The 288,358-nt window shown below is 38.1% G+C and overlaps 8 protein-coding genes and 1 long non-coding RNA gene across 14 annotated transcripts; 2 read left to right on the top strand and 7 right to left on the bottom strand.

Moving 5' to 3' along the window:
* Positions 1-15,175: 15,175 nt before the first annotated feature.
* LOC103033560 (uncharacterized oxidoreductase YjmC) lies at positions 15,176-31,144 on the bottom strand. The gene is made up of 11 exons (XM_007235046.4): positions 30,985-31,144; positions 23,588-23,736; positions 23,083-23,271; positions 22,717-22,778; positions 22,197-22,250; positions 21,888-21,986; positions 21,075-21,210; positions 18,523-18,641; positions 18,201-18,296; positions 17,689-17,799; positions 15,176-15,508 (listed from the first exon to the last, which is right to left on the bottom strand). The coding sequence occupies exons 1-11, from the start codon at positions 30,996-30,998 to the stop codon at positions 15,446-15,448; spliced, it is 1,092 nt and encodes a 363-aa protein (XP_007235108.2). The 5' UTR covers positions 30,999-31,144; the 3' UTR covers positions 15,176-15,445.
* Positions 31,145-32,378: 1,234 nt separating this feature from the next.
* ifitm5 (interferon induced transmembrane protein 5) lies at positions 32,379-38,400 on the bottom strand. The gene is made up of 2 exons (XM_007235045.4): positions 35,070-38,400; positions 32,379-33,389 (listed from the first exon to the last, which is right to left on the bottom strand). The coding sequence occupies exons 1-2, from the start codon at positions 35,274-35,276 to the stop codon at positions 33,168-33,170; spliced, it is 429 nt and encodes a 142-aa protein (XP_007235107.1). The 5' UTR covers positions 35,277-38,400; the 3' UTR covers positions 32,379-33,167.
* A 2,800-nt stretch (positions 38,401-41,200) lies between these two features.
* Positions 41,201-54,592, bottom strand: cat (catalase). The gene is made up of 13 exons (XM_007235044.4): positions 54,434-54,592; positions 51,569-51,740; positions 50,565-50,675; positions 49,978-50,108; positions 49,314-49,418; positions 48,787-48,912; positions 48,326-48,517; positions 47,625-47,777; positions 46,180-46,318; positions 45,937-46,067; positions 45,743-45,850; positions 44,132-44,215; positions 41,201-44,025 (listed from the first exon to the last, which is right to left on the bottom strand). The coding sequence occupies exons 1-13, from the start codon at positions 54,497-54,499 to the stop codon at positions 43,966-43,968; spliced, it is 1,578 nt and encodes a 525-aa protein (XP_007235106.2). The 5' UTR covers positions 54,500-54,592; the 3' UTR covers positions 41,201-43,965.
* A 4,272-nt stretch (positions 54,593-58,864) lies between these two features.
* syt12 (synaptotagmin XII) lies at positions 58,865-82,821 on the bottom strand. Its single transcript, XM_007235043.4, has 8 exons — positions 82,296-82,821; positions 69,478-69,531; positions 69,181-69,374; positions 67,826-68,206; positions 62,519-62,734; positions 61,322-61,442; positions 61,053-61,186; positions 58,865-60,173 (listed from the first exon to the last, which is right to left on the bottom strand). The coding sequence occupies exons 2-8, from the start codon at positions 69,518-69,520 to the stop codon at positions 60,018-60,020; spliced, it is 1,245 nt and encodes a 414-aa protein (XP_007235105.3). The 5' UTR covers positions 69,521-69,531; positions 82,296-82,821; the 3' UTR covers positions 58,865-60,017.
* A 1,378-nt stretch (positions 82,822-84,199) lies between these two features.
* On the bottom strand, positions 84,200-99,546 carry prc1a (protein regulator of cytokinesis 1a). 2 transcript variants are annotated; one of them, XM_007235041.4, is made up of 15 exons: positions 99,348-99,546; positions 97,460-97,592; positions 96,963-97,085; positions 96,575-96,808; positions 96,280-96,450; positions 94,832-94,981; positions 93,523-93,670; positions 91,683-91,819; positions 91,412-91,507; positions 91,162-91,308; positions 90,389-90,499; positions 90,176-90,274; positions 89,293-89,460; positions 88,330-88,367; positions 84,200-86,496 (listed from the first exon to the last, which is right to left on the bottom strand). In XM_007235041.4, the coding sequence occupies exons 1-15, from the start codon at positions 99,356-99,358 to the stop codon at positions 86,448-86,450; spliced, it is 1,815 nt and encodes a 604-aa protein (XP_007235103.2). In that variant the 5' UTR covers positions 99,359-99,546; the 3' UTR covers positions 84,200-86,447. The 2 variants fall into 2 exon arrangements, with proteins under 2 accessions (XP_007235103.2, XP_007235104.2); XM_007235042.4 differs by lacking the exon at positions 88,330-88,367 and having other exon boundaries at positions 99,348-99,545.
* Positions 99,547-102,311: 2,765 nt separating this feature from the next.
* Positions 102,312-109,743, bottom strand: ubap1la (ubiquitin associated protein 1-like a). Its single transcript, XM_049474344.1, has 6 exons — positions 109,547-109,743; positions 109,040-109,172; positions 107,594-108,241; positions 105,459-105,638; positions 104,308-104,409; positions 102,312-102,650 (listed from the first exon to the last, which is right to left on the bottom strand). Exons 1-6 carry the CDS (start codon positions 109,567-109,569, stop codon positions 102,516-102,518), a joined length of 1,221 nt encoding a protein of 406 aa, XP_049330301.1. The 5' UTR covers positions 109,570-109,743; the 3' UTR covers positions 102,312-102,515.
* A 4,998-nt stretch (positions 109,744-114,741) lies between these two features.
* On the top strand, positions 114,742-116,675 carry LOC125799205 (uncharacterized). The gene is made up of 3 exons (XR_007438034.1): positions 114,742-114,963; positions 115,975-116,104; positions 116,317-116,675. It is a non-coding gene; the product is annotated as an uncharacterized LOC125799205 (long non-coding RNA).
* A 7,063-nt stretch (positions 116,676-123,738) lies between these two features.
* On the bottom strand, positions 123,739-278,641 carry peak1 (pseudopodium-enriched atypical kinase 1). Of its 5 annotated transcripts, none has more exons than XM_049474338.1 (10): positions 278,272-278,641; positions 274,129-274,192; positions 241,857-241,938; positions 216,254-216,301; positions 185,381-185,414; positions 151,766-155,322; positions 146,779-147,014; positions 135,117-135,585; positions 134,415-134,703; positions 123,739-127,692 (listed from the first exon to the last, which is right to left on the bottom strand). In XM_049474338.1, the coding sequence occupies exons 6-10, from the start codon at positions 155,173-155,175 to the stop codon at positions 126,481-126,483; spliced, it is 5,616 nt and encodes a 1,871-aa protein (XP_049330295.1). In that variant the 5' UTR covers positions 155,176-155,322; positions 185,381-185,414; positions 216,254-216,301; positions 241,857-241,938; positions 274,129-274,192; positions 278,272-278,641; the 3' UTR covers positions 123,739-126,480. The 5 variants fall into 5 exon arrangements, with proteins under 5 accessions (XP_049330295.1, XP_049330296.1, XP_022527359.2 ...); XM_049474339.1 differs by having other exon boundaries at positions 278,278-278,641; XM_022671638.2 differs by lacking the exon at positions 274,129-274,192.
* Positions 173,848-175,031, top strand: LOC125798981 (uncharacterized). Its single transcript, XM_049474342.1, has one exon. The coding sequence runs from the start codon at positions 174,101-174,103 to the stop codon at positions 175,025-175,027; it is 927 nt and encodes a 308-aa protein (XP_049330299.1). The 5' UTR covers positions 173,848-174,100; the 3' UTR covers positions 175,028-175,031.
* Positions 278,642-288,358: the final 9,717 nt, after the last annotated feature.

Below are 288,358 nucleotides of genomic sequence, written 5' to 3'. Positions count from 1 at the left end.
AGTCGGAGTTTGTGTTTTTGGGTGTAACAGTATATATGCACAGCATGTGTCACATTGTTTTCTGGTAGTTTTTGTCAAACAATCAGGACTTTCAGAATGACTTGTGGTTTTAACTGACTTACAAAAAGGGTTGACACCCATTGTCAACCACAAACACACAAAACAACCAAGATGCACCAAGCAACCAAGCTTTGTTACTCAGTAAGGGGAGAGAGAGATCATCACAAAGACTCATCCTGTAAACTCCTGAAAACACCCAGAATATACTATATACTGTATGTCCAAAGGTTGGTAGAAACCAGCTTATCCAAGAATAACTTTACTTTTATGTGAGGCTTTGAGTGTATGCAGCCACAAGATCATTAGTGATGGCAGTAGTGATGTTGGATGATCAGTTTTGGATTTCATTTGGCCCTCTGTAGTTTAGTAAATAGCTTTACAACCCAAAGCTGAAAGAGCTTTATGTACTTCTGTTACTGATGCTTGGCACTAGGCATAGTCCCCTTAGGTTCACATACATTTGCTCCAGTGTGTGATTGAATGCAGGTGACAGCAGTGTGTCTTAGTTAAATTGACTAATATTCACAGTGATATGTTTGTTGTATTGCAAATAACATGGTTGATATCTGTTGAGGCTGCCTCTAGACCAGGGGTGTCCAAACTTTTTTTGTTGGGGGCCAGACGGAGAAATATATTCGAAGTCATGTGTCACACTCTGTAATAAAACAAATAATGAAATATACCACTTTAAATAATACTTTTTTCCTGATTACTTTCATTTACACACCATTTTACTTGACTAACTGTCTTTATCTTTGACAGTGTTGTGTAAACTAAGATTTTTCAAATTGATGTTTAATTTCATGATTTATATAATTTTCTTAATTTCACTTTTAGACTCTTTTGCCCCGTTTTCCTGCGCTAGAAATGCGCACCCTCTCCGCTTTTAGACTCTTTTGCCCCGTTTTCCTGCGCTAGAAATGCGCACCCTCTCCACTTTTAGACTCTTTTGCCCCGTTTTCCTGCGCTAGAAATGCACACCCTCTCCGCTTTTAGACTCTTTTGCTCCGTTTTTCTGCGCTAGAAATGCGCACCCTCTCCGCTTTTAGACTCTTTTGCTCCGTTTTTCTGCGCTAGAAATGCGCACCCTCTCCGCTTTTAGACTCTTTTGCTCCGTTTTTCTGCGCTAGAAATGCGCACCCTCTCCGCTTTTAGACTCTTTTGCTCCGTTTTTCTGAGCTAGAAATGCGCACCCTCTCCGCTGTTAAACTCTTTTGCTCCGTTTTTCTGCGCTAGAAATGCGCAGATTATAAAAACCTGCTTAACAGCGGGCCAACTTTCATTCTATTTCTAAAATACCTTGCCGTAGTTTGGACACCCCTGCTCTAGACACAAGATGAGATACAAGGTTCCACAAGACATCTGCACAACATTTGTTCACAAATGTTTAAAAGAGACCTAGGGGGTCAAAGGGTTTTGGGTCACAGCCATCTTCGCTGCCAACATCCCCCTGCAGGCTGTATACCACCAGTAATATTAAAAACCACACACAAAATAAGATATTTGTAATTTAAAAAAGAAAGGAAGGGTCCATCCCCAGAGTCAGCCAGAGACCACAATGCTGTTTCAGGTGTCTGAAATTTTATAATATTGGTAATAGAGATAAAAGCAGAAAAATACTACAACATTATGGAGTTAACTAATATTTAGCACACTCTTTGTCTTAATATAGGGCTAAGGATCATCGGACAGCTGAAATTTAAAGTATGAAATTTAACTGGAATTACTGGCTAATATCTGGACCTGTGTGATGTTCTATAAGCAGAAGTGAAGGTTTTATAACTTTTAGATTTGTTGAAGAATTATAGAATACATACTACAGAAATTAAATGTTCACCATTTTTAATTTTATTAAAGTAGTCCAGAACTCCATTAATTACACTTCTCTAAAATTCAGAATTATATATTCTCTGAAGAATGGATATTTTTTATAAGGGGAAAATTGAGCAAACATTTTTCATACACAAAAATGTGAGCACCTCTGTTTTATAATTATTATACACTGTACACTATGTCCAAATGTTTATATACACTCCATCAAATTAACATCTTCAGCTTTACAATGCTCATATGCAGCTTGTCTTTTTTAGTACCATTCATTTTAGAGGCAGGTGTTCCATGACTTTTTACAATCTATTTACATGTATTTAATACAGTGAACTATTCTTATAGTGCGCCAACCATGTAGTCTGATTTGGACTTTTGTTTTAGTAAGCAAAAGTAAAAGTAAACTATCATGTAGATACTAGGAAATTGGAATAAATGGCATTGATAGAAATATGCATTGTTGCCATACTGTTTTGCAAGCTAATTAAAGGATAGAATTAACGGGCCGTGTTCACAGAAAAAGATTTAAGATTCAAGATTTGTATTGTCACGTCAAAGAGAACAGGTGTACATGTGAGTGAAAAACCTTTCCCACAATTATGCAGAGAACAGTATTGACAACACATAGAATAATGTAATTAAAAGAATATACAGATAACTTTACAATATACACAATATACACAAAACACCCAAGCTTGTGATGAATGTTTTATAATGTTTCATCACTTTCTGTTAAAATTCTCTTTTAAAAGCAGTGTTTGCCCTTTTGTTTCCTAGTTGTTTTGCATTGTTTTCATCAAGACAGCATCAATCAAGAATGTTGAATTTCTGGATATTATATGGAATGCTTTAACAAATCTATTTAAAAAATCCTATAATTAACTAGGCCAGATCTTTACATACCGAGGCAAAACCCCTGGCTCACTTTTCAGATCATCACACCAGCAGTGGTGTCACTCCACAGGTTGAAGTGCTCACTGCGAGGTCTCTCACCAATGAAGACACTTGCCAAAAGTGGCCCTTTAATAGCCTGGGAAAGAAAATGGCCTTACCCTGACTTCAGGTTTGGATATACAAGAGTAAAATCTGCTACAGTGACATATTTTTGTTGGCTTTATGGTTTGTTGTAAGAGAGCTGAGTCCTGGTTCAGTACTAACTGTTCTTTGTTTAAAGGTATATATAAGCCTGTAGTGTGAATAAAAATACAGAAAGAGACACTAAAAATGAGGAGGTGTGTAAGTACAACATACTCCCTCACATTTTAACTCCAAATTCATCACCGCCATGTACTCTATTATACTGTGAGTTCACTTGTTTATTATGTTCCTTTACTAAAGCAAATGGTAAAATGTTCCTTTTCTGTTCTGGTTGAATGATGATCACAGTCTGCCTTGTGAGTCTACAGACTGGCTGGTATCACCCTCAGCTAGCAGCTGCTGACATCATTTTTCCATATGCACTCTGCTACATGACTCTCTCCACATTAATTGCTTGAGCAAAATTAATCCAGCACACACATAATGGCGAACTGTTAATTAAGTTTGGTTAACAATGCTGAATTTAACGCTTCACTGCTAAATCAATAAGAGATACAAATAGACATGTGACCTCTGACCTTCCCAACATGACAGATGGACTAATGCCACTTAATAGAATGATACAGTGACCCCACCGATCACACACAGCAACACTGCAGATGGAGAAGCATCACTTGCACATTGATATTAAAGCTCTGATTGAAATATATTTTAAGATTTTTTTTATAAATCTAAACATTTGGTGAGTTTTCATGGCCAGTGCACAACAATAATAAATGTGTCAGTGTGTGTGTGTGTGTGTGTGTGTGTGTGTTAGTGGGAGTGAGGCTCAGAGGGGGCCTGCAGGGTGACGTCAGCGTCCCGCTGGAGCAGAGCCAGCTGTCCCTCTGATCTCTCAGCTGACAGAGTGGTGAGTGTGTGTGTGTGCCTGTGAGAGGGGGGCGTTCTAGAGGCAGATGTAAGGGCTTCCTGGGCCTTGGTGTTCATAAACTTTCTCAGCCACCTCACAGCCGTGTCGCCATGAGCACCAGCTGGCCAACCATAGCAAGCAGGAAGGACAGGGGGAGGGGTCAGCAAAGAAGGGGAGAAGGGTACTGGCCTGGGTGCCAGCTGACACACTGATGCCCCGTCACTATTAATTTCATTTCGGTTTTCATTTCATTTTCACTTCTGAAGAAAGTGGTTGGATTAAAGCTTAGAGTCATGTCTCAATGAAAACCAGACAAATCATTAAAGTGCAAATAAATTTCAAATCAAAATGCAATTTAATTTAATAAGTATGATTAACATAATAAAATAGGACACAGTGGCCAGAAACTAGCATTCACTCTAACATTAATGTTTTCTGCAGATTGCAAGAATGTATTTGTGACTGTTGGTTGTGATGTTGTGGCCTTATAATCACATTAAGAAGACTGCATTGTAATTGTAACAACTCGAATTTACACATTTATAACCATTTGTCTTAACAAATGTATAACAGTATAAAATACCATATTTAGAACAGAGTGCATAGACGCATACTAGTTCTCATTAGTGCATTTATAATAGTGTACATGAACACTTATAAAAGCTACATTAACACATTCATAACAGCTGCATTAACACATGTATAAAAACTCATATTAATACATTTTTATAACCATGTACCATATTTATAACAGTGCACATTAGTACATTTATTACAGCCCACATTAAAACATGTAAACCCATTCACATTAACACATTTATAACAACCACATTAACACCTGCATAACAGTGCACATTAACACATATAACAGCTGCATTAACACATTTATAACAGCTTAAATTTATCCAAAACTCTTGTGTTCATTAACATTTTATAACAGTTTATATACAGATAACAGTTTTATTACATTAAAGCATTAATGCACTTGATTAATCTTTAAAAAAAGGCTCTATAGTCTTTGTCTACCTAGTGTTACCTTATGACTGGTGATGTTATGTGTCCATTGTCTACCTCTCATCTGTTAATGATGCATCCCGCCTACGTTGTGTGAAACTGGCCAATGAACGCTCAGGAAATCACTAAGGACACACCCACCATTTCAGAAACCTGTCAGTCTTCATCATGTAGAGATGTATGTAAATAGATTACAGTTGCTGGATATTCTGCAGTGTCTTTGGGAAGCAGCAGTAGAGCCTGAGGTGCTTTGATTGTATGATAAAGAAAATATAGGATCCACTACACAGTTACTTTTCTCTCTCTCCCAAAATACAGGGAAGTATTTCATCTTAATATTATTGTGATTAATGCAGTCGTTTTTTTATGTAATTAATACCATTCATATTAGTGTAACTTAATTTTGCCAACCTGATATAGATTATTTTATTTATTTTCAAATATCTACTAATAACATCTAAAGTCTTAAGAAGAAAAAACTAACATAATCTGATTAATCCCATTATTATTTTTAATCTGTTATACTAACATATTTTAAACAATGTGTTAAACAATTGTGACCATTATTAACATATGGATAACAGCGTGCATTAACATATTTATAACTTTGAGCAAAAATCCATATATGTATTGCATTCACAAACTTACAACAGTGTGCTGCTTTTTTATGAGTTACAGCCTGTCACATGTTTAAGGAGTTCCATGTTAGTAGACCGTAAATACTAAAGATATAGCAGTGATTAATGGTAGGGGTGTCCAGTGTGGACTTGTGTGATAATGTGTAATAAAGAGTGAACAATGTGTAATATAGATGGAACAGTACCTAAAGGAGCTGTAGACTAGGACTAGCTAATTAGTATCTGTCTGTGTGGATTTATGGGGGGTCATCCGGAGCAGGATGGACCTGTCCCAACAGTTCAAAATGATTAACAGTGACAACAGCTGAATGGTTTAAAAGGTGACCACCTGTCCACATCACACACATCCTCTACGCTAAATACTCCCGCCAAAACAACACCAACACCCACACCCACACGCACACTCAAACACACATTTTCTCTTCCAGTCCACTGAAGAAAGGTGTTACCATTTAACTGATTAATGAGAGCATTATGAACTGCTAAAAGAAGAACAGGTGAGATCATTAATATTCATGAAAAATGAAGGGTTTGTGTTTGAGTGAGAGTTCTTACTGAGGTGAGAGAGGACAGGATGAGCCATGATCACAGTGGTTAAAAAACAGTCAGTGGTGATTTGTCGTCCACACAGTCAATTATACTATAATAGATCGCATCAAAAAATATATAAAAAAATCTTCAGTGGAAAAATATGAATTCCTTATTCTTTTTTACACATTTTAAATCAGCTCTCACACAACCAATTGATATTTTTCTCAGAATAACAGTTTCATCACTTTCACAAAGAAAGACTCATAATTTATATACTTCATGAATAGCATAACTAGTTTTTTTCCAGACTAAATTCAAATTTCTTTTAGAATTAAAGTAGCCCTATCCTTAACCAGGTTTAAAAAAAAAACATTAAAAACATTATTTGTCTTGTTAGAGAGCTTTACGTTGCTTTTTAAGATTAAAAGTAAAGTAAAAAATTCATCAGCATAGAAATGAATCACCAGACCACCAAAAAAAAAACAGAATTAGAATTTCATTACATTACATTTGGCCATTGGACGCTTTTGTCCAAAGCGACTTACAATAGTCAAGTACAAAAGTAATAGAAGTTTAAAGGTAAAACATCTTTAGATAGGGCTGACACAGTTCCATTTAAAATATATTTACATATCAAAACATCTGTTCTGTGATATAAAACACACCTGGTTCCATGCTAAATTCCAGATTACACCATCAAGGAGGTGTAGATAACAAGTAGAGGGCAGTTTATTAGGTGTGTGTGGGGAATAGAATATGGTGAAGTGTGTGTGAAAATTTGAACCCCTGTGAAGATAAAGATCTGAAGCTATTATCAGTTTAAAGTCTGCTAAATATCAGATTCCACAGAGGTGTCACTATATTGCTCTCTCTCTCTCTCTCTCTCTCTCTCTCTCTCTCTCTCTCTCTCACACACACACACACACACACACAATTAGAGAGAGAGAGAGCTTCAGTGTAATATTGGTCTCTGTTGGAACAATTGAATGGCTTTTTTCATTAAATCCTTACTCAGCAGGGGACCACCACCCCCCCCCTCCCCTTCAAACACACCCGAACACACACGACACATCCCCCCCCCCCATCCCTCACCTCTCCTCTCCTCCACCTTCTTTCTCTGGTTTGCTCTGATTGCTAGTTATGCTCTGCAGATAAGAGGGAACAGTATATTAGCAGTTACACTTCTTCACATGTAATTTACAACAGTTTGATAGAAATGTAATTGTCTGTTAGTAACATTTTATTTAACTTTCATTATATTTGCGAGGAAAGAAACTATGCTTTGCTCAATAGTGAATTTTGTTTGGTACAACATATTGTCATATCATAAAGAACTGATCAATTTAATGATGATTACTCTGTAAGAAGACAGAATATGATTTTTAAAAAAAAGTGTATCCAGGTTTATTTAACTCTAATGAATCAGTTTGTCACTTGTGTGGGCATGTCACAAAAAATACGTTATCAATCACATTATTGTATAATATACAGAAATAGTCTCTATATTTTTTGCTGAACGCAAAATTCCCCAATTTGTTTATTTAGTGAAAATAGACCATTAAGATGAATGTGTCAGAATATCAACATAGTCAAGTTATAAGTTACTCATTCTTTACATGTATATGTCACGATGACCAAACACAAGGCAGACAAGTGTGGAAACGAAATTAACAGTTTATTAAATAGAGTGATAAGGCTTGTAAGAATAGTCAGGGACAGTCAGGAGCAATTACCTAAGGGCATTATTAACAAACAACATACCAGAGTGAGCAGGCAAAGAGGTTATGCACAGGAAATACAAAAAACAAGCAATAGGCCAAGGCAAAAAGGTAGTCTAACATACAAAACTTGGCAACGAGTAAACAAACAAACAATACAGGGCTAGGCAAAAAGGGTAGTTGGAGAAGCAAAAAGGGTTGGTAACAAACGTTCAGATCAAAATAAACGTGAGATAAATGAGCTATAGGAATAAGTTCAATACCAGGCAACTAGGGAATGAAAACAGGGGCTATTTATACTAGGGGAGCCACGTGAACTAATTAGAAGGCCGGCGAGCTAAAACGTTGAGGCGTCACATGTTCAGGAACATCCAGGAGGTTAGATGCAGGTGTATCCTGGGAATTGTCTACATATATTAGCCTATTTAGCCCACAGACAATAATCCTAATTTATTTACATTAAAGTTTTCCTTTATTCGGCTTGTCCAAACTAATCCAAAGCATTTCATCATTTCCATATACATCAGTCTTAAAGGCACAAACTGTTAACAAAATATCATCTTTAATTCGAGGGGATAAAGAAAAGTTATCCGGTAAGATAAATGGTCTGATTTGGTATGTTAACTCAAACATGTGTAAGGAGACATTAGGGACATTAATACTACATACAAATGGAGGAAAGGCATTTTAACATAAGACACATTTTCAGCTAATTTGTTCTTGAGAAAGTCTAAAGAAAAAGTCTAAGGTCTAAAGAATAATAAAATATTTTTAAATGTCAAATCAAAAGAATTGCTGGTGAAATAGGCCCACATATATTGTCATGTTGGAAAGATCATATTCACAAGATGCCACTGCAAACATGTATTCATGAGAGATTTTGTTAGTTGTGTGCTTGTTAAGAAAAAAATATAATAGTTGTATTTTAAATGAGATATGTGTAAGTTTACTAGCAACACAAAAATACTGAAATGTCCTATACACATTTAAAAAACAGATATGTCGGTCTACATTTCCCCAAACCTCTGGAATATAATCTAAAGGAAGATGGGTGATCACAAGACATCAAACCAAGTTGATCTGCTTAATTTGTTTGCACCAGGAGTGGCATAAAGTAATCCAAAAGCAGTTTGTAAGACTGGTGGAGAAGAAAATGCCAAGATGCATGTAAACTGTGATTGAAAACCAGAGTTATTCCACCAATTTTTTTGTTATTTTAGCCATTTCTCATTTTCTGTAAATAAATGTTCTAAATGTGATTTTTCATTTAGAATTTAGGAGAAATGTTGTCTGTAGTTTATTGAGTAAAACAATAAAGTTTATTTTACTCAAACATCAACCTATATATAGCAAAATCAGAGAAACTGATTCAGAAACTGAAGTGGTATAAATTGCTCACCTTAGGCATAACTATGCTCTTTATGTTTATTATTTGCAGTATTGCAGGATGTTCATGTGGCTTTTGACCAGTATCATTTGAACAGAATCACATCATGCTGGTGACCACTAAAGTCACATTTACAAAGTTCTGAGTTGGACTTGAAAGCTCAAAGTGATGATTGGAGGTTTTTTACTGTTGAAAATCATCTTATGGTCCTTTAACGAAAAAACATTATTTAACAGTATTGCTTTTTAATCAGATGGGAAACTTTGCATTTGGTCACATCACTCATTTAATTGTAGAAAAAAAGGATCCAAGACAAGAAAAATAGAGCTTAGCCTGGTTTCTGAACTATACGTTGTTGGATACACAAATGTGTTCCAGTGCACTTCCACTAAAACTCAAAAGTCAAGTTGTGTGTTGTGCTGCTGTCTTTATTTCTCTGCAGTGATGATGACAATTACTGGATCATTCTGTTGGTGTTAATGTATATCCCCCTCACATCTGTCTTTACAAGTGCCGCTAAGGTCCCAGCACTGCAGACCGTACGAGAGAACATTAATCTTCTTAATCACCACTTAATCTTCCTAATGAGTAACAACTGCGTGCTGGAAACAGTGACCTGGTTAACACACACACACACACCACACCTGTGTGGGAGTCAGAGTGCTGAGTAAGAAAGCAGTCACAGAATATGTGGTCAAGCTGGCTGGCTAATATTCAAACAAACACATTTAGAAATTTAGTCTTTGAGAGAAACTGATTGTGCAGCAAGAATAAAAATGACTCAGAAGCTTCTGTATTGTGTTGCTTTGTTAGATTGGTTAGATTTACTTACATGATTTTTTATAGAAGCTTATTAAAAACATTAGAGCAATACAATTCTCAAATTTAACAATCTGTAAACAAATCTACAGTTTATTTCTAAACAAATGATGGATTGTGCAGGGTGTATATACTGTCACTGTGCAATAAAATACATGTATCTACAAAATAGAGACAGATAAAACATTTTTTACAAAACTAGAAAAGGAAAAAAAATCTTATAATTATTTGGAAGTCCATTTTAACACAATTTATTTCAAGACATTATAAGGTGTTTCTTTTAAACCATTTATCATAAACTTTGAATACAATATAAAGAACAAATTGCAAAATTACATAACGTCAAAAATAATAATTAAAGTGTAATACAACACATACTTTGTTTTATTTACTGAGAGAGGTAAGCCGTAACACAGAATGCAGCATTTTTTCTCATTACAGCACAAGCACACCTGCCTCATTTAAACCTTCTCACAGGAAACAGGTGTGTTGTGTTTAGATCACATGCCTGAACCTGTTTTATTGTCAGTGACCCTGATTAACCACACTTTTCTGTTTTAATAAGATTATTACAGATAAATCAATGCCAGCAATTTCATTACCAAACGTTTAAAAAAGCTTAGTCCTCTTAATCTTAGTCACAATTTCTAAATGCTAATTTCCTTTGACTTGAACTGAAAAAAAAACATTATATGCCATTTATATTATTTGAATGTTATTTGATGAACCAATAGAAATTTTCCAAAATAAGTTCCAACAAACTTAGTATTTTTTTTTATTAAATACTGTATCTAAGTAAGACAATTAACTTACAGCAAACTTACCAGTAAACAATGAGTGTCTACACATTACAACTTATAATATCTATTCAGTGGAAATTAAACACGGGGCTAGTCAATAAAAAGTGCTGCTATTGATACAAGTACTTCTTATTTAATACTGTTTAAAGTGAATGGAAAACAATATCTGCTTTTAATTAGATATTAGTGAAAAGAAGGAGTGTTAAATTTATTTTACACCACAAAAAATAAAAGAAAATCAATGCTGTAAAACGGAGGCATGTTTAATTTAATTGAGAGTAAATATCTGATTAACCTGCGAAAAGATAAATATAAAATAATAGTTTTCATAGATTTTTTTTTGACATGGATATGACATTCTTGTATTATTTATCTGGGGAGGTTTAGTTGTAAAGGTGTATTAAAACTAATCAACCATATGAATGATACTTGGCCTGGCTAACCATCTGTTATTTCCAAATTATATTTTACATTACACCCAAAATGGAGATATTGAAACTAATGAGGTGAGATTTGTGTTATGTATATATGCTCAGTAATCAATAGATGCTTATGATTAAAACAGCTATGTTATATTGTGACTTTTGTTACTCCCTAAGGATTACTATTTGCTAAAAACAAATTACTGCTTGGGAGATAAATAAAGAACTTTTTTACTTGTTTACAGTTTACTTTTTTTCACTTCACAGTTACAAGGTTTTGACAGTGACAAACCCATAATGACTGAAGAATTCTTAATCTATCTAGGTGTGATATAGATGATTGGTGCAGTTAGGTGTGTGGGGAGGGGTTGGGGGTCTTGGATGAGTGACAGATTAAATCGTTAGTGTCATATGGCAGTGTGAGGGAGGCTGTAGAGATGTGCTGCTGGTGTGAGATACAGTAGTGTGTGACTTCTGGTGTGAAATGGTGCTATGTGATGATCTTATCACCTGAGAGGTGCTACAGATTGGCTGGTGCCTAACCTCACAGCTCTGGCACTCTCACAATCTTCTTACTTCCTGTGTGTTAGCCAGCAGACCACACACACATGCATGCATATCAAAAAATAAGAATATCATTTTAGGAAACTATACATTCCAGATATATCTAACTCCCAGTTTAAATAGGCTGTTGTTCATGGTCAGGAATTACAGGTTTAGCACTTAGCATAAACAGCCAGATGCCTACAGGCCTCCTGAGCCAATGACCCCACAAAAATACAAATTAGATGCATTGTTATTAAAAAAAAAACCTACAGTAATAAATATTGTCAATGATGTTGATGCAGTCACATACCTGATCACAGTAACTCAAGTCAAAAGTTTAGACACACCTTAAATTCAGTTGTTTTTCATAATTTAAAAAAGCTGCATTGTGGATTAATACTAAAGTCATCCAAACTAAGAAGAAAAACATGAAATTATCAATTAAATAAAAAAGTGTTGAACAAACCAGAATACGTTTCATATTTTAGAATCTAGACAGTTGGCACCTCTTGCTAAGATAACAGCTTTTCACATCTTGTAATTTTCTTAATCTGGAATGGCTTTTAGTTAACAGCTGTGCTAAACATGAGAGTTGGTATACAGTGAATAGCTCTATTTGAGTAATGTTTTAATCCATACAATGGCAAGAAATACTCAACTAAATAAAATGAAAAAATACTTTAATAAATGAAGGTTAGTCAATATGAAAAATTCCAAGAACAATCGCAAAGCTCATCAAAAACATTGTGATAAAACTGGCCCTAATCAGGACCACAGCAGGAAAGGAAGATCAAGAGTTATCTCTGTTGAACAGGATACGTTCATCAGAGTTACCAGCCTCAGAAACCACAAGTTAACAGCACCCCAGATAAGAGCACTTTAATACTTCACAGAGTATTTTGGTTTACTACCTGATTCCTTATTGTGTTCCTTTATAGTCTGAATGACTTCAGTATTTATTTACAATGTAGGAAACAAAAAATATTGAATGAGAAGGTGTGCTCCCTTACTAATGCAACCCACTGCATTAAATCAGTATTCACCGAATGTCTGTGTTTTTTTAATAGGAGTCTGTGAAGCCAAAGCATGTAGGGACATGTTCTAGTTAATGTTAATATTCACACAAAGCATGTAGCTTCATATATTTCAGGATTTTTCCATTCTTGGCATAATTGTTCCTTATATAGTGTGTCAATACATTTATTTTTGAATATAATATTTTCCATCTTACACCATGTTGGTTGAATGATTTCCCTGTGTGTTTAAACAGCAGAAATGCTTTCTATCTTCAAACATTACCTGAAGACCCACCTCTTTCTAGAGCACTTTGTAAGTTAGTCTAGAGAAAAGCGACTGTTAAATGCTATGAAAGTCTTATCAATAGAACACAAGGGGTTATCTCTGAAGCAGATAGAAATGTAAACACTGGCACTATGCCTATGCCAGGCATCTGTTAGAGGGGTACAAAGCCCCCCAATGTTGAGATGTGAAGTGAATGTGCTCAATTGATCCAGGATGAGGTAGGATGGATATCACCCAATATGCTGACTTAACTAATGCTATTTTCACTAATTTCAAATCAAATCCTCATGGCAATACTACAAAATATATTTACAAATATTGTCTACAGTAACTCCAAAAAAACAGGATTAAAAAAATGCATTTGATTTGGGAAGAAACAATGGAAATGCGTGTATCTCAGTAGTTTTTTCTTTATAGTGTAATTGTAATCTGGTTGTTGTTTTTCATATTGTGTCTAAATAGAATTTCTTAAAAATTATTTATTAATTAGTTCCATAATTACATAAATATGAAATGTTTTTTTACACTGTCTATGTTTAGCTTGACAGCACTTTTTGATTTATTTCACACCACAAACTATGCAAAGGCCTAAACACATTATTTTAAAATGGATATTCAGGGGTTGCCATATCAATCTTTTACCTACTTCACCAAAATTATTAAATCCACCACAATCATACAGAATCTAGCGGCTAATCTCTAAGCATGGTAACCATGCTGGTTAAAGAGTGATCAGTAGTACTGTAAGTGTTTCCTGTGTGAGGAGGAGCAGCAGCTCCTAAGCAATTCTAAATTGGCTAATATTGCGTGCTAGTGCGTGCTAACATGGAGGTGTGAGGATGTGCTACTGATGTCCACTCTGAAATGTGAGCTGAAGCAGTGTGTGAGGTGCAGAGCAGTGTAATGGGCTGCTTGATGACGTGTGAGCTAATACTGGTGTGAGGTGATGGAGCAGTGTGAGGAGCTCCTCTCTGGGAGGCCCTGGAAGCCACACCTTCCATACTCCTACTCTCATACTCTTTAGAGAGCAAACACGCAACACACGGCCTTCAGCTCTCTGATCACTCTCTATTGTTTCTCTTTTCTCTTTGTACATCAATAGGATTGATTGATTTTTCTCATATCTGACTGTGTCCCTCTGCTATTGGACCTACAGGCCATCTGTTCCACAGCTGAAGTGATGCAAGTCCACCAAACATGCCCACACGTCAGCACCACACATGCAGAAACAGCAACAGCAACAAGAGAGAGATACACAGAAGAAGTGGGTGTAAGTCTCTTACCTCCCAACAGATCTAATTATTTACAGTTTATTACATTGTTATTCAGTGTGTCAATAAATCTTACATGTTTACCACATTTCAACGTTTTTTTTTTTTTTACATCTCAACGCTTGTGAAAGTCTAACTGAACAGAGAACGCAATTTTCTGGTACCCAAATTGCAGTTAATACATCATCTTGTAATAAAGTTGCCAAAATGTACAGTCCTAACTAATATTCTTGATGAGTATCAGTAATTAGTCTCGACTTATCATCATAAATAATATACAGCTCTGGAAAAAAATAAGAGACCACTTCAGTTTCTGAATCAGTTTCATATTCATAAAGTTTTAAGAGATCAGATTTTTTTTTCCATGCATCTTGGCATGTTCTCCTCCACCAGTCTTACACACTGCTTTTGGATAACTTTATGCCACTCCTGGTGGAAAAATATCAAGCAGTTAATCTTGGTTTGATGGTTGTGATCATCCATCTTCCTCTTGATTATATCCCAGAGGTTTTTAAATTGGTAAAATAAAAGAAACTCATCTTTTTTAAGTGGTCTCTTATTTTTCCAGAGCTCTATGTCATAAGTGAGAATAAGAGCTTCTATTGGTTTGGTTGTGCGAAACTTAAACAACACACTGGCTGTGGAGGTGCAGTGCTGACTATGGTATAGACTTGCTTAAGAAAGCTTAAAGTAGTAGAACAGAAATGAATTTAGTAGAAATGTAAAAATATTATAGATATTTTCATCAAAAGCTGTAATTGCATTTCTACTGCATTTGTACTAAGAATTGGTTGCCTCTAAAACAGGAGGAATGTTCAGCCTATACCTTATTTGGTATAACCTGTCAGAAAGTCATTAAAATCACCACCTGTAGTAAAGCACACACACACACTTGCTTTAACTTCACTTTATTGAGACAAAATAAAAAATTACATTCGATCATGGTGGGTTTTGTGGAGGGATAGCTTACAGAGCATGAAGCCCTTTATCTGTGTGTGTGAGGATACATCTGACACAAGCAGCCCAAGGGTGAGCTGTACACCTCGGCACTGAGTAATTTAATACATTTGATTTAATTACAGCTGTATGATATGAAAAGCTCTACAGAGAGCTACTGAGGCATGAGCTGTACTGGATGAAGGCAGGCTTCAGCACACAGGCCTTACTTAAGGAGTCTGTTGGTGGGCAGAAGGGGGCTCACATCTAATGTCCTGGCATATTCATTCTAGACAGAGAGAGAGAGAGAGAGAGAGAGAGAGAGAGAGAGAGAGAGAGAGAGAGAGAGAGAGAGAGAGAGAGAGAGAGAGAGAGAGAGAGAGAGAGATTATAATTATATAATATAATTATTTTACACTATTAAAAGTTTAATAGTGCACCTGATTATTAAATATGACCTGTACATTTACCACAGAGTACAATTTACAAAGTGTGTAGGTGGGATTAAAGGCACCAATACTGTGCACTGGATCTACAGTACCAGGTATTTTCCCAATAGCACCCCATAGCAAATGCTGTAATTCCCGGCCTAGTGGGAATTGTATATAGCTGCATGTATGGCACAGTAACAGCCTAGTAACAGAATGCACAGACTTGGAGACAGCAGCTTTACTTAGGCTGTGACCATCGAATGCAGGAATTCATTGCAGCATTAATGTCAAGAGCTCTAACATCGATCTGGATTTTAAAGATATAATTGTGGGTTTTATTGGATTAGAATTTAAATAGTCCCATTACATATATAATATAATATAATATAATATAATATAATATAATATAATATAATATAATATAATATAATATAATATAATATAATATAATATAATATAATATAATATAATATAATATAATATAATATAATATAATATAATATAATATAATATAATATAATATAATATAATATAATATAATATCAACCACGGAAATAATGACGATTTTTCTCCCTTAAAATTGGCAAGTAATTTGCGAGAAATTTCACATAGTACATTAGTTACATAAGAGTTTGGGAAACACTCTTTAATTAATGATCAATCTTAAGTACGAGTTAATAAAGTTCTTAGTGTTACGAAGCTTTTGGGAGACGCACCCCTGCACAGTAGCCTGCAGCACGCAACACTACCACTGTCTGAGTTTTAGCACCATCTAGTGGATTGTTCATGTAAATACGGACACAACACGAAGACTATGAGCTCTAAGTAACATAAATCTCTCATTTCCTACTAATATATGTTCTTATTATTATATATAGTATAGTGTTAACAAGTAGAACTGCTGAAGGATAATTTTGTGCTGCCTGTGGCTGAAGCTGGGGCAAAGCTGAAGAATGAGTTTTCTGTTTGTCCTTTGGCGCCACCTGCTGGCAGGACATAGCGAACACCCCCTATGTGATGTGTGGAGTTTTGTAAACAGCACATTAACATTGTAACTGTAAATTGAGCTTAAATACAGTTTCCTCTGGCTTTGCTTTTTTTCACCTTTACTGCGCATTCATTTTTAACATATTTCTACAGGTTAGACTGTGTATGTGTGTATTCCAAGTCCAGAAAGTAATAATTCATCCAACTTGGATGACTCTGCTGCAGCCCAGCTATACACTGTTCAGAAAACAAAATCCTGGATGATTTTTTACCTTCTGGACCTCTTAGCACAGCTGTAGCAACTGTGATCGACTGCGCAAATATTGCATTTGGCCTGAAATACAATTTTCCTGTATATGTGTAAAATGAGTGAAATCTGAATGTCTTCAATGCCCAATAAAATACATTTTTGTACATTATTACTTTACAATATAATTTGATCACACAAACTCTCACTCAAACAACAGAATGTTGATGAATGGACCGAAGGAAATTCTGCAAAATTACCTAAGATAAACTCCTATTTTTTTTAACAATGTTAAAAATTTTTTAACAATTATTATTTAACAATGTGTGAATGCAAAGACCTTTAGTATTTTTTATTTCCCTTTGTTATGTTACTAAACTAAACTAAACATAAACAAATTATGTCTCATGTACAGGATTCATTATATTCTTTTTTCTTTTAATAAACCAAATTTTACCAGAAGTGCAAAAATGTTTGCAGTTTTTTGTTAATCTTGTGTTAACTTTTATGCTTTTTATAGTGCAGCATGTATTTGACCATTATGAGGGTGAAAAAACACCAAAGAAAATATGACAGTGTCATTTGTTTTTGTTAACTAAGCACACATTATCTGTAATATTATATATATATATATATATATATATATATATATATATATATATATATATATATATATATATATATATATATATATATATATATATTCCATTAAACACTGCTTAAACTAAATTGTATAGACTGTATGGTTTTGTGAATATGGGCACGTGTGTGTGTGTGTGTGTGTGTGTGTGTGTGTGTGTCTACCACGTGGGTGACTAGTTTTAGGTCATATGGAATGCCCCCCAGCTCTTTGCAGGTCTGGATATGTTCTCTTTCTGGGTCTCCTGCTGCCAATACAGGCATCCCAGGCTCCATCTACAGTAAGGAGAAGGAGAAGCATTATTATCAGGTGGCTTCATATTGTGTAATGTAATAATGTAATACAGGAATATTACTTTAGAACTAAAAACTATAATTATATAAAAATAACTAAAACCTCATGTTCAGTCTTCTTTAGGTGTTTAAAAATTGGAGTTGTCTCCTCTATCCATGGAATGCTTTCGGATAGCTTATAGAGGCTTGCTGTGAGGATTTGATTGCATTTATGGACAAAAGCCTTTAAGGAGGTCAGAATGTTGGATGAAAACCACACTACCTCATCCGCAACTCCCAAACCCATCCCAAAAGTACTGGATGGAGCACCCTCATTCCATAGAAAATCAGTGTTAAGCTAATTATCTGCTCCCTAACTGTAGTTTAGAATTAGAGACACTCACAGGGGTCAGGTTTCTGTGTCTGGCCAGCAGATCTGACATTCTGTCATTGAATCCAGGAGCAAAGTTCTCAGGGTTTATTGCCACAAAGCACTGACCCTGGAGGTGGAGGGGAGAAAGGAAGAAGAGAGAGAGAGAGAGAATATTTGGGTTTATTGACCCATATATTCTAGCCACAAGAGGTCAGTATCAGCACAGTTTACACAGACACATATTCAGGAATGCTTGATCTAAAAAGACAATTATTGTCACTGATCCATGCCAGCTTCACATTCAGTGATATTGTATAGTGTGTGTGTGTGTGTGTGTGTGTGTGTTTAAATACCAAGTCAGCCCTGCGATCAGTCTTTTTCCAGTTGCGAATCTTGTTACTGTACTTAGAGCCAGCGAGGATCCCACAGAAGACCTCCACCATCAGGCCCAGGCCATAGCCCTTATGACCCCCTAACACAAATACAAATGCACACACACAACACAGATCCACAGATAATGATAATGACTATATGGTTTTACTGGTATTGTTTTTTTTAACAGAACACATAAAGGGTAAGAATAGCTAGTTGGCCTACATAACTTACATAACTACATAGTTTACAACCTATAAATTAGCTTTATAGTTGAAACTAAACGAGAAATTTAGCTAATACAGTATCAGTCTAAAGTTTGGACACACATTCTTATTAATATCTGGTCTTTATTTTTATTATTTACTACATTGTTTATTAATATTAATGACTGGCAAAAAACATGCAATTAGGTAGTAGAAAAAAGTGTACAATCTTCACAAACACCTGACATAAAAACCTAACCCAGGTGGTTTGGGATGAGTTAGAGAGCAGAGTGAAGGAAAAGCAGTTAACAAGAGCTCAGCACCTCTAGAACTCCTTCAAGACAACTGGAGAACCAATCCAAGTTCTACCTCATAAAGCTGACTGAGAGAATAATGTCAAGAGTAGGAGAAGTTGGCATCAATGCAAAAAGTGCTTCTTTGAATAATCTAGTATAAAACATATTTTATATTAGATTATTAACTCTTTTTTTGTTTACTTCATTATTGATATGCATTCCTTCATAATTTAATGTCTTTAGTATCTACACTATAAAAATATATATAAAATAAAGAAACATTAACACATTAAACGAGAAAGGGTGTGTCCAGACTTTTGATTGATATCGTAAGCCTTAGAATTAGTAACTGAACAATAATAGAATTACTTTTAACCTACCATGCTATATCTAAAGAAATACATATTTAAAATTATGACATACATTATATTTGATTTTAACTGGCTACATACTGAAACCTAATGTCAGCTTATTTAAAATTGGCCATTTTAAAATATGGGACATATAGTTCAGTTTTAGACAAACAATATGTACCCACAGACTGCTATGGCTCAAATGCACAACGCTAAACACAGGTATGGATATGGAGAGAGCCTTCTGTCTGTACTCTGTGTTGCCCTCTAGTGACAGGATTGCTTACACCCATGACAACATAAATTATGCATAGAAGAATGGGTTTATACACGTATATTTAAATATTTAAAAAACAAAAAACAAAATTAAAGTCATGCAAAGCCCTTGTATTTCCATAAAGCAACTTTGTGGAAGGTAAAAAACCCTCTAACTTTTAGTTGATGTTGATCTAAAAATATAATGTAATTTTAGAGCATTTCTATTGAACTGTTCATTAGAAAAATTGTAAAAAAATAAAATAAAAAAAAAATAAGAAGGAAAAGCAAAAAAAGGTGATTTTGGTTTCTAAAGACATGGGTTTTAGAGGGCAGCAACTATATGTATCATATATATATATATAGAATGTATCATATATATAAATGTATTTACGTCCAGTCATACATATATAGAAATATATATTATGGGTATAATATTGTTTTAAATTTATTCCCAATCTTTTATTATATATTTATAGATTTCTGTACTTTCTGTAAGTTCTGTTTTCTGTAAATTTATGCAAAGAAATTGGGCTACAACAAAGTTGAGATTAATTATTAGGACAAATGTAATATGAATATTTCCCAAAAAATTGTCAGTGTGCCTTTTAATCCGGTGCGCCTTAGGTATGACTCATGTGTTTTACCAGTCAGGTTGTAAGAAGCAGTTCTCAGCTGAAGCTCAGTTCTCAGCTGAAGTGCAGCGTTATACAGGAGTTTGTCCAGCAGTATTAGCATTAGCTGCTGACTGCGCTAGCTCTTTTGCCTTTCTGAGGTGAGTATTAACAGACTGTCCTCTGCTGCTAACCCTGCTAGCACCGCTGGAGCAGCTTCAGCATTACCTACTAACTGCAGTGCTAGGTCTTTCACCGTTCAGAGGTGAGTATTATCGGACTGCAGTCTGTGTGTTTACCGTGTTAAAACAAGCTACATGGGATGAACCACTAGATAATATTGCCCTGGTTTACCGGAACACTCTAAGCTTACTGTAAATAAATGGACGCACCTTAATTACCCAAACAAACTGTTTTTTTAGGAAAGAAATTCGTGTAGAATAAAATTCAGAGCTTGTTTGACTTGTCCGACTCATCTTAAATGTTGTTTTGTTGTTGTTTACTTAACTTAGCTTAGCTGTACGGTGTACAGTATTTAGTACGCATGATATGAGGACTGTGAAAAAACATTACAGTGCTTCACCTTTGATTTCATACAGCACTGTCACACCCCAGTCCAACACTTCATCAGTTTCAGTTGCACCGATCATTAAGACTCTTTACACTAAATGGTGCTAAAGGCTGAGCGGAGAGAATTTGAGGCTGTAATGACAGGGATCATGGGCAGCTAATAGGCTGCTGTGGGATGCTGAAGTTTAATTGGGGTTCATAAGACCACACAGAGTAGGAAGTGTTTGAGACAGACAGACCTGTAGTCTCCTTGTCTCCCAGAGGCACCAGCCCTCCTCCACACAGCACAGCCTTGGGGTCAGTGGTAGCACGGCCCTCTGCATCACACCCCCAGCCCTCCGGGATGGAGAGGCCATTACGATCGTGAATCTCCACCTGCAAACACACAGTCCGTGAGAGAGTGAGAGAGATACAGTGTGTTAAGAGAGATCACAGTACAGAACTGGTGAAGTGGGATAATAAACACTTAAACTTAATTGTATTAAAAACATACTGAGATTTGTCAGAGAATGTACAATATAAATAAACTATAGATTTTGTAAACATAAAAGTTAACGTTGTTTATCTTTATGAATTAATTAATATATGAAGTATATTTAAGTTAAAATGAGATTTTTAGAACTTGTAAAGCAATATGTTAAATCTAAGTATGAAATATATGTAACTTTATATATATATATATAAAAAAGTGTATATTAATCACAAAGTAACTAAAAAGTATTGTATACTGTGCTGTTATAGTAAGGCAGGAATTAAAAGTATATTGTATTGTAATTAAATAATTAACAGTTAAAGTAATGTTTTTATCAAAATAATATTTTTACATTTTGGTAAAATCAAAGTGTAATAAGTACAAAAATAGTTGCAAAACAAAACTTCTGTAGTTCTCCTCTGGCATCACTTAAAGAACCATTTGTAGCTACGTTTTACATTTTTAAAAAGTATACATATATAACGTTTTAGATTTGAGCTACTTCTAATCTCCAATGTAAAAGTACTCTTTGTTAAAAGCACATGGTTTGATGTGTACGTGTGGGTGTCTGTGTGCATACCTTTCCGAGGGCGACGGCAGAGGTTGCCATGTCCAGAACAAAGCTGTCTCCATTCTTAGCAGGAGCTGCCACACTAATGGGATTTGTCCCCACTGTGCACTAAATAGAGAGCGCACCAACACAATTGGACAAAAAGAGCAAATATTAGCAATGGCATGCAGTTGAAGCAGTTGAGAGTAGTGGTCTAAATACATTCACAGTCAAAACTGCTGGCTATTCAAATTTAAATTTACATTTATTTATACAAAACTTAGATGTAGATGATTATACAGTATATCGATAATGATCAGTATACAGTAATGAACTCACCTCTCTGGCTCGTGTAGGAACTACTAGAGGAGAGGTGTTTGTGTAGGACATTCCCTGCACACAGAAAACAGGCTTTTACTAAACTTCCAACACATGTTTAGATATTTCTATAAAACTAAACAGAGTTTTCTCAGATTTACTCTGATTTTACAAAAAAAAATCAACAAAAACTGAAACAATAACATGGAGAGCCATGTCGATTCATCTGTGGTTGTGGACTGTCAATAAACATGCTATTTCTAAGTTTTCCATGGTGGACCATAAAATGTTGTGGAAGGACCAGAAGTGAGCAGTTAATCTGAAACCCACCAACATCCCAGAGTTGAAGTTGTTCTGTACAGAGGAACAAGCTAAAATTCGTACTCTTGCCAATCACAAATGTAATATTTGATCATTTTCCTCAATAAATAAATGACCAAGTATAATATTTTTGTTTTGTATTTTCAACTGGGTTCTCTTTATCTACTTTTAGGACTTTTAAGTACCACTGTCATTTGAAGTCTACCACTGTGCTACTTACAATCATGTTTTCTTTCAATGCTTGCATGGAATAATAAGCAGCAATCCCATAGTGATTGGAGCCTGAACAGAAAGAGAAAAAGAAACTAGTGAAAAGAAACAATAATAGGACAATAAAAGATTTTAGTCTTCTATCTTGTTAGGTTTTGTATTTGAGTCCAACCTTTTTTACATTTGTAAATACACCACTGTCATATTTAGCATCAGTTTCATAGACACTAAAATAGAACCCTGTGGGACATCACAAGTCATTTTAAATCAAATGTTTGCTAAATAATGCATTAGAATTAATACTAACTAATAATTGAATAAAACACAAGTTTTAATGCATGAAAGCATGAGAAATAAGGAGGTGTGTTAGACTTGCCGTGGGCCACCACCCAACCGATGCCCGTGTCTCGCGCTTTCTTTAGAGCCAAATTCATGCAGTAATTTCCCACCACTGGACCCAGGAGGTTCCTTCCATCCACAAGGGCAGTGGCCACTGATTCCTTCTCCAAAAGTGGTTCCCCCTCCCGTACACAGATTCCTGCACGAATCTCTCTTAGGTACACATCTGTGATGAACACACATGCACACACATGCAGTACATTGTCACTATAAAGCTCCAATGGAATTATAGTTCATTAAATAGTTTTAATAGTTAACAAAAAGGTTATTTAGCTTTCTTTAATGAGATTTCCAGTCCAAACTAAGTTACATCTCTAGTGTCAGTTACTGTTCAATGGTATAAGACTTTTTTCCATTGACCAAGATTTCATAAACTACACCACTACACAATTATTACACATTTGCCTAAAACCACAAAACACTTTAATTAAATAATTTAAATAAAGTTGTACTTTCTGTTACAGAGTTTTTGGCATACTTACCCAAGCGGTTGAGTCCATGACTGTAGTGGCCACGCAGGTCTCCCTCTATCAGCACATCGGCCAGGCTGCGGGCATGACTAGCTCTGGTGCCCACTGCCACCATGCAGCGCTCGATAAATGCCTGAACTTCCGCCTGAATCAGCAGACATCTTCAACAGTAATACAGCAGAGATCACTTAAACACAGCACAGACTGCTATAAACTAGCACAATTTGCTTTTACACAGCATGTACTGCTCTAACATTGTCTGCCTTAACGCAGCATAGTGTGCCTTAACTCAGCACAGTCTGCCTTAACACAGCACAGACTGCATTACCACAGCACAGCTTGTTTTAATCCAGCACAGAATGCTTTAATGCAGCATTGTTTGCCTTAACCCAGCACAGACTGCCTTAACACAGCACTCTCTGCCTTTATACAGCACTGTCTGCTTTAACAAAGCACAGACAAACTTATTCTGTGCAATTTTTTTGGATTGACAGACCTGATTTTTTAAGTCATTCTTTCTTTACTTAGTTGAGTAGTACTTGTCATAATATACTCACAATCGTGCTCAAAATATTCAGGCTCGACTTGTGCTAAAAAGACTTGAGATTCGACTCGTACTTGTGCTCAAAAGATTTCAGACTGGACTCTCTGGTGACGTCAAAAACATGCAGTACTATTGTTCGAGAGTTCTACAACGGTGCAGGTATCTTATTAGGAACACGGTACATTGGAGTTTAAAAGATTTAAAAATGATGTCTGCGGTAAACATTTGATATTGTTCTGTTTAATTTTGGCGTGTTATCATGACGAAACATGTGTCTAGATAGCAGACAGGTGAGTCATCGATTTCCCACGCTGAATCTTTGACCCTATGTCGCTGTGATAGTCCAACTAAAGGACTCGCAATTACAGCACAGCCACAATGAACACCACACTGACTGAAGACTCAAAAAGTCTTGTGTGCCTGGCATTAATCAATCACAGTACTCTCTCTGAGACTTTGTAATAACGTTTTTTTTATAACAGCAAAAAACACCATTATGTTTACAGACTTTGCAGTAAGTTTGTGATTATTATATTTTAACCACTATTTTAAACAAAACTAACTTGCATATCAAATTTAAACACTGCAAAATGCAATATGTGAAAATGAAAGCAAAACTGTGTTTACTGTCTCATTTTTTAACACTTCCAGGAGATGGATTCAAGACATTTTAAGACAGAGTAGAGCTGAATTATTTTAGATCAAGTATTTAAAGACTTTTTTTTATAGATCTCCAGATACAGGGGTTGGACAGTAAAACTGAAACACCTGGCTTTAGAACACAATTTATTGTCCCGACGGACAGTTCTGGTGGAAACAGGAGAGTTGAGGGCCACATTGAATTCTGCTGTGATTTGATCAGACGTGGTTTTATGTTTTTTTGGATACAATCCGGGTTAACACCTGCACATCCCTTTCAGAAAGCTTCCTCTTGCGTCCACAGTTAATCCTGTTGAATGTGGTCCTTCTTGGTGGTATGCTGACATTACCCTGGATACCGTGGCTCTTGATACATCACAAAGACTTGCTGTCTTGGTCACAGGTGCACCAGCAAGACGTGCACTAACAATTTGTCTGCTTTTGAACTCTGGTATGTCACCCATAATGTTGTGTGCATTGCAATATTTTGAGCAAAACTGTGCTCTTACCCTGCTAATTTAACCTTCACACTCTGCTCTTACTGGTGCAATGTGCAGTTAACGAAGATTGGCCACCAGGCTGCTCCAATTTAGCCATGAAACCTCCCACACTAAAATGACAGATGTTTCAGTTTCACTATCCAACCCCTGTACCCTGTCAAATATTCATTCACTAAATCAATACATTGATAAATAATCTTGAACCTTAATATTCTGGTTATTAGGTTATAATGCAGCATGTGCTACATTGGCTGGTGTAATGGATTTGTCATTTATGTACTGTAGGCATTACAGTAAAAAAGCAATACACTGTAAGGATTGCAAGATTTCAGTTTATTAAGGCACCTGCACTGTATCGGTTTCCCTTTACACCTTAAAAATTGTTTTTACAGCTGCTACTGTACCCTTTGTAATTACATTTTGTTATAAGAACTTCGAACAAGATGGCACCAACCAAAGAAGCACAGACGGAAAAGTTACACTGAGTTAGTCTATTTTTTTTGCAACTTCTTCTATATTCATAAATAAAAAATTATTAGATTAGCTTTACTGCATATAAAATTGTTTGTAATATCATTTAGATCTTATTTCTATATTTAACAGCCTAATTTATTTTGTTTGTTGTTTACAAAACAGAAAATGCTTTGGATTTCTTAGATATAGCTGTGCAGTATTATTAGCAGACTGAATAGCAGTAGATGTTAGAATGCTCATTAAAACCAGAAGAAATATGAGACTGAGATTTGAGACTTGACTTGGACTCCTGTCTAAAGACTTAAGACTTGACTTGGAGTTGCAAAAAAAAAAAAAACAGTGAACATCTCTGAAATCTATGATGTAACGACAGCCTAGGCCTTGCAACATATACAGATTGCTAGGATCCTACAACATAGGACTACTCTAAGCATTGCCTTTAACACAAAGCATTTTAAACAACATAGCTTTTAAACTACATTGCCTGCATTCATGCAGAACAACCTGTCTGTTACTCACTTTTCTTTCTCCATTTCTGCTTGATCTTTTTTGAACTATAAACAATGATTGCTTCACTTTAACCTCTGACACAGTGGGAACAGATTGTGGCACCAGATAGATCACACAAGAGTAAAGGAAAATTTCACTCACTGTTCTTTTTTCTGATGGGGGCTGGGGATGTGTCAAACCCATTTCAGAAAGCATTTATTTATTAAGTTGTTAAAGTGATAAATACTATAAGCTGCAGCAGAATGTACAATGGCATTAGACTGGGTCAATTAGAAGCTATTAACATTGACTCTATTTTGAAATTAATTTAGCTATCACATCAAATGTGCTAGAAAGTAGTAAAATTTTGCAAAACATACAGTATACAGTGTTTCAGGAAAGAATATAATTTTAAAAACCCATATTAAAGAGATTCTCTTTTAATAACACCTAATTGACTACTGTTTTATAATTATTCAATCCCCTGAATATGATTTCTCATAAGAGCACACGTTTACAAATTGTACACTATATTGCCAAACGTATTTGTTTACCCATCCAAATCATTGAACTCAGGTTCCAATCACTTCCATGACCACAGTGTATATAACCAAGACTGCTTCTACAAATATAAGTGAAAGAATGTGCTACACATTTTTTTATTGTCAGACTGATATGTTAACATTTACTGTATGACTGACATGTGCAGTGTTTTTTTTAGTCTGCAAAAAAAAAAATAACCCAGATTTGATATAATAGCCATTAGACAGTAGACAGTACTTTTACACAGCTTTCATCCCTGCCCCCTGTATTGACACATTATGATGTGACCCAGAGTTAGGTGAATCAGTATTCCAGGCCTGTTTTGAATATAATGGACACCTTGTGCTCCAGACAAAAAATCTAATGGATTATGCAGACTGTTTTTAGCAAAAAATCCAAAAGCCATGTCATGGTACTGGGTTGTATTGGGTATTGTCCGTTCACCTCTAAATACAGTAAGATCATAGAGAAACATAGGCTGCCTTTAAGAAGACATCTTGCGATACACTGCATTTTTATTAGCATTTTCCCATACTGACTAACTTTTCCTGATTTTGGGTTGTAAATAAAGTGAGATTTTATGTATGTTGGAGTTTATTGATATATGCACATTACTACAACAACTCAACAAATCATTTCATCTATTGTGATCATATTGAGCCACATTCATCTACATCTCATTTTCATTTGAAGTCTGTGTCAAAGTGCCTGAACTGAAAAACTGAGAAAACCTGTCAATATCCTTAATTTCAGTGAGTTTAATTGAGTTTAACTCTGCGGCAGTAGGTTTAGTAACAATCAACTATTTATATCAGCGATACATGCAGTCAGTGAGTGCATATGTGATACAATTCTGAATGTAGTAGAATTACCAAGACACACTGTAGATGTTCACTTCTAACAGTCTAAAGCTCAATATAGCTTCATTGCTGCTTTTGCTTAAATGTGGACATATGTACCATAGCACCCTTGATTTTATGAGCTATTATTGGAGTTGGGTGGGATCTGAAAAACACCCAAAAGCTTCATTTGATGAACTGCACCGTTTATCATTACCGGTAAAATGTCCCAGCAGAGAAGATTATACCTTAAGCTCCAACAGCACAGAAATCCACTCTATATAGACATGTGCAGCAGCTGCTAATTTCAGCTTGTGAGCCTGAACATGGAGTGTGTGATCCACCCAAGTGCCCTAAAACACCACCATTGCGGTCACTAAAAATACCTACCCATCCCCAACTATAAAACTTCTGTTAAAACGGCCGACGCTAGTGTAAAAACACAACTTTCAGCTTCTTAATGAATAAATGTGGATCATTAAGTACCAGGACTCTGTAGTTTATGTAGTGCTGGAATTAAAGCTCTTGCAACTCCTAAAAAGAAAACTATATGTGCAGGTTGTGGCTTTCTGCAAATCTCTCTTTCTGTAGTGCCAAGTGCCAAGTTCACTTTCACATTTATTGTTTAGTCGGCATATTTCATTTTGCTTTAAATTTAAATAATAATAAAAGTGACTAAATTAAAATTTACTTTTTTATTGTTTTTGTAATGTCTATGTATGAATCTGGCAGTTTTTTTTTTTTTTTTACATTGTGCCATGATGAAATGTTTGATAAATGGACCAATAGAAATTTCTGACTTTACAAATTGTTGTAAAAAGAAAATGAAAGATGGGTTTCCCCCCACCCCTCATCCGGGGTACAACTCCCCTACGTGTTCGTTTTGATGGAGAGAGTCGCAGACAGGTGGAGTGAAGTTGAAAGCAAATCAAGTATTTATTACAAAATACTGAATTCAGGAGAACCAATACATACAAGACAGTTAACAGCCGTCCCAGTAAAAGTTCTGACCCCCCTCTGATCTGACTCCATGTTTATACCCCAAATGACGTGAAACCTGCTGATGAGGCGTTGCTAATGATTAGCTCATGTTAATATGCATAATTTCACGTGTTAGTGTTCAAGTTTCACATGTCTGGCCGGACCACTAGTGTTTGGCCTTGACTGTGTCCAGCCAGACAGTGTGGTATTGTTTCAGGAATTGGACAGTGCCGCCCTCCCTATGTGCGCGTGTCCTCCTCCCGCTTTGATACGTGAAGGACTTTACACGCACAGAGAGAAAGGCCGCCCTGTTCATCCCGAAGTCTCCTTTGTATCAATTTAGTTCGTACAGAGTGTACCAGTCGATGATTGATGGCCGTTAGTTAGGATCATGCAGTGACCAAAATGCCTTAAGCGTGAGCTAAACAAGTCACACTAGATTTCAAGTCACAATAGATTTCATATGTTATATGCTAATATGTCAGTAATACGTGGTTAGTACGCCATACAATAGATCCTATGTGTTAGTAAACGCCTTATGTATCATGTGGGTTAGTTTGTCATATAATAGAGTCTGTGTTAGTTACATGCCTGATCAAGCAATGTTTAACTATATGTGTAAAGAATATATATTGTGAGTATTGGTTAATCTTCTATATAAATGTGTATAAAATACAATGTGAGTATTGGTTAATCTTCTATATAAATGCATATAAAATACAAGCTTTCACACAATGATTATGTGATTGTAGATGCTAAAGTTAAGTAATCATTATTGAAGTAATTCAATAATTGTCAACACACCCAAAGTATAATAAACGGTTAACTCTTCAATTTCCATGTACAAAAATTACATCCATTCAAAGTTAAGGTTTTTACCCATCTCTAGTAAAGCTCTTATTTAGATTTAAATCTTCTTTTTGTTACTTTTGCTGAACAGTAACAGTATAACATTTTGAATAAATTCACTTTTTAATTTAATGACTGTTTGGTACTGTATTGTACTTTGACTTGCCTCCTGCATATAAGTGCACTTTAAATAATATTATATTCTTGAACCGAAAAATGTCTGCGTAAAGCAATAATTTCCTCAGATGAGGACAGTGGGATTATAATCATATTCGTTTTTTTTTTTAAATGATTAGAATTTTAAAATTAAGTAACTAGTAAGGAAAATGATAAACAACTAAATTTAGTGTTTTTCCGCAGATTGTCATTGGGGAACAGGCATAACAAGGAAAAATCATGGAACAGAAACTAGTTTCTACCCGATTCTCTTGTGATAATTAATACCACACTCTGCACTGTCCACTGCTGGTGGTAATGCCTTCTATGACATATTCCTAGTACACAAAAGTTTGGTAATAGAATGTCCCATCTGTCAGGCCTAACCCCAACATAATAATTGACATTGCCTTGCCATGAACATGCTGGCCAGTTTTCAGCCTTAGTCACAAGATAAAACCTCACAATGTACACATCCCCTGAGGTAACACTTAATGATCAATTTACATACTGCTATCTCATGACTTTTGACATTTTAGCATGTTTAGATGTGAGTAGTATTAGTTGTTTTGTTGTGCTGTACTCTAGTTATAGGTGTAGGCCTTGTTTTATTAAATATGAAATAATTAATCCAGTATTTTGTATGTTTTCATAGTGTTTTTACAATGTTTTGAAAAATAAAATGAATAAATACAATACTTATTAATTATTAATAGCTTAGCTAATAGCTTAGTAGTGAATTCGATTCAAAATATGTAGCATACTAGGTGACTATTATAATAATAATAATAATAATAATAATAATCATTATTATTATTATTATTATTATTATTATTATTATTATTATTATTATTCACAAATGTTATGGAAACATTGGCCCACAGTCACTTGTCACATGTCATGTTTATATATTTAAATACATCAAATTAGTTAATCAGAACAATCTTTAATAAGTTTGATAGCTTTGAACTAATGTCAAAATAAATTTCTTTATATACACATATAAAGTATTAATTTATAAGTATAAGATGAATTTTAAGAGATGGTTTCTTATATAAACACTAGAAGCTAACTCAATTAGTTAATCAGTTTAAAGTTCATATACTAGTGCCAAATAACAGCAATAAACTGTGTGTATAATTTAATTTAATGAAGGAATGAGGAATTAAAAAGAAAACAGTAAAAGTAACACATAAACAGCTATTACTATGTAATATTAAACTACTATAATAATGTACTGTGCCCAATCACAGTACCTTTTTGGGGGATAGAGTAAAGGTGAAGGACCCCACAATGTGGTTCTGGATATCTACTGAACTGCTGATGTTATTGGACTATTTTTTAACAGAATATGGAAAAAAGGTGACACATCATTTAGTTGCTCTTAGTTCCTACCTGCTCACGCTCATGATGGCTTGTGGAGCTTGGGGCCTTGTCGTATTGGTCTGGTTGCTGGTCGCTGGTTGCTGTTTAGAGACCTGGCTGCTTTGGTGGTGTTGGTTCAGTTCAGGTGGAAGCCTCCACTCTGTCACATTGAGCGTTCAGGCGCTTGTGAAAGCGACTCCAGGCCCTCAGAGCCAATGGCATGTTCGGGAACAGAGGGGTCACGCGGGTCCTGCAGCGTGGAGCTCTGTTTTGTTAGCTTTTCAGTAAGATTTGAAATGGGTCACTGCTACCTTTGGTCACCTGCAGGGAAAGTGTGTTTTAGAACAAGACCAGCACGTATTGTGACCAGTACATTTACTCAGTCCTGGACAAAGAGTTAAGCCTGAAGGATGATTAAGGATAAATTTGTGTCTATATTATATGAACAGTATATTATAAGATACATTTTAGAATACACTGAAAACACATTGTTCCATTGTACCTTAGCTACTGAATAAACTGAATGGATCAGCGTGGGTCAAAATTTGTGTTATTTAATATCAATTTCATTTATAGTTGTCGTATTTTTGTAATGTCCCATCTATTCCTGTCACATTACTTGCGTTTCCTATCGATTTATCAAATTATATTTTGACATGACCTCAGTTTGTTTTACAATACCATTTTTTTTTACAGCAGTGAATCTTCTTTTAAGTTTAATAAGAAAATATTTACCTTAAAATCAGTGTTTTTCTTGTAGAAATATTTTTTTGTTTATAATATTTTTTTAAATATGTGCTTCATTTTGACTTTCTGGATATTTGTAATAGTCAAAAGTTCATTACTATTTAAAAGTATGTAATTATATTTATAGGCTCTCATGTAAGCATCACATCAGTGGCATAAAAATCTTAAAAGGACTAAATAGTATTGTCTTAATTAGTTCTGGAAAGATATATTGTCTGAACAAAAGTATTGTAATTGCGACAGACTTAGTACAGATAATTAAAGTTACCTTAAAGTACAACATAAATGCGGTACATACATTATAATACCAGTCAGGGCTAAAGGACTTTGTGTGTGTTGCTTCGTGTGAGTCTGTGTGTGATCCTAGAGGTCTTGTAATGGATTCTGAGTGAATATATTTGGTCTTTAATTGAAGTGTGCTTTTGTGTGTGTGCCTGTGTGTTTTCCTGCTCTTTAATCGAGCCCTTCCACATCTGTCTCCAGTCTTTCAGTCGGCAGAAATAGAGCAGGATTGGGGCGCTGGCAGGCGGGTCTGTCATTTAGAACGTATAAATACCAGCAGGGCCAGGAGCGGTCAGCAGTGGAACCCAACAGGGCAGGGCAGCCCACAGCATATATATACAGCACACTATTACAGAGCAGAAGACCACAGTGCCATGTTCATCTCAGACTAGAGATTCAACCAGGAAAAAAGTAGAGCTTTATGTGATCTTTACGGCTTTATAACATGACAAGAACACTGTAAACTATCCACTGTACGATGTTCCTCACATTTCCTGATAGAGTTCCAACAGCTGCTTAATGAAAGGTACAGTTAAACCAAAAAAAAAAAACTGAAAAAACAATAAAAGACAGGTTGTTGCTCTTCTCTGGTGGTCTCCTAGTATAGTGTTGGAGGCTACACACACATACATAGAAACATACGTGAATGGGTGCTTCAGCCATTGTACACAAGGCAGTCACAAACACATTCTACACACTACAGACGAGAACCCAAGGACAGATTTCCAATATGGCAGAGACTTTTCACATTTTAAAACGCGCCGACATAAGAGCAAAGCTGTTTCTGAAGTTAAATATTTTATTCCACTAAAAGTCACATTTATTTCAAATAAAGAATATGGGGTTGGTGGGAGGGAAGGGTGGGGATTGGGGGTCTTTTTGGAAACTGTTGGAAGGTTCTCATATAGAATACAAGACTCTGAAAATACAAAATCAATAATACAATAGTACACTCATAATTAGATTGAAAAAAGAAGAGTAAAAAGACACATTTGTTGAGGCACAGAGGGTGATGAGCTGGAAACAGAGACTTGGACCTGTTTTCTCTGTAAAGCTGCTTTGTTGTAAAAAGCGCTATATAAATACATTTCAATTGAACTGAATTGAATGAGTCCATGGCTGTTATTGTTTAGTTGTCTCGCCGTTGTTCTGATCCATATCTGTCTGTCTGTCTGTAGGCCAGTCTACCTGCCGAACAGCTTCATGAAGCTCTGAAATCCGTCCTCTCCAAAGAAGTCGAAGGTCCCCTCAGAGCTGCCCAGGTGCACAAGCAGGAGTACCAACAGACCCAGAAACAGCAGGGGCACCAGCATGTTCCAGCCTGAAGCCAGGATGTTGTACCACTTGGCCTTGTCTGAGCACTCCTGAGCAGCACGCATGTCTCCCAGCGTTTTCTGGTCCCTTGCCTGGAAAGAGAAACCACACACACACACACACATAAGAGGCGTGTTATGATGTGAGAAAGTCACAGCTCATCAGATACCATGAGGTTCACACACAGAAATGGAGATTAGATGGGAAGAGACAGGTATATATATATATATATATATAAAGAGAGAGAGAGAGAGAGAGAGAGAGAGTGCAGTGTCTGCAGTGCTGTCTGTAATTCTGAGGATTGCCTTTACCATTAGCAACCTACTAATTACTGTACTCCATTTATAAACACCACATCTCTCATTTCAGCATCACAGAGGGAGTGTGCAATACTTTTTTGCATGACTCTCTCTCTATTTTTTTTTTAGTCTTCCTTGTTTTTCTTTTTTTCTATCCTTCTCTTCATCCATCCATCAATCTCATTTTTTCTCTTATCTCACCCTCATTCTTATTTTAATTTTTTTGCTTTCTTTCTCATTTTCTTGTCTCTTTTTAAACATTTGACTTTCTCTCTTTCTCATTCTTGTTTGCTGATCTCTTCCTTGTTCACACCATCTGTCTAATCTATTCTAATCTTTTACTCTTCTAATCACCCTCTTTCTTTCTTTGTGTATTTTCCTTCTTTATTTTTTAGAAAAAGATGAAAGATGTAAAAATGAGAGATGAGAAATAGAGGTTGAGAAGGAGAACAAATAAGAAATCTCTAATGTTCTCTTTTTTTTATTCTTTTTTATTTTTTATACCTTCCTTTTTTCTCACTCTGTCTTTTACTCTCTTTCAATGGCTCCTTTTCTCTTGAATAGCTTCTTTCTCTATTTTCCTTCTTTCTCTTCTTTCTTTTCCTTCTTTTGCCTCACTCACTCTCCCATTTCTCACTTTCTTTCGCTATCTTTCTTGTTCTTGTCACTCTTGCTTTTATTTTGTACACACCTTCTTCCTACTGCTCTAATCTAAAACTCATTCTGAAAAGATCAGACTTTACATAAATGTGTGTGAACATCACTTCCATATGAATAAACTACACCATATCACAATAGTTTCAACATTTTGCAGGAATTGCATTTTACTATAATATTCAAGTGGACGTAAGGTTCATGTCTAAACCATATTTAAATCATATTTAATATTCAGTTTCCAAATAACTTTCTGTTCTTGTGTATATCTAAATCAGGCCTGGCAGCAGCAAGACACTTGCAGGACACTTGGCCAAAACAGGATGCCACAAAGCACAGCTTGTGCTTGGCATTTAGCTGACAATGCCTGCTAGCAGGTTTTCTCTCACGATTTAGTTATTATTTATCCTCTTTTATTAATCTGTAATTATGTAAACACCAATAAAAAACAAATAAAACAAATAGATAGATTATTAGAAAACACTACAATAAGGGTCAAAAATTACAGTACTTACAACAGTAATAAACATTGTTAAATTGTTGAGTAATGTCTCAAGTTATTATTTGACACTAGTTAAAACATTATTAAACATTACTACATTTTAATGCTAATACATATTGTAAATAATTTTAGACTTTAATTTAAAAATGGTGTAATTATTAATAATGTCCTAACTAGTGTCAATTAATAATTTGTTGAGACATTCTGTGTTAAATACTGTTAATTAACATTCTCTTATTGTAAAGTGTTACTTGAAATGTAATTATGGCCCACAATTTATAGAGAGAGAGAGATGGAAGCTTGCTGTTGGTTCTCACCTTTATGGAGTAGATGAGGGCCATGAATCCCAGGCAGCAGAAGTTGACGTACAGGGTGTTGCAGAGAGACCAGACCAGGTAGTCGCTGGGGGGCTTCTTTCCTGCTGCACCCATGTTGACCACTGTGGATCCTGCCGGTTTGCGTGCTGACTTGCAGTTTGTGAGAGGAGTGCAGTCGGTCGAGTAGCTGTACGTGGCGTTGTCCATCCTGCTGCTGGCCTGAGGGGACTCTGCTTCTACTGCAGCCCCGGAAACCTTGATTCCAGCTTATATTCTCAGCATGCAGGGGTGGTGACAAACACACACACACATACACACACACACCAGCAGAAAGAGAGAGAGAGAGGTCTGTCATTATGTGAGGTGGATACTGCAGACCAGGGCAGGGTGCTGCTGCCCCTCCACAAAGAACCTCCACAGCCTGCTTACCCACTGCGGCCTATGCACATAACCACATGCCCTTACACACACAGCTAATTCTGCTCCAGTTTTATTAAGCAGAGGCCTGTGTGTCCTGCAGCTGCATCTCATCTCATTTATGATCTTTAAATAAAATCTTTCAAATACTATCAAATATCAGATAGTATCAAATATATTATTTGAAAAACTGGAAATTAGACACTAAATTAAAGTAGATCATAAAAACATAAAAATCCCAATTATGATCATCATAATAGCATAGTAGCGTTATTAATTCATGATTAAATTAGAAATCCGTAAAGTTATGTCCTTTGTTACGTATGATTGAATATGATTAAACACTGCCCCGTGAAGGACACAGTGTAATATATGCACACTCTTTTATATTATAATATTCTTAGTGTAATGTTCCTAGTGTGTGTTTCGTTGCTGAGAGTCGCAAGAAAGCTAGCTACCGCAAGTCTGTCTTCGTGCCGTTAGCTAGCTGCTAATGCTAACAGCCTATGCTTGGCTACCAATGCTTGCTAGCTGGCCTCGCTGCTGATTACAAAACAGACTGTTTCTCGATTTTTTTTTTGTTTCTACTGAATTAATAAAACTGTTATTTAAAGAAAATAAAATGGATTTATATTAATTTTGTTGCAGCAATGTATTCTAAAAAACCTAACATTAATGTTTTATTAACTTTAATGTCATATCACGGTGAGCATCATCTTTTAAAAAAATAGAAAAAACGATGAGGTGACGAGAAAACTGCAAAAAAAAGTTGCAAAAATAATCTGATATTGTAAAGAAGAGAACATAAGTTACCTTTTTTCATTGCAATATCTTTTGCAACACCACTTTTTCTTTGCGTTTTGTGTTCTTTTTTCCTTTTGCAGTACTTTTCCTCTTTTGCCTTCCTCCGTTTTGTTTGCGAGTCTATTTTGACCCCATAAATCACTGTATCATGGTAAAGTTATGGCAATAAGAGGTCTTTACAACACATTACATTGCTTTTATTTTAAAAAATGTATATATATTGTATTTATTATTATTCATTTCAATTTTCACTGTTGTTTAATGCACAATGAAAATGATTTATTATTTAAAAAAAAAAACATAAGAAATAATCAAATGCGCAGTGCCTTTCGGAGGCACATTTTGATGGCTAGCACAACTCGACTGAACACCAGCCAGTTCAAACCGGCCGTCCTGACAGACGCTAACGAGAACAACGAGAATAACGAGAATAACATTGGTTTTCTCTCCGGATTAGATGATCACGGCGGGCCCACTGTGTTTTCACACCGGCATTAAACTGAAAATTAGATACCTACAGCAATTTTTCAGTAAATTTAAGACAATTTAAAGGAAAGTAGCTACTCACTGTCCTAAAAGTCGCTAGAAGTCGCTAAATGATGTCAACACCTATTTGCATAACACATGTTTTTGAAGCTGTAAAGGTTGTGGCAGATAAAAAAGTGAGTAAAAAACATCCTGTGTTTACAAATAAACAACTTTAGTTGCTTTTTAAATAGGCAGTCACTTCTCAAAATAACTTCATTTTTACATAAAGTACATGAATCAGTTTTTTGTTGTGTTGTTAAATGTTATTATAAGAGCAGCAGATAGTCGGAACTGTTATTTCCTTAAGTTTTCTTTATTTCTATATCTATTGCAGACAAACTGTTGTTCGATGAGCTTGCTAGCTAGATGTTTATAGCTAGCTTTTTATAAAGAGGCAGACACTGTGGACAAGGTGGATCACACTGAAGACGTATTTATATTTACATCTCGCTCTGTAAATACGGGACAGAGTCAGTCAGCAGCTGTTTTGGGCATGCACAGTTTATTTGCAGTGTGTTTATTTGAAATGTATTTTTTTTTTTTTTTTTTTTTTTTTACAAAAAAAGTCACTAGAGGGTCTGAAAAGTCGCTAAGTTGGCAACACTGCCCAGGCGTCTGTTAACTGGGCAGTATTATATTACAGCACTGCCATCTACAGGCTGTAACTAAGAGCTGCAAATACATCTGGAATTTACTTATTAATCACAAGAACTTTCTGCTCTGTTCTTCCTCCACACATCAGCTCAAGATTGTGTTTTTATAATCAATTTCAGTCATCAACATCAGCAGTTTTATTTACTTTAGATGGGAAGCTATGCAAAACAATAACAATAATAATCATTATAGCTTAATTTATAAATTACTTTTAATCTATACATCAAACAGTTTAAAGTTTTCCTACACAGAGAAAAATGTACAGTAACTTTAAACCAGAGACTGTAAAAAAGATGGATGCCGTGTCGCCGTTTTCATTCATTCAAAGAAATGAAGCCAAAATCTTCCACCATGTTGGCGATCCTGAAACCCGAGTCTGCACAGTAGAGACCAGAGGAGGGATAAAGACCTACTCATTTAAATGCCTCGAGGTCACAGGCTGCAGAGCGGGGCGGAGCGGAGCTGACTGTCTGTTATTGGGCCCCCCCATAACCAGCCCTTATACAATAACCACACCTTTTTGAATATCTGTGGGGATATAAAAATCTGACAATATAAGCAGTGGTTAAAATAGCTTCTGAATTTAAATAATGGAGGTAGAATTGCAGTATATTGGAAGAAAACGTGATTGAAAGTTGTCTGTTTTGCCATTAAAACCTATGGGGATGGGTGGGGTTACACAGCTTTCTGCAACTGAACAGCAGGGGGCGCCCGAACTGTGGTGGCTTCACTTTTAAGAGACGATGCTCTGTCCAGCTATACACAGTGTGTGTCCTAATTCAGGGGCTGCATCCTTCGAAGGACGCGGTCTACGAAGGTGTGTCCTTGGAAGGATGGGTAGGCTGCGATGGTAGTACTGAAATGGGACAGTCTTCCCTACGGAGTACTTCCTGTTTCCTGTTTGAGATTTTAGTTTTGCTTCAGACCACAAAATACCCAATTAATTAAGTCCAGGTTCATTAACTGTGCAGTAACTTAAATATTTTAAAATGTGAGCGAATGGAACTGAACAAATAAAAGGGCATTTGAAATTAATTAATTAATAAGAAATAAATTAGAATAAAGTATTATTTTGTTTATATATATAGTATTATGTAGTTTATAGATATATAAATACTATATATATATATATATATATATATATATATATATATATATATATAAAATAAGCCAGCACACAATGAATCTTGGGATACTGTAGGCTCTGAAGGATACACCCGGTGCATCCTTTGTTTCCGAGGAAACGGTTCAGGCCCAGAAGACCCATCAGGCCTTTGAAGACCCATCATCTTATTATGAGAACTCCACTTTTAATGAGTTCTATTCGCAGCCCATCTACTCCACACCTGTTCCTCCACCAGCTGCCACCACCATCACCAGGTTTCCCGACATAAATGAGCAAAAGGTTTTAGCCCAGAATGAGAACTGAAGAACCATCTTCTTATTACGAGAACCCATCCTCTTTTGATGAGTGTTATTCGCGGCCCCTGCCTTACAAACCCATTCCTTCACCTGCTGCCACCAAGCCAAAGGAACATAAGAACTACCTTAAGAAGGCCTACTACAATGGAACAGGCAGGCTCAGACCAGTGATGACTGGCGAGCAGCCAGTGGATACCACCGCTGGCCTGACTGAGACTAGATATTTCAGGAGAGACAAGAGAGCAGACAGCCAGATGTCTTTAGAGACTTCTACAACTGCTCCTACAGCATTTTTCGTAAGTCTAAACAGCGAAGAAATATTCAGCCAAAAGCCTTCTCCAAAAAACGCTTTTAGAAAAAAGGCTCCTGAAGAATATAAGAAGAGAAGAGAGAAAGAGATGTTGGTTCCAGACCTGAGCAGCAGAGAGCCCCAAGACAGATCTAAACAGGGACTCAACCAGGTATTCGAACTGCTGCACTCCAAGGAATGGGAGAGGCTGAGGGACTGAAACTACTGCAAGCTCGGGCGGAACACCAACCTGAGGTTCTACTGTCTGAGCTGCTGGAGGTTTGCAGAGATGTCATAAAGGTGGTAAAGAACTTGTGCTATGTGGTCTCTCGCACCGCCATGACCACCATGGCATACCTCTATACCCACCTGAAGAGCAACATGGACAAGGAGCTTGAGGAAACTGCCGGCGCCCTCTTGCACAAGGCTGGGGAGGTCAGCATCTTCCTACGGGATGAGGTGAAGGTGGCCCTCGGCACCATGGTGGAGAACTGCTCCAAGGACCAGGTTCTGGACGCTCTGACGGCAGGTGGATTCAGCCACAAAAACGCAGCTGTAAAAGCATGCATGGCCCTGCATCTCGAGAAGCTTGCCCAGTCATTAGGGGCTTCCTGTGTGCTGACGGAAAACAAGGAGTTCACCATCAAGTTCCTGAACGCCGTCAGCAAACTGGCCATTGATGCCGCACAGGATGTGAGACGCCATGCCTGGAACACCCTGCGAACTCTGGGGACTGTCTGGACTGTGCCAGGACGGTGGACAAGTTTCTTCCGGTTCGGGACAGAGCAACAATCAAGAAGATTCTCCGGAAATGATCAGTGAAGCCGTCCACCATTTTTTAAAAAATTGCTGCCTCTCCCCCTCTATCCATCTCCCTCTATCTGCTGCCTCTTCCCCTCTTTTTGCTGCCTTACTGACACTGGCCAGGTGACCCCTCTGCCTAATCAAGGCTTTTAGAGGCGTTCCCCCACGTTAGAGCCAGTTCTGACTCGGTACATTTCTCTGGAACAGAGTGTTTCACACCCAACTCACTCTGAACACCAGGGATTACATCTCACCCTGTATATAAAAAAAGATACAAAAAAAAACAAACAAACAAAAAAAAAAGATTGTTCATGTTTTCATTAAGAATAGCCATAAAACCTTCATAGTGCTAGTAGAAAAGTTTGTTAAAGCTTTGAGTTAATGACTTCAAAAAGTTAATTAGTGTCAAATGTTAGCATAACTGGAGCTAGTTTGAGGGTCTGGACAAGAGCTACTTTGGAGGTGTAGACTTTCCGAGGATTGATCAAAAAAAATTTTTTTTTTTTCAAAAAGATTTACACAAAGCAGAAAAGGGTTACAAAGTGATTTCAAAGACTTTAGAAATTCAACAGTCTGGCCACCCAGTAAAATTACTCTTCAAGAGAATGCTCGACTGCCGCCTTTTTCAGTTTGTTAAATTATTAGGAGTTTTAAAAAAGATTTTTATGGAAAGCATACTATTCAGGGCCATTTCTCAATCTGCATTCGTGTGGACTCAGGAAGTGCAATAAGAGCACAACAGAGACTCATCCATAAAGTAAAGAAACAACCCTGAGTGACAGGCAAAGATTTGAATGTGTCATTGGTACATCCATCTGTGTTCATGAGTCTACATATCTAAACCTAAAACTAGCAGGGGTGTATAGCAAGACATCACCGAGAAAGCCTGTGTTTACTAAAAGAACTGAGAGCTGCATGCGTGAACGAGCACACTGACCCTTCACAATGGTACTGGTAAAATGTTTTTGGAATGATGACCATGAGAAAGATTATACCATAAATTCACCATGAAAACTGTAAAGCATGGTGGGCCTGTTTTGCTGCATTAAGGGAAAGATGAATTTGTTTGCTGTAAGTGTGTGTGGGGCTACTGGGAAGATAGCTAGCTAATGTTAGCTAGCTCTCCGCTAACCTAAGTTTTCTCCTCTGTAATGCAGCTAGATCTCTGCTAATGTTAGTTAAATAAGATAAATATGAAAACTCGACACAAGCATTAAAGCAAATCATTATGATTTATTAAGTTTGGTTACAGAACAGACCAGGATTCATAACATCAGGATTAAAACATTCTCCTCTCAGGACAGAACACAGAAATCAACAAGGAAAATTAATAATCCTTTATGACACAAGAAACTGGACGGAAATGTGCGAGCTGTTCAGTAAAAGCACAGAAAAACATTTTTTTAGGAGCTATGCTGTTTCCAGTGTTGAGCACAAGATTCATCAACATAATGCTAATACAGCTAGGGATGCAGATTATGCATGATATCAGGATTCAATCAAAAAAAATATTACTGTTTAAAAAATGAAATGATTGAAGAAGATGCATTAATTTAACACCAGCAAAGTAGAATGTTTACAACATTTCACTACTATTTGCACTACATTTGTAAACCTCTAATTATTATTATTATTATTATTATTATTATTATTATTATTATTAATAATAATAATAATAATAATAATAATAATAATAATAGAACCACCTAACAAATGCTATACAGTATCTCACTGTCATGATAATGCAGGCAGATGCAGTTCCAAGTTATAAAAAATGTACACTTACAGCTATGATTTTAGATATGGATTTCGGTAAGGCACAATCATGCTGTAGTTCTCATAATAGCCTCTTTTCCACTCTACTTTTTTAATCTACATCTCAAAATTATTTAGTTAAAGAGGATGATTCTGCTTACATAATAAAAGTTACATTGTTAAGGCGCCAATTGGGGAATGTATATATAATGCTGAGACCTCCAACTATCATTATATGACAGTTGTTCACATAGTGTTGTTGTTTCAGTATTTAAATCAAGGAACCAGTAACCTGACAGAGCAGCCAAGGCTGTACTGATACAAAAGAAGCATGAAGAAAACAAACTATTTATTTTAAATGTATCCTGTAAGAACTGGACTTATTAGACCTTTTCAAACTGAGTGTTGCGCAATACTGGAAATGAAATAAAACCAGAGCACTTAACAAAAGGCGTGAGTGTGTTCATAAGGCTGATATGGAAGAGCAGCAATGAATGAAAGTCATCAAGTTAAGTGATAACATTCTGCTATATTAAATAAGCTTAAAGGGGACATGAAACATTTCAGTTTGTACAAGTTTTCTAAGGTATTAAATATAATGGCATTTATTTGGGGGGGATTTTTTTATATAAAATGTTTACACACTAAATTATAATATATTTATGTTTGTTACGTTTGAGCTAGGGCGCCGCCATGTTGCCCGTGCAGCACTGGTGACGTCACGAGGTTGGTTGGTTTAAGATCCCAGGCATATAGCTAGAGGAAAAGAGCGTATTGTTTGTCGAGATTATGGATGAAGACGAAGCTGAACTAGGCTAACATGGAGCATTTACTCAGAGATCTTTCCTATATAAACCTGAGCAGAACTTTTTAGATGCTTTTCTGAGAGCGAGGGGTTTGGGGAGTGTTTATTCTCTCTCTCTACGTGGAGCCGTGCAGAACCCTGCAGCGCGTCCACAGCAGGTACTGCCATCCAGTTAACCAGCTATTTTATATACATTTAGCTATTTAACATGCAAAGTCCAGAGTTCATTAAGACTGAATGAAACGAACATGATTTAAGTGGATATTGAAACATCCAGGCGCTGTTTGGTTGATAAACCGTTCAGTTTAGAAGTTAGAATGCTTACTGGGTACTTAGCTTCATCTAGTTAGTGTTAGCTAGTTAGCTAGCGTTGGCTAGCTAGAATAAGATAGCTAGCTAAGTAGCTAACGCTAGCTATGTTATCTTTAAATTATCTAATTTATCTAGATTTTCGGTAACGGTACCTCTCGCTGCTCTGCTGGGTGGGCGTGTTGTTTGGCTGGTGCGGCTCACAGCTGCTGCTCTCATAGTAACATTACCATCAGTCAGACGGTCTGTACATTCCAGCTGATCAGAGGAAAAATAAAAAACGGAGGAAAAAAAGCCTCGGACTGCAGCTTATTTATCCGGCGCTAATGCTCCTGACTCAAACCCCTCTCCTTCACATAGTCCTGGTCTAGAAAGTGCTCGCCACTAACCCCTAGCGTTGCAGCTAACCGGAGGATTCTCACGCTTCAGTGCTGCGAGCCCCCGCTGAAGGTATGAAAGTGAAAGTAAATATTTCTCATTCCTCACCTTATTAAATTTCACTACTCCCAGTATTACTACACACAGGGACAATACAAAAGTGCCCCCCCGCTCTGCATTGAGTTTTGGTTTGGATTTTATTATTTATTGAGGCGCTAAATTACGGTATTCTCATAGATTCTAGTAGTGAGGCGTGCGTGAACCAACCTCGTGACGTCACTTTCAGCGCTGGGACAAGATGGCGCTGCCCTTACTTAAAAAAATGACATTTAGATTGCTTATTATTTTAATTCCGCTTCACTGACAACTGTTAAACTTATAAAATTTGTTAGAGTGAAAATACATCTTGTGAATTAAACTAAATACTTGAAGTGTTTCATGTCCCCTTTAAGGATCATATGATCTGACCTCAGCTGGAACACACAGATATAGAATTGCTATGGACTGAACTGTTTAAAGTTTAATAGATGGCTGCCAAAAACAAACTTCCAAAGGTTTTATCTTGAAAATTATTTATATCGATATGGGAGAGCTGTTTTTTAAACAACCCACTTATATTAAAACCTGAGGTGTGAAAGAGCTGAGAGTAGTGGAGGTCAATACTGTGTGTGTTTGAGTGGTGTAAGTATTGGTGTTACATTCCTTGTGTGTAGAAACAATCCACGCACAGGTTACATCTTGGAGGAGGCGGTCACGGAAGATGCTCCTCCCTGAGTATACACATGCAAGTTCTGGAAAAAATTAAACACAACAAAAAAAACCATTAAAAGAAAAACACTTGCAATTTATAGCCATTATCGACATTTATTTTAATGATCTGTGACTCTGAACATGTACCTTTTTGCTCTCTGCATTGTGTTTGTCAAGCAGTGCCTGAACTCTTGTGCCGTAATTTTCGTGCACTGCCATCAGACGCTGGACCTGCAAAGGGAGAGGGGAAAAAAAAAGTAAGCCCTGTATGGTGAGAACAGTGGTGCTTGGCAGTTTGTGAACCTTTCACATTTTAAGTTGACTTTTGCAGAAATCTACACAATTCTAATCAGATTTGGTTCAACTTCTACAATACTAAACATTTTGGTAACTGTTGATAAGTCCTGCACATCAGTCTTTTAGCTTTTTCTACTGTACAGAACAGTTTAAGCTGTTATTTACATGGGTCTATTCCCATGAAATGCATCCTTCCAATTGTTTTAAAACATTTCTATTGGATTTAGGTCAGGACACCGAATTCGCCATTCCAAAACATAAATTTTTTCTTCTTTAACCATTGCTTGGAATAAGACTTGCTTGGGGTCATTGTCTTGCTGCATGATCAAGGTTCAGCTTACAAACAGATATTCTGACATTTTCTTTAATTTCATGGTCTAATTTAGAACCAGATGCAGGAAAACTGGCAGTCTGAGATTTTCACACTACAATTGATCGCACTTTGTCACCTGTTTAGCAGCCAATGAGCCGCTGGCAGGCGTGTTCATCAGATAGTAGGCAGGCTGTATGCTGGACTGAACTGTGTCATTGAACAAACCAGGATAAACATTTAGGGCTAAAAATAAGGCTAGAGGTTCACAATCTGCCAAAATCTTTTGCATAATTTTAACAAAACATAGCTACATGTTAATTTACTCTACTCTAAACTTTACTCTATGTTCTAGCAAATAAGCAGCATTGCCCTTTTATGTCTGAGCAGACAGTGTCATGTCAAAATAAGATTAACATATAACTAAATAATAATAGCATTATTGTATTTTAGATATGCAAGCTTTTTGTGTGCATTACCAGAGAAGAACTTATTTTGTGTGCTTTGCTATTGGTGAATTCCATCGTGAAGTAAAGGGAACACATTTTAAGTAGGCATCTAAGGTGCAGTTTCAAGGAAATGTGAAAATCTGCTTTTCAATTGAAGTCGCCGCTGTGCTTCACTGTTCATTTACCATTTTTTAACCAATACATTTTTATGATTTTTTTCATGACTTTTCAATGTCTTCATGGTGATTTTTCATGACCATACATCTTTAAAGCATCAGTGCAGACATGGACAATAAAACCAAAAATTAACTAAAAAATTTGTTATTTTAGTAATAATAATAATAAAAAAATGTGTGTCAGATCTTGAGTGCCCCACTGTGTAGAGCTAAATTACTGAACTAAATCTTTTTTGTCGGGTGATAAACAGAAACACAAATTTGTAAATTGCAAATTAACATTAATTTTCCAAAACTTCTATTTTTCCAAAATTTCAATTTTTTCAAAACTTATCCAGGCCTGGAAATTGCTATTTTCAAATATCATTACCTTTTCAGGTTTTCATGACTGTACCGACCCTGATTTACATCAGAGATTAACTTGCTTGCGTCACTAGATTGCTCATGGTCATAACGCTGAATGCCGCTGGGGTGTGCACGGTTACTACAGCTATACAAATATTGAGAGGTTCAGGGAAAATTTTACCATGCGCTTTTGAATGAACAGCTGAGCTCCTTTCAGATGGCCGGCCATGTTCTGGCACAGACGCTCACGCTCCGCATCATTTAGGACCTCAGTGAAGAAGGTGCGCACCTGCAGGAGCCCAGAGGAGTTAAGATATCTTTATGAGTCAGAATACCACACAGAAACTGTCTCTCGCTCAATTGTCTCATGCCTACCTGAGTCACATTGTCATCATCTGCGCTGTTGTAGCGCCCAACATCAGCAGACACCCTGAACTTGGACTCCATGCACTGAGGCTGATTCTTTGGGGCACTGAAGCTGTTGGGGTAATAGTTGGGTGCTCCCCCTGTGGGCAAGCAGATGAATAACGGTCTTACAGAATGGAAGGCCTGAACCACCTTCAATTCTACAGTAACAGTGGATGCACCTGTCTGTGTGATAAAAATAGGTTCTCTTACCTTGGTTGTCAGTCATGCACATGGGTCCGTCTCTTTGATAGTTGGCTACACGGGCACGGTAGGGGCAGTTGACAGGCAGCTGGAGGTAATTTGCTCCAAGTCGGTGGCGATGGGTGTCAGGATATGAGAAGAGACGACCCTGCGCAAAAAAAAAACATCACAGTACACACAGACTTCAACAACAACATAGACAAACACACATCAATATATTACACAGTGCCACCAGTTACCAGTGGCTATTATACCTGCAAAATGTCTACAAGTGTATTATAGTGTATCATCATTGCTATTTTTGGAGCTAGTCAGAGGTCATGGGGAAGTAGCTGGGTGCTCCACCTACTACTTTTGAGCTTGGAATTTAACTGGTCTATTTGAGGTCATGGTCTTGCTGCATGATCCACATTCCTTCAAGATTCAGCTCACAAACAGATTATCTGACATTTTACTTTGATGGTCTAATTAAGAAACAGATGCAGCAAAACCGGCAGCCTGGGATTTTTCTAGGTCAGGGGCCAATCAGGGCTCAGGCTGAATGATGAAGGGCAGTGTGTAATGAAATGCACAGGTGCAGCAAGGTTGAAAACAGAGACTGTTTTTAGTGTATTGAGGCTTTGGAAAAAATCCACACAAAACTGGTGGCACTGAGGATGCAATTTTAGTGCCAGAAGGGCACGGCTTTAGTCAGCAGGGAAGCCAATGTGGTTCTACAATTATAAAGTTTGTTAAGGTAGATGAAGACCTCATTGTTGAGTGTTTTGGAGGTGTCAGTGTCTTCAGTGTCCATGTGTTTTACATGTAATATTACATGTAATAAAATTATATAGAATGCATGGTATATTAATCATTATATAACACTGAATGAATTAATGGTAGCATTTATGCCATGTAGTAAGTGCCACCACAAATTGTGTTATTTGGCTCCCCCTTTAGGTTTTAGTAAGTAACAGCACTCTCATACTCACATACAATTATTTTAGTATGTCTGGGAGGTGTAGCAAAGGTAATAAAATGTTCCAGATGTTGCAACTAAATATCCATTCATTCCTATGAATAGTTAACAATTAATGATAAGTATCAAATGGTACACAAACTTACTTAAAATATAAAAAATATAAAAAAAACATTTTTCCACAATACAGACATATACAAGAAATGTCAATAACTGGTCGTAGATGATACATGAGTATCATTAATTTAGATTTTCTCTGGCCCTTCATAACAGTTCAGTTTATAATTACATGATTACAGCCTATTTAAGGTTTAGGACTTTAAGGACCACAAATGTAATTTTAAACTAGGAATATCAGTGTTTGACTCCGTGTGTTGCTAAGGTGCTGCTCGGTTGTCATCAGTGATTCTGAGATACTCACTCTCATCATATGAAATTCAACAGATAATACAGAAACACGGTCAGTGAGCAGTCAGGGCTCTGTGTGTGTTTGTACCTGCAGCATCTTGTCAGGGCTGGGCTCAATTCCAGGGGGCATGTTGCTGGGATCAAATGCCATCTGCTCCACCTCAGCAAAGTAGTTTACAGGGTTTCTGTTTAGCACCAAGCGACCAACTGGGATCAAGGGGAAGTCTTTGTGGGACCACACCTAAAACAACACAGATTACCAATCCCTGATTAAAACAATCAATATATTTGCATAGCAATACTACTACTACTACCAGCAACAATAATAATAATAATAATACCTACATTACTAATGACCGAGAGAATAGCTTTGTTAATGTAATACACAACCAAATTAACCTTCATTTATAAAGAGCATTATTAATACCAGCCAAATTCAATATGCAACACACTGTTCTGCCTTTTCTTCTAAATTCTTCACTTATTAAATATGATCCAAATGTCAAAAGGAGTTATGCCCTATAAAAGGAAGCTATTATTTGCCTACAAAGAACCCTTTTAAAGGAACTGCGAATGTAAAAATAATTTAAATTGGTAGACAAATATGATTTTAATTAACTTTGTTTTTTTATGGTTTTTAAATAGGGATCACAACCCTATGGCATCACTCAAAACAATTTGCAGCACCTTTGTGTTGTTAAGAGCACAAGTGTATAAGGTTTTTGGAACACTTCTATAAATGCCTTTTGGAAGTTATTAGCAGAAAACAGCTAGTAGAGATTTAAGTACCTTGGTCAGATCAAATGGGTTCCAGGGGAAGTTTTCTGCCTGTTCAAAGGTCATAACCTGAATGTAGAAGGTCCAAGAGGGGAAGTTGCCGTTGGCAATGGCGCTGAACAGGTCACGAATGGCGTAGTCAGGGTCAGTAGAGGCTAGTCGATCTGCCTCCTCCACAGGAAGGTTCTTAATGCCCTGATCAGTCTGTAAGAAACAGAGAAAAGTTTACACACAGAGGCCGACACAGAGGCCGACACAGAGGCCGACACAGAGGCCGACACAGAGGCCGACACAGAGGCCGACACAGAGGCCGACACAGAGGCCGACACAGAGGCCGACACAGAGGCCGACACAGAGGCCGACACAGAGGCCGACACAGAGGCCGACACAGAGGCCGACACAGAGGCCGACACAGAGGCCGACACAGAGGCCGACACAGAGGCCGACACAGAGGCCGACAATTCTACACACACCTTGTAGTGGAACTTGCAGTAGACAGGGTTGCCTTGAGCGTTTATTAGCTTGAAGGTATGGGATCCATATCCATTCATGTGGCGAAATCCATCAGGCAGTCCACGATCACTAAAGAGGAAAGACACCTATAAAAAAATAAAAATAATAAAAACTTAAATAAATGAATTAAATATAAATGTTATTGGGGTTGGACCATATTAGCAGCTCTGCGGCTTGCTAAAAAAACAGAAGCTAAAGAAAAGGTCATGATATTCTAAACAATCCGGTCCATGTTGTCTTTGACTGACAATTCCTGCAGATTTTATCAGGAGTGGCTTCCTGTTGCAAATCTCAACATGAGAAATCTGCAGGAATTGTATAATGCACTCGGCGTGAACATTAATATTAAAAATATCAAAAGAATATCTAAAGATCTAAAATCTAGTGAGTTTGAGAGCAAAAGAAGGTCCTACCTCTTGTATCAGTTTTGTCTACATAATAAAGTGCTCAGTAAGTGTAGATGACCCGGTTGATTTCGTGGCTTTACCTGATGCAGACATTCTGGACGCAGGCTCCAGAAGTCCCACACCATGTCAGCGTCCTTCAGGTGAGTCTGAGGATTCCGCTTCTGAGAGTGGATGAAGGACGGGAACTGGACACATGCACACACAGACAGAGAGACACAAACATTCAGAAAAGGTTCAGAGTGTCTGTGCTATAAGACGACTGGTTTTTGTTCCAGCAATTACAGAAACATACACTATGTCCAAATGCACTCACGCACCTTGTTACACTATACAATAGTTTCTATTGTATAGTGTACTTCTGCCAATAAAACCAGTGCCATCAGAACAGGTGCCAACTGAAGCAGTTAAACACGAACCTATTGGCAATACTTCTAATGCCAGACGTGGGCTAAAGGGGTATAAACCCTTTATGCATTTAAAAGCTGATACTCCATTCCATACTTTTTAGATGAGTTAAGTGATCCTAACATCACTAATGTTCTCACCGCTGACTGTTATTAAATCCTCACAGCAATTTGACAAATCTAGCAGAAAGCCTATTCTGGACAGTGGACACAGCTTCTCCAATCTTCCAATCTTAATTTTTGAAGAAACAACAATGAATGAATGAATGAGGTGTCCTAATACATTTTTATATGTATTGTACACCACAAACATTGTAAGTCGCAAACATCTCTTTCTTACCAGCATGGCATCTCTGATGAAGAAGATGGGTGTGTTGTTGCCAGTCAGGTCCCAGTTGCCATCTTCAGTGTAGAACTTCACTGCAAAACCTCGAGGATCTCTCACTGTATCAGCTGAACCAGCCTCTCCAGCTAAAAACACAGGTTTTATTTTTAGACACATGTAGGTATGAGGTTCTCAATACATCATAGCAAATGTTTTACAAAAGACAGGGGTATTCTTTTATTAGGCTACCCAATTTCTCTGGTCTTTAGTCACAACTTTTTTTTTAGATAATTTGTGGGTTAAGAGTTGTGGGTTCAGGCAGTCCTCTGTCACCTGAACACAATATGCACCCCACCAGATCTTATACAAGCTCATTTTGGCTTCATTTCAGTGGTGCAACTGTCAAGGCACCTGTTGCGCCAGCATTAGTTGGCATATTCTGCTTTTGCACCAATGAACAGTCAATATATACACAGAGTCCAAACTCCTGCAGTGCTGGCATTCAAACACAACGCTCTGCCCAGTAAACAGTTACGCAACACTTTCTTGGTTTATTCCCATCAGGGGATCTCTCTGGAGAGGAGAAAGGAAGCAGGTCTCACCCACAGTAGAGAAGCGCACAGCGATGGGAGTCGTCTTGCCAACATGTTCAAACACCTTGGCCTTGCAGTAACGTGTGACGTCATGGGTCACCTCAAAGTAGCCAAATGCACCTGTGTAAAGGAGAGAGGACTAAATTCAACTGCTACATTTAGCTAGCATTATAAGATAAGTTCATGGGACTAAGACTGTCACTATAATTACTTTAATTGATTTATTGTACTTATAATATAATGCACATGATCTCAATATTGCCCATTATGATTTTCCTAGTAAGTATTTATTTTATTTATAGGATTTTATTAAAATAAGATTTCCTTCATCCTATATTTTCTATTATAGATAATCATTAAATGAGTAACATTAAATGGTCTTAAAAATTGACAATAATATTTCAATAACTCTCAAGACAAGAAAAAAAAAAAAAAAGATTGTGACAGGTCTACGTGGGATGAGCTCCATACATGTATCTTATCTTATCTTAATAACTTCAAATAAGGCATATTATTCAATTTAATTACCCCCAATTCAAAGTACTGCATATAACACAGAAACGCTAACTGTTGAATTTAGAAGGTAGATTACCTTTCATTTATGCTAAACTTTATTTTCTTTCTCTCTCTCTCTCTCTCTCTCTCTCTCTCACACACACACACATACCAGCATTTAATTTTATCCTTTAATTAGTCACATAATATTATTGTAATTAATACATTTTAAGGGATTGAAACCAATAAAACAAATCTAAGTGCTTCAAACACTGATTCTTTCATTTAAATGAAAATACCTATCATCAAAAGCTTAGTCTTAAGGAATCACAATTCTATTATGAGTCATTAGGGTTTTTGTTTTGACATCACTAGTTATATCACATCTGGGCTTTGATTGCACTAGTCTGGAGTATGAGACTAATGCCAAAAATGCCATTTAAATCTTAGCATGTAGCCACAACAGACTGGTTGATCAGCATACGTGTGGGTGTGTGTGTGTTTTAATCATAACAAACCTGCTCCTTTAGCATGCACCACTCTCTCAGGAATGCGCTCCCGGTCAAAGTGAGCCATCTCGTCAGTGAAGACGACATCCTGCACAAGCAGAGGCCCCTGTGGTCCTGCTGTCTGAACATTCAGCTTATCACCGACTGGGACACCTGCTCCTGTAGTCAGAGCATCTGGTCGCTGAGACACGAAACAGTCAAGAGTCAGGGGTATGGAACAGAGAGACCGGCACGAAACAAAGGTGTTGAAACGTATTCAGAAACAAGTAAATTGTAATCAATCAATCAATTGTAAACAACAACAACTCAGCCACGAAATGGTAACTTCATTGTGGCCTTTAGATTAGCTCAAGAACCATGTGATGGAGACATATTCTCTGGATAGATGAATCACACTTCTCTGCCCAGAGTCTTGCAGTTGCAAGAAGAATGGTACTAGTCTGAGGTAGAGGGAATTATGGTGTGGGGTTCTTTTTCTTTATGAGTTGGGCTTGACCACATTGTTCCTGTGAAAGGAACTAAATGCTTCTGCATAGTGCATACCAAGAGGGATTCTGGACAATTTAATGCCCCCAGCTTTGTGGAAACAGTTTGGGGAAGGCCCCTTCCTCTTCTAACATGACTGCACACCAGTGCACAAAGCTAGGTCTATAAAGGTCTATAAAGACAAAGAGTTTGAGATGGAAGAACTCGACTGGACGGCACAGAGGCTTGACCTCCACCCGATAGAACACCTTTGGGTTGAATTAGAGTGGAGACTGTGAGCCAGGCCTTGTCCAATATCACTGAGCTCACACAATCAAGGTCATGTGTGGAAAAGCAAGCGACCGAATACTTTTAGCAATATAGTGTATATAACCTGCCTGATCCCAAAGATTTAGTTTAACAATTGTATTTCCTAAATACAGTTGTGTATACACATTTTCATTTACACACATTTTCACTGATCACTTTGGATAATGTAGGGCAATTCTGCTGTAGATCCATGGTTTCACCTTACTCCCACTAAATTGGTGAAAAAAAAAAAATCAATAGTAGTCTACAAAAAAAAACAGTTTTTTTTATATGAGAAGAACTTCCTTCAGGTTAGCATTGCTCTATTAAGGTCCTGGTCCCCTCAAACATTATTCTAATAATCAGTTCATTAACAGTACTTATAGGATCGGTAGGTAGGGAAACCAGTAAGATGTGTAGAACAGTGTCCAAGGGTGTAAAATAATTCACATTCATTATACTCAGGTACTATTATAGCTATTAGGGTTTAAAATACTTCTGTAGAAGTAAAAAGTAAAAGTACTGCTGTTAAAACTACTTAAAGTATAAAAGTAAAAGTCATAAAAGAAAAAATAATTCCAAGAGGTCTGTAGTGCAGTACACCCCTGCCCAAAACACAAGATTGAGAAATGCTGCTTTTATATAAACTCTAAAGTCTTGATAAACAGTGTGAACTGAAGCAAGCTTTTACAATATAGTTTCAATAAACAGGCTGAGTGATAGCTGGCTCTCATTACAGGTCTTTGCCCCGTTTATTCTCTGATCGTCCTCGACCAGTGCTGATTACATAACCAGGGCATCCAAGGGTCGCGTTAACAATCTACTGCCCTGACAAACAGCAGTGAACACGCACTTCGCTCTGTAGGTGAACTGTAGGTGAACACTGCTGCAGCTGCTGGGCTCTGATGGTCTGACAGTTTGCACCAATCATTCTGCTACTAAAAGCAAACAACAGAAAGTTCTTATAAGAGAGAGAGTTCAAGTTCAGCTGCAGTGCAGGAGACTGAGGGCCAGACTCTAGAGAGAGGGTTTCCCTCGAGGAAAGACAGACAGATCCAGATCACAGAACCAGTTGTTTAACATGTGCAGGGATCTGCGTGTGTGTTTTTATTTTACAAGTTCCACATCTAAAATTAAAATAGCTACATGTAATTATTCATATTGACCCAGCTATCAGCTAAATATACATATTATAGAGACTTTTCTAAGCTATAAATACAAGTAACGAAAAGAATCACTGTGCTAGTTAGACGTGTGAAGCTCGCCCATCTAACAATAATGATCTTATGCTACCTTCAAGTCGTGTCGAAAAATTTCGTATTTACCAGTGGGAAATTCGGATTTTTAGATAAGCCTCGAGTTTCCCAGTTGGTGGCGTGTCAGTACCAATTAAATTAAATTTATTTAATTAGTAAATAAATTCGTATTGTAAACTGCTTAACACTTAAACACCTGCAGGTTGTTATTAACTAATAAAATCACTAGCAATTCATGAAAAAGTCTAGTTTAATTCAGTATTCTAATGCAATAAAATCATCCCTCACCTAATGCGTGTCTTATTCACTTCATTTTCGTGGAGAAGGGCAAAACAAACCACGTTTTATAATAATAGAACAAAAGTGTAAACAAAAGGATTTAGTTTGTCGTCCATTTTCACCCCACAACAAAAAAAAAACACTCGAACGCATGTCAAAATCGAAATGATGACCACCAACCTGTAAATAGTAATCTCCGAGGAGGACCTGAATCCAGCATAAGTAACGTTAACTTTTTTGGGGGAAACCTAGCTACCCCAGCTGGGTTAGCATGTTAGCTAACGTTTTTCACCTTTCAAAGCGACAACTGACAGCTTAGCTTGGCTGGATAGTTGGTGTTAATAGCTAGTTTGTTAGGTTGGCAGTTATCCCTCCGAGAACTAGTTAGTTCTGGTTAAATCATACAGCTAACAGCAGCTAGGGTAACTGTGTGCAGTCTGCTCGACCTTTGCCTCAGATAGCTACCTTTAGCTAAGCTAGTTTAGCTACTCTGCTGTTCCAGTCTGTGCGAAGTTAGCGTTGTAGCTAACAGGCTAACTCTCCTAAACCCGGGAGAAAAACAAACCTGGGAGCCCCTGTTCTCCTTCCACAGCTTCATCTGGTCAGTAGCTTTTCCCCGGTTCTCCGCCATCCTCTCTGCAGTGCTGGTTGTAGGTAACTCAGGTGTGGGAGTGACTGTTACTCCTGTGAGTTATAGATCCGCCGCCGCTGCCTTTCTTACTATACTTCAGCCGGCCACGCCTCCTGTCCCACCCCCGCGCTCCTATTGGTCGGTCAACTGTCTGACCTACTTTCACTAGTGGCAGAAAATTGGAGAAATGCCGTCTCATGCACAAAGTATGGAAGCCCATTCCCGCCACCTAAAAAAAATAAATAATCCAGCAAAATGTTTTTTTATTATTATTAAGTAAACTGCTATCTCAATATTTTGAGATACTAAGTCAATATTTTGAGATACTAAGTCAATATTTTGAGATACTATCTCAATATTTTGAGATACTATCTCAATATTTTGAGATACTAAGTCAATATTTTGAGATACTAAGTCAATATTTTGAGATACTATCTCAATATTTTGAGATACTATCTCAATATTTTGAGATACTAGTAGGCTGTACAGAGACAGAAGCAGGTGAGACAAAGATGCAAAATGGATACCATCATTGAGGACTACTTCAGACGTGGATTCACAAATCATGAAATATTGGAACTTTCACACAATATCAAAATAAGCCTCCGGATCTTGGACGAGGCTGAAGTTAGCTTCTTATTCGCCAGTGTCTTATTCAGATTTCCGTTCCACCTTAAATGCTGGCTGAACATTCATGCGGCCGCCTGTAGATGTCGCATTTTAACAGTAAAAAACAGCATGTAAGCAAAGTGCTGTGAAAACGCTCTGAATAAAGGGGAGAACACAATGCGAGGGACAGAGTTTAACTCTGAGTGAAATATAATGTAAATAAAATTAAATATGAATTAAAACGTTATTGCTCTCACTTTTGGCCTAATTCCCAGGTCATTATCTACAGGTGGCCGCATGTATATTCAGCCAGCATTTAACGTATCTCAAAATAATGACTTAGTATCTCAAAATATTGAGATAGTATCTCAAAATATTGAGATAGTATCTCAAAATATTGACTTAGTATCTCAAAATATTGACTTAGTATCTCAAAATATTGACTTAGTATCTCAAAATATTGAGATAGTATCTCAAAATATTGACTTAGTATCTCAAAATATTGACTTAGTATCTCAAAATATTGACTTAGTATCTCAAAATATTGAGATAGCAATTTACTTAATAATAATAAAAAAAAATGCTGGAGTATTTTTATTTTTTAGGTGGCGGGAATGGGCTTCCATAACAAAGACCTCAAAACTGATGAAAAAAAGATGAATTCCTTCAGTCTCCTTCCTTTTCTTTACCAGTTCATATATCTTTATAGTTCCAAATTACAGATGTAGGTATGTTGTGAATCATGCTGAGTGCATCTACAGTGGCCTGCAAAAGTATAAAAGTATTCATACCCTTTGATTGACAGACATCCTAAGATGCAAAAATGTTTTTCAGGGAGGTACCCCCGGATCTGGACTTGGTTCCCCCCATCTTTTTTACAGTCTCTGATACCAAAGGATAATAGAACTCACTCTTTGCAAAGAACAGGCAAATCAGAAGCCTCTCTGCTCTTCATGAATATGCACACGAGGGGAGTGCCATTCTCTCCCTCTCCCTCTCTTTCACACATGCGATTGGAGAAAAAAGCCTGTGTCACCTGCATGCGCATTTGTGGCTCGTTCTAGATTTAGAGAGATTTTAACTGATTTGCAGGCATCAGAGAGCCAGTATTGATATGCGGTAGACTCCCGCAACTTCCAGGAGACTTATGGATTAAATTTGTGTCACTTTACATACACAAATATTCAAAATATTAATCAAATTAAAAACCGAAAACTCAAAAGTATTTAGCAATTACAGGTCCTTCTCAAAAAATTAACATATTGTGATAAAGTTCATTATTTTCTGTAATGTTCTGATTAACATTAGAAATTCATATATTTTAGATTCATTACACACAACTGAAGTAGTTCAAGCCTTTTATTGTTTTAATATTGATGATTTTGGCAAAAAATAAAGAAAAAACAAAGATCCCTATTTAAAAAAAAAATAGCATATTTCATCCGACCAATAAAAGAAAAGTGTTTTTAATACAACATTCACTCAATACTTGGTCGGGAATCCTTTTGCAGAAATGACTGCTTCAATGCGGCGTGGCATGGAGGCAATCCGCCTGTGGCACTGCTGAGGTGTTATGGAGCCCCAGGATGCTTCGATAGCGGCCTTAAGCTCATCCAGAGTTTTGGGTCTTGCGTCTCTCAACTTTCTCTTCACAAAATCCCACAGATTCTCTATGGGGTTCAGGTCAGGAGAGCTGGCAGGCCAATTGAGCACAGTAATACCATGGTCAGTAAACCATTTACCAGTGGTTTTGGCACTGTTAGCAGGTGCCAGGTTGTGCTGAAAAATGAAATCTTCATCTACATAAAGCTTTTCAGCAGATGGAAGCATGAAGTGCTCCAAAATCTCCTGACTGTCACTGACTGTGGGTACTTGACACTGGACTTCAGGCATTTTGGCATTTCCTTCTTCCCAGTCTTCCTCCAGACTCTGGCACCTTGATTTCCGAATGACATGCAAAATTGAGCAACAGTCCAGTGCTGCTTCTCTGTAGCCCAGGTCAGGCGCTTCTGCCGCTGTTTCTGGTTCAAAAGTGGCTTGACCTGGGGAATGCGGCACCTGTAGCCCATTTCCTGCACACACCTGTGCACGGTGGCTCTGGATGTTTCTACTCCAGACTCAGTCCACTGCTTCCGCAGGTCCCCCAAGGTCTGGAATCGGCCCTTCTCCACAATCTTCCTCAGGGTCCGGTCACCTCTTCTCGTTGTGCAGCGTTTTCTGCCACACTTTTTCCTTCCCACAGAGGTGCCTTGATACAGCACTCTGGGAACAGCCTATTCATTCAGAAATTTCTTTGTGTCTTACCCTCTTGCTTGAGGGTGTAAATGATGGCCTTCTGGACATCAGTCAGGTCAGCAGTCTTACCCATGATTGCGGTTTTGAGTAATGAACCAGGCTGGGAGTGTTTAAAAGTCTCAGAAATCTTTTGCAGGTGTTTAGAGTTAATTCGTTGATTCAGATGATTAGGTTAATAGCTCGTTTAGAGAACCTTTTCAGGATATGCTAATTTTGTGAGATTTGTGAGAATTTTGGGTTTTCATAAGCTGTATGCCAAAATCATCAGTATTAAAACAATAAAAGACCTATATAATAATATATATGAAAGTTAAATTTTTATCATTTCATTATGCAAAAGAATGAACTTTATCACAATATGCAATTTTTTTGAGAAGGACCTGTACAGCTGCAATCCTTACAGGAAAGTTGTTTTTATACTGATTGTAGACTAATTTATAGAGTAAACTACACACAGCTAAATAATTAAGTGACTCCTAAATGCAATTGATCGCACTGGATTTTTTCTGGAAACTTCCAAAAACAAATGCATTATTTGGGCAACACTCTGTATATTGTGCTAGATTGTGGAATTCACAGGGAAATTTCAAATTCTAATCAGTGCAATGGAATATGTGATAACACCTCCATACTGCTTACAGTATGTCACAAATGTGAGTACACTTCTCACATTTTGCAAACATTGTATTATATATATTTTTTCTGGAACCGCTACTGTTAAACCATCTCACATTTTCTATTAAAGTAAGAGTTTAAAGGGTTTAAAGTAGTTTTCAGGTTCTGCTCAGCCTAATACATTTTAAATTATCCAAACTAAAAATAGCGTCTTACTGGTTTTTATACATTAATGCAGACGGAGCCGTACTTAATTTGTTTTAAATCTACTCCTAAAGAATTTCAGAAAAAAGGTACCAATGTGTCACTGAATGGGAAAAATACAATTTTATATTCTACAGTTGTTTTTTTTATTGCTATTTCCAATAGTTTTTTTTAAGAATGCTTTTTTGTGTTATGATAAAAAAATGATTAGGAAAATATTTAATGACAAATATTCATACTGAATATCCAGAAATGTTAGTATTTTTTTTTGGAAGCCTACGTACATGGCATAAGTTGAACTTAATGAATCCCATAAATAAAAGGACTGTTTTTATGTTCCTCAGGTGTTGCATCATAAGACTGACACTGACACTCCTACAGCTTAGTGTCTGTATAATCCTTATGTCCAAGTACGTGAAAATAAATAATTCATACCAAACAAAGTTATTTTCTTTAAAAAGAAATACAAAAATACATTCAAGTCAATAAGTTTATGCAATTGAGAGTAAGTAAGGGAGGAAAATTAATGGAAACAATAATTTGTCTGGTGTATCTAATCCATATCTAATTAGGGAATTCAGTTATGACTAGATGCCTTAGGGTCTGAGACACCTTGATGTTATGAAATCAATAACAAAACAATCTGAATCATTTATTTATTTAAAGAGTTTGAACATCAGAATGCTATATGCATAACACATCATGCATTGTAAAAGTATTATTCTTTTTTGTTTTACTTTTTAACCTCATCAAAGATCACAAACATTAAATGTAGACTCAAGCCTTAAATGAAAATATTGCTTCTCTAGTGGTGAGTTTGGCACAGGATGAAGCTGTGTGTTAGTTATGAAACGACTCTGCACTGAGATACTTTAATACAGGCCAGTAAAGTACAGCCACTTTAAGAAAACATGTACCTGCTTACTTGAGTATTTGTTCTTAGAAAAACCTCAACAGTGGCTCAACAGCCATGTGACAGAATGCTTCTTTTGCTTTTGGGTGTAAATGTGTTAAGTGACGTTCTGTTGAAGGAGGGAATCTTTATTGCCAAACTACCCATTGTAGTCAATAATGAATGGAGGAAAAGACTACCGGTACTTTTCCACCTTGATGTGAGTTGAATGCTACCAAAATTCTGTGTGAATTGAAGTAATCTTAATTAAGTCAAAAACCATGACAAAAAGACATGGTTTATGATTAAATGCAGGAAAACACAAAGATGCATGTAATAAGTAAAAAAGAAAACATTAATTATATCATAATGCTGAGCATTCCACCATTGTTCACACTTTTTGAACTACTGCACTCTCAGGGAGTAAGGAAAAGGAATTGACCATCACACACATACACACACACTAATCTATTGCTATTTACTGAGTATAAAAGCAAACACTGATTAATAATAACAATTATAATAATTAAAACATTAATAATAAATAACCTTCACATGAATAGAAAGTGGCTACAGCAAATTGTAACACAACTGCACAACTGAACAAATGACTACAATGCAGTGTTGACTGGCACTTTCCAGCCTTCTTTTTCTGGTCAGCCACCCTGTTAGAACTGCTACAAATGAATACCAATTAAACCTGAATAAAAGGACCTGGGATTTAAAGCAGAGGCAGGCCGAGTCTCAGTCCTTCTGTTACAGAAACAGATCCGCTCTGTGGCTCTGACTGTACCACTGCTTTAAAAAGACAATGATTTTTTTCCTGAAAAAGACGCTCTCTTGACCTTTTTTGCAAGTCTTTCAGGTTGGGTCACTGAGACATTAGGCACCATTCGGATCAGGTTAGGTCCTCCTCAGCGGGTGCCACATGGAGACGGGTTTTCGCAGCGTCGCCAGCATCTGGTTCCAGTGTGTGATGCCCATGCCACTGGCCTCTGGTCCGATGATCACATGACCATCCTCTGTGTTCTCGGCCACTGTTACTCTCAGAGACAGGTCCTGCACATACAGAGCGCATGCATTACATATGCAGACAATACCAAAAAAATGCACAGTGTGTACACATTTATTATTACTTAATTATACATTTTAAGATGAATAATTCTATTCAGTAAATCTAAAGGTGAGAACGTTAAAATGGTGATGTTTCCAGTTAAATCAGTCCCTTACATGACTGATCACATGACACCTTACAGACCACAGTCACCTGAGTTTTGATTACACCTGTTTCCTTTCGCTATATATATATATATATATATATATATATGATTTCTGCCTTGCGCCTGTATACTCTCTACTTTGTTATCGACCTGGACTTTCTCACCATTCTCGATATGTTTTCTCGCTTTTGTGCCTGTTGTCTGGATTTTACTTCTGATTTTGAATTACTTTTATTTAATAGAGCCCTTTTATTGTTTCTGTGCATGTCTCATCCCTGCCTGGCCCTGATCTGAAACTGTTCTGAGGCAGCTTTATGAATGAATGTAGCAGAAACATTAGCCTTCTGCCTTCCTTTTGAATTTGACAATCAAGTCCTCCCCAAAAAACACCCTAAAACATTCTAGTTGTTTGTTCTTTTCGGCTTCACGATATGCCATTTAAAAGGGTTTTTCCTAGTCTGGCTGGAGTGTCCCTTGAGGGTCAAGTGTATTAATGCAGGGCTAATTGGACGGGGACATTAGAACTATTCTGCTCAGCTGGGATCAAACTATTAGCTGCAACAATCAATCATAACGCATGCTGCTTTTTACTGCCATAGATAAGCAATTTCAAGACAAACAGCAATTTTAAGCACCCACTTCTTCATTTGAAGGGTTTTTTGGGAGGATTAGGATTAATTACTAATGTGGAAATTAGCACATTGTGGTGCAGAATTACCTGGAGCACAATGGCAGGCACAGAGAAAATCATAGCCTCATTGAAGATAGGGTTAGTGTCATCTCTCTTTATGGAGGTTTTCTTCTTGCTGATCTTCCTGCCGTCTTGGAGAAGGTAAACCTTCACAAAGGGATCTGTTAAAACACAGAGTGCGTTAGGCAGAAAAAAGCAGGTCAGGAGAAGGGGGGGGAGAGGGTTTTGTGAGGAAATTGATAGCTCTTTCCTAACTAAGCTGGAAAACAGAAGGAGCTTTGTGTGTCTGTGCTGACCTGCTGTGGTTTTGCCGTTAGTCCAGACCAGGTTCTTTGCTTTAGCCACGACCACAGTGAGGCGCTCCGCAGTGGGCAGGTAACTGAGAGACAACAGAACCTCCCCCACAGCATCCACCGCCTGAACAGAGTAGCCACAGACACAATCAAGTCACGACCATGAAAAGACCATGATACAGAATACCACTGAGAGGCTACTGTGTTGTGGTTAGCAAAACAATTTGCCAAAGCATCTTTCTTAAATAAATGATAGAAGCATAAAAATGATCTTCAGCATAAAATAATTTGTGTGAGGGCACAACAAGTAATTATTATAGATTTATATCATACCCAGGGCTGTCATAAATATAAAACCTTGAGGTCAATTGCCCAGGCCAAGATTACGCCATTACCTCCCAGCCAAGTACAAATTTCACAGTCCTTCTCTGCCTGGCTATGGCCTGGTATCTTTTATTCTAAAGCTTGCCTTTAGTGTCCTATTATGCAATATCAATAAAAGGCTCGTCATTTCTTATCATAATTGCTGAGCATGTTTCACTCATATAATCCTGCTGTAATATCTGGCTGTTTAAATGACTATGGCCTTAGTTTATACACATCTAGTGTTATCTAATCACATCTAGGGTTACCATATTTTGGCAACAACTACTCAACTAAGTAAAGAAAAAAGTGCCGTTATAATAAAACTGGCTTCTATAGGGACTGCCCCATGAAAGGAAGCGCAAGAGTTACCTCTGTTGTTCATCCACCTAAATTATTTGCAGAGTATGTTGGTTTGTTTAACACTTTTAAATGTACTACATGATTTCTTATGTGTCTGGATGTATTAATGTAGGGAAAAAAACACACTGAATAAAAGTGTGTTCAAACTTTTGCCTGGTACTGTATATCCACTTATTTAGCATACAGTATTTTAGCTCTGCCCTTTTAGACTGAAGTCATAAGGACTGTTTGCTTTTTGAATAAGGCACAATATAATGTAGTCAATTAGAACAGAGCTAATTTATATAGACTATAATCTGATTTAAAAAAACTTGGATTCTAAGATTGTATTTCTATGAGATCAAGGCTTGTTTTTGATGAATAAAACCTCAGGAAAAATAATTAAATACAACAAAATGTCAGATATCTTTTAAAGTGTCTAAGCAATTCTTAGTAATAAGTACCTGTATACAGAAAGAATAACATTTTCAGAACCTTATTAATGTCCTGCAGGTAGAGCCAGGCGTTGAATGGTCGGATGGACAGGTCCAAATCGGACAGTTTAAGTTCAGCCACTCCTGCACTGATGTTCCGTTCGTCAAAATCCACCCCGAATGCAGCGAAACGCAGGCTGATATCATCCAAGATCGCTGGATCCAGCGGGACGGAGAAGCGCTCATCAAACAGCACAGTGAAAGCGTTGCTCTGAACCTGTGGAACAGATTGGGACTTTAGAACACACTGAGTAGCTACAGTCATCACACTCACACTCACAAATCTTCACTCACACACATATCTTTTATCTGATGCTCCCACCTTGTGCCTCCTGCACACTAGATCTGAAACACTGCTGCTTAATATTGTGTTACATATGTACTGTATTCTTTTAACTCTAGCTACTGTGTTAATGTATATTATAAGCTAACTGTGCAAATTTCTTGCATTTTTCTAATCTTAAATTTAAACATTTATTTTTCCATGTTGTCACTTGTGCTATGCAGTCTTTGTAATGAATTGTTTTGTGCCATGTTGCACCACGGTCATGGTGGAATGCATTTTTGTTTATTGTGTATGCACTGATGGACTGTTTTGTGATAACATTTTTATTTTACTTTATTTTCCATTAATCAGACAGCTATCCATCACAATATTGCAAGACTGAAATCCTTTCCCTCTTAATCCCAACCAATCCAACTGGACCATCTAGCCCCTTCCCTTTTATACACAAACCGTTCAGGGGTCGGTTTCCCGAAAGCTTCGTAACGCTAAGAACTTTGTTATCTCGTACTTAAGATGTATCGTTAATTAAAGAGTGTTTCTCAAACCCGTGCGTAACTAAAGTACTACGTAAACTCGCTTGCAGATTAACGAGTAACCTGACCCAGTCGTTATTCAGAAATAGCTACTTTCAGGGAACTCTGCTTGCAGTTCAGCACCATAAACACCAGGGACCACCAATTTTGAGGGAGAAAAATTATTACTTCCGTGGTTGAAATATTATATTATATTATATTATATTATAATGCCAACTTTGTCTGTATCTTGTAGTCTATCTGGGCATATTGGAATTGACCAATCAAACCCAAGAATAAATCACTAAAATCCAGATTAGCGATGGTAGGAGTTCTCTATATTAACGCTGCAATGAATACAATCAGTGAATTCCTGCAGATGACGCTCAGGGTTTAAGCAAAGCTGCAAAGTCTCCAAGTCTCTGCATTCTGTAACCAGGTTGTTACTCTGCCATACACCCACCTATACACAAATTCCCACCAGCCAGGGAATTACAGCACAACACAATATATTTCCATGCTATTGGGAAAATGTGCAGGTAATATTTAATAACAGTTAAACTCCTTCAAGATGCTGAGAAAACTATTCCAGGTGACTCTCCCTCATGAAGACACTGAGATCAAAATATCAAGAGTGTGCAGATCTGTCCTCGAAGATAAATGTATAAAGTATACAACATATTCTGGTTGGTTTAAAATTCTTGTTTATAAAATCATGTTTTCCTGTAAATAAATAAATACATAAATGAATAAATAAATGAATAAATATAGACATCAATGTTTGTGGATCGATTGAGCACGCTGTTTCGGGGGGAGTCAACAAAGACATTCTTCAACCTTGTTAGTTAATTTTCACTTTGCAAAGCTCTTTGGGAAACACTCGCAGAACTGGCTCATTCTTTACTCACATCATTCGTTAGTACGTTTGTTCGTTATTCGCTAAGATTGATTATTTTCGGGAAACCAACCCCTGGTCAGTTAATCCAAAAAAAATAAAAATCTTTAAAAGTATCCTCAAGTGCAGTCGCAAAGACCATCAAAAACAATATGATGAAACTGGCTCTCATCAGAACTGCCCTAGAAAGGAGTTACTCCTGCTGCACAGGATAAGTTTATAAAAGTTACCAGCCTAAACATTTCCCAGTGTATTATGTTTTTTTTTAACAATTTCGAGTTTACTACGCGATTCCTTGTGTGTTCCTACATAGTCTGGATGACTTCAGTTATCATATACATCCTATAAACAGTCATCCTATAGATATTATAAAGCAAATACATACACATACATTAATCTGACTCATGTCATGTTTTTCAATCTATCCCCTACATCCTAGCATATTTGCCTCTGTGTCTTAGGACACTTGTATGAAAAAGAATGTATAAAATTGCAAAAAAGGCACATTTGACTGATAATTCACAAAGCATGCCTTAATAGTTGTGCACACCAGCCTAAGCTGCAACATTTCTGTCACAGTTCATTTAACTTCTATTAAAACGCACAAAAACAAATCCCTCAGTGTTTCAGTTCATATTTATCGCATTTTTAATTCCTCCCAGGGGTTCACTATTTTCACTCTGGAATACAACTGCACAAAACACAGACCATTTTCAATATCGACTGTTATATAAGAAACCCTAGGCGTTAAAACATCCAAAAAAACATCACATTTCTCTTTTCAATAAGGGCATGGTTAATGGACTCACTGAAGGTAGCACACTGTTATCCAACAAATTGCAAAATTTATGAGCTAATCAGAAAAGACTGAAAGCAACCCAGCGTGATTGTGCTTTGTGTCAGCAGAGGTAGAATCAGCAGTGCTGCCCTCAGCTCTTTAGAACAGCACTAAGACTAAATGAAGCAGAAGCCAGAGAACCTTCCCCACGACATCACTAACCAGAGTCACGTCTGTAAACACTGACCACCTGCTCAGCCTGAGAGCTGCCAGGAGACATCAGTGGCCAAATCAACTGATGTAACTAAAATAGGGAGGGCAGGATTAATATCCTCTGATACCCTGCCTCCACAAAACCTGCAAACACGATACTTTCACTTATCCATTAAGAATAACCTAAAACCTTACAACTGGTTCCCTAGAGAGTACTTCTATTCTGTATGAAGCTACAGAAACAATTCAAGACCAGCCGTGGCCGTGCAGAATGATTAGGCATTCCAGAGCGGAAGCACTTGGAACAAGGCCAACATCTCCACAGTTCCTCACAAAGCTAGGACATCCCCCACCCAGCAACAATGACCTACATAAGAGAACAGGGTAACTGTATTATTTTTTTAAACACAAAGAAAACTTATACAGAGCAAACAGGGCAAATAAATACTGCAGAATCTTTCTGAGGAAATCATTTTTACTTTTTTTTTCTTTCAAATAATGTGTTTCATAAAGTGAGTTTTCCACTATGCCGATCAAATTTTTGGTTCTTTGAACAGTGGCTTGCTTTTCATTTAGGGCAAAACAGTAATAATACTACTGTTAGTAAACTACAGGGCTACATACTATATAATGTAGGAATACAGTGCACAGTGACCAAACTGAGGACCAGTTCTAACTGCAAGATGATCAGAGTCTGCCCTAAGAGTATAGTGCACATGGTATACGATATGCAAGTGTAATGTGAAGGAAAGTGACGATGCAGATCACAAGAGTGAGTCTTAAAAACTCAACAAACAAGGAACATCTGGGGCAATGAGTAAATAACAGTGAAGAGGATGAAAAGATTGAAAGGGACTAAGCAAGAAACCCTCATGATAATGATGATGTTTTTATTTGAACAATATGCTGTCCCGGATATAACAGTGATAAACAAAATACAGAAAACCAAATTTACTTAGCCAGGTAACTAACTCAAATCTGTCCAACAGGAGCTGACAATCAGTCCTCACCTTTGAGCTTATCTCATCTGGTCAACTGGCTAAGTTCAGAATGCCAGCCCTCGGTTCTGCTCAAACTTCCACTGTTATTTGCAAATAAGAGTGTGAACAGTCATCTTAACAGATTAGAAAAACAAATTCAATTTGCCCGCAGTCTGAATGTAGACTAAAAATTTGTGAAATATCTTTCTAGACTTTCTAGAGTCATGATAACACATGGAAAAACACATGATGGGCAGGGTGATACCGTGAGCTGTAAAAAAATTTATTGACACTGAATTTTGAGGATCAAATCTGTATCTGCACTTCTGCAGCTTCTAACCAGGAACCCTATGTCAGTTTGGAGTTTTTTCAAATGCTGGAACAGGTTCTCATCCATATTTATGCACTAAGAGCAGAGAGGAGGAGAGTGACGGCTCTCTTGCTCCAGGACCGTGCTGGGAAGAAATGCTTATGTCAGCATTCTCTCTCTCTCTCTCTCTCTTTCTCTCTCTCTGCCATACCGCTGCTGCCTGAATGGGAGCCATTTGGACTGCATTATGATCCTCAGCGTGCGGCTCTAATACAGAACCACTGCTGCTGATCATCACTGAGAGAGACATGCGTGACTGATGTTCAGAGACTAAGTCTTGCAGCACTGTGTGGTGCATTACAAGACTATTTCTATAACTGATTAATCTGTCGACAAAATTTAAATTGATCATTTGATCAAATAAGTTTATCTTATTCTGGTATCTCTTACTTTACTATTGCTTTCTGCAAACACGTCACAAACAGAGTCACCTGAGGTATGCAAAAGCAAAAGCACACCTCAGGCGACTCTGCTTGGAAACTGACAGGTTAAATCTCTGAGACAACTTTTTGTATCCTTCCCCTGAACAACTATGTTGCACAATCTTTGTTTTTAGATCATTTGAGAGCTGTTTTGATGAGCCCATGATGCCACTCTTCAGAGGAGATTCAAATAGGAGAACAATTTGCAATTGGCCACCTTAAATACCTTTTCTCATGATTGGATACACCTGGCTATGAAGTTCAAAGCTCAATGAGGTTACCAAACCAATTTTGTGCTTCAGTAAGTCAGTAAAAAGTAGTTAGGAGTATTCAAATCAATAAAATTATAAGGGTGCCCATACTTTTTTGCATCGGTAAAATTTTGGTTTAATGCATATTGCACATTTTCTGTTAGTACAATAAACCTCATTTCAATCCTGAAATATTACTGTGTCCATCAGTTATTAGATATATCAAACTGAAATGGCTGTTAAAAACACCCAAATTTTTAGAACTAAAAATGATTAAGATTAATAGGGGTGCCCAAACTTTTTCATATGACTGTACATGCAGCATTAATAGGCAGCCAACATTCTCAGAGTAAAGTGTCGGATCCCCAGATCTGATACATCAACCAACAGACGCCTGAGCCAGTCAGCATCACAGACCATGGCAGAGAACATTGTGCAATCTCTGGATCTGGCTGCTGAGGTTGAAACAGCATAACACAGGATTTAAACTTGTGTCAGCTCAAGTACTATTTTTAAAGTGAATTTTCACAGTGACTGTTCATTATCACCATGTGTAACTGGGTTTCTGAGTGTGTTATTAGTTAGTGTTTTGGCTCCTCACCCTTGTGACGCCCACGTTGATCTCGTCGGGTAGCAAAGTGATGGTGATGTAGCAACCGGGGAAGTTCTCCTCCTCTTTCTCCAGCAGGTCTTTGCCCTGGTGCAAGGTGATATGCAGCAGGGAGGCATGTGCCTCAAACTCCAGCGTCACCTCCAGCTGGCCCACAGTGAAGTCGTGGCCGAAGGTGTGGGCGATGGATGAGATGGAGCAGAGTGAATCAGTGGAGATCGAGCGGTTCAGGGTGCCTCCACTCTGGTCCAGCTCCCGGCTCATCAACTCCAGCGTCCCCAGCTCCCGGAAACCATCAGGCGTGTCGGCTAGCTGCAGGCTGGGTTTACGACTCGCTGTTGACGCCCTCCGGTGGTTAGAGGCTGCAATGCACTGTGGGAGAAGAGCATGCATCAGTCACCCTCACTCTTATTGAAGATCTAATGTAATCTGCTTTCTACTCTGTTTAGTGCCCTCTCGTTTCTAAAGCTATCAAACTGGATTAGTTTTACCAGAGGAGGTTCTGTAATGCAATTTGTAAGGGATTTTCCAGGCTGATATATTCAGAATAATGGATCTGGGTAATTTCTTTACTCTGTATTTCACCACTGATATCCCCATGATTAAAACATCATACACGGTGCATGCCTGTTATTCTGTTCAAAGTAGAAGCACTATTTCTTAGACTAGGACATCAGGAGCACTATATAAACTGAAACCACAAAAACAACTAGATTATTAAAACCTCATAGGTGTGATCTGGTATGGACTTAGGATGTAGTGAAACATGATACTGAGTAGGAACTTTTGCCAAATGGCCCACCTCCATTCCCCCCAGCATTCTGAAATACAGAGCTTTTAGCTGATGCTCCCAAAAGGCATACGATGTTAGAGATAGGGGCATGGCATTGCTCATGCAAATTAAACTGTATTTTACACCGTTAACATTTTGAAACATAAAATACCAATTATGTGATATATTTTTGAAAAATGAAATATGTGTATTGTTTCATCCATTACTAGCAATGAACACTAAAATGTATGCTCTTTTCTATCTTTATATTTGACGCTCTTATCTAAGGCGCCTTTCATTTAATTAATGTTACAGTTAGGAGAGAGTAGTGCTAGATGCCTTGCCCTACTGGTGTGCTTGCTTAGCAGGTGGACTGAACACTAGTCTGCCACAGGAAAGGTGTTGTTGCTATCTACTATGCTACTTGAGCTACTATGTTTTTTTCAGTGCACTGTGGTCAATATTAAAAAGAAAAGGTTAGAGAGAATGATAGACAGACAGACAGATGGATAAATGCAGGGTTGATAACCACTTGTGTACACTGAGAGCATGTTTATGCACAAAATCACACTACCTTCTGTCTGACTTCCGAGTAGGAGGTTCCATATTTTTCCTGCAGGTAGCGGTAGTCAAAATTGGGGTACGGAGAGGGAGCAGGGAAAGAGCCAGACTTCCATAGCTTCCACAGGTTTAGTCCCACTACAACCAGCAGAATAAGAAACCCCAGCACATACACACCAACCTCCCAGGCAGGCGGATCACGGACCACTGCAACACGCAGACATACACACACACACAAAAAAAAACAACAAGAGTTAGCATGTTTCAAACAGTAGACATTAGTATTTAACTCTCTCTCTCTCTTTCTCACCGCTGATATGGTAGTCAGAGATGTCCCCGTGTACTGAGGACATGGTCCCGCTGCCTGGAGAGGAAAAAAAAGCAGAGAAAAATAAAGATTTAGAGTCAGACAGAGAAGATCATTCTGTTCTGGTGCACAGTAACAGAGACAGAGACGAATACCATCTGAATAAAGAGTTCAGTATCTAAGAAGAAAGCTTTGCCGATTTATTCACATATGAATACCATCCCCACATAAATGTGTGCTAGAAAGATTCAGTCACAGTGTGTTTGTTTTCTAGGGGTCTCTCTCACAGTCTCACAGACTTCCCTGCAGATGAGGGAGAAACACTTAGAATGTATAATGAGATATTAACAAAGAAGGATGGGGAACGAGGGTTGTGTATCTCTGTGTGTGCATACAAAAAGATAGCAAAAGAGAGATATTGTAAGCGAGAGAGAAAACTGTGAAAGAAAAAGGGGAATGAGAGAGAGAGAGAGAGAGAGAGAGAGATGGTATGAGTCACCCCCTCTCTCCTGGCAGGAGAGACAGGAACATTACACTAATGAGAAGAAGAGAGGGAAAGAGGCAAAAGAAGCAGAGGGAGATAAAAAGCCCCTCAGTTCTGAGGAAAGAAGTGTAAAGGCGAGCCTTTAGTCTGATACTGCAGAACAGTGACAACAGCTCAGCCCACACAGCCACTCAGAGCTCACACATGAACACACACACACGCACACAGTCCATCATATAAAATATGAAAACCTCTTGAGCCCAGTCAGTTTGTGTATTTAACTGTCAGTTCTTCACACTGCCACAGCATTTTAATGATGAATGAGAAAAAAATGCTGTCTTGGATCACATATCAAATTCAAGAATATTCTGGGCCCTATTTCAGTGATCTATAGGCATGCATGAACTGTACACTGTGCAGCTTGATTTAGGGTGTGTCAGTGTGTCTCTTTGCTATCATAACGACAGAAAAGGTACACCTTGTGCAGATCAAAATGTGCAAAAGGCATTTACTAATAATGGGTGTGTTTTAGATTTAAGGGCCAAGTGCACTCTGGAGCATGGCTATTACAGGGGTGCAGCTACCTGGATGTGTCCAATGCTTCTCAGCAGAGAAAACTGACCTGCTGGTTCACACTTGTTCATTGTGTTTATTTTTGATTGTTGTTTATTTTTGCACTGACAAGATAGCAATGAACATCTGATCGTTGACTGTTGTCTTGGTTTAATTTACTCACTGTAGCACCTGTGTTTTCTATTGCCAAGATAGCAATACAGCGGAAACCTGAATACACCTCATTTTCACACCACCAGCAGAAGAAGCGGTGGTGTATGTGCATTGGGGATGCTCCTGTAACAACTCACTGACAAGATAGCAATGAACGACTGATGTTTGATGCCAGAAATTCACCTAAACACACCACTCTTCCAGAACACCAAGTAAGATTGAATAAAAATGTAGAAAAACATTTATATTAAGGTAAGTAATGCACATGTCAAAGTGGGGGGGGGGGCATTGTTTTATAGTACCGCATTTCTTGTACATGAATGATCTTAGGAAGAAAATCTCATAACAAAACTTGTCATTTATAAAATATGCTCCAGAAAATCTACAAAAGCCAAGTGATTTTTGAAGTGTTGTGGACAGAAGTAATCAGAAGAGAACTCTCTGGACTAAACATCAGAAAAAACTGTGGATATATCTTAAAGGACCTATGTGGAGAATATAAGGTTTTATGTTTGATTTGCTATAGAGACTGTGATTACTGATGCTAAAAATTACACCGAAAAAATTACTAACCAAAAGTCATAGTAAGAGTACTTTCCCAACATTCAAATGTAGCAAAAGTAGTAAAACATTATAGAGATTTTTTTCCCACTTCAGTACCTCGACAACTTGCAATTACTGAAGGAAACCTTGAATTCTGTTCTGTATCAGAGAACATTTACCAGGGGTTCAATACAAAAAAAGCAAAACTATATACGACTGGCAGAAAATAAATAATATACATATAAAAAATGTGTAATGTTCTGTACTGAGTCAAAGTCCTGAGTGAAAACTTGTGCTGTGGCAATGCCCCGATAACTCTGAATTACAGCAGATCTGCAATTTCTCTACAGTAATGTGAAAAGCTGATATGAAGTGTCTGATGGAGAGAGCACAGAAAATTGCTTAAAACTTCTGACATCATTCTGCACTGACAGACACAATCGCTGACATTCATCATTATAAAAGAGACTCAAGCTCAAGCTGTCATTTCTGGAGGAGACTGTGGAAGCTTTTTATAAATGACTAAATACAAAGCGCTCCTTTTTGAAGTCATGTTCAAAAAATGAATCATCTTCAGTCTGCCGTCAGCTGCTACCTGCTGCAACACTGTGGATTAAATTCTTCTTCTTAATAAGAATAATTTACTCCTTTTTTCCAGACCTGTATTAGTGCATTTGCAAATAGTTAATCTATTTTAAAATGGGAAGAAGCTGCTTGTACCAATTTCCTTCTGATGAATATTGATGCTCTCTATAAAAGTTCTTCCACAGCCTTCATTTAAACACAACAGAAAATCCCTTAATGCTTCTCAAATGTCACATCAAAGAATTTGCTGGCCAAGTCTGAGCCACACAGAGTGGTTTCTTTTTTAAAAAGCAGATTTCTACAGCTGGTTATTTCTAATTAATGCAATGCAACAACAGTAAGCTAATTTAGTATATTCATAATACAAGAGAAGACAAATTAACATATCTGCTTTAGCTATATCATTACGCGCATCTGTCATACATATCACAGAGTAAACAGATATACTGTGGCTCAGTTTCCTAGACATTAAGCTTAGCCCTAGAATATATTTTCCTTTTACTGGAAAATCAGCATTTAAAATGCTTGTCTGGAAAACTGCCCATATATGAACTTCCCCTCTAAACAGTGAATTTAGCTACTATAATGTGCATCCATTGCTGCCAAAGATGACTGATGGAGTACATGTCTTATATAATCTACATGGAAAAGTACTGCCAACAGAATAGGACCACAGTAACAGACTGCAACACTGCGACAATTATACAGCCATATATGAGCAAGGCCAGTAAGCCCAGTGTAGTTGGTGTGATGGAGCTGAAATCCCATTATCTTTGGGTTAAGCTCGAGTGACCCTTGCCGCTGATTTTACCATAAACCCAACAACTCCTCTCATGTATGATCTCATATGAGTCCCATCAGACCTTCAGAACTATTGTCAGAATACCGCCAATGAAGGTTCTGTATTCAACTTGCAAACCCCTTAAAAGTTCTATACATCAGATATGGCAACCTATGACCGAATCCCAACACGTTTGACAAACCACACAATTAACAGAAAACCTAACATGTTAAAGTTAGCAGATACATGCATGCACAACGGCTAATTTGAGCAGACCAGCGCTGATATTTGTTGTCCAAAATGATCAAGCATTTGTTTTGGTTACCTGTGCTTGGTTAAGTGTACTTAACAGTTGATAAGAAATATTGTGCCGTTTTAATCTCGTGGCACATGGACATTGCAGTGGGTAATATTGATCATGACTGGTTAGAATTGCCTGTGTGAACAGACAAATTATTCTGGCAGAAATCACGTCCATACTGGTGCAGGATTCCCCACACACATATCCCACAGCTCAGTGCAGTGTTCTGTATCGTATATGGGACAGGGCAAAAGTCATGAGAAACTATACTGATGCCATTTTCCATTACATTAGCATATCAGTGTACACACACACACACACAGATAGTATTTTCAATCAAGTTTGAGCCATGAGGAATATAGAGGATATATTAACCTTTGATTTGGCTCAGAAGTTGAATAAGCCTATCATAAAACTGTACTTTCACTCATTACTGACCTCCACCCTTACCTGTTGGCATTCTGTGTAAACAACAGCTACAAACATTACAGCATTATCATACCAGCCTGTTTTTATCAACTACAGTTTACGGCTTGTGCCCAAAGTACAGCACTCTGTCTAAGGCAGGACTGAACTTCAGAGGAACAAGGACTGCCATAATTTGCATTAAAATCAGAATAAAGTACTTACTGTTATTGTACTCTAAACTGAATATTAGTTAAAACAGTTCCTTCTGCGTATTTATGCTCATTCTAGTGTTGTTGAGTCATTAGCTCAATATTCCAGGTGATACAATGCAATTATCATCCATGGTCCCCACAGATTTACATTTATGAGTTTTTCTACTCGAACTAATCACAAGCACATACTGTGTAAGCAGGAAATGAGATGGGGGTTTTAACAGAGAATCACAGGGGTCTAATAAATATCTCCCACATACATAATCAGTTGGTTGTTACTCACTCAGAGTTTCCGGGCAATGTCTGCTAAATGAAGCTTTTATCACTAGCAGTGGGTAAACATGTCAATTAACATTATTTTGAAAATCAGCATCGACTTTAAAATGCTTTTAGCCAGTTCTAAATAAATCTTGATGTTCCATTTATTATGTTCTTTTTTATAGTGATTGTTTGCTTGATTGTTTGCTAGAATGAACATAAAACAATATTTTAAGCAGATGCATTGTTTTGTTCTTTGTCTGCTCTCTTTTGGAGGTGGGACTTAAGTCTGCAAGCACTGTGACATTTAAGTATGTAGAAAAAGAGAGCATCAAACACAACAGAGAATGTATTTTAAAAAATATATTTTCTTGCATTAGGTAGGATTACCTAATTATTCAGATATAACATCCTATAACACACGATGCAGTGCAATATATTTTAAAAAGCTGTGCAATTATTACTACCTGATAAATAATCATTCAAAACAGGTAGATAAGAATGTTATGCCTAAACCTTTCAGTAGGATAATTTGGTTAAATTACTTATTCATAATTCACACAATGTCCTGGGGTTGTTTATGTTGCTGAACTGTTTGCATGCTTATGAATGCAGTTCTACATTCTCTAGGAACTCAGGGGAGGTCAATTTTGTGGTGCATCTAAGTTTAGAAGCAGGAATAAATAATTAAAATGTTGCTATGAAATGAGGCACAATAAATGTCATTTACCACATAATACCACAAGCTTGGGGCTTATTTAAGGGAATGTACTGGTAGTCATATGCAGTCAGGCAGGTTAGGCAGAACACTGGGTCTCCAACATTCAGAAATATCTAAGAATGATCTAATATTTGTTCCTAAAGAAAAGTTACCAATAATGATCTACATCAGACTCATGACTGTCAAACTGCAGAATCTTACACCCTGTTCTCAAAAACTAAACAACAGAGTATGCATCTATGGAAAATAGAAGAAATATGCAGCACTCAATAGAATGAAATTGGCAGGTAAAAGTGAACAGACTGCAAAAAAAGGAAATTATAAAATAAGTTAACTATACTGCAAGATAAGTTATTTACACCAAGCAGACTTTTTTTTTTTTTTTACAACATAAGTGACCACGCCATACAAACAGTAACTCTCATAAAATGACAGCTCTGTGGTGGAGACCCTTATCCACCCTCCAACCCAACACAAATGTGATGAATAATGCTTCACTAGATAACCCCCACAACTAAACCCCATTTACCTAAAAAACTAATATAATACATAAAGACACACAAACACAGAATCCCCACAAACATCATAATCCCTTCATTATAACTGTAATCACTATTAAGACAAAGGGTTGTTGCTATGAAGTATATTGTGCTGCTATTCCTTACTAATGATAGATCCCACTGTCATTATAAACTGAATAAATTCCACATAATAAACATTAGTGAATGTCATCTTAGTGAAAACTGTGTATTTAGATTAAAATAAGTACAAACACACAGTTAACCACATATTATTACATTCAGTTCAAAAGTAGAAATTTCTAGTTTTGAGACCATTTTGTAGCTTATCACAGCGGAATGAACACGGCTCACTAGTGTACAGTAGAATCAGACTGAGATCTAAAATGTATCAACGCATGGGCACGGACACTGATGAGTCATGGTTATGTTCTAACCCACGCTGTACAAATATTTCACATGCATGTTTGACCCAGAGTCAAAAAGCCATTACAAACCTTAGATGTGGTTTCTACAGATGCACTGTAAAAACATATGCTTCTGCCTGATTGAAAAAAACAACAACAAAAAAAACAAGGACATACTGGCCCTTTGCAAATAGGAATGAAGTCCCCTAGTATAGGGCAAAACTTTTTTCATGTACTCTATAACTCTATGGCAACACCAAAGACCAAAAATATACTGTATAATACACAAAGAGAAATGTGTATCTTTAGCAGTAATACTATTAAAGAAAATCCACCATTCAGGATTTAGATTTTTTTTTAGCTCCTGTGCTCCCCCTACAGGTGGGGAATATAATTCGTTGCAGTGATAACAAATCGCACATTAAGCCTCTACTCTTTCCTCTTATGGTGGCACAGCATGAATTTTATTAGCTGAATGATACAGAACTGAAAAGAAACAAGTTCATATTATACATTTTAAAGAATTCAGAAATCAATATTTGGTGGAATAGCCCTGGTTTTAATCACAGTTTTCATGCATCTTCGCATGTTCTCCTCCACCAGTCTTACACACTGCTTTTGGATAAATTTACTTTAAACTTCTGGTACAAAACTTCAAGCAGTTCAGCTTGGTTTGATGACTTGTGATCATCCATCTTCCGCTTGATTCTATTCCAGAAGTTTTAAAATTAGGTAAAATCAAAGAATTATTATTTTTAAGTGATCTCTCATTTGTTTACAAAACCGTTTATATATCAGTCTTTGCAGAAATACATAGATAACAGCATTGTGTACTTCTGTATTAGAAACAACAAAACAAAGATCCATGTTTGTCCAATTGGGTCTTTTTTTTTTTTTACAAAAAGATATGTCAGGAAGTTAGACGTTTTTATCTCCTGTTTCTGTGAAAATCTGTGGCTAGATTGATAAATGCATATAAATGCACTTAATGATTCTAAAGCTGTTATTTTAAGGTACATACATTTACATAATGATGCTTTAATTGCACGATTTACAATTTGATCTGTACGATTTACAATTCTACAATATTGCATTAATTTGTCATAGTACTTTATTGTACATATAAACAGTAAGTACCTTTCAATGTAAAATATGCAGATAGGAAGCAACTTCTCATAATGATCATTGCTACTATATTTGTTTACAGTAAAGCCCTTTTTTGACTATAATTTTACATCTGTTTTTTTCACAGGTGCCATATTTGGAACACCTGCAACCTGATGAATAACCCACTAAAATTAAGATTCTTTTGGAGAATTTAAACGGAACTTTATGTAAATCCCTATCACACTTCTGTTAAATCAAACCCTCCTGCTGACAAACGCTGGGTATAAATAGCAGAGGTAGCACTTATAATGAGAACTGTATATGAGTGTTACAAAGCTGGCTGTATGTGTGTGTGTGTGTGTGTGTGTGTGCACCTGAGAGAGTGAGAGAGAGAGAGAGACAGAGCTGTGGCAAAGAGCATGAGAGAGACTGTGGATGGAAGGTGTGAGAGATTGAGAGAATGTATATAAGAGTGTGTGGTAATGAACACTGAAGTTCTGATCAAATCAGAATGATCATATGTCAAAATGATCTGATTACAGTGTCAGCTCTGCAGTGCAACACATTACAGTGTGTGTGTGTATGTGTGTGTGTGTCTGTGTGTGTGTGCGTGTGTGTGTGGGAAGTGTCAATGCTCTTGTGGAGATCACAGGAACACAGATGGAGCCATACACATCTTCAGTTTTGCAGAGAGTGCTGGTAGAATGGCTTTTTAGACAAACTAAACATGCTAGTGCATTTGTGTATTTCTGCATATTAAAACAGAATTATGTACTACTGTGACCTTAAATCAAAAGCCTCAAAGTCATGCTGATGCTCAACCGATTTTTAAATTCTTAATCAGGCTTATATCCAGTCTGGGCACAATGCTAACCACACTAACTCTTGTGAAGCATGCAGAAAAAAACACATATAAGAACTGAAAAACGTCACATAACTTAAATATATATTGAAAATCACTTTTAATGATGGTTCTGTGTCTCTCAGCTTGTCTACAAATGCATGTGCAAAGTGTGTCCTTTAGGGATGTGAATTACACTTCCTGCCTGTATATGAAACCCAGTTCTTGCATAAAGCTGCTTTAAATTAAAACATGAATGTAATGCTTTTTGCACTGCCTAACACAGCTAAGAAAACAGGGAATGCCGTGATTCCCTCATGTCAATAGCAGCTTCAAATGCTGATGAATCTGAAGTTAATGGAGAGCGTAAGATACAGGCTGCCTCTGCTCAGGAAAAATGAAAATGTGTACTTCCCTTTATTGGTCATCCATTCTAAAACAGCAGTGATCAATAATAATGGGCCTGCGCTGAAGCTGTGAGAAAAGCCAGGGAAGCCAATGGGCTTGGGGGGTGTGTGTGGAGGGCTTAGGGCTGTGGGGTGGGGTGTGCACTGTCAGCTCATTCCAGCGAAGGAGCAAAGCTAGTGAACACACACTAATAAATCAACTTTGCTTTTAATCTCCAGAATGAGTCATGATAACATTAACTGCATCGTGGCCAAGTACAAACACTCCATCACCGCACACACACACACGCTGCAGGCTGGCACCATGGTGGCACACCACAAACACCCACACAAGCTATCTCTTTCTGTATCTCTGTTACACACAAAAAAAACACAGTTGTGTTCTGTCTAAATGGAGGGTGGGGGGTGGGACTACTAAAATGCATTAAATATCTGAAGCCATTGTAAAATGCCTACTTACAAACAAACAAAAAACAAACAATTTATGTTTCATGCAATATCAGAAAAAAGGTTGCACACATGATCCATGTGTATATTAGAAACAGGAACCATAAGGAACCATTATTAGATCCTCTTTTACATGTTCTTAAAATATGTAAGTATTTCTCTATTATTTTACTCATGTGAAAATAAATAATGAAATTAAATAAAACTATAAATTCCTGTTAAAAGCTTCTTTATGCATGGGTGTATGAAAAAATATACTTTTAGGGTATGTTTTGGGTCACTATAGTGTTGTAGTTTTTTCACAGGTAGTTTGACATTTGCTAGTATTTTGTGAAATCCATTTCCTCCCCATCTGTGCAATTTTGGCAATGCTATATAGATAATACCATATAGTTGTCATGCTGTTGTTTTAATGATTAGCTTTTATGATTTAATCCACACATAACTCTGCTGATTGTAAGCAAAAAGTTTCCACTTTGACTTTGTGCGTCCACAACACTTGTTTTCAAAACTAATCTGGCGAGAATAACTGAAACGCTGAGATTCGTGACATGGTTACAGGCAAGGTTTCCTTCCTATCACTTATTCATGAAGATTATATTTTTGCAAGCAAGATGGTCATGTGAAGAAGGGTTTTGAGTTGCCAGTCTTAGCAGCATAACAGTAGATGTCTGAGAGTTTCCTAGCCTCCGAGACCTCATTGTGACTTCCACAATTCCCCTGAACAGCCATTACCTATTTTTTTTTACTGTGGAAACCTCAAGAAAAAAACACCTGGCTATCTTCTTATAGCTGACAATTTGCCCTGAAGGACTGATTATAACAATGTTTTGAAAGTCATTTTTTTTACGGATGGAAATTAAATAAAGTTTCTAATTACAGCTGGTGGCATGTCTCAGGCCTGATTAGCTAAACAAAAATTGAGCTTGTTGAACAAAGTTCATTTTTTGTGTTTGGTATCTGGTACCTGAAATCTGGTACTTTTTAAGTATCTGCTCACTTATAGTTCCAAGCATGCAGAGGAGAGATTTAATTGTGTAACTTCGTGTTGACTGGCCAGACTCAAATCTCATTTGAGCTTAAGTTTGCTGTAGAAATTTCTCAATCTTTCAAATTCCCACCTTCACAGTTGAACTGCACAGGTATAAACATGCACGCCAGCGCAGGCCACTCAGGCAGGCTATGCTGTAGGCTCTGCATTGACTAATGCAGAAGTATAAACCAGGCTTAAGGCACTGACAATGATGTTTCTTTGCCATCGGCAGCCAGACTCTGAGAGAAAACAAATGGCCTACTTAGGTGTGTAGATGGTGCCTCCCACTGTGATGTAAGATGGCACAGGCATCTGTTGACTGGGGATCCAGCACTTTCCTCTAAATTGTTGGCTACCTAGTGATCTTGCCTTGGTGGCAGTTTGATTTCACATGTATTGGAGGAGGCATGTGCTTGTCCTCAGCTGCATAGTAATAGAAGTATTGCAAGTAATAGATTGGGCCCAAGAGTCCTAGTGAGTAATTGGATTAGGTAGCTGAGGTAGATGGTGGAGAAAAATTGGTGAAAAAAAAAAACCACAAACAAAGGCAATGTTTGTGATTTTCTCATCCTGAAACTGTGGATTAGCTTGTGATTTTCCTACCAATAAAAGACACACACACACACACTTTCTCTGCCAAGCTCAGAGATGATGCTTAAAGAAGAAAACTTCAGCGGAAGCTCCCACTCGCAGTGAATCACCACCCAGATCAATCACAGATATAAAAATAGCAGCCCAGCCTGTGTGCTTGTTCTACCGTGAGCGGTACAAACAGGGTGGAGTTCACGCTTCTCACAGGTACCGCCTGGGTATGACTGTGTACTGCTACCCATGTTCACGACACAGCCTTCAATTGGAATCTACGGGGCTAAAAGTAGTATGTGGTTGTGTGTAGGTGTCAAATAATAAGCACTTTGGCTAAAGACCCCCTCCACCCCGCCACCAGCAGCACCACCACAAACAATAATCACGCACTGGACAGGGAGCAGAGGGGCTGCAGGATGGTGGTGACCATGACAACCTTGCGAGCAGTGGTGTGACTCTATCATCAAGGGAGAAATGGGTTATTAAAAACTGTGCAGCAGTGCAAATATCCCCTTCAACACATCCTAACACAGAGACCAAGGCCAGATATCAACACAGCAGGTATAACTCAGCCTGGTGGAACTGAGCGGCCATATGGACGCATCCCAAAGCGAGATATCACTGTGTGACTGTTCTCGTAGCTTCTCTGTGTCTACGGGTGAAATCAAAGCACCATATGTTGTGAAACTATATAAATTAGATATGGATTCTGCAGGTTCTATTTAGAGGGTACCATAAAGACCCTGATAACAGGTAATAACAGGTTAAAAGGCTTTATATTTGGACAAAAGTATTGTGAAAAGTGCTCAGTCTATGTTTAATCTGAACTAAAAAAAGAATTTAAAAAGAATTTATACTGCTTCTGTTAAAGTGACTAATTTGATGACTCGACTACTCAATTTTGAAGCACTGCTGTGAGAATTTGATTGAATTCAGTGACTAGAGTCTTAGTGAGGTCAAGATGCAAGATGATCACCACCCCACCTCATTCTCAACTCACCAGCTCATCCCAAAAGTACTGGATGGAGCCCCACCATTCCAGAGAACACAGTTCCACTGCTCCACAGCTCTATGCTGGGGGGCTTTATACATTTCTAGTTAGAACCGGGCATTAGGCATGGTGTTACTACATTCAACTGAAGAAGAGGTATAAACCAGCCTTAAGGCACTGACAATACAGCCCAAGGATCACACTGTTCTTCACCATCAGCAGCCAGAGCCTGAGAGAGCACAATAGACCACTGAAGTGGGTAGATACCACTTTCTCCCCACATCCTATTGTCATGCTAGATGGCACAGTCTTCTGTTGATGGGGTCAACAGAACTGTTAATGGGATCCAGCACTTTTCTCTAAGCATGTTTCTCTAAGCATAGTGACTACAGGCAACTTAAAGTAACAGAATGTCATCATTAAAAGGGGGACCCACAAACATATGGACACATAGGGTCTGTTTTGCAGACATGGATTCTAGTCTAGTCTAATGTTGGACTACATAATGTACATTTTGAATTAAGATTTTCTATTGAAAGGAAAATATTTTCTGCTAGGCTTAATCCCGTCCTGGAAACTGACACACCGTTTAGTACAGAGTATGGAGTAGTATAGTACAGGGTGTCAGAGCCTCTGCAGGACAGGGCAGTCCTGCACTGACCAGTCAAGTGTGGAATCATAGCCTATATTACAACAGGTAAAAGGCTTGATCATATAAGTGCATTCATATAGATAAGGAAGCTGGATTCATGCTAAATGCATGCAAATGACCAGGTAATGATTTATTTATTTTTTAAGAATGTCCCAGAACATCAGCAGGAACAGACAGGCCTCCCCTTACCAGTGAAGTGAGGATAATTCTATTTGCAAATATTGTGCTTATTTGTCTATAAGTTGGGGAAATGCAGGCTGTACTGAATCTAGGGAGCTGAAATCATATTCAGGTGCCAGTAGGGCATTCAGATGCAGCAGGATGGCCGGAGCTGAGCTTCTGAGTAGCCTGTATCTGCGGGTAGGACCGTGAAGCTGTGCTCACACAAGCTCTGCTTCAGCCCCTCACACTTTACAGAGTGAGCTACAGGAGCTACATGAGGAGGAGGAGGAGAAGGAGGAGAGGAGAGCAGGGAAAGAGAGGGAAGAGGAGAGGAAAGGAAAGGACAGTAGGGAATAAGAGGAGGAGATAAGAGCAGAAAAGGAGAGCAGGGAAGGAGAGAAGGAGGAAAGAAGATCAGGGAATGAGAGGAGGAGGAGAGGAGTGCAGGTAAGGAGAGAAGGAGAGCAGTGATGGAGAGGAGCAGATCAGGAATGGAGAGGAAAAGAGAGCAGGAAATCAGAGGAGGAGAGGAGAGCAGAGGGAGGAAAGGAGGACAGGAGGAAAGGAGAGGAGGAGAAAAGAAAGAGGAAAGGAGATCAGGGGAGGAGAGCAGGAAAGGAAAGGAGAGGAGGAGATGGCGGGCTGCTCTTACCTTGGAGGAGTTTCTGTTTGGTGCAACGAAGGGGGAAAGTCCGCTCTCCCTCCTGCAGCCCTCACGCGCCTCTCTCCATCAACACGCGGACCTCAGCCTCACGAGGACATGGTGGACGCTGCTGCCGCTCTGCTGGTTTGTCCGGTCTGTTTCTGTACGAGCCGAACTGAAGACCCCGCTCTTCTACCGCATCTACGAGCTGAGAGAGAGAGAGAGAGAGAGAGAGAGAGAGAGAGAGAGAGAGAGAGAGAGAGAGAGAGAGAATGCAGGAGTCCCACCCCTGCAATGCAACTTCTAGCGCTCCACCACACACAGCTCCTCTCTCTCTCTCTCTCTCTCTCTCTTTCTCTCTCAGTCCTCAGTGTTCTTCAGGGACGGTGTGCTCTACATTTTGATGTTATCAATATTTATCTGAAGTCTGAATTTACAGTAAAATTATCGTTTCTTATCGCACAGAATGAGGCTGTTCACCGTCTACAGGTCAGCTAGTAAACAGAGCGGACTTTGTGTGTTTATTGGTACATTAATGTAGACTATCGCTCTCTTCTTCTGTTGTTTTACTGAGGGCAGTTGTTACTGTAACCGACCCCTCTGGCCCCGCCCCTGACACCAGCATGGTCACGCCCCCTTCCGACGAATTTCTGTCATTAGCAGCTCCATGTAGCTAAATAGCAATTTTACCTTCCATCAGTGGCTTCCCTAACCTTTAGTTAAATTAGCTTCTATTCAACTTAAGTGACAATTAAACAAATTGTCCCTGTCATGCTAAATCTTTCATTTGTGTTTTTTTTTTTGTTGAATCTGTTTTCTTCACATCACAATGTTATGATGAGTAGACCAATAGAAATACTCCCAAAATCTTTTTACATGAACTGTTTTATGCTTGAGCACCTGCCCGTTTAGTTCTTAGTGCCTTTACCCCCAAAATGCCCTGTTTAATATACCACCAGCACCTCCCCCTGTTCTCACCTGAAATAACCGCCAGCAGATTTAAAGGGTGCCTTTAAATAGACTTTGTAAAAAATTAACTTTGTTTTTTTATTATATTCAGGTTTTTAAATTTGGTGTGAACGGTGAAAAATAACATTATTTTTTTATTAACATTATTTACCAGCTTTCAAACACAACACAGAAAAATAAGTACAGTGCAGAGCTATGTTGCTAACTAGCTAACTTACATCCACTGCCTTCCAATGAAGAGGAGCTGCGTCTGTGGTTGAAGGAGCAACATTTAACCCATCCGCCCAAACGTACAGACGTCTGCTCTTAGTGTTCTGTGAAGGGAACTGGTTGCTCCTGTCAGTCTGTGGGAGATAACATTAGCTTTACAGCTTCAGAACCAAGAACCACTTTCTCTCGGTGTTGGTTTATCTTCTTTAAATTGGTAAGAGCAGATATATGGGCGTTTGTTTGAATGTATTAAATTCAGCTGGGTCAGCTACTCCTTTTCTGTGGAAGGAAGGTGGTGGATATAAGTTAAATGGGACTCCTCAAGACCATAAATATTTCTGTTGTTTTTTTAAACACTGATATTCAAGGAATATTCTACTCTTATTTGAATTGCTTTTATATACAGTGAAGAAAATAATTGTGATTACATGATTTTTGTTTCTTGTTTTTGCCCCTGAAAAAGACATGAAAAATATATAATCTTAAGGATAGGTTAACAGTGACAGATGCAGGATTTTGATTAACAGTTGTATTAGCTCTTACTATTGCACCAACAGTTTCTCCTTTTCACCCAGCACCTTACTTATGGTTTTGTAGCCCATTTCAGCTTCTTTCCCATTTCTTTATCTAATACAATATGATTTTCTGGATTTTATTTTTGATATACCATCTCTCACAAATTATAGACTGTTCATATTGTGGCGTGGAAGAGGAAGGAGAACTCGTGAGACTCATTGCAAGTACTCAACAGCTCTTTATTAACAGGCTTGCCACTCACTTATAGCCTTTAACAAGGTGAGGAGAGCAAAACCCAACTACCTACTCAGCACAAACAGCCCTGAGGCCACCAACCCAGCTATCCAGCACAGAGATGGTAGGTCCCCTTAACCCACCCAAAACATACCCCCATAATGCCCCGCTGGCCCCGGATTACCATGACCCGCCCCCACAGGCACACTACAAGCTGGCACACACACACACAGACGCCACAATATCTTTTTCAGTGGGCAGACGTACAAAATCAGCAAGGGATCAAATAATTATTTCCTTCACTGTACTGATTATAACTGTGGGTGTAACCTATATGAAAACACTGCTGCACCGAAAGATTTAACACAAAGTAAGCAAACATGGTCTCCTCTTTGAAATCATGCAGAAGGTGGATACATTTTTATAAGATAATCTTACAGCTGCTCAGCCACTCCACAGTATTATATTCCAACACCCAAACAGACCAGTGCTTGCGACTAGTCATGACATAATTCTCTGGACCAAATAGAAGCACTGCCAGCATTGCTATGATACAGCCTGCTGTGGCATGGGGTATAAGCGACTTGAGCAGTGTGGAAAAATATGCAATTATAAACACTGTCAAAGGCTGTGTATTTTTTTTTTTCGTTAGAGCAGTGGTTTCCAATCCCTTTAACAATAACTTTTAAATGTGCTGTACAGTAAATGTGTTTTCCAGCTCCCAACACACCTGATTCAACTAATCAGATCTGAGTATCCCAAATGCATCTCAGTGCCACCACCCCCTACCCCCCACCTGGCCGCCAGTTTACGCTGGTCCTCCAGCATGCCAATGTTTAAAACACATAATCTGTGTTTGTGTGATAGTGAACATATGCTGTTTTATGCTTTTTTTGTTGCAGGGAATCCCTAATTGGTCAAATGAGCTGCACAGTGAACATTCTCTTTCTCTTTACCAGTTAAGATATTCTAATCACTAGGCTATGTAGGCCCAGTTCATTAATGAATCTTACTGGGAAAAAAATGTGTTAGAGAAGGACAACCAAACATGTCCAGGGTAAGAGGAATAAATCTGGCACTGATTCCAGGCCATAAAAATGAGAATTAGTTATAAAAGAAAATGTGTGCAGTTAAAAACCATATTATGAAGTCAAGATTGAACCTAAATAAAAAGAAAAAATTGTGGACATACTTTTAATAGTTAGTTTAAATTTGTATTTGCACATTTGCATTTGAGTGATGCAATGTGCAGTTACATTTTATACTGATGCAATTTTTTGCTTGAGGTGAAAAAAGTTTTAAATCAACCCCAAATCTAAAAGTTTTACTTTAACATCACAATTAAAACTACAATTTAACTAATGCCATCCACAGCAGAAACATGATAAACCTGCGTGGATTGGAACATGTTTTAGAGCGTATTTATGCCTCAGTGTCTTCCATTTTTGATAAGAAATATTTATTCAGAATTGAGCCCCTTTCCAACTGTGGGGAGAAATGCATTTGTATGTTTTTGAATTGGCTTAAATAAAGAAAAGCACATAAAAAACTGAGTTGGAGAAACATTTGATTTGTTTGTTTTTTGCTGTAAGAAGGTCAGGGAGAAAAGTAAAAAAAAAAAAAAAACCCACACAGCAAAATATACTGTACATCCCTCAACACTATTTCACATACTCATTTTCCATACTGCCCACTTCTGATTCCATTCAGTAAATCAACTCGAGGCAGGTTTCCTCAGTGAAAATTTATTTTACAGGTTGAGAACAGCGTGGTGAAGTGGGAACTGAAACATTTTAAGAACAAATGACTAGTGTTAGGTAGTAGAAAAGAGCATAACAATAAATACAGACAGGACAGAATATTCCAAAAGAAAGCCTCTGTGACTCCAAACCATTCTGTACAAGCTCCTATTAAAAAGCATAATAAAAAAACGTTCTGTTTATTAGAGAGAAAAAAAGGAAAAGTTTTTATAAAAACTCTTGATCCTGACATCACATGGAAGACTGATTCATTCTAAGATACATGTTAGAAACGTGAAACCATAAAATAGGAGTAAAATATTTACACAAGTCCTCAAAAACACATTTTTTTGCAGGTGGTTTACATTCAAATTAATTCTCTTAAACACTCTTCCCTTCATCTGGAGTTAAGTTAATGCTGAGAGGAGACGACCGCCACCAAAGTGTCCCAGTTCCATCCTCAGGACCTGCACTTAGCGTGTGATCGTGGAGTTCAGAACTCTAGCTTTGCTGTTGGATTGTGAGGCCTGAGAGAGCTCTCGCTGAAAGAAAAAAAAAAAAAAGAATTAATATTACAAACATTCTGCCAGTGAAAGTTAACTGATGCAGAAACTATGGCTTGATGCAGATATCTGATACATTTTATAAAACATTTACAGATCCAAAACTGCAATCAATACAATAAAATAAATAAAAAGCAGCAGCTCAGTTTTACATTCTGGAGCTCAATAAAGTTGATTAAACAGCTTTGAAATATCAATTTATTGTTGTCAGCTGGTATTGAAGTCAATAGACCGCTAAAGTTGTGGGTCATTCAAATACATAATGATATAAAATGTGTCTTTTCTGTGTACACTGCTCTCGTGAATTTCACTGAATAGTCTGAATTACGAGGTCGGCATCAGTCAAATTTTGTTATGCTAATGCACGGCAGAGAGCCAACTGTACCAGCCGCCCCCATCCTTTTCCTGCAACGCAATAACTGCAGAGGTGATGTACAATGCTGAGATGTAGAGTTTCACTTCCTTATTCTAACATTAGAATAACATTAGTACTGTCTCTCCAAAGATTGATCACAACACTGCACTTGCTTCAATAGATCCAAAGATGAATATGAACAATTTATAGCCACAACCTTTACTAAACTTTGCTTTTATAGTATTATATTCTATTAGTATCAAGCCACAATGAATGCACTCTAACCACATCTCCCTTCCAGCAGTGCTTGATTGTCAGGGAGCATAGCAAAATTACCACACAAAACAAATAATGAATGAAGTCCATTAAACCTTTTTAAATTGTGATCTCATGATGTTAAACCAGACGTTCAAAATACAGATACATAGAGAAATGTTTTACTGTCTCAATGTCATACTGAGAAAGTTTAATAGATTTATTCATTACTCATTTTGTCTGGTATTTTTCCTACGGAAAAATCAAAGATAAATTTAGTAAAGTATGTGGTTTTACTTTACTGCAGACTTGCCCTCTATGCCAGGTTGGTTACCTTTAAATGATATCCATTTTTTAAGCTGTAGCTGTTGGGGGAGGCACTGTGTATCATTAGCAAGATAAGTGGCACTGAGTGCTTCACAGCAGAGGAAAGCATGGATGGCTGGTTTTGGCTTATGCAAAAAAAATGGTAGGCTTGGTCATTCTAGTGTTAAGGCTCTAAAACTATTTTAGCTGCAATTATATACAAAAATCTTCTTCATAATCAAACACTAATTCTGTTCACTCAGTGGTGTGAGATGCAGCACCCTAAAACAATTTGGTTACTATTTCAACTACTATGAGACCACTAATACAGAACTACCACCACCAAATACATTCACTCATTAGTTGTTCATTTCTTTCTAGCAGAGTAGGAGAGAGTGTAGTTTGTGTAGGATAAGTTTAGATCCAGCCAAATAGAAGGAGTTAGCATAGAAAGCAATCTCACATACACACACATGCATCACACAGCTGTCACATCACTTAGTTGTGTGAACATGTGGTCAGAAGTCAGGAAACAGTGTCTGTGTGTTGTCATTAGGTAGAGTATTTTATTAAATAAATTAATTAAAGGGGAAAGGCGGGTAGGTACATAGGCAGTTAAATAAATAAAAGAGGGCGGAGATCTTAACAGGGCATACGGTCACTGTCGGAACAAAACTTCATACCTCCCTAAAGATACTTTGGCAGGAGAGGCACAAAACTTTTAACTTGAAAAATGTCAGTGTAGAAAAGTTATTTTGAGGCATTCCTGATCCTCCATTAATAATGAATCTTTCACAAAATGTGAAGTACAGCATGTTATTTTGTGAAGAATTCAATCATTTGTGAGATACGAGGTTTTGTTCCAAAAGTGATGATATGCTTTAACTCATACAAACCTGGAGATGGTTGTGGACTCAATGTTGACACAATCCCTCTATAAACAGAATTTACAATTAGACAGCTGAGAGCACATCTGAAATAGCATCTAGCTATACATGGGCACTAAACTCAAATATTAATAAATACATAAATAAATTACACACAGACACTACAATTAAGATCATCAGCCTAAATGTAGCACTGAGAGTAATAAACGTTTTAATCATTTAATATTACACAGGAGCCAGATATCTAATCTGGTTTAGAAGATTAACCCTGTGTTCACACAGGAATATGGCAACCATTCATTTCCTATGGCAGAGCGCGATTTGTTGCTGCGACACACGAGAAGCGACAAAGCGGCCGAGCGACAAACGACAGAGTTAAAATTTTCTAAACTTTATGCAAATGCATTATTATGGGGTAAAGCAACATTTTAACCCTATCGGCTACTAGCATTTTTTTTTTTTGACCCATCACATATAAGGCAGCCCATGGTCCTCAAGCTTCTGTTCTCGAAACTTTTGGTTCCTTTTGCGTTTTAGTTCTAACATCAAAAAGAAAACATTGACAAGAAACTAATCACTGTCATTTCTCTGTTTTTCATTGCCAAAAGTATAGCAAACTCTGGAAACATAACTACAGAAAAAAAGTGGCCAAGCAATTTCTCATATTTACATCCCATTTTCCAAAAAAAAAAAAATTAAACTCATCTGGACTTCTCTGTGTTCCTAGTAGACATGCAGCCTAAATCCAGTCAAGCACAGTCTGGTAAGGTATGATCACAGGCCCAGACATCAGACAATTTCTTTATGGTATCAATCCAAAAGCCACACTACATATATTGTTTTATAAGTTCTGATTTATTTTATTTTTCTGTATGGTTTGCTTTCACTTCAATTGACTGGACCGAGTGCTGCTGAGACCCAGCTGGTGATGGTGATGAGAGTAACAGCTAAAGTTCAGAGAGGGTTATTTACCGCAAACTCAGAGTAGGAGCTGGCGACTGAGTTGATGGAGTAGTTGCTCCTGTGTGGGCTGGAGGTCATGGTGCGCAGGGCTCCACTAAGCTGAGACAGGTTCTCCTTATTCCTTTCCAGACCACGTGGGGTTCGGCCACGTGCCGGTGTTCGCAACCCTGTGCCAACCTGAGACGATAAAACAAATAAATAAAACAGAATAAAGAAACAAAATTAAAGAAAGAAATCCACTTTGTAAATCTGACCTCTGGGTTTACAGGAACAATTATGTTTTCTTGTGTTTAAGCTTTTATTTAATACTTGAGTTGATGTTAATGTTGGTAATCCTAATGGGAAACTGGAAATGATAACTTTACTTATTTTACTAGCCTCAGGTTGTTTGTATTGGGTACAGAGCAAGTTACATTTCCTTTAAATCAAGAACAAGGGCATCAGTTTTAGGTGTGGAGATGATATTTAACTGAGCATAATGTTCAAAAATAACATATCAGGATCCTAGATGTTATTAAAACACAGATTCAGACTTTATCAGGAAATAATGTATAAGATATGCAAATAGCACACCCTAATACGTAATTTTAACCTTTTAATAAAAAAAAAAAAACACACACACAACTCCTTAGGGCTGATAAAATTGTACACATCTAAATTGACATAGAGCTGTAGCTGATTTTACCAACTTGAAAACCTCTGGAATATAATCAAGAGAAAGACAGATGATCACAAGCCATCAAACCAAACTGAACTGCTTGATTTTTTGCACCTGGAGTAGGGAGAATTTGGGAGAAATTTACCTATAAATGGCAAAATCAGAGAAACTGATTCAGAAACTGAAGTGGTCTTTTAATTTTATCTGGGGCTGAAAAAAAAAGGTCTGTCTCACCTTGCTGGCTGAGAGGGGAGGTCTCATGGATGGAGAGTAACAAATGGAGCGTAGGGTGGTATTACAAGAGGCGCTAGAGATACTGGAGGTGGTATTCATCTAAAAGAGAGTGTGTAACATTTAGTGTTGCAACAAGAACATAACCATTTCTCTGCCGTTCACTAGACATAAAATTCAAAATAAACCCACACTCATACAAACAGTGTGCATTACCTTGCGTGATTTCCCTGGTGTGGGTGTTCCTGCTAACCTCCTCTTGGTGGGGGTTCGGAGGGATGTTCCGTACAGCATATCCTCTTCAGTTTGCTTGCTCTTCTTCATTTGCTGGAAACACAGATACATACCATGGAAAACTAATGCCAAACATGCTCTTTATAATACTTTTAGGAAAGCCACTGCTAGGCCTGTCACAATAATTGTTAACGAGTCACTGACCTATAGCTCGATATATGGACATAACCTCAATAAGTTTTGATGTTCTCATACATTTTTTATATAACATTTTGATATTCTAATTTCAATGTTTACTTAACCTAAATAATTAAAGAAAAATATTGTAAAACATTTTTTTTTTTAAATGGTGTGATTGCATTGTTATGTTTTATTATCATTGCACACATCAATGGCTAAAAAGGGTCTTAAAATGTTTACTGGAATAATTTTGTTGGACAATAAACTTTACTAACATGACAAGTCCAGCATATATAGGGATGAACTCTGCATTAGACTTCTGTGCTGTGTCTGCTGGTAATGCCATAATTGCCCTGACACTTTTTACTGACTCTTTCCTTCTTCATTTAATTAGAACCTAATTATCCTTATGATAATGATAATTATTTCAAACTGCTCTTTTACTTCTGGCTATTTCTCTCATTCAATTGTTATTACAATTAAAATAATTATTTCAAATAGACCTCACGCCACAGAGTTTCTCTGTCTCTCCATGCAGTAATGATAATGATTATTAATTCATGATCAGTAATTACCCTCTCCAGCTTTTCTCTCTCCTTCTCCAGGTGGTGCAGGTTCCACTGCTCCTCGACATACTGCATAAAGTGCTGCCCATTGACCAGGAACTGTGTACCCTGCTCCGCCTCCCACTGCTCAATCTGGGTCTTCAGACTCTTCTCCAGCTAAGCAATGACAAAAGCCAAACCCATTTATTTAGAAATCAATTATCAATGTGGAAATGTTGCAAAAGCACTTACACCTAAATGAAAGTAGCAACATGCTGACCTTGGGCAGACTTTTTTGCAGATCTGCTCTCTGCTTCTCCTCCCGCAGCAGGTTGCCTCCCCTGTTGTTAAATCGAGATGGATCTGTGGCCTTTTTCTGAAGGCAGAGAAAAAAAAAGGAGAACAGTTCACGTAACTGACCTATAGTAACCACAGTTAATGTCTCATGTCTCACACTGGACTGCTATGGTAAACAAAAAAATAAATAAATAAAATTGAAATAGGATCACAGACTGTACATTCAAAGCAATACTTAAAAAGCAACATCTCACCTCCAGTGTCTGGTAGAGGGTCCAATTGTTCTGCCAGTTAGTGACGCCATCATACAGCTCTCTGTGATGTTCATAATGCTGTTTCAACCTCTGCTCTTCTTCCTCGTGCATAGCAAGCAACTCCTCACTGAAATCATCTATAACAAAAAATATATAAAATACAATTACTGGAGCTGTCAAAAACTATTAGAGATAAATGAGTCTCTAAGTAAGCAAATGCATTACTACAATGTACTATTCCATTTCCACACATGGGGTGTAAGAAAACATACATACATATATAAACAACCAATAAAGGTGAGGAAATCTTCAATTCTTAGATGCATCTCGATTCGGATGCCAATTTCTGAACCAATTTACAAAGTCGACAAAAAGTGTTTTTTTTTTTTTTTTTTACATTAGCCATAACTAAAAAAAAATATTGATGACGGGACCTGCTCTACGTGTGAGGCAACTCAAACTTCAGGGTTTCCGAGAATTAATACTGAGACCAAAGAGCAGAGATTTAGATGTTTCGAGTGTAAGTGGCAGAGGACTCAACTTCCACTCTAACTTAACTGCTTTTAATAATACTATTTAAGCTGCTATTTCACTCTTTTCTTCAATGTAAATTTTCTAAACTATATTTTAATTAATTTCAGTCATATAATGATTTTTATTGTTGTCTTTGTGGCATTTTTATTATCATTATTATTATTATTATTACTACAAGGGAAATTATACAAATTTACTTGCACTTAAATGTCAGGTAGATCACTCTGGAAAGCAATTCCTGTGTATATATATAAAGCATTATGAAGCCTAATAAAATGTGTAACTTTCTATCATATACTTTGCATATTACTTTATTCATATGCAGATCAACCACAACATTAAAACTAGCTCTGAATATACATTACACTGTTAAACAACAACATTATTATAACTTTCTTTTTTTCGGCTTTTGCTGTAGCTGGATTTACCCTATATATTACCCTAACAACATTATATCTTTTTTTATTAAATTGAAATAACTGATGCTTTTTCTATTTACTTGAAAAGCTTAAAGCTTAAAAGCTTAAAGAGCCTATTAAATAGCGAGATTTATTATGGATCATTACAGATATTTCATAGTAAAAGTACCAAGCGGTCATGCATCTTTTCTGTACAGGATTTCTGTTTCCTTCTTCAACAATAATTGTTTTATAACTGCATTGCAGACCTCTATATCATATTCTCCAGTTGTGTTGGACATAAATGAAATGTGCTGTGTGTAATGCCCAATTGTTAGTTAGCAGAAAACATTGTATTCTGTGTTTAGATCTGTGTATAATAATTATTCTTTTGCACATTTATGTAATACCAGGACAGGTTAATAAATTTAAACATAAAAAAGCTCATGTTATTTTCAGCATGACAGCACGCTGCACTGCAACCCCTGAATAGTATTGCAAATTTTTTGTCAATACAGAGCCCTAACACATTTAAGGCTTTAGTATGGTGAATATAAGCTCACTAAACCTACTCTAGCAACCGAGACTAAAACGTAACCCTATCCTTTGTAACTAAAGAAAACCTATCTTTATATGAGAGTTTGCCTCACCATTATATATACATTTAGAATTATAAGAGCATGGCAACAAACTTCAAATGAATAAAACTACATTTGCAATAGACTCATACTCAAGGCTTACAATAACACATTCTAACTGTGCATAAACCCCATGGCACATATTTCAACCAAGGTCAGATCCTCATGACATGTGGCAGGACAACTGACAGCATGACAACCATGCTGAATCGTTTTATTTTGCTTCTCTACTGATTCAAAGCACTGGTAAAGCAGTGACAGCTGTCTTACCGCTATAATATGGAACGAAAGCTTGTCTCTGCTCTAGGCTGTAGAAGCACTTCTCCCAGAGGAGTGCTATTTCTGCTCTGATTGTTTCAATCACGCTCTGCATGTTCTTCATCTTCAGCTCCTTCAGACGCTCCAGCTCTGCATGCAGCTGGAGAAGGAGAGAACAGAAGTAACAAAAAAAAAATATATAGCATAAGTATAGAGAGAATTAAAAAAGTGCAGTGATTATAATCTTTACATTAGAAGCACTTAATAAATACACAATGACTGCAGGTCTATACGAATCCCAAGAGTTCAGTAGAAACGATCATTATACTATTATGTGTCAGTTTAAATCAAGCTGCTTCCCAGTACAAACAAAGCTCATGCTAAAATGCACATCAGTATGTTCAAATTATGGAAACAGATCAGAAAATGGTTCAGTAAAGACTGTTTCTCTGACAAAAGCAGGACATTTTTTCTTAATACCCTTGTTTAAAAAACAAACAAACAAAAAAAACATTAAATCAGGAGGGGTCAGTATTCCTTTGTCTAAATATTATATATAATGATGGATCAGCAAAGACTCAGTCATGTTTACTGTGGATATTTAAATGGTAGAAATAAGAGAGTTTTCTAATACCTTTGTCTGTATCAATATAAAACCAATACGTCTACTGAATGAATGTTTACAACTGATTAAAACAACTGTTGTAGCTTTTATATGCAGCTCTGGAAAAAATAAGAGACCACTTAAAACTGATGAGTTTTTTTTTTATTTTACCAAATTGAAAACTCCCGAATATACTTGAGAGGAAGATGGATTATCACAAGCCATCAAACCAAGCTGAACTGCTTGAATTTTTGTACCAGGAGTGGCATAAAAATTATCCAAAAGCAGTGTGTAAGACAGGTGGAGGAGAACATGCCAACATGCATAACAACTGCAATTAAAAACCATGGTTATTCCATCAAAAATTGATTTCTGAACTCCTAATTTTTTTCTGAACTCTTAACTCTTTATGATTATGAACTTGTTTTCTTAGCATTATTCCTCCATTTCTCATTTTCTGCAAATAAATGCTCTAAATGACAATATTTTTATTTGGAATTTTGGAGAAATGTCTGTAGTTTATAGAATAAAACAACAATGTTCATTTTACTCAAACATATAGCAAATCAGAGAAACTGATTCAGAAACTGAAGTGGTCTCTTAAATTGGCCAGAGCTGTATATTAAGGCATTGCAATGTGTTTCACAGAATCCCAACATAGCAGAAACAAAATTTAATAAAAAAAGGTTTTGTGATGGATGTGTGTTTTTCACTCACAGCCTCCATGTTCTTCTTTTTGCTGCTCTTCATGTGTTCAGCAATAGAGTCCCTCTCATCCTGAGGGATCTGCAGCCTCTCCCACAGCTCTCCAATACGGTCACGGTAGGATACACACAGCGCCTCGTTCTCTGCTTTTCGATTCTCCAACTGAAACCCAAACACACAACTCAGCATGATGCAGTGTAGTCTCACTTTTACTAAAGCCTGTCCATATGCTGGGGGAAAAAGTTAAAAACATAATTTATTTCACACACAGCATTAAACAACACACTCTGTTTGATCCAAACAGCACTGAAACTAGAAGCCAGGAAGCAAAGAATAACTAATGACAAAAGTAGAGTGCTGAAGAGATGTGTCTGACACACAGCTTAATCTATTTGATGAAAAGGTGAGAATGATTCATTCAATGAAATGAAAAGCAATCGGCAGGGGAGAGTGCTGTATTTGGTAGAGAGGATTACATCATGTGACCAAAAGAAAGTGAAAGATGTGAAGGGGGGGCAGAAAACAGACTGCAGTCATAATATAGTATTGTAGAGAGTCAAATTATAATAACAAAGCTAAAAAGCTAACCTTTAGAGCAGTAAACAATATAATTAGAACCATTAAAAGGACAAACTATAGGAATAAGTTATCTGTTCATTGCCACTTCACATGTGATGAGCTGCCTAAAGACTGATTCCACAAGTCTGAATTTATAGCCTGTAACTGAATCGGTCAACAAATCTTTATAAACATATGCAAATATTCTTTGAAACATTTTGGAAGGTTGTGGAAAGGTTACTCTGAGCCAAGTAGTAAAACTCTGCTGCACCCTGATATTAAATGTTAACATTTATCAAAGGTCTCATTTCATGTTTTTCATTAGTTTTCCGGTGGTCTTGTATGATAAAATGCCCTGTGAGCCATTTTTTTGTGCTCCTGTTTCAGGCTGTTTTAGTTTGACAGAGGACCGGGTGGCGAAGAATGACAGGATTTCCCTCCACGGCTTGACAAGGTGGGCGAGACCATGTATCCTAATTGACAGGTGGACATCAGTCCTGGGGCTTTTTTCTGATTTACTTGTCTTTCTGTCTATTTTCTTTTATTGGTTAATGCAGGCAATATGGTAGAAGTTTCACAAGCAGCATACTTATGTAACTCAGAGTGACATTGTATTTCAATAAGAGCAAATACTAAATGCTTTCTAGCAGAATATTACCATTTTGGGTAATGATAAATGAAGAAACATTAACACCCTGTTACACTAAATAAAATGCAATTTTATGAGGGTTAATTAATACCTGCAACTAGCTTGGGGAAAGGTATTTTTTGTGATATTTTATTAAAAAACTACATTTAATTTGTGCTGCATTCTAAAAATCACAACTCACACTCAAAAATGAGCAAAAATGGAGAGAGAGAGAAAAAAAGGCAGCTGTTACTATCCATGTGTATATGCGTACCTGGTTCAGCAGCACTTTGAGGGCAGTGATATTTTCTGTGGACAGGCAGAATGCTTCCTCATCCTCACACACCACGTCTCGCTCAAAGCTAGTGTCCGGCATCTGGTCAAGGTCCTCCATGCACAAAACAATCTGACGCTTGATGGTCACAAACTCTGCATGACGGCGCTCCTAAACACACATTCCACAGTCAGTGCTTAGTTTTGCATGCATATTAAAATAAAATAAAAATCCATCTACTCAAACATATATTCAAGTATGAGCTCATAAACTAAACACTTTCTTTAAGCTTTACCTTTTCCTGGTTGCGGGTGGCAATGTGCTGACTATAGTCCTTCAGCTGCTCAGCAGAGGGCACACGGTCAGGACTGATGGCATAAGGGTTATCACACAAAATATCACACAGCTCCCGGTCCTGCTGTATCAGATCCTTCAGCTCGTTCATTCTCTGAGTCTTCTGCTTCAACATCACCTTCAAATGAGTGCGAATCACACTCTCCAGCTGCAGCATGGTCAGACCATCTTCCTCCTGATGGACACAACACATACCAGAGCATGACTCATTGTCCTGCACCAAAACTTGAAAGTGGACAAAGAGCGTAGTCATGGAGAAGAGTGATAGGAGTCCACATTCCACAGTAAATCTTTAAACAGCAAATACAGGTTCTGTCAGTCTGACGTACCTCAAACGGTGGAAGCTGAAGCTCCTCACACAGTGTGTCCAGCTCTTTCCGACAGGTCCCAATACTACTCAGCAACCTCTTTTTAAGCCCTTCCTCCTCTTCTATCATCATGGTCAGCAGGTTCTGTTAGAGGAAGGCACATTTAACAGAAACTAGAACCTGCTGGCTTTACAGAGGAACCAATGGCTACGTTCACATTAACAGGCTGAAACTACGCAAATCTGATTATCTGCAGAACTTTTTAATTTAGTTTTGAGTCACTTTGGCTATATAAGCTGCATTATAACTATGCCTAATATTGTGCTCAGAATAGATTTGATATCTATATCCCATTCATAAATTACATACAATAAACATTTGATCAATGTCACATTAAGGCAAATACTTAGGTCTGGCAATCTGAACAAAGCCAAAATGATGCACCAGCGACATACATAATGAGAGACAGGACTAAACACCTGAAAAATGAATATTAATGAAAATACAAATTTAATCACCTTGACATGCATTCTAACCGCATCAGTCCGCTGCACCCTCTGGTCCTCAGGGATTCCAATCTCCTCCCAGATGTCTCTGAGGTGTGTGAGGGCTTTATTGAGACATGCCACTGATTCAGCGGCATGCATCTCACTGCACAACAATAAAAACACACACACACACACACACACAATCAGACAACAAAGTTCAACTCAGCTGAAAAGTCAGATAGTCTAGTTAATACAGCAGCTATATATACAGAGATATACATGAACATGCAAATTCACACACAGACAGCTTGTTTAGGGCCAGTAGAGAAGCACTGCCAATAGAATAACACATTCCTAAGCAGATAAACTTTATCTGTTGGCACCAAAGCAATGCGTAGGTTTGACTGGTTGCTATAAAACATTTGGCACTAAACTATAGAGCAGTGGAAATTCCGAGATAAGCTGGCTGAGTTGGGGATGATGTGGGGTGGTGATCATGAAAACTTTTGACCTCACTAGCTGGCTAAATACTAACTACTACTGTCGCTGACTGCAATCAAATCCTAACCCAAACAACAATGCTTCAAAACATGATAGCAGGTAGGGCAGGGCATCTTTACCTACAGAAGCCGTCAGAGTAAACAGACATTCCCTTCTGTCAGAAACCTTTAAAGAACTCTTTTGTGGCAGTGATTCTTTATATTTTACATTTTCTTTAACTGTAAAACAAGGAGGTACGCACCAGGTTTAATATAAAAGATGCATGTAACACTGCTAAAAAAAAATAAATACAAATTTTTAAGTTAAATGTAAAGGAAACAATAGCTTGTGCATCACTTTAAATTGTGCTGCTTTGTTTGCAAGTTAAAAAAACTTGTTCCTCCAAAAAGTTAATCCAACAAAGGCAGTGTATGACCTTTTAAAATAGCAATGAATTTGAAGAAGAAATAATAAATGTGACAGATTTCTAGTATTTTTTGTCTGCAACATTTTTGAACGCTGTGAACGATATTATACCCTTGTTTTTAGCAATGAAAACATTCACACTATTCTCATTTCCCATTATATATATATATATATATATATACATACACTAGAGACAGATTATATCTGCTCAGTATTATTCACTTTACTTTAATCCTGAATATAAGGATTTCTGGATCACGGACTGTTACAAATCTGATATTGAAATTCATATTTTTAAATTTCTCAGTTTGTCATTCAGGGGTGTGCCATATCATATTGTATGCAGTAAAAAATATATTTTTCATTTTGTTGTGGTAGTTTATTCTTGAATAGTTTCTTTAATTCAGTGGTTTGTCACATCACCAAGAGTATCGAAATCACGAAAATACTATGAAGTATCATAATATAATTTTAGGGCCATGTCGCCCACCCCTGTTGTATCGCCCTGATCCTGTTGTATCGCCAACATTTTACAGTATTGTTATCGCAAAAACACCCTGAAAAATCGTGATATTATTTTAGGGCCATATCGCCCACCCCTAAGTAACTAACTTACACATTAGGGTTAGCTAGTTAAAGATAGCCAATTTAACCTAACTGGGTAAGCTAACGTTACTTGTTGCTTGGTCGCAACTTTATCTGATACTTGGTAACTTAAATAGTTATAGCTAGATAGGTTACCAGACTGGCTAACTCTAGCTAGCCTAGCTAAAGCTAACTAATAATAAGCAAATGTCAACAGTAACTTAAGCATTCAGTAGCAAATTAAGTTAGCTAAGCTAAATCATGTATAATAACCTGAGCTTATATTCATATTAACTACTTGTGTGTAGTTAACCTAGAGTTAACTGTAGCTACTCGGACTTTCTCCCCTGTCCTCCTCCTCCTGCTGCTGTAACAGTTAGTTACACTGACTGCTGCTCTCCGTCTGTTTCTAACAGTGTTTTTTTACCTTTTCCTCATGGCGACGCCGGATAAAATCCCCCCAGTCTTCCTCCAGTATATAAACCAATACTCCTACAGTGGTATTCCTGTATCTGAGAAGAGACAGGAGGTAAATAAGCCTCAGTCTTTAGTCTTTGGTCTCCAGGCTTAGTGAACTCTTGCAGTCTGAGCGCTGAGCCGTTTTCCTGTCTGAGATTCAAATCCTGCATCGTTCAGCGTTTTACTCCCTGATTGGCTGAGAACTGCAGCGCGTCAACGAAACTAGGCCTTACGTGCAGCTGATTGGCTGGGGGCGGAGCTAGGCGGGGCTATGGTGCAGTGTTGTGTTGTGGGGGTGGGAGATGAACAGATGAGAAACCACAGGGCTGTTATAATAATAATAACAATGATCAAAGTGTCACTGAGTGAATGATCGATATCAAGCATTATCACCCTTAATTGGTCGATGATACACCGATAGGATTATTTGTAGAGCTTGTGAAAACTAAATACAATAAACTAAGGCTTTGTGATTTTAAAGGTTTGAATTAAATCGTATTTTTATGTGATTAACATACACAGCTACAAAATAACAGAAACGTACTGATAATGAGTAATAATATAACTGTGTAACAATACATCTTCAAGATTTACTCAGAATTACATATTATTACAAATCAAGTAAGAAACGTGGAAAATGTTAATCTTAACTTTCAAACACTTTTTTTTAGGATTTTATTTTTATTTTTTTTGTGTGGGGTCAGGCCATGTTTGTAATGCTGTCTGGTAGGAGTGGGCGATATGTCCCTAAAATAATATCACAATATTTTATGATATTTTCATGATAACGATCTTGGTGATATGACAAAACATCAAATGAAAAAAAAAATATTTTAAGAATGCACTACTGCAACAAACTTCAAATGAAATGTTATTTTTGCATATGAAATAATATGGCACACCCCTAACTGAAATACAAGAATTTTATCAGATTTGTAACAGAAGTCAATGATCCAGAAAGTCATGATACTAATAATATTCTCCATATATCTCCATATGTCCAGGACTGACGTAAAATAAACTATACTGGACAGATTTAATCTGTCTCTAGTAGATATATAATGGGAAATGAGAACAGTGTGAGCTATTATTTTGCTAAAAACAGCAAAAAAGTAGTACGCTGATGTGATAATTATGGGCAGGTGATATGGGATGATATATTAGGCTATAATATCATTTACGATATTAAAAAATGTTATTATACCTTAGTACATGATATTATTGGGTATGATACGATATGGCACAGCCCTACTGTCTGGTCAAGTTTAAGAAGTAAAAACAATACACAATAACACATTCATTATACTGTTTTCGAAGGGACTGAAGACACATACTAAATGTTATTTTAGTAATTAATTTCACCCAATGAACATAATTTACCACCCTGTTATGGTGAAACATTAAGGTAATTAAAACTATTTTAGAATACCAAATGCATCTTTGAAACAGAACAAGGTCAATACGAATTATTTAAAATGTTTGCTGCCCTAGGTCAGCCATGTTTATTCAATGCCATTTTTGCTTAAATTGTACACCATGTCACTGTTCACATGTCATGCAACTTACCGTTACAGGGTGGACACATGCATGGAGGTGATTGAGCTTTAAAAAAGAAACAGTATTCTGACTCACATTTACTCTATGTGAAATTCATTATTCAAGCAATCTATTGCTGTTGTGTTGTGAGTTGGAAGATTAACTCTGGCTAATGTTTACCATATATTAGAAGACTTTAAAAATGCTGATTGAAATTTTTTTTTTTGTTGTAAAAGAATAAAACCTGACACTCTCCCACACCTGAAGACAGTCTGTCATTACATTGCAAAGTTTAATAAACTTCCACAGTTACAAGCTATTTCTGAAACTGCATCTACACTCCCCATGGTGTTGGTGTATAGAAGCCCGTTCACTCCAAATAAAATATTTTTTATTAAGTAAATTGTTCTCTTATTGTTTTGAGATACTAAGTCTGCAAAAAACATCTTTAAATAACGACTTAATATCTCAAAATTATCTAATGAAATGCGTGCCACATCTTTTTTTTTTTTTTTACCTTTGACAGAAATGGGCTTTTATAATTGACGGACTACATTAAAGCACACTATGTTCTAGTCAGTCTATGTAAAACATGTCTTGGCTAGTTTGTCTGGGATCAGTGACAATAAATCTTGTTAACTTGATTTTAATTTTCACTAAACCATTTATTTGAAATACCTGAAATTATCTGATTATCTAAAAAACTAAATATTTTTATCTTTACTGTTTTTAAACAAACACTCTTAATGGCAATTTTACCAAAATGAACAAAAGGTCAGAGCAGCTTGTAAGCAATACATTTCCTTCTTTATTACAACACTAACATTGTTTAGTTTGTTGTAATATTTTGATGAACATGTTTGTGTGATTTTAAAGTAATGTGGTTCCCTATAAACTAAATCAACATGTACAGCTGAGTCATTTTGCTCTGACCTGTGCAACTAATTTAACTGGTGAAATGCACAATGAGGCCACACATTTTAATTAAAGATGATTAATTGGCTTACCTGTTTAGTGATATATAGAACCTTTTTAAAACAACAAAAAATCACTTATGCATTCAATTTCTGCATTATGCATTAGCATTCCCATTGTTCTATATAAAACCGCAGCCTTTACTAAAGAATCCCTTGAAGAAATTATTTTTTTATAGGGTGTAGCTTTATTTCAATTAGTCTACATAACAGAATTATGTGAAAACCAGCATACACATAAGCTCTTCTGCTATTTAAAGACCAGTCAATAGCCCTGCTTTAATGTAGACAGTTCACAAATGACTCTATTCTCTTATAATCTTGCTAATTTGATGTTACATCATCTGTGTAGTTTAAGAATAATTTACATCAATACTTCTTTTGTTAGAAAACCTGCAAATGTTTCACTCTATCCATGATACAATCTACAATCTAATCATAACTGATTAATCTTTTATCTAAACATACATTCACCTATAACCACAAACAGGGTTTTAAAAACACAACTAAACCACCACAAAAAACATGTCAGTACAGCTCTGCTCTAAAAGGATTAGACGGTGTGTGAATTTGCTTTGTGAGTCATTAGGGCTGGAGCTGCGAAATCTCTCCATGGTATTAGAAGTTCAGGCAACACGAGTCATGAGTTCCTCCAGCGCTCTCTCTCGGTGGTTCTCGTGTAACAGCAGAACCTCTTTAATGGTGCTCTGCTGGAAGCCCATCTCACGGAACTGAGCCAGCAACCGCAAAAACTCTGCAGCCTGACAGAGATAGAGAGAGAAGCACCCGACACATCATACTAGATTAGCACGGCAAGTACAAAACACACAGTATTCCACTCTCTGCATCTTACACATTTCTGACTAGGGGTGGTCCCGATGAGAGCCAGTTTCATCACAATGTTTTTATGGTCTTTGCAACTGCAAAGGTGACTGCAAAGGTGCAAAAAATTCAGCCAAGATGTGCAAAGCTGTCATTTAAGCAAGAGGTGCTACTTTGAAGAATCTAATATATAAAACATACTATGATTCACATTGTTTAGCATCTTTTTGTTTACTAAACAATTCCTTATATTTTTCTTCATAGTTTGACTGTAGTATTAATTTACAATGCAGAAAAAAATATGAAAAAACACTTAATTTAAGGTGGTCCAACGTTGATCTGGTACCGTATTTTTTTGTCGAGTGTTAAATCTTTGCACTAAAAAAAGTGTTTTATGTCTTTCCCAGTGGTTTGGTCATCTCTGTTACGTTGCATAAAATATCTCACTTCATCTAGTGTGATGTCAAACTTACAATCACATTATTTTGTATACAATGTTGAGGGTGCAACAACAGTATATTAATTGTTGGTAAAATATTGTATTGTTGGCAATGTTATGCAGTGAATATGCTAAACATTTTTTTTAATGGTAATGAGTAAAAACAAACCCATAGAATTCAGTATGTAGATGTGCCATGTGAAACCTAGTTTGAGGTCAGTGGAGTTAAGGGATAATATAATAAAGAAATCTAATAAAACATTAATGATTTAACAGTTGACTGTTTACTCGTCAAAAAATGAAAGATGCATCAAGTAGGCATTGTTGGATTGTAAAGATATTTAGGAAGAAGATCAAGGTTATCAGGGATGATACATTATTAAAAATGTAGACTGATGTGGTTATTATATGTTAAGCTACACATACAGAAATAGTGTGTAACACATGTTCATTGGTCTCTCCACAAAGACAAAAATGGGATTTGTGACCAAAGGTGACCCACATCCAATCAATCTCGAGCCTACAAACTGTACACACTGCCCTCCATCCAGCTCAAAAAGAGATTCATATGTAGCTGATGAGCTGGATCCGATGCACAGGGGCAGATAGTGGATCTCCAGGACTTAAACACAGAAAGGGTAAAATGTAGAGGCAATTACCAGACCCTGTGATTACTCTTGCGTTTATATTTGATTAAATGCAGTCTTATTGATCGTTGATTAGATGAAGGTTTAAGCAGAGCAGCCAAAGGTTAAAAAAGACCCTCACAGCAATGATTAAGCACTTTTATAGCTCAGATGTTTTACAGCATGTTAAAGCAAGATTAAAGAAACATAGCAGAGGCCTTTATGTGTGACTTTTGTGACTATTGTAGTTGTAAGAGTTCAAGATCAAATATTGGCAATTCCAATCTGCCTCATTCTCACCTCATTCTCATCTCATACATAATATCCAATTGTCAAATATGTAAAATAAAATTGAATATGGCTATGGCAGGCATTATTTGCCCTTGTCAGGTGGGTCTGAGTGTTTAAAACATGTTGTGGGCCCTTTATCACAAAAGTAAATGTTATGATCGTTGTAACTGAAACAAAAGCCTTCCCAGAACAGGGTATTTACACACAGTATAAATCCAATATGACATGAGTGTCTCTCACCTTGCTCTCACAGTTCTGAAACATTTCCAGAGCGTCCTCCACCTGAGTCTTTTCATAACCCAGAGCACACAGACGATCACAGGCCAGCAGATAGTTTAGAATCTGTATAAAGACACAATGTAAATGTGAATTGGCTTCATTCTTGGTGGGATAGCAGAATTAATCCTGGTTTGTTTTGGACCTCTAGTGGTTCAGGTCTGCTATTGCAAGGCAGTCTATGCTGTTTGAAAAGGCTGCCGCTCACTTTCCTTAAGCTGCTTGCTGAGAGAAATTCATCTCATACATATTTGACTGTTACAGTTGTAAAAATAAGAAATATAAATTTAAGGATGATTATTAAAATTAATCAGCTAATGTAGGCCTAAAGTCTAGTTTGTCCAATAGGAGAACAACTGAAAGAAGTTGCAATTAGACAATCATGAATCGTGAAAGGATTGTTGGGTTGGGGTCTAAAGTGCCCACATACAAAAAATAAAATAAATCTAGAAACCGAAAAGTGAAAAAAACTTTTTTTTTTAAATGACTTTTTCACCTAATAGGGCTAGAGCAGTTTTACCCATCTCATTCTTGTTGACGCTTTCATTTCAGACAACTTTTTAAATAAACCACAATGTAACATTAGTAAAATGCTAATTCTAGAATAGTTTCAAGTAACATACATCTAAATGATAGTAGTAGAGTTACATCACTGTGTGCATTATACTATTTGCAAAGCTTATATATTATTTATACCAATCATCCAACACCTTTATCCATATTAAAGAGACACAAACAAAAACATTTTACAATTTAATGGATGACGAGACATCAGATCATGTAAAAACGAACTATGACTCTTTTAAGTTACAGAATGTTACTGTGTTTTAAAAGAAAGAATACCTACAGACGGTAAATATTTTTCAGGACAGGAGATTGAGGATATGGGTCCTGTAAGGCAGCATTAGGGAGAATTGGTATTTTTTGCTTCTGGTCTCTTCCTACAGTCTGGAAGAGGAATTTGCTTTTTTGATGCTGCCCTTGCAAAGGACATGCCTTTCTGGACAAGCTACTCTCTATTACAAGTACAATACTATTTTAAGATAAGAACGCTACATAATGTTGTTTTAGTAATACCATGCTCTTTAAATAATATATTTAAGTGAATGTGCTACCTGTTCAGCACTACGAGGACCAGTCCGCTGCAGAGCAAGAATGGCAGAGTTGGGTGTGTATCCCTGAGCAATGATGGTCTCCAGCAGCTCTCTCTCTTCCTTGCTCAGAGCATAGAGCAACTCCACTGAAGAGTCCACGCCCGAACTACGGCCTCCGTGAGAACTGCGTGGACGAAGAGCCTGACACGCAATCATACACACAGCATGGTTACCCAAAGTAAGAAACAAGGCAACTTTACCAGATTAAATTGTAGCATTTAGCGTCAAACTCTATTTTAATTGAAAACCCACTGATGATTACAGCACTTTCCATGAGTTGTTACTCCACACCGGGGTGTCCCTGTGTGCCTGGATGCCTTAGGCTTGGCTTATTTTAAAACCATTTAGAAAAACATATCAGGTGTACAGGACCGCCTCAGTGTGCACCACTAATGCTGTGAGGTTCCTGCTGCTGGGGTGAAGAAGCACCTCTCTGCCAGAGGTGCAGTTCGGCAGGGTTGTTTACAAAGGGTGACGCCATCTGTTCTAGCCGGGATGCCTAGAGCGGCCATCTGGATAATACTGTGATGCATGTGTACATTGCTGCCATCCATAATATCTGCCCTCAGAGTCTGCAAAGTGGACATTACTACAAAAACACTACCTCACTCTTAATGGTGACAAGCCCACAATTATCAGCCATTACATTAAATCCAGCCAGCTAACATTGTGCCACAAAAAACAAAAGCTTTGAGGCATAGAGTCAACAGGATCTCTTAGGTGTTCTTAAGGTGTTCTATGGTATCTGGTACCCAGATGTAGGCAGCCAAAGTCTTGTAATATGTGAGGTAAGGCCTCTGTGGTTCACATCAATGAACCATGGGCACCCATAACTCTGTTGCAGGTTTACTGGTTGTCCCTTTCCTCTATTACTTACCACGAACACCCCTTCACAAGACCTGCTTGATGTTTGGGAGATGATCTGACCCTGTCACCTAGCCATCACAATTCCGTCCTACTATTAACACACCAGCTTCCAGAACCAACTATTCACTTGCTGCCTAGTATGTAGATTTTACAGCTTGACAGAGGACACTATAAGGCGATAATCAAAGTAATTCAGAAATTATACATTTTTGAGGGTTTTCCTTTTTCTTCTTCTTTCAGACTGCTTTCTTTCTACAATTTTTACCAATAAAGTCTAGATCAGAACTTTCCTGGCCTTGAATTCAGTTGGCAGGCCTCCATTTTTAATCACTTTGTTACACTTTGTAATCACTGGCTTGTAATGTCCTAAAGAGACATGACTAATACTTATTAGATAGTCAAAATGTGTGTAAGATTCATTTACAGTATGTGGATTATGGAGGAATACATTGATATGCCAAAAGGCATGGGACAGAAACCCATGGTGATGTATGTGTCACAGACACTTTAAAAAACATTACAGAACTTTCTCAGTCATTGTAGCTAAATATAAAAAGACCAAGTGACATATACTGAAGATCATGAGAGCATCACAGTAACGTGTGTGAATGTGTGTTTGTTTATCTGACCTTATTAATTATAGAATGTAGGAGTGCTGGCTTAGATAAAACTAGCTCCCGTTGAACATGTATGTATTGTTTTGCTTCTACAGGTCTGCACCAACCATTTGAACAATGCAAGTTAGAGAAATTGGTGTGGTGTCATTTATGTTACATTGTGATTTTTAACCTAAGAATATTTACAGTATGTCCACAATAAGAAACAAACATGAATGAGCTGCTCACTGAATTTATCTGATTAAATTGTGAACTTGATATTAATGTTCAGGGTGCCTATGGGCTAGTATCGTGCCACGTGACTTTTGTCATTGTAAATGGAAGTAGCAGAACCTGGGATATGTGAGTGGGTTCTCCTGCTTTGAATGCTTGTCTTTTTGCATGGATACTTTTAGTCGGACCTCACCAGTAACAATTATTACAACCCACTGCACCGATTACTATGGTCTATTCCTGGTATGTACGTGACACTGTGGATCAGTCAATGCTATATCTGGCATCCATTAGCAAACCTCGTCCGAATAAATTTGTCCTTGCCATGAGCATGCTGGCGAGTGTTCCACCACACTCACGTGATAAAACCTGCACTGTACTGCTGTTTATGTGTCTTACCTGCAGAGCAGGCTTGTGTTGGCGGGTAGAAGGCTGAGGGCCAGCTGAAGAGGGTCTTTGCTGAAGGGGGGAGTGTACATTGGTCTGCTTGTGTGTAAGTGAGTGCCTTTTCCCACCGGAGACCCCAGAGCTGGTTTTCTTGCGTGAGGACCTCTGGGCATGTGGGCTGCCTGTGGAGCTCTTCTTGGTCTGGCTTGCTGGGGGACTGGGCGAGCTGAGCAGTGAAAGCTGAGAGGCCGAGCGCCGCTGGACTTCTCGGAGCAGCGATGCCTGGCGCTTTGTTCCGGAGCTGCGTGGTCTCTCCGCACTGCGAGAGCGCAAAGCTGGGGTCTCTTCCTCACTAGAGGATCCCTCGTCATCCTCACGGTAGCCTGCACCCTCACACTCAGAGTCTGCCATAAGAAAGTGAACAGAACGTGGCTGGCGTCGTCTTTGGGGTTCCCCCGCTTCACTCAGGCTCAGGCTCCGTGCCCGTGGCCCTTCCTCACTCAGTTCTTTGCTGCGGTGGCGTGTGCCAGGCCTCTGCCTAGGGCTGCTTAAAAGCAGCCAGTATGGCGGACAGGATGGAACCGCACACAGTGGTTTACCGCGGTCCTTAGACACAGCATTTACCCCATAGAGAATCCAGTTCTCCAAAGAGAACTCATACTGAAGGATAAAGCACAAAAAAAACTATTATTAGTGTAAACAAGCTTTAAACAAATATAATATGCTCTATGTTCATGTACAGTATATTTTGCAGCTGTATGCATTCAATGACAAAATACAGACACTGGGTCTTGCCACAAAAGGGCATAAAAGTGCTTCTCACACTGTTTAAAAAAATGCTCACAGAGGCTTCTTTTGGATAGTGTACCTCTTGGCGAGACTTTAAATAAAGGTGCATTATTATATGATATTAGGAAAAGTTAGACGCTGACTAGAAGCAGCTAAACAGGGTACTTTCTATTACCGTATTTTCTGCACTATAAGGCCCACCGGAATATAAGGCACACTATTAATAAACATCAGTGCACCTGTATAACACTGCACTTCAGTGGAGTGGCTTTACTGCTCCTTAATACCTGACTGGTAAAATTCATACATACGCACTGTATTATAAGGCGCACTGGAGATTTTTGGGAAAATTAAAGAATTTTAGGTGCGCCTTATAGTGCTAAAAATACAGTATACAGTTTTCCATAATAAACGTATCCTTTCGCTCTAATACATTAATCACATACATATATCATTATTACATCCTCACAAATAAAGTTTTTGATTTTTTTTTCAATAAGTTTATGTCTACTATAGCATTATATCAGTGTCACCAGAAAAAAAAATAACATTGATGAATCCAAAAAGTATGTATAAATATACATATTAGATGAAATATTTTTCAGTCTTGCTGAAGTAGTCAGTGTGTGTGTGTGTGCAATCGTGATGGGGGGCTGGGGGTTCAGATACCTTTGTATCCTTTATTATTTGGTCGTAGTCTGATAAATTGATCTCTGGGTCGGTGACTAGATTCATCTTTCCCAGTGGCTCATCCAAAGAACCCAGGGGAATCTGGAAGGGGATTTCATCCAGGCTTCCCATCCTGTCATTGATGAACAAAAACACATTACAGGACAGCAATCATTTTAAATCCTACTTGCAAAGATCTGAGTATTTCTTTGTAGCCAAAGGTCCTCATGTTGAGAAACAACAGTAATTGAACCAACAGAGCAGACAACTGTTAAACTACATAGTTGGATATTCTCAAATTAAAGATAGCCATTAGCACTTAAACCTCATAGTTTTTGCTTGCATGAATGCACAAATGTGTCTTATAGAAACCGTTCAATTACAAGCAGAAGTGTGTATTACTATTGCAACTACTGTCATGAACCCTGAAACTTCAGAAATGACAACATATATAAACAGACACCCTAGCAGATTTGAGCATTGTGTGCGTGTAGTGAACAGACTCACCTGCAGTACTCTTTCTCAGTCATGGTTGCAGTGGGACACCTGAGTAGCTGTACTGGAGTTTGAAGTTCCTGTCACGCCACTTATGCTAACCTGCTGCAGGAACTTGCACAGGTACGGAACGTCCACACAGGCTTACACTCTCTGAGTCATACTCTAAGCCTTTCAGCACCTGTTTACCAACACACACAAACACAAATCATACAACCTCAAGTTGGAACAGTATGAAAAATAAAATAAAAACATGAAAAAGATGTGCTTTTAAAGGCAGCATATGTTGTTTTAAGATCTCAGTGTACTTTTCTGCATTAATGGAGCATCACAGAAGTGTACTGACACAACTCTGCACCATGACAGACCCTGTTTTTTGGACTGTAACTCTGTATTTGTAATGCTTGACAAAGATCTGCCAAAGTAATTCATTTTCCATGTGGTTCCATCAGCTAATGTTGAATGCTTGATGCTGAGCTGTCTAAAGGATGTCACTCTGTAAAACAAAAAAGAGACCACTTCAGTTTCTCTGATTTTGCTATTTATAGGTTGATGTTTGAGTAAAAAGAACATTGTTGTTTTATTCTATAAACTACAGACAATTTTTTCCCAAATTTCCAATAATAATGTTGTCATTTAGAGCATTTATTTGCAGAAAATGAGAAATGGCTGAAATAACAAAAAAATATGCAGAGCTTTCAGACCTCAGATAATGCAAAAAAGAAAAGTTCATATTCATAAAGTTGTAAGAGTTCAGAAATCAATATTTGGTGGAATAACCCTGGATCACAGTTTTCTTTCATCTTGGCATCATGTTCTCCTCCACCAGTTTTACACACTGCTTTTGAATAACTTTATGCCACTTCTTGTGCAAAAAAATCAAGCAGTTCAGCTTGGTTTGACGGCTTGTGATCATTCATCTTCCTCTTGATTATATTTTCAGAAGGTTTCATCTTTTGTACCGAATCATAATTATAATCACCTATTAACGTCACCCGTCATCTTATTACTACATTGCCCTATTGCAACTTTTTTGGAATCTGTTTCAATATTTTGGGTTCCGTCGGGCATACCGACTGCAATCAAATTAAAGTCAAATGAAATTTCTGGGTTATAGAAATACAAATAATATATTTTACGTAATGTTTGAATCAGCATATTATAATCGAGCAATGGGTGATTCTATGCTATAGAATAACTCCTGTGGATGAAGCCCATAAGTTCTGTTCTATACAGTGTGGGACAGGAACACTGAGCAGGTGCTGATCAGGACAGCATGTCCTGCTGCTGCTGTACTGGGGATCAGCAGGCTTTCTGCCTGCACACAGAGTACAGTGAGATCTGAGGATGTGTGTGTGTGTCCATGCTGGGAGCGTGGCATTTATTTATTCCGCTAGAAGAGGATCAGAAAATGCTGAGATATCAGATTCATCAACCATAGAAAACACTGGCAGAGATTACTCACTCACACACAGAGCTGACGTAAGAAGACTTACTCACACACTTGTAGTGAGTCAGTCCATGTGAGAAGGCTTAGAGAAAGGTAAAGCCTGTCTACTGCCACCTACTGGTATTTTGCTGCCATTGCAGCACAGCCAAAAATGGAATTTGTCTTTTTTCTGTAAATGAGGTAGAGTCACGTCAAATGAGCTTCAGCTCATCCCAAATCAGTCTCAGTTGGGCTAAGGTCAGGAGTTTGTGGAAGACAAACACTTTTTTTTGTTTTATACATAATTCCATGTAATTGTTTTTGTGCCTTTATTAATAATCTACAATGTAAAAACTAAATTATATATAAAGAACATTGAATCAGAATGTGTCTCTTTTGATTGCTACTATATTTCAATCAAGGTGTCCATTTTTAAATAATAACCTTATTTTTCACACTGTAAGGTGCACTTAAAATCCTTTCATTTCATCCACCCAGTTAATTTCTCCAGCAGTATTAGCATTACCAGTAACCATGCTAAGAGCTTTGGCTGTTCAGAAGTATTATTGCCCTGTAGCCTTCTGCTAACCCCAGCTAGCACTGCTGGAGCAGCATTAGCATTACCCGCTAGCAGTTAACAGCTTATGCTAATGATCCAGCTTTAGTGGAAATCCGGAAATCTAAGCTTACTGTAAATAAACAAATGCGTTTTTCTCACCCAAATAAACAGTTTTTAGACAAGAAATCTGTATAGATTTACATCCTGACATGACTGTTTTTTTTTAAGAATTACAGTTTTATTTGCTTAAACTGGCAGTTCTTATTATTTCTAAACTAAAGCAGAAGCTTCTCTGAGATATTTTCAACTTATCCAATCAGCAACACTCTGTGGAAGCTCATTCCCACTACCTAAAAAATAAAAATACTCCAGCATTTTTTTTTTATTAAGTAAATTGCTATCTCAATATTTTGAGATACTAGGTCAATATTTTGAGAGACTAAGTCAATATTCTGAGATGCTATCTCAATATTTTGAGATAATAAGTCAATATTTTGACAAACTAAGTCAATATTTTGAGATACTATCTCAATATTTTGAGATACTATCTCAATATTTTGAGATACTAAGTCAATATTTTTGAGATACTGTGGCGTGGAAGAGGAAGGAAGACCCGTGAGACTCATGCTGAATGCTCAACAGCTCCTTTATTGAACAGGCTTGCCACACACGTATAGTCTTTAACAAGACTAGGAGAGCTAAAACCATCCCCATAGAGCTAAAATAGCCCAAAGGCCACCAACCCAGCTGTGTGTCTCCCAGATGGCAGATCCAGAGTGGTGCCCACCCTCTCTGCATAACCCCTCCCAAGGGAGATGCCCCACCCCTGTCATCCTCGCACACAGGAACCCAGAGCCGCCACAATACTAAGTCAATATTTTGACAAACTGCATCTGTAGGTTTATGTTTATGCTAAGCTTGGTTGCATGCGTGTTGCTGACTAACCTGCAGACTCCTTTAGTCTCCGTCAGAAGCGTAATGAGCTTTATGTTTCAGGGCGACGTTTGGCAAACTGGAGAACCACCAGTAGTTACCACACAACGTTGAGCCAATATAATTCTGAACTGTAAGGCAGTAATAGTAACAAAACCACAGGATTATACTTCAGGATAGCAATATCAGCTGTTTATAAAAATTCTAAGTAACGTGCCTGTTTTAAAGTGAAAATGTAAAAAAAATACTGCCAATAGCAGGAACCAGTAAATAAAGAGGCTTCTAGCGCATTGTAAGGTAACTTAACGTAGTTAGCTATAGCTAATTAGCTATTGCTAGTCAGCTAGTTAACACAACACTCTGCCCCCACACCAACCAACTTATGCCAAGCTCAGACTACATGACACTTTTGTCCCTTACAATGTTTACTATGTCAGAAAGCCGTTATCTTCGTTTCGTGTCGTACTCGGGGGACTGGCAACACTACACGTTAGTGACCTACCAATCATCGTCCACGCATGAGTTCGTAGGTTCTCGTGGGGGAGAAGTATAGAAGCTGGCAATCATGTCTACAGAAGCTCTTTGCGTGAGTGAAGCGCTTTTGTGCTCAGAAAAAAACAAAAAAAAGAGGGAAAAGCGACTGTAGGCTCGTTCCCGGGTGACCCAAAAGGACATTACATGTTTTGTGTACTCCAGATTTATAAAAAATAAGTTTAAATTGGAGTTTCTACAAGCAGCTGGCAGCTGGGTGGAATGCATCATATATGTATATGTATATATTATAATAAACAGTGTACGTTACATTTTAATAATATATATATGAACAACAATAAGTGTGGATTAACCCCCTCTCCACACACAAGAAAAAAACAAATATTAATTTAATTTATTTTCTGGCCATGTAGAGGCAGCAAAAATAATTTTAAACACCACACATTAACACAGGATATGTACACTATAGACATTATTAGTTTTTACACACTTTTACATGCACCATTTATAGTATTCTAGAGATTTCCCACTCGAGGAAGCATCAGTGCTGCTCATTACTGAATGTGAATTTGTAGAGTGGATCAAATGTTGTCCTGATTAATGACACCTAACAAATATTTGTCTTTGAGATGTTGTCCGTAATTAATAGAATAAATAAACAAAGTTCATATACATATCAGAGAAACTAATTTAGAAGCTAAAGTGGTCTGTGTAAGCAGGGTTGCCTCCTCCAATATGGCAGCCACGCAGGCGCGCCAGGAGGCAGGGTGTGCGGCGTAAAAGATATCTATGGTGCCGTCCAGTCTATGGTTTTAAAACATGAACACGATTTCAGTGCCAAAATAAAAACAAAGAGCGCCACCTAGTGCTGATTTACTTAATTTTAGACACTGTAACCTGGTGCTGGTGTTCTAATCTTCATAACTGAAGAGCAGAGTAATGTACAGACATCATACACAATTCATAAATCAATCAATCAACCTTTTTTCATATAAGGGGTTAAAAGCTTAAAAAAGTAAAATTAAGATAAAAAGTAGAGATTAATAAAAAAACATAAAAAATAAGACAAATCTAACTTATATAGTACAGTATTATTATAATTATTATTATTATTGTTGTTGTTATTATATTTAATATAATATTCAATAATAAAATAAACTAATAATAATAAGAGTGATACTACAAAACAAAATAAAATAAAAAAGAAATAAAGAACTAAGAGAAGGCCAGTTAACAATACCAATTGTTAATGTTAATGTGAAAAATGTATTAGAGTGTAGTTACTTTTTAAGACATATATAATTAGCCTAGACTCCTGATAATAACGTCTGGTATATGTAAGAGATTTAAAGTATTTACAGCATATGTTATTAATTAATTACAGGTAGCTGTTCATTAAAGGTAGATTATAAATCTGTGCCATTTATTTAGCAATTTATTTGCTCCTCAGCTAAAATTCTATTGAATCGTACAGTTTACAATTCCTGAATGTGATTAATTTAGATAAATAAATAACAGAGCATGTAATTAATTAGTTTTTAATCACCTGACAGCATTAGGCCTAAAAATATGGCAAAAATGTGGCAAAAAACGTTAAAAAAAACTAACTAACTAACTAACTAACTAACTAACTAACTAAATAAATAAATAAATAAATAAATAAATAAATAAATAAATAAAACGGATTCATAGGTCTCCTCACAATCTAGAAAGTATGTTTATTTAATTCCTGAGACGCCTTGTGTTGCTAAGCAACCGTTTGGTTTAAAATGTTTAGATACGAATGTTTGAAGCTCAGATTGGACTGAGAAGTTCAAGGCTGAACACAAGCGACTTTCATCTGCGATTTATTCAATACATTCAGTTTAAATATACTGCAAATATGTGTTAAATATCTGATATTGTTGTTTACAGTGCCCGGATCGGCTCCAACAGTGGCCTTTGTGTTCCTCTGCCCATCCTTTCCCGTGCATGGACCGGGTGGAACGTCTCAGCGCCTCTACTTCCCAGCTACCGGTAAGTTTCTTATTTTCCCTTCTTTAATCTGGTTCTCTTTGTACATGTGCAGCTGTACCTGACCGATCAGTAAATGAGTGGAGATGGGTTTGAGCAGCACTAATGAAGTCATTTGTGTTCTTCATACCTGTCAAATTTTAGATTAAAAAATAAGGGATATTTTCCTCTGTCCGCTTAAAGTTGTCCCACGTACTGCCCAACGTAGGTTCAGTATCCCTTACATTTTAAGACAGGTTTACAAAAAAAATCTAAAATAACGACATGTGAACCACTTACACACAATTAGATTATCAGAATCTGAAATGTTGCGGACATTCCTACATATGTCATTCTTTTAATACAGCCAAATTAAAAACACTTTTCCAAATATTTTTTTTTAAAGTTAAGATTTCATGTCTTTTTGGCATAAATGCACTCTTTTTTATAATATATTTTTTATTTATTTAATGGATTTAAAATTGAACAAAGGGTGCACAAATTCTGCAAACTGAATCTTTTGATCACTCCACCCCTGATCAGTTTAGTTAATTTTTAACATTTCTAGTTCAAGCTGTATTTTTTTTATTTTAAAAGGTTTAATCTGTGTGTTTTATTTCAGAGACGAGTATTTTTAAGCAGCTATCAGAAAAATCTCATCACAGTTTACATGATTAGCCTACCGTTCCCTTTCTTTTAGAAAAATCGCTGTATATCCAGATATGTTTTAACATCAGCTGCTCCGACTAGCTGCCTGTGGCTTCCCCACACTGACCCTCCTTTGCAAGCTGATTGGCTGTTTCTCCTGAAAGGCGGGACTTTCTCTTTGAACCGGCTGCACGATTGGTTAAGAGACACAGAGCAGTCAGCTCCCTGTCTCCTCAATAATATATATTTTTTTATTTTAATATAATACGGGAAATTTACAGGAAAATACTAATACGGGAGGACAGCGGGAAAGAGGAGTAAAATACGGTAGTTTCCTGGCCAAAACGGGAGACTTGACAGGTATGGTGTTCTTCTGTTTATTTGCAGGCCTGTTCTACCCCTCTTTCTTCCCGATCGCGTGGGATGACAGGTTCGAGTACTGGGTGTGGCGTCTGCGCAGCCATCTTGCACACCTGTGCTTCTTGGAACTGACCTGGAGACTCTACCTGAAGACCAGGTTGGCTTTTTAAATAGACTTTATTAAAGATTATAGCATTACAATATAATACAATGAACAATTAACCATCGATTTTCTCATTACATAGATATAAAAATTAACATTCAAATACAATAAATAAAAAAACCTTAAATTTCTTACTATACGTTTTTATTTCAAATAGTCCAGGGATAATATTTTTTTGTCTTATGTTCAATGTCGTTTGACTTTAGGTTTGCCACATCAGCCTGCAGACAGCTGGATCCTCCATCAGACATGTTGGCACATCATGTTGGCACATCTGTATCTTATCACAGTTAATAAAGAAAAGCTGATTACATGCTGCATTTTTTATTTTGCAACTTATTGTGCTGTTCATGAGGAAAAAGCAAAGCCAATGTTTGTTTGTTTTCTTTGGGTAATTTATTTTAGATTTGACTATAAAATACCAGTTTGTTAAATAAAATAAATGACATCTTTTTTACTTAAATTTTAATTTAGTCACATATTATATGAGCTTGAGTAAAACATTTATTGCAAATGAATTGATTTGATTTTATTTAGATTTTTTTCATAATATTTTTACACATGTGGAAAAACAAATGTCAAAGAAAGTATTTTCATTTTTATTTTAGCCCTTTCATTTCAGTAAAAATTTTTGGCTGGATCTGCCTCCCCTTCGTTTGGTGGTTTTGAGTGTTGATGACAAGTTATTTATTATGTTCTCATATTTTACAGTAAGTTAAATTTGCTCACATTTCAAGAGAATTCGGTATAAAAAAGACCCGGGCTAATACAATAATTCATCACCACCATGCTCACCAGTGTCACTCCAGGGCTGAGAATGACCCACCATCCAAATAATAGCTGAGCCATTCCACTGAATGGGTGCCATTTCTGTCCCCAGTAAATTACATGTATTAATGTGCACACAACATAGCTTTAAAATACATTTTATTATTAAGCATAGTGTCTTGTACATTGACCTAATTGCAAAAGCAAGATATGTAATAAAAACATTAATACAAATCTGAAATATAATTAATAAAATCTTTTAGAGATGTCAATATTGTTGTGTCACTCCATATACCATCTATGCTTTAAAAATATTGTTTTAAAATAATAAATCCATAATATTTAAGTTAAAAAAGTCACATCTACAACAGGAAGTTACATCAGTTGGTTCTTCTGAAGATCAAAAACCAATATGTATGGTGTGAGTTGTGTCTTTAATGGCTTGTGTAATCTGCCTATTCTTTTTAGAAATGGCCAACATATAGTGTCTGTGTTTCACTAGCTTTTCCTGATTTCTTTGTAGGCCATTCTGATGTTAAATCTTGTGGTAAAAAGTTAATGCATGTCCTTCCTGTAATGTTTGGAAGCAGGTACATTAACCAATATTTAAAAGGCTAAAGTTGAGCGTTTTGTATATCTGTTATCAGTGCTGAAATACTGCCACACAACTGAGTAGCTAATGTGTACAAACAGGAAAGAGAAATAAAAGACATGAGACAAAATATAGGTGGAAAAAGAGTTTATTAATATTAGAATGACAAATATATACTAACAATAACAAAATAAAATCAACATTTGTTAAAAAGATGCTATTAAAATATCCTGAATAAATGTTTAAACTTGTAAAAAGGTTAAATTTAATGTTTTATAATAACTTTACATTATAATAACTGTAAATGCTTAATGTTAAAAAGCTATCATTATTTAAAAGTGCTCATTTTAATGCTTCAAAAGCTCATAAAAAAATACATTTTACCAGTTTTTTAACACTTAACGCTGATTATCATTACTGCTAATGTTTTAAAATCTAATTTCATAAAAAGCAAAATGTATCAAAAATATTTTTAGAAGTAAGTACAACAAAAAGTTAAAAACTAAACTAAACTAACTAAAAGCTGAGTACTAATTGAATACTGTGACTTAGGCCTGTCACAATAATTACATTATCGACATAACGTACAACAAATGGACATGACCTTAGTAATATTTGATATAGTGATATCGTCTATTGTGGTTATTTGTATGTTTGTACACATATATAACAATGAAAAGTATTTTAGCCAGCAATAACAGACCAATGCTTTAATAACTGAGACTCCATACACACAGTATGGACTGCAGTAGGTAAAGAAAAAATATGTATTTCCAAGACTATGATTATTATAATTTAGTTTTCTTTAAAAGGGTATAATTTCTTTTTTGTTGTTTTTTAATGTTTGTTGATTCTTTTTTGTATATTATATTATCATTATATCAGTGACATAAAATAGTTTTAAAATGAAAATAATATTGATTATCGCAATAATTTTTGGGACAATATATCGCCCACAAAAAATCCTATCGTAACAGGCCTACTGTGACTAGATTAATATTAGTAATATTTAAATATATAATATTTAATAATATCATAACACACACACACACACACACACACACACACATATATATATATATATATATATATAATATTTAATAATATTTACATTTATTTGTAAAATCACACAGAATTACTCAACAAGTAATTTAAAAATAATTAATTAACTCTATAAAATATAAAGAACATTTATTAACTGTAAAAAATATAAAGGAAACTAAAGAGACATAGAGAGATATTTACATAGAATAAATAAAAGATACTAAAGGATACTGGTGAATCAGACGCGAAGTTTCTTGCGTGGTGGTTCCCAGTCCTCCTCTGTGAGCATGATGCAGGGGCCCTTGTGCTCAAATGTAAATGAAAAACAGATGGATAAAAGGTAAAGTGTCTGTTTAAGATTCAGTTTTAAACATAGATGTATTTAAATATAGACATTCACTCTCATTACGACGTTTTGAAGCCAAAATATGACCAAAATGAAAGCTGCCATCTTGCGCAGTAAAGGCAAATTGGAGCCAGAACGGCAGATATGGGAGGAGGGGCCGTGTGACTGCCCAAACCCCGCCCTCCACCTTGGGGACCCGCACAGCCAGCCAGAGCTCCGCGACTGAGCCACAGTGGCGGTGCGAGTTCACGCTCTCAGGCGACCTGTCAATCAACTTGCCCTTGCCCTTTTTTTACACCTACCTCAGTGTAAATTAATGTACTCGGGTCGCAGAGTTGCCTCCTCCAATATGGCGGACACGCAGGCACGTCAGCTCCAATAGACGGCATTGGTCGATGTGGCGTCTACGTATATGATGTGTAATTAGAATTAGAATTAGAAATTGATCTATTGATTTATTGATCCCAGAGGGAAATTACAGTTATTACAGTAACAACCATTTATGCTGCATAATAATCACTCAATAATAATTTACCACAAGAGAGAAAATTGCAATATGTACACATATAAAAATTAGCTGTAATAATAAATACAAAAACACACATACTGTAATTTAGCAGTTAAAAAAATTAAAGTGATTGCACAACCTATTTATTCCAGACATAATTATTGTATTGTGTCTTGTTAGTTATTATTGCTTGGTGAGAACAGTGAGAGAGGAGTTATAGAGTTTGATGGCCACTGGTAGGAATTTGAGCTTAGATTCTCTGCCTGAACCCGACCTGACCCGTGGCCCGACCCGAAATAGTTTTTTTAATTATGTATTTATTTTATATAAAGCTCTGGTGTGATAACCACAATGTTGCTATGTAACCAATTATTATTGTTAACGAAAAATAAACGAAATAACGAAAACTGAAAGTGAAAAAACATTTGTGTTAACTGAAGCTAATAAAAACGATACTTAAAAGAAAAAACGTAACTAATTTGTTTACATTAACTACTGGTGTCAAATAATAGCCTCTTACAGTGTGAAATATACGGTATAGGATTACAGGGGCTCTGAGCTGACCATATGCATATGAAAGGTGCACATTTTTCAGAAGCAAAAATGTGTATTTTGCAGCAAGACATACCTAAATGTGACAAAAAAGTTATATGACTGGTGAGTTAACATTAATGCTACATGCTTGCTGTTGCAATAGTTTTCTTTACTTTACATTTAAGAAACAAATAAAGAAATTATTTTTTATCAATACAATTATAAAATGTTCTCTAACTAAAACAAACAAAAAAAATCTAAAACAACAAATGCTATTATTAAAAAAATATTTTCTTAAATTTTTATTTAAACTTATACCATGAACAATTTTTGGATTAATGTGAATTTCAATTTTTTTTATTTTTAAAAGACCAATGAACACACAAAGACAGCATGTAAAAACATATATTCATCATTTTATTACTATCGGTTAACTCAATGAATGACAACAATGAATGGCCATCTGCCATGAGATATACATATATATTTATAGAAAGCCAGTAGAGCTCTTATATATATATATATATATATATATATATATATATATATATATATATATATATATATATATATATATATATATATATATATATAATCAGTGAGCATTAAAATACATTGGTAAGCAACAGTAAAACACACTGTTGGCGATACTACTGAAAAATACCGCGTAGGAAAATGGAATATTGTCCAGGGCGATTCTGCGTGCTGCTTGTAGTGGTAAGAAGTCTCTGAGACTGTTAATATGAGGATCATACAGCACATATTCCATACAGCATGGACTGTACAGCCGGTCTACAGACCGCCTCACTGCTACAGACATGAGCATGAAGTTCCCCTCTGCATAAAAAGTGTAAATGTATGTAAGAAAAGTTGTTGTCTGACGGATAGAGTGGTGCATCTGGAACATCGTGTGCTATAGGGGTGTGTGTGTGTGTGTGTGTGTGTGTGTGCACGCCAATCTAAGAGTTCAGATTCTATAAAAACTCAATAAAATGAGGGGAAAAAAACTTTGACGGTAGGACAGCCAACCAGTGCAGTCCATGAAGACCCCCCCCCCCCACACACACACAAACACACACACAAACACACACACACACACACACACACACACACACACACACAGCTAATCAATCCCTCCTGCACAATAGAACCGCAACTGCAATCACAGCAGCCCCCAAGGGAGTGCTCTACTCGCACTTGAGATGGCATATTGGTACTGGTACTGGGATATCGACATCGGGTCAATATCAGTAGAAAATGTAACAAATCTACCCTGAAGCAGCACACTTCTACACTGAGTGGTGTAATTTTAGCGGTGTGTTTCCAGCTGTGTGGAGCAGTCGAGTGTTTGGGTAGTGTGAATAGCATAGCCTACTTTTTAGGTGCTCATCTTGAGTGAAGTGCTTCAAATACAAACAGCTCGTTTTAAAGCTGAGTAGACAATTCAATACTGCTAATGCCGTTACATTAGCTAACAGAGGCTAATTGTAGATAGCATCCTGCTGAGAGGTGGAGGAGAGGAAGGACCAGACAGGGCAAAGTTAATGATGCTTTCTTGTGCCATTTTCACATATAGAGTCCTGATAATGTCAGTCCTGAACTTTAGCTGGAGCTGTCCTTCAACAAATGCAGCGTACAGCTGGAGATTTCCTGTGTGAGAAATATAAAGCCCTATCTGGACGGGATTAGTTTCTCAGGGGAATGTCTGTGAAAAATATTTTACACTTCTATTTAGTGATAAAACTCTTGCATCCGGACTGCAACTGAAAAACCTGAAGGACAAGTGAGTTTTTTGGCTTTCCCGGTCACGTGACATCGCTTTCAGTAGCTCCTCCATTTCCACTCGCTGTTGTGTTTACGCAGATCTCCATGGAAACGTGCACCCAAAGTGTAATTACAGTGCGTGGCAGTGGACAAATAGCTATTTTATGAAATGCGAGGTGACGAAAAAAACTTAAGGTAATTCTACCTGTATTTTTTTTTAGAGGACATCTGAGAAAAACACAAACACAGTTACACTGGACGGGAATTAAATCACAGAGGATCCCCCATAAAAGAGAAAATTACCTCTGGACCCCCTGAGAAACCACCCGGATAGGGCTTAACTCTCACTAAAGGAAAGATTCTGTGTTGTTTAGACACTTGCCTAGGCACCCACTCTGGATTAACTGGAAAATCACCAGCTCTTTTCAAACATGGGCTCATTACCTATCAGACATTACCTATACATTGTACTAGAGGGCTGGCAGGATAATGTAGGTTAATGTAAGTTGCACTACAGCTGGGTCCAAACAGTGACATTTTTTTATTATAGTCACGTTTCAGTTTAATTCACAGAGGTTAACACTGCTCAGCAGTGTCATTCATAAGAACCAGGTCTGTCCTGCACTCAGATCCACAGCTTACAGAAACGTACAGCTTACAGAATAAAGAGAAAAAGCCTGTGAAAGACAGATGACTCTCCTGTACTAAAAAAATGTAAGGAAATAAAGTTTGTATAAATGTAGCAACACTGCTGCATGGCTGACATATCAGTTGTGGACTATGTGGTTTTAAAGAGCTCATTGATGCAGCTGACGTGTTTTATCAGTATCCTGTAGACTCTTAAGCCACCTTTAGTTGCTGGTGCACAAGGGTTGTCCCAGTAATGTAAAATAGGCTTCAATGGCAAACACTGTATATCCCCTGCTGGTACAAGTAACACTCTTGTTGCATCTTTGATGGCACATTTATTTGCCAGCATTAGCATTTTCGCATGGAGGAAGAAATGCTAGCTGTTACTGTTTACCTTTACTGCCTCTGGTGTGTCCTGCCTATCTGCTTTTCACGGTCACTGTAAGGAGTCTATGAGAGTGAAGTAATGGTTCTTTCTTTGCTCCTATGCTTTGAAGTGTGAATGTAGAACTTCACTCCTTCCCCCACTGGGACCTGTTGCAGACTCCTAAGTTCCATTCTTCACCTTCAAGTCCGATTGTCGTGTCTTGTCATACTCTTCAAGAGAAGCACACATGCACACACACACACACACACACACACACACACACACACATACTTATCGTATTTTACGCACTATAAGGTGCATTTAAAATCCATACATTTTCCCAAAATTTGATCGTGTGCCTTTTAATCCAGTGCGTCTTATGTATGAATTTTACCTGTCAGGTATTATGGAGCAGTAAAGCCACTCCGCCAAATTGCAGTGTTATTCAGGAGTTTAAGTTTAGTTCTCCAGCAGCAGGGCTTTACTCACCCAAATAAACAGTTTTCAGGAGAGAAATCTGTGGAGATCCAGCACTCGTTTGACATCAAAAGAGAGTCTTTTTTATTACAGTTTTGTTTATTTAGCTTAGCTTTTCTTAACTTAGTAAGCTACCCCCCACCACAACCCAGCGGCGAGACCTGCTAAATTAGAAGTTCCTTATAGTGTCTCTTAAAATGCGCCTTATAATTTGGTGCGCCTTATGTATAAAAATAGACCAAAAAATAAACGTTCATTGATAGTGTGCCTTATATATGATGATAAGGTGCGCCCTATAGTGCGAAAAATACGGTATACAAACATACTCATGCACACGCTCCCAAAGCCAAATAAACAAAACTAATAAAAAAAACCCACTAACACACACTAAAAAATTTTTGATAAGTTTTATGTGCACTCCCTGACTAATCATTTGCCAAACATGCACACTCAAATATACATGCACACAGACACACACACACACAGACACTCACTCGCACACTGTGACAGCATCTTGTGAGCTTGTGAATAAAATAAAACTTGTAAAATTATGGTTCATAAAAAAGGATAAGAAGAAGAAGAAAAAAAGAGCCGGGCCTTGATGCAGGCATCGTCATTGTCATCATCAATTATGTGCCAAACATAAAAACTCAATAACTGAATGCTGCATAATATCAAGAACATACAACAGGTTTAAATACTGTTTCCATAGGTAACAAAATTTACAATCATTGCACATAAATCCATAGTGTCTATCACTCCAACCACTCCAAGACTATCCGGGGCTGAGCTGGCCCACTTCTGCAGTTCTGTTGTGGAGCTGAACTCTTCTGGGGCATCAAAAATGAAACTAGCTCGCTCTGATCGGAGCTCTAAACCACAGTGCACCTTCCCCAATAAAAACGCTCTCCAACTCCTACGCCTTTCAGTTTCTGAATCCGAGGACCGAACTGCTTTATTATTCTGTGTACGTCTGCATAAGGACACTTTAGTAGTAATGTAACCTCACCCAATCATCCAATAACTCTGCTCCTTTAGAGCAAGCTATGAAGTAAGCGCTAAAAACATTTAAAAATACACTTCTCTTCAGTATTTCAGAGAGATTTCAGTCGTCTGAATGCCAGAACGGTGGCCAAATGTCTTTGGTAACCTTTGGTAGTTTGTGGTGGTAGAAAAATATCTTACTCCGGTTGCTTTGGAACCATTTGTATTGTCCGTGTCTCATAATATCTGCTCTATTACAGATTAGGTATAGATAGCTGATGATAAATAGCGTCATCTACCTCAAACAAGTGAAAGCTTGAAATCGGTCTCTTGGCCTATAAATAAAATAAAGAGATATGCTGGAACAGGAGGAAGGGGAATCTCAGTAAACTCTAAGTAAAGTAGAAGTAAAAGTAGACATTAAATGATAAAAGTACTGTCTACACTAAAATTAGACAGATTTGTGGGATCTGAGCAAAGGGAGATGTACAAGAGAAGCTGGGTGGTATTAGGTGCTGACCACCCCACACAGTGTGGACCACCCCACACAGGTGCACCCTTTTTATTTTTCAATCTTTTGTCAGTTTTAACACTGACATACTGCTGTAACACTAAAATCTCACAGGCCCTGGGTGAAACTCTCAGTCTGACACACCCCATACAGGCCATTACAAAAAAAAAGAATAAAGTATAGTTGCAAGTCACAACACGAGAGAAAAGCTGCTGATGCCAGATCAGAGCTCTCCCAAACAGTTCTAACTGTATCTGTAACTGTAAACCAGTGTGAGCATTTGATCATGCAGTGTTCTGTCAACCACTGAGTCTGTCCTCAATGTCTTCATACTGTTCATTGATTTAAATGCTGCTAAAATAATAATAATAAAAAATAAACACTGACAGCTTTTCCACTAACAGATAATCCACCGGACGACGTCACTTATCCAAACAACTATCAAACTCGTTCAAATAAATATCGGAAACAAGCGTAAAACGCTGTATATTCCATGTGACTTGTTCTTCACCACTCAACATCAATGTAAACCAGACTCAAACCAACACAAAGTACAAACATAACTTGCAAGTTTGTCAAATGAATAATATAAAAAGAAAAAAAAAAAGAAAAGAAAAGATGAAAACCCAGGCGTGTACAGCGCAGATGTGCATGTGCTAGCGGTCTCCAGCACGGGTGTGGCTTGTGATCTATGAGAGCTGACTTGTAGTCGCTACTGGCATGTGCAAGTCTGCCCAAAACTGTTCCAAAAAGTTCCCAAACACTTGCTGTAAAAGAGCGCCGTCCTGCACATTTTAGTGTTTAACAATTGCCCAGCTCTGAAACACTTATCCTAAGAAATGCACAACACTCCAATTAAATGCAATGCATTGTTCTGTGCATTCCCCGCAGCAGCACTTCTAAAGGGAGGTTCACACTACACCACTGTATTTTTTTGTTATTAACACAGTTTGTTGTCTTGTGTTTGAGAATTGTGTAATCATTTTGGTTTGCACACTGCACGATTGATTGGCAACACAGGATCACAAATGAACTTTTACCAGGAGGAACCCACAATGAGAACCCACACATGAGAAGTGATGCAATGCCATGCCATATCATATAAGACATATACCTTGATTTCTTCCTAAATAGATGTCCATAAGACACAAGCTTTAGAACTTTGAGTCTGAATAATATAGAAAATTAATATAAAGACATGTGTTTGTTTAACTACACCCTCGGCTTTCTCATGACCCAGTATCTTGTGCTCTCATTGGCTGTAACTTCTAGTCACAAAAACTTCCACACTACCAGACGTAGAGTCATCGACAGGTCTAGATGTTAGATAGAAACCTGTCAAATCTTGTGATCTGCAGCTTGTGCGGCATTAGCAAACACTGAGGCATTTGTTTGCAATTTCTAGAGTGATTAGAGTTAACCCACCCTAGGCAATTATATAAATATAATACCTTTATCGTGATAATTTATGTCACTACACACTTTTCTTTCACTCTTCTTTGAGCATATCATGGGACTGTGATATTTGTTATGAGAAAAAACAAAACACTGAATTTAGTTTTGACAGTGTTGATGCGCTTGTGAATTGTGCCTGTTGTGTCAAATCAAACCCAACAAACTAAACATTGTGGTGTGTTTTGTGTATCAGTGAAATGTCTTTGACCACGGCAACATTAAATATGTGCCCAATCTGGCCACCACAACAAATACTTGAAATTCTCTGGAGAAGTGATTTGGGAACCACTTTGATTGAAAAAAACAAGCAAGAAAACAGCAAAATGTGCAGGACAAGAGCTACTCTAGCACCAGGATTGAGAACCATGTCTTTGGCTTTAGCAGCAGAGCTTAGAGCAGCTGCGCCTGCGGTTCCTGCAGGATGCGGATAACCCGGTCAACGGTGTCTGTAGTGGCGAAGGCCAAATATTGGCAGCAGAGCCAGTCCTCCAGGCTCACGCCGCAGCCCGAGTCCAATGAGCGCTCTGCGAACTTGATCATCATCAGAGTGCGCTTCAGGTCCAGCCAGTTCTGCAGCGTGGCCTGCCGCTGAGCGGGTGTGGCGCCGGCGCCCAGCGTGTGAAAGAGGTCCTCTCTCGGCCCCCACAGCAAACACTGCAGACACGCGCGAGCGTCTCCCATCCGAATGCGCTCGGAGGGGTTGGCGTCTAGCAGCATGGAGGCCAGGCGCTGCAGGCCCAGCGAGTAGAGGGAGCGTGCGGGCAGTGGTGGCAGGTCGGAGCGTGCATACTCTCGCTCCTTTAGCCCTGGTGCCTCCTCGAAAGGGTTGGGCCGGTGCAGCATCTCGTAGACGAGGATGCCGGTCTGGAACTCGTCGCACTTGCGATACTGCGTGGCGCTCAGCAGCTCGGGCGCCAGCCGTGAACGGTCCTTCAGCACGACTGACGGCTCCTCGCCCATGGAACTCTTCTGCTTGGCTTGCGAGAAGTTGCTGATGATGAGGCGGGCGGGGCAGGCGGAGGATGAGGCTGAAGCAGTAGCGCCATTGTTGTTGTTGTTAGGCTCCAGCAGATCCATGTTCCAGGGGTTGCCTGGCTGGCAGTTCACCAGCAGCAGGTTCTCCAGGCGCAGATCGCAGTGGGTCACATGGTAGGGCTTCATGTGCTCCAGGCCAGCACACAGCTGAAGCAGGAGCAGGCACACCTGCCGCTCGTACAGCTCCGGGTTACGGGCGTGACGCCCCACACCTTCACGCACAAAGTCCGCCACTGTCTGGAAGGGAACTTCGCGCGTGATCACCACCACATGACTGCGCAGCCTGGTATCCGCCGCCAGCTCCTCCTCGCTCTGCTCTCCCTTACGTTCCTCCTTCCATCCCTCACTCTTCTTTTCTTTCTTCTCCAATTTCTTCTCCTTCTCTTCATCACTCCCCTCCTCCTCATCATCATCTTCCTCCTCTTCCCAGGGCAGCAGGCGGGCGGGTACATCTGCCAGGAAGTGACCGCAGTCCTGCTGGATGTTGAAGTGCAGGGGCAGGCTCTGGCGCACAGCTAGGCTGTGGAAGAACTGCTGCTGTGTCTCCTTCACCTTGTACCTGCAGATCTGAAGTCAGAAAAGAGACAAAAGAGACAGAGAGAACAAAGAACAGGGTTTTACAAAGAGTGATGCAGGACAATAAAGCTGGCAGATCCAGATCATTGTAGTACTTTCTTGGAAAAGTCAGAGTACTGATTTGTCCTTAAAATATATTTTATTTTACATTGTAGAACAAATGTAGACAAATTATACATTATAGATTTATGTGCTCTGTAAACAAGGCTAGAAACTCCATAACTCTTCAATTTTCACACTTTCTTTTTATGTGCTTTGTTTTTGTCATCGTTAACACTGTAATCTATCATTTGCAGTCCTTCGAGGAACATGAACAAACTAGGATGCACCTAGATAAAGTGAAAAAAAAAAAAAAAACATCTATATAAACTAACTTGGATGGATGGATGGATTTCCCCATAGTCACCATATTTCTTGTCATAATAGCTTCTGCTACTGACAAGATAAGGTGGTCTTATCTTATCTAACCGTCTCAATGCTTATTTGTTTGGTCAGAAAACATGATTACAGAGCTCTGACTAGTCAGCCGGGTGTTAACGTATTCATACAAAGCAAAGAGTAGAGCAGGCTCTGGTTTAAAATGTATGCATCATCACAGTCCGTCCGTTTTGGACTCGGACTTTGTGAAAGACATCATTAATATTTGTGTTTGTTTTTAAAAGTTGATATTAAAAAGGTCACCAAGCAAAGCAAGTTTAAAAGGTATTTTGTGGTAAGTTTTGGGCTAAGTAGTAAACAAAGCCTTTCAGAAGCCTTTCTTTTTCACTTTTTGACACTCATGAAACAAAGGGTTGGGCACCTCTGGTCATGTAAAAATGTGACTGACAATTGCTTGGAGTTAAAACTTCATAATGACTTCTAATGAAATTTAATAAAAAAGTTTGTTCTTTCTCCTGAAAAGTTGCCATTTTATAGATTTTGTAGAGGATTTTGAACAGAGATAAAATAGTAAAGTATATAATTCTATACAATTATATTTATACTATATATACAGGGTTTTTACACTTTTTAACCAATACATTTCCAAGACTTCTCGTATGTCTTTTCCATGCTTTTAATGCAAGTTTTCATGACCATATGAATTTCAAAACATCAGTGAAGACAAACAATAAAACCAAAAACCAACTAAAACTATAATCGATATAAATTATAGTAGGCCTAAAATGAATCTAAAACACAATTTTTAATAATAAAATGTGTCAGATCCTAAGAGCTCCATTGTGTAGGGTCAAATTACTGAATTAACTTATTTGTTAGCTCATAATAGATTTTCTCCATTGATAAACAGAAACACAAAGATTTTTAGAGCAAATTTCCATGACTTTTCCAAAACTGTGTATTTTTATTTATCCAAAACTTATCCAGGTCTGGAAATTGCTATTTTCAAATTCCATAAATATAAAGTTTATATATAATATAACATGTAAATCTATTTTTCCTTTCTACAATACCCTGGAAAAGAAAGTATAAGACCATACAAACTTTTCAAAACTTTCATTAAACACTGCCTCTGGCATTTCTGGCAATATCTGTATGTAGTAGTTGTGTAGCTTTAAAGCATTATTTGCTTTAGGCGACTGATTCCCAGAACCACTGCTGTGCCAGAGCCCCTGATCCCCCTGAATAACATATTTCACATTAAACCAACCTGAATGACTTTGTTTACATCTTAATAATTTAATTAGCAGGTCAAAGCATCCCTGAGAGACGGGTACCTGTGCAGATGGTTATGATTATGAAGTGCCTGATCTTGCCTGGAGCAGGTCGTGAACCTTCTGAAAGCTGAAGGGCTGTGACAGCGAGAGACCTGCTCCTCTGCTTCAATCATATTCTGCCTGCTGATAGGGCTTATTACTCTTTTAGCGATAGATCTCTGATGAGAAGTGCTGAGCGTGGGCTGTGAGGCTCCTCTGAGCTTTAATGCAGAGTGACAGCCTCTCCCAATATTCCTACCCAGCAATCTTTCTCTCCCTCTCTTTCTTCTAGTTTGATCAAAGTCACAGCAGTCATCTTATCCTCTTATCTTCCAGCTGCTCGTCTGCGTGAGTCTCCTCTCAGCGAGGGAAGGGAATTGTGGCCTTAACTGTAGAGCTGAGCTGCATGCTGACAGGACTCTACTCTTCATCACATCCCCTTTAATTACCACACCAGTAAACACTGTGTTCATAATACAGGTAACTAGAGTATATGAAATCTGTCCTAAGCATACCTGTCAAGTCTCCCGTTTTGGCAGGGAAACTACCGTATTTTACTCCTCTTACCCGCTGTCCTCCCGTATTAGTATTTTCCCGTAAATTTCCCGTATTATATTAAAATAAAAAAATATATATTATTGAGGAGACAGGGAGCTGACTGCTCTGTGTCTCTTAACCAATCGTGCAGCCGGTTCAAGGAGAAAGTCCCGCCTTTCAGGAGAAACAGCCAATCAGCTTGCAAAGGAGGGTCAGTGTGGGGAAGCCACAGGCAGCTAGTCGGAGCAGCTGATGTTAAAACATATCTGGATATACAGCGATTTTTCTAAAAGAAAGGGAACGGTAGGCTAATCATGTAAACTGTGATGAGATTTTTCTGATAGCTGCTTAAAAATACTCGTCTCTGAAATAAAACACACAGATTAAACCTTTTAAAATAAAAAAAAAATACAGCTTGAACTAGAAATGTTAAAAATTAACTAAACTGATCAGGGGTGGAGTGATCAAAAGATTCAGTTTGCAGAATTTGTGCACCCTTTGTTCAATTTTAAATCCATTAAATAAATAAAAAATATATTATAAAAAAGAGTGCATTTATGCCAAAAAGACATGAAATCTAAACTTTAAAAAAAATATTTGGAAAAGTGTTTTTAATTTGGCTGTATTAAAAGAATGACATATGTAGGAATGTCCGCAACATTTCAGATTCTGATAATCTAATTGTGTGTAAGTGGTTCACATGTCGTTATTTTAGATTTTTTTTGTAAACCTGTCTTAAAATGTAAGGGATACTGAACCTACGTTGGGCTGGTGGGACAACTTTAAGCGGACAGAGGAAAATATCCCTTATTTTTTAATCTAAAATTTGACAGGTATGGTCCTAAGAACTGTGCAGTGAACATAAGTGGTATGTAAAAGTTTGAGCAGCCCAGGTCAAAATATGTTATAGTATGAAATATGAATACATAAGTGAAATGAGATGACCTGATTTCCAAAAGGAAAAAATTAAAGAACAGAACTTTTTGATATATTTCGTTAATATTTCAAGCAAGATTACTTTTTAATTTTCATCTTATCACTGTTTTAAACTAACAAAAAATTGTAGGCAATTTTTAAGAATTAAAAGAAAGCAATGTTTTCTTTTGTGTTTTATGGTCTATGGTTTATCTATTATTTTGATTTGGTCAGTTAGCTGCTAGGAAGTGCCCATGGCTCCTGAGCTTTAAAATTTGCATCATCAGATCGTTGTTCACATTGATGACTAAGCAAGTTGTAACCCTAGTTTATTTTGGCTGGATTTATTTTTTTTTGTTAATTGAATTTACAACATTTATGCATTTTGGAAAGCAGGCTTAGATATACTAACTATTCACAGTTACAGAAAACTCCCCAAACTTTTGAACGTCACATTACAGTAACAACAGAAGCCCTTCTGTGGACACTTATGGACCCTCTGATCACTAAGGTAGATATAAAGTAAGATTGGGATTGACAATATAAAAATAAAATATCTGTATCATGTTAAACTGTGCTGTAATTTTGCTGATATTTTTTTGGAGGTTTTTTTTGTGGTTAAATCTATACAAACCTGACCAATGGTATATTTCACTCTTTGTGCATATTTTATCTCTATTTGTGTAGGATCTCTGAAAATGTATAGATATTGGTGGAACAGAGCAGTAACACTGGTTATCATGGGGGCAGTGTAGCCAATAGTTCAAGTACAACCACACCACAGCCATTTAAAAAAGATTTAACTGGCTGTTTACTATTCGTAAAAAAACATTTTAAATACAAAATTAAATGACATGTAATGGAAACACTTAACTTGTCCATCACTTTAAATGCTGCTGTCTGTTAATCAATAAAGTAAAAAAGAAGAACTTAAAATCGTAATTGAGAATCACTCATATATTTGAAGAATATCAATATTATTATTATTTTTTTACAATATTGCCCAGACATTATACACAGTTTTAATCTTATTATATTTTTCTTCACATCATGTAATGTGCAGTTGGGTCTGTGTTCCTTATGTACATGATGATATGCTGATGATATTCTAGATATGCTTATTTCTGATAAAACAATAAAACATCAATATATTGTCAAGCTCTACATATAAGTATAAATAGTATAATAGAGTAGAGACCACATGAGGCTAAAGGTGTATAAGTTATTTAGCTCCACTGAAAATACATTGTGGGTGAGCATGAATATTTGACATTATCAGTAAGTGAAGTGGGAGTTTCAATTAGCACTTCAACCTGAAGGACACACTTACACACAATGCACCACTCGGGGGGCAAAGAGGTCCTTTATTAAGCCTTGCTGATGAACCAGTGACAATAATAATAAGATATACTCCCACTATAAAGAAAATACACTTAAATTAACTCCTGAACACATTCAGTCATGCTATAGTTAAAATTCAACTTACTTCTTCATATTTTTTTACTTAATTCATTTTTATTTTAACTGTGGTTCAGTTAAGTTAGTGTACACTGTACCAATTAAATGTTAAAAAAGCTAATATTCTAATGTGCAAATGTTTTTTTAGCCTAGATTTAATTCTGGTCATTTGTTTCTTAAATGAGATCATCTGATTGCCATAAAAACTGTTAAAAATGCACAAGCCCCAAAATATTCAGATCATTTTCTCTAAACATTACCTTGCACATACTAATGTTCTGCACACTGTCATTTGAGGCTTATGAATAAAACATGCGGTGTGTGAGAACAGTTTAGACAGGGGTGGGTGGATATTGAATGTGCAGCGGAGGGTGGGTCACAGAGGGTGGCTTTTAATTTGGGACTATGTGAGTGTCTCCGTGCGGTTTATCCACAAGAGAGTGCAGCGGAAAAACGAGTAGAAAAGTCTTTGATGTGCAGCGACACTGAAGGTTCTCTCGTGTAAATAATAAAGCTTTCATTCTGCCTCGCTCTCATCCACAGTCTGCTCATCTCGCCCACTCTCACGAATACTAATCGCTCCACTCATCCGTCAGTCAATCCCAAATTACCAAACCTACAGTTGAGTCTGGATCTCGGGCTGGATGTGAGGCAGTGATATTGCTGTGTGGAGTTTTGTGCCAAAACTGAGGAAAAACTTCAGAAGGTTTCATGCAGTCCTCCTGTGAGCATTTTGCTGATGAATTTAAGAATTAAGATTTTTGAACAACATAAGCACTTTAACTTTTGTTGTTTATTTTTTAATGTATGTTTGATTATGTGTGTTTGTACAGCACTATGACACTGCAATTTCCTTTGGGATCATTAAAGTGCTATCTTATCTTATCTTATCTTATAATACCCTTTTTACAATATACTACTTTACCAAAATATTAATAAGTACATGTGTCTGCTTTGTAAACAACGTACTTAAATTTTATATAAAATAATAATGTAAAAAAAAAGTAGTCTACGATAAAAAAGAAATACCCTTAAAACTTTAAGTAAATAGCAAACCAAATACAAAATATACTGCTTTTAAGACAGAATATTACTTGTCATTTTTTTTTATTGTTTACAAATATAGATAATATTATTGTGTATGATATGATATTGCACATGTTTTATTGATCCCTTAATAACACAATAATATATTGTGATATATAATGATTAGTGATTGAAATGGAATACAAAATGTTTTATATATATAAATATATATATATATATATATATATATAAAATGAATTTCGTTTTTCTACACATACTGGCTCATAGACATAAATGGGCTCTTCTTGCCAAGTAAATACAATGGTTATTATTGTGATAGGCCTAGTTAGTATTTACCATATTTTTCACACTATAAGGCGATCTTAAAATTCTTTAATTTTCCCAAAAATTGTCAGTGCGCCTTTTAATCCAGTTTGTTTTATGTATGAATTTTACAGGTTTGTCAGGTTGTAATGAACAGTAAAGCCACTTCACTGAAGTACAGCGTTATATAGGAGTTTCAGTTTAGTTCTCTAGCACTGAGGCTGAAGCAGTATTAACATTTGCCGCTAACCGTGCTAAGTGCTAGCTCTTTTTAGTACTACTGGCCTGTAGCCTGCTGCTAACCCCGGCTAGCACTGCTGGAGCACCATTAGAATTAGCTACTAACCAGCTAATGCTGCTGCACCCAGCCTTTCCAGTGGAAATCTGGAAATCTAAGCTTACTGTAAATAAACAGAAGTGCTTCACTCACCCAAATAAACAGTTTTCAGGGGAGAAATCTGTTTAGATTAACATCTAGTGCACATTTGACTTTAAAAGTATTTTTTTTTTTAATTAAAGTTTTGTTAACTTAGCTTAACTTTATTTAACATAGTTTCCCACCACCCAGCGGCAAGACCTGCTGAATTAGAAGAAAAACTAGTGACACTCACTAGTGTCACAAAATGTGCCTTATAATCTGATGCGCCTTATGTATATATAATATAACCTATATTTTCTAATAGATTTTCCTGCTTATGGAATTCTTTCTTTGCTGCTAATTCAGGTGGAAATGGAGTGTAAAGGTGAAAACAGATGTACCTTAACAGCGTAGTTGACGAGCGGGTCCTTGGCGTAAGCAGCGGTGTAATAGACAGCGTCTCCAGCCTCGCAGCAGGGCTTGCCCGTGGTCAGCCTGAAGTGGGACCAGCTGTCCGTACCGAAGCGCAGGTGATCTTTCTGGCCAGCCATAAAGCGGTCTTCACAGCGGGTGGCTAGTTTGCAGAGGGTTTCTGTGTGCAGGCTTCGGATGCGGCCCACCACCTCCTCCCAGCTGTCTATGCCCTTATAGAGAGCCTGCCTCTGGGGCTTCCCGCCACCTTCTCTTCCCCTGTAAATACAGAGAGGGATCTATTTTAACACTTACTCTACTCTGACATGCTAAAAGAATAGCTTGAGAATGCCCACACCTGTATAATGAGGCCTAATAGTGGGTATCAGATGAATGAGATACTTAATTTCCTATTTAAGTTATGAGGTCATGTAACAGTCCCCCATTAACAGTGTTATGTGTGTACATCACAAAAGGCGTTACCACCCACAGTGGACAGAACAGTGAGTGGTAATGATCGTGTCCAGTGGTGTCATATGTATTGATTTCTGTTTACACAGAAAATTTGACCCAATCACTGCAGAAGGGCCTTCAGGCACATCCTGCATGTCACAAGATGTGCCAAAAGTCATGAAACATGCGACTAGTCCACTGATATGTGGCATATCAGTAAATTTTGAGGGCATTCCTACCTTCCAGATGAGCGCCCCCTGGCTGTTAGGCTCTCTGTGCTGCGGCAGCCCCTCCGCTCCCCAGCTCGCCTCTCTCTGGCCTGTGCTGAGCCACTATTAGTCAGGCAGGACAGGCTCCGCCCCCCCGCAGGCCTCTCCAGGGAGTCTCCGGATTCGTCAAGCTGCCGGGCGTCTGAACTGAGGGAGGAGCTCTGACTGGCCGTCTCCCACGTAGAGTCCAGGTCGTACAGCGGGTTGGCCACGCTCAGGCTGGTGCCGCCCGGCTTGGCTTCACCCCGTGACCTTTGACCTGCAGGCTCTCTGGAGAGCGAAGGTTCCGTATGGGCTCGAGGAACAACTTTCTTAGGCAGCGGAGGAGGAGTGGCTTTAGAACCATGATCAGAACCCTCAGGCTCAGACTGAAGAGTGTCATCAGAGGATTTTGGGTGTCTAGGATGTTTCAGGGGAATCATACTGGCCCTGGACTGACCTGCAGAAAGAGATAAAAAGAGAGAAATATGAAAAAAAAAATCCTTTGACCATAAACATCAGAGATTTCGAAGTTTCTAGATGCATTTAAAGTTGAGTTCCAAAGAAACCCGAACCCTGACCAAGTATGGGGCTCGGTGAGCACAGACTGACCATAGAAAAGAGCAGGTATAAAACATCCTGGCTGCCTAAAGAAGAGAAGTGAGTAATACAGGGTGACAGGCTGATCTGAAATAATTAATCATTTAAAAAAAGAATTCTGGAAAACGGCATGCTGCCATTTAATTATCAGTGCATCACTACCTTAGAGACAGTATAGTTCTAATTTTACTACTTTTCTTTGTGTTTTAACTTTCAATAAAGCATTTGTGTGTTTACTTATATGAATATTTATATAGTTGCTGTCTAATGAAAACAACTCCATAATTTTCATTTATGCCTATTTTTAGTTTACTCAAGTGTCACCTACACATTGGTCAATAGAAATATTGCAAAATGACCTAAAATAAACACTTTTTACATTGACTTTCATTAAAAGTTAAGAAGGTTTTACCTATAAAGTTGCTGTTTTGGAAATATGTTTTTTTAATTGGACAGCGATGATAAAGTTTATGAATGTGTTTTAGATATATAAACCATTTTGTAGATTTACCCCAGAATCTATAATTTAATTATTTTATTTAATTACTGTTGATTTTATTTAATTGTTTATTTCGTTATTGTTTGTTCCCATTAAAGACTCCTAATATGAGAAAGAAAGGGAGAGAGGGAGAGAGGGAGAGAGAGAGAGGGGAAGAGGGAGATAATTAAAATTAGAAACGGACAGAAGAGACACAAATAAGACTAGCAAAGAAAGATCAAAAGAATTGTAAAACAATATATGGGAGAGTGAGGAAGAATGAGAGACAGGGAGCAGACAGACAAAAGGATAGAAGGATAGAGAATGAAGGAGAAAAAAGGAGAAAAAGACAGAAGAAAAAAAAGAGATAAAGACAGAGTGAGGCAAAATGAGAAACAGACATGGGATACAGAGGATAGAGAAAGACAAAAAGAAGAACAGGGGAGAGAGAAGGAGAGAAAGAGAGAAGAGAAAGGCAGAGATATAGACAGAGTGAGGCAGAGACATAAAAACACAGGAGACAGAGGGATTTTCACACTTGTTCCAATTTAAAGAAGGAAACAGTTCACAGATCAACACATCAATAGAAATACAAAAATAGTCCGTCTGTCCACCACAGAGCTCAGTCCATGAAAACAAGGCGTTGATTGTTGTATTCAGGCCCTACAGCTCTATCAATAAAACATTTAGGCGTGTAGTTGTGAAGCGTCCCGCTGAGCCGCAGACGTCCGGAGCTCGGTTTATGTGGGTAAAACTAACAGGAATGCCAATAGAGCAAGTCCTGAATTGATTTCCATTAAATTCTCTCTCTCTGTCTGTCTCTCTCCCCCTCTCCATCTCTGTCTCTCTTGGATTGAGTTTGAAGACTTTAGTTAACTCTGCCCTGATTCTGTGGCCTGCTGGGAAAGGACTGATGAAGAGCTTCTGCAGGAGAGAGCGAGAGAAAGACAGACAGCAGTACAAACACACAGCAGGAGTGTAAGGATAATAAAGCACTGCCCTGTTTTAGATTTCACTAGATTCTCTTCAGCTGGGACGAGAACAGAGAACAAGCAGATAATTATAATAGTAATGAAACAATACTCTGTGTGCAGGCTCCACTTTAGTTTGGAAAAACTTAGTGAACCAAGAAACTGACAAACCCCTCTACTCTGAGCCAGCAGCCCTTCACACACACACATGTACCTCCTTCTGCCCTGTCTTTCTGAGTGCATGTAGGTCAGGCATGCTCTGAGCATGACCACAAACACCATCAAAAATAGATCTACTCCAATGTGGCAAGTAATAAAGTGTAAGTACTTTGTTACTGTACTTAAGTACTCATTGAGCTCCATTGGCTACCAGTTGATGCTCGCATAAAATTTAAAGCTCTTACAATTTGCCTACAAGGTGATGACAGAACAGCTCCTTCCTACCTGCACTCGCTCCTGAAGGCTTACGCTACCTCCCGGCCGCTGCGCTCCTCCAATGAACGTCGCCTCGCTTTGCCAAACAAACATTCACACAAAGCAATCCAGACTGTTCTCATACAGAGTTCCCCAATGGTGGAACAAACTACCTTCCACTACCAGATCAGGAGAATGTCTCGCTATCTTTAATAAACTCCTGAAGACAGAGCTTCAAAGAGCACCTACTCTCCTAACACCTCTAACACACGAACTACTTCTAACCTCATTTCCTTCTTCCCCTCCTTCACTTCTCTATCCCATTATTTCCCTTCCACCTCCTTTAAGCCCTATCTAAAGATGTTTTTACCTTTAAACTTATATTACTTTTGTACTTCACTATTGTTAAGTCTCTTTGGACAAAAGCGTCTGTCAAATGTAAAGGAAAGTATTTGTATTTTACGAAAGTATTTCTGTCAATAAAATACTTTTTACTTCTACTCTCTTCATTTCACAAGAAATATCTGTACATTTTACACACTGCATAAAAATAAATAAATAAATAAATAAATAAATTGAAATTGAAAAAAACTTAAAAACTTAAATTTAACTGTTTTTCAATCATGCAACTTTTCATCACGTATTTAATCATCTATAATTACAAGCACTGCTTTTGGTATTAATATAGCTGTAGAGTTTCACCAGTTCAATGGAGTTAAATCAGTAATCCTGTGAGGAAGGAAGGAAGGAATCCTAGGAGTCATCATTTCACCAGTTTTCTGAATAAACCATCTCTCTACCACTTAAAAATAAACAAACGTGTGACGGTGCAGATGATGCTGCAGTTCTACCATGCCAGGTTTGTTCTAATCTATAAATTAATCTATAAAAGTAACAGCTTTTACCCTTTTGCTTGCGTACATTTACTTAAAGAAAAACCTAAATCAACACCAACTTATTTTTTTTAACTGAATTATTTGTACTTTTACTTAACCCTCTTGATCTACTTGACTCTCCTTAGAGCAGAGAGCAACACGAAGAAGAGATGTAGAAATTGTCATCACAGTGTAACATCACTGAACAGCCCATCTATAATCTGCCTTAATCCATCAAAGGGAGGCGTAATCTCAACACTAATCCCAATCTGCAGCTGCCTCAGATGCTCTTATAACTGGGACACTCCACCCAAAAAAAAAAAAAAAACTTTTTTTAAGTGATGAAGATTATTTCATCAAGGTAATCCATGGGTCTGCTTTTGGTGGGGATCAGTTTATCAGTAAATGTTTTATTGCTTTTACTAAATGTAGACAATTACCAAGGTTTGGTATTTGTAAAGTTAGATATGAGGCTAATGTTGCTAATAAGCAACCACACAAATTAGCATTGTCATACCGGCACCAAATTACGTCCATTTTCTGGTCTGTTTTCATAAACAAGGCACACTGGACTATAAGGCGCATTATGTGACTCTAGTGAGGAACAGGAGTGTTGCCATGTTTTCCTACTAATTCAGCAGGTCTCGCTGCTGGGGAGCGAGACCTGTAAAGATAAGCTAAGTGAACAAAATTGTAATTCTGCATAAAAACAAACAACAAAAAAAAAAACATCTCAAACATGTCAAGGCAGTCTGACATGTCAAACGAGCGCTGGATGTTAATCTACACAGATTTCTCTCCTGAAAACTGTTTATTTGGGTGAGTTAAGCACTTCCGTTTATTTACAGTAAGCTTAGATTTCCAGATTTCCACTAAAGCTTGAGCATTAGCATTAGGGGCTAACCGCTAGTGGTAATGCTAATGCTTCTTCAGTAGTGCTAGCCGTGGTTAGCAGCAGGAGGCTAATATACTCAATTCTGGATGGCCAAAGAGCTAGCGCTTTTTTTTTCAGGGACCCTGATCAAATAGATTTTTTTGTATAGCAAAATGCAATATTGACTCTGACAACCAAACTGTCTCAGGTACCTCATCCTCTTCAGACATTTAATTTCTTGCTGCTGTGAAAAAAATGGTGAGCTTTGTCTAGCTGTGCTGGACTTCCTTTTCTTTCTTTTTTGGGCACCTTTTGGCCAGCAGGGGGTCCCCTAATCCCTGAGGCCCCAAGCAATTGTGTGGTTTGCGTGGTGGTAAAATCCGCCCCTGGCTATTTAGGTTGCACAGCTATGTGTGAGGTACAAAAAGGCTACAGCGTAGATCAATTATGTTTGGGCTGAAGAGAGAAATCACCACAGCCTGAGTTACGATTTTTAAAGCAAATCATTTCAGGAATGTCCAGGAATTTCAGGAAACTCCACAGCCAGCTCCTTCACTCAGCTTCCATTTTAGCTTCAGAAGCATCAGCTCCTGCACACCACCAAGGTCAGAGTTTACTAACTACGAGCTGCAGAAACGTGTGAGAGTGAATATTAATGATGCCCTTAATTACCATCTAAACGAATGAGAGATTAGTGAGAGTGGAGCTGGAGGACCAAGCAGAGTCTGTTTAAAGATGGAGCTGCAGGAAATCAGGACAGAGCAGGAACTGAAGGACAAACAAGGTGGTAAAGAGAGTGAAACAGGCCGACACTTGCTGACTCTTCACAGCAGGATTAAGTTGAGGGCAAACTTGCTTGCTAATGGCAGGTAATGGCAGGAGTACCATTAGCATGAGATATTTTAAAGTAGGGCTGGATGATGTTTTTGATATTTAAGAAGTACACTGTCAGTATCACAGGATTGTCTAATTAATCAGAAAAATGGGAGAGCATGCATCTGTCAGATTCCATAACAGAAGTAGCTAGAAGTGTTCTCCTCCAAGCATGTTCAGTCATCCAATGACATTGAAGTTATATGTAAATATTAGCTTGTTGGGGAATTGCAGTTAGTGTAAGGGGATTAAAAAAGATCAAAATGACACAAAACAACCATTTGTTTTTAACACTAGATTTTTGTACCACATTTTTTTTGTTTCCACTACATTTAATAAAGGCTGCTTTGTCAGCTTTTTAACATTTGCCTTGTTTAGACCACCAGTGCAAAGTTTGGGCACAACTAGGCCTGTCATGACGATTACATTATTGACTTGTCATACAATAAATGGACATGAACTCAATCGTCTATATTGTCTATTGTTTTTATTTGTTTGTTTGTTCACATGTTTAACAGTGAACATTTTAGCCAGCCATGCAATGACCAATGCTTCAATAACTATTGCTTTATACAAACACAGTGTGGACTGCAGTATGGGTAAAAAAAAATATTTATTTGTTTATATCCATAATTCATTAATTTTTTGTCTTTAAAGGTGTATGACAAACAACAGGATCACAAACTGTCATTTAAATTCTATGTTTCACGTGGGATATGCATGTACATCAATATACGCAAAAACACACAATGCTTTCATGCTGGAAACAATAAAAAAATACTATCACTGCATTTCAGTCTATGTTTAACTAGCTCAGAGTAACTCTAGCTTCACAAGCGATGTCTGCGTTATAGCTCCACATGATGGAGCTAATCAAATAATTAGGGCAAACCTGTGGTGAAGAGTGACTGTAATTTTTTTTAAAACTGACACCAATAAATACATAACACACTATTGTGATATTACTGATATCGTGTTCAGTGTATCGTGGTAAAACTGTGATTCCCACCCCAGTCACCTTATTTCTAGAAATTAATAAAGGAATTCCTAAAACGTGCAATATTTTGTAAGTAATCATCTTGTAATGATGTCGATCAGTTTTTACTCTGATTATAAATTATGCATGATTTATAATGATGCAGTGAAATACAGAACAGTATGCAAGTCCTGCAGCTAGTTTTACCACAAACCCAACAACTTCCCGTCCTGTATTATCGCACATTAGTCTCTGTAGACCTTAGAACTATTGTCAGAATCCCCCTTGTGAGGTATCTGTATTCAAATGGAATTCCTCTATAAAGGGTCTATACAGACCTGGCAACCTATGACAGAATCTCTATCGGTAACGGCACACTTGCTTTCAGAGCAAAGAGGGAAGTTTATTGCCATAATGATCAAAAAATAGTTTTGGCTACTTGTGCATATGCAAATTTAACACCTGATGAGAACTATCATGCAGAATTATCACAAGATCTCGTCACAACCCTAGATAAAACCGTAAACTGCCCTAGACTAAAAACAGAACTATTAAACTTCTATTCTGTACAGATACCCTTACTGATAACAGTTTCCATCACATGCAGAAAATTGTGCTTTAATTAAGTGTTAATTAAAAATACAAGCATTTGAGAAAATACAGCACTCACCCTGCGCTCTAACTCTGACCTGGGAGTAACGTGTAGAGAGGGTTTTAAATCTTGCTGCAGTCTTAGACACAGTCAGCGGCTCAGTAAACACAACAGTTCCAGCAGCATGAGCCCAGGGCCAAAGACTTGTGGCAAATTGTGCCAAAGCCTCATAAGAAAATGTGCCAAAGCCTCAACTTTCCCCATCTTCTACTGCCAATTCAATTAACTACTTTCTGATTAAAATCGTCTCCTGGCTTTTTCTACTGCTGACACTTTTTTTTTTTTTTTTTTTTTTTTTTACAAATTATTTAAAGCTACACACATTTGTTTACACAAAAGTTTCGTGTTTATTAAAAATACAGACATAAATAATTTTCTTCCAGATTCCCTTGTGAGCTTTAAAATGTACTTAATGATTAAGAGTCAAATAGGTTTTTCAATTCTTTAATGGAGCTTGAAAACCTGTTGATTAAGTTGATTGCCAGGGTTTTAAAACTATTACTGTCAGATATATATATATAAACAAATACATAGATTTTTAATGACAAAAAGCACCTTTACGTCAACAATGCAGATAAACATACTACATCCTGTAGGTTATTACTACACTGCTGAAGCTAACATCTTCAAAACTGCACATGGCCTACAGTAACTGCCCCTCTCACAAGGTAAAAGCGTGCTATAAAAATATAAGTAAACAATTTAGTGATTCAATCGAACTGCCTTAGTAAGATCAGTAAATAACACTGAGAAAAAGCATAGCATAGAGAAAAAGGGAAGAAAAGATCCTACCTCCTCTGTGCCACCCTCTCAGTCCAGAGAGTTTAGAGAGGAGCTAGCATAGTTCACACACTCTCTCCACCAGTGCTCAGAATGTACAGAAGACAGAGACAGACAGAGTGAGAGAGCAAGCCCTGCACTGTTCAAGCTGTACTTGAGACTGAGTCAGGCTCTTCCTCCCAACACTGTGTGTATATGGTTGCCTGTGTGCATTAGTGTGTGTGTGTTTGTGTGTGTGTGAGAGAAAGGGAGAGAGAGCAAGAGACTGAGGGCAAGAAAGATAGAGGGAGAAGAAAGCATGTGCTTGCATGCATGATATCAAGCAAAGCTAATAGAAAGTGAATAACTCTTCTGCACAGTCATACAGTGAACAGGGGAGGATTCCCACACTGAGAGGATCTGCAAACGAAGCCTGAGAATCCACCCAGCCAAACCCACAGCTACACACCCTCTCCACCCAGATTAGACCTGTTCTCCAGAGCTTTACTGCCTGAATTAAATCAGATAGGATGTGGCAAAATGGCTTTAGGTTTAAGGCAATATAAACAACATTAACATCATTAGGTTTATTTTCAACTATGTAATTTGTTATTTTTAATAAGTAAGTCCCGATCCCGAGTCATTCCATATTGAGTATCTGCTGATACAGAGTTCCAATTCGATAGTATGGAAATGCGGTAAAATATACATATTACTACTGAAAGTGACTAAATTTTAAGCACAAAATAAACAAGTACTAAACAACCATATAAATTAATACCAGTTAAAAAAGCATTTTTCTTAAATATATAAAAAAAATAAAAATGTCAATTCGGTGACATCAAAATTAAGATCAAGATTAATTTTTCAGATGCTGCTAGTTCTATTTTTTTTGGGAGGGAGATGGTAATAATAGTGTAGACCAATTTAGACTAGATTTTTTACTGTACTATAATAGAGTAGTCTTGATGCGTTTTAAATTAGAATATTTTATTAAGTTACTAATTTTCTGAGTTTAGCTTTAATGGAAGACAAACACAAGTGTAGCTGCCCAAAAACCTTCCTTAACTCGACAATGCAAGCATTCTCAGTGAGTCTATAGTGAACTCATGGAGTAACAACTTAACTTGTTACATTTTTGATAAACCAGTGATCCTGATGTTCCGCCCGATTTCCGATCACATGGTCGGATCGGGGATATCCCTAATTTTTTATGTAGAAAATGTTTCCTTCCTTCGTTTTCTTTCTATTTCTAATGTTTAATCCTCTCATAAGGAGTGCAAACGAGAACAACAAAAGGAATGCTCTCCCTCACTCTCTCTCTCTCTCTCAGAACATCACGGCCTGTAGCTGTTCAGAGTGGCAGGTTTGGCCTAAAATCTGGATTTTTCCTCTGTTAGCATTTTTCTAATAAAACGGAACCGGCACCTTTCTGGTTCGCGAACCAAATTTTAAACCACAGCATTTTTTTTACCAAAAGTAGGTTCTGGAACCTTTGCAGTGGGAACCGAAGAATACTAGGTTTTCAACACAAACTGTTATTGCATCTGTTCACCGCTGCTGTGCTACGCTCTCTGTTAATAATTTATCACATATTTACATTTATTCATACGCTGAAATCTGAAATCTAGTGCATGTTTGCATGTAGACAATTTAGTTTCATGCCTTGTGTAGTTCACTGTGTTCACTGAGTTTTCGCCACTTTTGATATGTAAGAAAAAGATGTAGGTAGTGTAAGAAAAAAAATTATATTGTATTATGATTGTATTGTATTATGTTTTTCAAAAACAGAGTATTTATTTTTTCACAGTGGTTTATTTAGTGGTGTATTTAAACTCCGCCCACTAGGTGACAGTGTTATAATCTGCTATTAGATTCTACTGTTCTAACTGCTGAAAAAGTAAACTTTTCTGTTATTCAGATTTTATACATATAATAGTGCCTTGTTCACAGCATCGCAATATATTGTCATAAATTGAATCATAACCACTGTATACCAATACAGAGCCTTACTTTTATAAACAGAAAATTATGTTTTCGTGTGTCGGGGAGGCTAAAACGCACAAAAAAGCCTCAACATTTAAAAATATCAGTATGTGTGTGAACAAGCTCTCAAACTTGTGGCTCTTGTTCTTACTGAGTGCGCGTACAGTGAGTGAATGTGTGTGAGATGTTTTTCAGAGGGAGAGGATAATCTTTCTCAGCCATTATATAGATACAGACATGCCCAACAAGCTTTACTCAGACATAAATCAAAGCTCTTCTACTCTCTGTTTTCAACACTGATATATATTACAAATAAACGTAAACTGCGAAAGCCTCTGAAAAGCATGTTCCACTTTACTGTGTTTGTAACTCTTTTTGTTTAAAGTAAACACAGTCCAACAGACTTACGAGAGATCACTAATGTCTATTTAGAAAGTATCACGCTGAATGATTGGGAGAGAGATGGGAAAGAGGGAAATAATGCGGTCTGGGACTCCTGGACATGCAAGTCTGGGTGGGATTCTCATCAAAATCGTCCTGTCCTCTGAAAGACCTGCCCTCCTCTATAATGTGGTGGAACAACAGATAATTTGCTCCTTACCACTGTGACTCAAAAAGAAATGACAAATGACTATAAGGAGTACTACGCTTTTTAGATCAGGAGATGTCACACTAGAGCACCAGCATCTTAAATAAAAAACAATATTGTATTGGGGTCTGAAAAAAACACTAGTGGTTATAGTATCCAATTAGATGCCAGCACCCTATTCTTATGTTTAATAGCACATAGCACAGGAATTTAGATCGAAAACACTACAATATTTTGTATCCAGGCATTCCTCCCTCCTCTTGTTCATTTGCAGATCCAAGCTGAGGTGCCTGTTAGCATTAGCAGATGCTCATTTATATTTGTGAACTTGTGAACATTTTAACTTGTGAACATTTATACCCATTTAAATGCAAAAAGGATAAATGTTGCAGGACTTGGTCAGGCAAGTGGAAATACATGTAAAATGTTATTACTGTGGATTTTTGCTTTTCTCACACATTTGTTTTCTATTTTACACGCTGTGTGTTTGTGTGTGCACATGTGGGCTCTCTTGATAATGCTTATGTACTGGTGCATGCTTGGTTAGTGTTCGCTGAGATGCTAACAGACCCAAACCGAGACCCTAAGCAGGTCAGGGTTAGAGCAGCGATGCTAACAGACCCTAACCGAGACCCTAAGCAGGTCAGCTGAGATGCTAACAGACCCAGAAACCAGACTTGGAAAGGTTAGAGCTGAGACGCTAAAGGACACAGAGGCCTGGTTTTAAAAGTTTGGAGCGAGTTAACGAATATGATAGTGTTTTTTTTTTGTCATTTACTGCATATAAAGCCTTAATGCACAGGGAAGAGAAAGAGTGAGAGCATAAATGGAGGGAAGTGCCTTTTGTATAAGACTCTATTATAGTGAAGAAAAGACACATTATCACCTAATGAAATGAGAGAGCTGAACTTGTTCTTTTCCATTCTGAGAAAACATTACTAAGGTGACGATGCTGCACGGTTCAATAAATCACTTTAATAATAGCATGCGTCATTCAGAGGAATATTACCGTGGTGTTTTGAGAACCCAGGTCTTTAATTCTATGGATTTCTCCTCCAGTTAAATTAGGCATAGGAAAAATAGGATTTTTTTTTTTTTTGGCAAAAACTGAACAAAATGAAACTTTTGGCCATGAAAAAAGAATGAATACTAAAGTTTCTCATTCATTTAGACACTTTTTCTCTGTTGAATAAAATAAATAGACTCCTTTTTTGTCTCGCTTTTTCCAAAGAAAAATCTATTACAAAACAACAATTTAAAAACATTTATTGAACATTCCAGCAGACATACCAACAAAGCAAAAAGCACACTGTTTGATACAAATTTTCAATTACTCAGATCACTGAAAGTGTTTGTTTTGCAATTTTTTTGCCAAATAATTTCGGTTGATGAATATTTAATGCATCTCTGGTTTAAATTTTTAAAAGACGATCAGATAATTCAGTTTCAACACTGAGCTAGCAGAGCCAATCAGATCAATTTACAGCTTATTAAATCACTAATATAAGCAGCCAGATCCTCCCAGACGACTTTTTTTTTTTTTAGAAAAAGAAACAAAGCATGTCCTTGTGTTCGACTGCACGAGTTTAATGTGTATGGCACTTACCCAGGTTGGTGTAGGTGGCGCTGCAGGAGCTGGATGCAGGCGAGTGGGAGTGTGTGCGCATGCCCTCATCCTCCTCTGGCTCCCCCAGGCTGGCGCTGCCTTCGCTGGGGGACAGTGGGCGAGTGGTGGGGCGAGCCGAGGGGCTGGAAACCTCACAGACAGGTGACAGCTCCAGCTTGGCGGGCAGAGAGGTGGCAGGAGGCATCTCACTCTCCGAGCCCTCAGCCGGCATCTGACTACAGGGGACACAAACAACATTTGCAGATAGTGAGTAAGTGTAAACAAAACTGGGCTGGAACATTACAGTAAATATTAACAGCAGAGCTGGGAATTTTGTGAAAGATTCAGAGAGCCTTTTTTCGAGAGCCACACATGTCTGGGCTGTAAGCAAAAGCAAGTGCTCAGATCTTTCTCTATCTTATGGAAATAATCACAACAACCAAACTCAACTAAAGATGAGAGTCTCAGTGAGCATAACTGGCCTTCCCTCTTTCCCATCACTTAGCAGTGCAGTATAAGACAGCTGCTAAAAAGAGTGTTGTGCATCTGTGCTAAAAAAGGGTCCACTTTTGTCTCATTTGCTCATAGATGTAACAATGTAGTCACCGAATATCTGCAAACACTTTTTTAGGACAAATATGACTTCATATGATTTAAATATGAAGAAAGTTATTTTGTGTATTGTGGGTAAGAAAGAGAGAGACAGAGAGAGAGACGGAGAGATACATAGACAATATAAATGTAAGCACTTCTAATCAGTGTTCATTTTGGATTCCGGCTCCAGGGTAAACGCTGTCAGAGACACAGTCTGATGTGCCAAGCCGCCCCCATGTGGCCTCTCATGATGTCTAATGAATGATGCCTCAGATGCAGGATCAGATAGGACTGCATCAACTTCATTATGTGCACCCCAAATGCATGCACTGATTACTGAGTTTAGCCCTGAGAAAGAGGGCAGCGCTGCACTAATTAACTGCTGCCACCATTATTTATAGCTCCTGATTTATATTATTATTTATTACACTCCAAACAGTTCAGGACAACACTGCAGATACAGAACAGCAGCACTAACATAGACAGCACTGAGGGTATTTACATGTGTAAATTGTTCTTGAGAGTATCATTAGATTTGAAATGACTGAAAATAAACAAGTTTCTGATTTTAACTTAAGTTCGACATTTGGATGATGATGTGTTGGCATTTTTTTTGTGTGTGTATGTGTGTGTGTGTGTGTGTGTGTTTTACAACTTACTGCTAAATGATCACACTTTAGGATTTATCAGCTATCTCAGGGAGGCGCTATATGGAACTAGATCAAACAAACTATATCTTACACAATTGTCTATTCAATTAAAGGTAAATAAACCTGGGTTATTCTGATGTTTTGTTGTTTGTAGGCCTGTCCTGATAACCATTTTTGTTTGGATTTATAATTTAAACAACAACATTTTTTTAATGATGAGATCACAAATTGCAACCAGTGTGGTTTGAGGCACTCTTTATAAATGCAGCAATTATGAAAAAAGTGACAAAATTACTAAAAACCTGTGAAAATCATGTTTAGTTTTGGTATTTGACATTCAAGCCGATGTTTCATATCCTTTGGATTCAGCCCCAAATTTTCATTCATCTAGTAATACTAAGGTCAGCAAAAATCAAATAATAAGACGATGTAAATATTGTGACAGGTCTATTTGTTTGTTTTAGGTAGGGATGTACCAACATCCAACCAAACATGAGTACATTCATTTTGTATTTTTTTAGTTTTGTCGTGACAGTCACATTATATAAATATATAAATTATATAAAAGAAATTAAAGCTGATCTGGCACAAAAGATCAATCACGCATCCACTTCACACCTGCAAACCACAAAATGAGAAACTCAAATAAAACATACAGCTGCAAACACAAATTCTTACTCACCATTGCAAATATGGAATATTAGCAAAATGTACACCATATTTTTTGCACTCTTAGGCGCACTTAATCCTTAAATTTTCTGGAAAATCATCATGTTTGGTATTGGTATTTGGCATTCAAACTGATGTTCCACATAACTCAGATTCATACCCAAATTTGTATTAATCTAGAAAAACTGAGGTCAGCAAAAATGAAACAATAAGATAATAACGTCATTACTGTAACAGGGCTACTTGGATGCATCAATACCAATTTGCATCAATACATTCATTTTTGCACTCGCCAATACTGATACTTACTTAGTATAAGGCAAACAGGAGCGTTATGTGTGGTAATAGTGTAGTTGTTAGTGTAAACTTGTGCAATGCAACAGTTCATTTAGTAATTTGGAGTTTTGTCGTGACAGAGTCACATTATATACATATTTAAATTCTATAAAATAAAATGTATGAACTCTTCAAGGACAAACGTGCATTCTCGATTCAGTGGGCACAACTTAACTGATAACTGAAGCCAGTCTTAGCAGTTGTGTGGGAAAATGCCACTGAGCCGCTGGAGTTTAGAAAGTTAAGTTCTCTCTCGCTTTCTCTCTACTTGCTCGCTCATGCCATTTCCCATACTGTTTATCTGGGACTGAATATATAGAATTTGGATTTGAGTGATGAAGATGTCTGTTCGTTTGGTATCAGATGTTGGTATCGGTTCTTCGTTGCTGAGTATGAATAAAAGTACTTCAGCATGGTCTCAGGCTCAATACCGATACCAGCATCGATATTCATGCGTCGCCGGTTTTAGGGCTGCCCCTGAAAGTCAATGAGACGACTCATCAGTTGGAGAGCAGATAGTCGAGCAGCTGTTTAATAAAACTAAGCCAAAAATGCATGGGAATGTGCATGTCTGTGGTGTGGCAGGATGAAGGCAGAGCTGCTGAGTTGCCCCTAATTTGGGCTGGGTGGCGCTTTTCTCTCAATCACAGTCAGGTGTGACATGTCAGTGACGTGACCATGGAGAGAGACTATAGCCTGCAGGATAAAAGAGGTAGCGAGAGAGAGAGAGAGGGAGTTGTGAGTGAGAGCATGGGAGAAAAGTCAAATTCTAATATTCTAAAAATGTTTTTGTCAGTGTTTTGTCATATCGCCAAGAGTATTGTTATCGAGAAAATACCATGAAATATCTCGATTTTATTTTATTGCCATATCGCCCTACTAATAACCATCTTAAAAGTTAATTATATGTATATGTTGATTTTAATGTTTAATATAAAATAAACAATAAAGTAGGCTATTTGAGCTTCTTTAAATATAAATATGCGTGTGCTGTGTGTCTCATTATTCCACAAATCAATACAATGGCCCAACATAATATAAAATAATTATAAAAGGGAATAAATATGAAAAAATATTTAGATGCACATATTAAACAACCAAATTTGTTTCTACTTACAAAATTGTACGTTCATTACAGCCCTAGATTGATTTTTTTCCTGTTTCCCAAAACTCATTTTTTGCAAACCAATACACTTCAATTGACAATAAATTTCACTTTGTTCTGGTATGAAACAACTACAGAAGTCTATAGTGCAATGTGTTTGGCAATTAGAACTAACCTTTACCATTACTGCCAACAAAACTTTATACAAATCCATAATGACACAAATCAAAAAGACTTCATTTTTTAAAAACACTACAGAAAATATTAGAAAAACTGAGGAGAGTACATGACTTCATGCCTAAGCAGCTGAAGTCAAACTGTTCAAACTTGTCCCAACATTCTGAACCAGCGAGCACTTCACATAGTACCCGACCAATGAAGCATTGATAGCTCTCAAAGCACGAGTAGTCCTCCGAAACACGCCCTGCTAAACCAACACTACAGCTAAAAAGCCATGTTTACCTGCCGTACTGGCTCACACAGCTACCCATGTCTGCAAGCCTCCTCGAGTACAACCCTGAGAATGAAGCCCTCAGGTGATCTTCCACTATTTCTCCGTCTCTCTCACTCTCAGATATTCACCTGTGAACCCTACACTGCAGGCTTCAGGACACACCCTCTAATAGTGTGCTCACTGATAAACAGGAAGGAGTGATTAACCCTTCCTCTGACTGGGAGACAGTGAGAACTCTTCAAGAGCGATCTTTAAATCATCACCATCCAGCACAGTAGGGCAAAAAAAAAAACAGCTCAAAAGTTGTGTAATTTCAAAATTAAAGCTGATCCGGCACAAAAGATCCATCATTCATCTACTTCACACCAGCAAAGCACAAAGTCAGAAACTTAAATAAAACATACAGCTGCAAATATAATTACTCACTCACCACTGCAAATATGGCATATTAGCAAAACGTATACTGTATTTTATGCACTATAAAAAAAATCAGATATTCATTTAATTCCACCAGCAGCTTACTTGATTTACTTCAAAAAATGCTGATAAGGTAAACTAGATGTTTCATTAATACTGTCAAGAACTGCTTAAGAGGGGGTTTACAATTGTTATGTCAACACAGACAGATTAAAAAAAAAAAAAAAAAAAACTTTTACAATAATTTCAGATGCAGGAAGACTTCAGCACATTGCAGTGTATCGCAAACAAACCTTAGACCTTTGTACTCTTGATTGTGATACCAATGAGTCAAAGAGATAATTTATGACAAAGATAAAAGCAATATAATGACACAACACAAGGAAATGACAGTCACTGAATCACTAGATACAGGCTCTGTTGTTCAGCAGATTTGACACACTACAGAAGTGTGGAACACTCAGAATGGGTAAACAAACACTTCCATGAATACATAAACCACCCTGTACATCAGAAGTGACTCAGCAAACACACACCAGGAAGTAATGCAGTCATCAAAACGCATTTGGCCCACTTAGCACACTACACACATCCCAGTACTAACAACCCAATCAGGAAGAAAAGGCTGAAGCAAGGTCACCAGGGAACTTGATGGGATTTTAATGGGAATCCGATGATAATAAAGGCTCAGAGATCTAGAGATGGGGGATGGTAAGCAAAGAGGGGAGAGACTGAGAGAGGGAGAACAAGAGATGGGCTTACCTCATGACTTTGCTGATGAGAAGGCTGGCTCTGCTCTTGGGGGCACCTGACTGGTTGTAATTGATTGCTGTCGAGGCATTACACTCCTCCACTCTGAGTTCCCCTTCCCCATCACCCCCAGCCCCACTGTCAGGCTTATAGGTGAATATAATGGTGGGTTTCTGATTGGGATCGTCTGTTTTGGACTCAGAGAACCAGTGCTGCCTCTGGATGGGGGGAGGAGGCAGCATGGTGATCACAGTGCCATCCAAACCCACCAGCTTCCCTTTTTCTTTCTCTCTCTCTGCTTTCTCCTTCTGCTCATCTTCATCTTTCCGCCGGCGGAAAAAGCTTTTAAAGGAGATCCAACGTTTGGGTTTGTTGCCCTCGGCTGAGCGCCTCCCCTCTGCACCAAGGCTGATCTCTCCGTCGCTGGGCCTGGAACCTGTGGGCCTGGTCCAGTTGTTGAAGTGCCTCTGGAGAAGGTTGGTGGCGTGATAGGGAGAAGATGTGGATCTGGGTGGAGGGTAGGGAGCTCCAGCTTCAGGTTTAGGACTTGTTGGAACCTCAGCAGCTGAGGCGCTCTGGGATTTGGGCAGGATCTTGGTTGGGGTTTCTTTGCGTGATTTGGACAGCCCGCTGTCCAGAGGGCAGTGGAGGGACTTGGGTCTGCTGAGGGTACCTTTTGTAGCATCTGGAGGAAGAGAGTACAGCTCCTCAGCACTGCAGGTTTTGCTCTGAGGAGTAGGAGACTCTGGAGGAGACTTGGGTGGCTGGATGGCAGCAACTATCTGAGAAAGCACCATGCTGGCCTTCTCCCTGTGTCCCTGTGATCCACTGACCGAAGAGGACTGGCACTCGCTGCTGCCTGCTGGCGGCTCACCACTGGGGTTTCGGCTGCGGCTGATGCTGGCTGTGGCTGAGCTGCTCTTGGTCAGGCTGCCGGAGAGAGGGCTGGCTGTTGGAGTAGCAGTGACCCTGGGAGTGGAGAAAGTAACAGAGAAGTTGGATGCTGCTACATTGGACTCAGTCGAAATTTTAGCTTTGTCATCATGAGGCGTGTCCACTGCTCTTGGTGTACTCCTCTCTTCTTCAGTTGTAGCTGAGGCAAGTTTTCTGGTACTGGGCATGTGTTCTGTTGGAGAGGGCTGTGTGCTTTCAGATGAGCCAATCTCCTCATATGTATGGCTAGTGACTCTTCCACCTGCTCCTGGCTTGGGCTGTGGTAGTTCCCCGCTCAAGCCCAGGAAGCTTTTGTACACGGCCAAATTATCATATGCACTGGGGTTAATCACAATAGGCACCTTCACAGCATTCTTAGAACTGCGTGCGTATGCAGGCTCATCTCTAATGATGATGGGGAAAGGAGGCATGCCTGCATTATTGTAACTGTTGAACTTGATCTCAGACAGGTTGGGTGATTTGACCGGTACAGTGCGGGAGGAAGAGAGGCCGGTGACCGGGGAGGTGGGCGCCGATTTATGGTTGCTGTGTCTGGGAGGAATAGATGGCCCAGATGGACCTCCACTTGGAAACTCAACTTTGGGGATCTTTTGCCGTGGGCTGGTACTGGATGTCCACACCTCTTGGTAGCGGATGTTTCCAGGCTTCTTGGAGGTGGGAGTAGGTCCAGCAGTAGTACTGGGAGAGACTGGTATTGAGGGAGACATTGGAGTGAAAGGAGATACTGGAGAGGTTGGACATACTGGTGCAGGTTTAGGGGAAAGAGGTGATTTTGGTGACAAGGGTGTTTTAGGGGAGAAAGGAGAGCCTGCAGATATTGGGATGTTTTTGGAGGCTCCAGGGTAGGGTGGAGGTCCAAATGCAGGGTTTGGACCCTTGAGTTTAGTGGTGGTGCTTTCAGAAGGTCGGCCCTCTGTGCTAGCCATAGAGGCAGACACATCTACCACAGTGTAAGGCTTGCAAATGGGAGTCTTCTCTAAACTCACCACCCGATACGGTTTAGCCTGTTCTTCTGTGGGGCTGAAGCTGATCGTGATTGGCTGACCAGGGAGAGCTTGTGGAAGAGCCCCGCCTTCTTTTTGACTAGCATCTTGTTCTTGTAGTCTAATGGCCAGAACAGCTTTGTGAGTCTCAGTAGCTTTAGGCGAGCTCAGTGCTCTTCCTGCTGAGTCCCCTTGCTGTGTGTGCTCCCTGCCAACTGGAGCCAGGTGCAGTCCATTGCGCTGGCCAAAGGGGGCACTGCTTCCACTGCTGGACGTGCAGGAGTCCTCAGGGAGAGAAGAGGAGGATTCTGGCGAGGTGGTGGATACAGAGTTGGACAGGAAGCCGCTTCCTTGGGGGTCACTGCCATATGAGAGCAGGCCAGGTGCTCCATTGGAGTCCACAGAAGGATAGCCATTCAGGATCTCATCATAACTGTCATCGTAATCCACTGCACAGATCCTCTGAAGTGAACGGTTCCTCAGTGGGACAGTGTTCCATTTCTTACCAACAGCAAAAGGAACAGGAGAAAGGGTTGCAGCACGGAAATTAGCGAAACGTGGCTGTCCTCGCATTCTAATCTCCATGGCCAGAAGCTCTTCGTCACTCTCATCCCAGCTCTCATGCTCATCATCATCATCATCCTCATCTTCGTCGCTCCCCTCAGCCCCATCGTCATCATCCTCTCCATCACTGGAGAACTCTGGGTAGCAGAAGCGCCCCCCTTCTGAGCTGATGACCTCAGCACTGTCACTGAGAGACACGTGTTTGGCTCCTCCGCTACTGCTGTGGCTACCCATAGCTAGACAGCCAGCCGCAGGCAGGCCTCTTTCCAGTGAACGTCTGTATGAGCAAGTGATCCGCCCAAAGAAGTCTTCTCTGCTAGAGCTAGGGCCTTGGCCCAGACCAGCTATCTCCTTTAGCACGTCCGTCAGTCCATTATTGTTATTACTGCTGCTGCTGGGTGGACAAAGAGAAGCGTAGCCCTCTATTTCTCCCCGCTCATCATCTCCTTCATTGTTGTTTGGTCCTGCGGGCCTCTTTCGGTTCAGGCCATTGTGGTTCCAGACAGTGAAAGCAGAAGTTTTCCCAGGCTCTGCCCCTTCTGCCAGCAAGTGTGGATTCCCCTCTGTATCTAGACCCATCCCTGGGCACGGCAACATCATGGTGGGTTTCACTGCAATGGTGGGCTTCTTTGCAACAGGAGGCCGGAACTGGCCCGACCGAGAGGACCCACCACCTCTCTGAGTATTGCTATGAGCAATGTTTGCGTTAACACTGGCCCCACTCGCTACTGGAGAGAGATTATGCTGGTTAACATTAGTCCTGCCCCCTGTGGGAGTGTGGCCGTGATATACAGGGGCGTGTTCAGGGGGACCTTTTTTTGAGGCTGCCTCAGACATGCGGTGCAAACTCTTGGGCTTGAAGCAGTTCTTGCATTCGCCAGGTTTCCAAACGTGCTCGGTGAAGGTGTTGCAAGCAGACATGGCTGCAGTGCTGACAGCAGCACACTCAGTGGACAGGAAAGCCCTCCATTACACTCATGGCTGGGAACACAACACTGCTTCTCACGGCTGCTGCAGGCCAGGAACTGGGAACAATTCACTGCTTCTTAAGAGACTGGCAATCCCACCCTGGAAAAATAAAACAGAAAAAAAAGCTCAGAATGAGAACAAGACTGATTACTAAATCAACATATTTTGCTTCTTATACAAAGAAACATAATACAAAATGTGAGGAAATTTGTGTTTGATAGATTGGTTATTTCTTTGTTGTAACAATGCTTCTTGGCAATACATCTTACACTGTTGGAAAGTTAATTTCTTTTTTAAATGGTGCCAAATTTGTAAGGAACATGCATTTGTGGGATAAACTGCAGAGCTAAGTAAAGTCTCTGCCAATGCCAAACAGTGGTATCTGTATTCTGACTCGTTTGGTGTTTGACAATCTTCTTGTGGTGTTGTCTTCTTCTGACGTCTATTTAAGGCCTGTCTCTGACATGCTCCATTATATGGAACTTCATATTTATATAACATTTATATTTATATAACTTTATATGGGCCTTCATTTCAGAGATGGTACTAGGGTTCATTCCAAATAATTTCACCTTCTCAGCTCTGCTGTTAATCCCACAAATGCATGTTCCTTACAATTAACAGGGTTTCCAATGGTATAAGACTTGTTGCCAGGAAGCATTGTTACAACAAAAAGTATCTACCAAACTTAAATGTATTTTTGTTTTTATATGTTTATATTACTTTTTGTTTGTGGTTTAAATCAGAAAAAATGTAGTGAATTGTACTTTTTGGGTATAAAATACTGTCTCTTGAGGAGTAGTGTCAGTAGTGTTGTTAGTTACCTTAGTTAGGGAATTGTTCTAGATTACTTCCTATATTTGTTTTAAATAAAACTCAAGGAGAATAGAGTAACTGTGTGTTAAAGTCCCTGCTTTAACAGTTCATGCAAAAACAAATGATATACCCTACTGAAAAAATATAATGTTAAAAAGAGACCCTTATTGCCTTATTGTAACTGAGCAGTAGCTGGTACATACAGCTCTGGAAAAAAATATGGGATTACTTAAAAATGACGAGTTTCTTTGATTTTACCAAATTGAAAATCTCTGGAATATAATCAAGAGGAAGGTGGATGATCACAAGCCATCAAACCAAGCTGGACTGCTTGAAGATTGCACCAGGAGTGGCATAAAGTTATCCAAAAGCAGTGTGTAAGACTGGAGGAGGAGAACATGCCAAGATGCATGAAAACTGTTATTGAAAATCAGGGTTATTCCACCAAATATTAATTTCTGAAATGGTTTTCTTTACATTATTTGAGGCCCGAAAGTGGTGCATCTTTTTTGTTATTTCAGCCATTTCTCATTTTCTGCAACTAAATGCTCTAAATGAAAATACTTTTATTTGGAATTTTGAATGTTGTCCGTAGTTTATAAAATAAAACAATGTTTTTTTTACTCAAACATAAACCTATAAATAGCAAAATCAAAGAAACTGATTCAGAAACTAAAGTGGTCTCTTAATTTGTTCCAGAGCTGTATCATTTGAACACTCTGTTCCTGATTACTTTCTTCAATTTTTTATACATTTGGGATATCACTCTTCTAGAACGTACTATAGCCAGGATAAAAAGGGGCCAAAATAAGAGCATGTATGACCTGAACACATTTATAAAAGGAACGGTTTAATTTATTTTATATCAAACTAATATCTGTTAACTAATATGGTTGTGAAATCCTTGTACACCAAGAATTCTCTTACATAAATGCATCATTTTTATCAACATTACATTAGTGTTTAATGATGATTAACTCTATACTATTTAAAAGAATTATAGGACTTTATGAACATAGTTTTTAGTGTAAACCTAATCAAAGTATACAACTGGACCTAAGGAATTGTGTTTTTTGTAAGACATATTTACCAGGCATGTTTAAGCCTGGAACCCACACAGTACTATTATTTTTGTAGTAAAAGTTGTTAAACACAGTAAGCCTAGCATTAAAAGAGTCGCATCAGCTCATGATTTCCAGCAGGGGGAGCATTTTCCCCCCTTTTAGAAAAGATCTGCTCGTCCTACAGCTGAAATGTGCGGTACTCAGGCTGGTGTATGTACATATCTACCAGTCTCCAAAAGGAAGGGCCAGAGGTCACACACACCCACACATTTAGACTGCTAAACATTTTCCACTCCATTTTTAGCACTCGACCCAGACCAGTTGCAGGTAGTTATCAGTCACCGCATAACATACTCAGACTCTCACACAACTCTGCTCTGTTTACAGTAGAGGGCTATCATTCACAGAAGCAGAGTGCAATGGAGCAAGCACAGAGGGCAGGTTCAAATATGCACAAGTGAGCCTTGAATGCTGTTTTCCACCACTTCAGATTTCCTGACTCACTCTGTACTGTACATTTTATTCTATAGCAAGAAGAAAGTTTTCCATTAGAGACCATTACTGTAACAACCACCATGGCATTCGATACGTGCCCGAGTGAGTGGGTGCACACACATTCACGCTCAATTGCCTTTCATTTCCCCTACAAGATCTGTCTTTCTCTTCATCCTGCTGCTGACTACAAGAAGAATGATAGGATCACACACGTGGAGAAGGCTGGAGTCTTTCCTAATAGAAACTGGAACTGGACCTTTCTCTTAAACACAGTACTCCTGTACTATAACTCATTCTTACTGCGATTTATACACAACGGCCAGATTCTACAGTCTGTGACCAGGTAACTGGAGGTTAATAGAGTGAAAGTCCTGTTTAGCCCTGGAGAACGGCAACTGAATATTCAAATCACACATTTTCATTTCAGTACTGCGCCATTCGACCCCTCAGGTTGTAGAAAAAAAAGAAAAGAGAAACGGATCATTTTCACTCTTCCTGCTTGGTCATCCTTGACCGGTTCACACACTCACAAATCCAAACCAATTCCACAGAGCTGGAGGGAAATCGAGTTCTGAATGAGAAATAGCGTTCTGGTGGGAGTAATAGCATGAGATGGGCTTCTCTCAGCTCATTTCCTGACACTGAACCAGCCACATCTTTTCACTGAAGAAAGAAAGAGAGAATCACAAATACACAGCAAATACGAGGGCGAGTTTATTTAACCTAGTAATGTTCTTCTCAACTTTTTGGTACAGCCCACAATCTGGTACTAACCCAGTTACTGTATTTTTAACATTATAAGACGCACCAGATTATAAGGCGTACTATTAACATACATAAAGTGCACCGGATTATAAAGCGCATTTTAAGAGACACTAATAGGAAATTCTAATTCAGCAGGTCTCACTGCTGGGTGGTGGTGTGGGGTTACTAGCTTAGCTTAGTAAAGCTAAGCCAAGTAAACAAAAGTGTAATAAAAAAAAAAATTATTTTAATATAAAATGAGCACCGGATGTTAATCTACACAGATTTCTCTCCTGACACTGTTTATTTGGGTGAGTAAAGCGCTTCCATTTATATTTACAGTAAGTTTAGATTACCGAAGCATTAGCATTAGCAGCTAACAGCTCCAGCAGTGCTAGCTGGGGTTAGGAGCAGGCTACAGGCCAATAATACTTACCTCTGAATGGGGAAATAGCTAGCGCGGTTAGCTGCTAATGCTAATGCTACTCCAGTCCCGATGCTGGAGAACTAAACTGAAACTCTTGTATTACACTGCAATTTGGTGGAGTGGCAACCTGACTAGTAAAATTCATACATAAGAGGATTATAAGGATAATAATGCACACTGTTGATTTTTGGGACAATTAAAGGATTTTAAGTGTGCCATATAAATGCTAAATTACAATATTACAGGATTAAAGTATAAGCCATAATTATCATAATTTTTTTTGGGAAAGAGTGTGAGTCTGCTTGAGCAAATCACCTCAGCTGTCTCAAGTCTAAAGGATGCCTAAAGCTGGGCGATATTACCTCAAATCAATATTCCAACCCTCAGGACAGAGAAAAAAAAGAAACAGATCATTTTCACTATTCCTGCTTGATCATCCTTGTCCAGTTCACACACTTACGAATCAAACCAAACCAATTCCACAGAGCTGGAGAGAAAATAGAGTTCTAAATGAGAAATAGCATTGTGGTGAGAGTAATAGCATGAGATAAACATTTAATGTTCTGCTCAACTTTCTGGTAGCATCATAGTTACTAGATCTTATTAAATTATTTGCTGAATAGGATCCAGCCTGGTTGTGCGCCTTCAACATAATTTGGTACAGGCATGCTATGCAAAAAATAATAATAAATAAAAAAATAAAATAAAGGATATTACTTCATACATATGGATCTGTTTGATGGAACCGTTGCATATTTGTACAGTATGTTAAATAGCTGTGTAATGGCAAGAACTTGGAAATACAGTATTTATTACAATACAGCCATTAAAATTCAATATATCACAATAGATTACAAATGTTCAAAATTAAAATCTAAAACAAAAATAAAAGATTTATATTTAATATTGCTCCAAACACTATGCTCTCCACTGTTTACCTGTGGGCCAGTCAACACCATCACAAGATGACAAAAAACGCTCCACTCATGGCGTGGTGGAGTGGGTGGGGTAGGAGACAGAAGGAGGGAGGGAGGGAGGGGGAGAGGGGGGTGTTAGATCATAGAATACAGGCAATAAAAGGTGGACAAGGCTGTCAGACAGGGTCAAGGTGGTCAGATCCTGTTCTGAGAATATCATCACGTAACACCCTGTTCAGCTACGAGCAGACACAATACACCAGGAACACCCATTACAGGGCACTGACCTGACACACACACACACACACCCACACACCCACGTCCACCCACTCCAGCGGCTGGGGAACAATCACACTGACTCACCACTATATCAATCAAACACCATTACTAACAAGTCTCCTTACTAACACACACACACACACACACACACACACACACACACACACGCACACACATACACATACACACACACTCTAAATCAGTAGTACAGGAAAAGGCTTCAGTATGAATGATCTAATAACCACATGGCCCAAAATGGTCAAGGCTGCCACAGGAAGTGCCACAGAGACCCACCTGGACACAAGCTAAAAACAATCTACCTCACATTCCTTCTTTCAGTTTGGACACAAACCTCATTTTATCAACAAAAAAAAAACAAACAAAAAAACTTTTTTTAAATACCTGTAGTCGCTGCAGAATGTCACATACAAAAAACAGAGCAGAACCAATTATATCTCCTTATTTACATGAGTTAAACATACAACCATCTCTCTATTATATCAAGTAGACAAAAATCCACTCTGGACTACAGCTTCTGAACCTGGTTTGAACAGAGGAAACTAAACACAATACACAATAGCCCACTTGGGTCAGGATAATTTACTTATCGAGGAGAACCCATTAACCTGAATAAGGCCAATGCCAACCTTGTTTAAAAGAGATTTTATTTTCTGTATGTTTTTTTGGATATTATAAGGATTATAGGGTTTTAAAACACTTTGTGATTTTTTTGTAATTATCAGTAACATTTATTGCTTTTTAAAAGGGAGTACATTTATTCATCATACTGTTAAAATGACGATTTGATTAAAATGATGATGATAAAAATCATTTATCGCTGTCAGCTGTCTCAGGTCTGAAGGGTGCCTAGAGCTGGGTAATATTAACCTTAAATCTTTCTCAATTAACTCAATCTAATCTAGATTAAAGAACAATATAAGATTTTTGTTACATTGTTGGTTTTAAGTCACAGACTGGAAGGGCCAGATTCAGTAAACACACGGTAGAATGTTTTTAAAGGGAAAAGTAGATGAAAATCCAGTGGAGAAAAGTATTAACAGAATAAAAACATAAAAACAAAGTCATATAGTTTGATTACAAATTTTGCATGTCAGTTTTGATCCATTTGCAATGAATAGCCCAGCGCTAGAGGTGCATTCTCCACTGCACATAATGCATGTTTTAACTTTGGGCTCATACAAGGACACTTTGCAGCTGTTGAATGTTTGGCACTTTCAGTTCTTGGGTGCTTTTAGTTGTGTCTTTTGGCTCGTCATCCTTTTGGTACCATGGCTGCGCTTTAAAACAGAGCTTTATGATACTGGGCAGTATATTTCACTCCAGAAAGTCTTCAGAGTCTTGAGATTTCATTGTGCACTGAACAGATTTAAGGCATTCCATGCCAGATGCAGCAAAGCAGCCCCAAATCATAACTGGTCCTCCTCCAACTTTCACAGTATGTACAATGTTCTTTTCTTTGAAAGCTTTCATTTTTGTCTGTGAACAGAGCTGATGTTACTTGCCAAAAACCGCCAGTTTTGTCTCAACTGTCAAAAGCACATTTTCCCTGAAGAGTTGTGGCTTATCAATATGCATTTTATAAATTCCAGTCTGGCTTTTTTGGGTTTCTTTTAACAGTGGAGTCCTCTTGAGTCTTCTTTGGAGCTGGTTGCTCAAAAAGTGATAGATATACACTGCCTGGCCAAAACAAAAAGTCTCCACCTTGATTTAAGTAAGTAAATGATGTGGGGTTGATGCTGCAGTTGGTCAGGTCTAGGTTCAGCAAAAGTATGTGCTGAAAGAATGAGGTCACTATACTGAATATAGACCAGGTTATTCCATCAATGGATTTTTCTTCCCTGATGACACGGCCATATTCCAAGATGACAATGAAAGGATTCATGGGACTGGAATTGTGAAAGGGTGATTCAGGGAGCGTGAGATCATCATTTTTACACATGGATTGTTCACCACAGAGTCCAGACCTTAACCTCATTGAGAATCTTTGGGATGCTCTGGAGAAGACTTTGTGTAAAGGATTTTTACTAAATACCAGTAATTTTCACATTTCCACAAATTGGATTTAATAGAGTTAATGGAAGCATTTAAACAAATGCTACAAAAAGAAGAAGCAAGAGTTTTTGATTGTGGCTTTTATAAAGTGTTCCTCATAGCAGTTCATGTTTGTTTTAAGAAATTTCTTACTCTGACAGGTCAATAACATTTTTCATCACATTGCAGGCACAGCTCTGGAAAAGAAACCACTTCAGTTTCTGAATCAGTTTCTCTAATTTTTATATTTATAGGTATATGTTTGAGTAAAATAAACATTATTGTTGTATTTGGTGGAATAACCATGGTTTTTTTAACACAGTTTTCATGCATCTTGGCATGTTTTCCTCCACCAATCTTACACACTTGTTTTGGATAACTTTATGCCTGCACTCCTGGTGCAAAAATTCAAGCAGTTCAGCTTGAATGGTTTGATGGTTGTGATCCTCCATCTTCCTCTTAATTATAATCCAGAAATTTTCAATTTGGTAAAATCAAAGAAGCTCATCTTTTTAAATGGTCTCTTAATTTTTTTTTTGGGAGCTGTATTTATCTGTGCAACACAGCGAATAAAAGCCTTTTGTGAAATATCACTGTATAAACACCACCCTGTAATCTCTGTGTTGGATCACTTTGTATAACTTGTAGTGTTTTGTGACATTTTATATTGGTTTGTACTTTTAGACTTTTAGAACATTTTATGCTGTATGTAATGTTCTATTATCTATATATTTGTCACTTCAATTATCATCTGATTTCAATGACAAGATTGTTTAAACAGTGGTGCTCATAGAGAGGTAAATACACCGCTGTCCTTATCAGCAGACACACAAACACAGTCTAAAAGAAGTGTGTGTGTGTGTGTGAGTTTATGTGTGACGTATGTGTGCTCTTAGCGACACCCATTGACTCTCACCTTCCTGTTATCTCTGCCCCTGAATCTCCACCCACAGGAAACGCATCACTCAGTGTCCAGCACGAAGGGAAGTTCGAGGCATTATTCTCTAGCCTTTCAATCCCTTCAGCCGCTCTTGTCTCTCCTGTTTTTTTTTTTGTTTGTTTTTTTTATTCCTTCCTGACCAGAACAGCATGACATATGACCGCCTCCTGTCTCCTGTTTTGGGTGCTGCTCACACAAAGCTCTCCCTCTTTAGTTGTTTGGCCTTTTTTGGCCTTTCTCTGGGTACCAGATGTGGATGGATGCCTCGTGTCATTGCTTACTCTGATGAGCATTGAGTTTGTAAACAGCCAGTCAAGAGAACAAAGAGTGTTCTTGTAGTGTTATATAGAGAGAGTGTGCGCGCTGGATAGAGACAATAGTGAAAAACAACTTCACTGTCTCACAAGCTGCAGAGAAAGACACTTCTGTTCTGAGTTCATCCAAGGGTTAGCATGCTTCTATCCCCTGAGGCCTACTCCAAGAACTATAACCGCGAAAGGGCCTCACAAACACAGAACAGTTTAAATATTACTGTGCAATACGTCTATATCTATATGTAACTGCATCTGCATATATCTTGTGTATATCTGAGTATAACTTTTCTGTTATCTGTTGTCTGTTAACAGCTCCTTCAGATTCAAATCATTGTGATGCTTTACTGACTTGCAACAATTAAAAAAGCATCTCTATTATTGCTACTCCAGGCTTGGAACACCACAAACTGCACCACAAACTAACTTTGGTGAAGTGGGCAGGACAAATTGTTATGGGAAACACATAATACACTGTAATTCAAATCCTACTTGTGTTGTAAAATCCTATAATATTCCTCTAACCAGAAAGCACACATGCTTCTTTCTGATATTTCTGTATCTCTCAGCTTGCCCAGAAAAGCATGTGCAAAGTGCAAAGTTCCTTTTAGACTCTAGTGGGAGCTCACGCATGGGAAATACAGATTTCTTAACCATTGTCTATTTGTATTGCAGGCTTTAATCTGTTTATACTGTAAATAACATTTAACTATTTTTATTACAGGCTTTTGATCATTGTTGTCGTCTGTTCACACTTTGATTATTGTCCATTTATTTTATTATATATTATTGCTGTAATCTATTTACACTTTAATAACTGTAAATCTATTTGTATTACATGTTTATCATTGTTATGGTCTGTTTACATTTTAAACACTGTTGATCTATTTTTATTACCGTATTTTACGGACTATAAGGTGAAAATATTATCACTACTTGGAAATAGAAATACTGTAACTACCCAGTCAGTCACTCATTTTAATGAGTCACATTTCTCACAATAAATTCAACAGACAATGCAGTTTAAAGCATAATTAACAAATGTTCACTGGCAGATTGTACATCCGCATCCATCCGCCCATCCATTCATCAATCCAACTACTCTCAATCATTAAGCATCCCATCTGACGATCTCTCAATCCATCTGTCCATTCATCCCCTAGTCCAGCGTTTCTCAACCTTTTTTCTATCACGACACCCTTTAAGTATATGCGAGATGTCAAGGCACCCCTGTTTAGGGGGGGGGTGGCGGGGGTGGTGCTGGCGCAGTACTTCAGGTGAGAAAGGGGGGGGGGGGGGGGGGGTGTTGGGTGCTGGCGCAGTACTTCAGGTGAGAAAGGGGGGGGGGTGCTGGCGCAGTACTTCAGGTGAGAACGGGGGGGAGGGGGTGCTAGCGCAGTACTTCAGGTGAGAACGGGGGGGAGGGGGTGCTAGCGCAGTACTTCAGGTGAGAACGGGGGGGAGGGGGTGCTAGCGCAGTACTTCAGGTGAGAAAGGGGGGGGGGGTGCTGGCGCAGTACTTCAGGTGAGAACGGGGGGGAGGGGGTGCTAGCGCAGTACTTCAGGTGAGAACGGGGGGGGGGGGGGTTGGGTGCTGGCGCAGTACTTCAGGTGAGAACGGGGGGGAGGGGGTGCTGGCGCAGTACTTCAGGTGAGAACGAGGGGTGTTGCTGGCGGAATATGAAATAAAATAGCGCGTGCATCGCGTGGGGGAGGCTGTATTCGAAGACAGATTGCGTCACAGCTGCGCAGTAATACACCGCCTCTGTGGGTCGCATGCTGCCTGTGAATTGGGACACACCCCGACACGAGCTGACTCTGGAAAGGAAATATGCACGTGAGGCGCAATATTTTGACGGCACCCCCGATGAAGCCAGACGGCACCCCAGGGTGCCGCGGCACCCTGGTTGAGAAACACTGCCCTAGTCATGTCTCTTTTACACTCTGTCATTTACTGCTCTCAGTTCCAGAGTCATTATTAGAGTATAAGCTTCACATATGCATAACATTTCATATTTTCACCGGTCATGACAGAGCTGCTATTATAGTTGCTCTGTTGTCAGAGTTCAAATTATTCATCATGCCTGTTTGAGTGTGATAATATCTCTGGCAAAATTCAAATTAGAAGCACAATAGAGAGAGAAAGAGAGAGAGAGAGAGAGAGAGAGAGAGAGAGAGAGAGAGAGGCAGCAGTTGCGAAATAGCTTAAGTTTCTGCAGAGGGCTGAGGAGAGCTCTGGCACAAGTGGCACGAACTGCAGCTAAGGGTCAAAAACCTCATTAGTGTTAATTCAGATTACTGCAGCCGAGCTCATTATGAGAACATAACAATCCAGATTTAGCTTCTCACACACCAACAAATCCTCTGACCTGCCAGAATCAAGCTCTGCTCACTGCACACACACTACAGACACACACACACATACACACACACACACACACACAGCCTGTTGCTTAGAGTGATTCTACTGTTTCTTCAGGAGTAAAACGAGCAGTGTTAGAACACTAATATGTAATTTGCAGGAATGCAAATCTGAAAAAGTATGGCACTGTTAAAAGTTAGGGGTGGAAGAAAATATTAATACAGCAATATATTGTATCGTTTTTATTTGCAATACTTACAATATTTTTTTTATAAATATGTGGCATTGATATTTGATTTGTTTTTGCATTAATGCACAGTATCAGTCAAAAATTGGACAAATCTCTTCATTCAATGCTTTCTTTATTAAATAAATTTTCTACATTGTAGCTTATTACTACAGGCATGAAAACAATTAAGGTATTTTTCCAATTATCGTATTTTTCAGATTATAGAATTTTACCAGTCAGGTTGTAAGAAGCAGTAAAGCTACTCTGCTGAGGTACAACATCATAGTTTAGTTCTATAGTTTTAGTTTTTCAGCACTGAGACTGGAGCAGTATTAGCATTAGCTGCTAACCAAGATAAGCGTTAGCTCTTTTGCCGTTCAGAGGTGAGTAATACTGGACTGTAGTCTGTGTGTTTACCGTGTTAAAACAAGCAACGTGGGACGAATCGCTAGCTTATATCACCCTGGCTTATTAGAAAACTCAGGGTTCCTCAGTGTAGTGCTGTCTGGCAAGCCTTAGTAGAAATCTATAAATCTAAGCTTATTATAGATAAATGAAAGCACTTTAATAAACAGTTTTCAAGAGAGAAATCTTTGTAGATTAACATCCAGCACTTGTTTCATATAATGTGCATTGTGTAGAAATAATAGACCATAAAATAGACGTTTATTGATAGTGCGCCTTATAATCCTGTGCCACTAATATGGTACATGGAATTAGGTAGTAAACAAGAAAAGTGTTGGTGTTGCTGTTCAAGAGACCCTTTTTTGGTCTAAATTCTATTTAGCAAGGAGATGAATTAGTATGCATGTCACACCCACATCAGCAGAATTATTTATACAATAATATAATTAAAAAAACATCAGAATCAGATAATGCTAAAAAAAAAAAAAAAAAGATTAAGCTTTTCTACAGCATTTGTTTGCGTTTGTCATAAGTATAATCAAATTTAGAAAATGTCCAAATATTCATATATCACTTAATCCTGATTTATGTATATTAATCTCATAAGCTCATATTTTGAATAATAGGTGCAGTAGTTAAAATAAAGGCTTTACATGGCTGTTAATCATATCTGTCCTGAAGTGGAAGAGGCAGAGGAAATCTAAAATAGGCTGGAGTTGACTCTTGACCTGTAGGTCCTGCAGCCCTGAGTCAGAGGTCATGCACCTCTGTCAGAAAAACTGAATAACAGGAGAGGAGTCTGTGTTTGTAAGCGAAACAGAGAGAGGAAGAGAGAGAGAGAGAGAATGAGGGGTGTGTGTACATGTGTGAGAGTGTATGCCAGAGGGTAGACATCTCACAAATGATAAATACTCATTTCACACTCCTTCAAGCTTCAAAGTACAAATAAAATCAGCAGCCACTGTGACCACTCTCAACCAACATGCACATAAAAATCAGCTGCTCACATCTGTTTTCTGCCCTCCAATCAAAACAGATGAGCTCTGGAATGAAAGAGAGAGGGAAAGAGAGCGAGACGGAGAGAGAGAAGGCAAGCCAGTGCAAGATTAAGCGAGAGGTTAAGAGAATGAGAAGGTGGTGTGAGAATATGGACAGTATACGTTTCCCCCCCCCCCCCACGTCAATAGACCTCAACTCTTACAGCTCAAAAACTAAACACTGAAATACTAACTTTTTCACATAATGACTAGCAGAGGAGATTATTCAGACGCAAGACAGGTGTATAACTTGCCAAAGAGTGTTTTTACTAAGTATTGAAAATTGCTTTAGTTCTTTTCATTTTTTTCAGACTGTAACATATAAAAATACAGTAAATGGTACAAATAAGCACTATTACTTATTATGAGTTACCCCAACAGTACACACTTATACTGCCAAAGCAGAATAAACAGGACTACCTGGCTTGTTTGAAGGTATTTTTTTCAGTTTTTCAGCCAATTGTATGGTGTCAGTTTAGTGTGAAACAAGTCTGAAATTACGCAAAGCAAAATGTATTTTTGGACTCGTTAACAACCTCTTGCATCAGAACATCCAGAGACATTTAGGAGAAAAATGCTTTGGCTTTGGAACAGTTCTGTTTACCACAGTGAGTGGTGGCTTTTTAAATTCCTGTTCATTTATCACAGAGACATTCAGCTTATATTCTGCAGCCTAAATGTGAGCGTGACACGACTACTGAGTATGCACGGAAGATATGGAAATACAGTACCAGTCAAGATTTAGACACTAATTAACGGTTTATTTTTTTATTAGTCAATTTATTATTAAATTTTCTGCAGTGAAGATTCATTCTAAAGCCATCCAAACAATGGAATTATTTAGCAAATGTTTATGTTGGTGTTCTGTGTTTGTGGGCAGAAACAATGTTTAATTATGGGTGTTTTGTGTAGAGAACCACAATGGAAATAAGCCTTAGTGCTTTATCGTGTTTTAATCCTCAATGATTTGAAGTGCGAAATGTCTGTTGTCTGTATGTACTTTTTGAATCATTAAATAAATTCAATCAAACAAAAAAGTGTCAAACAAACCAGAATATGTTTTATGTTTCACATTATTTAAAGCAGCACCTCTTGTTTAGATGACTAGATGTTTTGCACATCTTGGCTGGATTTTCTCACTCAGCTTTATGAGGTAGAGTCACCTGGAATGATCAGCTTTCAGTTAACAGCTGTGCTGAACTCATTAATTACCTGAATTTCTTGTCTCTCTTAATGTGTTTAAGAGCATCAGTTGTAAAGTTAGAGTTGGTATACAGTGAATATCTCTATTTAAATAATGTTTTAATCCATATTATGACAAAAACTCAACTAAGTAAAGAAAAAAATACTTTAAAAAGTCAGTCAATCCAAAACATTTAAAGGACTTTGAAAGTATCCTCAAGTGCACATTAAAACAAAAATGGTTACAAAAACCATTAAAAACATTTCAAGACAGAGAGTTACCTCTGTTACACAGGATAAGTTCACCAGCTCAGTCACAGAGTATTTTGGTTTGTTTAACACTTTTAAGTTACTACACTATACTACACATGTTCCTTTATAGTCTGGATGATAATAATTATATTATACAATGTTACAATACAATAAGAACATTTATCAAGATATGATAAAATATTGATGTATTGTCCACCTCTACAACAGAGTGACATAGATCTATACTTAACACTATCATTAGGGCATTAGGTCATTAGTTACATAATGTTTCCATTTGTAAAGTTACATAGCCTCACTCTTATCTTTTACATACACTAACAAAACTTGGAAATTCTTATTAAAGTTTCTTTATATGATGCTTCCTGCTACTAGATGTGATACTAGAGCACCAGCACCTAAAACAAAACTCTTCATATTTAGATTTCATGTTCTCAGCATTCTGTTGCAAAGATCTAGCATTGAACAATGCTGTGTGGGTGGCCACTATCTAGTCTCTTGGTGAGGACAACAACAAAACATGGGGAGGACAAACATCTCCTCTGGGCAGAACTAACATACACGTGTGGCCAGACTGGCTATGTAAACAAAGAGCAAAAGGAAAACACACAGAATCTCATGACACCCTTTCTTCACTATATCTTTACAAACACATTAGTTGTTATATTATAGCTGCTATATTAATGTTTAAAATGTTGAGTAATGCACCTTTAATGATCAAGACACACAAATAATGGCTTTTCTCATCCCACAGTCCTCAGACACAAATTTCACAGCGTCAAGATAATCCACATCACTGCCTCCACAGAGAATGCAATGTGCGGACCACCAGTGAGAGAGTGTGTGAGTGGAAAGCCAGCATGGCTAATAGCATTTCTCAGTGGAAGCCTCCAGAACCCTCCGGCTCTTCTGATGAACTCTTCACTGCCTGCCTTCATGTGTGGCTCAGCCTGGGTGCACCACACTCCCGTATCAAGAGCCAAATGGCCTGTTCTATTCCCACCCCAACACGCAGCTCTGCAGGAGCCGGAATGCAGCCTGCAGAGGGATTCAGCTGGGAACGCATTCTCCAAAAACCCAGAGAAAAGAAGGAATCCGCCCCCCACCGTGGCCAGTGTCGCCTGCCATGACTCAAGATTGACTCTGGGGCACGGTGCAGACTGCACAGGCCCAAACCACATTCCATGGTCATGACTGAGAGCGGTCACACGGAGCACAGGGACTCTGCTGCTGAAAAAAGTTTGGTGGGAAACTGGACACTGATTGCAACACAAACACTGTAATTTAAAAAATGGGGTTTGCCTACAGCTGTTGTTTCGGTCTACTTATGTATACTATACACACGTGTGTGTGATCTGGTGTGTGCATGAAAGAGAAAGAGTGTGTTTGTGTGTGTGTGTGTGTGTGTGTGTGTGTGTGTGAGAGAGAGACTGTTAAAACCATCAACAGGAACATTACATTCCACTGTTGTGTGCTATTGCGCAACCTCTAAGATCAATGCTAAAGGGGTGAGAAAGAAAGGTAGAGAGAGAAGTATGGGAGGCAAGAGAGAGAGGGAGGGGTATATGAAAAAGAGAGACAGAGGAGTGGGAGAAAAGAAAAGAGGGAAGAGCTAGAGAAAGAGAAAGGTACCGTATTTTTCGGACTATAAGGCGCACTTAAAAACTTTTAATTTTCACAAAAATTGACAGTGCGTCTTATAATACGGTGCGCCTTTTGTATGGATTTTACTCGTCAGGTTGTAAGGAGCAGTAAACACACACTCCGTGCAGCGTTATAGAGAGTTTCAGTGCTATACAGAGTCCAGAGCCGTGCAGCTCCGAGGCTGGAGCAGCAAATAGCATTAGTTAGCTTATTCACTGTTCAGAGATCAGTATTATCTAAATTTTACCCGTCAGGTGTAAGGAGCAGTAAACACACACTCCGTGCAGAGCCGTGCCGCTCCGAGGCTGGAGCAGCAATAAATAGCATTAGCTAGATGCTAACCGCTTAGCTAGCTAGCTTTTTCACTGTTCAGAGATCAGTATTTTCTAAATTTAGCACTTTTAATACTGCTGGAGCAGTATTATTAAAGTTAGATGCTAATCGCTAAGCGTTCACCGTTCAGAGGTGAGTTATCGGCCTGTAAGTCTGTGCTGCTTTGCCTGGCTAGCATTAGCTAGATGCTAAGCGCTAACTCTCTCAGAGGTGAGTTTTATCAGCCTGTAATCTGCTTGTTTACCGTGTTAAAACAAGCTACGGGGGACGAATCGCTAGCTAATATCTCACTGTCTTACCAGAACACGCAGGATTACTCAGTGTAACGCTGTCGTTTAAGTTTGGGTTAACTTTACTAGTTTAGGTGACTAGCTAGCGTGCTAGCGGATAGCTATGCTAACGCTGGTGCAGCAAGCCTTAGTGGACATCTGGAAATCTAAGCTTACTGTAAATAAACTGAAGCACGTTACTCACCCAAATAAACAGTTTTCAGGAGAGGAATCTGTGTAGATTAATATCCAGCACTCGTTTGACTTTGAAAGAGCTATATTTTGTATACTGAGACGCTCCACCGGCAAGCGACCACCCCCGGTGGGGGAAGGGAAACATGGCGCCACCCCTGTTCACTTTGATATAGGCACCCTTTCTAGTGTCACTTAACGCGCCTTATAATGCGATGCGCCCTATGTATGGAAAAATAGCAGAAAATAGGCGTTCTTTGATAGTGCGTCTTATAATACGGTGCGCCTTATAGTCCGAAAAATACGGTACAAAGATATAAAGAAAGTAAATAGAGGAGAAAGACAGGGAGAGCAAGATGTGGTAAGATATAGTGAGACAGTGAGAGGTAAGAGAGGTATCGAGAGAAAGAGAGACAGAGGTAAGGGTGAGGGGGAAGAAGGGAGATTGAGAGACATAAAAAGACAGGGCAGAAAATGGCAAAGAAAGAAAGGGAAGGGAGAGAGAGAAGAGTCAGAACAAGGGTTAAAAAAGAGGCGCAGAGATAAAGAGAGAGAAAGTAAAGATGGGAGGAGGACTGGGAGAGATGGGGAGAGAGTGAGAGAATGGGGATAGGTAGAGAGACAGAAAGAGTGGTGGGGAGAGATGATCAGTGATGGTTTGGAGAGTCATGTCATCTGCTGCTGTTGATCCACTGTGTTTTATCAAGTCTAAAGTCAGTGCAGTGTTTTACCACAAAATCTTACAGCGCTTCATGCTTCCCCTCTGCTGACAACTTTTATGAAGATGCAGATTTTATTTTCCAGCAGGATTTGGCACACTGCCCACACTGCCAAAAGTACCAATTGGTCTTATACAATATTATACTAACTTTCTGAGACACTGATTTTTGGGTTTTCATTGTCTTTAAGCCATAATGAACAACAATTAAATAAATAAACACTTAAAATACATCACTTTGTGTGTAATACATGTATGTAATATAAGACTTTCAATTTTTCAAGTGATTTACTGAATAAAGTAACTTTTCAATGACATTCATTTTTTTGATGCACTGGTATATAGAGCTCTGGAAAAAAAATTAGAGATCACTTCAGTTTCTGAATCAGGTTCTCTGATTTTGCTATTTATAGGTATATGTTTGTGTAAAATGAACATTGTTGTTTTATTCTATAAACTACAGACAACATTTCTCTGAAAATGAAAAATGGCTAAAATAACAAAAAGGATGCAGAGCTTTCAGACCTCAAATAATGCAAAGAAACAAGTTCATATTTAAAATGTTATAAGAAATCAGAAAATATTGGTTGAAATAACCCTGGTTTTTAATCAGTTTTCACATGTTCTACTCCACCAGTCTTACACACTGCTTTTGGATACCTTTATGCCACTTCTGGTGCAAAAGTTTAAGCAGTTCAGTTTAGTTTTATGGCTTATGATCATACATCATCCTCTTGATTATATTCCAGAGGTTTTATAATTTGGTAAAATCAAAGAAACTCATCATTTTTAAGTGCTCTCCTATTTTTTTTCCAGAGCTGTATATAGAGGTAAGGAAAGATTTAGGAGAGAAAGTAAGTGAGACAATAAGAAAGAGAAAGAATGGGACAGAGATTGAGGGAGAGAAAGTAAATGGGAAAGAAAGACATGGCCAGGGAGAGAGGCAGCAGAAGAAAGAGAAAGAGAGATAGAGGGTCAAAGTAACAGGGGAGAAAAGCAGGGAAATGAAGAGAGGTGAGAAAAGAGAAAGAGGTAATGAAAGGTAAAAAGGGAGGTATGGAGATAGCAGGGTAAATAGAAAGGAAAGAGTATAGAAAGACAGAAGTGCAGGAAAGAGGGAGGAAAAGAAGGGTGATATTTTTATATAAACAAACACTTCTGCTTAACCTTGGGAGCAAGTGTTCATCATTTCCTCCAGAACTCCTGGCATTTAAATGTCAAACTTCAGCTCTAAACGAGCCCTTTCCATCATTCCACCACACAGCTCTGCACATCTGCCCGTTATTTTTTAAAAGGCAAAACAATAAACTTAAACTGCACTGGGAACAGCCCCCATTACAGAAACAGTGAGCTATATAATGTCTATTTATATTTATTTATTTCACTTCCTATAAAAAGAACAACAATCCATACTAACATAAGCAGATAAATAACAATGCTTACAGTGCTGGATGTAATCTTTTAGCGATCAGCAGGAGAATTAACATTATAATTGACGACTAATCACTGATTGAGATGGTAAAGAAGAAGAAGAAGAAGAAGAAGGCTTGGTGTAATTTTTTTCTGTACTCTGCCTTTTTGATCTCTCTTTTTTTCTTGTTTGTTTTCTCAAATCCTTGTGTACATTATAAAAATAATAATTAAAAAAACTTCGTTTAAAAAAAAACAAAAAAAAAAAAAAACACACACCCACAAAAGGTGAACTTGGTCTGATGCGTGTTATTTGCAACCTGCCAGTGTGAACACACGGTAAGTGTGCATCAGCTACAGATTCAGCTACAGCTGAAATACCCTTCAACAAACTGACTTTCCCAATTGTGGTGTCCGGTCACTGTCTGGCAGCAGGTCATTCAAAGCTCAAACAGAAGACAACAATTATGGAATAATTCTGTACCAAAACAAGTCTAGAATTAGAACAAGTCACAGTTCTGCTCTGTGCTGCTCTGCTGCTGAAAGCTTGCTTTAATCTTCAGCTTCTACACTTTTCTCTGTTTTCTTCTCTTTTACTCTCTTCACACTTACTAATCCACTTTTAGTCTGCTTCCTCTTTGCTCTACACACCTATTAATCCACTCTCAGTCTACTTTTATAGACTTTTTCCTCAGGTTTGCTGGATTAGCTGTTTGCTGCTGCAGTTTGTTTGTGTAAGTTTCTAATTTCAACTGAAACAAGGTGAGTGCTTTTTTTCTCCATGGCTTCTGCTCAGGTTTACACCTGTTTAGAGTGTGGCATGTATAGCTTAGATCCCTTATCCACCGATACTGGTAACAATAGTGGTATTTGTACTAAGTGTGAGATAGTTAGCTCCTTGGTGGATAAGGTGAATAAGTTAGAGCTGCACGTCCGGGGTTTAATAAGGGATAGACAGCAGGATTCACTGTTAGCAGCCCCGGGTGTCTCAGGGAGAGTTAGTACCCCCTCGACTCCGGCCTTAGAGCCCTCACAGCGGGGCGAATGGGTAACGTCTCGGCGGCATAGTCGAAAGGCTAAGGCTAATGCTACCGCAAAGGCCACAGCCAGCCCACCTAAACACCACGCTCCCCCAGTTCACGTGTCAAACAGGTTTGCCCCGCTCAGTGAAGCACCAACTGAGGAGCCTGTTAAAGGTACTCTGGTGATAGGAGACTCTATCGTCCGACACGTGAAATTAGCTACTCCTTTAGGGGCACCAGCGGCAACAGTTACTTGTTTACCGGGAGCCAGAGCACCGGACATTAGTGGCAACCTTAGGTTAGGGAATAGGAGATATTCGAGGGTAGTAATTCATGTAGGGGCCAATGATATTCGTCTGCGGCAGTCTGAAATAACTAAGGCTAATATTAAAGAGGTGATTAAACAGGCCCAGACGCTGTCCGAGGAGGTAATCTGCTCTGGCCCCATCCCAATGAGGCGTGGTGATGAAGCTTACAGCAGGCTTTCTTCGCTGAACCGCTGGATGTCCAAGTGGTGTGCAGAAAATCATGTGGGCTTTATAGATAACTGGCTACACTTTGAGGGCAAGCCTGGTCTTTTAGGTAGGGATGGTGTCCACCCCACGCGGGAGGGTGCTGCCTTACTTTCATGCAGCATAGCTCATAGTCTTTTAGTTAGTCGGCAGAGTAGTATTAGAAGCTGCTGACAATCCAGAGCCGGGACCAGGCCGCAGACAGAGAGGCTTAACCGACCGTCTGCGAGCTGCAAAGAGACGTTACCTAGATACCAATGTATTCAGACTGTGTCTGTCCCCCGAGTCAAACAAAAACATCAAAAAACTAAAACAGTAAATCTAAATAACTTAACTTATATTAAACAATCATATCCAGACTGTAGTACTAACATTTCAAGCCTAAAGATTGGTTTACTTAATATTAGATCTCTAAATTCAAAAGCAGTTCTGGTGAATGAAATGATAACTGATCAGAAATTCGATGTTCTGTGTCTGACAGAAACCTGGATTAGGCCAAATGAATATGTAGCATTAAATGAAGCCTCCCCTGCAGGCTATAATTATATACACAATCCGAGATTGTCCGGTAGAGGAGGTGGGGTCTGCATATTTTTCCAAAGTACCTTAGTTAGCAATCAGAAACACTATGAAAATTTTACTTCTTTTGAGCTTCTTTACACCAGTATAATTAATCCAGTTACAAAAAAGAATGCATTTTCCTTAATTAATATCTACAGACCACCAGGGCCCTATTTAGAATTTTTAAAAGAATTTAGTGATTTTGTCACAGACTTAGCAGTAAGTAATGATAAAGTGATTATAGTTGGAGACTTCAACATTCATTTCGAAAAATTGGATGATCCATTAAAAAAGGCATTCACATCGATTTTAGACTCAGTTGGTATTATTCAAAATATAACAGGACCTACTCATTACTGTAATCATACTCTGGATTTAGTTTTGACCCTGGGTGTGAGCATAGATAACCCGAATATTCGTTCTCAAACCTCCGCAATTTCAGATCATTACCTTATTTCATTTAAATTACATCTTAGTCATAATATACGTACATCCCCTAGCTACTCTGTAAAACGTTCAATTACGCCTTTTACAGCCCAACAATTTACAGATAAGCTTCCAGACTTATCAACTCTAATGTACTCTCCTGTAGACCCAGTAGAACTAGACAAACTAACCGAAGGTTTAGAAAATACCTTTCGCTCTACCTTAGATGTTGTAGCACCCCTTAAACACAAAATAGAGAGACAGAAAAAGCTCGCACCGTGGTACAATGATCAAACTCGTACCTTAAAGCAGTTAGTACGAAATTTAGAGCGTAAATATCGATCAACTAAACTGGAAGTGTTTCACTCTGCGTGGAAAGACAGTCTTGTTAAATATAGAAAAGAACTTAATAAAGCCCGCTCAGCATATCTGGCCTCACAGATCGAGATAAATAAAAATAATCCTAGAGTTCTCTTTAGTGTTATTTCCAAATTAACTAAAAACCAGGCAGGTACTGAACCTCAGATTCCAGCCATTTACACCAGCAACGATTTTATGGACTTCTTCAATAGTAAAATTGAAAACATTCGGGATAAAATTAAACAGATAAATATTACATCCTCTCTGTCATCTGGTCTGGCTGATCTAGAACAAAACTCTGTTACTGAAGTTAGGTTGGAAGTCTTTAACCCACTTCCACAGCTAGAACTAGAGAAAATGATCTCCTCTTCAAACAGCACAACCTGCACACTTGATGCTGTTCCCACAAAATTATTAAAACAGGTACTGCCAGATATAATTAAACCTCTGTTAATGATAGTAAACTCATCGCTCGCCCTGGGCCATGTACCCAAAGCCTTTAAAACAGCTGTAATTAAACCTCTGATCAAGAAACCAAATCTTGATCCTAGTGTACTGTCTAACTATAGACCTATTTCAAACTTACCGTTTATTTCTAAGATTTTAGAAAAAGCTGTAGCCCAACAACTTTGCTCTTACCTGCAAAGAAACCAGATCTATGAAAAATTTCAATCTGGATTTAGGCCTTATCATAGCACTGAGACAGCTTTAGTTAGAATAACAAACGATCTACTTATAGCCGCCGACCAAGGCTGTGTTTCCCTACTCGTACTTCTCGATCTGAGCGCAGCCTTTGATACAATAGATCATACTATCCTTTTAGAAAGACTAGAGAACATGGTCGGTGTAACCGGAACTGCCTTAGCATGGTTTAAATCGTACTTAACCGATCGCTATCAGTTTGTGAGGATAAATGATATGTCTTCCAGTTATACCAAGGTAAGATATGGAATTCCACAAGGCTCTATATTAGGACCGTTATTATTTACATTATATATGCTCCCACTGGGCAAAGTTATTAGAAAACACAATGTGAATTTTCATTGTTATGCGGATGACACGCAGCTCTTCATATCAGCCAAACCTGATGACAGAGTGAGATTAAAGAAAATCGAGGATTGTGTAGAAGATGTAAAATCATGGATGTCGCACAACTTCCTCCTATTAAATAGTGATAAAACAGAAGTTCTCCTATTAGGCCCCAAAGCTGCTAGAAATAAATTATCAGACTTAATGCTAAATCTGGCTGACTTCTCAGCCACCCCTGGTTCAGCAGCTAAAAACCTTGGAGTTATCATAGATTCAGATCTAGCATTCGATAAACACATATCTAATGTTACTAGAACAGCTTTTCTACACCTCCGTAACATCGCCAAGCTAAGAAATGCCCTATCACTGCATGACGCAGAAAAATTAGTACATGCCTTTATTACCTCAAGGCTAGATTATTGTAATGCGCTACTGTCTGGATGTTCCGGCAGTAACTTAAATAAACTTCAGCTAGTTCAAAATGCTGCAGCCAGGGTCCTTACTAAAACTAGAAAATTTGACCATATTAGTCCAGTACTATCAGCACTGCACTGGCTTCCAGTCAAATTCCGCATAGACTATAAAATTCTCCTGTTAACGTATAAAGCCCTACACGGACTCGCTCCTGAGTATTTACAAGACCTCATCTCCTGTTATGAACCACCGCGATTACTCAGATCTCAGGGTGCTGGTTTATTAGTAGTGCCTAAAATTCAGAGGAGCTCTGCAGGAGGAAGAGCTTTCTCTTATAAAGCGCCTCAACTCTGGAATAATCTCCCCGAATATGTTCGGGACTCAGACACAGTCTCAATCTTTAAGTCTAGACTGAAAACTTACTTGTTTAGTTTAGCTTTTGGTAATTAATGTTTTTCCCTTTAGATAAGGCTGCAGATTCAGGGGTTCATGGACAGAGGAAATTGTGGTAAACTGAGATGCTGGTGCTGTTGTTCTCCCACTGCACACGGTCACTCAGGTTTGTGGACGGTGGAGTGGGTGGATGCTGGTGTTTCAGGGTGCCTCCATGTCTATGTTACCTTCTGGCTCTCTGCCTTTAGTTAGGCTGTTTTATTCAGTTCTGCCGGAGTCATTTGCCACACTCTGATAATGTTTTAATATTCTCAGTTTTGCATAAATCCAGTCAAAACTAATTCCATCTCTCTGCCTTCCTCCGAGTTACTGACTGCCCACCTGTCTGACCCGATACCGATGTTGGACCCTCAGGCTCTCGCGTCTCCTGTCCGGCCAGACTGATGGAAGTTTCTGAAGTCAGCTCTTCTCCACCACCACCACAGATCAGCTGCTCATCGACCATCTTACTCTCCACTACAGATTACATCCAAGCCATTAGTGGCGCTATTACACTCCTGAGTACATAAAACCTATATAGATGTATAAAAGACTTTTTAAATTTCTATTTAAAAGCCGTTTGACCAGTGGTAGGATGGTCCCCCCTTTAATGTGAGTCTTGGTCCTCCCAAGGTTTCTTCCTCCTCCTGCAGCTCTGAGGGAGTTTTTCCTTGCCTCCGCGCTCACTGGGGGTTCTGTATTCTGTATATTCTATGTTTAATGTTTTGCCTGATTCTTTGTCCTGTAATCATGTTTCTGTAAAGCTGCTTTGTGCCAACACCTGTTGTAAAAAGCGCTATACAAATAAATTTGATTTGATATGATTTGATTAAAGCTTATTTCTCCAGCACAGTTCTGGAACGTTCTTAAGCTTCGGCTAGGAGACGCCAAGTGGAGCGCGACAGGAAATTCCACAACCTGCACAAAGGCCAAGTTTCTGAGCAGAAACAGACGCCATATCTCTATGAAATGTTACCAAAACTTAAGAACAATGCTCGAGGAGGTTATAACGCTCCAGGCCTGCAGAGTGTGTTACAGTGTTATGATAGAAAGGCCACCCACTTCCCTTAAACAAGCACGCGGCCGCTGGAGCGCCAGACGGCCGTCTCAGACTCTCTTTATCCCGCTACAAGAGAGCGTTTCCACAAACTTACTCCAACAGCATTACAGGGCTTACTCAACTTCATACATACACATGAACACATGTACTGAATCAGCATCTGCGCTCACAAAGAGTGAAAGAGAGAGAGAGAGAGAGTGAGAGACAGACAGAGAAAGAGAGAGAAAGGATAGAGAGAGAGGGAGACAGACAAACAGATGGACAGCCAGAGACAAAAGGACTGCAGACAAGCAATGCTGTCATAGTGCCAGAGAAAATAGCCAAAATCTGTGTACATGCTAGAGAGAGAGAGAGAGAGAGAGAGAGAGAGAGACATGAAGAGAAAGAACAATAAAACCCAAGATACAGATTCTGGCATTCATTCTATTTCTAAAATACCTTGCGGGCCGCTCCAAAAAAGGAAACCCCTGATCTAAACAAATCTGACAAATTGGGGAAACAAGCTCTGTGGACAGATTGAAGGTATGCTTGGAATCAAAATTGCAGAACACCTCCCCTGCTGTTATTATTGAGCATACTTTGTAGTTATTGGCATCATTAAGAACTTTTTACTTGGAGAGATAAGAATTGGCAAATGATGGTAAATAATCTCATAAAGCAAATTTTAAAAAGTCCCATCAGTGGGATCTGGTTGATTTAGATTTTTTTAATCCAGTAGTTCATCTTACCCATCTTTATCCCCCAGCAAGCAGCATGCTGCCAAAATACAGCAACACCTTTTTTTAATTTAATGTAAAATTTATTTTAAAAAAAAGTCATACTGTACACAAGCTTGCTTGTTTGAACCCCGTGCTTAAGTCATGTAATTATATATCAGGAAAATATTATAAAATTATACAGAAATTTCATTTTTTATAATATATAATCTGGTCTACACAGACAAGCAATGCTGTCATAGTGCCAGAGAAAATAGCCAAAATCTGTGTACATGCTAGAGAGAGAGAGAGAGAGAGAGAGAGAGAGACATGAAGAGAAAGAACAATAAAACCCAAGATACAGATTCTGGCATGGGTCAAAGTGCCACAGATGACGGATGGACATTACTTCACCGATGGAGCTCAATGTGAGCCACAGTCTCAGTGGAAGCCAGAGAAGACGACCAAAGCAAAGAATTGAACAACCCTAAAATATTCCCTCAGGCATCTTTTATCTCAGTATATCATCAATTATCACTAGCAAACAAGAGCTGCAACACTGATTATACTAGACGTCACAAAACCAAGGTTTTTTTTATTTTGTGATTATTTATAAAGCAAAGCTTCTGAGAGAAGTGCTCCTAGTATTACTAGAAAGACAAATAAAACAGTGTTTGACTACAAACCTTCAGAATGATTTAGCAGAGGTGGCATACTGGAGGTGCACTTCTGTTACTGTGCAGTAGCATCAATATCAGCATCCATTTTACAAAGAAACATCTAAACCAGGGGTGTCCAAACTTTTTTTGTTGGGGGCCAAAAGGAGAAATATATTTGAAGTCACGGGCCACAGACTCTGTAATAAAACATATAAAATATATCACTTTAAATAATACTTTTTTCCTGATTATTTCATTTACACACCATTTTACTTGACTAACTGTCTTTATCTTTGACTGTTGTGTAAACTAAGATTTTTCAAATTGATGTTTAATTTCATGATGTCTCTTAATATTAAATTCCTTAATTACGGCAACTTTTAGACTCTTTGGCCCGTTTTTCTGCGCTAGAAATGCGCACTCTCTCCACTTTTAGACTCTTTGGCCCGTTTCTCTGAGCTAGAAATGCGCACTCTCTCCGCTTTTAGACTCTTTGGCCCGTTTCTGACACCTAGCGTTCAAACTTTGAATTTTACAGTATAAAAACCTGCTTAACAGCGGGCCAACTTTCATTCTATTTCTAAAATACCTTGCGGGCCGCTCCAAAAAAGGAAACCCCTGATCTAAACAAATCTGACAAATTGGGGAAACAAGCTCTGTGGACAGATTGAAGGTATGCTTGGAATCAAAATTGCAGAACACCTCCCCTGCTGTTATTATTGAGCATACTTTGTAGTTATTGGCATCATTAAGAACTTTTTACTTGGAGAGATAAGAATTGGCAAATGATGGTAAATAATCTCATAAAGCAAATTTTAAAAAGTCCCATCAGTGGGATCTGGTTGATTTAGATTTTTTTAATCCAGTAGTTCATCTTACCCATCTTTATCCCCCAGCAAGCAGCATGCTGCCAAAATACAGCAACACCTTTTTTTAATTTAATGTAAAATTTATTTTAAAAAAAAGTCATACTGTACACAAGCTTGCTTGTTTGAACCCCGTGCTTAAGTCATGTAATTATATATCAGGAAAATATTATAAAATTATACAGAAATTTCATTTTTTATAATATATAATCTGGTCTACACAGTTACTGCCTGTTGCTTGCCTACATTCTACAGATAACAAACAAAAGGTAAAGGTCAAATTCTGCAACTCTCCAAAGCACTTGTGTCAAAAGAACTCTTATTTTTAAGTTTTCTGCAATTGTTTTACAGCAAAACATTGAGGGAAAACTTAAATTCAAAGTCCAACACTAAAAATCAGTGGTGGAGCAGCCTACCACTTTTTCTAGTTCTGGTTCACCTCATCTTCCATTTGATATACTAACAGCACAGTTCTTTCAATCACTTTCCACACTGATACAGAATTTTATTTTTGTAAAAAAGTCAATGTACAGACAGAACCTCAAGTTCAAACTTAGCTCAGCCAATACTCATGCTTATACAATGACATCACAAGACAATAATGAAAGGGTTTTTAGATGTGCATACGACGAACGGTCATTCCAAGACACACAAAGTCTATCATTACAGTTTGATCTTTCACCTGCATACAAAATACAGTCTTATGTCAAAGAAAAAATGATGTCACCAACTACAATCAGGAACTGAGAGCAAATAATTTTTTTAAGTATAGGGTTAGGCTGTGGTATAGGTCAAGTTTAGATTTAGGTATAGTAGAATAGGCTTAAATTAAGAAGTAAGTTGCGATCAGTGTTTTTACACTTTATAACCAATAAATTTCCATGATTTTTCACGACATTTCCATGCCTTCAATAAAATTTGTCACGGCCATACGATGTTTAAAACATCCGTGCAGACAGAAAATAAAACTAAAAATCAACTAAAACTATAATTAAAATTGATTATAGTAGGCCTAAAATGAATCTGGCACACAACATTTATTAATAAAATATGTATCAGATCCTAAGAGCTCTATTGTGTCAGGCCAAATTACTGAATTAACTCTGAGCTGACGTATTTATTAGCTCAAAATAGATTTTTTTTGTCCATTGATAAATGAAAACACAAAAATTTCTAGACCAAATTTCCATGACTTTTCCTAAACTTTCTGGGTATTTTTATTTTTCCAAAACTTATCCAGGCCTGGAAATTCACGGAAATTCTGAATTATGTTGAAGTATAGATTACATACAGGTTTAGGTTTTTTTTTTTTTTTTTTTTTCGGTTTAATTGAAGTTGCAGTATGAGAATGAGATAATTCATGTGTGCTGTTAAATAAATCTGTTTTGTGAGAATAATAATTACCGCTTCTTGTATTTTTTGGTTTCAATTTAGAGAAGGTATCGAAAAAAGTTTCTATATCGAAAAGTATCTTATTGGTATTGACCATAGACTGTGTATAGCTGGACAGAACATCGTCTGAAAGAGTGAAGCCACCACAGGTCGGGCGCCCCCTGCTGTTCGGTTGCAGAAAGCTGTGTAACCCCACCCATTCCCTTAGGTTTCAATGGCAAAACAGACAACTTTCAATCACGTTTTTTTCTAATATACTGTAATTCTACCTCAATTATTAAAATGTAACAGCTAGTGTAACCTCTGTTTATATTGTCAATTTTTTATATCCCCACAGAATTTGTTTTTTAAAGCGTTATTCAGCTCTATTCAAAAAGGTGGTGTTATTGTAAAAGGGCTGGGTTACACCTAGCCGGGGTGGGACTAATGACTGTATGGGTGGGACCAATAACAGACTGTCAGCTCCGCCATGTCGAGGCAGCCCTCATTGGCGGGGTTATTTAAATGAGTAGGCTGTCTCTCCACAGTCTTTCTATCTCCTCAGGTCTCTACTGTGCAGACTCGGGTTTCAGGATCGCCAACATGGTGGAAGATTTTGGCCTCAGTTTTTTTTTATTGAATGAATAAGACCAGCGACATGGCGTCCATCTTTTTCACAGTCTCTGGTATTGACTGATTGATAGCCAGTCATAAACAGCACATGTTTGTGTCAGGTGAGAACAGGGCCCAAGATTCTTAAAGCTTCACTCACACTCTTTAATGATGTCCTTCTGTATCAGTATCAGACCAGCATGTGTATCAACCCCCAGTTTCATAGTGTCACCAGCACTAGAGCTCTACTGTCTGCCTGTTACAGTGTGTGTGTGTGTGTGTGTGTCAGACTGGCATTCATTCACACACACACAGCTCTGACTCACAGACTGCTAGAGACGACCGACCGGAACACACTGGCACACGACCCACTCTGACAAACACAAACATCTGTCCAAAGGCAAACAGTGACAACACACACCCACAGACACGTGGTCTCCCCTCTCTGTCACCCTCTATCTCTCTCTCTCACACACACACACACACACACACACACACACACAGGTGTGCGTCTCGCACTCAAATAACTGGTATTTGTGAGCAGCGCTTCCTCTCCGTCTGAGCTAGCTCCATATGGACTGAGCCTCAAGAGGCCTATTATCTTATGCAATAATGCAGAATTACCCCCAGCATTAATAAGAGATGAGCTCATTTAGAGAGTCTAAAAACAGCTATCATTTATAATGCTTGTCCTACGCTGCAGGGACTGATGTTGAAAATGTGTCAGACCCCACACATAATGACAGATTCCACCATTCATTGTATTCTTAGTCATTCCCTTCACTGTTCCTACGCCACAAGATTCACCCAGAACAAAACATTATACATTTTCAGCAATCTAAAAAAATCCTCTTAGAAGCTGAGATCTTGCAGAGAACTTTGAGAACAAACAGGATTTCAACAAAGCAAAATAAACATAACATATCAGATGACAGCATGGCACAGATGACAGCACTGTGCTACAGTACAAATAACCTAAAAATAAAGATACTTTCTTTGAATGATGCAATAAAAGACTAATATTTGGTTCTGAAAAAATAGCCTTGTTAAAGCAACAGTATGTAGCATTTTACCCTAAAATATGAATCTTTATATCATGGCTACTCTACACTTGAGACACTGCTAAATGCACTATATAACTTTGGTGAAGTGTGCAGTGATTTGTGTAAAATTCTATAAACTACTCTACCACCTTTGTTCACATGCTTCTTTCACTTTAGATGCTGTGTCTGTATCTCTCAGCTTGTCCAGAAATGCATGTGTAAAGCATTTCCACAAAGCGAAAAATGCACCTTGTGAATGTAGGAAGAGCACAGGAGCAAGAAATGACTATTCTTGCATGGCGCTGCTTCATAGAATTGCTTTCTATTTTCTATGCCATCACACAAAGAACTATTTAAAGCTTCTTTACTGTATTTTAAGAAGTATATTCATGTTTACAGCAATCATTTAGTAGTGTTAAAATATTTAAATATTTAAATTATGTTTAAATATTTTTTTTAATTCTATCATAGTCTATTAAATCAGGAAAAAATTCATGTTAACCTTTATACAGCTTGGCTCTTGATTTAGCTCTGCTCTTATTGTTTAGTAATTTTATTTACTATTCAAAATGAAGGTGGCCATGACTGGATTATCGGCAGATCAGAGGGGTAAGGATTGGATTAAGCACGCCTCACACAGCAGGATAATCTGAAAAGATAATGGTTTAAGGCTGCCCTAAAATTGGGACACCTTCCGTCGTTGTCTGCAAGAGCAAATCGGTCTTAAAACTGGCCGAAATAGAACGCTCCTTAAATTACACACAGCATTAAATTAGTGCATTAAAACAGCAAACATAACATCCAGTGATTCAGATGTGTGTGTGTGTGTGTGTATGTGTGTGTGTTTGTATGGGAGGATTAGTCTTTTGCAACTGCTCTAAGCACTACCTAGCTGCATATCTGTGTCATGTTTTATCAATGGAGTGCGTCATTCTACAGTGACCAATAAGAAACACACAGGAGAAATCAGGTGATCAGAGGAGTGAGGAGAGCACTTACAGTTTATACAGTCACTGTGCACAGCAATCAGCACCTGCAGAAACAGAGAGAGAGAGAAAGAGAAAGAGAGAGAAATTAGGCGAAGAAATGCAGCACATTATGTTGTGTACAGCATGGGGCTCTCTCTGACATTCTGTAATTGCGCGTGTCGAGATATGACTAGAGGGGTAAACAGTGTCGACTGTGAAAGAGTACGGTTAAAGGAGTTTGGGAGAGATTCAGATTTTGGTTTGAGAGCAAAACAGATCAGGGAGAGAGATAGAGAGTAAGAGAGATATAAATAGAGAGAGATACACTCCCCTTAAAAAGTATAAGAACTAGGGCTGCAAGATATTGGAAGAAAATGTACATAGCAAATGTTATTTTTTTCAACGATATTTATCGCAATATTAAACAATGCAGGGTCCATGACGTCACCAGTCCCACCCCCAGCCCACACGCTGTCTCGCGTCCGGACCGATCAAGAGCCGAGTCAGTGCCGAGTTCTAAAAAAAAAAAAAAAACAGAGGAAAACTGTAAAACAACAGTAATCAGCCCTTTAATCAGGCATTTAATAGGCTTTTTAAAAAGTAAATAAGAACGTTTTTTTGGGATTACACTTCTAGTGTATATGTGTTGGTTTTTGGAGGGATGTAAATCTATAAAATTGTCACAGCTTAGCCCATAGCTGTCTTGTGTTTCTCCCTCATTTGGTCTCCCTCATTTGTTATGTGTTCCCAGCCATGTGCTACTGTTGTGTTTTGGTCCTGTCTCCGCCCTAGCCCCACCCTGTCATCAGTTATTTGTAACCCCGCCCCCTCGTTACAGATCCTCAGGTGTTTCCAGTTTCCTGTTCTCTCCTCGTGTATATAAGCCCCTTTGTTTTAAGTCTTCCTTGTCTAGCCTTTTGTTTGTCTGCCTGCCATCAGTAGTCTTGTCAGGTTTGTTTCTTGTCTTATGCTGTCTGTTAGGTTCCTGTTTTCAAGTTTAATCTTCTTTAGTTTTGTATTCAGTGTACCTTTGGTTTAACATATTTGTTAGTTTGTTTTAGTTTGTTTATTTAATAATAATAAAAAAAATATATATATATATATATATATATATATATATATATATATATATATATATATATATATATATATATTCTGCACTTACGTCCATGCCTCCTCATACGTAACAAAAACAGTCTTGTGCAAATTATAATCATAGAAACATCATAACTAAAGAATTCCATTTCTCTATGTAACATCACAAAGAATCTCATGCTTATTATAAAGAACAAATCATCTTGTATCACATGATACTGTTTATATCGCCATTCCTTTTAAACATCAATAGTCTTTTAGTGATTTCGCCCAGTGCTACTATACACTGTTTCAGGTTAGATCTTTATCAAGACTAGATCTGATTTGCCGATTCTGTCCAATATGCCACATCTCAAATGCAGACCACCTGCAAGCCCAGAATCGACACAGTCTACAGAATTTCTAAACTTCTTTCAGAGAGCTACAAGTGAGGAATAAATGATCAAAGTGTAAGAGAAGGCATTCCGAGGCTTCAGGCCAAGGGAGATCGAGACAGGTTATTAATGTCTTTCATACAGAGCCTCACCTTCCTCCCCCTACTGCTCTAACCACAGCTCTACTGATCTGACCCAGAGCCCCACTGCGCCAAACAGTTACAATACAGCGAGTTCAAAGCCAGCAAAGGAAACATCCCACATCACAATAACAGCACAGCACAGCTGTGGACTGGGTTCCTCAGTGGTGATCAGGGTGATCACACCTACTTACACACACACACACATAGTCTCTCTCAGTAGGTGACTCATACTGTAGTTATGCATCAGGATCCCCATTAATATTCACAGAACACCTATAATACCAGCGCACTACATCGATCTTTCTCTCATTCACGTTCTGCTGAAAGCCTTTGATCCTTATTTAAATGCCAATGTACAGAAAGCCTCATCTCCCTCAGGAGGGGAACCCTGCACTGTGAGGGGGTATTAGCATATGTGTGTTAGAGTTTGTGTGTGTGTGTGTACAAACTCTGTGGTTAGAATCCTCTGTCATGTAAGCTCTGTAGTGCCCATACTAGGCCAGGTATCTATCTTACAAACAGAGAATACACAATGTTTTAACACAGCAAGTCCACACAGTCTACACAAGTTAAGCAACCAAAAGGTATGTACACAACAACACACAAAGTTACATAACACTCTGTACAAAGGAATGTTCCACTGTTTTTCCAACAGCTATCTCTCTGCTGTATCTGTAGTGTTAGGACTTCTTTGGAAGACTGATTTTAAAATTGTTTATATATCAGACTAAATACTATAGGGAGAGCCCTGAGGAAGGAATACATTTTTTTAAGGTTAAGCTCTTTAAGTTTAAGTAATAACTAGATAGATATGTAGGGATGAGCAATTTGTTTGGTATTCAACATTTAGAGTATTCACATTCATACTCGTGACCGCCTACAGGCAGCGCGTCTGTGAAGCATGTCATTAGATAGGAGCTAACGATATTAGGAACAACATGGCAGTTCGTTCCTGTGTTATTTGTGAAAATAAGAGATACTTTCTAGACCTGGACAACCCACTTCTGTGTGTTTGCATAGGATCTCCAGTGGATTTTGGGGTTTACAGGGACTGAAGTGGCTAAACTGCACTTAGCAGGGCATTACACATGTTGTAAAGTAACATATGACATTGCAAAAACGGTTATTATTGAAAAAATGTCTTCGTCTTGCTGCGTCGCAGTGGTGTTAGCCAATCAGAGGCAATATATTTGCATGTATGAATATTCATGAGCAACAGCCTAAATCCCATTGCCCCTCAGGTAATGCTGTACAATAGTTGCTGCTTTTCCTTCATGCTGTGAAGCTCCAGCTCATCCCAAATCACCTCAAAACATCATCTCAGTTGTGTTTAGGTCAGGGGATTGTGGAGGACAAACACCTTTTTACTATGTTTACTATGTAATTCTGCATTTGTCTCTTAATTGTTTTACATTTGTTTAATATCAATCTACAATGTAGAAAATAAATAAATAAAGAAATAAATAAAGAAAGAAAGAAAGAAAAACATTGAATGAGGTGTGTCCATGCTTTTGCCTGGTACCACATTCGTTTATCTCTTTTCATTGATCTGAAAAACGCTCCATAAGAGGATGCATATTATCTGAGGAATGCATACATGAAATAACCCAAAAGAATGTGTGTGATATTGAGATGTTAGCCAGTTTATTTCCTGGGTTCAGCAGTCTGTACTCTCTCGCGTCGTGTGAAAGAACATGTGAGGAGACGTGAAAAGTTAAGCACTGAGTGAACTCTGTATGAGCTGTGGAATACCAGCGCTTAGGGTGCCTGCTCTGTCAAACGCCTGTCCCCGCTAACACCAAGAGTATAGCATCTGTCAGTCAAACACACACACACACACACACACACACACACACGCTTCATCCACACGGCGCTCGAGTGTTCGACTCTTCACCCTAACTCCAAATCTGTGGGCAGCCATCTGTGTACATCAGCCGTTGGAGAGTGCGAGTGTGTGAAAGTGACAGAATGGTGAGCACAGAGCGACAGCTATAGTGCTATACGCCACTCAACATTCATCAGCTATTCATACAAGAACACACACTCACACACAAACACACACGCACTGAGCTGAACCACATTTCACAGGGATGACTGATAACACTGAGCTCCTCCATAGGATTATGTGGTACACTGATGAATAAATAATACTCTATTGCCATTTCCCTAAGCAACAGTAGCACAGAACCAGCTCTAAATAGGTCAGGGCTTTCTATACCTTCATATATATACACACACCAAACACAGAAACACACACACACAAGATAGAAGTGGCTGAATATTAACAGCAGAATGCATAATAGTACCAGAGCTAAGCACAAGAACGTGCGTGAAATAAAGCAAGCTAAACTGGAATACATGCAGTGCAGTGATCCACTTCTATGCTTTAAACGTTTTAAACACATAGAACAATTATATTTAAAAAGACATCTGAAATACTGATATTTCAATAAATCATGTAAAGTAGAATGTTGTTGGCGTTGATTTTATGTCTGTCAATGCTTCAGACCATTCTAAACTTCTGCTTGAGGACGACCACTATTAGTAGTCAAAGGTAGGCCATAAAATAAAAAATGTTAGATCACAATACATGGAAATTTCATGTAATAATATTCTCGTATAGTATGTAGAGTAGAGCATTAGTAAGGTCAGTAAGTGCAGCCCAGACAAGTGGAAAAACATCTCTGAGGAGCTTAATGGAACTTTATTTATTTTTTTATCTAACATGCAACCCTAGTCAGCCCTAGTCATTAGAAGAATAAACATAATCATCATAATATTGCGATTAAATTAAAATATTTGACTTGATTACCATTATTATTGATTATTGAACAGCAATGCAACTTTATCTGAAAGGCCAGATCTGAATTCATGTGACTTTTACGTCAAGCAGAAGAAAAAATAAATAAATAAAACAGTGAGGAGAACGGAAAGTCACGCATTGATTTAAAAGGGTGTAAGTCTCAGAAAAACAAGGCAACGTTGCTCAGAAATATATGTTTAATACATCTTTCTTCCAATAAAATTAGATGGCTTGTGTCACAACCACAAAATGTTTCTAATGAATTGGCCAAAAACAGCTACGTCCTTGCAGAATCAAAGGAAAAAAAAAATGACCATGGTCTAATAATATATCTTTTTCAGCAAGCTGGAGAAATTCACAGTGATAAGCTGCAGTCTAAACTCATTTACAGCTCTTAAGATTCTGACAATGATTAAAGTGAAACTTAACATGAAGCGTCGCTCTGCCGCATATGCGAGCCACTTACAAATCTTGAACTTAAGACCCCAGCGCTGGGAAGCAAACACGCTAACCACTAACATGCTAACCCCTAAGCCACCATGCCACTCAAAGTGCAAACCATTCAAACAAATGTCAAATATGCGCCATATTAAAACCACTGTATGAAAAGCCTAATCTAAATATCGGATTTGATCAGAATATCGAATTTGGACTTTTACCTGCTGTGTGAACGTAGCCTTTGTTAATTTTCCTGCCTGTTACTTCCATATCAACGACTGGAGAGTGGCAGTACATAAACACTAGAAAAAACATTAACAAAACTATATATACAACCAATACATTATACAATCAATGGCAGCTTCAGATATCAGTACTGCAAAAGTAATTTCTAACAATCAATTTCAGGTTGCACTACATTTACTACTATTTGGTGCCTGTTATAATACTTATATAATACTTACATAATACTTATTATAATACGCAATACTTACATATACATATAATCAATGAGAAAAAATGAAAGATGCTTCATTTGAATGCAGTGAATGTGGAATAGCAGAGCATTTTGTGCCACCTTCTGATCCTAATCCTCAGCCTCTCAATCCGGTTGTTTTCTGAACTGAATATCCTTCAAAGCTTCCTAAGAACACAAGAGCTCATCCTACACCTGGATTAGTAATATAGAAGGAGTTTAAAATAACCAGCTATAACAATGGCTTTCTTTCTGACTCACACACACACACACACACACACACACACACACACACACACACACACACACACACACACACACACACACACACACACACACACACACACACACACACAAACACGTGTTTCTAAAGAGTAGTGTACTATTTCCACTATTCAATTACATGCACACACAAACACAGACAAACAGTGACCCTGACCGAATACCACCACCGAAACCAGACAGATAAACATCTAGACCTTTAACACGCGAGAGGCAACATGTACAAACCCTTCATCCTGTGTAATTATAGAGGACACAACTGAAACAGCACGTCTCACACATGTCTCACACTCATCCATATCCCCCCTGTCATACTAAGTGAGGCTTCCAGATACAGCTGCATCACGCTGTGCAAGAGGAGAGAACACGAGGCAAACTTACACAGTGACTCAGCCAGAGGCATCAGTTATACATATATAGCTCTGGAAAAAATTAAGAGATCACCTCAGTTTCTGAATCAGTTTCTCTGATTTTGCTATTTATATGCATATGTTTGAGTAAAATGAACATTGTTTTTTTAATCTATAAACTACGGACTTTTCTCCCAAATTCCAAATAAAAATGTCATTTAGATCATTTATTTGTAGAAAATGAAAAATAGCTGAAATTACAAAAAAAGATGCAGAGCTTTTAGACCTCAAATAATGCAAAGAAAACAAGTTCATATTCATAAAGTTTTAAAAGTTCACAAATCAATATTTGTTGGAATAACCCTGGATTTTAATCACAGTTGTCATGCATCTTGGCATGCTCTCCTCCACCAGTCTTACACACTGCTTTTGGATAACTTTATGCCACTCCTGGTGCAAAAATCACAGCAGTTTAGCTTGGTTTGATGGCTTGTGATTATCTAGAGAGAAAGAGAGAGAGAGAGAGAGAGAGGGAGAGACTTGATATCTGCTGGTGTCACTTCTGTGCATGCCTTGATCTTCTCATTACATATCAATAATTCACACATAAATAAATTACCCAATGCTACATTATTACTGCCAACTGATGACACACACACACACACACGTAAAAATAATTCATATGGATTCAGCAAATATTTTGCAACCTAAAGAACAGCATTTTTTCTGTTCAGCCAAATGAGTGAAATACGGTAACTGAACAATTTATACTAAATAAAGACTAGTTTAACTTAAGCCACATTTAGTTTAAACCCAAAGAGTGCAGTGAGGGAGAGAGCCAGAAAAAAGCCCACAAACAGCAGGTTCAGTAACACTTACTGTATTAATGCTTGATATCTGTATACTAGCTACTTCTTCACAAACTGGCTGTTTTCTAGCTGACAGATACAAGTTGTCTGTAGTAGCTGAGGTATCTGTTTGCAGACTGGCTAACTTGTAATTTCAAATCACACAAGTTACATTAGTAGCACTGCTACGATAAATTGCAATAAGTACATGTATTATGTAGGTATACCTATGACTAAAATTGCACTGCTCAGGAAGATAGCCTGCAAAATGTGTGACAAAAATGGCACTGCAGAAATAAATTCAAGATAAGAATAGCACTATTTGTTGATTTGTCTGTTGGGATATAAAAAATGTTTGCAACAAAAAAAGACCTATACAAGTTTTTAAATGATGAATGATGAATATATGGCCATAAACTTCATTATTTTTGTTGACCTAAATTCTGCAGACATGGCTGGAATGTCTAATTCATATTTATTATTTTGTTATATTTTCTTAGGATATTTACAAATTCATGCATTGAAACTCCAATAGCTGAAATTAAAAAGTATATTGCTCTTTAAAATGCTGTAACTGCATGCTACTTTATCATTATTATATCAGTGACGATAATATATCGTCCAAAAAATGGTGGTTATTATGTAAGTAAAAGACAGTAAACACATTTGACAGAAAGTGCTACAATGGAAAAATATTTCTGCAGATTTACCCAACACACGAGGTAATGATGGGGAGACTGTGGAGCAATGGGAGGTGAAAACCTACTCAACTAGAATCCTGCAGTTTTCCTGAAGCTTCCTGCGCCTCATTTCCCTCCTGAACGGGTGAAATGGGGCTGCCTGCACGCTCATTCTGCAGCGAGAGCAGAGCAGTCACTCTCTTAATGAAGTTCTCGTGTTGGTTAATTTCATTGTAATTGTCATAATGTGTCTAGAAGATGACGCCTAGTGCTGTCAGGAGAATGAAAACAGACTAATATGCTGAGCTGATGTATTGTGGTGTGTGTGTGAAGGATGGAGAAGTGTATGATGTGTGCTGAAATGCTGGAGTGTAGGGGATTAAAAATAGGCCAGTAAACATTTACACACAAAATATTCAAAGTTGATAAAGTTTTTTGTGTTTCTAATAAATGTTTAATCAGTTATACATATATACAAATTTAACATACAGCTCTGAAAAAAAGAGACCACTTAAAAATTATTAGTTTCTTTGATTTTACCAAATTGAAAACCTTTGAAACATAAACAAGAGGAAGACTGATGATCACAAGCCATCAAACCAAGCTACACTGCTTGAATTTTTGACCTGGAGTGGCATTAAGTTATCCAAAAGCAGTGTACAAGACTGGTGGAGGAGAACATGCCAAGATGCATGATCCATTTCTCATTTCCTGCAAATAAATGCTCAAAATGACAAAATTTTTATTTGGAATTTGGGAAAAATGTTGTCTGTAGTTTCTAGAATAAACCAACAATGTTCATTTTACTCAAACATATACCTATAAATAGCAAAATCAGAGAAACTGATTCAGAAACTGAAGTGATCTCTTAATTTTGTTCCACAGCTGTATATTCTATATATTCTTTGTCATATCAGCAAGAATATTGTAATCGCAAAAAATACCCTGAAATATTGTACACCAGCTTAGTGGATTTTAAAAGTTTATCCAAGTTTTAAAACTAGGCGAGTACTTTGGACTCTGGTTCATTATTATCCTTTGTCTGAATTATTTGGGCGGGTATGAATACAGTAAGACACACTTGAGAGAAGGTGTTCTTGGGCCGATCCGAAACAGAAGCTCTGCATTACCCAAGTTACACAGTGCATTTGGCAGTGCCAGGATTAAGCCCAGATTAGCCCAGAAAACAATAGGAAAGAGAAGATCCTATTACAATGAGCATTGTATATCACCAGTCATTTAAAAGCTGTTCTTCTAAGGTAAACAATGATATAAACAAACATTAAGATCCCTTGTCCTGGAGGATGGTACTTAATCAGTTATTTAACAAGCTCTTTTGGAGTTGCAGTGTGTATTCAAGCAGGGAAACCTTTTTAATTCAGTGTTTTGTCATATCATGAAAATACCATGAAATATCTTGATATTATTTTAGTGGCATATCGCCCACCCCTACTGGAAACCTACTGGAAGGTCAAATTGCGATTTCAGAAACGTATTTTACGTCACTGATGAAATCAGATTTAAAAAACCTTTAAAAACAGTTTACAGCATTTGCTTCAAAAACGCATAAAAGCATTTTCCGGATTGTTATGGCTACTGAGCTTGCACAGATCTCCACAGCTGATTGGTTCTTTTTGTTGCTTTTTTTCCTTGTTAAAAGAACACTGGAAGGCTGATCCCCGATGAGTGAGAGAGAGAACGTTATCACTTTCTGTAAGTGGGTCTGATCCACAGCCTGTCTCAGAGCACTGCCTACACACTCTCAGCACATGCAGGTAGACATACGATATATGTCTAATATATGTCTAATATGAATCTTCCCCCTCACTGCTCTCAGCAGTTCAGCGGGTAACACATCTACAACACCTCCTCCACACACTCTAAATTGATTTGTTTCAAATCCTGCTCCTCCAGGTTCTGCATGTGCTGGATAAGATCTTAACTGCAGCATATTAAGGCCTCGTTTATTCATTTTCAAATGACGTCTAAATTACCATAATTATAGCATTCCTACTGAGTAAAAGTGTTCAAGGGTCAGCAGTGTAAAATGCAGACTAGGAAAGTCTCAGGCAAATGCACTGCCCAAATTCCATCATACAGTGCCTTGCAAGAGTATTGAACTTTTCAACCTTTTGCCACATTTCATGCTTCAAACATAAAGATATGAAATTGTATTTTTTTGTGAAGAATCAACAACAAGTGGGACACAATTGTGGAAAAGTGGAACGATTAATTGGATATTTTAAACTTTTAGAATTAAAAAGAGGGGCGTGCTATATTAATCTCTGGATGAACTGCAGAGATCTACAGCGGTGAGGTGGGAGAGGTGGGAGACTCTGTCCATAGGACAACAATCAGTTGTACACTGCACAAATCTGGCCTTTATGGAGGAATGGCAAGAAGAAAGTAATTTCTCAAAGATATCCATAAAAAGTCTTGTTTAAAGTTTGCCACAAGCCACCTGGGAGACACACCAAACATGTGGAAGAAGGTGCTCTGGTCAGATAAAACCAAAAATCAAACTTTTTGGCCACAGTGCAAAACGTTATGTTTGGCGTAAAAGCAACATAGCTCATCATCCTGAACACACCATCCACACTGTCAAACATGGTTTGGGCCTGCTCAGGAAGAACCATGGAACAATTCAGGAAGAAAACCTGTTGGAGTCTGCAAAAGACCTGAGACTGAGTCTTCCAACAAGACAATGATCCAAAACATAAAGCAAAATCTACAATGGAACGGTTCACAAATAAACGTATCCAGGTGTTTGAATAGCCAAGTCAAAGTCCAGACCAGAATCCAATGGAAAATCTGTGGAAAGAGCTAAAAAACTGCTGTTTACAAACACTCTCCATCCAACCTCACTGAGCTCAAGAGGGTTGTTCAACCCATCTGCAGAACAGTTGATCTCAAAGTAGGTAAACTCAAGAAGAAAGGAACATATAAATGAACACACCGCTCCTCACAAGGGATCGAACCCATGATGTCAGGGTCGTAGGCTAATATACTACCGCTGCCCCGGCTAGCGAATTGGGACAGGCTGGGAAAAACGCTCTTATAGGAGATACGGAGCCCAAGAATGAGCAGAAAAATTATAACGACAGAGAAGCATTTTTTTTTTTCAATTATTGTTCATTATAGTACAAACAACCTCACCCCTGTTCTAGTCCTTCATCAGTGTTCACAGGATGCTGTTTATTGGTGGTCTATTCTTAGTCATGCAGTGACACTGAGGTGTTTTTAAAAACTCCAGCAACACTACTGTGTCTGATCCACAACACACACTAGTTCAGCGTCACTGCAGTGCTGAGAATGGCTAGCTCCCCAAAATCAGCCGCTTTGTGGTGGTCCTGTAGGGTCCAGACTATTAAGAAACGTTGAAATAGTGAAATAAAGATAAAGCATGCAGAGAAACAGAAGAACTAAAGTCCTTTTTGTATTTTACCCTGAATATGCCCAAGCTACAAAAAACTAGTTTGGAATAACTGTTTCAAAAAAATCAAAAACACAAGTCAGGAGATTATAAAGAGATTTAAAGTTTGGACTTTGTAGACTTTCTGAATCTTTTGGAAGCTTTTGGAAATCCAGACTCTTTCTACAGACTGACAGAAAACCAAAAACAGCTGAGGTAGCTGTTCCGTTCATCCTCTGCCTCTACCAATTCTGACAGCACACTGTCAACATTATACAGAAGCACAGTATCTTCAAAATACCATCTTCACAAGAAAACTCTTTTTCAATGACAAAGTAAAAGGTTATTTTGGAGGATTTCTATTGGTCCATTTACTATAAAGTGCTGACTTAATATAAAGAAAAACGTCTGGATTTGACTAAAAAAGTGAGCGAACACAGTCAAACACAAAACAAAATTTCAAAAAGAGCATATTTTGTTGGAGTAACTGTCTAGGGAAGACTTTCTATCTAGAAGCTGGAGCATTGCTGTGAGGATTTGATTTCATTCAGTGACATTGAGTAGGATCAGAGAGGTCAAGTTGTTGGATGTTGGATGTTGGATGATCAACACCCCACCACATCCACAACTAGAAGTGTGCCATATCATGTCGTATGCAAAAATACCGCCAACATTTTTGAATATCGTGAACGATATTATATCCTGAAATATTGTGCCATATCACCCACCCCTAATTATCACATCAGGCTACTAATTTTTTGCTGTTTTTTGCTGATTGTATGCTATATTAAAATGTAATTTTTATCTTGTTGCAGTAGGGTATTCTTGAAACATTTTTTTTATTCAGTGTTTTGTTATATCGCCAAGATATAAACAAAAACTAAACTCTCAAAAACTAAACTATCTACCTCAGTAACTGCTGTGATTATATATGTTCTATATGTTACAGTATGTTACACATCTCTGCACCTTATCCTCACTATACACATTATTATACCATATCGGTACTGCACTGTCCTGTCTTTTAAATTGTCTGTTTTTTTGTATTTATTGTAGTGTTATAGTCTCATGTTGCACTTTCGTCACTCCTGTACTTTATGTTATTTATTGCTTGTTGTTCCATGTTGCACCATGGTCCTGGAGGAACTTAATTTCACTACACTGTGTACCTGTACTCAGTTGTAATGACAATAAAAGCCTCTTGACTTGACTTGAATATAGTTATCGCGAAAATACCATGACATATTGTGATATTATTTTAGAGCCATATTGCCACCCCTATCCACAACTCATTATAAGCTACAGACCTCCATCATTCCAGAGAACACAGATCCACTGCCCCACAAGTCCGAGCTGGGGGTCTTTGTACCCCTCCAGTCTACACCAGGCATTAGGCATGGTGCCAACAGGTTTGGGTTCAGAGCGGAGGTCCAGAGGTTGGGTTCAGCTCAGCAATGAAACTGATAAGGAGAACTGGTCTGGGTTTAAAGATGGCCGGCATGTCTGAAGGGACTGCCTGGAACTGATTGTGTGTGTGTGTGTGTGTGTGTGTGTGTTGATTTAGAGAGCTGCGAGTGGTAGGCAGAGATAAGCAGCTCCTCCAGCAGCAGAGGCTACAGTGTGCGATCGCTGCTGAACGCCTGCTCTGGAGCCGTGAGGATTCTGAGGAATGGGATTAGCACGGGCATCAGAGCGGACTGAGCAATAATTAGCACTTGATACGGATACTGAACCAATATTACAGTGCAGGCCTAGCTCTAGCTCTAGTGTGTTTGTGTGTCGTGTGTATTCATGCATCTGGCCTAAGGTAGGCAAGAGGTTGTCCACAGAATTGGCACACTGATAATGTTAATCTCCAATATCTCTCTCTCTCTCTCTCTCTTTCTCTACAACACTGCCGCTGTCCTTCAGACTGTCCTGCAGGACAGCCCACTCCACCCGGTGCTGTTTGTTTGTCTGCCTCAGGCAGCCAGCTGTGTTTGTTTGGCTGTGTGTATTTTAACTAAACAAAATGTTTGAGGACACTAGTTATCACCTGATCATAAACCACTGTTTGCTCATAGTACTACAATAACTTTAGTGTCAAAGTACTCACACAGCTATTATTCAGCTTCTAGAAAGATGAGGACCAAACCTGTTGGTGAGAAGAGCAGACAGAGCTAAATGCTCTTCAACATGTAAGCATGAAAAAAAAAAAGATACACCATATTTTTTTGCACTATAAGGCGCACTATTAATAAACGTTCATTTTTTTGGGTCTATTTTCATGCATAAAGTGCCCCAGACTATAAGGCACATTTTAAGAGACACTATAAGGAACTTCTAATTCAGCAGGTCTCACTGCTGGGTAGTGGTAGGGAGTAGCTCACTAAGTAAAGTGAACAAAACTGGAATAAAAAAGACTTTCTTTTAAAGTAAAACGAGCGCTGAGTGTAAATCTACACAGATTTCTCTTCTAATTTCTCCAGCACTAAGCTGGAGCATTAGCGGCTAACAGCTCCAGCAGTGCTAGCAGGGGTTTTCAGCAGGCTACAGGCTGATAATACTTGCACCGTTAGCAGGTAATGCTAATGCTACTCCAGCACTGCGAGCCAGGGTTAGGAGCTAATGCTACTCCAGGCTAGATGGGGTTAGGAGCAGGCTACAGGCCGATAATACTTCCCTCTGAACGAAGAAATAGCTAATGCGGTTAGCAGGTAATGCTAATGCTACTCCAGCACTGCGAGCCAGGGTTAGGAGCAAGCTACAGGCTGATAATACTCTCCTCTGAATGGGGAAAGAGCAAACGCGGTTAGCGGGTAATGCTAATGCCACTCCAGACTAGATAGGGTTAGGAGCAGGCTACAGGCAGATCATCCTCACCTCTGAATGGGAAAATAGCAGTTAGCCGCTAATGCTAATAATACTCCAGCCTCGGTGCTGGAGAACTAAACTGAAACTCCTGTATAGCACTGCATTCAGCAGTGTGACTTTACTCCTCCTTAAAACTGACTGGGCAGAATTCATACCTAAGGTGCACTTTATTATAAGGTACACAGAAATTTTCTGGGAAAATGAAAGGATTTTAAGTGCTCCTTATAGTGCAAAAAAAGTACTTCAGAGTTTGTTTTTTTAAATACAAAAAAAAATATTGCTTGCTAGCCTAGGCTACAGAGTACTTAAGCATTAAGACACAAGCGGAAGTGCCAGTGACATTCTTGAAATTGCTTAAAAATATATACAGTAAAGGACAAAAGTATGGACACACCTTCCCTTTTTCAATGCGTTTTCCTTATTTTCATGAATATTTACATTGTAGATTCTCACTGAAGTATCAAAACTATGAATAAACACGTGGAATTTTGTACTTAACAAAAAAATATGAAATAACCTTAACTGGTTTTCCAACAGTCTTGAAGGAGTTCCCAGAGGTGTTTAGCACTTGTTGGCCCCTTTGCCTTCACTCTGTGGTCCAGCTCACCCCAAACCATCTGGATTGGGTTCAGGTCCGGTGACTGTGGAGGCCAGGTCATTTTTTTTCAAGTATAAAACCCCACACGTGTTCATTCATAGTTTTGATGCCTTTAGTGAGAATCTACACTGTAAATAGTCATGAAAATAAAGAAAACGCATTGAATGAGAAGGTGTGTCCAAACTTTTGGCCTGTACTGTGTACTATATCAATGTTTTATCATACTGGCAAAAACATCATTATCGTAAAAATAATATTGAGATATTAATTTAGGACCATATCACCCACCCTTAGTTGCAAGCAAAAGCCAAATTAAGTAATCGTACAGCTCATACTAGTCCCATAGCTCACACAGCCGCCATGTTGTCATTGAAACTAACTTAATTTTATGCAAAGATGAACATCTGTTTTTACCTTAAATGGTGCAGCAGATTATGCTCCCTCTAATTGTCTGATCTAATTCCTTGTCTCAGATCAAATAATGTACACTAACCATATTGTTACCCAACAACAGTACTGCTCTGTTGTATATCTATACTGTATTTCTAACAGTGTGAAATTTACAGCATTTACCTTTTGTTGTATATAATGAATCATTTGTAATTACTACAGTAACAAATAAATGATAATAAAAGCACAATCATCATTATTAATTCACTTGTATTATGCTGTTGCTTTGTTATGATTGGTGTTTTTGTCTTGTAAGCACTGGTGTCGTTACTAGGTTACATGCGTTTGGGAAGTAACACTTATAAGCTTATTATTGTGCAATATTGGAACTCTTAGAATATCTCTCAGCCAATCATAAAGTGTGTTTACAACTAATTGCTGTTAAGCAATGCATAGTGTGCTTACCCAGCAGCTACACAATTGATCACATCGATTACACACTACAACACAGTACTCCCACTGGTATAACAGTATATATCCTTAAAAGTCTCATTACTTATCAGTCAAAACTGGTGTTGTGGGAATTGTGGGAATGTATTTTGCCACATGGCAAAGGTAAAAAAAAAAAAAAAAAAAAAAAAAAAACAGCTGATGAAAGTCTGAGGAGGCTGAGGAAAAGTGGCTTAAATGCAGTAAAAGCACTAAAACCACAGCTGTTCTTTTTAAAACTCCTGATTGGAAGTTTTTAAAGCACACCTTCACTGCTGCAAGAGAGTGCTGACTCTGTTTGAAGGTCTTTTGCATTCAAATGAAAAGGGTTTTAACTTCTAGGAATCCTACAGGCTGTTTTCTATTCAAGTTGTCAGCTTGGCCTTCACACTCTGAAGGTATATATATATATATATTTATTTTTATTTTTTTTCATTGAGGAGTCTCTTACAGGAGAAAAAAATGCAAACATGCTTTGTCATAAGACACAATGCAAATGAGAATTTATCGCTTAACAGAAACAACCTCAATTATTTCCCCTTTCCCTTCTTCTTTTACCCATTTTTCCTTCTACCACTACACTCTCGCTCCCTCTTGTTCTACACACAAGACTCACACAAAACCACACACACAAGCATGCACACACAACAGCCGAGTAGACAATTGATAGTCAGAACAAGAATATAAGAGTCTAAACGTTCATAAAGCTTTAAAAAAAAATTATAATCTGCCCTGTATGAAACTTTCAAGCGCTAATCTCTTGGGATGTCCAGATTTGTACATGCCATTACAGTCAGAAAACAAAACAATGATTCATTAATTATTGAATCACATCTTGTCAAAGATGCTGATTAATCTGCATTTTTTTTACTTCACATTTTACTCATTTAACTATTCACAGAGACAGAAACTTTAATCAGGGGTGCCAAAGCATTTGCATTCCACTGTATATGTGCTAAAAAATAATGCTATTTGTGATGGCATTATTATTATTGTTATATAATCCGACAAATTGTTATCTACACTGTACTCTCTATAAAAAAAAAACAAATAAAGATATTAGACTGGTTTTAGCTGACACTTGCTCAAACTGGATCGGGGCCAGTAAACAAATAAAATAAAGAAAGAAACAGAAACTCAGCAACTGGGACATCCACACTTCTTTTTCCCTTCTGCCTACACACACACACACACACACATAGATATGTTGTTGAGGAGAATTCCTCTGGGCTAGAATAAAGGTCTTGACAGCAGATCAGGCCGGCCGCTGGATGAGAGGAAGAGCGAGGGATGCAGAGAAGATCAAAGCGAGAGAGAGCCCTCATCCCCCAGCCTGCTGTCACAGAGACAGACTCCTGAGTCCCGGACCCAACCATCAAAGCCTGACTGAAAGACGCAGACACAGGGGATAAAAACTCAGGGCATCTATTAACCTAAACTAACACACTGCAACACACACACACACACTGACCTTTTCAAACTTAATCACACACAGCAGATAAACATCGTCTACATACATTATCCGCTGACGCTGCACACACCATAACCGAGCAGCACACACTAAACACACAGAGAGAGAGGCTAGTTATTCTTTATTTACACACACAATCATTACAATAAGCATGAGATTGAGTGAGAGAGGGGGGGGGGGGGGCACTGAACTACTGATACAGAGTGATCAATTTAAGATGTTAAATGTTTAAAGATACGTACCTACTAATTTAAAAGGTTTATCACACCTCAAATCATTTAGTAAAATGTTTTGTGGAACCTAAAGTGGTCCTTCTATGGTTTACTGAAAGAACCCTTTGTAGCACCTTCAGTGAGACATGAAAAAAAGAGAAAAAAGAGAGTAAAAGATTGAAGAAGAGATGGCATGAGATGAAGGAAAAGATGCGGACAGACACAAACAAAAGACTATGAGAGGGAATATGAGTTGCAAAGAAAGTGAGCAAGATTAATGAGAAATGAGAAAGAATAAAAAGAGAGAGAGAGAGAAAAAAGGGTCCTTTTCCAAGTTGCAAATTTTAAAAAAGGCCTTTGAAACATCTTATTGGAAAAAGCCCAAAAAATTTAAAAATACACAAATATTTCAAATAAAAATATTGCTAGGGTGAACGTGGGGAAATATATATCGTATTTTACGAACTATAAGGCCTTGTTTCCCTTCTAACTGTACGTCCACACCGAACGCGATAAAACTGCTCTGTGTCGCCTGTCCAACAGGTGATGAGTCGCTTGGGGGCGTGTCTCACTCAGAACGAGCTGTCGCTGGTTTCATTCTTAATGTTTGGAATACCTACATACACTACCTGATAATGCCTATACTACCCTTTGCTCCCTATCAAGGGCAAGCAATGGTAATTCTCTTATCAGTTGGCACAGGTGACCGGGGCTCTACTGATGTTCCAATGATGAGCTTTTTAAAGTAAACTTTACATATTATGAAATGTCAAATCCAACATCTGTCTGAATAGCTGAATAGCTCTTCACTGCTCTCCCAGAACTGTCTAGAGTGTTTACACTCCCAGATGCATGGTGGACATTAGGGGTGTCACGATTTTCTAAATCCTCGATTCGATTTTATTTTCGATTTTAGGGTCACGATTCGATTTGATTCTCAATTTTCTTTTTTTTTTTTAGAGCAGAGAGGCCTATGCCAGTTTTAGATTAGTCTATTTCAAAAGGTGGGCTTGATATAAGTGAAGTGTGACAAGTGATCTGTAATACACCACATTAGGTACTAATGGTCAAATTTAAATAATTTAATTAAGATATATTTGTAATGCCATCTAGTGTTTTTTTTTGGTAGCAGCAGTGTGCACATAACAAAATAAATAATAAAAAAATATTATTATAACAGTTAAACGTGAAAAATAAGACTAAGACTTTTTCGGTCCCTGAGAATGACAAGTTTTTTTCTTTAACAAATAAATATTATTACCTTTATCTGGGAAAAAGATGCTTCTTAAGGTACCAAAACTATTAACATATTTGAGGCTAGACAAAACAAGTTTTTCTTTAAGAAGATAAGAAAGTCCACATTCTCTGGAGAGAGGGCTGCTTTTTGAGCTACATTGTGCTGTGCCATTTGCGCAGCGCGTTGTGCCATTTGCGGGAGGGATAGTTGATCCTCGTTTTGACTTCGATGCTCGAGACCATGACATAATTTCGATCGATTTCGATTAAATATCGAAATCGTGACACCCCTAGTGGACATCCCGTCCAGGTGGTAAGGAGACACATCCCTCATTAGGTAGTCTACTGCTTGTCCTGCCCCTGTAACATCCATGCAAAAAAAAGATCATATATGGCTGTAAACCCCCACTTGTTTCTATGCCATCCCTAATCAGGGTAGCCTTCGTCATCTAAGGTTTTTGCACAAGTGTAGTGGATGAAAACATGAATTATTTAACATCTTATTCTGCCAAGACTTTGTAATTGCCCATTACTCTTGTGACACGTTTGGATGGAAATCCAGCTAATGAGAGAGAAAGAAGTAGAAAGAAAGAGCGAAAGAGAGCGCAAGAGAATAATAGAGAGAAAGAGAATGAGTCAGAGGGAAGAAAATGAGCAAGAGCATGACAGAAGCTGCATTTTAATCCAGAGGGTCCCTAAGCAGTGCCCTTGAATTCCCTAAGCACTTATCACATGACATCAAGACTTTCGGTCAGTTAAATTTGTTTATTCAGAATGCGCTACAATGTCATTAGGAGAAGAACCAACAACCGCAAATACCTAAAAAACTAATGAGCTGCAGCCATGTATCATAGTATGACTGTAATATAGAAGTAAAGGGCCCTTTCATAACCATAATCATGAGTTTATCAGATTTTTACAGACAAAAAAACATGCATCATATTTTATAAACAAACACAGGAATTATTACTGGTATGTTTCATGCTGAGTCAGACACTGACGGATTGCTAATGCTGCATTTTTATAAAAAATTGGAGCCTGATCAATTTTCTGCGTGGTCACACTTTTTAAAATTAGGCTGACCAATCAGCACTCTGTTGTCATGGTTGCAGGCCAAACCAATAAGCAGGAAGATGACAGCAAAACAGCTAATAACCACTGCTTAACACTCACTACTTCCCTTTAAACTGAATGTTTTACTCCCAACACTTTGGAATTTCTCTAACAACATTTGAATTTCCTGTGTAGTCCACATCTAAGTGCACTACTGGAACGCCCATCGTTAGTGAGCAAGAAATCATTCTACAGTCAGTATCTGAGAGTCTTAAAGCCTAGGCTTAGAGGCAGTAGGGCAAATGCTTTGTTGTACTTTATTTTTCTTTACATTTTTGGGATGCTTTTTATATTGTCCCTTCTCTAGGGATCTGTTCGAATGCAAAACAAATAGAAATCACTTTCACTTTTCTGTGCAAAGCCAAGGAAAGCCAAAGGAAGTCGACAGTCAGGCAACTAGTTACCTTATCCAACTCAAACACTGCCAGATCTCAGCCAAAATGTTTTAGCTTTATGTTAAAATAATCTGATCTGCGACTCCTTTCTAAACACTGAGTTTCTGAGGAGTTTTAATCATTAATGTGATTGAGCTGGTATGTCGACTTTATTGAAATACAGTCTTTATTATATTTATTTATGTAGAATATTTCATTATTTTTAAAAGGGTGTAATTGCATTTTAATTACTGGTGTCAATTGATTAAAACATTTTATCAAATTAATCACAAATATCTTTTGCGATTTACTGCGATAAATCTTGTTCTTCTTAAGATGCAATTTTTTATTGGGGATTTTCACATGTAAAGTGTAGAACCCTTAAAAATGTCCTGTGCATTTTTATCTATTAATTGTATTGTTTTTCATGTTAAATAAAATAAAACTCAATTTCCCAGAATCCTTTTGTTTTCACAGCATTTATCTGTTAGATTCCTCTTCAGTGAGTGTGGGACTTGATTGCCATGTTTTTATCCAATCAGTATTATAAAGGGGTCAGTCACATGCTGCCTGTGGTGTATGTTTGCACAGGGGGGGAGTTCTGGAGAGTTCGCACGTGTTCCTACAGAGCTGTTTTCTTAGCATTTTGCTGCTCTAAAGCTATATTTTGAATACTTTACTTATATTGGCCCAAACAGAGGTTTTCCTCTCCGTTTTTTAAGAGACTGAACAGTTTAAAAGACAGCTCAGCCACTGCTGTAGAGCAGGAGACAGTAAACTGAGAGTGAGGGTCCACTCTGTTTCACTCAGATTATGGCGTGTGTGTGGGTCAAACTTAGTGGCATAATTAATTGCATAAAAAAAATTATAATGCGTTACAAATTTTAAATTAACTGCATGCATTAATGCTTTAATGCTGACAGCCCTGATTATATTATAGGATAAGAGAGAATAATCCTTTATTGATCTATTCCTCTATTAAAACAGTTACTGTTACAGGCCTAACTTTAGTTGTGCCTAAAGTGCCTAAAATTGCTCCAAACGTTGGTTGCATTTCTCAGCTTTGTAAAGAGCGTCCTTTACTTTGGAACAGCCCACCTCAGCTGCAGCCTAGACTTTGAAACACAGCTATTGTTTTATCTGCAGTTGTAATGAAGGACACAAACACAGTAAACAAAGTGGAAGTCATCAAACTCTCCAGTCTAAACCCGTCTTTATTCAGCGTTGTTCTGATAATCAATATAGGTGTATAGGTGTTACCGTGTTCTTAGAAGCTACTCCTCATTATGAGAAACACTCAGCCTCCAACATCCCTCACAACTTCAAACCATCCACTTACGCTCACTTTCAAACACATGCACAATTAATGCAAGCTTTCACTTACGCTTAAAATCCAGCAGTTTGTAATGCATTTTTAATCCAGTATATTTTCCCTTTACGCAGCAACAGCATGAGACGCCTCATTTACAACATTACAGACAGTCAGCATGCCTCTCCTCCCAATCCAGCGAGAGTCGGATGCTCATTTAGAGGACTAAAATATAAAATATATGTGTGTGTGTGTGTGTGTGTGTGTCATAGTGGAGGATTACAAGCACAAGGTCAAACTGCCACACTCTGCTTCTTATGGGAAGCACAAATCCTAAATCTATAACAAAGCATCAGTGAGTGACAGCTTTCCAATTATATTCATCAATATTTCAACTGAATGCTTCCCTCTGTCTCTCAGAGGAGATCCTAATGGAATTCTACAATTCTCCATTCTGGAAATCCCAGTAGTTCCAGAACTAACAGATGTTGCTTGACGAGAATTAGTCACTTTGCTTTGGAGAACTCAATGTGTGTGTGTGTGTGTGTGTGTGTGTGTGAGAGAGAGAGTGTGAATGTGTCATACACATGCTATCTGCACCACAGCACCAGACCGTATGTGCATTCTATTGATTTCTTTATTTGACGCCACAGAAAAGCTCAATGCGTGTCATGAAATACGGTTTGTAACATTAGATTTCCTTCAGGAAGGAAGGAAGGAACATAATGCTCAGATGATCACATTCGCTGTGACATTGTTCTGATAAGCTTCTGCAATGTCACAAGATTTATTTTAATCCAGCGTAGGGCTGCAATGATTAGTCGATATAATCGACAATGTTGATTAAGTAAATTTGTCGAGTACAAATTTCATTGTTGACTAATCGTTTATTTATAAACAGTATTGCATTGCACAAAGTGCTGGGGGCTGAAACACAATGAGAGATTGGTAAATGGCTCCACTCACACAGATTACACTCAACTTAGTCTGTCTCTCCAAAAGTGCCCAAACACAACAGATTTTGGAATGCATTTTCAATCTCATGTTCAGATGTTCCTTTTGTTATCTATTGTTCTCAGAAATAATCGTTGACAAAAGAATTCATAAAAAATAATTATAAGATTAGTCGACTACTAAAATAATTGTTAGTTCTGTGTTGCATTATTTTTTCAAGATTCTCAATGAGGTTAAGGTCTAGACTCTGTGGTGAACAATCCATGTGTGAAAATGATGATCTCATGCTCCCTGAATCACTCTTTCACAATTACAGCTCCATGAATCCTGGGATTGTCAGCTGACCTCATTCTTTCAGCACATACTGTTGCTGAACCTAAACCTGGCCAACTGCAGCATCAACCCCACGTCATTTACTTACTTAAATCCAGGTGGCGATTTTATTATTATTTTTTTTTGGCCAGGCAGAATACTTTGACAATAGAGGCAAGGCAATATATTATGATTGTTTAAATGAAATTTTAGAAAAATGGTCTTAATATAAAAAAACACCATTATATTTATAAATGTATAAATGTATACCAATATAGCAAAACAAATTAAGAAAACACAATTTTATTATTGTATATTTATTGTTATTTGCAAAATCATGATCAAAGAAAAGTTGCATTTCTAAAGCAATCAGAACAGTGAGCAAACACTGGAAAGTCAGATTTTTTTTTATTTTATTTCATAAACAAATTTTTTTGAACTTTAAGAACTCCTATTATATAACACGGAGCACGCTGTTTACATGACTATTTAAATAATCAGTTAAAACACAGTAAATAAAAAAAACTATGTTGTTCAAAAATAACGCTGAATGAATGAACTTTCTCCAAACAGTGTTCATACCCTGGTCAGTACAATCTGAATATGGAAACTGAGTTGCAGCTATTGCAAGTACTTTTCAACAGCGACCAGACAAACTGTGTTTGTGCGTTTGAACATCTGTGTCAGCAGCATTTGGTGCTACTTAAAGTAGCTGAAAGAATTCATTAAGATATTTGGATCCTTAGAGTATCCAAGTATCCCTGCACATGTGGCACACACCCACACACCAGCAGGATCAGACACAGCACAATTACCCAACCTGCAGCACAGCGTGACCCACATTCCTGAAACCAACACCTCTGCACTCCTCCACTAAACACATGGGGGATTTCTACACCTTCATCTGTTGTGATGTGATATGCACTTTCTCCCCTGAAACTATGCTGAGGAAACATCAACTATAAGAACTGACCAAGAGCATATTTTTCCTAATCTCATGGGACAGAAAAGATCCTATCTACCTATCTACAGCATAGCCTTATTCCAAATTGTATTATATTGACCTCTTTCCTTAAAATTCTACACAAAATACCCCATTATGACCATGTGAAAAAAAAAATCTTGAGAGTTTTGAAAATGTATTAAAATTAAAAAACAAAGAAATCATATTTACATAAGTATTCACAGTCTTTGCTTAATACTTTGTAGAACCACCCTTGGGAGCACCTACAGCCTCAAGTCTTTTTGAATATGATGCCACAAGCTTGGCACACCTCTCTTTAGGCAGTTTTGAACATTCTTCTTTGCAATACCTCTAAAGCTCCATCAGGTTGGATGGGAGACGTCTAGGCACAGCCATTTTTAGATCTCTCTATAGATGTTCAATCGGATTCAAGTCTGGGCTCTGGCTGGGCCACTCCAGGACATTCACAGAGTGGTCCTGAAGCCACTCGATTGAGATCTTGGCTGTGTGCTTCGGATCGTTGTCCTGCTGAAAAATTAACCTTCGCCAATTTTGTCTAGGTGGTCTACAGACAATTCCTTTGACTTCATGTTTGGTGTTTCCACTCTGACATGCAGTCAACTGTGGGACCTTATAAAGACAGGTGTGTGCTTTTCCAAATCATTTCTGATCAACTGGATTTACCACAGGTAGACTCCATTTAAGCTGTAGAAACATCTCAAGGATGATCAGTGGAAACAGAATGCACCTGAGCTCAATTTTGATCTTCATGGCGAAGGCTGTGAATACTTATGTAAATGTGATTTCTTAGTTTTTTATTTTTAATACATTTTCAGGAAGAAATGTTTCTCAAGAAAACTTTTTTCAAATGGTCATAATGGGGAATTTTGGGGAGTTTTGAGGAAAGAAATTAATATAATACAATTAGGAATAAGGCTGTAATGTAACAAAATGTGGAAAACGTGAAGCACTGGGAATACTTTCCAGATGCACTGTATCTCCCATCCTACCTACTACTTGATTTAAAGATGATGGCACCTGGAGAAATATCCTTAAGGTACTGTGTGTATGAAAAGTATTTTTAATAAACTACAGGAACTTTTTTATTTTTATTTTTTACTTATTTTTGAATATATAGACTTTAAATACATTCACACCTAAGATATCTTTTCAAAAATGGTTAGATTATAGTGTATATGAGGTGAAAGCAGAGAAAAGTTCAGAGCAGCCTATGCCTTTTCTGTATTTTGATCAGGGCCAATATGGCCAATATTCCAACTAATAACAACTGATTTACTATACTAGATATGTATTTTCAGCTGCTTATAAGAACACCAAATATTATAATAAAAACATATACAAAAATTTAACCTTTTAGTCTAAATAAATAAAAAAAAGTTTAGTGCAAGTACTTAGTAAAATGTGCAGGTAAAATAAAAAAAAATATTTCTAAAGTAGAAACCATACCTAGATTTAGTTTGAGTGCAGGTAGTTTCACACTGTTTTCTGTGGACACTATTGGGTCATTTACTGATATTCTTTAGTTTGAAACATCATATAAATATGTTTAAAGCACTAGAAGTAAATAATATTGGTTGGGGAAAAGCAAATTGCACGTTTTCTTTTTTTGTTATGGGGAAAGTCCTTTTTTTCAACACATTGTGGCATCAGTGGCAATGATGACGTCATGTGATTTACTCAGAGACCAAGAGTGAATGTAAATACAATTGATTAAACTGATTATGTGTTTTGAGCAAATAAACAGAGAAAGAGTAAGCTCCGCCCTTTCTGACAATATATGGTTTATGTTTATGTGTGAAGAGATTCTTGAGTAATTAAGCGGAGAACACAAAATATGATTTTGGACGGCAAATCCGTTCGTAGGGTTCTAAGTGTTAAATAACCAGCCTTTAGAGCTGGAGACCCATAAAACATGCAGGGCAGAGGATTCTCAATGACCAGAGCTGAGAATCACAGCTATAAAAAAAAAACATCTACAAAGGTTTTACTTAGATACTCAGAACTGCTTTACCAAGGAAAAAACATTAAAGTGTTCCAAAAGCTTTTAGGTAATCCTGTTATATATAGAAGCTGGGTCTTTACTAAAGGACCTCTACAACATTTTTTTTTAAGAGTGTGTCACCTGCATCAGAAATGCACAAGGCCATTGCTGAACTTTCCAGCGTTACATTTTTCCCCTGCAGCTGCACCCCTTATTTAATCCCTTAAACCCTGGGCTTACTGAAGTTATCAATCTTAAAGGGACACACTGATCCCCCACAACTCCCTTCTGATGATGGGGGATATGGGATGATATCTCCAAGTTGGGAGGAGGCTTTGAAAATCTTCTTTTGGGAAGATTTTTTGGGGGCTGTACTGAACGTGCACATGCATACCCTTGTGATGCCTTCAGAAAGAAGACAGTGAACCACTGTATCACTAGATACCACTAAAAAGCTAGACATTGTATTTTAAAGAGTTTTCTTTCTTTTTTTATTTTACTTGATTTTTTCCCCATTTTTTTCTTTCAATTTGGCTAGTCCAATTGTCCCACCCATTCAGTTGATCCCCAGCTATATATCCTTTTTTTAACTATTGCTGATGCAGCATTGCCGAAGAGCATCACAGTGCACTCGGAGGAAAGCGCAGGGACTCGGTTCTGATACATCAGCTCACAGACGCCTTGTACTGATTGACATCACCCTTTGGAGAGATGTAGGGAGAGAGTAATCTACCCACCAAGAGAGAGCAAGACCAACTGTGCTCTCTCAGGCTAATAGCAAGCTGCATGACCGGGAGTCAAAGCAGAGATCTTCCAAACATAATGGCAGTGCTTTTAAAAAGTTTTCTATAGATATTCCAGCAATTGAACCTAATCAATCTTCCTCGTTTGACGCAAAAATGCCAACCTAATATGAAATCATTACAGCAATACCAGCATTTACGAATGTACCTTCATAACAAAACATGACGGGAAATAAATTTTCTCTGCCTCAAGAAATAAATTATTTAATTGTAATGCTTAAAGCACAGTATTTTTAATGTGGAAGCAATAATGACGACCAAGGTGCCGCGTTTGACACAAAAACACAGCACCTTGTCGTCCTCTCAGCTCAATAAATCAAGAATGCCTCAACACATCAGCATAAACCACATACAGCTCTGGGGGGAAAAAATAGACCAAATAGATGATGAGTTTCTTTGATTTTACCAAATTAAAAACCTGTGGAAATAAGTGGAATTCCTTGCTAATATTCTCATTCACTGCTAATGTTTCACCCACCTTCAAGACCCTCATCATACCCTTATTGAAAAAAGGCTTTCCTGAGCCTGTCTCGATACAGTACTGCTGCACCACTTGATGTAATATGCAAATACATATTTACTACACAAATCATATATTATACAGAACATAAGTTTGGCAATATGTAATGCATTACAGCATCTGCATTGCATTAATAAAGCTCTAAATAACTGATATACAGCAGAAATTATACTGAGAATTAAGTGTATGCCTTTTTAAAAGGATTTTTAAAGGTTTAAGAGGCATTTGATAAAACCCATTCACCCTTCTCTTTTAAATATTGAGAAGTAGTAATGATTCACTTGGAAATTGTTCTCAGCGCTAGCGCACTTGGGGAATTCCACTAAGCTTATTAATACCAGATTTGCAACCCAATCTGTTGGATTCCTGTATGACTCGTATGAGAACATCCCTGCCCCAGACTGAGCATCCTGCCATATGACCACATCCTCCAAGACTGGAGCTTCCAAGTGCAACCAAACAACCAAAAAACATATGCCCTACCCTACAAGAGGCCTCAGAGACCAAAAATACTGTATTTTTTGCATTATAATGCGCACTTAAAGTCCTTTAATTTTCTCAAAAATCATCAATCCTCAATCATTCTATCAGTCAGGTTGTAAAAAGCAGTAAAGCCACTCTGCTGAAGTGCAGCGCAATAAAAGAGTTTCAGTTTAGCTCTTCAGCCCCGAGGCTAGAGCCGCATTAGCAGTAGCCGCTAATCGCTATTTTCCCGTTCATATTTAAGTATTATAGGCCTGTAGCCTTCTGCTAACCCCCCTAGTGGTTAGCCGCTAATGTTAATGCTAATGCTTCAGACTCAGTGCTGGAGAAATTTAATCTAGGCTTACTGTAAATAAACTGAAGAGATTTACTCACCCAAATGAACAGTTTTCAGGAGAAAAATCTATGTAGATAAAAATCCTGTTTGGCTTTTTTTTATTAGTTTTGTTTACTTAGCGTAGCTTTACTTAACTTAGTTAGCTATGTGCCTCTGTACCACATACCACATACAATGCTTTGATAGGGCTCATCGTGGGCAAACGTGAATGCCACTCTCCTGAATGCTAGTGAGCAGATTTTAGAACTTTGCTTCTTTCTATTATCATCATCACATACAGATATTTTCTTATATCTGAAACTGACTGATCTGGAGAGGGGTGTGTGTCGGAAGGAGGGAAATTATCAAATTGGTAAGTTGCTCTTCCAGGTGTTGTGCAAAATTCAGCCTCCCTGTACAAATCAGACTTCTTTTAGTGCCGTTGGCACTAATTTGCATTGGATTCCTTTTATTTCTGTGTATAAACCGGCGATAATCTACAGTTACAGCAGACGCTGCTGTAAACATCTGTTCTTTTTCTTCTTCTATTGTTTAATGAGTGACAATATCCATCCTCTAATAAACCTGTTGGTCCTCAAACTTTCACATTGGTTATTTAGGTCCGAAATAAACCGACCATGTCAGGCACAAACAAGCTAGATGTGAGCGCATTCTTAACAGGCTATCATTTCATGAAGAGTCCTGATTGATCTGCTTGAGGCCTTTATGTTTCACCAATTGGGAAAATTGTGAACTCTGCCAACTCAAAGGTGCCAAAGGCTGTCTGTCACCACAGCTTGAATCTCTGCTTTCAGTTTCCTCCAGCATCTTGTCATCTATTCTGAGCATAGAAGAGGTGACAACACACATACACACATGCAGACACACACAGACACAGACACACACCCACCCCAAAAGTGTTCAGCCCATTAAGGCAGGAAGCCGATCTGCTTCTCTCCAATATTCATTGGCACTATTGCAGCCTCTGTGGGGAGACGAGAGATGATAATTACAGTCTGTGCACGCATGCACGTGTGTGTGTGTCTGTGTGTTGTAGTGAGAGGCGCACACTTAAGAGAGAAGCCACTCTAAAGCTGAGGATAATGAGACCCTCCACTCTACTGAGTTCAAAGCATGCATGTGTGTCTGTGTGTGTGTGTGTGTGTGTGTGTGTGTGTCTCTGTGTGTGTGTGTGTGTGTTTCTGTGTGTGTGTGTGTGTGTGTGTGTGTGTGTGTGTGTCTCTGTGTGTGTGTTCTTTATGTCGTGTATCCTGGTCTTTCTGTAGCAGCAGAGGCTTTGACAGCACCTGCATTCCACTGATATTCATTAGCCTCCTGTCCCCTGGTTCCTGTAGAAATACCCTGTAGAGAGAAGACCCTCTCTATCTTTGTGTGCGCGCGCGTGTGTGTGTGCGCATGTTGCATGCAGGAGATAAGGGCAGTAATGATGACAAATGCTCACAGCTCGAGCTGACTGGATGATATTCATAAGAGTGAAGCAGCCCGGTCACACTAACAGCCCAACCTGAACCCGGAGAGGCTGGATGCAGCTTTATCCTCATTCTCATTGCTATGAGTCACTCAGAGCAGATTACTGAATTACTGAGAACTCACACACCCATTCCTCACTGAACAACAGCCCATTTCATATCATTCACCTCTCTCTCTCTCCTTCTCTCTCTCTTTCTCTCTCTCTATCATTCTCGCTGTATCTCTTTCTATCTATTGGTCTGACTCTCATGACAGCAATTCTCTCTGAAATACTGATGAAATTGATTACTAGCTCCAGTGAGGTGCGCACACACAGCCACACACAGCCACACACAGCCACACACAGCCACACACAGACACACACACAGAGACACACAGAGACACACACAGACACACACACAGAGACACACACAGAGACACACACAGAGACACACACAGAGACACACACAGAGACACACAGAGACACACACAGAGACACACACACACACACACTCTTACATTCCCTTAGGGCATCTCACGATACAATATCACGATACACTGTCCACAAAAAACTAAGATATATATAGGGGGACAAAGATATGATATATAGCGTAAGACAACTCTTTTCGACACTTTTCGACTTTTCGACACTATCATATCAGTTTAATAGAAGTTGACAACCACTATTATTCACAGCAGGTTTACCCTTTACACTTGATTAGCATCACTATGTGGCGTAATGAAGCAGTACCTTTAATCACTCATTTTGGTGGGCAAGTATTAATAAAATAATTGATATTTGACACGACAAATCAATACAATATGATACAATCAAAGCAATACGATACAGCAATATATTGTCCCAACCCTTAGAGATGTCCCAGCATCTTAGAGATGCTAAGATGCTTTAGTTAGATGTAATCCGGTTTTGTCTTGTATTGTATTGTATTGTTTTGAAAGCTAGTACTGTGTTTTGCTAAATTATATAAAAAATACTTTATGATCAAAGTCCACCGCAGTAGATACTTCAGAGTGCATTCACTTAAAAAAATTATACAAGTACATAGGCAATTTGATATGAAATAGCTAAAAATTAAGTAAGTGCGTGATGAAATCCTAATGATGAAAAAAGAAATAAAGGAACAAACTGAAATATCCTGGTAAAACAATACAAATGGGGCACATTAATTAACAGTGCTTAACCAGAAAATCTCATTTAATTATTTTTCGACACTAGTTGAGACATTATTAATCCTTATCATTAGACATTACTAATGCACAATGTTTCATTGAAAATTGTATAACATTAATGTAATTAATGTAATTTTCATAGCCAAATTTAATATCGAAATGTAGGTTAGCCTTCTACAGTTTTTGTTTTTGTGGTTTGTAAAACCAAACTTTGATTACTAGGGGTAAGTCATTTTGTATCTTACAAAAAAAACCTCCAAATTGTGATATTATGTTAGGGCCATCAAGGTACAACTTTCATCTAGCTGTTACTGAATTTTTCTTTTGCTACACTGTTCTCGTTTCCCATTAAATAAATTAAATGAATATTTTTCTTTAATCCTGGATATATGCGGGGTTATACATTATTAGTATCATCACATGCTGGATCATCGATTTCTGTTACAATCTGGTAAAAATCACAATTTGGGATGTGCCATATTATATTGTGAGATTATTTAGGGCCAGATTACTAAGCATTATTGATAACCAAACCATGTGTGAACTGAACTGTAAAAATTTTGTGTATCGTTACAGCCCTTCCCTCTCTCCCACCTGCTTTTTGGCTAATAACTGTGATGTAATTGTTTTTCACAATGCAGTAAAAGCTTTAGAACATTCTATTCATGGCTTGCTAGTCATTTAATGGACATTATATGGCATGGCACCGATGCAGCCGGCGAGACGAGAGTACCTTATAATTAGGCTACATCATAATGTACTGTAGGAGGTCATCCATCATGATGAGCACCTTGAGTTTGCTATCAATACATTACATCAATATATATTATGTATTTATAATGAATGCCTTTCACTCCTTGAACCTGACCCCAGCGCACTCCTTTCTGCTTAATGGGGAGTTTTTGAGACTGTGCTTAATGTACACTGAAGCCAAGTGGCCGTACCTCTTCCTGTCCTGTGAGGCGTGTTCCCTTTCAGCGCAGCAGGACGAGCTGGAGGAGGAAGACAGGAAGAGCGTTAGTGCCGTAATGTAAACCGTAGCGCATCCATTAGTAAGTTAATACAGTCTGCTTAATGCGTTTACACAGAAGCACGCAGAGCAAGAACAAAACACTCCTCACTTCACTTAATGACTCCAGGATGTTGCTATTGATTCTCTGCTCTGCGGCAGGCGTTCATCGGCAGACCCCTGAGCCAGGATTTACATGTAGAGTGAGTGGAACTTACCGAGCTGCTCCACAGCTTTTACTGGACGTAGATGTGGGTATAGTTTTTTTTATATTTTTTCTATACCGATATGATACTTTAAATTCTATACAGAAACCCAAATAATACTTGTTTTCAATACATTTTTCTAAATTGTAACCAAAAAAATAATAATAATTTCATTCTGTCTCATTTATACTGTCTCAATAAATGAGAGTAATTCTCATTCATATTTTCACCATGAGAGGCTGTGATCCTTTTGGATCTTGTTGAAACAAACAAACAATTAGCCTGATTGTGGTGCTTTATTAAGAACAAATACAACAGCATTACTTGTGCTTAAACTATATTTTTTTCCCTAAGCATACTGCTGGATGCAGTTCAGTTTTTAAAAAGTCCTTTTGAAGAAATATCAGAATTAGTTTGGCCAAATTAAATTATATTTATATTAGTGGTGTCAAAAACTTAAAAATCAATTAATTATAATTATTTATTATAATAATTCTGATAGTATTGTATTTTTATGAAAGAGACTGCAATAATAGTGTAGTGTGGTTTAGGCCTGGCAGACATGTACCTCTATAATAATATTGAGAGAGAGAGAGAGAGAGAGAGAGAGAGAGAGAGAGAGAGAAAGAAAGAAGAAAGGGGAGACAAAGAGAGCAAGGAAAAGAAAAAGGGAGATAGAGAGAAAGGGGGAAAGAGCAATAGAGAGTGAGAGAAAGGGGGAGAGAGAAAAATGGTGAAAAACAAGAGAAAGAAATAGAGAGAAAGGGGAGAGAAAGGGAAGAAAGGGGAGATGGAGAGAGAGAAAGAGAGAGAGAAAGAAAGGGGTAGAGAGAAAATTTGTGAGAAAAAGAGGGAGAGAGAGAAAAAGGAAGAGGAAGGAGCGTGAGAAACCACGAGACAAAGACAGAGCAGGTAAGAGAGCACCTCAGAGGCATCAGCACAGTGATGTTTTTGACAGTTTGAATGGAATGAAGTGTGGCTGAATCTTTAGAAGTAGAATCAGAATTTAGATCACCTCGACATGTCTAAATCTCTGTGCAGACTGTTCGTGTTTCTGTGAGTCGTGACACTGCTGGGTTTTTTTTTTCACCTTGCTGTGTGCGCTCTCTGTGCATTTGGCACGTTTATGTGCGTTTCATGCAAAATAGCAAAAATAAGCACAGATTATTTTTTTTTTGGTCTGCGTCTTTTTGGTAATGAATTTCAATACCCAGCCCTAATTGGACGTGTTGTTAAATGCACACCTTACTAAGGAGGGGACATGAGATTGGGCAGAAAAGCTATACAGCACTGGTGTTTCATACTGGTATGCCACACAGGTCATACTGGTAATGAGGTGCTTGGGGCAGCTCTCATTAAAACCTGTTAAAGCGGTCTGGGGTGGCAGCAGCACAGCATTCGTGTCTGGCTGTGTTTCAGACCACTAATGGCAAACCACCATATGAGGATTCAGTGCTCTCTCTCTTTCTCTCTCTCACTGTCGCACAACCTCCCTCCCCCTCTCCAAGAGAGCGGTCATGTTATTGTCTCTCCTAATAACATTTGGATAAACTCATCTTTCCTACATTACTGGGGATACGCCATCTGCCTGCTGCACTCCCTGTGGTTCACAGCACACACACTTACATGCCCACACAAACAATAAGGACAAAAATATTGGGACACTTTCTTCTGAAATCAAAAGCATCAAAAACAGAATTTTGCTGTTGTTAGAGCAAATGAGCTAAAAAAAAAATAAAACAATCAGTTTTTTTTATATAATTTATATAATCTACTTTTTCGCGGAAACATGTCCCCTTAAGGCTGGTTTATACTTCTGTTCCGAGTCAAGTCAGAATCTATGGCAAAGTCTGTGCGAGAGGACTTTTAATATATAAATGGCAAAATATTCTTTAACACAACTGTGTTTCTTAGCTAAACTGAACAACCTGCCGCAGGGTGGCTAAAAAAACAAAACTGAAATTATTTTAAAGTCAAATGATTGCAGGCGAAAAAGACTTGTGCTTAGCGCAGTTAGCAGGTAATGCTAATGCAGCTCCAGCAGTGCTAGCTGGGGTTAGCAGCAGGCTACAGATCAATAATACTCACCTCTGAATGGCAAAAAAGCTAACGCTTAGTGTGGTTAGAGGGTAATACTAATACTGCTCCAGCAATGCTAGCCAGAGTTAGCTGCAGATTAATGGCGGATAATATTCACCTAAGTGCGGTTAGTGGGTAATGCTAATGCTTCTACAGCAGTATACATATACATTAGGCGCACCGAATTATAAGGCACACTGATGATTTTTGGGGAAATTAAAGGATTTTAAGTGCGCCTTATAGTGCAGAAAATATGGTAAAAAGAATATGTTGGTACGGACGTTTATAAAGAGTCATTGGTTTGTACAGATAGTCACACAAGAGCATTCACCCTAAACTCTAACATTGCAAGTCAGGAGAAGTGTTCACAAAAAAATTGCCATTTAGATAGAATACATGAGGTCTGTCCTGCTGAATTCTGTGAAGCACAGCACTCCCGTTTCACAGTCATAGGAAGCTAAAAGAACGAGTGCTTGCGTGAGTGTGTGTATGTGTGTGTGCAAGACTGTGTATACTAATGAAGCTGGTAAGAGTCTAATATAAACTATGCTTGAAACCACCAACCGAGTTGCTATGGCAACCTCAAACAAACACATCCTCTCAAAATCGCTTTCATCTTTCCTAATTTCCACGAAAATTCAGCTCAACCCTGTTTCCCAGCACATGCCTCATCATCGTAACCTCACCTCTCACCACAGTCACGGACAGCAGTAATCATTGTCTGGTTCACAGACAGAACCCAGATCAGTGTTCAGTGTTCCAATGACCAACACGCCACACAAAATGATGGCTCATGCAGGCTCTTCTGGCAGCACAGGATGAAGCAGGACAAGTGGGCTTAAGCTGGAAAAAGCTGCTTTTCTGTTGTCTCTTCAGTCATTTTTGAGCAGTTATCACAAAGGCAGCCAATCAGTGTTAAAGAACAGTGTGACTCAGTAACTTCACAAACCACTTGAAAGCCTCCTCTTAAGAAACCCGGAAGCTGTAGGCTGGGCGTCTGACGGACAGACAAATCATTAGACTGACTTTACCAGACGAGACTTGCACACAGCTTTAGTTGTTTGACACCTACTTAAAACTGAATTTCACTTGTGTTGCATAATGTAAAGACTTTTTCAGCTCACTTGATATGTGTTTGAAACTCAACTGCAATCATTTCAGCCCTCTCAGCTTTGTGAAGAATTTATCAATTTTTTTTTAAGTACCACTTATAGGATCTGGCCAAATCAGATCATTATAAATTGACGTACCTAAAAATAATTATACTATACTCTTCTGTGGGCTCCAGCACCTACTGTATTTTTTGCACTATAAGGTGCACCGTATTATAAGGCACACTATCAATAAAAGTGTATTTTCTGGTGTATTTTCACACAAAAGGCATACTGGATTATAAAGCGCATTTAAAAGACACTATAGGGAACATCTAATTCAGCAGTGTGGTGGTGGTGTTTAGTAAAGCTAAGCTAAGTAAACAGAACTGTAATAAAAAAAAGAAATACTTTCTTTTGAAGTCAAACGAGTGCTGGATATTAATCTACACAGATCCCTCTCCTTTTAACTTTTACGTTTATTTAGGTGAGTAAAGTGTTTCCATTTATTTACAGTAAGCCTTGATTCCCAAAATTCCCAGAACTAAGGCTGTAGCATTAGCATTAGCGGCTAATCGTTGACAGTTCTTCCCATGTAGCTTGTTTTAACACAGTAAACCAGCAGGCTACAGTCCAAATGCTAATGCTGCTCCAGCAATGCTAGCTCGGGTTAGTAGCAGGCTACAGGTTGTGAACACTCACTTCTGAGTAGGGAAATAGCAGTTACCGGCTAATGCTAATGCTACTCTAGCCTAGGTACTGGAGAACTAAACTAAAACTTCTGTTCAGCAGAGTGGCTTTACTGCTCCGTACAACCTAACTGTTAAAATTTATGCATAAGGCGCACTGGATTAAAATGCACGCTTTTAACTGCGCCTTATACTGCAAAAAGTATGATAATTGTGCCCTCCATTTTAAAAACTGAGTTAAGAAAAACACAGCAGCAATCTGTGCACAGCTCTTAAGTCACTGCAGTTACTTATTCAACCGCTAGGCGGAAGTACAAAACTTGCACCTCACATATTTATAGAATGTGTAAAACAAACCTATCTAGAGTAGACCTAACGGAAAACCACTTACTGTATACCTTTTCTAGGGAGTACATCACTTCCAGAGCCCAGTACTGTAAGTATTCAAAACAAGTCCTAATGTAAAGCAGCAACAGTCGGAAAGCTAAAGTTTCAAATTCAACTATGCAATGAAGTGATGGATGAACAGCAATTTCACGCTGGGTTTTGCTGTAAGCTCCACAGTGCCAATTCTGTTCATCAAACATGTTTTAATAAACACAGGACCTTCTTTCTGTATTTACTCTTTGCTCCCGTCCCAGACAGGCCAGTCCAAGAAGCTCAAAAAATGGTCTTGCGTAGTTTGTTGTGATGCATTTGAATGCATTTGTATTTTTTCATATGTGAAAACAAACCAAACCAAGGGGAAATCAATCAGAGTTTACAAACTCGTTAACTGATTCGGTGTGAGAACCCCCTAAGGCAAAGTCGCTCTCCAGAGTCAAAGTAAACGTGCCTTACTTCTTTTTTTCCCCCTTACTGTTATGGAAGTCTCAGATCAACTCATCTTTCATCATTACACATCTTTCCACCGAATACCATTGATCAAAGAGAGTGTGAAAACACAGAGAGAGCGTAAACAAATTAACATCAAAGACTGATATTATTCATTCTTACAAACAATCTCCAATAGGACCTGAAAGAAGAAAGATAGTAGAAAGATGGATAGAGAGTAGGAGGAATACAAAAAAAACAAGATCACAGCTGTAAATGAGAGTGAGAGAAAGAGTGAAAGAAAAAAGAGCAAAAAAGATAACGATAGAGCAAAAGAGGGGGAGAGAAAGAGAGAGAGAGTGAGAATGCAAGATTGAAGATTTAACCCTAATGATAAAGGGTCTTGTGAATTATACATACAGGCCTTTCTCTCATTAAGCTGCTAATTATCTTGGTGTACAATAACTGTGAAGTGTAAATGAATTGACCTATCCGTGCTCCACATACATTAGCATTATTAGCACTGTTATAAAGCTGGAACAGCTTCACAGAACTGCTGTTAACCTGTGGCCACAATACACTTAATTTATTTACCTATTTTAAGTGTCTGTATAAAGTCACATTTTAAAAGGGTCCAGATCATGGAAACATGGAAAGTTTGAGTAGGATGTAAACACTAGTAAAGCTTTAAAATATATTGTTCAGTTCTATACAGTTCTATACATGGGGAAGAAGAAGCTCCAAAACGGTGCTTTATAACAGAGTTTAGAATTCATTGTTCAGGATGTCATCAAAACACCTCATTTACATATAAATGCCTATTCAGTATAAAGTAGTTTTGTCTTGCCAACTCACACTAAAGTAAAAAGAAGTGTTTCAGTTCAGACTGCTTTCAGAATAAAACACAATACCATGCAGCCAATAAGAGCAGAGCTCATTTACACGTCATGCACTGGTTACACTCACATAGCGGGTGTAAGCGGCCCAGCATTCGGTCTTTTTTTATTCAATCATTTGTGTTATCTGTGTTTATCAGTGTGAACAGCAAAAGAAGACACTGAGCCCACTTTCATAAACAGTACCAAAGTTTGATAAGTATCTGATTAATCTGAGTCTGATTAAAAATGTGAATTTTGTCTCTTTAACCTGTTGTATATCTTAAAGTATGTAGTAAAATGTAGTTTAAAAAAGGAAGGCTGGAATGTTTAAAGCTTAAATTGTGATTCGTAAACCTTTTCAGTACTTATTTACACACACAGTCATAAGTTGACCTGACTGAGATGGGAGTGGCTACTTGATCTACACACTGCTGTCATTTCCAAAAAAACATGAACATCAATCTTAGGGCTGCACAAAATATTGTTTTAGCATAGTCAATGCAATGCACACAAGTGCAATGATGACATTGCAGGGCATGCAATGTTTTGTGCATTGTCAAATTACTTCTTTTGTAATGCATATTGGCTGCTTGATTCAACAAAAATGTTACATTTTACAATTACATATTTTACATCAACTGCATCAACTGAACCAACACCAGCAGATGGAATGGCTCTCTAACTCCTCACTGATTGTGAAAACTTCGCACTAGACCTCAAGCAGCTTGGACTATGTCTCTCTCCACTCTTTCTCCAGACTTTGGTCCCTTTGATTTCCAAATGAAATGCAAAATGTACTGATGTTCAGTGATGGTTTGTAGAGTCATGTCATCTGCTGGTGTTGATCCACTGTGCCATATCAAGTCCAAAGTCTTGAGAGAATCTTGAGAAACTCTTTAAGCACTTTATGCTTCTCTTAGTTGATGTGGATTTCATTTTCTAGCAGGACCTGGCACATGGCCCACCCTGCCAAAAGTACCAATTGGTCTCATATAATATTCTAATATTCTATTTTTATGTGCTACACAATGACTCATTTATAGCTGAGTTTTTTGGTGTCACACAGGCATATTCTGTATTTAGGTGGTGTATGTTGTTTAACACATCAGGTTTGCGGAGTACTTAAAAGCTAAGAGGGATCTGTGTCATTTATGATACAACTAAATGCCTCCTTCAGCAAATTCTTACTTGAGAAAAGCAGTGAAACCTATTTCACAGGATCTAAAGTAATATTTACCCACATGCTGCTTCGTATGGGAATAATATAACCTGAGGTATAAGATGCTGAAATCTTGAGACTGTGTATTGAAATGGTATGAGCATTACATGTTATTTTCTAGTACTACATTAGTGCTACATTAGCATAGTGTCAAATACATGTTACTGTTGTTTCCATTTGGCCAAGTTTTGCTACAACACAGTTAGTTCACTTGAGGACACCCGTTTCTCACTGGAATAAATTGGATTGAAGATGGAGTTTGTCTGATCTTGATACAGTTACTGAAGAGCGCATCTGTGCGCAGAGCACCGATAGATTAACTGTCCTCAAACTCTCTTCTTCACTGGCTCAGGAGGAGGAGGGTCCTACAGTGGACCGAGCAGCAGCATCAGCACAATAGAGAGTCACTATTGAATAGCTGAGCAGCACAATTACCAACTTGTTCAGTCTTAAATCTAGACTCGGGGAGTTCGGATTCATGACCAGGAAGCAAATGAGCTTTGCTAATTTTTCTCTCTTGCCCTGGACTCAATAGATTCCTTTGGTGAATTAGAGATCAAAGCTGCTTTCCTCCGGGTCTGAATGAGAATGAGAACAGTACTTACACACACACACACACACACACACACACACACACACACACACACACACACACACACACACACACACACACACACACACACACACACACACACACACACACACACACACACACACACACACACACACACACACACACACACACACACACACACACACACACACACACACACACACACACACACACACACACAGAGGCATCCCTGCACAGTGAGCGGTGGCTTCCACACGTGAGTGTTACATAACCTGCCTCATCTTTCTCATAATATCCCCTTTGGAATTTTTCAATCCACTCTCCCTCTGTCTCCCTCCCTCTCTCTCTCTCCCTCTCTCTTGCTCTCATTCCGGGGTTGATTTATGAGTGCAAATTGGGCTGTAGGGAACAATAGAGGGGTTGGCAGGTAAGTCACTGGTCCAGCTGTCAAACTTCTGCATTATTTACAGGCCCAGTGTCATTTCTAGAGTTTTAACAGCTCTTTTGGGTTCTATCCTTTCTATCCTACAACTGTGTGAAAAAAGGAGGCCAAATGAGCTGTAATTTCATTGTAGAGACCTAAATGTAGCAGCGCTACAAGAGACTAATGCTGTGTGTAACTGGGACACACATGCACACAGCTGGCTAGGACAGAGCTGCATCTTCCATCAGTAAACATGCTATGAACTGGGCTGGAATGTATTATTTGAACTTCTGGTACGAGAAAAAAAAAACTGTTTTGCTATGCATAGTTTCTGTTTCTGTAAAACTTAATTTCCAAAGTGCTACACCGGCTGAACGTTCATCTGATCGTAGGCTAGGGTTTAAAATCTATCCTAAACCAAACACAGAGACTTAAAGTTGTCTTATATTTGACGCACGTTATCTGGCACAAAGATGGAGTTGTTTTGCTTCCAGAATGTACTTCCACATTTTGGAAACTTGCACACTTCATTGAAAACAGACATTAAACTGCTTTTCCAGGGGTATTTCTCTACACTGCCACCTGTTGTTTTGGAGAATATTAAAAAACAGAAGCATCTGGTATCAGCTCCATACTTTGAATTCGGTACCAATACCCAAACGATAGTTACCTTTTTCAAAATTGCAACCAAAAAAATATAAGCAAAGCTAAAGAAAAATAATTATTCTAACAAAACGTATTTATTTAACAGCCAACATGAGTAATCTTATTCTCATACGGTCACCATGAGAAACTACCATACTTTTGGATCTTTACCTTAACTGCTTAAACTACAAATATTTTCCCTAAGCATATTACTGGATGCATTTCAGTTTTAACAGTTGTTTTTTAAAGAAATCTCAGCAAAATTCTGTTTTATTGTGAGAGGACAGCAATAATAGTGTAGTGTGGTTTAGGTCTGACAGACTTCATTATTTTACTGTATTATAATATCTCAGGGTAGAGTGAGCAGGGACAGAACAAGAGAAAGAGAGAGAGCGCAAGCAAGTGGTACACAACGCAAACAAACGTAAGAGACAAGACAGCATGAATTTGCGAGAAAGAGACAGATCAAGCATGTAAAGTTAGCATTTGCACAGAAATGTTTAAACTGGCTAATAAATAAGACAATAATACAATTTATTTAAGATTTCATCCTACTACCTACATGCCAGTTTGTCCTTCTCAGTTTCAAGGAACTAAAGCCAATCTGAATGAAAATGTTAATTTGTGTATTTGATCACAAGTTTACAAGTCACAAGTTGTTGAATGACCTTGAAATCTAACAATTAAACTTGTAGGGATATGTGCCTGTAGAGAGTTGCAGAGTACAATTAAACTGGTCCATGATCAGACTCTCATTCAGCTGGTGCAACAGTGGCACCCAAACACGACTCCTGGATGGAGCCTTCAGCCGATCAATCTTCCAAACCCATCTCTTCATCTGATCCAAAATCTCAGCACCCTGCACCCTCTCTGTGTGTCACACACTGACACACAGACATCAGATCTGCCCTCGAGATGAGCTGCACTTTCCATTTTGCAGAGGATCTTCGGTGCAGGCACTGATCCCGTTGCTAGGAAACGAGCTCTAACAGGAAAAGAGGTGTGTGTGTGTGTGTATGCGCAAGTATGGAGAACCGAAAGAAATGGAGAGAACTGATAACAAGAGAGCATCAAAAAAAAAAAAGAAAACCTGACTCATTTTCCAAGAAACAACCCTGAAGCCAGAATCAGATAGAGAAATATGAAAGCTGCTTCCTCCAATCTTACAACAATAAGTTGCAGAAAAAATAAAAGAGAGAGTAAGAGAGTGTAAGAGAGAGAAAGTGAGAGCACAGCCCTTGAATCCTATCTTCACACTCCAATCAGTAGGTGTCAGAAATCTCTAGAGAATCAGCCAGACAGACTGGAGTTGACTCTGTGTGTGTGTGTGTGTCTGTCTGTGTTTCTGAGAGGTGGCCACTCATCTGATCTCTCTCTCTCTCTCCATTTCTCTCTCGTTCTTTTCCTGCATCACGGAGCACAGCTGCAACAACAGGCTCGTGAGGCTACACTGGTCAGGCAGTGGGAGCAGCAACATGGCTGTATTAATAGTACCTGACTGCAGTGCTGTCTGTGATCCAGATCACTGTTAGCAGCTTTAAAATCATCAAGATGCACCACTGACCCATATTCGTTACAGAAAAGTCTGTATCTATGCCAGAATCTGCACTCTGTATCTTTAGTGTAAGTAATATTTGTTTAAATTCTGTAATATAACTCCACTTTCTGAGAGCTCATGAGCAAGGAATATCAACATAATTAGAGCTGGGAATCGAAATTTCCAACAAAAAAAGGAACCGACTGAAATGTCTCGGTACTACAGAGTACCGAAAGGTCTAAAAACATTTGGTGCCTGTTTTCAAAACTTTGCATGAAATGTGCCAAAGTGAGGAATGCTGTCTCCCCCCTCACTCTCTCCACTGATATTATAATACTGTTAAAAAACTCTAGTCTGTCTGACCACACTACACTATTATTACTGCCCCACTCTCAAAAATACAGAGAACTAGCAGCATTAAATAAAAGAAACTCATGATTACAAATCATTTTTCAGTGATTGAGACCACTAATATAAGTTAATTAAATTTAGTCAATGTAATGCTGATACATTTTGAAAGGAACTTCTAAAACTGAAATGCATAAAGCAATATGCATAGAAAAAATATATGTTACATTTTGGTTGCAATTTAGAAAAAATTAAAAGTAAAAAAAAAAGTATCAGTACCGAATTCAAAGCAACGTGTCAGTACCGGGATCAAAAATCCTTTAATTATACCCAGCCCTACCAATAATCGCTTAAAGCTATTTTAAATGAGAGGTTTAGAAAACATGAAGCTTACTGCACAGGTTAGAGAAGAACTGTGTCATGGGATACAATTTGACCTTACAAAAAAAATGCTCTTTAGAACAGAGATAAAACAAACAAATTAGGCCGAAATCAAATCCGAATAAAAGGCATGATCATAAATGATGATAATTTTGCCTAAATACCCTAAATGCTCTTTTATCTTCCTTTCCAAACTATAATTTATAAATATGTATTCAAGATTAAACATTTTAATAGCCCAGCAGACAAACCAACTAAACACAGTACATATACTTCAGCAGCTCCACCAATCATAAATGTCCTATAACATACTTCTTAGTTATGTACTGTTAGTATCTTCGTGATACCAAGCACAAAATTTATGCTGAATGCTTTTATTGATTTCATTACATTTGTGCCAGTAGAGCATAATTTTTTTTTTTACTAACTCAGGATAAAAAATAAAAAATTAAAGGGGACACATTATGCAAAACTCACTGTTTGCGTGATTTTGTATTTCTACTTCCTTTATAAACACCCCAAGCACAAAAAATCCATCCATCCGTTTTCTGTAAATCAGTTGCAAAAAATAAATAAATTAAAAAATCCCCCATTAGATTAGTTGAAAATACTCAACATTTTGTGCTGCTGGTTGAGCACCGTGCTTCGTCTGACAGAGGGATCTATACCTCCTGTCTGTAGCAAGTCAGCAGATGAGGGGGATGTAAGTACTTTCAAGTTATGAGTTTTGTGCTTCTATCGCAGATAAACATGGACTAGATTGTTTGTGATTTACCATTAAGCACAAGCTAACACTAACATGTCATGTCACAGACATGGTTTGGCCAGCAACAGCTAATTTGCATAAAAGTGACAGAGATTGGTGAGACTTTTTATGAGTGTGCTTTTGTGCAAATAACTTTTTTTTTGTATAGCCCATGTACCTATTCTAACGTGTAAAAAGAGATATAATATGTCCCCTTTAAAGGAAACACTGCAATACAGCGTCAAATAAATTAGTAGTTTCTTTATTTTGGGAGAAATAACTTCAGTTGCCAAATATTCAGTGCATCTCTACTTCAGAGATTTGAAATCTCATTACTATACTTCTCATCATACATTTATTCCATCAGCAGCTAAAAAAGTCTTTTGTTCTAATTTTGGCTGAACATGTTCTCTTGGCTGAGATCTCAGCAGTGCATCCCTGGTACATGGAAGAGCAGTAGAGCTTCACATGAACAAAAGGTAAAGGATTATACTGAACACACTGGCCTCTAGGCAGCCCCTGATCACAGCGTGCTCACTGAGCTGGCAAGAGTAGCTTTACTCAGTAAATATTATGATAGCTCAGTGCCTAAAGCTGCTGCAGCTACAGCAGAGCCAGAACACACATGCATGAGCTCAGACATGAACACAACAGGAGGGTAGACTTTACCATTCAGCATATACAGCAGTGGGGAAAAAAAAAATCAGAGACCACTACAGTTTCTGAATCAGTTTCTCAGATTTAGCTATTTATAGGTTTGTTTGTTTGGGGTTTGTGCCATATCAGCAACATGTTGGCTATTTTATGGCATTAACAATGTTCATAACTTGAGCCTCACAGACTTAAATCAGTGTCTTCATATGAAGGAATTCCAGAAAATTAAGTATTTTAGCTGGTGGAATCTTTTCAAACAGTTTTTTCACATTTACAACCCTATAAAAGTTATTTCTGGTGGATAAAAGTGCAAGACAGTCTATTAAGATATGTTTAATAGTTTGAGGAGTATCACAGAACTGGCAGGCTGGAGTCTGTTTGCCAACCAGGCGGTGGCGGTGGGTAAGAACAGTATGTCATATTCGGCACCTAGTCATGATTGTCTGATCTTGTCTATTAAGGAAGTCCATATTGCATTTAATATATTTCATAGTTTATTTTGTGCATTGCTGGACCATTCATCTTGCCATTTTCTTCTACAGTGAATTCGACTAGATAGTAGGCATCCGTAATTGGGACATAGTTCCAAGTGAGTTCCTGGTTTCTTGTTTCCCTTGCTAAAATTTCAGATTTTTCATTGCCCCCAATGCCACTATGTCCAGGAACCCAGCAATAGAGAATGTAAAATCCCCGGCTGTAGAGGTCTCTGTCTGAGGCTAGTAGTTCTTGGATAACTGGGTGGTCCATGTTCAAAGATACCAGAGCTTTGATGCAGGACTTTGAGTCTGCTATTTATATGTATATGTTTATATCTTTATTTTATAAAAATAAAACAATTATTTATATAAAACATTTCTCCCAAAATCCACTTAAAAATATTGTCATTTAGAGCCTTTATTTGCAGAAATGAGAAATGGCTGGTATAACATAACATAAAATGATGCAGAGCTTTCAGACCTCAAATAATGCAAAGAAAACAAATTCAAAAATTCAAAAAACAAAAACAAGTTCAAAAATCAATATTTGGTGAAATAACCCTGTTTATAAATCATAGTTTTCATGCTTCTTGGCATGTTCTCCTCCACCAGTCTTACACACTGCTTTTGGATAACTTTATGCCTTTACTCCTGGTGCACAAAGTCAAGCAGCTGAGCTTGGTTTGATGGCTTGTGATCATCCAACTTCCTCTTGGTTAAAGTCCAGAGGTTTTCAATTTGGTAAAATCAAAGAAACTCATTATTTTTAAGTGCTCTCTTATTTTTTTTACAGAGCTGTATATACACATAAATCTCACAATGCATTATTCCTACTGACAGATCCCAAGCCCACTAAAAACCTCTTTAAAAGCTCTACAGAAATCCCAAGCAAGACAATCTGAGAAAAAAAGAAATCATACAAAAAAACTTGACTCAGTACCACACACAAATACGCACACACACACTATTACTCCCTCACACACTCTCACACACACACACACACACACAAAGTGATTAGCTTGTCTGCCCTCATCAGTAGGTCTGTGTCTGATGAGTAGCTCAGACACCGAGAGAGCAGAGAGTTCCTAGACAGAATGATAAACGGCCTAAAGGCTGGGCTTCTCTAAATGATCATCTGCTATACGCAGAGCATCAATCATACATTACTGAGAGAGAAAGAGAGTAAAAGAGGAGGCAGGGCGATCTTTTGGCTGCCAGTCAGTCGCTCAATATCTCCGTAAATTGTGCACATACACACGCACACCCTCACAGTAGGAGTGGCTCCATCGCGCAGTAACCTGTTTACAGGATATAATGCGCTCTAGAATCGTCTCTCGCAGTGCTTACATTCCCTTCAGCTTCCTCATCGTCAACAGACAGACAGAAAAGGTCTTGTTTTGGTAACTTCTGCAAACCTCTCCACATGCCTGCGTGAGAACAGAGTTAGGAAGATTGGAAGTGATGTGATGGAAGAAGATAGATACCAAAAAAAAACTTCCAGAGCTCATATTGTGTCCCATGACTTTTTGCCATGTCCCATGGAAGCTAAGAAGTGCTGAATATCATCTATATCTAGATATCTAGATCATTCTCGAGTCCCTGGTGCAACAAAGTAAGCAAACAAATGTATATCAGATACCGTTCACAACATCTTCCTGTTTCTTCACTCTCCATCTTCACAGAGCATATAAAGGTGCAGTGAAAAAGTATTTGTCCCTTACAGATTTCTTTTGTTTTTACTTTTTGATCATACCTACATTTTTCAGATCATCAATCAAACTTTAATATCAGATAAATATAAGTATATATGAGTAAACACAAAAAAAAGCTTTCCAAGCAAACCCTGCCATATGTAAAAAAGTAATTGCCCCTTGAGGATCCCCAGGAAAATATTCTATGCGACTGACAAAGCAAATGTGGAACCTTTTGAAAAGTGTGTTCGCCGTTAGATCTGGCATAAAACCAACACATTATTTCAGAAAAAAATAAACATTCTACTGAATGTCAAACATGGTGGTGGTAGTGTGATGGTCTGGGGCTGCTTTGGTGCTTCAGAACCTGGACAACTTGCTGTAATTGATGAAACCATGAATTCTCCTCTTTACAAGCTCATGCACACTTGGGTTCTGCGGCAGGACAATGACCCCGAAGCTTTTGGAATGGCTAAGTCAAAGTCAAATGCTATGGCATGACCAAAAACAGGCTAAATTAAAACAATTCTGCAAAGAAAAGTGGGTCAGCATTCCTTCACAGACATGTGAATGACTCACTGCCATTTATCATAAATGCTTGGTTGCAGTTGTTGCTGCCAAGGGTGGCACAACCAAGTTATTAAGTTAGGGGCAAATTCTATTTTTTTTTAGATACAGGTTGGTTTGAATAATAATTTTTCCTTAATAAATTAAATGATCAATTAAAAACTGCTTTTTATATTGACTCAGGTTTTATTTATTTATTTATCTATTTATTAATATAATCTGATATTAAAATTTGTTTATTAATCTAAAAAAAGTCAGGTATGATAACAATGCAAAAATAAAAGAAATATGTAAGAGGGCAAATACTTTTTCTACAACACTGTAGGAGCACTCCTAGTTTTATAAATCACAGACAATTCAGGACCCAACAGATCATCTTTTACTTGGGTGGTATTCAGGAGTCCATTCTTAGCACTGCAGTGACACTGACATGGTGGTGGAGTGTTAATTTTTGTGTTGTGTTGGTGTAGTTAAATCAACACAGCAGTGCTGCTTGAGTTTTTAAACACTGTCCTCTCACTGTATATTTTATAAGACACTCCTAACTTGTTGGTGCACCTTGTAGATGTAAAGTCAGAGACACATGCTCACAGTTTGTGCTGGTAATTCTTTAGTGCTTCATCAGTGAACACAGGATGCTGCCCAACATACTCTGTTGGCTGGATATCACTGGTTAATGGGTTAATTTTCTCAGACCATCAGAAACATTAAGGTGTTTAAAAACTCCAGCAGCACTGCTGTGTCTGACCAACTTGTAACAATCTAGGCAGGTGGCATGTTAGTGCACCACAGGTTTCTTGGATTATGTAACACAATAAGTCATCAGACCTGGTTCTGCAATATCAGTACTTCAATAGCTACTAATCTCACCCAAACTGACCATCAGTATTTGATGGTCTCAGTTAAGAATGGGTTGAGATGTATCTTCCGTTAATGTGCAACAAGTCAACGGCAACAAACAAGAGTCAAGTTTCCGTTACATGAAAGATGTAAATCATTAAGAGTTACCTCAGGGGATGGGTTGGGAATTACCATACCTGTATAGGTTGTGAGGTGTAACTCGTGCCAGGTGTGTGGCACATTCAATTTCTAAAGTTATGCTGGCATTTAACATTTCCCAAACCTGAAATACATCAAAGACTGACGGTGCATTTAAACTGCTCCGTCGTGTCAACGCACATGATCGCACTGCCCCCCTCCAACTGGTGCATGTGGGCGTTACAAAGGCGTTCCCTGCGTCGTCCAATTAAATCGCTTTAATAAATAGGAAATGCTTTTATACAAGCTATTATTATTTCCTATAAAGTAATACATATAAATGTGTATTTATAGATAGAAACGTTTGATTGAGCTTTATTACACTGTCTAGTGAGCAGTATATAAGCTAACAAAAGCAAACTTTTCCTAATAAAATAAAATGTAAACCCACCAGAGACCCCAACAATCACAGCAGCCTTTCTCCTCGCTGACAGAGACCCTGTAAATCAGCAGGGATTTAACAAAGTACAGGGAAGCCTGAAACTTTTTTCCAGGCTTCTCTGGACGCTACTAACTGAACTAAAATGTTTTCATACGCTGAGCTGAGGACGCGTATCAGGCAAACACCTGCTTTCTGATTGGATAGACGCATTGCGTTGGAGTTCAGCTCGGCTCAACTTTTCATCGCATGCATCGGAGCCATGATACACCACGTGACTGCGTCTGACGTAGGCGGCCATTGAAAATGAATGGGATACATCGCTATACGTTGTTACGATGGAGCACTGTAAATGCACCATGACAGCATGGTGTATGGTAATGACCAGGTCCAAAAGAACAGTTATGTAGAAGTGAAAATCACGTCCATACTCATAGCAGGAGGCCCCATACACATTTTTCGCAGGTCAGTGCCACACACTTTAGCTTCAATGAGACATGGGAAAATGATAATTCCTGTCCCATGACTTTTAAGATGCACATGTCTGTGGATCTTAAAGAACTGTGTGTTTGTCTATATGCAGTTATGGATGTATGCTTATTTAAGCAATCCCATACAGTATATACAAGCTCCTACACACACATAACTGCTGTGTTATGTGGTGGTAATGATATCTTGTGGTTCTGGAGTCACAGTTCAAGCCTATTCCCAGTTCCAGAACTAAAAGGATTTCCAACAGCGAATCTCATTTGAACTCACAATTTAGCTTAAGCTTGAGCTGAATGTGGGAGGGTAAACCAGTTTCTCCTCTCTGCCCTTCAGCTTATCGCTTCTGTTTCTGTGCCCTGGAGCAAAGAGACACATGAGCTAACCCCACACTGTTGTAGCAGAGCTGCAGCTTTAGCCCGTCAGTCTGCTTCAGCCCCTCACTCCAGCACAGCCCGGCAGCCCTGGAGAACAGCGGGACAGCTCTATGATCCAGCTGGGAATGAAGACCATTTTTACCAAATCTAAATCATGGATTGTCAGACAGTGCCCTTGCTCTGCGTGTGTGTGTGTGTGTGTGTGTGTGTGCCCGTGCTTACAAGGGAGCAGGTGCAGTGCTCAGGGTCACTCACAGACCAACAGGACCGAACAACTCAAACAAAGTTCTGAATACAAATACACCATAAACTCATTGCCATTCACAGCCATGCTGTATAATTCATGCACAGCGGGTCAGTCTGTACAGACAGGGAAGTGTAAGCTGTTCTCCATTAGGTCTCTGAGGAGCATAATAATACAAGAACACACATCTGGTGAGCATAAAAGGTTCACAGGACCAAGCTGTTGTGCAGCAAAGATTGTCTCTCTTACGGGCTCCTGGGTGGCACAGCTGTCTAAGCGCTGACTGTATTGCCAGTTCGATTTCAGGTACAATCGATGACAACCAGGGCCAGGAGACAGAGAGAGCATAACTGACCTTGCTCTCTCAGAGTGGATGGGTGGGTAAGATGATCCCCCTCCTTTTCCCCCTCACCCCCACCCTCTTTACTCTATAGTAGGGGTCTCCAACCCCGCTCCTGGAGAGTTACCTCCCAGCAGACTTTAGCTTCAACCAATAATCAAGCCCTCCCGAAGGCAGTTACAGTATTAGATGGATCAGGTGGAATCAATCAGTTGAAGGGTGTGTGTTTGATTTCGGATGGATGTTTATCCTGCAGGACCGTAGATCTCCAGGAGTGATAAGTCTGAGTGAGCATGCTAGCTTATTAAAAAACAGAGCTTTGTTAAGCTTTTTACCAGTGGTGCATTAAACAAAAGTGATGGAAAATACGTGACCCTTTAATCAGGCATTTAAATGGCTTTTTAAAAGGTAAATAAGTGTTTTTCTGGGATTAAAAATATGAATTCAGCTGTAACTGGAAATATCTGTGCAAAACTGTGCTGGACTGAGGTGCACAGCCTTCATCACATTTACAAGCACGTGCCCAGCTAGTGCTGGGCGATAAAATTATCTCGCTTTTTATCGTGATACATTTTCCCTCGACGACTATGATAAGCCGGGGCTATAGGACTCAATAAACCTTACTGTCTATTTCCCGTTTAAGTAGCACCGTGAACAGTCGCAGCATGTGATCAGGCTGCACGCTGAACTGCATGCTGCACGCTGAAGTACCACTCTAGTCTACTAAAAGCAAGTAATGCAAGTATAAATCTGTACTGCAGTGAAAGTGTTATCATTTCATTCAGAAACTTGCCTTTATTTGTTCCACCACCTTTAAAGGTAACTTTCTTTAAAATATTTTAATGTCATCATAATTTAAATGCAACAAATGTAAAGGCTATTATTTCAATATAAATATGCAGGAAATGATCTCATATAAATAACAAACCTAAAATAAAAAACAGTAAAACATACATAATACATACTTTTTATATGACTAAAACTACATTAAAATGTTTGTTTTCGTTGACTAAAACTAGACTAAATCCAAAAGACTAAAATGTGACTAAAACTATTATACATTTTAGTCAAAAGACTAAGACTAAAACTAAATCAATATCACCTGTCAAAGTAAATTAAAGAGTCCAATAATATATAGGACCTGTGTGAATGTATAATGACTTCTTAAAATTAAAACATTTCAAAGCTGTCTGACCACCTTGTACATACCTGGCAAAATGTGGACATCCTAGTGTCTGTCCACAAGGCTCTGAGCCCACTAGTGTGCTTGGCCATAACTCCCCTATTCTGTCATTTATGAGTAAAAAGAGTAAAATTTATGAGTAAAAAGGCCATGCGGTTACCTCATGTTTGCGCACATCGCAATGATGCTTAAACGATATATCGTGCAGCCCTACATACAAGCTTTAATTCTCTCAGTACTGGTGGCATCAAGTGATTGGGAGGTCAAAACTACTAATGATTAAAAAGCCAGAGCTTTAAATGACTAAAACTGGAGTGAAATTTGGATTTAAACAAACCACAACAAGCACTGCGCAGTCAGTCATGCAGCGTATGTGCAGTACTCAAGAGGAAAAAAGCACACAACAGCACCAAAAAATGCTGTGTGTGTGTGGATGAGTGGATGAGTGTGTGAGGGGGTGGAAGAATTGCTGAATCAATCGCAGCAAAAGGGATGAGAATCCTCTCTCTCTCTCTCTCTCTCTCTCTCTCTCTGGGTTTGGGTGACTAATTAATCAGTCTGCCATTCATGTGCGGACCATATGTGTACTTGTAATGCTGTATCCGATTCTCTCTCATGCATCTTTGGTCCACTGTGTGCTGTGTGTGTGTGTGTGTGTGTGTGTACTAGCAGGATGTGGCTTTCAAAAAAATAAATGTCTGCACTGCATTCTCGAGTTTGCTGAGCAATTTCACCATAATGACCTCACTTATCATCAAATCAGCATCCAGCCCAATTATGTCACAAAGTCAAATTCTCCCCTAAACTCTTCCAGATAAATGTGGGTGTCTGGATAAAGAAAGCGGTGGAAGACAGACAAAGGAAAAGAGAATGATCTGAAAAAGACTTGATTCTCCTCCAGAAAATTTGAAATGGAGAGAAAAGGCTCCAAAAGCTTTGGACTTGATTACACAGCCAGACGTCCAAGTTTGCCCACACCTGCGCACACACACAAAGGGAGCAGTATTCTGCAGTCACTATCGAAACCGCCTGCCTGAATGAGCATCACCAGATTGGCTGTTTGGCATTAAACACAGTGAAAAAAGTGGCTTTCGCTGATGCTACTAAAGCACCTACTCCTCAAAGATTGACTGCTGAAAAAAGTGTACTGTGTTGACACAGCCAGTCTACGATTACGATGCGTCCTCGAAACTCATTGTAGTCTGCTCATCCCTGTACTTTGTGCTGGCCACTTATGGTCAGATAACCCTGGACGCATGTTTAACGCATGTGTGAACGGGGCCTAATATCAAGGGGTACAGATTCTTAAAACCTTTAAAAAGTCCTGTAAATGATTCTGGGTCGTTTGCACTCTTGGTGCGGTTAGTTTTGGCACTCGGGTACGGATTAAGAGAGTTTCCATATTTCATAGTTTTCACTATTTCTTCCGATTAAAAAAGACTCCGGTTCATTTTTTTACTTTTAGTTCAGTTTGATTGAGCAGGTGTGAAAACAGTAATCGCACTTGGGTGCGGACCAAAACAACCGGGCCAAGACCAGCTAGAGGAGGTGGTCTCGGTCCGGTTCCAAACAAACTCTGGAGTTTCTCGCTTGTGGTGAGAACATTATCTGGTTTCGCTCTGACCCAGATATTAAATATACTACTTTTCTTTGAGCTAAACTGCTGAGAAGACGCTGTTTAATCTGATATATTAGCCAGATATCGCTAATTACCACAGCTATGAACAAACACCGTCTCTGCTGCTTAATGCTGTTTACACAAGCAATATGTGCTGCGCTCACTACTCACAGCCATGCGACTCAGTTTACTCAGTGTACAAGGTGATGACAGAACAGCTCCTTCCTACCTGCACTCACTCCTAAAGGCTTACGCTACCTCCCAGCCGCTGCGCTCCTCCAATGAACGTCGCCTCTCTTTGCCAAACAAACATTCACACAAAGCAATCCAGACTGTTCTCATACAGAGTTCCCCAATGGTGGAACAAACTACCGTCCACTACCAGATCAGGAGAATCTCTCGATATCTTTAATAAACTCCTGAAGACAGAGCTCTTCAAAGAGCACGTACTCTCCTAACACCTCTAACAAGCTAACTACTTCTAACATCATCTCCCTTTGACGAAGAGGTTTTTACCTTCTATTACTTTTGTACTTCACTACTGTAAGTTGCTTTGGACAAAAGCGTCTACCAAATGTAATGTAATGTAATGTAATGTAACATCTGCACTGCACATTCAAACACTGTGTTTGAAAGCGCAGTGTTTTAGCATTCTGTGTTAAAGCAGCTTCACACTGCAAAGATATGCTCATTGGAACACAGAGTCTTCTCACTATATTTACTTTCTTGCTCACGTGCAAGACAGCTCTGATCAATCAGAGGAGACAATGTGCTCACGTGGGTCATTGATGCATATTTTGGTGCGTTTAGGTTTGTGCCTGTGTGAAACCAAACCAAACAGAGAGAGAAAACGCTTTAAAGTAAACAAACTCATTAACTGATTCAGAAGAGATCCATAGATATGAACTACAGGTGTAAAAAGGCCTACAACAACCGCATTGAGACCAGCGAGAGGAGGTGGTCTCGGTCTGATTCCAAACGAACTGTAACGCAGTTACTTTGTGGCAAGATAGTGATCCGACCTCAATTCAACCCAACTATAATATAGGAGCGTAACGGCTGTTCAGGTGCAGTTTACTCTGATATATTAGCCAGACAATTGCTATAGCTATTAACTAATGCATTTGCTGCTGTTCCATGCAAAGCTGTTTTCACACGAACATGTAACTTCTTTTACTCTGCGGACATCTTCGCCATGCTACCCATTGAAAACAATGTGTTTTAAAGCGCAGCTGCAAAATTCCACTGAAAATCCACTTTCAGCGTTAATGCGGTTTCACAATGCACAACTACACGTCCTGGTCTGGAATACATAACCCTCTAGCTATACTCTCTTACTTTTTTACTCCGCTGCCAGACAGCTCTGACCAATCAAAGGAGACAACATGCTAACATGGTCTGTTGGGCCACATTTTGGTGTGTTTAGGTTCCCCCCAAATGAGAAACCACTTCACATTCAAAATCACGAACTGATTCAGACCAGAGAAAGGAACAACAGCTGTGAAAATGCCTTTATACTCAACATGATTCTCAATGAAACCAAAATTGGCCCATTTATGGCATCACTCAAAGACATTACAGAGTAGTACAGTGTAAATAAAGCAAGACAGTTTGTACTAAACTGCAGGAAAGGTCTAGGTCCTGGTGGCCATGTCCACAGCTGTGGGAGAAGGATTTAAGCTCTCACATCCTGACCAGTTTGAGGCACTCGCACACCCAAAGCTGCTCTGCATTCCTGCATATACATTGTGTTTGTTTGTGCTCGGCTGTGTTTCCGGAGTTCAGACTAATTTCCCAAGTCGTTTCTCAGACTCCCACAGACGATCCTGAACCTCACTGAGCACTTCCTGCTCTCTCACACTCTGTGTACAGAGCTGAACGATGGCAAGAAAGTACTGTGCTTATGTTGCTGCGTACTGCGGCTGTCAATTGCCTTGCTAATTATCAAGTATTAAAAAAACACATTGTTGACCCTTTGATGAAACATGGTGAAAATCTGGGATGAATTATTTAACCAAAATTATTTTTGAATGCTTCGACTCCTCCAAACACCCACAAAAAACATCTTAATTTTCTGAGGTTAGCCAAAATGGTTATAATGCATATAATAAACAACTGTGTGATGTTGCACTAGACTAGACTGATTTTAGATTATTCAGTATGGTCCAAAACTGTTACATTTCTGTATTACTAAGCCATTTCTTAGGTTCCTGGGTGGCCTAACAGTCTAAGTGCTCATCCAATCATAGTGAGTTCGCCAGTACGATCCATTGTGCACATTTATCTGTGTCTGGGAGTCCAAGAATGCTTAACTGGCCTTTTAAGCTCTGGGTGGACAAGATGGACTTGCCCCTCATCAGCGCCCACTCCTCAGTGTTAGGTTTGTCAACAAGGGTGTCTATAGGTTGATGTACCAGTATTGGCATTTTCTAGACTTAAGGTGATAAAATTATGAGGGTATTATTAATAACCACGGTAATTCTGGTAAAATGTCCATGTTAATTAGTTTGTGTCAAAAATTAGGCAAAAGATTATACTGCACATGCTCACAGGCTATACTGCACATACAATAAATACCACTTGTAAAGATCCTAACCTAGATTTTAGGTCATAACCTTATAAGCTTACCAAGAAGAGGCACCAGATTTCTATATATATCATTCTTCATTATACAGTCATATGAAAAATTTGGAAACCCCTATTAATCTTAATCATTTTAGTTCTAAATATTTGGGTGTTTGAACAGCCATTTCAGTTTGATATATCTAATAACTGATGGACAGTAACATTTCAGGATTGAAATGAGGTTTAATGTACTAACAGAAAATGTGAAATATGCTTTAAACCAAAATTTGACTGGTGCAAAAGTATGGACACCCTTATCATTTTATTGATTTGAATACTCCTAACTACTTTTTACTGACTTACTGAAGCACAAAATTGGTTTGGTAACCTCATTGAGCTTTGAACTTCATAGCCAGGTGTATCCAATCATGAGAAAAGGTATTTAAGGTGGCCAATTGCAAGTTGTTCTCCTATTTGAATTAGATTTATCAAACTGAAATGGCTGTTGCAAACACCCAAACATTTTGAACTAAAAATTATTAAGATTAATAGGGGGTGCCCAAACTTTTTCATATGACTGTATCAAAAGCTAAGCAAATTGGAAAATGCAAGCTGTAGAGTAAAACACTTAAATGATGTTCTCTGTAGCTGAATTTTTGAATATTTTTTTGCAATAACTCTGCAGATATTCAAAAGTACAGTATTCAAAGTCAGGGTCATAAAAACTAACCAACAAGGCTGTTTGACTTACAAATTGAAAATATGTTTATATTCAATTAATTCATTTAGTGAATTTAAAGTAACTAGTTTATGTAAAATTTTAGAAAAATATGAAAGTACACTCTTAAATATAAATAGGACTGTCCTTGATCTTGTTCAGATCAAGGACAGTCCTATTTCTAAGAAGGTAAAATGAACCACACTGAAAAACTGATTTTGTTTCAGCACCAATAACTGTAATATGTTTAGGTAACAAAGTGTCTAATAGGGGCCACAAAAAGCTCAAGGTTAAGTCATGGATTAGATATTTAAACAGAGAGAAGAATATAACTTTTTATTGACAGTCCAGAGTCACGTCGCTTCAAATGTGTCACCAGTTTCTATGCTTTGTATGCAGCTTTCCTTGTTGTGGTTGTGGCTCTCAGGATTAATTTACAGAAATATTGTTTAAATTATTAATATAAAGTAACGGTAGCAGTAAAACTGTGTTCCACACTATGATGATTAAACTTCATCATCGGATCACATACTAGACTGTGGGGGTGGATCTATACGGATCGCCGGTTTCTTCTTTTTGACAGAATGAAAATGTGTGGTTTAAAGAAACGATATGTAGCATTTAATCTCACAAAAAAATGTTCTACTGATTTGAAATTAAGAGAACAGGGTTTCTATTGTCATTATTCTTGGTTGAAAACGGTGATAAATGCACTGTGTAACTCTCGTTAACAGGGCTGAAAGATAAATCTTATTTTTAATAAGACTGGTATAAGTCTTCACAGTAAAAACATTAAAAGAGTTGGGCTCCATGTGGTCCAGCGGACTAAGATGCTGCCACTAAGATCAGAAGATCGCCGGTTCGAATCCCATTTATGTAGCTTGCCATCAGCACATTTGGCCTTGATCTCTTTGGGTAGGTAGATGGATTTCAAAGGGGGATGTCAATCAACACAAGGCATCTGTGAGCCTTGTAAATCGGGGAGAAAATGGGATACAAGTTTTAAATAAACTAATTTTGAAAAAAGATATTGGCAAATTCAACATTCCCTGGATGTAATAACAAACACATTACTGGACTGGAGGCAGAGCGAGATAGTGGTCCACAGTGAACACTCACACCAAAATACTTCCTGGGAAAAATGGGTGCAAACCATCCAAGTGCCAAAAACCCTTGAGGAGCTGAAACTAATCTTGAATCATGATTTGTCATCTATCACACTGGTATGTGGATATCCACAGAGTTCTTGTACATTGGAATTTTTTTGTCCATACCGTACACACCTATGGGTTTAGCAAACACGAAAATCAAGGAATACTTATGTGCACGACTTAACTGTGTAAAATTGCTCAACCATGTCAGTTAATACACGTGACTTGATCACTTTCAGTCGCAGTTTTGTATCTTTTAGCTTGTCCATAAATGCATGTGTCTTTTAGGAGTTGCCCAAAGCATGTATTACACTTTCTAACAGTCTGGGAAGCCCAGAAGCAAGAAAAGCTGGTTCTCACATAATGTTGCTTTTAAATAACATCATTTTTAAAGAAGTCGAATGTAAGCATTCTACACTCACCTGGGTCTGGATCAGCACTGAAGGACAGCACAGAGATCAAGATACTGGAGGTGAAAAGTCACACTCGCACTACTTCTCACTGCTGGAAAGAGAAAGAGAAAAAGAAAGAGGTGTAAGGAACTTTCTCTGAAGAAAGAGAAAAGTTGCAGAGTATGAGAAAGACGAGCTCACATCTATACCAGATTCCTGCCCGTGTCCTCACATGCACTGTAGACAAAAAAAAAATCCTATCAACCTCGCTTCACATCTTTCAACACTGGAGGCAAAGCGCCCAGGAGGAATAAATCCTAATAACTTCATGATGCGCCCCAACCGTCTCCCTGCAGAACTGTGCCGTGAAGCACAGCGGGCCGGCACTGGACATGCAGCCTGTTCCTTTCTAGTCTCACATCTCATGAGTCATATTTCCAATAAAATTGATGAGTCATGATGCTGATTTGTGCCGAGGTTAACCGCTGCTGTGACCTCAATCTGAGCTGAGCGTCCTCCACCTACTCTCTGTGGCACAGCTCACACACCCCTACACACACACAAACACATGCAGAGCGAGAGAGGGCGAGAAATAACGCTATATAAGGTCCGGGTTCCTCAGCTCCGATTGTTTAGAGACGGTTAACTCTCTGCTCTCTAGCATGTCCTTTTTAAGAGAGGAGCTCTGCTCCGTGTGCTGCACTGCGGTCAGCTGCTACAGAGAACTTTATTAGACAGAGCCATGTGTTTAAAGGAAGTGTATAATGTGGATATACAGGTGCTGGTCAACGAATTAGAATAATTTGAAATAGTGCAATCATGAAATTCTTTGAATGCATTTTTTGTGCAGAAAGCAAATCAGGTGTTCACCGCACCTGTCCTACTCGTTAGACTAATCACAGAACTCGTTACCTGGAAAAAAATTTGCTCAGCTGAGCTTTCCAAAAGGCCCATTTAGGCCATTTAACTGTGACACTGTTGTTTTATTGAATTAGAATAATGGAGAAACCGTTTCATTGAATTAGAATAAATGCTCGAATTTTTGTTTTCTGTGAAGAGTGTTCACTGTGAAGTATAAAGTCAGGGTTGAGTAGAATTTCTAAGTTGTAAAATCAATCATGGGTAAGCAGCGCGACCTCTCAACCGGAATAGTGGCTCAAATTCAAGCCCTTCGCCAACAAGGCTTGACCCAAACTAAAATTGCTGAGCAGCTCGGCATCAGCCAGTCTTCCGTCTGCAAAGCTCGCAAGAAAAACTGCAGCAAGCGCACCAACAGTTCCGGCGTCCGAAAAACTTCTGCTCGCGACAGCAAGCAGCTGAGAAAGATCGCAGTCAGCAACCGGTTCAAGTCCACTTCCGAGCTCACCGACTTGTGGAACAAGCAGACCGGCGCTGACGTCTCCAGATCAACCACTTACCGTCGTCTGCGCGAACTCGGCTTCAAATCTCGCGTTCCAGCAGTAAAACCGATGCTGAACAAGAAACAAACGGAGAAACGGCTGAAGTGGGCCAAAGAACACGGCGAGTGGACTGCTGAAGACTGGCAGAAAGTGGTCTTCAGTGACGAATCACGCTTCTGCATCTCCTTCGGTGACCAAGGTCCTCGTGTCTGGCGTCGTGGTGGCGAAACCTACAACCACGAGTGCGTGAAAAGATCCGTCAAGTTTCCCCAGAGCATTATGGTCTGGGGATGCATGTCCGCTCGAGGTGTAGGGAAACTCTGCTTCCTCAAGAAGACTGTCAATGCTGCCGTATATCAAGATGTTCTGGAAACGTTCCTGATTCCGACTGTTGAGGAACAGTTTGGCGAAGAAGACTTCATATTTCAACAGGATCTTGCACCGGCTCATGCGGCAAAGCCGACCAAAGATTGGTTCACTGAAAAACAGCTTGAAGTTTTGGCATGGCCGGCCAACTCGCCTGACCTCAATGTCATTGAAAACCTTTGGGCCATCGTCAAGCAGAAAATTCGCGACAGAAAGCCTACTACGCTGGACCAACTGAAGCAGAACATCGCCACTGCCTGGGAAGCTGTGAGTGCGGAAACTTGCGACAAGCTGGTCAAATCGATGCCGCGGAGACTTCAGGCAGTCATACAAGCCAAGGGGGCAGCCACAAAATACTGAGAAAGTGATGATTGTAATTATAATAAAAATTATTCCAATTCAATGAAACGGTTTCTCCATTATTCTAATTCAATAAAACAACAGTGTCACAGTTAAATGGCCTAAATGGGCCTTTTGGAAAGCTCAGCTGAGCAAATTTTTTTCCAGGTAACGAGTTCTGTGATTAGTCTAACGAGTAGGACAGGTGCGGTGAACACCTGATTTGCTTTCTGCACAAAAAATGCATTCAAAGAATTTCATGATTGCACTATTTCAAATTATTCTAATTCGTTGACCAGCACCTGTACTACTCAGTGTTGTGCCTGCTATAAATTATTCAAGTAAATTAAATACTAATACTGTAACTACTGTAAATTATACAAATTCTAATATATACCATAAATTATTCACACAAAATACTGATTAACTACAATGCATTTTTTTTAGTGTACACAAACTTTGTACATTGTACGTGTTCAGTTGTACACATTGATATACAGTGAATAGCTCTATTTGATTCATGTTCTAATCCATATTATGGCAAGAACTACTTAACTAAGTAAATAAAAAAAAAAACTTTAAGAAATGAAGGTCAGTCAATCTGAAGAAAAAAAAAATCAACAAATTTGAAAGTATCCTCTAATGCAATTGCAAATACCATTGAAAAGTTCAAAGCATGCCAGATAAGAGCCAACCTAGTGCTGGGCAATTATGGCCTAAAAATAATCTTCGATTATTTTCACACAAATCCGATTTTCAATTATAATCAATTTACAGATAGAGATGACAATATAAAAAATGGTTCAGAACATAGATTTACCTGTAAAACAGAAAAATTTGCACACTGACCAACACTGGATAATACTTCAGAATGCGGGTTTGTGACTAAAAATTGAAAATAGCACACTAAACTAAAGAAGAAACTTTGAAGGAGAGATTATTATTGTTTTACACAATTTATCACGGATCCTCAGTGGAAAGCGATGAGTTGCAGTTTTTAGAAATAGTAGAATTTATTTCTAGCTAAATATATGCTTTATTCCACCGGGTGTGACGAAAGTGCTGGAACAGTGCCGAAACTTGGACTAAGCGAAATGAAAACATGCGCGTGTTAGTCTGTGGGAAGTGCCAGTAACCAGGGTAAGACTAAAAAACACTTCAGAAAAGAGTAGCGTTTTCGGATATTTTCGATTAAAAAGATTAAATTTCTATTTGTAAAATCTAATTAAATCTGTAATTTAATTTTGGTTTGTTTAACACTTCTAAGTTACTACATGGTTGCTTATGTTTTCCTTCATAGTCTGGATGAATTTAGTATTCATTTACAACAATACAAAAATAAAAACATTAAATGAGAAGGTATCCAAACTTTTGACTGGTACTGTATATCTTCTAGGCATCTAGTATCTCAGTAAGATAGAAAAGTGTATATCAGCATTGGCATTAGCAGATATATAATGTGTATTATCAGATATCAGCATTGGCTCAGAATTCTGACATCGCTGCATCTCTAGTCTGTAGTGATTTATCAAGTATGTACAGTTAATTATTCAGAATCTATTGTTAATTAAGTATCTAATGATATTCATTCAATTTAACATTTACTCTGACTTATTCAGTAACTACTGTAAACAATCTATTTAGTATTTCCATTAATCTTTAAGTCAGTATCCACTATGACTTATTTAATAATTAACTGTGATTAATTCAGTACTGATTATGAATTATTCTAGTGATCTTGTAGGGGGTTTAATTGCACAAAAAAGTCACAGATTGCAGATTGTTTCAGATTGCAGTTTAGGGCCTTTCAATATGGTATGAGTAAAGTACAACAAAAAAACTAACAAAAATAATTATAAGAAAAAAATGATGACTCATGTAATATCTGCTTTAAATAATACAGTATATATTAGTAATTATTAGGTAGCTATGATTTATTCAATGTCAGGGGTATCAGGGGTGTAGTAGTACATGTTTTCCCATTGAATTGTCACAATAGAGGGGTTCACGGATTGGTGCCACACACACACAATCCCTAAACTCTAAGCTGTCAAATCTTAACAGCACTGTGGTTTAATAGTACTAGTACTGCTAGGGTAACTGTAGTCTTGTTTATCCCCCCCACTCTTCTGCCGTCTCTGTCTCTCCCTCTCTCTCTTATTCTCTCTCTCTCTTTATGTAGACTCTCAACCTCTCTCTGCTTGGCGTAGCTAGTGTGATTCATACACTCGTTTTTTATCTCTTTTCTTTAGCCTTATCTTTTACCGTTTATTGTGTTTCAAGTTCTTTGGAGTTTTTCAACAATATTCTGAAATTAGCATTGTATTCCTTGTAACTAATAAAATCATGGAAAACTGGATGAGGACGATGCATCAGCATTTTTAGATGTATGTGTGGAAGCATGTTTTTACTTAGTAAGTATAATAATCTGTTCCTTGCACTAAATGCCTGTTCAAATTAAATGAAACCAGGTTTCTTTTACATTTGTTCTGTCACATTTGTGTACTGATATATCTCTGTTTATTATCCACTATTCTGCAACTACGGTACTATAAATAAATATCAATATCAAGAGTTTCATTTCAAACTATAATAAACAACTTTTACACAGATACTCTGGGGCACAGATTCAGAAACGTAAGAGTTAATGTGCTTGAATGATGAAAGTTTGGCGTAGAGGAGCAGGATGTGAAGAGGCCAGCTGTGACCTCTGAGCTTCTGCACTGGACTTTCTATTAGCTTCTGGAGCTCCACACACACAAACACTGCACAGACAGGACACACACACACACACACACACACTCATCCATCACAGTGCCTCTACCCATTACCCATCTCTCCCTCACTTTCATTTTTACTCCAAATCTCTCGAGCTGTCCTCTTCTGAATGTGGATCACATCCATGTTCTTTTCTGTGCTCATATCTCTCTCTCTGTCTGTCTCTCTCTCTCATATTTTGCTGATCCCCACCCCTCTTTCTAATGGGCATGACAGAAGCCCATTGAGACTCTGGGAAGAGAGAGGAACTCTATCTCTCTCACTGCAGCCTGATTAGCCTCGCAGCAGATAGGAAGGAAGGGGAAATAAACGGCACTCATCGAGCTCACGCTCTCCCTCCATCTGATGCCTTTTCCCCTCAGACGGGACGGCTTCCTTCGTGACTAACGGCCAAGACGTTTCTGAAGCCGAGAGGCCTAAACGGCTCCATATGCCCATCAGTCAAACATTCGGCCTGACAAACACTAAAAACGTCTCCCACACGCTACTGTTTTATTCCACTCGTGCTCACAGAGCCCGTGGGCTGGAGAGGCCTTAAGTCACAATGTTCACAGCTCACACTTTACTGATCAGGTGGGAGACAGAGAGCGAGAGAGGGGCTTACGTAAGGATACTCTGATCTGCTGCTACAAAAGAAAACACTCACATCCTACACAGGCAATTAACACAAACCCACCTGACCTTTCTCCCAGCCCACTCTCCCTCAGATCAGCCTACAACTTCTGCAGATATGGATTCACATTCTGGAGGAGGGATCTTGAAAGGCAGGTAATGCGGGTAAAAAAAATTAAATCAAACCTGTATTACCTTAAATATTCATACAAAAGGAATTGCCCAGGAATTATAGATATGCCTGTCACAATAACATTTTAATTATGGGATGATGTACTGCCCTAGAGATGATTTATTTTTTTGCTATTATCATTTTAAGACTATTTTATGTCACAGATATATAGCTTTATATCATTAATGCAATTACACCCCTTTTAAAAGCAAAGACATTAATAAATAATAGTTTGCCTGATGTATTATTTTTGGGCAATTGACTGTCAAAAGTTTGTATATATTCTCTGCTATTGATAGAACAGTCATTGCTTGATTACAGTGTACAATACAGTGCTTTGCAAAAGTATTTGGCCTCCTAAACTTTTCAATCTTTTGCCACATTTCAGGCTTCAAACATAAAGATATGAAATTGTAATTTTTTGAGAAGAATCAACAACAAGTGGGACACAATCGTGAAGTGTAACAAAATGTATTGGATATTTTAAACTTTTTTTCAGAAATAAAAACCTGAAAACCTGAAGGTTTTTTTAATATTGTGTTAATACTGCGTAGCGCCACCTTTTGCTGCAATTACAATCCTGATTCCTGATCCTGTTGCTATCATTTTGAAACAACAGAGAAAGCTAGGTACATGAACCGTGGCCACACCAAGCTGAGTTTGAGGGCAAGGCAGATATAATCGTTAACTAGTCGCAAATATAATCCACAGGTTGGCCAACCACTAAAATATTCATTAGTTGCAGTCGTACCTAGAAAAGGCCTTGTTTCAAGAGGGATAAAAGTGGGAGGAAAGAAAAAAAAATGGTTTAAAAAAGCTGAGAAATTGAACAATCCATAGATTAATTAATTAAAGAAATGATCTGTAGTTGAGGTCTTAAAGTCGAGCAGTGAACTGTGAGGAGAAACTGTGCCAATCTGCCTCTTTCCTTTCTGGTTTTCATTCAGAACACACTCAGGGGAGTCTGGCTGCATGTCTCATTCTGTTCCCATCTGGCTGCGCACACACACACACACACACACAGTCCTGTCCTCCTGCAGAGTGAGCTGTACTGTCACCAATCCAAGAGTTAAAACATCTCAACACACTCCTTTTTTGTCTCTTTGTCGAACAATCTGTTCTATGAAAAGCCAAGCGCACACACACACACACACACTCTTTCTCTCTCTCTCTCTTTCTCATACACACTCAAACACAAACATACTCTGCCCACTGCCAAGCCCAGTTCTCAGTGCGGCGGCCCGAAGTTCACAGTGACCTTTATAGTCTTCGGAAACTTGGACCGATTAAAAGAAGCGATGTCTGTTTGTTTTGTTTCCTGTGTTCACATACTTTGCTTCCAACTCCACTGTATTTCACTCTGTTCACATTAAATTAGCCTCTTCCACTCAGCTCACCTCAAATTAACTACTTCACTTCAGAAGGAGGCTTAGTTCAAAGCCTGAAGCTCGCGGGGGGATAAGGGCAGTATGAGTAAGGCCAGAAGTGCCAGAGAGCCACTGAGTGACCTGAAAACAGCAGGGCTTAACTGAGACAGACAGACCGTGCAGCCCGGGCCAACCCAAACACTCCACTAATTCTGCTTTCAAAGCACCAAGACACACAGTCTCCATTGCGATTACAGGAAAATGAGCTGTCAGTCAGGGCGGACGCACCAAAAATTATGATAGCGATGTTTCCTGCACATGTCGGGCGGAGCGAGAGGCATCCAGTTCAGATTCCACTTGATGTCATTTGTTTTCCTGCCGTGTGAGGCAGGACGGAAAAAGTTCCTCAACAATGACATCATACACTGAGCAAACATCATCACTTACTATTTTTATATCCGATATTCCCAATGAGCAACAAAGAACTTTGGCAGACCCACCATGCATATCTCTCTCTTGATCTCTGTCTCTCTTTAGAATAACATCACAATAACATCACAATGCAAAAATATGTTTGCTCAAGGTTCTAAACTTATTCAATAATAAAAAAACAGTTCCTTGCTATACCGAGGTCAAAAGGTCTACAAGAATGAATTATCTCAATGAGAGAATACAATTTTTTAATAAGTAGAGGTTATTTTTACTGATCTTTATTTGTGTTATACTGCTTACACAAAAACACAGAGTGCTTAGACGCCTACGATTGAAACTTTATATAAAATCTGTATACTGTGGATGGGAAATGACTGTGGTCATAAGGGATTGGAATCACAGGGCATCCCACAATACTCTAAAATTACAATATGTTGCCCCCAATATCTACAATATCACTATTTTGAAGGGTGTGATGAATTTTCGTGCCACAAGATCTTGCGATATTAAAACGGCACAATATTTCTTGTCAGGTGTTAAATGTGTCATGCACAGGTAACCAAAACAAATGTTTGATATGGGTGTCAAATAGCAGTGCTGGTCTCCTCATGCATGCACACTTTGCACGTGCACCCACACACACCCCTCTTTGTAACACATCGTTTCATGCTGCGTTAATCAAGTAGTCGGCCGAGCATCGTTTTCCCAACCCTTCGTGGTTTAAACTGCAGAGTGATGCAAAGTTGTGGATACACACAGAGGTAGTGCTGGGCGATAAAACGATATCGATAGTTATCGAGGAAACTATATATCGCGATAAGTCGGGGCGAGAAATTCGATAAACTAAATTTTCTATTTCCCGTTTAAGTAGCGTTGTGAAAAGGCGCAGCACGAGATCAGGCAGCACGCTGAACTGCTGCTCAGCCCAGTACAACCCCTCCCCTCCCCTCTCCACCATCCCCCTCCGCCCCACCCCCCGAGCCCCTCCACTCTGAACTCCTCACATAGCGGCTCCTTCTCTCCCATTTACTGGATAAACTTCATTTATACTATTCAGCGGCGCTACACTGGAAAACTCACCTTTTAAATATGAGGCATGCGTCTCCAAGATATTTAGAGAGGTGAGCTTGTTCAGATTTCTGAAGGCAGGTAAACGCTGCTCTGTTTGCTGCTAGTTAGATTAGCTTGTCTCCAGTTTAAAGTTAGCGATGTTTAGGTGTAAAAGGGATCTGTGCAATCTGTCATCATTAGCTAAGATGCTTTCACTGCTTTTTACATTCTAATAAACTAATGGGTAACGCACGTTAGCCGTGTTAATCCACGTTTCGTGTAAATTAAGGTTAACTTCAGCACGAGTGAGGGGTTAGTATATAAACACACAGAAAGGAAGCACTTTCCATCTTTTTTCCTAACTCTCACTGTTTCTGTTAGAAAACCCTGAGGGCAGCATTCTCCTCTGTCTTTGTGTTTTATAGTTTTTAACAGATAGAGAGTCTGTTATGCTGGATATTTTACTAAATACAGAAGATTATATAATCTGTCTAGCTGTATTTGAACTGAGCTAAACATTGCTGTTACTGAACTGGAGTTTTAAATACACTTAAGTAATGTAAGTCTAGTCTACTGAAAGCCAGTAATGTTAGTATAAATCTGTACTGCAGTAGAAGTGGATCATTTCAGAAACTTGACTTTATTCCTCCCACCTCCATTATAGGCCACTTTTTTTTTTAAATATTTAAATGTTAGCTTAATTTAAATGAAAAAAAAAACTAAAGGCTCTTATTTAAAAAAAAACATAAGCAGTAAATTATCTAAAATTACAACAAATAGAAAATAGAAAAACAGTAAAACATATGTAATACATACTTTTTATATGACCAAAATTAAACTAGACTGAAATCTGACTAAAACTAATAATATCCGATAGACTAAAATGTAACTAAAACTATTATACATTTTAGTGAAAAGACTAAGACTGTATCAAAATCACCTGTCAAAATGAACACTGTGATATACTCTTGTATTTTGCTTTATGTAGTTGCCTGCATTCAGGGAGGGGAATGATCTTTTGATTAAATATAATTTTATAAAAATAAATAAAGTGTTATTGCAATTTAAATTAAACAGACATATAATGTAAAGGGTCTTACATATTTTTTAGTTTATATATTTGTCCCCTTTTTAAAATTAATTTAAAAGCTGTACCCACCTGGCAAGATGTTAACATCCTAGTGTCTGTCCACAAGGCTCTGAGCCTGCTAGTGATTTTGTCCATAACTCCCTTATTCTGTCACTTCTGAGTAAAAATAGAAACCTTTAAGTGTAACAGAAAGTGATTTGATTTATATCGTGATACATATCGATATCGGCTGATATGAAAAACTATATCGTAATAAGATTTTTTTCCATATCGCCCAGCCCTACACAGAGGCAATGCTTTAAGATTTGGTCATAGGTTGCCAAGTCTTTATTGAACCCTTAGGGGGAATTTCCAGTTAAACAGAACACTTACTGTGGGTTGATGGTTTTACAGTAAAACTGGTTGCAGTACTTGCATACTGTTCTGTCGTTTACTGCATATGATAAATTATAAATAACTCATAAATCAGAGTAAAAAATTACTGAAATATTTTCTTTGACTGAAACTAATAAAATGCAAAATTGTAGATGAATTTGTAATAAATATATTGCAGGAAATCACCTTTTAATTGATGTTAATCACATTGATACTTAAAAATTAAAAAAAGTCTCGTGTTGTCCTGGTGAAACCAACATAGTCTCTTCAAATCAAATTTATTTGTATAGCGCTTTTTACAACTGATGTTGTCACAAAGCAGCTTTACAGAAACATGATCACAGGACAAAGAATTAGGCAAAACATTAAACATAGAAAATACACAATACAGAACCCCCAGTGAGCGCGGAGGCTAGGAAAAACTCCCTCAGAGCTGCAGGAGGAGAAAAAAAACTTTGGGAGGACCAAGACTCACATTTAAAAAGTTTTTAAAATGTCTTTATACATTCACATAGGTTTTATATATTCAAGAGTATAGCAGAGCCACTAATGGAAGCAGTTAGAGGTCATGTAAGCGAGACAAGATGTCTCTTCTGTGATTCTGTAATACATGATTTATTGCAGCACAAATAGTTTACGCCGTCTGTGTGACTGAAGAGGATATAATACTCTTAGATAAGCTAATTCCAGAAATAATGCATTTATTGACATCTAATATTCTTCACCACAGGTTTACCCTATTCATTTGACCAGCTTCTTAACATGACAGTAGTAACACCACGTTTACACTGGTAAATAAAACCACTAATAAATCACCTGGCTCAGTAAACTGGGTCACATGATTCATTTGTGTAAAAACGACACTAAAAAATAACTTAAAATACAAATTTTTTTCCCCTGAACTCTGATTTTGGAATGTTTTGTTCATGTTTTAGAGACACAGTGCTGGTGCAAGACAGTGACAATATAATGAGATAATAATAGTACAGTAATGACACTCAGTTATAATGACACTAAAACCTGTTATTAAAACAGGGAATATGACATATCAGTATCTGTGACAGCAGCAAAAGTTAAAGAATAATTATCAGTTACTGCAACCTCTTTACTTCTGCTTTGTGAAGAGTGATATAGTGGGTCCAAAGGAAGGCCCGTCACGGTGAGTGCAGCCACCCGTGGCAATAGTCAATGTGTTTATGCCTGGCAGTAATTACAGTTTGGTAGACTACCAAGACCTTAACAGCCTCACACACTATCACACACACACACACACACACACACACTATCACACACACACACACACACACACACACACACACACACACACACACACACACACACACACAAACACACACACACACACACACACACACACACACACACACACACACACACACACACACACACACACACACACACACACACACAGAGAACAGCCAGGCACAGCCCAAAGAGACTGGCACAATAAACGTCACCTCCCTGAATGGAATCCCAAAGGGGTGATTAGCACTGACCGTAGATAAGTGGGAAACTAACTGAAGCTGCAGACTGCAGCATTCCCAGCCCTTCATACTGCTCTGAGCAGGTCTGCCTGAAAGGGTTAAAGAGAGAATAATCATTACCTATAAAAAACATCTGCAGCTCACAGAATATCACAGCTCCAGTGTAATAAATACAGTGTAATTAAAGCTATATCATCTGATGCTGTAAAAACCTTGCCACAGGCACATAAATCAGCTGACATAAGCTGGTGCTTGAGGTCATGCATCATAAAGTCGATTCTGAGCAACAAGTGAGAATAAAAGCAAGTACTGTAGGAGCTTAATTACTGAAGACTGAAGAGCGCTTCTGTAATTATGACTTACACAGTCAATAAAGACATTTCAATGAACTAGAAAAAAAAAAACATTTCTGGCATCTTGCTGATAAAACTGCAATTCCATGCAGGACACTCTGACCTCTCCTGTTCTACTGGGGGCAAATCTTCCTGGAGGCTTTCCTCCCCCAGGTTAAATGACCACATCAAAGGGGTGAACGATGAAATCATGATCCTCTTCAGACATGAAAACTACTAAGCAGTAAAAAATCTGAAAAAAGAAAAAGTGCAGCATCTGCATGGCTCCTAGGAACAAGGATAGATTTAAAAGGCTTTAAATTTGGCCAAAATACATGATTGCTGTAGAATTACTTAATTTCAACTTGGAACACACTGAAATAAAAGTTGTGGACTGTAACTGTAAAAAATTAAACATAATGAGTACATGCTTTTTTTCAGTATTACTTACTTTTACAGTCTATACGTTTACACTGTCTGAAGAAACTCTTCAACCCCCCCCCCCCCCACGTTCTCATATGTCTTACTTTCTTACATCCAATACATGTTCTGTGTTGTATTGTGACTAAAATATGGGTCTATGAGATTTGCAAATCATTGTATTCTGTTTGTATTTATTATTTATTTACATTTTACACAGCACCAAAATTTGTTTGTCATTGTTGGTCAAATAATTTAAGTTGCCAAATATTTAGCATATCTTTAATTCACTTGAAACACTATCACATTGTTACAAATAGGATATGTATTGGATTAAAATATCACATCACAAAGTGGAATTGAAAAAGAAATCTTCCATTCTGTGTTTTTTGGGGGGGTTTATTGGCCATTCACATTGAAACATGATCTGTGACTCGTATGACAAAAGATTGGATTTGTGCCACTTTCGCATTGTGTGAACGTAGCCTTTAGTGCTCTTTAATATAATATCATCTAATGACTCTGAATAGCACATTCTGCCTGGGTAAACAATTATTGCAATTTACGATGTAATATGATTAGTGCTGGGCGATATAACGATATCGATTTGTTTCGCGATAATTTTTCCCTCGATGACGATGATAAGCCTGTGCAATAGAATTCGATAAACATTCATTTCCATTTCCGTCTAAGTGGCGCGGCAAACAACGAAAACACAACATGTAATCAATCCAGAAGACGCTGGAGCAAATTAATAAATAGTTAAGAAAATTGTAATAGTTATTCTCATGCATGCAACAAAAAACCCTAAAGAATAGTGGAGTATGGCCCGACACACGCAAACAACCATAGTGTTTGTACTTTGGGAATAAACGGCCGCACTGTTCAGCACGTTTTAAATAAATTTTAAGTAAATTTTAAGCACTAAATGTAATTAATTCAATTTATATTAGGACCTCGGGGCAGGTGCTGCAAAAATGTGTATGTGGGGCGCGGATTAAAGGAAGAGGTTTTTTTGCGGAGCGGTAACAGGACAAAAACACCTTAAGAATGATGTCTAAATGACTTTCCTCTAATCTAATATAATTTAACATGGTTTAAGGATATAAAATAATTTCTAAACAAACGAACTTTTTAATATTGAGCTTATGGCCCAAGTGCAAAAACACAAAATCATTTATCATTTAGATTATCTGCCTGAACGCGAGCCCGAACCCGAGCTTGAACGCCAGCCTGACTCAGGCGCTGCATGAACTCGGGCCGGTCGAGAACACCGCTTTCCTCTCAGATTAGGCGGAAGAAAATGGTCTTTTTTTTAATGTAACAAATCACACTGTGATTTTTGTGATATTTCCCCAATTACAGCTCAGCTGCGCGTTTAAAGCTCAACGCATGAATTAATCGGTGCGCTGTGCGCCGCGCGTGCTCGCGGGGGATTTGACGCGTCTGTCAAGCAAGTTAATGGACCGTTTTGGGGGCAGAGATTAAGAAGTACAGCAGGTACATCTCAGATTTGTAGTTTAATGCTCTACTAAATTACTGGCTTTAAAACTGGCTCATGATATGGTCGGTTCTGGCTGGATTTTTTCCTGCCTACAGGCTGCATTTGACGGAAAGCAGCTCCTCAGTCAGACAACAGTGTCAGCATACAAATCGTGTGCGTTTCCTACAGGACAAACCATTTAAAAGTGCAGATAAACTCATTAAAAAATCACACAGTGTCTGTCTGGCTTAAAATACTTTTAATAAGGTACAGCTTTTAAATTAATAAATCAACATTCATTAAAAATCCGTGAGAAGTTCTGTATGCTAAATGACAAGCTAAGCTAATAAGCTAATAACATTTAATAATAACAGAAAAATAGATATGAATTTGGAAAATAACCAACTAAAGTGAGCTCAAAATATAATAATAAATATAATCTAACGAATTTCAAAATATAAATTAGAAATATTGAACTTCAATATTAAATTCAACTTCAACTACAAAAAACGCAAGGACCGATAGAACATAACGAACAGAAAAAAATAAATTTGAAATTGAAAAAAAAGTTCAAAATGCTAAAAGAAATAAAACCTAACGAATTTCAGAATATAAAATCTAAATATTGCACTGCAGCAGTACAAAAGCCTAAGTGCTTAAACAAACAAACCAAAAAACAGCCTATCACAAATCATTTTTTGAGCCCGACCCAGCTGAGGAAAAGGTGGGAAATCTTTTTTTTTCCGGCTGGGTCTTGGAAAACTTTGTGGTGAATTAAAGGGGCCGAGTTGCAATTTTTGTTTTACTTTAATCAGTTTTTAATCCGTCTTTTTAAAAACAAATATTCCAATATTGGCTGCCAATCAGTGCCCAATATTCTGAGCTCAAAAAACGCTATTCGGGCCAGCCCTACTAATCTAATATAATTTAACATGGTTTAAGAATATAAAATAATTTCTAAACAAACGAAATATTTAATATTGAGCTTATAGCCCAAGTTTTTTTTTCAGTCATGGAAAATTGGAAAAAATTGGAAAAAAGCCCGAGTTCATGCAGCGCCTGAGTCAGGCTGACGTTCAAGCTCGGGTTCTGGCTCGCGTTCATGATTAATTTGTTTTTTTTTTAAAACTAATATTGGAATATTCGCTACCAATTACTGCCAAATATCCGGAGCTCAAAAAATGCTATTCGGGCCAGCCCTAATAATTATGGAGATACAGAAAAAAATATTGTGATAAAACTTCCATCACTCCCTTATTCTCTCACTAATAAAAACAAACCTTTAAGTGTGACACAAAGTGATTTGATTTATATCGTGATACATATCGATATCGACTGATATGGAAAACTATATCGTGATAAGATTTTTTCCCATATCGCCCAGCTCTAAATATGATGGATATATAGTGTAACATCTGGGTTAGGGCATTAAAGCCAGTGCTAAAAATCCTTGCACGCTCTGTGTGCTGACAAAATGTCACCAGTGTGGCTTTTTTCTGGTAACCAGATACCCCTCTCAAAAGTCTAACACTCAAACTCTGTTAAAGATCACAGTGCAGGAATTTACACATTTTCTTATTTGATGCTTAGAGTTTGACATGTATTACAATGTAGTTGATTTCAAAAAGTAAAGCACATTTAATTTTGACCGACAACACAGAACATTACAAACGCCCTGCATGATGACATTGCTGTTTGTCTGGAAAGGATTAACGTGGCACCCAGCCTAGCTCTTCTAAATCAGTATCGACGATCAATAATTGCTATCAGCTCCCACAACACTGATCAGTCCTCTTAAATGTGGTCATAGGAAGGACAACTGGTGAAGCAGTGACAAGGTCTTGGGAACTTGAGGCACTTTGATGTGCTCTATCGATGCTCCACATCAAAACTTACACATCTCAAAAGGATCTACTGTAATGTCTTGGTGTCAAATACCACAGGACACCTTCAGATGTGTTTTAATGGCACAAGGGAGACACTATATATTATACTCTTTTATTTCCATGGCTGAGCAACATGAGATGGTATTAGTAACAGTATTTTTCTTTAAAAAGTTCAGTGATTTTAGTGCTAAATCGCATTTTTTTCTGCAAACAGTTAACATGGTCTGGAAACTGGGTCCTAGTCAGTGTGAAGCTTCTTTAGACAGCAGGAACGCTAGAGTATCACATGGCTGGAACTAAGCCAAGAGAACAGCATCAGACATGCCTTACACATACCACAGTAAGCACAGACACACAGACACACATACACACACACACACACACACACACACACACACACCCCTTGCTAATTCTGTACAACCTACAAGATAATCGGCTGTTGGAGTGGAAAGGGTGCACACTATTTTGAGCATCATGATCACTCTTATTCATATTTATATCTTTGCACCTTATCCTCACTAGAACATTTCATTGTACCGTATCGGTACTGCTCCTTCCTAATATTTTTAAACTCCATAACTGCATAGAAAGTTCAAAGTCCAAATCATTTTACTGCATTTTTCGCATTTAAATTTTTACATTTTACCAAAAATCGCCAGTGCGCCCTATAATCCAGTGCGCCTTATGTATGAATTCTACCAGTCAGGTTGTAAGGAGCAGTAAAGCCATTCCACTAAAGAGCAGCACTTTACAGAAGTTTCAGTTCAGAGACTCACGACTGAAGCAGCATTAGCATTACCCGTGCGCTAACCACGCTATGAGCTAGGTATTTTTTTTTGCCTTTCAGAGGTGAGTATATAGGCCTGTAGCCTGTGTGTTTACCATGTTAAAACACGCTATGTGGGACGAACCGCTAGCTAATATTGCCCTGGCTTACCGCAATACTCTCAGCAAGGTATCTCAGCAAAGCGCTGTCAGGCATCATTAGCCACTAACCATAGCGAGCCTTAGTGAAAATCGGCAAATCTAAGCTTACTGTAAATAAATGAAAGTGATTTACTCACCCAAATACAGTTTTCAGGAGAGAAATCTGTGTAGATTACCATTCAGCACTCGTTTGACTTTGTCGTTTGAAAATGTTTTTTTTTTTTATGAATTACAGTTTTATTTACTTAACTTAGCTTCGCTTTACAGGTCTCCCAACCTAGCAGTAATACATGCTGAATTAGAAGGAAAACATGACAACACCCATGTTCTTTACTAGTGTCGCACAATGTGCCTTATAATGCGGATGTATATTTTATAATATACATTTTATAATATAAATTATATAACAGTGCTCCTTGTGTATGAAAATAGACTAGATAATAGAGGTTTATTAATAGTTCACCTTATAATCCAGTGCGCCTTGTAGTGCAAAAAATACGGTAGCAGTCATTAATATATTTTTCTCTTTTCTATTGTGCCTCTTTCAAATAGCACTCAGAGCTACAGCAGAACTACAGTATGAGTGGGCAACGATAAACTGCGGCAGGCTGAACAGACAGATATGTAAATGCAGGAAGCAACATCCTGTTACATCAGAGAAACAATAACTTTTTAATAGGCTGCTTCTGCAGTTTAGTTTCCATATGCTCTCTATATATGGACAGGAGGTGTGAAATCCTTTACTTCAAAAAAAGCAAAAGAACCTCAGTTTTCCACGACAGGGTCTTTTAAGTTGACCACCTCATTAACACTGTGATACCAGGAAACTGTGAAGAACCACAGCCCAGCTGAACACACGTCACACACACACACACACTCCCAAACACCCATCTCAATGGAGTCATGTTCCCCTACAAACCCCAGCTTCAGCCCTCCCTGCAGCCCACCACTGTTGCCAAGTCAACTGTGGCTGCATGCCCACAAATGTTCATAACCTGTTAACCACCTACACACTCTAACACTCACACACACTCCAACTCTCAAACACTCACTCTCTCCCAGTGTCCACTCCCATTACATAGTACATGCTTATTATACACCATTCTCAGACAAGGACGTCACAGAGACACACACACACACACAAGCGCACACACACACACACACACACACACACACACACACACACGTTACAAAGCCTGCAGCTCGATTAAATGCATAATCTATGACTTGATTCCATGACTCTTTAATGAGAGTTGAAATATCAAAGTAAAGATCTCAGACAAAGATTCATTGTAAAAATCTTTGTCAAATAAAAGTTATGCCATTGTAAAATTGAATTATTTTAAACTGTAGTTGAGTGTAGTAAAAAATGAGCTTAGGCTCAAACCCATTTCATCTTTTGCCCCATCACTTGGCATGTTTACGCCTAGGGTTTGGCACTTTAAACTCAACAATACTCGCCCCACCTTTTTAACTTAGTAAAGTTACTGCTCCATTAATCCATCTGGCGGCGCTAATCAAATTAATAGGGTCAACCTGCAATGAATATTGGATGTGAAATTATGTGAAACTAACACCAATAAATGCATAATTCCTGGTATTTGCTTATTTAGGAGTATTTTATCCTTTTTGCGAAAACAGATGCCATGAAGTATTGTAAAATATTATTGTGTTTTGCAGAATCACAGTATCATGATATCACCATTATTGCGGACAATGTATTCCCACACCTAGGACAGGGTATGATGTCCTGATCCTTGTTAGGGTAGGCTGAAGTGTTAGGGCTATATTTCCCTTCAACCTGGGGGTTTAGGAAATCATAGACAACATAGCTTATAGGAAATCATATAGGAAATCATGACAAGACTAGCTACATTTTTTGTTCCATTGTACCATTCCATTTACACTATAAGGCAAATTTGAAATCCGTAAATTTTCCCAAAAATCATCAGTGCACCTTATAATACAGTGCGCCTTATGTATGAATTTGAGCAGTCAGGTTGTAAGAAGCATTAAATCCACTCGGCTGAAGTACAGCGTTATACAGGAGTTTCAGTAAAGTTTCTCCAGCATCAAAGCTGGACCAGTGTTAGCATTATAGCCGCTAACAGAAGTGCTAACTCTTCTGCTGTTCAGAGGTGAGTATATCGGATTGTAGCCTGCGTGTTTAACATGTTAAAACAAGCTACGTAGCATGAACCGCTAGCTGATAGCACCCTGGCTTACCCGAACACTCAGGGTTCCACAGTGCAGCGCTTTCAGGTGGCATTTACTAGCACTAAGTGCTGCTCGAAACATGGCAACACCCTTATTCTTTTCTACTGTCACTTAAAATGCGCATTATAATCAGGTGCACCTCATGTATGAAAATTGACCAGAAAATAGAAGCACAACATACAATACAACATAGCGGGTTCTTAATAGGTTGTCCTATTTCAAAAAAAAAAAAAAGTTAGAAATATATAAAAATATTCTTCTGAAACTCCTTGAAAGGGTGACAACTAAAAACATGAAAATGAAAATTACTAAATAAGAGCTGCCTTACTCAGCACTGAACCCATGGCTGGTTATTAATTTCACCTTAACTGTAATCTGATATCACAGGTTTGTTTTCACATGTTTTGATACAAGAGATTTTCTTCAGAACTGTGTATTTAAATCACATTTAATTTCCTATCACCTGTGTGTACAAAAAACACACAAAAACAGTAAACTGTTCCTAACTTTGTTTTATCATGAAAAAGAGGGTATAGACAAATTGTGAAAAAAAAGTGGAAAGTACTCAAAGTATTCAACATTGCAGTTTCTGCATGAGTAGCAGGATCTGGATTATCTCTAGTGTGTAGTCTACCAATCTGAAGCTTTCAGTAAACATCATATTGCTGTAATCTGTAAATACTATAAGTGTGGATACTTTGACTATGTTTACAATATCGATGAATTAAATCATCACACCAAACCAAATTAAATAGTCTAGTCACAAAGTCAAATCATCTGGAAAATGTAACTCAAATCCAATTTTTGCTGTAATGCGACAGAGATCTGTTTTTGTCCCGGATGTTTGGGCCTCTTTTAATATCAGTTTTGTTTCCAAGAATATGCTCAGTGCTGTCATCACTAGCCATCGCCAGTGTTGGGCTGAATTCTGACTCTCTGCCAGAATGCGACTCCCCTTTGTGTGAATGAGCGTCACAAAGCAGTATGGGCACAACATGTTAGCCTCACAATTCCTGTTGTTTCTGTTTATGAAAACAAATAACAGAACATATCTTAACTAAATGAAACCTAAGTTAACAAAGAAAATACTATGTATTATTTGATATTAAGCAAGATTTTTCCAGGCTTTTATTTTTTTATAAAGCTGATATTAATTGACAATAAGGAAGCTATAAGGGTAAAGAAGTGAAATATGGTCATATGTACAATTGGGCTGTGTGTTGGCAAGAACTTGGCAATATAATATGTATATAGCATATGTCACTTGCAGAATGAAAAAAATATTATGCATAAACATTTGAATGTGTGCATGCAAACCAATTTCAGGGGTAAATCTGTTCACATTAAAAATGAATACAGGTCACTTCTATTTATGAACGCAAATCATAGAAGTTTACTGATGCAGTCTGCCTACGATTTGATTTGCTATACTGGATTCACGATTCGATTTTTTCACAATATTAGGAACAAATTTTGAATGACAAAAATAAGGAGACTTTTTCTTTCTTTTTATTTCTTAAGTGTATAGACAAAAAAATGCACCTTGTATAAATGCTAAGCGTAAACAAACAACTGTGTTGTTATAGGCATAAACAACTACTGTGCTGTTTTATTTCTCAATAAATTACTTTATTATTTATTTAGGCAATTTAAAGTGAACGTATCATTGTCTAAGGGACAGTAAAAAAGGAATTATAATTTATTACTCCACTTAAATAGGTTTTAATATCTTACTTTTTACTTCTATGTTTTACTATTTCTGGAAATCTGTCATTCCTTTTAGCTTGAGAGGGCTGGGAGAACTATCAAGACAGCTAAATCCAATCTGAGGAAATGTATTGTTTAATCAGGCTTGTAATGTGAATGCGCTCGGTCATTTCTTTTAGATTTTATCCATAAAAAATCATTTACATTACAAGACATGAAGCACTCAAAGCTACTAGCTTTCACATTAAATTCTCAGGATACATGAACCAGATTCTGAAAATAAAAGAAAACCCTGAAGCGCAAAAAAACGTCCTCGGTGTGATTAGAGCACAGAGCTAAGCTCTTTGCTACCTCATACATAACACATAGCCAGTCATCAAACCATTTAGGCCATGATGACCTTCATCACTCTCCAAAAAGCCCAGCGCAATCCCTAACGAATCAGAAAGCTCGGTGCATAACAAAATGTGAGGGAGTGTAAATGTGAGTGTGTGAGGAAGAGGAAGAGGAATTCTCTAGAGACCCCAGTTTCCACTGCACTAATTAGCTGCTGCGTACTACTACAAACAACACTAACAGCACTGCTCAATTCACTGCTCCACCATGTAACGTGTCTGCCTGTGCAGAGGCAAGAGATCAAAAGCATTCTCGAATAATTGCAATATAAATGTCTGATGCCCCAGCAGCCACGCTCAGTAAACATTAGCTCTGCACCAATCTAATCTCCCAGTGTTCCCTGTGGAACAAAACCTTTACAGCCGCAGCAGCAGCAGCAGAGTCCTGCGAGATAGGCCTGCTACAGTGTGACAGGGCTCAGCTAGAGTGTGTAGTAAAACACAGCGCATGAGAAAGTGATCAGCTGGTGCCAAAAGAAAGAGAGAGAGAGAGAGAGACCTAAAGTGGAGCTAAATTTAGTGTGTGTCTCTGCGCCTGGCCTGCTCAGGGCAGGAAGGGTCTGACACCAGTGCTGAACGAACTGCCTGAAAGCACACAGCCTGCTTTCACTCCCAGAAACAGCTCTGCGGCCTATTCTCAACTTCCTTATAGTCACTGTGACACTAATCTATATCTGCAGGGAGAGGATCTCTGAAATGACTTTGAAAACTTTCCTGGAGAAGAAATAAAAATTCATCGGGTGCTGGTTCGGTCACTTTGTGTGACAGGCTGAAAGACATGATTGCCAAAGCCCTGAAACCCCCAGCAAATATCTAGCAGGTTTAATATCTGGACGTTGAGCCACTGAGCCACTGAGCCAATGAAAAACACAAGGTGAGAGGAAGTCACCAACATTAACGAGTCTGCAAGTTTTTGTCCCTTTTCCATTTTCCTTTGAGCTTCAACTTCAAATCAGCACACAACTTGTTTCTCACAGACTCACAGTAGTAGCTCTAACTAGAGCAACTTAATGTTGAACTTCTCACTGTGCGTGCAGGCTTGGTTTGGGATTAATGAGATGTTTAGTTTTTTTTGGTTACTATTAATTGCTGTTTTTTAAGTGAACAAGGATTTTAAAAACTACTATCTCGATCCCTCTCTTAGGAGTGCACTTTTCAGCACACACAATGAGTAGCTATTAGCACAGCAACACAACAGAGATAACAAAATAGCAAACAATGCACACCACATTTTACCATGACCAAAGAATTTATCTAAAAGAATTATCAAGTTTGTCTAAAAGAATTATCAAGTATTAGACAAACTTGTATTGGGAATAAGACAATACACTATCAGCAATCTGCCCCAAACACACGGATCAGTTTACTTCAAGTTCTAGTGTGTGATTTACTGACAGTAAAACCAGACAGCCTCACCACAGGTTGCTCCTGTTGAAAGATGGCGTCAGCTGATCCGTCATCTAGTGTATAAACTGCTGCCACTAAAATATTCCCATTCTCAATAATACACAACTTGTTTCTTATTGGGAGAACAACAATCTAACTAACAAGTTGTGTAGTGTAGATAAATGAAATAAATGAAAAAAAAAAGAATTTCAGATTTAAATTGGTGAAAAAAAAACCTAAACTACTAAAGTCTTAGAATGCATTGACGTGACAGCGGCGATACACATCTTTAAAATCCATCACTTTTTTAAACTGATGATTCATTTTTACCACTGACTGTGACTAATGGTTAAACAAAAGTAAGTGAGTCATGTCTCACTGTTGATCTGCCTAGTCAATGTCTCCTCCAAAAAATTAAGGAAAACCCTATTTCCCAGAATTCCTACAGCAGGGCAGCCCAACTGTCCTCTGCATACATCAGGGAGAAACACATCATTTTATGCTTTCTGTGACTACCCTGGTAGCATATTCAAAGTCCACTGTCTGGTCTGGATGAGCAGGAATGTTCTATTTTCCTGCTGCTGCTATGGTGATCCCTGCCGGGAATAGTTAAAGTGAAAGAATGTGAAGAAAAAAAAGAAAAAGAAATGACATGGAGAGGCGGGGGGAACAACCTGCTACAGCAATCAGATCCATGACTTACGTGGCTCATTATCACACGCACACACACACTCACACACACCAATACACTATTTGTAAAATTAATAAAATGAGAAATAAAGTGGCTCAGAAAAAATAACACAACGCTATTCAAGCCATTACAGTATTAAAATCAGCCATAATTTTCTTCTTTCTCCAGTTCAGTGTGTATTAATTATATTCTTCAAGCTACAGTAGAAATATATTTAAACAAGGACAAGGTTATAGTTACCTGCTCTTGCACCTCATATCCAGAGTTACATGGAGTTTTATCATTTTTCTACACAGTGCTCCGCATGGCCTCTAGCAGTATTGCGATATATTAAAAACATACATACCGGTTTTAATTTCTATTTCGATATAACGGATGAACCAGTGTTCCGCTGAGGCCAGGGCTGGGCCAGATGCCACATTAGCGTCTCTATGCAAATTTTCCTGATTTTGACCACCTCATTTGACTTAAAAAGGAAACGTTTTTATAATCACGATTTTGTATACTTAGATGGCAACAGTGCAAGATAAGGTGAAGAGGGGGAGTTGGGGGCTGTAATAAGCTGGGCATCATCACTCAACATAAAATGTACCTTACTTTTTACAATCAACCACATTAAAACACTTAAACTTTAGCTGAGAGAGTCAGTGAATCCCCAGTAACTACAACACTGTGGAGCTTAAAGTATAAATACAACCAAAAAGAGCTGCTTATCCAGCACTAAACACGTAGCAGTGTTTGTTAGCTCCGCTACTCACATGGGCTGAACCATGCACTGTCGAAAGAGATCTCATCATTCGATTAGAGGGGTTAAAACGCCAGTGGAGTAAAATTCACAAGTGTTAACAACACATTCCACAAATATGAACAGCGGAAACTGCGGTAAAAACAGCAACTCCAGACTGGCCGAGCTTGCCTCCCTGACGCTGCTGACAGGGTTTCATATAGTGGCTGAATAAGGAACTGCAGCTTCCTGTGACTAAACAGCCCCAACAGCCAAAACACAGCACTACTGTAATCCTTAATACAGGTTAGATTCTCTGCAGTGCATTGCATAGCTGTATTACTGTTTTTTTTTGTGTGTGTGTGTGTGTGTGTGTGTTTTTGCACTAGGCTATGGGCTCAATATAATAAGGTTTGTTTGTTTAAAAAAGTATTTTATATTCTTAAACTATGTTATATCATGTTAGATTAGAGGAACACCATTCAGACATTATTCTTGTAGCCTAATCGACCAAGGTTTAGGCCTGTGGATCATTGTTCGCATTGTTCGTGTAATATTTCGAAGATTCTGTCCCAAAAAACATTTTTCTTAAATAATAGGTCTATGCTTCTTTATTGTTGCAATGTTAATTAACATCATTTTGAACAGATTTTTTTTTTTCATTTAAACAGCCCAAAACATAACAGTTTATGGGACGGGTTGGGTCTGGCTCAGAAAGTACGTGGCCAGGCTCAGGGCAACCGAATTTTTAAGGATTTTTTTGCGCCAGATTTAAGCTCTAATCCTCAACTCCTGTATATGATCTGATTGACTCGCAGGATCAGCTAATTAGACAAATCAAAATACATAGCCGCTTAATCTATATTTAAAACCAATTTAAAATTATTTTAAACATTTTAAAACTAGTAATCTAAAATCACATACATTTTTCTTGCCAGAGGAAAAAGACATTTCTGAATAGGCCTTTAATTCTGACAGAACTGAGCAATTAGAATTGCAGAATTTACCTCAAAATTTTGATAAAGCATGGACAACTTGGTGAAAGGGACTGCACTACTGTAGTAAGCACAACAAAAGACTACTTCAGGTAGTGTGTGTGTGTGTGCTTGTGTGTGCACATGTGTGTGTTTGTGTCTCTATGGCCTTAGGTCTATACTTAAACCTGACTCTAAGAGTGGGTGAAGGTCTGGCGTGGGAGATGCATATCACATACCAAACACCTGAGGCCAAACTCTCCCACAGTATGACAATGGCTTCTCTGAATATGTTTCTCTTTCTTTGAGTAACTCAGCCTGCAACTTCTTTTCACAGCATCTACAGAACACACTGGGAGTGATATATCTGACTGTTTGTGTCTATTCTTGTCCTGGTTCTCTAACTAGTGTGAATACGATAAGGCAGGTCAAGCAGAACACCTGCCATTTCACAAGCACAAATTACCACTTCCCACACAATCCAACATAACTTTATGTAACGCCACACAACTCACTCTGAATACTTATATGACTTCATCAAAATTAACATATGTGCCATCATCCATATATAACTACCTGTATATAAAACGTTTTCAGCACATATTGTGTAGTAGTATATTAGAAGTATATATCTCTCTCTGCAGAAACTATTAAAAATAATATACTGGCATGTCTAACAGTTCTGACACGTTATTAAATCAGTGTTTAGTAACACCACTATTGGCAAAGATCAAAGCTTGCCCTCCATACACAGTTTTCTATGTCTCTTAATGTTTTTTACCACTTTTTTCCAAACACAACCCTTTTATTTCTGCAATTTATTAAAGCCATCTTAGATCTACAATCCTATGGACAGTGATGTTCCAGTCAGGAGAAACATGTAAAGTCAATTTGATAAAATTAGCTGTTTTCTAATCTATTGCAACGCAGTGTTTTCTTTCATGGGCTCTCGGTCAAATGCTGCACCTTTTTTTCGAGGTCACAGATAAAGGTTCCTTCTGATATTTTTTTCCATTCAGAACATAAAGAAATGAGAATTACAGGGCATATCACAATACAACATAATCACAACAAGTACACTGATTCTGCGATACTCAACATATCGCAAAAACAATTCTCTATGATAGTTTATGGCATCTGTGTTACTGAAGAGGACACAAAACTCCTTAATTCCAACAATTATGCATTTATTGGTTGTAGGGGTGGGTAATATGGCCCTATAATATCATGTTTTCATGGTATTTTCACAACAATGATACTTTTAGCGATAAGACAAAACACTGAATAAAAAAAAATATTTCAAGAACACATTACTGCAACAAAATGAAAATTTAACTTTATTAAACTTTTTGCATAAGATATATGGAACACCCCTAACTGAGATATTAAAAAAAATATCAGATTTGTAACAGAATATAATATAATCTGTCTCTAGTAGATAAATAATAGGAAATGAGTAAGGTGTTCATTTTTTTTGCTAAAAACTGTAAAAAAGTAGAACCCTGATGTGATAATTAGGGATGGGTGATGCATTTAAAAGGTATACATTTCGTAATCTTCTATCCTGCAAGAGGAGCAGTGTGTGTGCATTACAGATGCATAATATGTACAAAAAAACGCAACGTGCAACACTTTGTACAACACACAAGCAGAAATCTGGCATGGTTACTGAAAGGACCAGTAACAAAGTGGAAAGCTGGAGAACCCCAATATAAATATCCTTGTCACTACAGATTTCTTTAAGTTTATTAAACACAATTTAAACATAAATTTGTCATACTTTTTTTTCTTACTGATCCAGTCCATGAAAATCTCAAAATCTGCAACAAGATCTGATACGTGAGATCTTTGATCCATTACACCTTTACTAAGCAACACTGACGCTGAGAAGTAGTTTTGTTCGCTGTGCCTCCAGCCTAGTTATGTCATGTGAACACTGTACAAATTAGTAGGGATATTTGGGTGCTCATAATATCCTATGTGTGTTGGTTTGCTTTAAAATGGTCAGAATAAAGAGATCTGCATAATATAACTACTGTAGAATAGAATGAGTAGAAAAAAAAAACATCGTACTAACAAGTATCTCAGGATGACGTTTCTTTCCAGACAGATGAGGCTCTACAAACAGGCACCCACACAATGGCAAAAACACAAAGGTCTGTGTGAGAGAGCCGTATGATTTACACACTAAGGACAGGTGAGAAGTCTGAGAAAGTTCCCCCTCTTTATTTCTGTAGGTCAGTCTCAGTGTTTCTCTGCTACATTAAACAACCTGCACAGAGGCTCTTAAATCACACTGATGAATAAGGTGAACACATGTACCCTAGTTATAAACACCCTGAAACTGTAGAAAGCTGAACTCTGGCTGTGTGGAGCTGAAAGAGGACACTGCTTTAAAAAAAAGAAAGAAAGGAAAAAGGGAAAAAAAGGATCTCAGGCACAAGTTCAATAACTCAGCCAGTGTCTGCAGCCAAAAGCAGAGAGAAGATAAGAAGACTTTCTGGAACTCGTACACAAAAACACTAGCACATAAATATAGTGTGGTTTTGCTAATAATTAAAGATGTCCATGTTGCCAAAACAAAACTTTTTATAAACCTCAGTGAGGCACTAAGGGGAAGCAGAATCCACTGCTGTCCTAAATAATCACCAAACACATCCTGATCCATAAAATCTTTAATCAGTGAATGGAAATCGTAGGAGACACAGATTTGATGACGAACCATCCATACTCTACAATAGGGCATGTCTCAGAGACTACACACACATACACACACACACACACACACACAGCCACTGAAAAGTACAATGAGGCAGGCATTCATTTCCCATTATTTTGGAATAATAGAGAGAAAGAGAAAAAGAGAGAGATCCAGAGAAGCAGAAACAGAGAAAGAGAGCAAGAAAGACCAAGAGAGTAAAAGACAGAGAGCAAGAACAGAAAGAAATACAGAGAAACAGAAACACAAAGAGAGAGCGAGAGACACAGAGAGATACAGAGAATGACAGAGAAAGAGAAACAGATAGTCAGAGAGCAAGAGACACAGAGATACAGAGAAGGACAGAGAAACAGAAACAGAGAAAGGGAGCAAGAGAGACCAAGAGAGCAAGAGACAGAGAGCAAGAACAGAAAGAAATACAGAGAAACAGAAACACAGAGAGAGAGCGAGAGACACAGAGAGATACAGAGAAGGACAGAGAAAGAGAAACAGAGAGTCAGAGAGCAAGAGACAGAGATACAGAGAAACAGAAACAGAGAAAAAGCGAGAGACAGAGAGCAAGAACAGAAAGAAATACAGAGAAACAGAAACACAGAGAGAGTGAGAGATACAGAGAAGGACAGAGAAAAAGAAACAGAGAGAGAGAGAGAGAGAGAGACAAAGATACAGAGAAACAGAAACGCAGAGAGAGAGCAAGAGACAGAGAGAGAAACAGAGTGAGAGCAAGAGAAAGAGAAACAGAGAAGTGATAGACACAGAACAAGAGAGAGAGATACAGAGAAACAGAAACACAGAGAGAGAGTGAGAGAAAGAGCAAGAGAGTGAACCAGAGAGAGAGCGAGAGAAACAAAAACACAGAGAGAGAGCAGGAGACACAAAGAGAGACACAGAGAAACAGAAACACACAGGGAGAGTGAGAGACACAGAGCAAGAGACAGAGAGAGACAGAGAAAAAAAAACAAATAGAGACAGAATGAGAGAGACAGAGAGCAAGAGACACAGCAAGAGAGTGATACAGAGAAACAGAAAGAGAGACAGAGAGTCAGAAACAACTCTAAGTCAGAGGAGATGCACTATTTTGAAATCAGCCTAGTGAGGTTAGACATTACAATGAGATTTGTCCCAATAACGGCACTCTAGAATTAATCTCTGCATCAACGCACCTTATAGTGTTCTGTAGCCTAGCAACGACCACCAGCCAGTAAAAAGTATGTTCGAAACAACAGTTAACAAGTTATCAAGTCTGCTGAGCAGAAACATAACCAATAATACAGAGCGCTTTTCCATGAGAACTCTGGTTCTTAAACAAGTTCTGTTCTGTCCAGCAAACCAGCCCATGTTTCCACCAGTTTTAGTGGAATCGTCAAAACATCACATTATATGTCATCAACAGAGGACGTTGCACAGTGGCAGTGACTTGCTCTTTAGCGTGAACATATGCTGCCTAATAGATCATAAATGTGAGTGTTTCCTCAGCAGATCATTGTGCACTTTTTGGGGCCGCCATTTTGCTCCTGTACAAACAGACATGCCCACAGTTGTCATCACTGTTCGCACTGAAGAACCTACTTTGTTGATGAAAATGTGGCACACCTTGAAATGCCCACACATGTATATATTGTGAGGTATAATCTTGTGTTAATTGGCTGCCTAATGCTGGTAGAAATTGAAAAGTAGGCAGTTGTTGTATTTACCCTCCCAGTGTTTGGAGCATAGATAATGACAGTGGGTAGCTTTCAAAAAACATACAGTAAAAAAAAAAAGTGTCATAGGACACAAAAGTAGTCCTGTCTAATGACTTCTGGCATATCAGTGTAATCTTGGCCTGCTCCAGCATAAAACAGATTAGGGCTTTTCCCATTTTCCAGGTCTCTAATGCATCTTAAATCAGGGATTTAATTGTGTGGATGGGTAACTATAGTCATTCATCTGTTCCACCTGGTGTATCAACAAAGTTATTTTGCATTAGTTGCATTATCCACCCTGAAGTAAGTTATTTCCTGTTGTCATAATTCTAATTTGCCAACAGAATATTTTTGGAGTTGTTCCAAGCTAAATAAATAAATGCAGGAAAACAAACACCTCTATTGGTTTCTTTTTTCAGTTTCTGGGAACAGCTCTGGATATCTGGGATCACATTACCATGCTGAGCACTGTGCTGTGTCTGTAAAATCAATGAGCTACTGCAGAGTCAGGTGTTCATCTATACTGCTTAATGGACAACAACGTATGTAATCCTATGTTGTCGTCACACTGCTTCCACATTCAAAAGCCTAAACAGCGACCAACATAACATGGTAAAACTCAAGTGCAATAGTTTATCTGGCTTACCAGGCTCTAATTAGGCAGATCTATACATTTTCATGTAAAATCTGGTAAACCTACTACCATGTCAGCACACATGCTTCTTTTACTTTTAGTGACAGTTGCAAGGGAAGCCCAGTAGCAAGACAAACTCAAAAAATGCAACTTTCAATTGATGAAGGATTATTACATTAAGTAAGGCCTGTTTAAGGAGTTTTCACACTTGCATATTACACACTTCCCCTTCCATATTTCTATAATCACATGTATCTATTCCACTGTATTGCTTGAATGATGCTACAGTATCTGGAACTACAGTATCTGTCAAAAAACAAGTAGTAAAAGAAGGGCTCACTAAAAAGTTGTAACTCATAACTGATATTAAAAATACTTAAGTCCCACATCCTCTGATCATCCTGCCGCTTTCTTAATCAGTTCCTGTTAGCCTGAGGTCTTTCTATCTCTCACTGTCTGACAACTACGTCCAGTTCCCTCTGGAAAGGATAGGGACCGCATCAGCATATGCCACATACTGTGCAGCAGAAAGGCACTTATCAAGATGCTCCGTGGATTTAGGATTTAAAAATTTGCATGAAATTAGATCTCTGAGAACGATTTCATTTGATCAGTGAACACCTGATCACACAGATTATATGTACACATCTGCACATCTCTTTCATCAGAGACATCCTAAGCTAAAGTAGTTAATGTTTTTTTTTTATTTTTTATTCTAGCTAGGGTTTAAAGGTGGAGTTGCTGTTTTACAGAGACTCTAAGACTAGGTCAGTGGCTGAACTGCACTTAGCAGGGCATTATATACATTTTAAAGTAACATATGACATTGAAAAGACTGTTATTAGTGTAAAAATGTCTATTTTAAAACATTTTTTGAAATGTTGTTAATTTTGCTGCCTCACAGTGCTGTTAGCCAATCAGAGGCGATATGTTTGCTTGTATGAATATTTATGAGCAAGAGCCGAAATCCTATAGTTTTATCCCTTCCACTCCTCCACCGGACTTATGCACCGTTATACCGGATCACTGAAGCACTTTTTTATTTTTCACAAAAAACATCTTACATTTCATTCATTTATACTAGAGAGCACAACTAGACATTTAAAAATAAATAAAAAACAATGGAATTAGACTGATGTTAGCTTAATGTTTTCTTCTTTAGCTGTTTTTGGCTTTCATACCTACTCTAGCTAAGGTTGGCAAGTAGTTTATCTACTCTAGATTAAATCTATGCCAGCAAATGTTGACTAAATGTTATCTATGCAAGCTGATGTTAGCTAGATGATAAATACTCTAGCTAAGGTTGGCTAGTGGATAACTCCTCCTAGCTAAATGTTAACTAGATGTTATTTACCTTACCTGATGTTGGCTAGATGTTAACTATTCTAGCAGATATTAGCTAGATGGTTACTACACTAACTGTTGTTATCTAAATGTTAACTACTCTAGCTGACTTTAGCTGGATGTTGGCTGGCTGTTATCTACTCTAACTGTCTGCTAGAATGCTAACTACTTTAGCGTACGTTGGCTGCATGTTAAAGCAACATTCCTTAAGATTTTTTTCTTTAAATTTGAACACAGTAGTGTTCTTGAGTGTGGTGAGAACAACATATTATAATAAACAGCATTAATGTTCTTTTTGCTACCATCTCCACAAAGCAACATTAATTTATTCAAAAAACATGGTGTATGGTAGGTTCCAGGACCTTTTCTGGTTACAATAGCTTTTGCTGGTTGCCTGGGCAAACATGGTGCTGCTAATGGTGCTGATACATGATCTATTTCAAACATGGAGATATCAAAATGCCAAACTCAGACTTTATCTACTCATTCGCGTGTTGTCAACCAAAGAAACACAGAATTAGAACTAAAGAGAGCTAGCAAGCTAAAATATAGCATAACAAAGTCATCGCTAGAATCAGCAGATTTATGCACTCTGAAATGAGACTCCACCACAATTCAAGTTTTAAAAGTACTTTTTAGCATGCTCTGTGCAATTACACATTCTTTCCTAAAAATTACAGTCTGTTACTTTAAAGATAACACCAACTTCAGCTAGGGTAGTTAACATTTAGTGGACATCAGCTAGAATAAATAACATCTAGCTATCTTACATACCATCTCGGCAAAATCAGATAGGCTGGTTACCAGCCAGCTATAATAGTTAAACACCCAGCGAACACCACATATAGTAGTTAACATCCAGTCAACATCAGCTAGAGTAGTTAACATTTAGCTGACATCAGCTACAGTAGTTACTGTCTAGTGGACATCAGCTAGCATAAATAACATCCAGCTAACTTAGATACCATCTCAGCAACATAAGCTAGAGTGGTTACCAGCCAGCCAACATCAGCTACAGTAGTTAAACATCCAGCAAACACCAGATACAGTAGTTAACATCCAGTCAACATCAGCTAGAGTAGTTAACATTTAGCAGACATCAGCTAGGGTAGTTAACATTTAGCTGACATCAGCTACAGTAGTTACTGTCTAGCGGACATCAGATAGCATAAATAACATCCAGCTAACTTAGATACCACCTTGGCAACATCAGCTACAGTGGTTTAACATCCAGCAAACACCAGATACAGTAGTTAACATCCAGGCAACATCAGCTAGTGCTACGTTTCACTGACCTGTTGAGACGTTTAATTCATTGCCATTCCTCTGGTAAACCCTTAGAGATACTAAACAGCTTTTCTGTCCAAAAAAAAAAAAAGAGTAAAACAGAGACCTTTTCTAATCCCATTAACAGAATATACAGTATGTGTTTGTGAGTTCATGAGGCCCTGCACACTCATTTGCTTACTTTTGCTCTCTCTTCTACATACTTGTGCTCACACACCCCCTTGCAGGCCCCTGGGTCACACCTGTTCTGTGGCTTGAAGCTTTGAGAGAGGGGCAGAGGGTGCAGGAAGGGCAGGGAAAGTTCAAACAGCCTGGTGTCACATAACAGACCCCTTACAGGATCATGGCCAGCCATCCACACTGCACCATCGTTCACCACAACACACAAATATGTGGTTACCTGCGTTCACACCAACAAATAATCACAGCAACAACTACAGCTCTGTTTAATGTCTCAGTCAGTTCAAGCCTCATGGTCACCCAAACAGACCATGGCCTTGAGAGAGAAGAAGTCATACAACAGAGAGATAGAGCCTAGGAGGCACAGTGTAGTTGGACCTAAGGGTAGATCTGGATACATATCAGTGGTCTTCAGCCCTGCTGGTGAAGAACTGGCTACCTTCTTGCAGATCTACAAACACCACATTAAGCTAACCAAGAATTGCTAGAGATCTCAAATGAATTAGCTCTGTCTAGGCCTGTAAGAATAACTAGATTATCAAGTTATCACACAAAATATATGACAATCATGCTGCTGACCTAGATATTGCCAATTGTTTTTACTTAGCAAGATAAGACCATTAATGTGAATTAGTCAGTATGTCAACTTTTAAAAAGTATATTTATCAATTTAGGATATCAAACCATCATATACATTACTGGTCACAAGTTTTAGTACACCCCTATTTTTTTTGTTTTCCAGTAGCAGTGTTGCATGGTCCAGACACGTTGCTTTTTTAATTTTCTCATCTTAACAGTAACTTCTTATAGTCGTCTCTTCTTTGCTGAAACTAATAGTTAGTCCAATGTTACACTTAGCTAAAGGCTGGTGTTGCCATGTGGGTCACCCAGACCTCCAGTTTCCGAGAGTCTTTTGAATGTGTAGGAAACAGTACTCAGCACCCTCTGGCTCCATCTGTAATTTCTCTAAAGAAAAGACTCATACTTTCGATAGTTCTCTGTGATTGTGTGTTTTTCTACTTATTAATAAAAGTGTGAATGTGCTGTGTGTAAGCATGTAAATTCTGCAGTAGACAGTGCAGTAACACAATCTGTTCCAAAACTGCTTTACTACAGACAAAGGCTTTATAAACATTGACATTAAAAAAAAAAAAAATCCAAAGATCGGTTAATTTCCATTGCTACTTAGTTATAAACCAATGCATTGTTTGGAAAAAATAAAAAATAAAAAATATAATAAAATAATAATAATAATAATTATTATTATATATATATAAATATAATTTTTTTAAACAATATGTTACTATTTTTAAAATTAAAATTACTTATTGGTTTTTAGTTAATTATTTTCTACTAAAAGGCACTGGAAGTGTAAATTTCTTAATAATTAAAAAGTGTTTTGCTCTTTAAAAGCATGTAGTTGCATCTTTATGCTATTACGCCGGTAATCTATCAGTGGCATATTATGATCTTAAATTTACAATAAAATATATTTTATAGCAATTATATCTGTGACAACATATACAAAATAAGTAATGACAAGCCTATTAGGACAATGTCTCAGTCTGCAGGAAAGTAGTTCTCCAGGAGAAGGACTGGAGACCCCCGCTCTGCCCATGTGCACAATAATTATGGTGAAGAATATGACCTAAATGAGTGATCACTCTTTCTCAAAGCCATGGTGAAGCAGCTCCACATAACATGGTAATGATGTAAACACCTGCATTAATCAGACCTGTCATAACACATCCATTCACATCATGACTCAGCTGGTAGACTACTAGCCGACGGCGACAATTTTCACACAGCCAGCTGAACAGTTCGCCGGTTTCTGAGAGTTTTCTGCAATTCCACTGACAGCCAGGTCTGGAGTGCAAGCTTAAATTTTTCTACTTTATTCACTCTCGAGCGCAAACAGCTTCAGGGGCGCTGGCATAACCACATAACCACCGTCTGTCATCAGCAGGCCTGTGCAGTTGACAGGTGCTGTGTCCTGATCAAAACAAAGACAGACAATCATTCAGAGAATAACATTACCAGCCCTCCCCTTCTGTAATGATGACAGACTGAGAAGACTGAGCCTTCTCTGGGCAGAATATGTGTATGAAAAGGACCTTTATGTGACTGGAAATCAGCATGATCTCATTTACTGTATCAGTTCTCTGGTCAAGAGCAGTCTTTCTCTTTAACATATGTCTGGGTGGGTAGGAGATTGAGTGAGAAGTACACTTGTTTCTGTAGGTTGGAGAATGGCTGAATGGTGAAGCAGGAAACTCTCGCACTGTCTTACTTCTAGCAAGCCATTTCATACCTAAATTGATACCAGCAATACAAGAATTAACTCAATAAAGTTATAACTAGATAAAACTAGACTTCACTAGCTATTTTCTCCCATTTTACAATCAAGCTATAAAGTATATACAACTAATAACAATAATATTAGACCTGATGATCTATGATGACTAGTCATATTACCAGGATGACATCAGTATTATAATTTTACTAGTCAGATTTTACCATTGATTTTCATGGGAATTAACTCTCTCTTTTATATAGTTACATTTTATTGGTAATGACTCCAGTCACAGATACAGTACCAGTCATAATATTGGATACAACTCTTCTTATTTAGTGTGTTTTCTTTATTTATTTGTATTATGTTTTACATTGTAAATCTAATATTGAATACTATATTAAAGCTATACAGGATATACATGCAGAATTATGTTACGAGAAAAAGTATTAAATAAACCAGAATATGTTTTATACTTTAGATTCTTTTAAGTAGCCACATATAGCTTTAATAGCAGATTTTCACTCTACTGGTATTTTGGAATAGATTTCTCAGCGTCTGGAAGGAGTTCCTGGAGGTGCTGAACAATAGTTGCTGCTTTTCATTCATGCTGTGCTCCAGCTTATTCGAAATCACCATCTCAGTTGGGTTTGGATCAGGGGGTTGTGGAGGCCAAACACTTAATTTATTTCCATATGTGTTCCTACAATGATTTCCACAATGGAGAAAATACATTAAATGAGGAAAAAACACTGAATAGGGTGTGCCCAAACTTTTGACTGGTAACCTACTGTATCTAAAAAGAATAATAATTCTATTCAAATAATTCTATTATAGAGATTTAAAACTGCACACATAAAAAATATTTTATATATAATGTATAAACTTCTGATGAGATCTGGTGAAAATTGTATTTTTAACATTGCAACATACAACTTACAGCAGTTAAAATTAAAAGTTGGCAAAGTAAGCTTTTTTCCTTTATTTTGCAGCCCTAATTTAACCATACTAGTCAGAATGACAGATTTACAGAGATGTGGACTGAGACTTTTTACCAGCCAGTATTACAGTGTAGAAATCTGGAATGACCATTTTTTACTAATTAAAGAGTGACTGTATATGTCTGTAACTGGAGTTTTCACTAGTAAAAATGTACGTACATATAAGAGAGACTGGAATTACTTGTTAATCAATAGTAGCATTAGATTAGTCAGAGTTAAGGATATGTGATCCTGATAGTTAATGTAACTGGTGAAAATGACAATGGTGAAAATGAAAGGTATGGAAGTAACAGTGAATGTGTCAGAGGTGATGTATCTAAAGAGAGAGTTTCTGCTGATAAAACCCGGGTTAGAACTTGTACCGCTGCTAGAATTTAGGCTGAAATTGTTCATCATTCTTCTCTATGCCCCCTGTGTTTGTCAGAGACTCGCTGTTAACTCTTTCTGCGCCACATCTCAGCTTGCTCCCAACACAGCTAGAAACGCCGCCAGAAACACAACCAGCAGCACAGCGGCGTCTTAAGGTTGACGAGGCTAAAGGGGCTAGAGACCGTGTGAAAACTAACTAATTAACTAACGTTAACCAACTGTGTCAAAAAGCCACACACACGAGCTCACAAACCAGCACAACACACATAATAAACACAAACACAGAGCTCCCAGCACAACACACTCACACGTACTCAGCAGAGGAGTCCTACTGTGTGTGTTGACACCGCGCAGAAACTTCGGGACGGAAGGGAAGCGGAATTCCAGTCCGCTCCAACTCGCAGAAGATCCGCCAACTTCAGTTTCAGCTCCTCGCCGTTAGTTTGGGTAGTTTAGTGGAGTTACTGAGGGAGTTACTCGGTTCTCCGGGGAGCTGCGGGGTGAGTGTCCGCGCCGCTCGCTCCTCCACAGCCTCCGCTCTCCTCACACGGAGCAGCTCCGGACCTCGGCTCGGACTCCCGGCGAGATTTCCACCGTTAAACTCGCCTCTGCTCGAGCTCAGCCTTCGGCGAGCGCGCGCTCTGACTCTCTCTCTCTCTCTCTCTCTCTCTCTCTCTCTCTCTCTCTCTCTCTTCGGCTCGCGCTCGTTCGCTCTCTCTCTCTCTCTCTCTCTCACGCGGGAGCGCGCATACGTAGCTGGGTGAGGGCAGGGCGGTCTCGCTTCGAGATTCATGCTGGAATGTCGGGCGCGCGCTCAGTGTTTTCAGTGGTCTGTTGTGTTAATGTTTTATACAAAATAGGTTTTTTTATATCTATTATATATAATGTTGGTTGCATATACTATTACAGAAAAAAATATTCTTTATTTATTTACATTTTGAAACAACATCGATCTCCGATGTGAGAATTGACTTATTTTGCAGTGTAGAAATGAGTATTTAAATAATACTTCTTAAAATTAATTTTTAATAAGTCTAATTATTGTTTGTGGTGAAGCAAAAGAGCTCAGCCAAACCATTCAAACCCTTTTACATGTACGCTGATTCAATGCCAGAATTTCAACACTAACCGAAGCCTGTTAGAAAATGTTAAATAAAATTGTTTTAAGGTTGTTTTCGTATCATCAACCTTACAGAATGTGTTTTTTTTACATGTTCTTTGCTATCAGGGTAGTGATTTGTAAATTTGCATAAAACACTGCCTTAAACAATTAATGCTACGTGTATAAAAATATTAAGTCTTGAATTATATTTTGTCAGGCACCGAGTGGTCCAGCGGGCTAAGAGCTGCCACTATGATCAGGAGATCGCCAGTTTGAATCCTGTTCATGTAGCTTGCCATCGGCTACCGAAGCCCTGAGAGAGCAAAATTGGCAGTGCTTTCTCTGGGTGGGTAGATGACTCTCTTTCCCCACATCACTCCTATGGTGATGTCGCTCAGCACAAGGCGTTTGTGAGCTGATGTATCGAAACCGTGTCGCTGTGCTTTCCTTCGAGTTCGCTGTGATGCTACTCGACAATGCTACATCAGCAGCGGTTCAAAAAGAGGCGGTGGCTGAATTCACATGTGTCAGAGGAGGCATGTGCATATGCTAGTGCTAATTACTAATAATCAGTAGTTTTTGAGTATTACTTAAATATCCATGATACATAATCAGAACAGTTTTTGAGTTTTGAGTAAGATGTCTCACAATGCAGTGAGAAACAGAAGTTATTACACACAATAAGAACTATATTAGAAAAATGGCAGATATGGCCTTTAGGCTTTAAAGGACAACTGATGTAACTTTTACAGCCAGCTGTGCGTGTTTCTTTCTATCTATATCCCCATATAGAAACCTCATTGGTGAATTAAGCATAATAAGAGGCCTATCAGGATGCTTTTTTGTTACCCTCTTACTATGTCTGTGCTTGTTTCTCTCTCGCCCTTTTTTCATGTGCACTTGTTCTTTCTCTTGCTCTAAAAGATTATTTCCAGGATATTCTATATAATTTGCAGGCATCAGGAAGACAATTTTAAATTGTGTGAGACTTCCTGAACTTTTGTGATAGGTCGGAGCTCTGCGTATAATAGTTTTATGAACCAATTTTGAAGACCTTACTGTTGTTTTTTAACAGTTGAAATGCTTTTTATAAAAAATCATAACTGCTGCTACATATCTGTTTTTAATGGACATAATTGTCACTAATGAGGACATTTAGTGGACAATTTGAACCTTTGGACAGAAGGTAGGAGGAAAAATGAGTGTTTAAAAGAACATGTGGACTATTAGCATGTAATATTTTATGGTGAGGAAGGAACTATCTAAATGGTTTTACATTTCTCTCATGTTTTTGAAGGGGATTCCTAGGCTGACCAGCAATGCGTGGGAGTTCTTCCAATTCTGCACATTCCTCAGATTTTTTACTGACTCTAAAGTGAACGAGGCATCTCTCTCCCTCTCTTTCTTTCTTATATCTTTCTTTTTTCTGTTTTTTTTTTCTATTACACTTACCTGCACACACATTTTATGTTGAATAAAGAGAACAGCAAAAGTAAACATATGAAAATTATAAAAATGCATTGGTACATGGTTGTGTTACTGGAGCCAATAAACTCTAAGCTCCTGTTGAATGTTGTATGTGATTCATAAAGCTCTCCACAAGAGGTAGCAGTTCTGCTAGTAGCTCTGGAACTGAAGAGTCAGCAGCTAAACCCACATAATCATACAAACAGTTAAACCAACATGTAAACTGGGTACCAGGTTATGAACATGTTATGTTGCTACTGAGGGATTTTTGGAACTGCAGAGCAATTCACAATTATTCCATATAGCAACCTAGAGGCTTAATGAGTTAAAGGGTTAATGGGTGCATATGTGGTGCCCATCAAATAAAAAGAGCAAAAGTCACTAAGAAAGAGTTATGAGCCCAATTCTGGATGACAGTTATTTTTTTTTTATCCAGCTCATTGTTGTGAAATGATTAACATTTTGTGTATGATCACTAGAACACAACCACTGATGCTACAGTTTAGTCGATTTTGGGCCAAAATGAAACTCTACATGAGCATTTCACATCATGAGCTGCCTGTGGTCCACATGTGACCTGGAGTTCAAATGCCATGACAGACCTATAACATGACAAAGCAGCTACAGCTGGGCCAGTTCTGGCCCACTGATTTGCAGCTAGTCCACTGACCCGTAAGTGCCTTAAGTGGATCTTAATAGATATCAGGGCAGACATGTGATCAATCACAACAGCAAAAATGGATGTTAATGGTTTAAACATAACTGGGTAAATAATCTAGACTACTTCTCTAAAACATGCTTTAACAGATCACTAAAAAATTGTTATTTAGGTACATGTAAATTGTATAACATGTAACTACTAACATTGTAAAAACTAAAAAACTGGTAATAATGTATAATGAATGTAAAATGTTTTCTAAAATAAAGAATCATTTCAGCTTAGAATAAAATGATGACAGTACACTGAGTATAAAAAATATTAATGACATTATGAATTTTATTTTTATTACTTTTTTTAAAATTAGCCAACTACATGTCTGTATTCAGTTGTAAGTAAAACACATTGTTGCCATAACATTACAATTCATGAACTACACAACATTTTAAATCGATATTTCTTTCATAATACATATATAAAAGTCCTGGGGATCATCAAGATGTGTTTTTGGTAAATGTTGGTAAATGTGAGGGCCGTTGTGTTCTTTTTGGTCCCATGGATACAATTTTTGACCAGTCTCTGTCTTATTACTGAATCATTAACACTGACCTTAACTAAGGCAGGTGACACCTGCAGTTCTTTAAATGTTGTTCTGTGACCTCCTGGATTAGCTGTCCATGCCCTTTTGAAATCATTTTTGTCGGCTGGTCACTCCTGGGAAGGACTTCTGTGGTCAGTGTTTTTTTGTATTTTTTTTAGATTGTAACATAATGGGTTGTTTTATGAGATCTTTTAGCTGCTTCATGTTGTGAGACAGGTTCTATTTAAGTGATTTCTTGATTGTACAGGTCTGACAGTAATCAGGCCTGGTTGTGGTTAGTAGGGAAAAATGTGATTAATTACACACACTAAGAAAAGTAAGTACAGATTTGTACTTAAAAGAGTACAAAGCTCGTCGCTGGGGCTGTACCTTATATTGAGGTACAAAAAAGTACCTTTCAGTGAAAGTCCTTTTTTGTACCCATGGTTTTTGTGCCAGTAAAGATTAAAAAAATTATAAACATTATCATCAACTAAATATGGCTCAAAAACTTGATGATCCAAAATTGTCTGGCTTTCGAATAAAAAAGTGCAGTTAAAAAATATATATAGTTTATTAGTACAGTGATACAGAATACTGAATGTACCTTTTGCCTGCAGGTTAAATGGTACAAATTTGTACTTATTGCTGTTAGAAATGACTTTGTACTTCAGAGGGAACAAATCTGACCCTGTAAAGACCAGTATTGTACCTTTGAGGGTACAATTATGAAGAGTGTACCTTTGAGTACAAAAAAGTACTCATATCGTACCTCTGTTTTTTAGAGTACAGGTCATTTATGGGGGGGATTCTTTTTTTACAAAGTTGCTAGATTGGTTTGGATAGTTTTTTTCTCTTAATAAATGCAATTTTCATTAACAAAGTGCTTTTTACATTAACTTAGGTTATATACTTGTGGGATATTGAAGTTTGTTTGATCATTTGAAAAATGAAAATATGACAAAAATACAAAAACAAGAGAAATCTGTAAGGGGCAAATACTCTTATAATATATAAAAGTTGTAATGTTCAGAAAACATTCTACCAACCCCAACAATGATCAGCTGGGTATTAACCACCCACCTCTGAACATCAAAGATAGTACATCTAAAATATTAAAATGTAGTGAAACTGTGAGAAATTAGTCTGAACTGCGTGTTACTGAAGGCAGCTCTGTTTTTCTGGATTGAGATGAATGAGCAGAAGTTGGAAACTGCTGATTCGCCTCAGAAAACTCACACTGGCACTGCGGCCCTGCCTAATAGCATTATGTTAATCATCTCACTGCAGTCGTACAATGCCTGAATGTAATTTACTATGATGAAAGAGAAATGTTTATTCCACTGGTTAGAAAGCATATAGAGCTATGCTTTCAAAGTGAACTCATCTATGGAGCAAAGTAAAAGAAAAAATGAATAATTTATATAGAATAATTAAAGATATGCAACAATATAACATTAATTCACATTATGTAGAGCAAATTGTTAGGAATGAGAAAATACCATGGGTGTGAGGTTGTTTCTCCTGTGTGTGAGTTGAGGGTCAGGGTGAGAGAGGCAGGATGAGAGGGCAACAGTGCAAACTGTGACTCATACATCCTCCCTGCCCACCATCCACCGCTCCAGACTCATTAGTCTTTCCAGCACTGTCCTCTTTCCTAACCTTCTTAACCTCCATTACCACCCTAGACCTTTCCTACCATACCTACAAACCCACCTTTAATACACACAGTACATAACAATTGTAAACCATTTCTATTTCCCTCCATATCTAGGGCTCCTCATTATCATAAAGATATGTAAAAGCACTCACTGCGTCCTTTGAAAACGTCATTAGCACAGTTTAACATGCTTGGAGGAGAACACTTATAACCACTATTTTTTGTTCTTTGTGAAAAAGGTGTCTCTAAGTTGTATATGCATGCTGCACATGAAACTGTTTCTCAACCCCCATTGTCTGCAGTAGCTAAGAAAAGAAAATATAAGTTGATTAGTGAGACTTTAGGGTGCCTACGTCAACTTGGGAGTTGTGAGCCCACCTTGGTTCGGGACCACCCACAGGCAGCGCTAAGACTGTCTCGTAAGCTAAAGAGCTTACAGCTCTGTTTATGTGGCTTCAAAAAAGGGTCAAAAGTTTTGAAAACCAAAAGTCATTAAACCCGCAGCAGCAAACCGGCTTCAGTGTTGGGGTCTAATACAACTTATTTCCATTAGTTCCATTAATATTATAAAATTAATGAAATTAAATGCCAGAATGACAGTTATTTCCACCTACTACAAGAGCTTTATTTTGTAATTAGTTACGTATTTTACAATAATAAATATGAGTTGCTTTTTTATTATTATTTTACCTAGTCTGAAAAGCAACTCTTTTGTTTTTGTTTATATTGTGTATACAACTTTGTATTTTACAATAATAAACATAATAGTTGCTTTTCAGAGCGGTTAATAAAAACATAATAAAAAGGCAACTCACGTTGCTAGTTAAATACAACACTGTATACCAAATATACACAATAATAAACTGTTTTTTTATTGGAATGAAAAGCAACTTTTATGTTTATTAATGTAAAATTAATTGTATATAAAATATACAATATAAAACTTTTGACCCTATGTTGACGCCATATGTTTACATCAGCTAGTTAACTATCTTGGGTATGTAACTATAGATTTGGAAATGCAACTCGGCCACACCACTGCTTGCGATGCTGAGAGTCTGACATTAATTGGAGTTTAAGGGTTAAATTTACCTAGCACATAGTGCTGTATCTTTACAACTTAGGCTGTATCTCTGAAAACATTTTGTCCTTTGAGATTTAGAGCTGTAAAATGAACTGTGGGGGGAAGGCAGGTAGGCGTTCTCTGCTGCAGTGCTGTTAGCCAATCCGAAACTATATGTTTGCATGTATAAATATTCATGAGCAAGAGACAAAATCCTGTCTTTCTTCAGAGACCAGAAATTCAGTGATCTAAAGCAGGGCTAAATAGAAAAACCTGAGCACTTGGTTTTTGTTTTCTCACAAAATACGTTTCATATGGCATTCATTCATAATAGAGAACACAAGTAGTCATTTTAAAATGAATGAAAAAAAAAGATGTAATGAGACCTTTAATAAATCAAATTCTAATCTAATTCTGGAAATCCAGAAACTGCAATTTAGTTTTTTTCTTCCATATTTGAAAGGAGCTTGTTATGTATGTGATGATGGTATGGCGTCCCAGCGTGCCTGATCCAACTTTTCTACTGCACAGCAAGACTGTTCTAGACACAATGCTACCCATCATGCACCTTGTGCATGCAGCAGCTCTTTGACATTAATACTCCTTATTAGTAAGACTGCACTCTCTCACACAAGCTCAATGCACTGGAGAAGGAGCAGCATGGGGCAGCAATGCTGCCTCAGATGAAATATTGTGCTCCCTTAGCTTACCTTTCAAACTGCACTCACGGGAATGATGTGAATTTCCTTGTTGAGGAAGCTGATATAAGCCTATCAAACAACTGTGAGCTGCTTCTCTCAGGATGGTACATTTTCACTTAGTCAGGAAAGGTTTGGAGCCCGAAAATGGATTACTAATTTTATCCAATTTCTACCCTAATTGGAATGTCAAGTACTTCATGCACTTATCAGGACCCCTATTACTAGTAATACCTCCCACACCAGGCAGGTGAGGGATAGCACATATCTTCTCCGACACAAATGAAGCCATCCATCTATCTGTAGGTTAGTACTCTACCTATAAAATAGAAGTAATCTTTCATATTATCAGGCTCCTGACTACAGAATTGTTTGATGTTGATATCTTGTCATCTCCTCTATTTTAATAAGACTGCAGTTTGACAGTTGCACCACCCTAGACCTTTAAAAAACATGCAGATATCTTTATCCAGAAGTATATTTGTATGTAATGTACTACACTGCCTGTCCAAAAAAGTAAGCAAAGATTTAAGTAAGTAAATGATGTGGGGTTGGTGCTGCAGTTGGTCAGGTCTGGGTTCAGCAACAGTATGTTATTAAAAGAATGAGGTCAGCTGACTACCTGAATATACTGAATATAGACCAGGTTATTCCATCAATGGATTTTTTCTTCCCTGATGACACAAGTATGTTTCAAGATGACAATTCCAGGATTTACGGTGCTGGAATTGTGAAAGAGTGATTCAGGGAGCATGAGATCATCATTTTCACACATGGATTGTTCATCACAGAGTCCAGACCTAAACCCCATTGAGAATCTTTGAAGGCTTTGTGCAGCAGTCAGACTCTACCATCATCAATGCAAGATCTTTGTGGAAAATATAAGCAAATTAAAGTCAATGTGTGCTTCAATTAAAGCTAAAGGCGGTCCAACCAAATATAAGAGTGTATGTTTATTTTTGGTGTGTAATTTCACAGCTCAAGAGTGACACAAAGCTCTAACTATGTGAAGTATTATGAAACCAAAAAGTCAAATCACAGCAAGGGCTCAGTACTCAGAACTTCTGACCTGCAGATAGGAATGCACAGTACATAATGGAAGGGTGGTGGGGTGGGGGGTGGGTACATCACAGACTATTTTCTTGAGCCCGAACCTCACCAATTTCGGTGAGAGAATGTAAGCTCTAAATGGTACTGTGTGCCCTTCTGCAGAGCACCACTATTTACAATAAGTGATAGAAAAACTTATTAAAGTAAACTATCAAACTTTTGTACCATATATTCATTTATGATGTCGCCTAATTACTTTCTACAAGAATGTATTCAATACATGTGCGTTTGATTATGTCTGCTAGATTAAGGGAGAGCCTGTTAAATTGATATCAATATATCTCCAGCCACAGACTGGGTGAGGATAATTGAGTCTGCACAGTAATTTATTTTACCCCCTTGTCTGAATGATCCTCCTGCTGAGCTGCTCTTACAGTGCTTTACTCTCCACATCTGATAGCTAAAGTGAAAAACGTTAAATCAGAATATTGTGATATAACTGGAGAGCAGATCTGCCTGGATAAAACAGTGGTGGGGACAACAATCATCATTATCATCATATATCAGCATCGTATACAGTGGCTTGCAAACATATTCATACCACTTAAACTTTTCCATATTTTGTCACATTACAACCACAAACATAAATATCTTTAATTGGAATTTAATGTGAAAGTCCAACACAAAGTGGTATACAATTGTGACATGGAAAGGAAATTATGCATGATACAAAACATTTTTTTACAAATAAAAAACTAAAAGGTTCTCTAAGTGCAACCAATTGCATTCAGAAGTTGCCTGATGACTTCTAATGACTAAAAAAAGACCACCTGTGTGTAATCTAATCTAAGCACAAATACAGATGCTCCATGACAGTCTCAAAGGGTTGGTTAAGAGAATATTGGGGAGTAAACAGCATCATGAAAACCATAAAAAGTCTCATGTTGGGGACACAGCTAACATGTGGATCAAGTTGCTTTGGTCAGATGAGATCAAAATTGAACTTTTTGGCCAAAATGCAAAACGCTATGTGTGGTGGAGAAATAACACTGCACATCACTCTGAACACAACATCCCCACTGTGAAACATGGTGGCGGCAGCATCATGCTCTGGGGCTGCTTCTCTTCAGCAGGAACAGGGAAGTTGGTCAGAGTTGATGGGAATATGGATGGAGCCAAATACAGGGCATTCTTGAAAACAAAACATATTCATGTGTTAGAATGGTCCAGTCAAAGTCTAGACCTAAACCCAATCGAAAACTTGTGGCAAGATCTGAAAACTGCTGTTCACTAATCTGACTGAGCTTGAGCTGTTTTGTAAAGAAGAATGGGCAAAAATGTCACTAGATGTGCAAAGCTGGTGGAGACATACCCTAAAAGTGCTGGAGAAATACTGCATTAATTTTATTTCTGTAAGTAACACCATAAATGTGCTGCCCCAAAGTTCTCTAGTTCTCTGGGTGGGAGCTGGAAGTCTGGTGTGTTACAACTGAACACTGCACACCGGAGGATGTCTCCTCTGTCATTGTGTTGTTCAAGTTGGAGCGTTTCAGTCATTCAACCCCAAAAATATCTGCGCATTGGATGGGGGTGGAGCAGATTAGGATGGAGGTGGGGCTAAACTTAGTGGCGTAATTAATTTGCCTAATTATTAAAAATAATAATGCTTTACTGATTCCAAATTTATTATGTGTATTAACGCTTTAACATTGAAAGCCCTAAAAAAAGCTACTTTAATTCTAAAAGCAAGTCTGAAGTCTTGAGAGCCACTCACACCCTCTCTTCTCTCTGTCTCCCTGTGCTGTCCAGCTGCCTCTTGCTCTCTCCCCAGGAAGCCAGTGAAAGGAAGCGTGAAGGCCATCCTGAGGGCATGGGGCGATCGAGCATGTGAGCTTGAGCTTGGAGTTCCTCTCTCTCTCTTCCTCTCTCTGCTCTCTCTAAAGAGGAGCGGAGAGTCTCTCTCATCTCCTCACAACAGCACATCCACATCAAAGAGGCACAGACCAGCTAAAGGACTGCAGAAGTGCTCTCCCTCTTTACGCAGTACAGTGAGCACAGTGACCCGCAGGCTGCAGCAGTAAACAGTCAGCTGAATACAGGGACAGCAGTGACACTCA

This window comes from Astyanax mexicanus, chromosome 2 (genome assembly GCF_023375975.1).
Source record: "Astyanax mexicanus isolate ESR-SI-001 chromosome 2, AstMex3_surface, whole genome shotgun sequence".
NCBI lineage: Eukaryota > Metazoa > Chordata > Actinopteri > Characiformes > Acestrorhamphidae > Astyanax > Astyanax mexicanus.
The sequence above is the reverse complement of the archived record's forward strand: the minus strand, read 5'-3'. Positions and strand labels throughout refer to the sequence as shown.

Bases quoted from the DNA above. Each gene is read 5' to 3' on its own strand.
- LOC103033560 (XM_007235046.4), bottom strand. The intron at 22,779-23,082 runs GCAAGTCTAACA...CTTTCTGTTCAG, and splicing joins CGGTTGGGTGGTGGCCCACG to GCTCCAATCACTATGGGATT. The intron at 22,251-22,716 runs GTAAGTAGCACA...TTCTGTGTGCAG, and splicing joins CATTGAAAGAAAACATGATT to GGAATGTCCTACACAAACAC.
- ifitm5 (XM_007235045.4), bottom strand. From the start codon at position 35,276: ATGGACAACGCCACGTACAGCTACTCGACCGACTGCACTCCTCTCACA. The intron at 33,390-35,069 runs GTGAGAACCAAC...TTCTCTTTCCAG, and splicing joins CCCTCATCTACTCCATAAAG to GCAAGGGACCAGAAAACGCT.
- cat (XM_007235044.4), bottom strand. From the start codon at position 54,499: ATGGCGGAGAACCGGGGAAAAGCTACTGACCAGATGAAGCTGTGGAAG. The intron at 49,419-49,977 runs GTAAGAAAGAGA...GCATGTGTCCAG, and splicing joins TCATCAGAGATGCCATGCTG to TTCCCGTCCTTCATCCACTC. The intron at 46,068-46,179 runs GTAAGAGAACCT...GCTTGCCCACAG, and splicing joins GTGCATGACTGACAACCAAG to GGGGAGCACCCAACTATTAC.
- syt12 (XM_007235043.4), bottom strand. From the start codon at position 69,520: ATGTCCTCAGTACACGGGGACATCTCTGACTACCATATCAGCG. The intron at 69,375-69,477 runs GTGAGAAAGAGA...TGCGTGTTGCAG, and splicing joins CTCTGACTACCATATCAGCG to TGGTCCGTGATCCGCCTGCC. The intron at 61,443-62,518 runs GTTCTGAAAATG...TACTCTGTTCAG, and splicing joins ACCTGCAGGACATTAATAAG to GCGGTGGATGCTGTGGGGGA.
- prc1a (XM_007235041.4), bottom strand. The intron at 96,451-96,574 runs GTAAAGCTTAAA...ATGTGTGTTTAG, and splicing joins CCACCCGCAACCAGGAAAAG to GAGCGCCGTCATGCAGAGTT. The intron at 91,508-91,682 runs GTGAGATGTTGC...CTCTGCCTTCAG, and splicing joins CCCTCTACCAGACACTGGAG to AAAAAGGCCACAGATCCATC.
- ubap1la (XM_049474344.1), bottom strand. From the start codon at position 109,569: ATGACTGAGAAAGAGTACTGCAG. The intron at 108,242-109,039 runs GTATCTGAACCC...TTTATCCTTCAG, and splicing joins AAATAATAAAGGATACAAAG to TATGAGTTCTCTTTGGAGAA. The intron at 105,639-107,593 runs GTAAGACACATA...ATTGCGTGTCAG, and splicing joins AACACAAGCCTGCTCTGCAG to GCTCTTCGTCCACGCAGTTC.
- peak1 (XM_049474338.1), bottom strand. From the start codon at position 155,175: ATGTCTGCTTGCAACACCTTCACCGAGCACGTTTGGAAACCTGGCGAA. The intron at 135,586-146,778 runs GTAAGTGCCATA...CTCTTTCTGCAG, and splicing joins CGCCACCTACACCAACCTGG to GTCAGTCCAGGGCCAGTATG. The intron at 134,704-135,116 runs GTAGGAATGCCC...CTGTATTTACAG, and splicing joins AGGGGGCGCTCATCTGGAAG to GGGAAGAGAAGGTGGCGGGA.
- LOC125798981 (XM_049474342.1), top strand. From the start codon at position 174,101: ATGGCTTCTGCTCAGGTTTACACCTGTTTAGAGTGTGGCATGTATAGC.